The 248,171-nt window shown below is 40.2% G+C and overlaps 3 protein-coding genes and 1 long non-coding RNA gene across 5 annotated transcripts; 2 read left to right on the top strand and 2 right to left on the bottom strand.

Moving 5' to 3' along the window:
• Positions 1 to 20,356: 20,356 nt before the first annotated feature.
• Positions 20,357 to 25,108, bottom strand: LOC113014768 (general transcription factor II-I repeat domain-containing protein 2-like). The gene is given in 2 exon segments (XM_080296442.1): positions 20,357 to 24,151; positions 24,153 to 25,108. Coding segments are annotated over 2 exon segments (1,317 nt in total). The 5' UTR covers positions 24,407 to 25,108; the 3' UTR covers positions 20,357 to 23,088.
• A 23,386-nt stretch (positions 25,109 to 48,494) lies between these two features.
• On the top strand, positions 48,495 to 51,487 carry LOC113018106 (zinc finger CCHC domain-containing protein 18-like). The gene is made up of 3 exons (XM_026161169.2): positions 48,495 to 48,649; positions 48,733 to 48,813; positions 49,296 to 51,487. Exon 3 carries the CDS (start codon positions 49,808 to 49,810, stop codon positions 51,485 to 51,487), a length of 1,680 nt encoding a protein of 559 aa, XP_026016954.2. The 5' UTR covers positions 48,495 to 48,649; positions 48,733 to 48,813; positions 49,296 to 49,807.
• A 4,949-nt stretch (positions 51,488 to 56,436) lies between these two features.
• LOC145423799 (uncharacterized) lies at positions 56,437 to 57,557 on the top strand. Its single transcript, XR_013904840.1, has 3 exons — positions 56,437 to 56,591; positions 56,675 to 56,755; positions 57,238 to 57,557. It is a non-coding gene; the product is annotated as an uncharacterized LOC145423799 (long non-coding RNA).
• Positions 57,558 to 69,207: 11,650 nt separating this feature from the next.
• On the bottom strand, positions 69,208 to 212,928 carry LOC113014246 (teashirt homolog 1-like). Of its 2 annotated transcripts, XM_026155648.2 has the most exons (4): positions 212,840 to 212,928; positions 148,132 to 148,368; positions 99,842 to 100,449; positions 69,208 to 73,790 (listed from the first exon to the last, which is right to left on the bottom strand). In XM_026155648.2, the coding sequence occupies exons 3-4, from the start codon at positions 99,879 to 99,881 to the stop codon at positions 70,441 to 70,443; spliced, it is 3,390 nt and encodes a 1,129-aa protein (XP_026011433.2). In that variant the 5' UTR covers positions 99,882 to 100,449; positions 148,132 to 148,368; positions 212,840 to 212,928; the 3' UTR covers positions 69,208 to 70,440. The 2 variants fall into 2 exon arrangements, with proteins under 2 accessions (XP_026011433.2, XP_026011432.2); XM_026155647.2 differs by lacking the exons at positions 148,132 to 148,368; positions 212,840 to 212,928 and adding an exon at positions 100,619 to 101,459.
• Positions 212,929 to 248,171: the final 35,243 nt, after the last annotated feature.

Genomic DNA, 248,171 nt, shown 5'->3' with positions numbered 1-248,171 from the left:
ACTCAAACTCCTCGTGCAACTTTCAGCAGCTCTTCCTTTTTTGTGTGTCAATTATAAAAATTCACAAACGTACATCAAAGCATAATTTTTAAGTCGGGGCGTGTGTGCCGCTGACCTGGTCTGACAGAGGAGAAAATAACAACTGAATAAAGGCATTACTTGCACTGACTCTTGTGCAGCATATTGACGAGACATGAGCACAACTGTGCGTCTGCGTGTACACTGTGTGTGCCTGTGTGTCCTTGTCACAATGTGTTTGTCAGCGGGTCGTGTTGAATCTTGGTGCAGTGACAGCATCAGTTTGCTGCCTGAGAGACATCAGAGATCATGTTCGCAGAGCCACCAGCAAGGGGGCTGAGAGCTGGTGCCGGCCACAGGGACTGGGAGTAGATAATGTCAGGCAGCTCGGAGCAGGAGAAATGCAGTGGCATATGTTGTCTGACAGGGAAACGCCTGGATGTTGTCGGGCAGAGAGGGGGAGACGGTTTGGTGGCCAATGGGAGTGACAGCTGTCAGGAAGTGCTTTCTGTGTGTGTGAGAGCTACTGCTTAGAGAACCTAAGAGCTTTAGTCCTTCTAACTGAGTGTTTTCATTATAGGAAGTGCCTAAAAATGCTCTTTTGGGTGGATTAAAGGTCAGAATTTGCTCACTTGAATTTGGTTAGTTTGAAATTAAAGCTTGAAATCAGACTTGACGTCAGCTCTGTAGAAAAACATCACAATCTTGATATCATACGAAAGTTATGAGGCTTTGAGTTCTCTGATTTCATGAAGAAAAGTCTCACACATTATAATACATGAAAATAATTAAAACAATGATAAGCCACTGGGAGATTAGAGAAAAGATTCCTCTTCTATAAAATTGTAAAATTGGTAAGCAGATAATAAATACTGTCGTGAACTCCGCTGGCAAATGCTCTGCTTAAGGATAATAAAAGGTAAGATTTAATTAGTGTGTGAAAGGTGACAGCTGGGTGTGATTATTTAAACAATCAAAGTTTGATTTTAGGGTTTAAATTAAGTGCAATCAGTGTAAGCACAGAAGCAAGATGTTTCTTAAACATGCTGCTTTTTTTGGTTAGAAAATCTCAACCCTATACACACAAAGCCATAACCGGCTATTTTCAGTGATTGGACTTTAGGTCGCTAAACAGAAATTACAAACGTAATCTAAGGGGGTCACAAGATAATGTAGGACTTTAGGACTAATCCTTGGTCCCAAAATCTCCTGAAAGAGAAAATTAGGAAAGAAAGTTAGAGATGTAAAGCTAAGATGGTGTGGTGTGATGCGCAAGAGGAGGGATAGTGGACGTTGAAGATGGAGCTGTGAGGCAGGAGGAAGATCACAGAGAAGATCCACCTTTTCCTTTAACAGTAGTAAGTATAAAGTGTTACACAGAAATTTAGCAAGCATTTTTAAAACTGTTATTTCAACTTTATTTTGTATTTAACAAAACCAAACCACAGTTTTACCTGTTCAAGCCTCTTAAATCACTAAAATTAAACAGCCACAGTTTTCTATTCATGCCACGGAAAATAAATAAATGAATGAGCAAAGAAATAAATAATATTTACAACCGCTGATCTCGGCCTTATGTCGCAAACGACAGACATGTTGCATTAATATTTCAACGCATTTTACACCGTTTTTGTCACATCTTCTGCCATCTATTTGATTTTGAAACCTTTGCATGCGCTTCATGAAGCTCTGCGTTGGCTTTCTGGTTGTGGATGTTGCCATATTTCCATATAAAAGCAGGTTTTAATTTGGCCTTACAGTGCATTGCTGTGCCTCAGTTTTACATACTGAGACCCCACTGTGACAGTAATGACTAGGCAGCGGGCTAAAATACTGAGCGCTGCCTCAGACAGGTGGACACTACCGATAAGGAGATTTCCCAGCAGCCTCAGCAGGTGGTTGTAAATGTTGTTCTGTACACCCTGATTGTTAGATCATGTGACCCGGGTCAGATATGTGATTCCTACCTGAATGCGTGCAGTCCGACTCGGTTGACGAGAAGCATCCACTAAATTGTAATAAGAAAAAAAGAAATTAATAACACAGTTCTTTGTAAACTTCTTTCACATATTAAACATGTCCCAAATATTCAGAGAGAATCCAGTCAGTCAATGAAAAAAAAAATGTAAATAGGGAAAAAAAGGTGCATCAAGTTCCATTAAGCTGGAAAGTGTTTTAAGGTAATCTACACCTTTATGAGTTTAGATTTGCAGATATGCATATGAGAAAAACTGCTTATAAGATGTAAGCTTGAAGTGAGGAGTGTAGAAGCTGCTCAGTTTATATATATATATATGTATATATATATATATATATATATATATATATATATATATATATATATATATATATATATATATATATATATATATATATATATATATATATATATATATATATATATAAAAAAACACCCAGCACGCCCCTGCGGGCGGTTTATCCTTCAAGCTCGGGTCCTCTACCAGAGGCCTGGGAGCTTGAGGGTCCTGCGCAGTATCTTAGCTGTTCCCAGGACTGCGCTCTTCTGGACAGAGATCTCCGATGTTGTTCCCGGGATCTGCTGGAGCCACTCGCCTAGCTTGGGAGTCACCGCACCTAGTGCTCCGATTACCACGGGGACCACCGTTACCTTCACCCTCCACATCCTCTCGAGCTCTTCTCTGAGCCCTTGGTATTTCTCCAGCTTCTCGTGTTCCTTCTTCCTGATATTGCTGTCATTCGGAACCGCTACATCGATCACTACGGCCGTCTTCTTCTGTTTGTCTACCACCACTATGTCCGGTTGGTTAGCCACCACCATTTTGTCCGTCTGTATCTGGAAGTCCCACAGGATCTTAGCTCGGTCATTCTCCACCACCCTTGGGGGCATCTCCCATTTTGACCTCGGGACTTCCAGGTTATACTCGGCACAGATGTTCCTGTACACTATGCCGGCCACTTGGTTATGGCGTTCCATGTATGCCTTGCCTGCTAGCATCTTGCACCCTGCTGTTATGTGCTGGATTGTCTCTGGGGCATCTTTACACAGCCTGCACCTGGGGTCTTGCCTGGTGTGATAGACCCCAGCCTCTATGGATCTTGTACTCAGAGCTTGTTCTTGTGCTGCCATGATTAGTGCCTCTGTGCTGTCTTTCAGTCCAGCTTTGTCCAGCCACTGGTAGGATTTCTGGATATCAGCCACCTCCTCTATCTGCCGGTGGTACATACCGTGCAGGGGCCTGTCCTTCCATGATGGTTCCTCGTCTCCCTCCTCTTTCTTGGGTTTCTGCTGCCTGAGGTATTCACTGAGCACTCGGTCAGTTGGGGCCATCTTCCCAATGTATTCTTGGATGTTCCTTGTCTCATCCTGGACTGTGGTGCTGACACTCACCAGTCCCCGGCCCCCTTCCTTCCGCTTAGCGTACAGCCTCAGGGTGCTGGACTTGGGGTGAAACCCTCCATGCATGGTCAGGAGCTTTCTTGTCTTTATGTCAGTGGCTTCTATCTCCTCCTTTGGCCAGCCTATTACCCCAGCAGGGTACCTGATCACGGGCAGGGCGTATGTGTTGATGGCCCGGATCTTGTTCTTACCATTCAGCTGACTCCTCAGGACTTGCCTGACCCTCTGCAGGTACTTGGTGGTTGCAGCCTTTCTAGCGCCCTCTTCATGGTTCCCATTTGCCTGCGGGATCCCCAGGTACTTGTAACTGTCCTCTATGTCTGCAATGTTGCCTTCTGGTAGTTCAATCCCCTCAGTTCTGACTACCTTCCCTCTCTTTGTTACCATCCGACTACACTTCTCCAGTCCGAACGACATTCCAATGTCATTGCTGTATAGCCTGGTAGTGTGGATCAGTGAATCGATGTCTCGTTCACTCTTGGCATACAGCTTGATGTCATCCATGTACAGGAGGTGGCTGACAACTGCTCCGTTCCGTAGTCGGTATCCGTAGCCAGTCTTGTTAATGATCTCACTGAGGGGGTTCAGGCCTATGCAGAACAGCAGTGGGGACAGAGCATCTCCTTGGTAGATCCCGCACTTGATGGTGACTTGTGCTATGGGCTTGGAGTTGGCCTCTAGTGTTGTACGCCACATCCCCATTGAGTTCCTGATGAAGGCTCTTAGGGTCCCATTGATCTTGTACAATTCTAGGCATTCCAGTATCCAGCTGTGGGGCATTGAGTCATAGGCCTTCTTGTAATCAATCCAGGCAGTGCACAGGTTGGTCAGTCTGGTCTTGCAGTCTTGGCTGACTGTTCTGTCTACCAGTAGCTGGTGTTTTGCGCCTCTGGTATTCTTGCCAATTCCTTTCTGTGTCCCGCTCATGTATTGACCCATGTGCCTGTTCATCTTAGCCGATATGATGCCTGACAGGAGCTTCCATGTAGTACTGAGGCAGGTTATTGGTCGGTAGTTGGAGGGGACCGGTCCCTTCTTGGGGTCCTTGGGGATCAGGACCGTCCGGCCTTCAGTTAGCCATTCCGGGTGTCTCTCGTTAACTAGCAGCTGGTTCATTTGTGCTGCCAGACGCTCGTGGAGTGCAGTCAGCTTCTTCAGCCAGTAGGCGTGAACCATGTCGGGCCCTGGTGCTGTCCAACTCTTCATACTGGAGACCCTTTCTTGGATATCTGCCACTGTGATGGTTACTGGACCCTGTTCAGGGAGGTCGCTGTGGTCTGCCCTCAGATCCTCTAGCCACTGAGCATTGCCGTTATGGGTTGCATCCTTCTCCCATATGCTCTTCCAGTATTGCTCCGTCTCCAGCCTTGGTGGTGCTGTTCTCTTATTGTTCCCTTGCCACTGAGAGTATATATATATATATATATATATATATATATATATCTATATATATATATATATATATATATATATATATAAAATTATTATTTTTTAATTTTTTTTAAAGTGAAGCGTAATAGCTAAACCAAAAGAAATCAATGAAGCAGTTAATATCTCAGCCTAGCATAAGAAAGTTGTGATGCATCAATGCAAAGGATGGCAGGACACACCAAGAAGAAAGCTGTGTTGAGGCTGGCTGCTTTCTTTGTGCCTCCCAAGTTGGTATCTTACAGGATAATACAGAGGAGACTCAGTAATGACCCTGGTATTGGAGGTAAATCCACTACAGAATGACTTCAAACAAAGAAAATCTGCCTTTCAGTGTGGCCCAGTCAGAGCTAAGCACTTTAACCCAATAATGATGCTGTGCAGTGACCTCAAGATGTAGCCGTTTCCCCTGGAAGTCCTAAAATTATGGCTAAGCTCGAGCAGTTTGGTAAAGGAGGGTCTAAATCGGAGGGTTGGTTTTTTTTTGCCACATAAGCTTTTAAATAAATACATATTACTATAATTTTTGGCTTGTTATTAGCTTAATTCTGTTGTGTTTCTTTCTTCATGACACTGACAAAGATTAGGTCATATGTTATGACCGTTTCATGCAGGAATCCTGGTGATTTTAAGTGGTTTGTTTACATCAGGAGGTTTTTACAGGAGTATGAACTTTAAGTTTACAGTGTTCTTAATCAACAAGGAAATCCTCAACTGTCTGCAAACACAAGACCTCAAATACAGTGAAATACAAGTTATTTGGGCCATGATATGAAGCTATTCTATATGTAGTAAAGACAGCGTGTGACAGGCCAGGTAGAGACACACAGGACAGAAGAAGGCATATCCATCAGATTAACACACAGTAATGTCTTCCTGGTCTGGCTCCCAGCATCAGTGATTTATCAATGCAAAGCTAATAGCATCAATATGAATCTAACTAAAAATCAATATTTCATTATCTAATTGTTAGTGGGAATGAAGAAGGATGATTGCAGGAGATGGCGTTTGAGAGCATCTGGAGTTCACAGAGACATCTGGAGGACAAACTCGAGCAGTAACTGCACACTTAGTTATGACACACTTCCAAAGGGTAGGGGGTGAAAAAAAATGAATGTATGTGCCTTTAATGTAGTAAAACACTAACAACAAACAGGGAAAAATCCAATGATTTGTTGCAAAATGCTACCGCAAGGTTAAAACAGAGTCACCACCTTACATTTCATCAAACAGATCCCCGCCTCATCCCCACACATACACCCACAAGCTGCAGTCTGAACCATCCATTAAAAATACTGAAATCAAACCAACACAATCATCTCGGACCTCCTACATCCATCACTCCTGGCAAATGGGGGTGTGCTGGCAAAAGTCAATATGATGCAATTTGGTAACAAAGATGCATAAAATGAATCAGCTTAATCCTTTCAGTCACTCTGACACAAGGACGTCACATCTTTAAGACCACTGTTTCACTAACCTCATTAATTGCTTAAAATTGTTTCTGCTTGTTTCCACTAATCAGGTTCGATTTGCATCTGGAATACAAAGTGAGCACTGCAGTTACCATCTCAGAGGGTAAAGAGCATCCCAGCACCTTTAACTTACGATTACTGGAAAAACACTTTTTCACATTGTCACCTAATTTCATAAAAAAAAAAAAAGAAAATAAAGAAAGACCCAAACATCTACAGACACAAAATATAAATAGCTATTCTAGAACTGTTTGGAGGGTACACGCATGCATAGGAGGTGCCCACTATAAGGGCACCCCCTATGCATGCACGCACAACGCCTCAGAGTGTACACAAATGTCTCGGACCCTCGCATATTTGCCACTGGAGAAAGTAGACCACTGGCATAAGGCTGTCAGTTCCAGACCCCCAACACAGAGCAGTACCTCCTTACATGGTCCTGTTTTACTTTGAAAAAATAAACCTAATTCTTATGTGGTCCGGTGTACAAGCCTTTGTCAGGGAGTTTAGTGTTTAACTCTCTGTACATATACATTAATACACATTTTCGTGTTGTGTGATGGGGAATCATTTGTAAGCAGGTACGTCATCTGTTGTTTTGCAGGTCTTTAAACGATTCTCTTAAACGAAAAACATCCCTGAGTTTCTGGTTTTTGCCCTCCAGCTTCTCTTTTCATTTTTATTTCTCTGTGTCAACACGGGAAAAATAAAGAGAAACATTATCTAACCTGTGGCAGCGCTTTTGGGTTTTACCCATCAGAGCTACAGTCATTCGTCTGCAAGCATTTAGCTGCAGAGAAAGCGCGGCTAAAGATGAAACCCGGCAATGTATTTATTCTAAAGACGGGAACAAAAAAGAATCTGAGAAAAGGAAACAAATATGCATTTTTCTCTTCACCCTGTCCACAACCATGTCGTAAATGTAAGTGGTGCATTCGTGTGCCGTGAAACTGCTTTGGAAATTAATTCCATCGTGTTCTTGAACCGCAGTGCCATGTAATCCAGCATCTCGCAGTACATTTATGAATGTGCATTCTTCAGCAGTAAGTGCAAAAGTATGAGGGTAAGATGCACTTTAAAGTCAGGGCCAAAAGAAAATTAAGGCAGAGTTGAGTGTTATGTGAGATACTGAAAGAAAGGAAGATTTCACATCTTTGCCCACACATACCAGAGATACAAATAAATAAATAGGACTTTAGGTTTGTGACAATATGTTGTTATTTTAGGGGAAAATGTCTGTAAGCTTCTTTTCATATTTTGCATAAAGAGCTAGGTTTAATAGCAGGACTTAGTGGTGGGCATATCGATCCAAATTATCGACAGTATCAATAACAATGCTGGTATTGGTATCGATTCAATCACCGCTCGATAGCATCCACCCGAACATGCACAACATAGTACACATAAAAAATGTCTGGATTTTTTTTTTGTGTGTTGACTGTCACATCCACTTTATTTATAGCATACAGCACATTTAAACAACAGAAGCAGACCCAAAATGCTTTAGATAAAGGCATAGTTACATTCCAGCTCTCCTGTTTGAAAATGCATGAGAAGCTGACACGTGTGTTTTGTTGTGTTGACTAAGAAATTTGGAAAGAAAAAAAAATCACAGTGAGTTAGTGGTCATCAAAAAGTAGACAGAATTTGGCAAATTGATGATGATAAATAATGACACACTGCTATCCCCTACATAAGCTGCCTTTATGAGTTAAAGGTATCGGTACTGGTATTGTATTGTATTTACAGTATTTACAAATTTGCAGTATTGCACAGCATTAGCAGAAATACCAGAAAATTAAAAAGGTCATGATTCAGAGCGCGCACACAAACTTTCACTGGTCACATCCTTTAATGTTTCAGAACAGCAGACTATGGATTTCTCATACAACTTGGATGTGAAGATATTGTCAGGCTTTCTTTGGTTTTTCTCTTTTATGGATACTATTTACTACATCTGAGGTTTCTTTTTGAAAATGCCTAGTAAAGCTGCTCTGCCATCTCTGTCACCTCAAGAAATCCTGGAACAGTGCTGCATTGGCTGTGCATCATTTGGCCCCTTAAAGGAACAGTAGGAGGAGCAATAGCATCTGTCGCCAAATAAAGAGTAACCTGACTGTGTTATGAATATGAGAGCTGCATTATGCAAGACCTTGAAGATATCACAGCCATATACTGCAGTTGTTAAAAAGACCGAGAGGATATTATCTCCACGGTGCCAAAATAAATCTCTGAGCTAAAGGTATTATTTGTTATGTCAAAGAGCTCGCCGTGCGGCGACACTTGTTAATGCTTTGTAATTTATGAAATGGTTATTTACAGGCTTTGAATCTGTAGAGCAGAGTGAAAAGAGGGGTTTTGGTTTAATTGCTGTGGAGCGGAGTACATGACAAGGCCCAGGAACTGGAAAGAAGCCAGACCCCTCCACTGTCGGGCACTAATAACACATCACGATGACAGAGATGCGCCTCCTCACTACCTTGCTGTATCGATCTCCCATCTTGCTGTTAATAGTCCTGTTAAACACCAGCTCTCGGCTCTTTACTGTGTCCAAGCCCACTTAACAATGAAATTCCCCTTCTCCTTTTAAAATTCCTCAAAGGCAGAGAAACATCTGGGGGGCAGAACTGTTGGATTAGATGCAGAAAAACCTCCTTTTTATTTTTATTTTTAAATTAATCTGCATGATACAGATCAAGGAATAGAGCTGATGTGTCAATCAAACAGTTAAGACGCTGACCATAGTACTCAGAACTGAAAGGCAAATAGGCAGCACAACAGTGGATTGACAATGTCAGGTCGTGAAATGGTTGGTTGCTCATCCACTTTAATCCAGACTGAACATTAGACTGAAAACTATATATCTTAATGCCTTTACTGACTCTCTGACACCTAATTTAAATTTCTTGATTTCTTCATTTGGTTACTTGAGACTGACTCCAGAAGTCCACATTTTTGCACAGCACTGTGCTTTGTTGGCGATAGCTCCCTTTTTAAATACTAAATCTGACACGTGGCTCTGAAACATGCCCAGGCTTGTCTTGTTGTTGTTCACAGGGGGGAAGGAAAAACAAACAAACAAACAAAAAAAACATAAACACATGGCGTTGCTATAGCAATGTGATATTGCACTTTTATATCACATAAAAAATTTATATTGTGGACAATATGATACGACAGAGCCCTACAGACCACGGTGACAGTCGTTAAGATGCTCTTCTAGGTCTGTTGTGCTACCATTTATGCATTCAGCTGCTAGTGAGGGGAGGGGTCGAATGTCTGCAGTGACACTGAAGTTTTGTGCCAAGAGGAGGCAAAATAGCACACTGTTTTATTATTGCAAGTAGGTCTCTCATCAGATTTTAGACTCTTGTCATCAATTTTAGTTTTTTGACAATGCTAATATTCACTCTTTAAATTTTATTAAAGCTTAACATTCTGCATTAATAGAGGTTTAGCTGCTAGCTGTCTTCTATGCCTCCCTTTGGTTAATTTGACTGACCTAACTGGACCGTTTTATGAGGTGCTGGTGCCTTTTGGAGCGTTTCTAATGCAACAAAGTAACTCAAGATTGCATTGACAACCTGTTCGAGGAATTTGTGCATCCCCTTTACTTTGTGAAAACTACTAATACTCTACCTCCAACAATGATGATGGTCATGGGTTCAAAAGCAGACATTTCATTTTCCAAACAGCATTAACTCTTTATTTAGCACCATCTAGCATGTTTTGTCTGAGCTTACAGTTGCCTCCTTGTTATAAATATTCAGAAAAAAAGAGGAAGTAATGGACCCTGATACTGTGCCAAGTGGAGCTTTAAATAAGTATCGCTACAGTTCTCTTATGGTAGGATTAAAAAAAGAAAAATCATCCAGGCAAGAATCTCTAATGTATGGTAAACGAACATGTTTAAGCAGTAAACAATGCATTAGGTAATTGCAGATGTGGGAAGAGATGGAGGAGTGAGTCAAGGCAAACAATTGCTCCCCATGTAGAGCAGACGTCCAGAGGGAGCCCGAGTCTTTAGTCAAGGACTTGTGTTTTATTAGTTGAATGATATAAAACATGACAAAATGCCTACTCAAAGACTATCAAAGATTTTCCACCCTTCCCTTGGGGACCATGTATATAGGGCAAGAGCTCCACGCATCTCTTTCAGTTTGCCTCTCTCGCTCACGTGTAGGCATCTTCGGAAACGCACAAAAAAACCTCTCCCGTCGACAACCAACATTCGCATTTGTAACAACGCGTGTGAGAAAACAACATTTTACAAAAGCTCATTCAGCAGGAGTCTGTTTAGTTTGTGGAAATGAGCTTTTTTGTAATATTACCTTAAAATTCTGTCCTTTTAAATGCAGTTATAATAATAACTCCCTTTAATCTCACTTTAACTAAACTATGCAAATAGCTCAGATCGTAATTCAAACTCAGTCACGATGGTGCCAACCACCAAAGAAGAGGTAAAAGCAATTTGTCACAATTTGCCAACCCTTTGTCACAAACCCACATTAGACAAAAAAAAGGGAAAAAAGAAAAGAAAAACACAGTGTGCTCGTGTCTGCGGTGAACATGCTGAGATAAGAAAGACAAAAACTGATACAGTGAGCATACGTGTGTTTGAACTTTGAAACTTTCTTGATGGTTTGTTCTCTCTCCTGCTGTAGCACAACTCCAGTTTAGCAGAAGAAACAACATTTGAGTAACTAAACAGGAGCATAAGTGCGGTGTTTGTTGTTTTTGATTTCACTGATGCCTCAGGAAGGAATTTCTAGCTTTGGTGGTGAAGCTTTGAAGAAGAGTTTTCTTAAAGGTGTGCAATGTTTTTCTTGTCTCCAAACAGCATTTGATTTTTATTTATCCTGCTAATGTCACGTATCCAAGACACACACACAAAATTTACCGCACACACTCAGAGACATAGTTAGACATCAGAGAAATATTACGTTTACTGGGCCAGGCTGTGGGATTATAAATGTTCGTATATTCATATAAAACAGATGGAAAAGTCGACTAAAACTGCTCTTTGGTGTATGTGTTTATCCTTTCATAGCCGTCAATATCTCAAAAAAACCTGGTACACCGATTTTAATGGTGATCACGAACAGAGACATCCTTGGTTTGAGTGTGGTCTCATTTCTCTGCTGTCAGTTGTGGAATAAAAGGAAATGCCCAAGAGAATTAAAAATGCTGTGTATACCAGCTGGATTATAATATTCAGATTTATTTAGTCGTCCGGGCTGATTTTAATTATATAATTCTCCTCAGAGGATGAGCATCTAGCAAGCATTCCACTGACCACAACCAAGAGACTCATCTTTACTTAATGAAAACTCATTAAGTAAATTCTGATTTAAGATCATTTTCTGATTGACTGGACCGAATCAGGAGCTTTTTAGAAATGGAGCTAGTGAAGAGTTTGCGAAACGCATTAACACCCATCACATATATCAGAAGGCCGGGTATATTAGCCAATATTAGCTATTTATCGATATCTGAAATTAAAAACGGGCTGATAAATGGAAACTTTTAAGAAGTAGAGATGGGAGGATCGCCCTTCAACCATGATATGAGTGTTGATGCTGCATCGTTTGTCTACAAGAAGCCAGTTAGGAACTTGGAGTGGCACAAACACAGCAATCAGCTGACCCAAGCAGAGTTGGGACTCGCGACATTAAAACCAGATATTTTTAAACTGTACTGCAATATTATGCTTATAACGACCCACACCCACACTAACAAACTATAGGGCAAATGGTCTTTGGTCGGTTAAATTCAGTTTGTTAAGTGTTAGTTGTGTGCGTTTCCTGTTTGCCATGATGGTACAGCTTAGTTTGTGACAAACTTGACTTTACTTCTGATACAGACCTAGTTTTGCCAGAGCCACAGTCAGTCATTTAGGTGTACGTAGCCACTGCGATGTGTCGATTATGAAGCCTTTAACTTTGAGTTTTTACTCTTGCCATCTTAGAACCTTTTCCGACCGAAATATTTTGTTTAGTGTGACTTTAAACAAGTGATTGAGCCTGTAAAGCATTAGGAAAGTGATTAATGAGGTCTTTCCCCCTCTGACTTTAAGAACTGGAAGTCTTGTGGCAGCCCCCTGGTGGCAAGAAAAAGAATGCAGCTTTAAGCTACTTCTGCACTGGCCACACTGACATCTTTGATATACAGGGTGTGGATTAAAAATACAAGTGAACTGAGGAAAGTCTTAATCATTAATATTTGTTGTGGTATAAAAAGTGGTGCAATCATTTATTAATGCATCACGCAAGTTAAACAGATAAAAAAAAATATAGACAAAGACAAATCATTATATAACTCTAAATTATTCTATTAAAAAAAACCCTAGAAGCAATTTGTAATGTCCATAATACAGAAAAACAAGCTTGTTTGGAAATTAAATGATAAATATGACTGTTAAAAAAAAAAGAGTCCACATATTGTGTGTGTTTACTACGTCGCCCGCAAAGGCAGCCTCTTGACTTTGCTATAAAAATGGTGCTGAACTTACCTTTTCAGAGTATTGCACAATAAAATGACATTTTTCCCACCGATGTGCGTTATTCATCACCGAGGTGATTTCTGGCTGTAAAACTGGTGCTCTGACTCCGTTCATGTCGTGTTGCCAAATGATTCATAAACTGTGCTGAGCCTGCAATTTGCTGAAATGTGAACATTTTTCCTGCTGAAATGTTCAACATCATAGCTCCGTTCTGAATTATAGCATTCCTGAAGGTGGCAATCATGTTGTGACATTAGTCATCCTAATTTGACCACAAAAAAAAGAGAAAAAAGTGGGGGGAAAAGGAGAAAGGACAGAATGACGACACAAGTCTCTTACAAACATGAAGAAAAATTGTATTGTAGTTCCTGCAAACTTCTTTACAAATACACTTGCACTTTAAGCAAATAAAACACACATTTTTCTGCTTGTCTCATAAAAAGTAAACTCTCCCCGACTGCAACAAAAAAATCTTTATCTTTGGAGTAAAACTGCATTTCAATCAGTACCAAAGCTGCAGCAGGTGTAGATGATCTTTGTTTCTTTATTGAGTTATTTGAAAAGACTCAACGGAGAGATGAAGGATAAAGTGAAAAGAAGTGTTTCTCCCAGTGAGGGCCCCTGAGGCTCAGCACTCGGATCCCTCACCGCTACACAGGACTCGTCATGCTTGTCATGTCAATGTTCCTGAAGGTCGCTTCATCTAAAAGGCTGGGAGGGACTGAGGTGAAGAAATATTCACATGTGGAGCCCTCGCTGTAAGCTAGAGCCTTTCTTGTACAGTCATTATTTTGATCTTTTAAATAAACATTTGATTAGATGAGAGTGCGAGAACATGTTCCAAACATTACCGAATGAAGGCCGCTTCATCTAAACGCACAGTGGTCACTTCGGCAGCAAAAGCTGCAACTGTTGTCTCAGGTTGCCTTAACTGTAACTGTGACATTTTTAATTCACAGTTAGATTTCTTCATGTTGTCTGTAACTCTCCTCCAGGGCCATAGATACCAGAGTGGCAGAGACACCCTCTGGTGTGTCTATGGATGCTTCTATAAGTTTGTGTTTGGGAGAGAATGACAAAGAAAGAAGATGATTTTTATTATAGTGAAGTATTTTTAGAACATCTGTTTAGTGACCCATCCACACAAGTTTTTTGGGACTGACCGGTTCTTCCACAGATACGGTGGCTGTGAGAGATCAAACAGCAAACTGAAAAATGCAGCAAAAAGCACAACAAGCACAACAAAATGTGAATAAAATCCATTTCCATTTTCTATTCCTGTTGTATTTCATTCAAAGTTTCTTGTTTCTAAGCATTTTTCTATTTCCTTTCTTAAGTGGCAGAGCATTTGACCTCTCAGGGCCACCGTACATCGAAACAATTTGCACACAATCAGACTATATGCACACATTGCAAATAATACAAATAATTCATTAAAAAAATGTACCCTACAGAGCTCTATGGCTCAGTACAGAAACAACAAATACCAATTAGCACATTTATTCAGTCAAGAAAACATCAAAACATTAAAGGTTTTAAATCAAGCTAAAAGAAAAGTCAAACAGTAAAATGCGTTTTTCTACTGTGGTATCACAACCCATAGTGTTTTCATTAAAGTAGTTTACCAGAGCGTCAGGTTAGTAAGAACAGGTAAATCAGCAGATGGGCTTTCAGTGTTCCCTTCTTCCTAAATGGAGGAAGCTAATATCAGCTACTGTCTCTGTCACAGTGCTGTAAAAAAAGATTCTTTTTAAAATAATGTGTTGAGATATAGGCTTTATTGCAGATGTGTGTTTTGGGTTAACATATCCAAAACAAAGCAGTGTTTTGTGTTTTCCTTCTGTGTGATAATTCCATTTAGATATGCTCATCATCTCTCTTTGGAATAATTCACATGGATCTAACACTGAAGGAAATGTGTTCTCACATTGTTGCAGTTCCTGCTGGTCACCAACAGAGGCTGGTAAAGGTCACGGGTGGCCGAATGCCCTTCAGAGCACATACTGATACTGTTGAGCATATTAAGGTAATGTGATATTTACAGTCTGTTGTGTGTCCTGTGCTGGTTCCAGTCTCTCTTCATCTTTCCTTCAATTGTTTCCAAATTAATTGCTTTCCTGCCCCCTGAATACCCTTCTCTCTAGTCTGCCTCTCTAGCCTGTCTCTCTTTTCTTTTTCTTCTCAACCCCCCTACCCCGCCTTCTTCCCCATACGCATTTCCTCTGGCCCCGAGTCAGGCAGGGCAGCTGCAAAAGGCCTCACCAATGCAGGCTGATGAGAAGTGACAGCTCTCTGTATCACTCCCTGGCACTGACAACTGACAGATGGATACCACTCACACACACTGCAGGGGAAAAGAAAGAGAAAGACAGAGAGAGGGAGAGAGAACACAGAGGTCGAAGAAGAGGAAAGCACCAAGAAGGATGATTCTCCAATATTATTCTCTTTTCATGGAGCTGCTGTGTGATTGAGTGCTGGGTAGAATAACAAGCTTGTGCCATGCCAACCTGAAGCTCTTTTCCCCTTCCGGGCACAAACATAAACACGTCCACATGCATTCTCACACATGCAGTGAAATCATTAGAATAAAACTAAATAGACAATTTACTTCTACTGTACTTAAAAAAAAAATACATTGATTTACGATTTGAAAATCATGAGAATGCTACTAAATGGAGGCGTTCCTGCGGTGCAGTCCTGCTATTTTATATTTATTCTGTTTGCTTCAGTTAAAAGAAAGAAGAAAAAAAAAGAAACCCTTTGTTTTCTCGATCGCTCGCATACCAGATGTTTAACATGTTGCTTGATTGACGCCAACACATTGTGAATGTGAATATATACAGTTTCCCTTCCTGACACACTGAGGGAACTGTATGCATCCATCACAGCGTCGTACGTATCTGATGCCACAAACAAAAACAAGTTGCATGATGAGATGTTGAGCTGTTTGACACAAAACCCAGACAGAATTTTTATCCTCTGCATTGATGTTTCTTCAATTACAAACAAGAGTACAGAAAAAAAAGTGTTAGAAATTTGTGTGAATTATTATGTGCCAGAATGTAAGACACTGTAAATTAGCAGAATCATTATCCATGCAGTATGCACAGAAGTGCATACTGCATGGATAATGTCCTTTACATATTTAAATACAAGGAATTTAATATTTTATGTGTTATGTGTAGTATCAGTGAAAAATGTGTTGAGTATTCCATAGTTTCATAGAATTTTTACACTAAATGTTTCCACACTATACCAAGGGTTATTTTTTATGTATACTATAAGACTGTGAAGACAAAATGAGCTTCAGCAGCTTTAGAGGTAGAGTGAGGAGCTCATTCAGGAGAGGCTTAAAGAAGAGCTGCTACTCCTCCCAACAGAAAGGAGCTAGCTGAGGGGGATTCAGCTTTCCCAGCATGTCCAACTGGGAGGAGGCCCCGGGATAAATCCCGGACACTCAGGAGAGATTACAGCTCTTGGCTCGCTTGGGAACACCCTCGGTGTGCTTAGATTGCTGCCCCCTCGACCCAGACTGGGATAAGCATCAGAGGACGGGTGGATGGATGCTCATCTGTGACTATTTGCTGACCTTCTCTGCCTTACTTTTTACAAATCTCTTTTAAATTTTTCACTGTGGGTTTAAAGACGGAGAGTAGACTGTACATAAAAGATGGAGAAAGCCTCTGGGTCTGAAAGGGCCTGTTTTAACTACTTTCTGACCTGATTGTCGCACGATAACTCGCAAAATTAAAAAGGAAATTGATCAACAGTTGAATTTTAAAAAAATATGTCAGTGAATTTCCTTCCCTTAAAAAAGGATTTTTAGTGATTTTAAGGGCAGTTGTACCTACGTGTCTGATTAGCGGCTGAATTGTTTTAAAAGAAGTCATACAGTCAAGTATAAACAGGATATCTGCTGTAAATAATGCTGCATGTGTTCAGTATGAAAATGTGAAAGTGGTATGTCCACTGCTGGGACGTAAACAAACAATCCTTTTCACAGTTTTCATGAAAAAAAGGCAGCGTGCTAGCAAAAGTTGCAAAACAAATCTATTTTCACCTCAGCTGTTGGGCTTGGTCCTATTCACAGGAGAATCAATAGCCAGGAAGTCGCCATGCTCGTGACTGACTCCACTGTGCAGAAAAGTAGAGAGTGAGAAAAGGATATGTTGCAGGAAAGGAAATCCCAGGGGAATTAAGCTAAGTAGGCACGCATCAAAATGGACAATGAAACTAGAAAATAACAACACGTAGAGAGCTGCTCGGCTGTATTTCCCGTGTCTGCTCTCGGCGACACGGTTTACCTTAAAAATCCAGCACGTTTCCTCAAACACCAGAGAGGCCTCCTCTCAGACGTGTCACTGCCGTAAATCACCTTCTTCTCTAAAATCAAATTTTACACTTGACTATAAGAGCCACGTGGAGAGATTTGGCGAAGTTGGGATTCAGCGTGCCCAGATTTGATTTTAAGTTGGCACATACTAAGCATCCGCTCTGAGTCTGATTGAACTAATAAGCTTGTGCCTGAAACCTTAAGTGACACTCTAAAATAGCAACAGTGTCAAAGTCTCAAACGGGCGACGCCACACCAAGGCGATGATGACACGAGCATTGTGTATAGGAGGTGAAGAGTATGGTAATGTTGTCAGTGCACCCCGAGGCTTCAGAGCCATCACGGAGCAAAACAAGAACCTCAGCGATACGCTGTCTCGTTACTGGCTGGCACATATTCTGTCAGTCTTCCTAACGCCAGACTGCTGCTCTGATTACTTCCTCTCCACTTCCTACATCTCTTGCAGGCTGTTTGACCTTTTGTAATTACGTAAAATGATATTTATTTTGCTTCTTCTGGAGGGTAAAATCTCCCATACACGAAAGCTTGTGATCATGATAGCTTGAGTCTCATGTGATCACCGTAACTGCAGTCTCCCATGAGCATGATTGCTAGTCTGCTGATAGCTGAAGGCAGCTTGTTTTCTTGGAAAGAGCGAGGCCTGATGAGTTTGATTGTCAGCCAGTAGAAGGACTTAAGAGCCAGGGGACTCTTTGGCTGTCTGGAAACCCCAAAAACATTCAAACAATATGCAGTCAGATTACTGCTTGAGTTTTTTTGCTCTTGTGTCGATGACAGAATTGTGCTCTTTCAGAGAATATTTTTTACATCCTGCCTGCCACATTGTAAAGTGGAGAGCGCCACAAATAACAACCAAAAAAAACTTTAAAAGCAAAGCACGATGTACAAGAACTGGAATAATAACGTGAACACATGGATGCTCTGTAGCCAACAGCAGCTTGTGAAACACTGTATTGTGTCAGAATAATGCATCAATCCAGCAACTTTGAAACCACAGTTGTTCTTCTCTTTTAAATTATTTGGCAATACAGCAGGAGGTTGTGTTGTCACAGCATTAAAACCACCGACAGGAGAAGCGGATAATGCCGATCGTCTTCAAGAATTCAGTTCTTGCAGGGAACCCTTTGGGTCTTGGCTTTCATGCGGACGTTCCTTTGACATGTTGCACACTAAGGCGCATCCCCTATGGCCTTGGATGCCCACGTCTCTGTGCCAGACACTACAAGCAACCCAAGAGGTCCTGTGTTCATGCAGCAATAGAGGCAGAGCTGTTCTGGCTGCGCGGAGGCATCAATACGATATTAAGCAGCTAGCTTTTAAACACTCGTGTGTCCCGCTTTTCTGGTTAAACGTTATTTAGTGGCAGCATCAAAATAATCCCAATCAGAATAAAAAGAAATCAACCCCTCCAGTAGATATCACAAGACCAAATGCAACTGCTGCCAGAAAGATTCTTTTTTTCCAGAATAGAGGTGGAGCTATGTTAAATTGTGTTAAAGCTGCAACCACATCTGTATTTGCCATCCAACTTGTAGCTACTCATGGGATATTTTCTCTTTTTCAGACATTCTCAGTAAACCCTAGAGGAGATGGCTGTGTGAGAAAATCTCAGTAAATCAGCAGCTCACCATGACCCTGTCTAAGAGTTGAAATTAGCCAATCAGATTGATCGGCTAATTAGATATTTGCTTAAGAAGCAGTTGAACAGATGTACCTAATAAAGTGGCCGTAGTCGCCCAGTGCTGCCTAATAAAAATGGCCACGTCCTTGCAAGAGTTATTGCATCAAGCCTGTAAGTTTTTCAAGAAGATTATGCATGCATAGAAACAAAGGAATCGAAATAAAGGTGTACAAGATTGCGCGGCGAGTCTGCTTTTTGATTTATGTACACTCGGTGAGTCAGAAAATAATAATAATGCAGACACTACTTTATTTTTCTCCATTAAGAAAAAATAATACAAGTATCCGCAGCAAAAACATTAAAATCTTGACATTTTTAGTCTCTCCCATACATTCACGCATACGTGTGAGAACAATGAAAAAAAAAATCTGCCATTAACTTAATCACAAAAGGTCACGTTGTTGAATGGGAAACAGATTAAATTAGCATAGTGTTAGATGTGGAAAATGATTTCCGGCAAATAAAACTGCAGCACAATTATAATATGTTAATTACTTATTTCATTAAGGAAGTTGATTGCAGTGCACAGAAGAAATCATGCGGGCAGAGACACCTGGAAAGAGGTGATGAAGCTTGAAACCAGCCTCTCTCGCTGCCTTGTCCCTCCACTCTGACTCCTCTCGTTTCCTGCCGCCATCCTTGTCATCAGCTCTCATCTATCCTCGCTTTGGCTTTTTACGCACGCATTAATTGCCTGAATGTGCCACACAAAAATGCTTCAAAGGGCACAGGACTTCTCATTTGTTCATCAAAGGGAAGATGATGAGTAGTGTGAGATCATATGACCTACCCACAATGCTCCTCAAGGGAAGCGGGCGGCAGATGCAGTGTGTGAGCCAGTGAAAACACGGGGAAAAAGGAAAGCAAGGGAAACATTTAGCAATCAGCCTTATAATAACAAGGAATTGTTTGTAGTAGCAGAGAATATGATCTGTGGCTTTGTGAGTATTGTCTAAACATAAAATGGGAAAATCAGAGCTGTAATTGAAGCCTTACGGAATTTTTGTGTTGTAAAAACTGTTTAATCTTGTAATCAAATTAGGGATTTATTACTGCTGTAACAACCTTTGTGCGAATTTAACGGGCGGCTGTCAGTGTTTGTTTTAACACTACAGATAACAATATAAATTGTACTTGAAAGGGGATTGTTGATGCCTACATAACATGTTGGAATAAATGAGGATTTCCGTTTTTGAGAGCAGTTCTCTATGATTGTTTCCTGGTACAGCTCAGCATAAGCACAGTAAAGTAAAGTTGGTGCATACTGAAGACTAGCCATAACAAAGCACTAGATGAAACATCAAGCCCCGGCATGTATTTTCTTTCTTTAATACCCCAAATTTGGTAAACAAACCTACAAATGTAAGGCTAGCAAAAAAAACAACCCTTTTCTAAAGAAATTCAACTGAAATTCCAACAAATTTGATTAAAGTCAAACAGTTGAGTTAGTTTAGTTTTGCCACAACACCACAGTGGATTTGAAATCGAACAGTCGTGATGCTCACAGGCTCAAAAATAATATACATTTACATCACAGACAGAGAAGCAGTTTCATGGCCAGGTAATATTTCATGATTAATGAAGAAAGCAAAATATCTCAAGCTTACTCAAAGTGTTGAACTGGTATTTTATAGCTTTAATTTAACTGTAATTTTAAATATGAAACCCAAAGACAAGTGAAATTGAGGGAGAACATCGGGGTGGCAGAACTTTAAGAATGGCCCAATCAACAATCTTATAAAGAAGGAAAGCACGGGCCGGCTCTGCAACATAAAAAGGACTGAAAGACCACAGAAGACGACTTAAGTACCGGACAGAATTATTTCTCTGGTAACAAAAAAACTTAACAGCACCTAACCAAGTCAAGAACACTTTCAAGGAGGTAGGTGTGTCATTGACAATGTCAAGGTGTATAATCAAGAACAGATTGGACAGATGAAACCAAGGTGAACGTGTGGCCAAATGAAATGAAAGAAAAAAGTATGGAGAAGGACAAACAGCTCATGATCTAAAGCAGAGTGCATTAACATAGTGGAGGTAAGGTAATGGCCAGTCTTCCTGTTAAAAGGGAGTTTTTCCTTCCCACCGCTGCCAAAGCTCATAGGGGGTCATATGATTGCTGGTTTTTCTCTGTATATATTATTGTAGGGTCTACCTTAAAATATAAAGCACCTTGAGGCGACTGTTGTTGGGATTTGGCGCTGTACGAATAAAAGTGAATTGAATTGAAGTATGGCATGGGCATGTATGACTGTCAGTGGAACAAAGCCACGACTGTTTATCAGTGTTATGATGATTAAAGTGGGACGATCAATTATGAAGTGTACAGGGCTATACTCTCTGTTCAGACAGAAATCGGCTACATCAGATCAGATGGCACTTCAGTGCAAATGGATAATGACCCAAAGCATGCAAAAGTTTCTCAAAGCAAAGAAATGGGACTTAATGGCCAAGTCAGTCACGTGATCTCACCTCAGTACCTCAGCTTTTCAGTTAATGATGATAAAACTGAAAGCAGAGAAACCCACAAACAAGCAACAACTGAAGGCGGCGGCAGTAAAGGCTAGCAGAGCCTCTCACGGGAGGAAACGCAGCATCTGGTGATGTCTCTGGGTTCCAGACTTCAGGCAGTCACTGACTGCAAACAGTTTTTACTGAAGAATTAAAAACAGTCCTGATCATTAGAATTATGATGGCTTGTCCACTAATTGAGCCTCATAAAAAGGAGTGTGTATAAAAATGACTGTAAGATTTTGTTAAAACCCTTGAAACTGAAAACTAGGCTGAAAGTCTGCACTTGGATCTCATGTTGATTGTTTGATTGAAAATCTACTGTAATGGTGTACAAAACAAACAAACAAAAAAGAAAAAAAAAGTACAAAGTTGTGTAATTGTCCAACAAACTATGGACCCTACTGTACATCTATTAGTACCTGTAGTACTACTATAAATAATCGGCAACAGTTGTGTGTTTCTAACAAATATGGTCTGGTCCTTGGACATTGGCCCACTATAATTACCATACATACAAATGAAGGGAAATCATTATTGATAATTGTAATTGATATAGTGCACATCAGAAAGTCAGACACATTAGTATGCAGAAGATGACTAAAAGCTTGATGAGCTCTAAATAAGCAGCAGATGACCATAAGTACTTATAAAACTGAAGACAGCTGCAGCAGCAGTCTGAAGGATAAAACAGCTTGTCTGTTAGTTATTATGAATAATAAACAAACTGACTCATGACCTGTGTTTTGAGAATACTTTGCTAACTTCCCAGGAAACAAATACTAATGGAACATGATCACATACAGTTGTCTGCAATATTCATGTTCACATCCCCAAAGCTAGTATGCACTAAAAAGCCACATAAAATAAAGAAAAAGTTCCAAACAGCAGGGACAGATAGCTGTGTGCGCCACAAGAACATAATACAAACGCAAATATTACACACAGCGCGCAGACATCAAAGACAAACACATCCCATGTGCAGATCTTAAAGAGTGTACCGTACCTTTGTCACCAGCCCCAAAGCTTTATGTTACTGCAAACAAGCGCTATGTGACCGAGGCCTAGACATGACGTCACCAAGCAACAAACATGTACCTTGATGAGGAGAAGCAGTGCAGTAAATCCTGCAAGGTGATCTGACAAGATGAGATATCCCAATTTGCAGTAAAACTCTACATCCGGCATGAAGTGCTCACTGAGGCCATTGGGTGATTTCATAAATAGAAACCCAGAATAAACCTTAAGGCAGGGGTGTCAAACTCAAATACACAGTGGGCCAAAATTCAAAACTGGAACAAAGTCGCGGGCCAACGTTAATATTTATTTAAAAAAATCTTCCTCCAGATATAACAAGGAACCTTTTCTTAAAGACTCAAATAAGTTTTGCTGAAAAACTGAATATGGAATAAGCAACGCTTAATACTGAACGATATAGAACTTATATAAACATATATAACTTAATATTGCACACATGCAAAATTGAAATTCCAATTAAATAACATATCACTGGAATGCATTTCTTAAATAAAAATTGTATTTGCAGCCTTCTGATTTAAATTTTAGCAGTAAACTTTTTCCCCAGGCTAATAATAAATGTAAAAATAAAATAACAATAATAAACCACTTAACTAATAAAAATATCATTAAACGTGAAACCATTCAAGCCCATGTCTGGGAGTAGCAAGACAAATTGCACAAAGAAAATGGTAATTATAGCTCAGTTTGCTACACACTGATCTACTCTGATGCGTCCAAGCCAGATACCTGGCATCTCTTCTTGGATGCTAGTTCCTCAATGTCTGGGCTCAGGCTCTGAGCTGAGGAAATCCTCAGGATCGAGTGAAGGTGTTCATCGGTCAGACGTCTCCTGTGAGATGTTTTGGCCATCTTCATTGAGGAGAATAGTTGCTCACATAGGTAAGTGCTGCCGAACATGGAGAGCATCTGAGCAGCGTGGGTGCGGAGCCCAGGCATTGTGTCAGGGATGAAATGTGGAAATTGTGAAGCGCCCACAGCATCATACTTTGATTTCAGCGTGTCACTACACTGGAGTTCAATCAGCTCCATTTGGAGGTTTGTTGGTGCTTTTGCCACGTCAACTGCAAAAGGATTACTGAGCAGTTCAAATCGACATTTCTGGGCGTCAAAGTCGGCAAACCGCCGGGTAAACACAGTACTGAGTACACAGAGTTTTTCAGCAAACTGTACGCATGGGAACACAGCAGTAGAGATTTGCATGTTCATCGTTTGGCAGCAGGGAAAATGGCCCAGGTTTCCTTGTAGCATCTGATTCTGCCACAGGCACAATTTCGTTTTAAAAGCCCTCACTGCAGCGTACATATCTGTGATGATACGCCCCCGTCCCTGAAGCTGCAGGTTCAGCGCATCGAGATGGCTCGTGATATCACACATAAAGGCCAGCTCACACAGAAACTCTTGCTCCCTGAGCTCAGCTGTGTCTTGCCCTTTGCTTTCCAGAAACTGAAATATTTCCTCGCGTAGCTCGAAACATCTGTTCAGTACTTTCCCTCGGCTTAACCACCTCACCTCCGTGTGATACGGCACGTCTTCCGAACCACACTCCTCAAGAAAAGATTTGAATTGGCGGTGATTCAGGCCTTTGGCTCTTATAAAGTTAACTACTCGTGTTACTGCGGTCATAACATGTTCCATCTTTAGGGCTTTGCCACAAAGTGATTCTTGATGTATGATGCAGTGATAAACAGTCAGCTCACCTGCACAGTTCTCCGCTCGCATCTTCTCCCGTACCCTGCCCACCAGTCCGCTCCTTTGACCACACTGGTGCACCATCTGTCGTTAACCCCACAAGTTTTTCCCATGGCAACTTCATTTCAGTTAGACATTTGGAAACCTCTTCAAATATTTCCTTCCCTGTGGTTGTTCCATGCATTGATTTTAATCCTCAAAGTTCTTCCGTAACACAGAGAGTTGAGTCCACACCACGGATGAAGACTGAAAGCTGGGCAGTATCAGAGGCGTCGCTGCTCTCATCCACAGCGAGGGAGAATGCAACGAAACTGTTTCCCTTCTCCATCAGCTGGTTATTTAGATTGTTGGCAAGTTCACGTGTGATCAGCTACTGTGTTTCTGCTCAGGCTAACATTTGAAAATGCTTGCTTTTTCTCTGGGCACACAACGTCGCAAACTTTCATCATACAACTTTTCACAAACTCTCCCTCACTGAAGGGCCGGGCTGATTTTGCGATCTCTGCTGCCACAACAAAACTAGCCTTTACAGCAGCCTCACTTTGTGATATGGCTTTTTTGAACATAGTCTGTTGTGAAACAAAACTTCTTTTCATCTCTTCTGCTTTCCGGCGCCTTTGAGTCATGTCCAGGTCCTTGTACTTCTCTTGGTGTTTCGTTTCATAGTGTCGTCTAATGTTGTACTCCTTGGTTAAAGCCACATGAGCTCCACATACAAGACAAACAGGTCTGTCTTTTACATAGGTAAACAGATATTCTGTCTCCCACCTGTCCAGGAAGCTCCTGTTTTCGTTCTTTCTTTTCGCCATTTTGGGAGAGGTAGCGCGGGAGTATTCGCGCGGTTGCTATGACTACAGTCAACAGAGGAGAGGGCGTTAATGGGTCCTGTCCTGACTGACGCGCCAAAACGCCAACAGAGCATTCTGGGAGTTGTAGTATTAGCAGTACATGCGCTGCTTAAGACCGGCGGGCCAGCTCTAATAGTAATTTGGTATGGCCTCGCGGGCCAAATGTAATTAGGCTGCGGGCCAAATTTGGCCCGCGGGCCAGAGTTCATCCTGTTTGGTGGTAGATTTGTTTAAGAGTGCTACATTTCAGATTCAGCACACACAGCAGTTTAGAAAGTGCACAAGGCAAAGGAGTGGGCGGAGCTTTGACATGGCAGCCAAAGGTGCGTTCAATATATGTTACAGCCTGGAGACATTGTCAGGTGATCAATCTAGTTGTCTACCTAACTGCACCGTAGCATTGATATGCTAATTTTTTCACGTTTCAACTAAATTCTTGTTGATGCTTCAATGTGAGCAGAAATGTTCAAATGTGGTCGGGTGTAAAGTGACAACGAATTCTCAAGTGCATCTTTGTTCTTGTTTGAATCTTTATCACCAACATTTCAGCTTGAATGTGACGTGAGTGAGCAGCACAGGGTTGATTATGCGATGGCCACCAGTGTTGGTCAAGTTACTTCAAGGAAGTTATTAGTTACTAATTACTGATTACTACTCCAAGAAAGTAATCCCGTTACTTTACTGATTACTTCTTTTCAAAAGTAATTAGTTACTTTATTACTTAGTTTCTTTTAAAAAAAACATGGTACACAACCTGAATACGTAATAAAGTAACAGACCTTTCAGCCCAATTCTATTTTTCTGCATAATCCATCATATAAAACTGAATCAAATGGAAAAGTCTCTTATTAAAAATTATTATTAGTTTGAATCTTTTAACTTTATTCACATTGCATCAAGCAAAAATTAAATTATATGCAACTGTCTTTAACTTGAAGAAATTTGTTTAACATTTAAACCTATTTTCTGTATATTCCAACACATAAAATAAAATAATTTTTTGTGTTTACACTCACTTTAACAAATAGATGCAAGTAAAACACAGCACAAAATAAATAAAATCAAAGATTCAGCAGCACTAAGTCCTGTCGATCTTAAGTCTATTTTCACCTATTTAGCAGGAGTGGGGCCGGTGGAGGTTCGCTCGGTGCCGCAGCGGTCATGTCAGTGGGGGGATCCGGGGGTTTCTCTGTGAATTTCACATTCCTTTGGCAGCGTGCTCGGTGCTTGCTCAGATTTGAAGCGTAATTTTTCACTGTAGAAAGAAGTTTTCTTCCCACGCAGAGTGTACAGCGGACGCTAATGTTTTTGTCACTTTTACAGAATCAAACTCAAAGTAACGTCAGCACTTCCAAGCTTTAAACGCTGTATAGTCGTACTCTCTCCCGCACTCCATATTATCCATTGTTGATCTGCACACGTCTGTTGCTGCCATGGACATGCATGCGCTTAAGTCATTGTCATGAGACACTCTCACAAACAAAATCACAGTTTAGTAATGCAGCATGCTTACGGAAAAGCAAGGGTAATCTACTTACTTTTTTGCAATAGTAATCCCTTACTTTACTCGTGACTTAAAAAAAGTAATCGGATTATGATGGCCACATAGTGGTTGGAGACTGTGGCACAACCAAAATTATTGCAACGATGCGCAATGAAGTTGTAATCCTGTTGCTGGGATAAAGTTTACAACCATGCGTCGTCAGATATCGCCTTCTTTAGTGCATCAACATGGTGAAAAATGGCAGCTGGATGAAGTCAGTCTGCTAACAGTTTGTATGGTTGAATAAATTAAATCTATCTGAGGTGTGACAGGAACTATAATAAATCTTTGTGCAAATCTGTCACTGTCTACATGCACAGAAATTCCTATTTACAGCTTACATTCATAGTCCAGCTTGATCGTTGTAGATTTGAAACAGAAATTTAGAAATTCCTCCACAAAAATTGACGTAGTTGCTGCAGGATCGGAATTTAACTGCAAACCTTGCTTTAACACAGGAATATAACCAGAGTATAACCAGTCGGCAACCAGGAGAGTTGAGTCTTCTGAAAATAGATATACTGCAATGCGTTTATAAATTAGACAGTAATTATTCACTTTTGCCAATTTCTGGTCGCCTCCACCCAGGCAACCAGTGATCAAAAGTGGTGCTCAGAGGTTGCGTGTGGGCAATTGGTTGCCATGACTACTTGTAGTTGGCCTATGGCAGCAAAAAATTCACTGCAATCACTGGAAAAGCACAGATTTTTACTGCTTGCAAGTACGTTGCTGTGCAATTTTTACAACAGTTTGACTGAAGCTTTAAAAAAATACATTAAAAAGGTATAAAGATATTTTTCAGTTTTAAGGTTTTTTTAAAAAAAAAAATAAGTGAAATATCTGAAAACCACACAATGCAATTTTAAAAAGCAGTATCCGTGGTTGTGTTACAAATCCACGCCGCATTGCTTGCAGTTTTAGATACCAAACTAACAGTAATGCAACTCTACAGCAGTCATGAGGTATAGGAAGCAGGGTGTAGAGTTTCATGGCTCCATCTGCCGTGTAGCCTGTAGCTGCTTATGATGTTTGGTCTTGGTTCTATACTTAATGCTGGGTGGACACATCCGCTGCTTCCACATAGCCCCTGGTCTATAAATCATTCTACAAAGCGCTTAAATTTTGCTAAATTGGATACATTTCTGGCATAATTTATTATCTAATCAGTGGCTAGAAAAGTTTAAGCTGATCTCAAAGCCCTTTGCTTGATTGAGAGACTGACACATCTTGTGTGAGTTACAGAAAGACTGGGAGAGGATGGCGACGCTAAAAGACACTTGCCTCTGACAAGTGGCAAATGGAGAGGATTAACATAAGCCAATGAGCTACAGAATGAATATATGTTCAAACCTCATTTGAAGTGGCATCTGTGACATTGGCATGCCAATTTAGAGAGAATTCAATCTTCTGGCATCAACTCTCCAAAAGTGTGATTGGACTTGTGAAGAGCCCAATTTGTTTCTAAATATGTGCAGTCAGGCCTCTTTGTGATTACGATACCATATCTGTATCTATTCTTGAGCTTCAGCTGTATTCTCAACTCCATCAGCACTCAAATTAGCCTTTCTTATCAAGTATTTGAGGGAAGATTAGAACATAATACAGTCTATCATTTTGAGAGGCAGGGTTAATGTTTGCCGGGATATTTGAGAGGTTATCAGCTGTCAGTACAAATTGCTAGAAAGTTGATGAAGTCTGTGTTTCATTTGTGACCAGCAGCTAATCCAATGTACCAGACTTGTATTCTGGGATGAATTATTTTTGATGAGGCTGCCATTCCTTTTTTTTGTCAATTTCATGCATGTTTATACAGTCCATAATGTAACTGTCACTGCGCAAGTTTTTCCGACTTGTCCTGAAGGGTTCTGCTTGAGAGTTTTCTTCCAAACGTTTACAGCACGTTATCCTCATCATTGATGCTAAACACCATCGTAATTTTGTTACACGTTTGATTTGGTAATCTCCTTTTTCTTGCCAGGAGTTTGTTTAAATAAATTTATATTTACAATTTATTAGGTACACCTGTTTACAGTAACGGCACGTTTAATGCAAATTTCTAATCGGTTGATCGTTTAATAGCAACTCATTTAAGTATGTAGATTTAACCAAACTATGATGAAATATAGCATCATCCTTCCCATTAATGGTCAAAATGAATGGGGAAGAAAGGTGATTTAAGTGGCTGCGGTTTCTGGATGGTGCCAATATTTCAGAAACTGATGATGTTCTGGAATTTTCCTGCCCTCTTGAGGTTTTTCCAAAACTGACAAACAGAAAATATCCAGTGAGCGGCAAAGGGCCTTGTTGACCCATATGGAAAAGATATATATAAATCTTATAAAGTTTGTATCTGTCTTGTGTGAAACTTGTATGAAAAGCATATAAGAGTGAAAACAGATATAAGATCCCTTGAAAAATTATATAATGAAACTTGTATGTTTTGGATACTTACTAAAACAATGTATGAAAGTAATGAGAAAGTGGCCACTTTCATGAGAAAATCATGTAAGCCTTATATGATTTACTCATGAAAGTGGCCACTTTCATGAGTAATCACATATAGGTTTTTACTATTTCTTTTCCGTATGGGGGATCTCAGAGGTCATGGGTGAATGGTCAGACTGCTTCATGCTCAAAGGAGTAACAGTAACTCTAATAACCATGACTTTAAAACAGATGGTCTCCAGCAGCAGAAGACCACACCAGGACCACACCACTGCCATCGGCTAAGAACAGGAAGCTGAGGCTAAAATTCACAAAGTTGGACAAGAGAAGACTTGATTCATTTTACCTGGTCTGATCTGATTACAATGGTAGTTAGAATTTGCTGTGGAGAACATGAATATATGGATCCATCCTGCCTTATATCAATACTTCTGGTTGAGTGGAATGCTGGGGGTGGAATAGTGTGGCCATATTCACTTGGCACAAATTTCCACCTTTGGGATGTGGCGAAACGGAAGATTCAAATCATGAATGTGTAGCCGACAAATCTGCAGCAACGGTGTGATGCTATCGTGCCAATATGCACCAAAATCTCAGAGGAATGTTTCCAGCACCTTGCTGAATCTATGCCACAAAGTTTTGAGGCAGTTCTGAAGGCAAAACTGGATTCAACTGAGTAAGCAATAAAACAACTGCCTCCACTGGCATAGAGGTAACAAAATGTGTTTCCCATTATTTCTAACTATAGTCTTTATGTGATCTGCATAAATAGAATTTAACCACATACTTGGATTTTAGAAGATGTTCAAGACTATTGGAAGCTCTTGGACGGTTTCTGCTTATGCCTTAGAAATCATCTGCACATTTTTAGTCACCTTTACCAGTTTTTACCCAGTATTTCAAAAAGCAAAATGACAGTCTTTTATGAGACAGATCTTCAGCATCCCCTAATTTTAAGCAAGAAAGTAAATAAGTCTACTTCCCAGAAGGTCAGACTGCTCCTTCAACAAATATGGCTTCACACTGGTTCTTAAAGGCACCTCTCAAAAAAGAATAATATCAGCTAAACAAAAAACAGAAAACATAATAAGTAATATTTCTTTAGAACTATAATTAAAAATCTGTGTGGTGCTATTAAGGTTTATTGCATTATAATGTGAGGTGTTTCTATTATTTAGCCTTCTCTCATTAATACATAAATGGTGCTCAATATGCTCAAAAGAAGAAAAACCTCACAGGCGATATCGTCTATTCGAAAGCATTTTCTAATTAGGGGAATGAGTTAAAATCGTATAAATCACTTCATTTCAAATTCTCTAACCGGCCATCTGCTGTTTGCCTGAACCTTCTCCTGTTTCAAAGCACCAGTTTTACGACTCAGATATTTTAGGAAGCCGCTGAAGATCCTGCGCGTGCCTCACGGTTTGATTATTGTGATGAATGATTATCATCTGTCTTGTTCTCACAGGGCAGCAGAGTATAGGAATGACCAGTTTCTTAGACTATTATCTTTCATCTGTTTGTGCAAATGGCCCTTTAATGCTTCAGAGACGTGTCTGAATAAAATTAGAATAACTGGATGTGAAAGAGGAGGTTCACTCTGGTGAGGCCTGCTGCTTAAAACAAATTGCGTGTGTGTGTGTGTGACTGTAGACGGGACTCATGTGTGTGTGTGTTATGTGTGCAGGGGAGCTTGTGTATGCCCTGTCGCATGATAAATGTTCTCTCTCTTATAATCTATGTGCTTCAAAATATGATGTATGTGAGGATGAACTTTGAATTATAACCTAAAGAGTGACTCATTAATCTTCTGACTTTGGTGGGGAGTGGACCAGAGGAATCCATTTTGCGTGTTTATGTTTTATGAATAATGCAATATTGCAGCTGGCCAGTTGGATCTAGGCAATGACGTTCAGACACATAGAAGTCGACGTGGAGGCAAACAGCTCTGTTTGCTGGAATGAAAAGGAGGTGAGTGCACGTTAGCATTCAGGAGGAAGGTCAACAGATCCTGTTGGGGTTTTACTCTGTGTGATACATGATCCACGTCTCCTGGAGATATAGTTACAACCAGCCTGCCCATTCTATCCGCGTCTACTTCCATCTAATTTGTTTTGTTACGTTTTTAATCTTTTTCTAGTTTATTTCCCCACTTTTTTGTTCTTTTGGTGGTTTTCATATATGAAGGCACTGTTGAACTTGAAGTAAACAGCTTGTTATTCTCAGTATCTTCCTCCAAAGAGACTCCACTATACCAGCACTGCAGGAAAACGACTAAAGAGTTTGATGAGAATAAGTGAGGATTGTGGATCAGAAGTACCTGGCTGAGAGCCTTAACGTTAACATTCCCAGGATGGGCATGTCCAGTAAGTTTTAAATCAGTTAAAATTATGGGATTTATAAACGTCGGGGAATTTCAGCTTATAACTGGCTTTAGGTGTTAAATTAGATCCAAAAGGTTTGTCTACAAGCCACATCACATCTTTTAAGGCAGACTTTAGCATTTTCATCATATTTTTTTCTTAAATGTACATACATGCATAAACATAATAATAATGACTACTAAACTTTAAACGAGAAATCAAGATGAAAGGAACAAAGAATCAGTCAATGAGAAAAACAGTTAATGTGCTAGTTGAGAAAAAATCATGACTCAAGAGTCGTCGCATGCTTTTAAATGCTGCTGCTGTCCTTTAGATCATGTAGGTTTTTCCAGTGTAACTCAAGCTTTGCTATGTCACTTTTTTCCATCATACCATCTTCCTGGCCTGCAGGAGTTCAAGTTAAGTAGAGCGAAAGGTTTAAGCTAACAGTTAAAATTCACACTTACAGTTTTTGAGGTAATCTGAACAAAAGGCTTCCAGTATTTCACCAGTTTTCGAGCAGCACCTTTACCTTTAAAGATTCAGTTTTATTGCAGTGAAAAGGTTGCTGTTAGCTACTTGTATTGTAACAGCTTTATTTATCTGTAATTTTGTGGATTTAAGTAAAAAAAACAAAAACATTACGTGATCTGAAGATTGAAAGGATCAAGACTGAAGCATAGAGCTGTAAACATTTCCTTCCTTCATTTTTTTTTCCTTCCCACAGCTACTGATTTGTCATTTAGCTTGACGTGCACGATGGCTGATCTCCACCTTTGTCAATAATCTGTTCTTCACTTATCACCAGAAACTCCTCAGACTTATTCACACAACGAGACAGGAAAAGGAGCCTGTGGAAAAAACAATAACAATTTAAGAAATGTATTAAATCTGATTAAGATCAGTTGAAATTTGCAACCTAGATATTTTTAAGTCAATCAAAATAAGTATTTAATGTGTCAGATTTGAGAAAATAGTGAAAAATGGGGGAGATTATATTAAAGGATGCTCAGTTTACTGATATTTGACAAGTCCTGAGAACTCAGAGGTTGTCAGTGTCGCATATTTTATAATTTTTGATTTAAAATGTTAAATGATGATTAGTACAGCCACGGCACTTTGGCACAGGCGGTAACTGCGATTTTGCAGATTTTTTTTTTCATTGAGCACTTCCAGCCTAACTGTACAATGAAATAGTACTCTGCTGAGATCATTTTTAACAGAAATACGCCTTGTTAGAATTTCCACAGCCATTTATGCATCTTCTGGGTCAATTATTGTTTTCCATAGGGATGCAGGATTGTCCGTGCTGCTATTCCAGATAGTCATTTAGGTCCCGAGTCCCTCGTGGTGTTCTCAACCGCAGTGACAAAATCCTTTTCACAAGGAAATGTAAAAACCCAACAACTTATCAGGTGAACCCAGACACAATGTAAGAGGTGATTTCGTCTGAGCAGGCTACATGTCACCAGGGCTTTCTTTGTTTCCCTGAGGTCTGATTTGAACTTAAATTGCTTCTGTGAAGACCTGGCTTGGCTTCTCATTATGTTGCCCCTCCTACTGCTCTAACATTAGGGAGCCCCATGTGCTGCGGTGTACTGTGTTCTCAAATGGTAATGCCCTCATTCTTTACCGCCATTACTACTGTATAACCATCTGTCAAACTGCTGTGGAGGGTTTTTAAAGTCTTATTTTCCAAGTAACAAACACACAAGAAAGAAGAGAGAAACTCAGTTCTTTATAACTGAAAACATGTTATTGCATATGTTAGAAACATTTTACACAATTAAAAATAAGAATAAGCTAAATGTAATGTAGGTCATTTTTCCCACCCTATAATAAAGACCTATCCACAGACACGGTCGAACGCTGCCTCTTAGGATAAAAAAAATATATTTAGATTTTTAATAATTAAATATTACAGTTTAAATGTCAAATATTAAAATATGATGCCTATATTAATATTATATTTAAAAATATTAAAACCTTTAATTTAATATATAACATTTTGATAAATATGCTTATACCATTTACAGTTTCTTCCCATGAATTCGATCAGATCAATATCATTCATATCTGTCTGCTTAATATGTTGATTAATTAAAAATCAACATCTGGAGAAAACTGATAAACACCCTGACTCTGTCCAAAGCTAATAAAATCACCTACCAGAAATTAATACTGAAAAGACTATAATTATATTATATAATTTTTGTGTTTTCTGCAAACGATTCCTCAGAATGATGCTACTGACCCAAGTGACACAGGCTAATAAAATAATTAGGACTACTATTTTGGATGAAAAATGCAGTAATATGGTGTTTTTCAGCTGCTGTAGGCATGACTGATGAAAGTCAATGGACGCTCTAAAATTTGTTGGTTTTCCGAAATTTGAACAGCTAGGAAGCTTGCACAAATAAAAAAGTTGCTGCCCGGCTGGAGCAGCAGTGCACACTATGCAATATCATAGCATAAAACATGGATGTGGTTTCTGGGTTGGAAAAACTGAGCCAATATGGAAGCACCTTAAATTTGCATTCTGTCTGAAGTCCAACAGACGTCGATAGCTATAGTTGCAAAATGACTTACACTCCTGTGTAGACTTCTACAAACACTTTCGTGCTGAATTTATGTGTTCAGTCACTTATTCGGGGTCATAAACAACAACAACAAAATTAAGTATATGTTGTAAATCTTCAATTCAATATTTATATAGCGCCAAATCACAACAACAGTCATCTCAAGGCGCTTTATATTATAAGATAGACCTTACAAAAATACATACAGAGGAAAACCCCCAAAATCAAATGACCCCCTATGAGCAAGTACTTTGGCAATAGTGGGAAGGAGAAACTCCCTTTTAACAGGAAGAAAGCTCCAGCAGAACCAGGCTCAGGGAAGGGCGGCCATCTGCTGCGACCGGTTGGGGTGAGAGACACAGATAAAAGACATGCTGTGGAAATCTTGGTCCTACTATGTAATAAAATTCTCCAGTCATCGTGTAATTGACAAGGTGGTTAGCCAATGAGCACAGGTTTTCACCTTCAGACCCGTCCAAATGCCAATCTCAATGCTCATAGAAAATGAAACCAGCAAGCTTCTATAGAAGCATTATCCATATATAAGTGAACACAAACATGTAACTGCTTAATTGCTACTTGTGTTGACACAAGTAGCAATTAAGTAACATAATCATTTTACATTACATTGTTTAACTTTGTTAAACTTTGGAATATTTATTTTACTGTATTACAGTTCATATTTTTCTAAATGTCACATTCATACTGTATTGCTTTTTAAAAGTCATATTTATACTTTTTTGTATTTTTGTATTAATAATGTACTCTGAATCTGATTCTGAAAAGTTTTAAATAAACACATTTTCCACGTGCTGACTTTTCCTTGGATAGAAACGGAAGTTGGTCCACCTGAAAAGCACATAAACCACTATGTTAAATATTGTATTTAATAAAATGTAATGGAGCTCTGGGAGTGCATCCTCTGCCCATTAACCACACCCGCGGTTACATTTAATGTTGTTTTTTCTTTGCTTAGGCTCTGCCAAGTTTCATAAAACCCAGCTTGCTATTTCCTCTTTAGTCTTGCTGACAGACAAACAGCACCTATCACATATCTCCACCTTGGTTCGTGCCTTGGGGAAGGAAAAAAGAAAGTAAGTAGGTATCCAAGGGAAATCATTTAATGCATGCATGTTAACTTTTCTCTGGACTTGATTCTCTGCCTCTCATTTGTCTGTGAAAAGAATGACCACTGCTCCTATTATAGAGCTTAAATTCTTTTTGTGTGCCTGTGATAATATCCGCACACCTGTACACACATATGATGAAGAGCTGTGCAGCTGGCTGACCCATCACAGCCATCTGAAACAAGATAGAGAAGGATATAGCAGGCAGAGGAGCATACAGTAACAAACTCGTAACTGCTGGCAGAGTGCCTCTCACCCTTCTTGTGAGCAGCCAGGCAGCAATAACCAGATGCATCAAGCACACATTACATCCCTGTACCCTGTGTATTTACTCTGCCATCCAGCCAGAAAGATTAGTTTAGCTGGGGAGTTGATTTATGGACGACAGAAAGTAATCCCTTCTCGTCCTGCGCGCTATAGTCGTGCCTCCTTCTTTGCCTCTGCGCTGAGCTTACACAGTCTGAAAGCCCTTGATACCGTGTTCACCCTAAGGTGTAATGTTTGATAATATAACTACTGCTTCTGTCACCCAGAACCCCCCCAACCCCATCCACACCCACAGCAGAGCCTCCACCCCCCACAAATATATTACAGCCCCACAATGCTTTGAGATTTATGAGGGAGTTGTGGCACAGGAGCGAGAGAGAGGGAGATAGAGAAAGAGAAAGGAGGAGGAGAGAGAATATGCATTGATTGAAAGCCCGAGATAGTCCCATCCAATCCTGCCCCAAAGAACATCAGTTATTTTGCATCCTGACACAGCGATTGATAACTCGTAAATGTGTGTGGGGATGACAAATGCAGATGGAAACTGACTCTGACAAAAATGATAACAGCATTGGTCTCGAGGGGGTGATGGAGGTGGAGGTGGGATGCTTCTTAAAATATTTAATAATTGATACGGAGGCAGTGAGATGCTGTTTGACCCTGGAGGAGTGTGAATGTCATCAAAAAATTGCCAAGACTTTGAAGTGAAATACATTAATGATCTGTGTGTGTGTGTGTGTGTGTGTGTTTCCGTGATGTGCATTTGTATCTATATGCATTTACAGAAGAGGGTTACAGGTTTAGGCCTGTATGGCCACTGAACTGTATAATATTTGTATATGAAGCAATAATATTTCCCCTGAATCTGACTAAATCCACAGACTCTGTCTCATGTAGAAAATTTTACTTTTCCACTTTAAAAAAAGGAAAAAAAGGCCGTGAACATAACACAGGTACTGTTTATCCATCCAAGCCATCTTATCCAGTCCAGGGTCTCTGGAGGACTAAAGGCTATCCCAGCTGTCATAGGGCAACAGGCAGGGTACACCTTAGGCTTAACCTGAGGGCTAACATAACAAGCCAGACAACCATCCACTCTCACAGTCAACTGTGAATCACCACTTAACCTAAACCTATGCATGTCTTTGGACTGTGGGAGGCACAGATTATGTTCCTCATTAAAAAATAATTAAGAAAACCACTCAATAGCGATGTACAGTCATGATAAAGGGAAACTACAGACTCTTTTAATTCTAAGGTAATAAAAAAATCTTATGAGGAACAAAACCTAAACCAAAGGAGGAGTGTGTAAAAAATTAAGTACACCCTATGATTCGATAGCATGTAGAACCATCTTCAGGAGCAATCCGGTTGTTCAGTGATGACACGACGAATCCTACTTCCGGGCCTAAAGTAGTCTGTGTTTAATATGGCTTTTGTGTTGTTAACATGTTTAATGTTTTGTATTTTCTCTTATTTGATCTCAAAAAGCTCCTAAAACAGTCAGTGATCACTGTTGACCTCCCTTGGCTTTTATTACCGCTAATCATTTATTTAAGCTCAGTTTTTAAAACCTTAGGATGTAACTACAGCCCAGCCCATGCAGCAGTATATGAATGACTAACCTCGTATTGTGGATGGATTATCTCAGTTGTTCTCCTGGCTGAAGTTTGGTCCTTTTACAGCATCCTGCCATGCGATTACAGTTCCTGACGACCGAGAACACTCACGTTAACTTTTATCGAGTGGAAAAAAGTTAGCTTGTTTATATTATGCTAACATAGCCGTGTCGCTAGCGGTCACGTAGCACATCATTATATACCAGCTAGCCCAACTTCAGTAACCCTACAAACGTCACTGCTGTTTAGTTTCCTGTCTTCATTTATGCTGGAAGTGATAGCAGAGCTGTACGTTTTAATTTGTTTCCAAAACCCCGCAGTCAGGACATGCTATATTGTATTTAGATAGAAGCTAGCGAGCTAACTTCCTGCTAACTTCTAACTCCGTTAAATGTCATAAATTCCGTTTTCATGGATGCCTGGATGTTAAACTCAATTGTTACACCTGGTAGAGCAGAACACTGATCATTTTATTAAAGATGAAAGACTTTAGACAGTTTTTCAACTCTCAGTAATGCCATAGTGATCGTTTGATATATGGACCTGCAGCGGAGTTTAGGTCCAGACACGGCTAGTGACGTCAGACTGAACAACCGGATAACTTCTGTAATGGTTTTCTCTATATCTTTGTCAGTCTCTCACACCATTACGGAGGAATTTTGGACACTATTCTTTACAATGGCCTCATATGTGACTCTACTCTGGTATACAGAGGAGTTAATGGTTGACACGGTGACTACAAGGTGCCCAGGTAAAAAAAAAAAAAAAACCCAGTCCAAATCATCACTCCTCCTGGTAATCCTTTCAAACAAGCCATACCTGTTCAGTCTTTTTCTAACTGTTCTGTCATGAACTGGAACATTTAACATGATAACTCAGGTCTGTGGAGTCTGAGAAGTAGCTCTTGGGCTGATTTTCGCAATATTTCATTGCACCGTCTGACCTTGGGTTGGATTTGCTGGGACATCCACTCCTGGGAAGATCGGTAACTGACTTGAATGTCCCACTTGTGAATAATCTTTCTCACTGTAGAATAATGGACTTTAAATGATTTGGAAATGACCAGATAACCCTTCTTTGACTGACAGACAGCAATGATTTCTTTTCTCAGATTATTCCAAATGTTCCTGCTTGGCATTTTCTTAACACACACATGAATACTCCAGACCAGGAAAGAAACAACACTGACGATCAGGTTATCGAGTACATTTGATTAGCAGCTACTTACCATCTCAACTCCTGTGGAAGCAGTAAGGGCGTTTTTTACACAATGCTTCCACGTTTTGACTTAATTTTTGTCCATGTAAGAACCAGATGATTCTTTTCTAATATGTTAAACCTTACGTATAATTGAAAGAGGATTTATGGCCTTGTTTATGATTTCAGTGTTGCCTAATTTTCGAGGTATTTTAAAATTAAGGGCCTTTAAATTACTGACGCTTAGAGGAGGAGGGCTTTATGGTCAGCATAAAATTAAAACTCACACACAGCTCAGAGTAATTGGTGAAAAAAAAAACACGATCTACTGCTTGCGGCTATGGATTCTTTTATTACAACATATATTACGATATAAAAAATGTACCGTGCTTTGGATCAGAGCCAAACCTGAATGTCTCAGGACCATATGGTAAGATGCAAACCCCTGTGGTGGACACAGTGGGAAGCAGAGCGGTTTCGTCAACATCAACCTTGTTCCCACTGTTCTAAACAAGCCTAAAAATCTTTCTCATGTCTCATTTGGTATTAAGACAAATCAGTCTCAAAGGAAGAGTATGTGAAGCATTTCAATCCTCTTACACTAGTCTGATGTCTGAAAAGAAACAGACAGTTAAGAGGTTCCAATTAACAAAGTGCATGAGATTAAGGATCGCTCTTGGTAAAGTCTGTTATACAGACTCAGTGATGAAAGAGACATGGATAAATAACATCATAGGTTTATTTATTTTAGCTTATTAATGCAAGAGAAGATACCTGAAAAGAGAAAACGAATGTGGCTGTTTAGGCTTCATTTAGAACTTTCAGCCAGATTGATGAACTGCTAAGCGGGACCACTGGGAAAGGCCAAAGGACCAAAGTAGTCAAAACCCATTTGCAAAATCACACAGTAAGAGACTGCAAACAAAATTACCACAAAGAAATGTAAGACACAGATCCATCCATCCGTGGACAAGAAAAAGATAAATGGTAGCAATAGGCAGGCAATAAAGCCAGAGAGGACACAAAAAAGCCACATCTTTGCATCGGTTTTACACCAGTATGAGTCGTGCACAGCATCTTGCCTAGTTTAGGGGATGTTAGTGGGGTTCATGCAATACTGTACACACCATCCACTAATGGACGAGAAGTCACTGGGTCCGCCCCCCCCCCCGGGAATGCAGGTATTGAGCACTTTCCTCCAAATGCCATCACTTTATTAAATGAACTTCTCTAAAAAGCCGCACTAACATTCTGATTAAGGTTGGACTGATGTTCCTCAGAAGTTAGTTCAAGCTCCCTCTTTTTTTCTTTTTTTTTTTTAAATACGTTTGACAACGCCTACCTCCTGAAAGAGGGGTGAGGAGCCCGGAGAAGCAAAGGAGAAGGAGACGACAGGAGCAGAATGTGAAGAGACATTAAAACATTTCAAATGAAAGGTGCGTCAGAAGAGCTTGTCAGTGCATTACCTCCAAGATTAAAGGGGTCTCGGTGTCTTCTGTCGGGTTCAAGGGAGACTGCATAAGGATTTGGCTCAGACTCTTAAATACCTCTGTCGACTAAGATTCAAACAAACACTTCCACAATAATTACATGTTGACTTTTCTTCGTTTCCAGCAGAGAAGGTAAAACATTTTAAAATGAAACTCCTACATTGTCAGCATAAGCACTCGCTGGTGTTTATTCAAGCTGAGAATTTTTAACGCTATTATTCACTGATTAGGGCACATGGCAGAGAAAATCGTAAAATAATGCCATCACAGTTAGAAGCCTTCTGAGAGTTCAGGAGGAATAAGTCATTTAGTTCAGGTATTAGTTAGGAAATGAATGTGCCATTGGTTGTCATCAGGAAACAGGCAGCCATGCCAAAACTCTTTCTTGACGGTATCCTCGAGGGTTGACATTTTGCGCTCATATTGCATTTTTTTTTTTAGCTCTTTTATGGTTTAATACATGCACAAATGTCCTAGAAGTTACTTATACTGAACTATACACCCAAAGAAGCTGTCACGCTGCTGTTTCTTGCCTCTTGTCTCAAACCAAAGCCTTCATCTGGCCATTACCTCCGACATTCAGCTGGAAATTAGTAAACGAACACTTTAAAATCTGTGGCATTTTAAAGCAAAACACATTCACCCTGTGTTCTCTAAACCAGCGAGGAGCCCGACTGGAAGCCGTGGACTGCTGGTGTTCTTAATAGCAGTAGCTGTCAACACAGACAGGGTGGCTGAACTCTAGATGTGCCTGTCAGACATTCAAGCAGCTGTGACCGGTGCTGCTGAATGCAAACATGAGTGGCCATTTGTATGAATTTGGCAGGCTGAGATGTGACTGTCAAAACTGTGTGTAGACACATGTGGTACCTGTCTTACCAGTGGAGGAAAGTTCTTTGTACAGAAATGCTAAGAAATCCTGATTGAATGTCAAAATATTTTGACAGTGTCTCGACCCTCGAAACGGGAGTTTGACAAAGCGGTATGAACCCGGTGTCCATTTGCTCGCTTGATCTAGAGCCTTCAACCACATTACATCCTGAGCAAACTGAATACAACTATGCGACGCCACTGAAGCTTCGAAACACGTTAATGAGCAGATGTTTGTTTCTGAGGCGAGCCTCTCTCGAAAATACATTTGTAGTGTTGTTATGCACAGCTAAATTCTTTCTCAGCTATGATTCCATAGTAAAATATTGACTTGCTGGATTTCTTTAACCGATTTTAGAGTGTCACATTTATGACAGTCAGTAAACAAAGCACAGAGCAAGGTTTACATCCAGAATCTGTGACTGTAACAGCACTTTAGGAAAGGTTCAAGAAACCTGGCTTTGAGTTGGTATTGAGTATTAAGTTCATGCATTGTGGACCGTATCCGACTAAACTGCACGATACTCTCCCTCCAACCATTCAGTTCAGTTTGAATCCATTTTATTTATATAGCACCCATTCATAACAACAACTAGCTCAAGGCGCTAAACATTGCAAGGTATAATCTCTGCAATATTAAAAGAAAAAAAAAAGAAAATCTGCAGATCCCCTTTGAGCAAGTGGTTGGCGATGGTAGTGAAGAAAAACTCCCTTTTACCAGGAGGTGGCCTCCAGCATCTCTCTGGAAATGGGAAAGAGAAAACAAGACGGAGGAGCAAACACAAACTATGTGAGATAAAGGGAAAATTTGCTGTTGTCATTATAAGCACATAGGGGAAGAAAAGAACATTTCATAGGAAGTCCTGCAGCAGACTGAGCTTATTCAGGGCCATCTGATCCAGCTGTAACTACAAGTTTTATCAAAAAGGAAAGCTTCTTAAAAGCAGAGACTGTCTCCCAATCTAAACTGGGAGCTGGTTTCACAGGAAAAAAGCTGAAGTCTTGTAAGCTACCAAACATCACCCAAAAAGCAAAACATGCAACATAGCCAACGCACAGCCTTTGCAGACAGTGGCGTCGATTAAGAAAAAACTGGTAGGAAAATAAATTCTTACGAATGTTAGTTCAGTATTTATTTGGAAAGCCAGACTTAAAAGAATGCAGTTCTGACTTGCAGTGACTTACATCTGATTTCGAAAACACGTTCCTCTTTCTTTGAGCAAATATCCACTGCCTAGATTGTTGCTATGACAATCATAAAGTGCATATTGGGCAGCTTTTACCACTGCCTGCCACAACACAAAGTCTCCTCTTTCATGTAACTTTCTTGCACACAATAATTTGTTGTAATCTTACACTTCCAATACTATAATTCAAATTCTTCTGACACATCTGGAACAGAGCTGCTATGTGGCCTCGGCAGATCACTCACAGCCCATACAGGTTTAAAAACAATTACTCAACCTCTAATGCAGATGGCACATTGCTGCCTGCAATGCCTAGCTGTGAGAAGCCGTTGAATTATATTTGCTTTGACTTTCTTGTCAGCCACAAGTACAAACACACTCCTGTTGTGTTTGAGGTTAATAAAACAGAGTGCTCTATGCGAATAAAGCCCCAAAACAATTCACGGGAGACATTAATTTAAATGCTTTAATAAGAAAGACAACAGAATATTCCAAATGTCAAGGTTTTGGAAAAACCTTCCAGAACAAATGGACATATCTCTCCTACAGTAATGAAAAATGGCAGCATATAATAACCCAGAGTAAAGCTAAGCTACTTAATGTAAATTCTGCCCTGGAGAAGGAAACAGTGCTCTCTCTAGTTGACCGCTGCAAGGACGTACGTACACGCATCACAATGAAGACAAAGAGAAAGGCAGAATTAGTATGAAAAACTGTGAAGACTGAAAGAGAAATGGCTGAAAATTGATTTCAAGTTCTGTCAGTGACGGCGAAGAAAACCGTGCGCGGAAAAAACAACATCTCTCACCAACTGCCTTGAGAAAACAAAACTGTGCCATTAAAAATATAATAGGATTATCGTTTCTGTTTGTTTGTCACGGTGGATCAGGAAAATTAGAGTTAAGAGAAGAGCTTAGAGCCACATTGTTATCACCACTTCAGAAAACGAGGCGCAGACACAGACCATTTGCATATTCATTTACTGCTTTTGAAATTCACCTTTTTAATTAGTCTGTGTGTAACAATCACTTAATATCTGCAAACACCTTGACACGGAGAGCCACCGCAAACAACGTCCTCAGCTGCCGAGCGCTTAACGCGGGATCATCAAACAGCGGGCTGGTGTCTGTTCGAGTGATGCCTGAGTGGGAGGAAAAGAAATGAAAAAGAGAGGAAAAAATAAAAGTCAATGAGATGAAGGCTAACAGTCACTCTCAAGGTTGTGGGAGCTGTGCTTGTTTGTTTTGCTGTTTAACTTAAAAACAAAAAGAAGAAGAAGGAGTGAGAGAAAAAGCTTCTGAACAGAAAGTTGTACCGAGAGCACCGAGTCAAATCAGCCGAGTGTGTTGTCTTGTTGGTTGTTATTTTTGTTGGTTTTCCAGCAGGCAGGGTCTTCAGAGGATGACACAGAGGACCTTCTTATGCGTGCGCCTGCCACACCACTGCTGTCTTTGGTTCCCTCTTGTCATAATTACCTGGAGAACAATGAGGGTGCGACTCTGAGAACTGACCATTGTGTGCAGATATTTCTAATTATGTGAAGATGACATGAAGAATTTTTTATTTTATTTTTTTCCATCACGATGCTCGATCACAGCTAAAGGAAAAAACAAGCAAGAAAAATGTGTGAGACTGAACAATCGTATGATGCCTTCAAATGGCAAAGTGAAAATGTAAAAGAAGTTAGTTTTTTAAAGATCTGAGCTTTCAAATATCTCTTAAGTAATGCTAAGAGGTATGAGAGGGTCAAGTTTCCCTTTAAGAAGCATATTAATGTCTGCATGCATTCATGTATTCTTCCCCTTGCTTCTTGAATGTGTCTGTTGGATTAAAGCAGACACATTAACTCTTCACTCTGCACCTGTTCTTCTTATAGAAAATTCAGTCACACTTTGATTTTTATGCAAAAGCCCAACGCAAACACTTAAACAAATCTACTTACATTAAAAGAAAACTTGAATAGCAAACTCATTATTCCTATTTGCTTCCATTTGTTCTCATTTACTTTTAAAACTGTTAACCTCTGCATAAAATTTACTCTCTATTTAATTTCACTTTTATCCTTCATTGAATGAAGACTTGGAAGAAGAGGCAGAGGTCAAAAGAGATACTATAATAACATTTAAATCTATAAAAAGATCAAAAACTGTAAGATTATTGAAGCCTTCATAGTTATTGAACTTTATTAGCAACAAAGATCAGGTGAGAATGTGAGCATAAATGGTTGTTTGTCTCAATGTGTTAGCAACAGATTGGTGATCTGTCCAGGTATCCTTCCTCTCACCCAATGACTGTTGGGGTAGGCTTCAACCCCAATGAGACCCTGAATTGGATAAGTGGAAGACGATGATCGATGTTGTAATCGTATCATCAGATCCGTCTTCTGGACAGTTGGGTGAAAAGAGGTACTGAGCTGTCAACTGATCACCACCTGGTGGAACGCCTGGCAGAGGCCCCAGTCCGCAAGATCTTCAGCTCCTACCGTCAGCAGAGTTTCAACAGCATTTCGAAGGAAACTTGGACATTGTTGCATGGATATCAGGACCTCTGGATTGGCAGACCGTGGTGGTGGTTCCCATCTTCAAGAAGAGGGACCGGAGGGTGTTCTTTCTATTATAATATTTATTGGGTTTTTTTCCCACATTTACCCAAACCCTAAGTGCTTACTCAGCAAGCTTATGAGCACACAGTGTCCTCACTTGTTCAAAATTCTGTTGTATTTAAAGGAAACAGCTGTTCAGTGTTTCTGCTAAGGCCTTAGCCTTTAGTTTGCACAAAAGACCAAATAGCTTTGAGAAAAATGAGACAAACCAGAGAATGTAAAAGCCGTGTAATGTGAATTGTGTTTGTTGTGGGAGTAAGTCACAACTTTAACGCTGAAGATGAACACTCGATGTTTCTTGTTTGCATTTTTTCACATTTCACCATCACTCGGTGAGCAGTTGGTTAATGCGGCAGACAAGTTGGTCAAGTTGGTGCCGTCCATACAAACTGCAGGCGGCCACACAAAACTGGTGGTGACCTAAACAATCACAGAGGTTTCTGGAGCAGAATAGAGTCTCCAGGAGGGTGGCTGACAAGTCTCAGGACCTGCCACATTTAGTTTTGAGTCTGTTTTTAACCAGTCAGAAGTAGCATCAGTAATAGATGCACTTTGGAGATAAGATAAACTAACTTATCTGCTCTACCCTTGTGTCCAAATACGGTCATGTGTGAGTAAAAAAAAGTGAAAAACAACAGCTGATATCCAGGTGAATACACATGTAATTTAGCAACATAATCAATTTGACTGTTGGCTCAATCAATGAATAAATAAAACTATAAAGGTAAAAGATTTACACACTAAATCTAGTGCATCATCATCATCAGTGAATCCACTGCACTGTAGAAGAAGCTGGCGTTAACATTTACTTTCAGTCATTGTGAAGCTGACAGCTGCCAGTCAAGCCTCTCTGATGTCTCTCAGTACTGCAGCTTTAGTGGCTGTTGGCGTTCTGCTGATCATAAGCAGTAACAGATGTACAGCTAATGAATGGGGTGTTCGGACAGACTCTCTCTTGATGTTAAACAAAGCTCTGTAATGTGATGCCGGACTCGTCGCAAATTGATACCCGCCGCTAAACTGGCAAAGAAAGGCAAGTTAGGCAGGCTCACAGCCAAATGCAGCTGGGCAGCGACTGTGTTCAAAACGAATCTTTAAGGCACTTCCTTCATTCTCAGTTGCGGCAAACTTTCCTCCCAAAGGCAAAAAACCTTTTTGATCTTTAAGAAACAACATATAATCAAGAGTAGCTCCCATGCTGTATATGCACTATTACACCTCTTAGCATGATTGTGGTTAGCTCATATTTCAGTCTGCGTTCTGCATTTTTCAGAGAGGTTTAGGAACAAATAAGTAAGAATCCAGTTAGATTGTCTTTTGGTCCACATTTAATTCTTTACAAACAAAAACACATTACATTCGTATTAAATATTTGAAATCTTAGATAAAACGATCTCTGACTAAAACTTAAAAATATATCTGGGACAACAGTGAACAGAAATCCAAAATCACATTTCCTTAAAACAAGTGAGACATTGTCCTCTCACTTTGTGTCTTTAAATAATTCAAAATGAAAAATGAAAAACGATTTGAGATCACTTTCCTTTCCCATCACTCACACAGATGGCAGCCTGGCTTCCCTGACTGGCAGATGACATGACAGATGTTATTTCATTTCTCTGTTTCTGTTTGGACAGAGAATAATAATTGGATCTGTTTAATGGCACTCTCTCAATTTTTCTCCGTTATAGCTCCATTTTGTTTTCAAACTGCTGCCGATTTCTTGCTTTTTAGCAGTAAACACTACGCCGCTGGCAGGAGGCGGACTACTTTAACAAGCGACTTAAATGTTTCAATGTAATTTACTCTCACTTTAATATTTCTACAGCAGGACGACGCAGCTAAAAAGATGGATAGGGCCCGAGTGTTTGTCAGAACTTTACCTGTGCGCCGTTCAGTGCTGAAATTATTTAACTAGCTGAGGAAGGAAAAAAAAGGCAAAAAAAAACCTTTTCCTTCCCCAGCTGTCACTGTGGAAAGACACAGTGTGGCATCACGTTGGGTTTTCTGGACATCCCTGCGGCACTGGCAGAGCGCAGCCACTTCACTCTACGCTCGGTAACCAAACCTGTTTTATTCTTAGGGTACCTAGCACTTTCTGACACATTTGATGTGTTTGCATGTCTCTGTATGATGTGTGTGTACATAAATAACACAACTCTGAATATCTGTGTGCAGTAAGGAGGGCTGTGGGGAGGAGGTGGGGTGGTGGGGGGCATGTGGATGTTCCTTCTGCAGTGCTGTCTTGTTGCCGCATTTCTTGCTGACAGGTCTGATCAGAACGTGATGACAGCCTATGATTGTCAAAACGCCTGTCGCTGAGTGGCAGATCGGCTTTGGCTCTGCCTTATTTCCCACTTCCCTTCCCCCTGGTTTTGTCACATCTCTTTCCCAGCACTGGGGTTGGCTTAACTCAGAGTGAAGGTAAGAAGAGTTGCGTACAGGCAGCATGAGGAACTCAATCTCTGCGTGTTGTGTTAGGGCCATTGTAGATGTCATACGTTAATACTCCCACGGCGGTGGAGAAGGAAGCCAGATACCTGACAGTGTGGGAGTTAAACCAGGAGTTGGAGAGCAGAGTTTGGTGAGTATCTTGACAAACAAAGCAGAGCTGCTCCGTGCATTGTGTCTTGGACAGGTGTGACAAGAGCAATAACTGTAGTTTCCCCAAGAAGAATGCTTGAAACCGCACTCTTCAAATTATGCACCAGCAGATACAATTTTTAATAACCTTCATATTTTAGTTAGAAGATAAGACAAGATGAATCTCCAAAATGAAAACCCACAAAAGTAACAGGACTTTATCTTGCATGCAGCAAGACTTTGGTTTCGTTTTAAGAACAAGAATTTGTTTGTCTGTGTTACACAGAGCGTAATTCCTGAACACTGAATTGAAATAATGTTTGCATTATGCATAAAGGCAAAGTTCAAGTGAGAATCGATCAGTTTCAAAACAGTGTGGGTCTCGTATTAGATCAAAAAGCTTTGAATTAAGCTTTTTGGTAAATCTAAGGTTAATAATTTTCATTCAGCAAAATAACATTTTCCACAGTGCATGAGGCTGAGCAGGAGTCATGTTTGAGAAGCTGAGTGAAATAAAAAAGAACGGCTCATGACTGCAGCTGACTTGACTGGAAGCAACAACACACAATAGTCCTATTATACCAACAAATTATTAAAATAAAAAAAAAAAAAGATTTATTCACAGGTAAGTATACAGATAGCGTATCAGTTACACCTGCATTCATTTTGATAAAAGTGCAAGATTCACTTTTTATTGTATTAACTGAGCACTGATCATTAAATGTGTTAAAATTATATATATATATATATATATATATATATATATATATATATATATATATATATATATATATATATATATATATATATATATATATATATATTCATTCTGTATCAGGAGCAGTGTTGGTCAAGTTACTTGAAAAAAGTAATCAGTAACTAATTACTGATTACTTCCCCCCAAATGTAATCCCGTTACTTTACTGATGACTTATTTTCAGAAGTAATTAGTTACTTAGTTACTTTTTAAAGCATGATTTATCCCGTAAATTTGTTTAACATTTAAACCTATTTTCTGCACATTCCAGCACATAAAATAAAACAGCTTTTTGTGTTTACACTGAGTCTTTCAAATAAATGCAAGTGAAACACAGCAGAAAATAAATAAAATCAAAGATTCAGCGGTCCTGTTGCTCTATTTTCACCTGTATAGCAGGAGTGTGGCAGGCGGAGGTGTACCCTGGTGCAGGTGTGCCGTGGTCAGTGGAAGAATCCGCGAGTTTCTCTGTGAATTTTTCCCATTATGTGGCAGCGCACTCTGTGCTTGCTCGGAAGTTTTGGGGGGGTTTTCGCTGTAAAAAGAAGTTTTCTTCCCACGCAGTGAACAGCGGACGCTAATGTTTTTGTCACTTTTTACGAAATCAAACTCAAAGTAAGGTCAGGTACTTCCAGGCATTAAACGCTGCACAGTCATATGCTCTCCCGCACTCGATATATTATCCATTGTTAATCTGCACACAGCTGTTGCCATGAACGTCGCACTTGTAGCCCAGATGAAAAATATCATACTTATTCTCTTTATATTAACTGTCCACATCAACAAGCGTCGTATTTCCTATGACCATTGAATGCACCTCTCAGTTCACCCCACGTGAGGGCACCTAGCTCAGCAACCAATCAGAGCCTACCCAGGCCGCATTGACCCTGTCAGCCAGGAAGTGAGGTGGAGGTGCATGGTGTCCCGGGTTTTTTTTTCATCTCAGCAAGAGGAGTGGAGGCATCTGCTACTCAAACCGAGAAATCCACAGACAAAAGAGAGGAAAACTCAGGATTGAGAGGAAGGAAAGCCAGCCTACTTACCTGCTGGAAGTCCGGAGTCGAGTGGCTGGATGAAGGAGAGAGGCAACGTCGGTAAGACGAGTGTTATTCTGATGGAAAAAACTTGTAGAGACTTACCGTCGCGATCATGCTAATGCTAGCTCGGTGTCTCACAGGCTAACCACTCACCTTTCATCCGGAGAGCTGCTGCAATTCCAACGCCAGTGTGTGTTGGGCTTTTGTGAAACAGAGCAACGGTGAGCAACATGTTCTTAGCTGCTCTAAAGCTAATTTTTGTCAGTTCACTGTGAGTTTAAAGTAATCTAGAGGGTAATTTTTAGTGCATTTCTCTCTCACGAATAGGCCTATAGTGTGGAGAAATTGAGCACACTGCTTTAATGCCTCTGAACTGAACTCATATGTATATTTTGTTGCTTATTTGCACATAGTTCTGAATTTGTTATGGTGTATTGTATTTTGAGTGTCAATGGTTACTTACCATAAGTATTGTTTAATTAATGTTTACATGAATAGAGAAATATTTGAGCAACTTAGATGTTTAGTTCTCATAATTGATATGCTTGAAAATTGAATGTTGTACAACAGAACTGTGAGATTTGATAAGATTTAAGATGTTGATGCAATGAATATGAGGTGATGCAATATTTTGTATTTTAACCTTAAACAAGGCATCTGAAACAGACTGATTAGAATGTACATTTTATGACCTGGATTATAGGTCAGGTTTTTTGGAGAGGACGGAAAAGTCCAAGGACCAGGACGATATTCTGGTTGTGATAGATGGCGAGCCAACCACTTTGAGGACGATCTACCCCAAAGAAGATACACACCACACACTCATACATTCCAGTTACATTCACAAGAACCTTTGAAGTTGGCTATCGCCAGCTTAACTCTAAATTCTTAAAGGGCCCCAACGAGTACTTTTATTTTGTTGAGTGTGCACACTATTTATTTTATTTTATACTTTATCTGTACAAATTGGACAAATACCTGTTATACTTTGTAACAATACAAGAGTGGCTACTCAAAAGTTAACATTGTGTCCAGGTCATTATTGCTGCTCAATACTTTGGCTCCATACGAATTTGGTGTCTTCTGATTCTGGCCAGGGTCTTATTACGAGCCCAAGTAATTATTGCGCTGTAATTCACCTTTATACCTTAAAGTTGGTTACAGAAGTGGCGAGCCAGCCAGGAGCCAATTGATTTGAGCATCAATATTGAGGCAATGACCAGCATGGATTTCATACAAAAGTCTGGTGTCGAAATACCTAATGCGGTTGTTGTCGCTGGGATAACACAGGTATCTGAGAAAGATGAACAGGTCATTGACTTTCTGAAACAGTATGGTAAAATCACAAGAGTCCTTTTTGTTGATGATTCACTGTCCAACTTCTACCAAAACCTGATCGTAGAATACTCTAGCAGTTCAGCCTTAGAAGGTTTAGAACCTCGTTTACCATACACATACACAGCACAAGCTGATCCCAGCGTTGTCTATGAAATTAAAACACTCAGTAGCATGTACACTACCACGGTTGGGAGTAATGTTACAAAAACCTACTTGGCGGAACTCAAGGAACTAGCCAAGCTGAGTGGCAAAGACTACGGTGAGGTGCTGAAGGAGATGATGTGTCAGATTGGGGAGGATGTTGAAGCCATGCGACCTACCACTGAAGAACCTTCTCCCACGTATGTCGAGACCACTGTTGTATCTCCGCCCGCTTCTAAAGAGCGACAGTGTCACACCTCACATTCAGATGTTACACCAAGTGATACTGGTGCCACTGATGATGTTCCCCTCACTAATGGAAGGAGAGCAGCGTCCCTCTCAGTAAGTGACTTGAACCCACCTGACATTCAGAAGGTTGTGGTAGAGCATATCGTACGAAGGCAAGATGTTGTCCCACACATCCAGTCCCAGGTGAGACTCCGTTCCTTCTCCGGTAAGGTTCCCAGACCTAACAATGAAACTGATTATGACACATGGCGCACACAAATTGAACTGCTCCAAAATGATCCCAGCATGTCCCCCCTGCAAATATCCAGAAAGATCCATGAGAGCCTGCTCCCACCAGCAGCTGATATAGTTAAGAGTTTGCGGCCTGAGTCACCACCTGTGACTTATTTGCAGCTTCTAGATTCAGCCTTTGGCACTGTAGAAGATGGCGAGGAACTTTTCGCTCAATTCCTGAACACCCTTCAAGATCCAGGTGAGAAGTCATCCACTTACCTTCACCGGCTACAGCTAGCATTAAACAGAGCCACGAAGAGGGGGGGAGTCGCATGTGAAGAAGTGGACAAACATCTACTTAAACAGTTCTGCAGGGGATGTTGGGACAACGACCTACTCAGCGCCCTGCAACTTGAGCAAAAGAAGAGCAGCCCACCCCAATTCTCAGACCTGTTGTTAATGATTCGCTCTGAGGAAGATCGACAGCAAGCAAAAACTAACCGTATGAGAAAACACATTGGCACCACAAAGCAGAGAACTCAGTTACAGTTCCAGGGTGCACATGTTTGTGAACCAGAGGAGAAACATGGGAGTAGCATTGCTGCTATTGAGGATCTGCGAAAGCAGGTGGCGAGTCTGCAAAGTCAACTAACTACATTCATGTCACAGAAAAAAACAAAGTTTGCAAACAGCAAGGACCCTGCAGGGAAGCCGCAGAGTAAGATGTCAAAGCCACATGGTGTAGATGGACGTATGCAAAGACAGACTTCAAAGAGGCAAAGGGGCAGACCCAAGCCCTGGTATTGTTTCAACTGCGGTGAAGATGGACATATCGCTCCATGCTGTGTTGACCCCGCTAACCCCAACCTAGTAGCAGAAAAAAAGAAGCAGTTGGAGGAGAAACAACGCCAGTGGGAAGCGCGAGATTGTACAGATTCACCTTTAAACATCTAACAGTTCCTGTTGTGGGACAAACAGGAGCTGAGGAGAGTCAACAACGTCCCTCAGACGTAAACAATGGTGACAAAATCACAGCTGAGGTTAACAAAGTAAGTACCCCAGCAAAGACTGTCAAAGCACAAACATGTTCTGGCTTAAACCATTCAGAGCAGAACCAATCTTTCCAACTCCCTAAACAGTTGATTGGTACCAGAAGTACAGCTCAAGTGACTGTGAGAGGTGAAGAAGTCAACTGTCTTCTTGACTCAGGCTCCCAAGTTACCACTGTTCCTGAGTCATTTTACCAGCAGCACCTTTCAGAGCAAAAGATCAAGCCACTACATGACCTCTTAGAAGTGGAAGGTGCTAATGGCCAGCTAGTGCCTTACTTTGGCTATATAGAAATGACCATAACTTTTCCAAAGGACTTTATAGGTGTTCCAGTAGATGTAAACACACTTGCTTTAATCGTCCCTGACACTTCACAATCCCTCATGCTCATAGGCACAAACACCCTAGATGTACTGTTCGACATCTACTCAGAGACTGACTTAGCCAATCGTCAACCCCTCCCACATGGCTACAAAGTAGTCTTCAAAATCATTGAGTTGAGACGGAAGCAGACAAGTGACACCCATCAGGGGGTAGTGAAGCTACTTGGCAAGATGCCTCAAGTCATTCCAGCTGGTTCAACTGTAGTGGTGGAGGGAGTCGCCCTTGGCGAGGGCCTTCAGGATGAAAAATCAGTTGTAATTGAGTACCCATCATCGTCCCCCTTGCCCGGTGGCCTGCTACTTAAAGCCGGTCTGGTGGACTTTCCCCAGCGGCGGCCCCACAAGTTGCCAGTTGTTATAAGCAACGAGTCTGACCACGACATTGTCATCCCTGCCAAGTGTACTATTGCAGAGGTTAGTGCTTATCAGACCATCCTATTAAAGGAACACAACAAGACCAAACAGTCAGAACTATCCCAGAGAACTCCAGAGACTCCGTCTTTCCAAGAGCCCACCATAACCTTCAATTTTGGTGACTCCCCAGTTCCATTGGAATGGAAACAGCGCATCACTCAGCAGCTCAGCGGCATGCCTGAGGTGTTTGCACAGCACGACCTGGATTTTGGCCGGACGGACCAGGTGCGACATCATATAAAACTTTCGGATGGCACGCCTTTCAAACTACGTGCCCGGCCAATCCACCCACGGGACATTGAGGCTGTCCGGAAGCACATTCAGGAACTCCTTGATGCAGGAGTTATTAGAGAGTCAGAGTCCCCATTTGCGTCACCCATAGTGGTAGTCCGGAAAAAGAACGGCCAAGTCCGGTTGTGCATCGATTATAGGCGTCTAAACCTTCAGACTATAAAAGATGCGTACAGCCTTCCGAAGCTAGAGGACACATTCTCAGCCCTCAATGGTTCACAGTGGTTCTCTGTTCTTGATCTAAAATCAGGGTACTACCAGATCGAGGTCGAAGAAGCAGACAAACCGAAGACGGCCTTTGTGTGCCCTCTCGGCTTCTGGGAGTTCAACAGAATGCCTCAGGGTGTAACGAACGCCCCCAGCACGTTCCAGCGGTTAATGGAGCGGTGCATGGGGGATATGCATTTGAAGGATGCATTGGTCTTTCTTGATGACGTGATAGTATTCTCCCGAACCCTTGAGGAACACGAAGAAAGACTCATGAAAGTGCTCACTCGTCTAAAAGAGTTTGGGTTAAAGCTGTCACCAGAGAAATGTGTCTTCTTCCAGACTTCAGTCCGTTATCTGGGACATGTGGTCTCCAGAAATGGAGTTCGGACTGACCCTGAGAAGATTTCGGCCCTTAAAACATGGCCTGTCCCACAGACCCTGCGAGAGTTAAAGTCGTTCCTTGGTTTTGCTGGGTATTATAGAAGGTTCGTTAAGGGGTATTCCAGCATTGTGAAACCTCTCCACAACTTAACTTCGGGGTACCCACCTAGCCACAAGAAATCAAAAGTAAACGCAAGACAAAGTGCACATCAGTACCATGACCCAAAAGACCCTTTCGGAGGTCGCTGGACGCCAGCTTGCCAGGAAGCCTTCGAGTCAGTCATCCAAAGTCTCACCACTGCCCCTGTACTTGCCTTCGCTGACCCCCAGAAACCCTATATACTGCACACCGACGCCAGTACCACCGGGCTTGGTGCTGTATTGTATCAGGAGCAAGAGGGACAACTTAGAGTCATAGGCTATGCAAGTAGAGGGCTGTCACGGAGCGAAAATCGCTATCCAGCGCACAAGTTGGAGTTTCTGGCGCTCAAGTGGTCAGTTACAGAAAAGTTCAGCGACTATCTCTACGGCAACCACTTCACTGTTGTAACGGATAGTAATCCGCTGACTTACATTCTGACTTCAGCAAAACTTGACGCAACTAGCTATAGGTGGCTAGCAGCACTGTCCACATTCTCTTTCAAACTCCTCTATCGTCCAGGGAAGCAGAATGGAGATGCGGATGGATTATCACGCAGACCACACGGAGGGCTAGCGGACGACCTGAAATCACAAAAAGAGATTGAACGCATACAACAGTTCACTCAAGATCACCTTTGTGATCCAGACAACATCAATGCTGTAAATCAGTCTGTGGTGAAAGCAATCTGTGAGAGGCAGTTCACCTACACCGTCAGTCCTGACAATGAAAGAGAGGCAGATGCAGATTGTGTTGCCTTGGTGGAGGTGCTTGCTGTGTCTCCTAGTGCTGTACCTGATAGCTATGGGCAAGAGGAACAGTTTGGAGGTCTGCCAACCATTTCCCATCTAACTGAGGCAGAGCTGGCAGACGAGCAAAGAGCCGATCAGTGTATAAAGCATGTTATTTCTCAGATCGAATATGGGGACACACCACCTCCAACCGTGCGCACACAGTTCCCTGAGCTTCCACTGCTCCTCCGAGAGCTTAACCGTCTTGAGCTCCGCAACAATGTCTTGTACCGGCGACGCCAAGAGAGGTCCCAGAAAACCTACCAGCTTGTACTTCCAGCTGAGCTTCGCAACACAGTTCTCACCAGCCTGCATGACCATATGGGTCACATGGGAGTCGACCGTACACTGGACCTTGTAAGGTCAAGATTTTATTGGCCAAGGATGGCTTTGGACGTGGAAAGGAAAGTGAAGACGTGTGGCAGGTGCGTGCGGAGGAAGGCACGGCCTGAAAGAGCGGCCCCCTTGGTCAACATTAATACGACACGACCTCTTGAACTCTTGTGCATGGACTTCTTGTCCCTGGAAGCTGACAGGAGTGGAACCAAAGATATATTGGTGATCACGGACCACTTCACTAAATTTGCAGTTGCTATCCCAACACCTAATCAAAAGGCCCGCACAGTGGCAAGGTGTCTGTGGGAGAACTTTATGGTACACTATGGCATCCCAGAAAAATTGCATAGTGACCAGGGTCCAGATTTCGAGTCCCGCACAATCAAGGAGCTCTGTCAGGTGGCTGGTATCCACAAGGTGAGGACAACCCCATACCATCCTAGGGGCAATCCTGTGGAACGATTTAATCGTACCTTGCTTGATATGTTGGGAACTCTCCGTGATCAAGATAAGTCCTGTTGGCGTGACCATGTAAGACCCCTGGTCCACGCTTATAACTGCACCAGGAATGAAGTGACTGGTTTCTCCCCGTACGAACTGATGTTCGGACGCCAACCTCGGTTGCCAGTTGACCTTGCATTCAACCTGCCAGTGCAAGAGGAACAACACTCATCTCACTCTGAATATGTGCAAAAACTCAAGTCACGTCTCAAAGAAAGCTACAAGTTAGCTATGGACAAGGCTGCAAAGATGGCTCACAAGAACAAAATGAGGTTTGACAGACATGTAACTGCATCAGACTTGGAAGCTGGAGATCGGGTATTGGTCAGGAATGTCCGTATCCGGGGCAAACATAAGATTTCAGACAAGTGGGAACACACTGTGCATGTAGTGGTGAGAAGGGCAGGCAACCTCCCAGTATATACAGTTAAGCCTGAAAACAAAGATGGTCCCCTAAGGACACTACACCGGGATCTGTTGCTACCATGTGGCTACCTACCTGTGGAGGAAAGCAGTGAGCATGTACAGAAGCCAGTGTCACGCAGGCCAAGAACCCGTGCAAATCCAGCGCTAGAGGAAGAGAACTCCTCAGACGAAGAAGATGATTTGCTCATTCCTGTTTGGTTGAGTTCCCCTGTCCACACAGTGAGTGAGAGTCCTGTAAATGTTCCTGATATTGACAACCCACCTGTTTTTGACAGCCAATCTGATTTTGGCAACATACCTGATATGCCTAACAGTACTACAGATGATACTGAGTACTTATCTACCAATGGAGTCACACCGACTGAACAAGTGGATGAAATAACCTTAACTGAAACTGACTCACCTGTTGATGACCCAGACGTCCAAGAAAAGCAACTTCCATTTCAGGAGGCTGGCACCAGAGGTGCGAATTCTGAGGAGAGAGTGGAGGAGATAGTCCCAGTGGATACAAGGGAAAACATGGATACAAATGATTCTGTAAGGAGATCTGAGAGAAACCGTCGTCCGCCACGACGGCTTGACTATACGGAGCTAGGCAATCCTCTGATCACTGCAGCAAAATCATTCTTGCAAGGACTGTCTTCAGCTTGGGCCGATGTCATCAGTGATGGTGAAGAGCCTGCTTCGCCCTCTTCCTTGACCCGTCGAATAATCATCATTTAACTGTCTACCATGCACAGGGACGTGCATGAGTTCAGGAGGGGAGGGTGTAGCCCAGATGAAAAATATCATACTTATTCTCTTTATATTAACTGTCCACATCAACAAGCGTCGTATTTCCTATGACCATTGAATGCACCTCTCAGTTCACCCCACGTGAGGGCACCTAGCTCAGCAACCAATCAGAGCCTACCCAGGCCGCATTGACCCTGTCAGCCAGGAAGTGAGGTGGAGGTGCATGGTGTCCCGGGTTTTTTTTTCATCTCAGCAAGAGGAGTGGAGGCATCTGCTACTCAAACCGAGAAATCCACAGACAAAAGAGAGGAAAACTCAGGATTGAGAGGAAGGAAAGCCAGCCTACTTACCTGCTGGAAGTCCGGAGTCGAGTGGCTGGATGAAGGAGAGAGGCAACGTCGGTAAGACGAGTGTTATTCTGATGGAAAAAACTTGTAGAGACTTACCGTCGCGATCATGCTAATGCTAGCTCGGTGTCTCACAGGCTAACCACTCACCTTTCATCCGGAGAGCTGCTGCAATTCCAACGCCAGTGTGTGTTGGGCTTTTGTGAAACAGAGCAACGGTGAGCAACATGTTCTTAGCTGCTCTAAAGCTAATTTTTGTCAGTTCACTGTGAGTTTAAAGTAATCTAGAGGGTAATTTTTAGTGCATTTCTCTCTCACGAATAGGCCTATAGTGTGGAGAAATTGAGCACACTGCTTTAATGCCTCTGAACTGAACTCATATGTATATTTTGTTGCTTATTTGCACATAGTTCTGAATTTGTTATGGTGTATTGTATTTTGAGTGTCAATGGTTACTTACCATAAGTATTGTTTAATTAATGTTTACATGAATAGAGAAATATTTGAGCAACTTAGATGTTTAGTTCTCATAATTGATATGCTTGAAAATTGAATGTTGTACAACAGAACTGTGAGATTTGATAAGATTTAAGATGTTGATGCAATGAATATGAGGTGATGCAATATTTTGTATTTTAACCTTAAACAAGGCATCTGAAACAGACTGATTAGAATGTACATTTTATGACCTGGATTATAGGTCAGGTTTTTTGGAGAGGACGGAAAAGTCCAAGGACCAGGACGATATTCTGGTTGTGATAGATGGCGAGCCAACCACTTTGAGGACGATCTACCCCAAAGAAGATACACACCACACACTCATACATTCCAGTTACATTCACAAGAACCTTTGAAGTTGGCTATCGCCAGCTTAACTCTAAATTCTTAAAGGGCCCCAACGAGTACTTTTATTTTGTTGAGTGTGCACACTATTTATTTTATTTTATACTTTATCTGTACAAATTGGACAAATACCTGTTATACTTTGTAACAATACAAGAGTGGCTACTCAAAAGTTAACATTGTGTCCAGGTCATTATTGCTGCTCAATACTTTGGCTCCATACGAATTTGGTGTCTTCTGATTCTGGCCAGGGTCTTATTACGAGCCCAAGTAATTATTGCGCTGTAATTCACCTTTATACCTTAAAGTTGGTTACACACTCGCTTACGTCACAGTAACGCAGTAACGCAGCGTGCTTACGGGAAAGTAACAGTAATCTAATTACCTTTTTTGCAATAGTAATCCCTTACTTTACTCTTTACTTGAAAAAAGTAATTGGCCCATCTCTGATCAGGAGTGGTTGAAGGCAATGTGGATCTTCCACTTACTGCAAATGCCTCTTAAGGTTCCACAGTCCTCTGTTAATGTGGCTAACTCTGGAGTATTAATAAAAAAAGAGATCTGATCCACAAAACTGTATTATGTTATGCATCATTACATGAAATCTGTAGTAATTTGGCAATTATTTGTGATGAAAAAATTGCAAATGTGCTGATGTGTACGTGCACACAAATTCACATTTATACTTACATTCAGAGTCCGGCCAGAACCTCATAGAAATTACTCCACAAATAGTGACGTAGTTGCTGCAAAATGGCATTGACTACGACTTTTCTACTATAACTGACCACTCAGGGGACTTTTTAACTACAAGCCTCATTCCTCATTCACACGCACTTTTGTGCGAGCACTTTATTCTACATATAAACACTTTGACTAACATTCGCTCGCTTGCACTCTGATGGATGCTTTGGGAGGAACTCGGGGTTCAGTATCTTACCTCCGTTCAGTATCTGACCTTCCGATTGGTGGATGACCCACTCTACCACCTGAGCCACAGCTTCCCCAAATAAAGCAGAAAACAACAAGTTGAGAGGAGTCCGCTATTGCAAAGACACGCACTGTAGAAGATTGGTGCTCTGAATGTGATGTGTTGGCTGTCTGTCTCCATTTATAATTGGAAGTTTTTGCAATAATTTGCAAACTTTCGCCAATCTGTCTGATTGTGATTACAGTCAATCAGAGCACGATTGTGTGGAGACATCCCGCCAGATGACCAGTGCAAGCACCTTGTGGTCACCTAGTGGTGACAAAAAGGTTGAGGGCGAGGCAAGCTCAACCTCAACCAACTAGTTAGTTACCTCGACCACTTGTAGCTGGTCCCTGAATGCAAGAAATTGAATAAAATCGCAGAGCAACCACTGATTTGTGATAGCTGTGAGGAGGTTGCCATCCTGTTCATTTTCTATTGTGACAACTCCACAGATCTGATTATATTATTTATCTCTGTCTCTCTTCTACAGCGTGTCTTTCGTTCTGTCTTCCTTCTCTCACACCCAACTGGCCGCAGCAGATGGCTGCCCCTCCCTAAGCCCGGTTTCTTCCTGTTATAAGAAAGTTTTTCCTTCCCACTGTTGCCAAGTGCTTGCTCAAAGGGGTCTGTCTGATTGTTGGGGTTTTCTCTGTAGTGTTGTAGGACATTTACCTTAAATTATAAAGGCCTTGAGGTGACTGCTGTTGTGATTAGGTGCTATATAAATAAAGCAGAATTAAACCAAATGTAGAATGAAATAGCGAGGCATTTATATTGTCCTTCTCTACTAACTACTTAAAGTGCTTCCCTCTCCAGGCCAAATTCAACCACTCACAAAAAATAGAAAAAACAAGGTGGTGACGGCTGAAATGCCAAACACACGTCTTTAGTCCACAAACCAATAGGTGATGTTACAATGGTTACATCTTGTGGAGGCTATTGTTGCATAGAAACCACTAAAAAATAAGAAGCAAAAATAAATGGTGTGAGAGTCAAACACATCAACAGTTAAGCTAATCACTTAATTTGATTTAAACGAGGTAAAAGCAAGCCATGAGACTGCAAACTCGCTTAAAAATGGAAACCACACTGATATGTTTACAGTCACAGTGTCCCCAGATTGCAGCAGTGCTGTTTATAGAGTTCATATCACATGATAGACATCTCAAATTCGATCTCTCGTTTGACTTATAATGGCCTCAGATTAAATCTGCCCTTATGCAGCCAGTCCTCTTTGCTAAAACAGCTATGTGGGTGTGCTCAGCTCCCCAAACTAGCTCATCGTATAATTCAGTTTAGTGCAATGTCCACGCTCGTCACCGCTCTTCCACCGCCCACCCCCTCCCTTCAGTTCCCTGTCACTCTCATTTCTGCTGCGATCATGGTTGTTGGATAACTGTTAATTAAAGAGATGTCAAACACTTGCCAGTGATAGCAACTTAATTTGGGGCTAGAAAATAAAAACAGAGATATAACATATGTAGTGCCTTTAAAAGAGTAAAAGAGAGAATGGGGGAGGCCTGGTTTGACTTTGCAGGAAGTTGGTTGTGTTGCGGATCCAGGACATGAGTTACCCTCGGTGGAGATGTTAGGCAAGGCAAAAGTGACAGGCCAACATCCATCCGCCTCCTCAACTTGTCTATTTATATGTATATTCATATTCATGAGCTATTGGACCATGCGCTGTTGGCGATGCATTTAGCTTTATTGGAAAAACTGAATCTCAGTCCTTCCCCCTGGCAACTGACAGAGAAAGATTGCAGTGCCCAAGTGACAAAGGACTGGCAGGGCCTGGTACTAAATCATGATATTGACGTGGGCAATGAAAGCAGAATCTCAACTGTGGACTTGCAAAAATGCCTCAATATCACTTTGGGCATTAAGTGGATTGTTACTTATTCTATTAACACATCTTCTAAAGACTTGTAAGTCTTTGGGCAGCGTTTTGAAGACAGGGGAGAGGAACACAGATGACATGATAATTTATTATGACCCCTGTGCTTCAAGACTCTTTCAAACTTTTACCTCTGTGTCGCTACAGACGGGAGCAGTCTGTCTTGAGAACAGAGTGCATATTCATCTGATGAGATGACTGTTAACCTTTAAGTCAGCCAATAATTTTAAAACACAGCAAAACTAAGACTTTCAAATTATCAGTGTCTGCTGGAATAAAAGGCAGCCTGACATCTGTAACACAGAGGAAATGCTAAAGCTGCGTTTGAAGCACCAACTCAGCTGTACCCAGTCAAGAGGAAGATAGGAAGAAAAAAAACTAAATATAGTTGTTGCTTTTAAAATAGAAAGGACTATTAGGAGAAAAAGACTGCAGTAACATTTGAAAAATACAAAAAATAAATATATATGTATATTCAGCTCAGTGTTATAAGGTTTATGTGTCAAGACGTGATAAATAAAAATCCTCTGGTCACCCCATAATTCAGTAGCTTGCACCACCTTTAGCAGCAATAACTTGAACTAAAGTTTTCTGTATGACTTGAATGAAATGTTGACCAACTCTTCTCTACAACTTTGCTTTGGTTCATTCAGGTTTGTGGGGATTCGTTAATGCATATCTGACTTTCAATCAGGTTGAGGTCTGGACTTTGACTGGGTCACTGGAAAACCTCAAATCGCTTTTTTTCAGCGTTTCTGTTGTAGATTTGCTGCTGTCCTTGGGATCACTGTCGTGTGTCACGACTTTGCTTTAGCCCTCAGAAAGAATGCCTCACATTTGATCCCAGACTCAATGATGGGAAGGTGCCCAGGTCGGGTGGCAACAAAAAAACCCAAGAAAAAAACCAACATAAAATGCCCAAATCATCACCACTCCACCACCATGCTTGACAGTTGACTGTTTGGTTTTCTGCAGACGTTGCCGTGTGCATTATCACCAAACATCCCCACTTTGGTCCCATCCGTTCAAAGGACCTTGTTCCCGAAGTCTTGTAGTTTGTATCGATGAAGCTTTGCAAACCCAAACTGTGCTGCCATGTTCTTTTTAGTGAGAAGAGGCTTCCCCTTAACAACCTTTCAAAAGAAGCTCTGCTTGTTCAGTCTCTTTCTAATTGTACTTTCATGAACTTTAACAGTTGACATGCTAACTGAGGCCTGTAGAGTCTGAGATGTATGTCTTGGGTTTTTTGCAGTTTTTCTGAGCATTGGACATTCTGACCCTGAGGTGACTTTGCTGCGACAGCTACTGGGATAATTGACAGCTGTCCTGAATGTTTTCCACCATAATTTTTTGCAGTGATGAATGATGGACTTTAAATTGTTTGTAAATAATGACTCCCAGATAGATGGGTAACAATTGCTTTTCTGCAATCACTGAGAAGTTCTTTTCTCCTTGGCATTGTGTTAAAAGATATAATACAGATAAAATAATCTACTTTTATAGAGATGCACACTCTTCAAGTGCATTTGATAGCAGGACCTTGCTACTATCCTAATGTTTCACAAATTACTTCTGCATTTTGACTTAATTTTTGTTAATTAAATAGTGTCATGGTATAACGTGTCCAATATAAGATTGTTTATCTGATCTTATATTTACATCATTTTAAGACCTGGCATGGACTGGATGATTTTTCTTCTTATGTTCTGACACATAAAACGATTGTAGATACATCAAACTAACTCCCCCAAATATACCAATAACAACAACTTCGAGGTTTTCCAGTGACTGAGCAGAGCAGGCGTCACTGAGTCAGTGACAATAGCACTCCAGCACTCCAGAACGTGATCAGTGCTGACACACGCCCTACTGTGTCTCTAACTTGAAAGCAGTCCAGCTCAGAGTGAGTCATTAAAATGCCAGAGGGCACAGGTAAAAAAAACACTGTTATTTTTGATAAAAATGCTCAAACAAATCTCACATGATGATGCAGTCGAATCATAATCTTACTTACTTAAAGCAAGGGAACCTCTTTTTCATTTACATGTATGTTTTTGAACATTCCCGAAACACAAATATCCTTCGCTTTGTAATTTTATGCAAAAAGAATATTTAATTTGCATGCAAAACATGAAAGATTATCTTTTTTTGTCTGAGAAAGATGACTTTGAAGCTCATAATCATTACTTGAAGCTGATTCTTGCACTTCTCTTATTGATTTGTGGCTTCTCTCTCTCCCCAGATCTGCGCCTCCCCTCTCTCTTCCCCCAGTTTCCTGCACTTCCTCCCTCAGTTCTTCAAGCCTCTGACAGTAGCGCTGCACATATAGACACTGCTGCCTTTGCATAATGTGGATGCATCGTCTGTAGGTCGAATGAAGCTCCTTCGACATGTGTCAGAAGCTTACCGTGTACGCTTGGACTAATGATGGCACAACGGCCAGCCCACTGCCCCTCAGCATATGCCCACTCTCACTTGTGTGTTTGAGTGTGCGTGCGCGCAGGGGGTGGCAGGGTTCGTCATGCTGATTAAAAGCAACCCCCCCCTCACAAAGCTCCTCAGAAAAAGACAGCAGGGAACATGAACCACTGTCAGGTTGGCCCAGATGAGGACACAGGATCCATGTCACCTGAATTTACCGGCCTAATATGACAGCCAAGTTGTGATCCCTTGTCTGGGACATGTCACGTTTGCAGAGTTTGCTCTTATTCTCATGCAAATGATGTCAGGTTTGGACAGAATGTGAATGAGACTCGTCACACTGTCCAAGGGTCTAAACCCAACCGCATGACAGTGGTTTCCCGCTCAACTCAAGATGAAATAAATACGACATTTGACATTCAAACCTGGCAACCCAACCCAGGAATAGTTCAAAATAATGAGGAATTTGTGAGAGCAACCACAGCACCGCGAGTGTAACCTATTTACTTTTTCTGAGGTGCTAAATGGCACATATTTAAATTCCAGCACAAACACGTGCACAATCTGCTGCCTCAAGATTTCTCTGAGAAAAACACTTACACAGATTCACCCTTTATTCACATACGTTGGCACAGACTCAGGTCTTTAATTACATAATATAAAGTAATTTTTAATATGCTGAAAGAACTGACACTGTAATAAATATAAAGCAGGTAGACGCGCACTATCTCTGGTCACAAAGACATCTCAAAAACTGGAAAGTTCCTGTGGAGCACTCGCTCAAAAATTAAACTATGGAGTGGAGAAATGATAGGATTCCCCCTTAGTGACACACCTATATATAAATATCTTTAGCGATGGTGCGGTGCATCACACCTGTGGGCTTTACATCACTGGAAAAAAAGCTTTGATAGATCCTAAAAGACACTCCATCCATTCAGAACGCTGGCAGCCGTCATTATTCTCAAAAGAATCGACTTTGTCACTTCTCCATTCTTCAAGAGCCTCTCGCTCGGCCTGATGAATTATGTCGTCTGTATCTTCCAAAACAAGGCTCATTCCTGACAGGTACACAACACTTTACAAGATGCTTTTGACTGCCTGCAGAACTCAGCGGGGACAAACTTGTCAACAAGCAATCAAGATTCAACTCTCTGTCCATGATGAGATGTCTCTGGTGATTTTAAACCTTCAGCTTCACTTCAAATTTGGCATCGAGACTTAATGTTTTTACAAAAATTTAAGGTGCTATATTGTTCTGCTGTCAGGATAGCTGCGGCGGAAAGAAATAAGTCTGACACCTCAGGTGTATGTATTTGTTACTTGAGAAAAATAGTTTGGTTTTGATTGACATCTTACAACTTTCAAGTTGAGTTTGGTTCATCGCTTAGGCTGTAAGTAATACATTTTTAGGCTACTAAGATAGAGTGCAACACCTGAAACGACTTTAACAAACAATATTTTTAAGGGACACTCTGCAATTTAAAGGGTGGCTCAGTGTGTATTTATGAGTACAGTTTTTTAGGGGCTGGATTGACAGGAATGATCAAATACTTATTGATCCATTACCAATATTTATCATTTTTACCAACGAGAAGGAAAAACTATAAGAAAAAAACATACTTAGCTGCAAGGTAACCAAATTGTTTTCTGTATTTAATAAATATATTAGTAATGAATTATAAAAAGTTACATGAACTGTTTCAACTTCTCATTAAAAACTCTTTAAACACGGTCACCTTCAAATGTTATCCAAAAATGGGACATGCTAGTATAGGTCTCCTTTAATTATTACAGCATTTAGGAGCACAGGCAGAATAAACTTGATGGATTTTCTCTCCTCTTTGTGTGCTTTTAATTAAGATATTATAAGTTGTTATATATATATGTAATGAAATGAATATATATATATATATATTAAAAAAAAACCACCCAGCACGCCCCTGCGGGCGGTTTATCCTTCAAGCTCGGGTCCTCTACCAGAGGCCTGGGAGCTTGAGGGTCCTGCGCAGTATCTTAGCTGTTCCCAGGACTGCGCTCTTCTGGACAGAGATCTCCGATGTTGTTCCCGGGATCTGCTGGAGCCACTCGCCTAGCTTGGGAGTCACCGCACCTAGTGCTCCGATTACCACGGGGACCACCGTTACCTTCACCCTCCACATCCTCTCGAGCTCTTCTCTGAGCCCTTGGTATTTCTCCAGCTTCTCGTGTTCCTTCTTCCTGATATTGCTGTCATTCGGAACCGCTACATCGATCACTACGGCCGTCTTCTTCTGTTTGTCTACCACCACTATGTCCGGTTGGTTAGCCACCACCATTTTGTCCGTCTGTATCTGGAATATATATATATATATATATATATATATATATATATATATATATATATATATATATATATGAAATAAAACAAAACTACTGCTGTTTATAATCCTAAAATTAAAGAAAATAAAAAATCATGTGGTTTTACTAACTGTAGCCTCACAGCAGAAACTGCTTAAATGAAAGCACATTGTCCGCTTTGCCACGGTGCTGTAGCAGAGAGATTTTCACCCCTATGTTTCATTATAGCGAGCGTGCATTTTGAAAGCGAGGTGCTGCTGTACAGGTTGCTCAGGGAGCACCGAGAGGGGATGGAAGAGGACGAGGTTAATTCGCCAAACCCTCGCTGTCGGCACGAGTACACATGTATGCGTGTCACAAGGATTCAAAGGCCGCCCGCGCCGTCGCTCCCTGACATGTAATTCTTCATGGATGTACAGATGTTGCTACTCAGTACCAGAACAGCTTACTGCGACTTGAAGCGTTCTGTTTCGATTATTATAAATGGATAACAGCCTGCATCATGACGCCTGTTGTCATAAACAGCCTTTTGTTTAACATCAGATTTGCGCTGCTGTCTTGTGAGCCTCTGTTCGTCTGATAATGGTGATGACACGGAGCCAATTTATTTTGTGTCTTTTTTTTTTTAAGCAAACAAGAGTCATGCAAGAACAAACAGAACACTGACTGCCTGACAAAGTCATACGTGGAGCTTTTGTATAAGTTGTGACAAGAGAAAGACGGTTTGTGTGAGAGGACATATACGAAGCGACATGTCAGAGCTGTATGTTGACAACATAATAATGAATGTACCGAGTGAGTGATGCTGGAGAGGACAGTTTTCACAAGTTGCTCTACTACTGATCTCCTAAGGAAGTTTAGATTAAAATTATGGAAGCATAGTGTGTATTTTATTTATAATTATACAATGTAACTATCATTTCACAAATCTCTTAATGAGTTATATATGCATATGTAGCTTTAAAAGGATTTCATTCTCTGAGTTACATAAAAGAAGAGACAGATTTTTTTTACACCTATTCATCTGCTTTTATTTATTATAATTATTCTGTGGCGTTCAATAATACAATATTTGTGATTGAAGTTCATCAGGCATCACATCAGCTCTCTGTAGGTCCATCTGTTGTAAACTATCAAATGTATTATGTACAGATATACAGATATAACTAATCATTCTGACACGGTGATCTCCCTTTAAAAAAAATGCAGTGTTTGATTGACTCATCCATCCACCCCAACCTCCTCCTCTTCTTAAACTTAATTTAGACTTCCCTGTTGAATCTAGAGTTCACAATGTAGCTTATGCAAGTGGTCGACACTGTTGCCAGCATTTAAACCTGTGCAAGCTGTAATGACATTTCAAGGGTAGGACATGTCAGGTAATAGCATTTCAGAGTGTTTGTGTTTATGATGCAACTATGGCACAGATTGAACGCAGAAGCATAAATTCACTGTTATGCAGACTTTTTTGCTTTAAATGTCGTCACTACAAACAGAAGACATCTTTGTCACTGGTAACAGTTCACGTTACAATTAAACATTAAGCTATTATTTGATATAAGCTGCTTGAACAAATGACACATGGGATTGTTTCTTGTGTTGCAGGATTTGTCAAATAGTAACAGTGAAATATTTAACAAGTAATTTTTTCTCTTTTTTGAAATATTTACTTTTTTTTTTTTAACCCAGAGGAAACTTCAGTGCATAAAGTTTCCTGGACATTTCTGTCGAGTCAGTCGTATCTACGCACATTAGCTGATCTTTTGAGAATTGTACTTCAGCACATTGCTGTTACGTGAGACTTTATTGCTTGTGACTCTGCTCCGTATTTATCACTGCTGCGTCTTATGTTTCCTTGCCACACAGAACACGCTGCAAGGCACTGGAACGCTATTGTTTCTTGGGAGAAATGCCTCGGGCTAGTGTTCAAGAGCAGCGCAGGGTGGGAGCGTGTCGACTTAAATACCTTCAGTGAAGACATGTCATGGCCTCTTTTATCAGGTGTCTCACTAGCTGAACTATAAAGCTCGGCTCTGTGTTAAACCATTAAGTTAAATCCTGTTTTCTATGACAATGTTTTGTTCACTTGCTTGTGAAAAGGATTATTCTGTTTGAAATTGCTCATAGACATTTACTGACTAGAATTGAAAAACCTTACATCAATTTAATCCTATATGAAGTATACCATCGTAACAAGGCATGTATTAAATTTGTATGCAAGTTTTTATTCAGTGGCTTTTTGGACCAACAGTGTGTAAAGTGGTAAACAATATATTTTTCTTCAGTGACAAACAAGATTTTCATTTACATTTGGTTTAATTCTCTGAACAGCTGCTTGTATATATGGTAATGGATGGGCTCAACAAGAATATGAAACGTTACGTTAGAGGAGAAGTTCGGTCATTATTGACACAGAATGTTAGAAACCTGTTTTTTTGTTGTTATAGTAGTTCTAAGTTAACCGAAACAATGCCCAAAGGTTACAAAAAACTAACTTAAACACACTTTTGAAGATTTGTCAAAAAATGTATCACTGGAAAAAAAAAATGTGGCTCACTTTCTTCAGTTTGAATCAGCAGCGGACAAAACCTACACTGCTTACCCAATTCAGTCTGGCCCCATCTTTAAAAATCAGGAACTGAGCATAAAAAAAATATTGACCCTGCAACATGACTGATAACACTGCATCCTTGAAACCTGTTGTAGAGAGCTTAAGATGTCTGGAGCAAGATTTCAGAAGTCTTATAAGTTTATTGTAAGCCACACTGTGCGACACAGCCCTACGACATGTCTAACTTATCTCCTCCTTAACAGGAGAGCCAATCTGAATAAAACGTATAGACATATAGATGTTAATAATTCCTGTATGTGTGACAGTGCATGTATAAAACAGATTTATTATAAATTCCACTTTTTTCAATTCTCATTTTCATTCCCCGGGGATCACGTTTAAGTGTCAATGTGAAAAAAAAATGGTGGGTTTTTATTAGTTTTTTCAATAAAAGAAATGAACCAGACTACAGGACACTGTAGTTTGGTTCATTTGGTTCATTTCACTGAGCTTCTTTCACTGACAAAAAATGAAAATGCAATTCTGTGCAACTGGAAAGAAGTATAAATAATTAAATGAAAATGAGTTGCTGTACACCCGCCTTTACTATAGGTGACATATTTTACCCTTACAAACAAAAACCAGATGGAAAATATTTATATAACAAAACAACTGGTTTGATCAGTGGCTCATTCCAAACAGCTGGCTCTGAGCTCTGTACAGCTTCAGCCTTGGTTAGCATCTTTAAAATGTCCACGTTTAGCTTAGTTAAGTATATGAGTAGGTCTGTTGTTACAAATATTCCCTACATTTTACATTGATGAACTATTTGTTAACATAATTATTAGCTTTCGCCACTGTTTCCAGCTTGTAACAGGAAATGATCCGGGCCTAAATACTAAAAATGACCCATTTCCAGTCCCTGGACTTTACTTTAGCTTTTGCTAACTCACCACAACTAGATTTTCATTTTTGTTGGAATCACCAATATTTTTTTAATTTCCATCTATTCATCTATTTCGATTTTAAACAATTGCTGTTTTTGAGCTGCTTTGCTGCATTTGTATTGGTTGGTGAGAATATGTAAGCCATAACACCAGTCGTACTACTTTTAGACACCGCGGTTAGAATTTTGTTCCTGGCTATCTTTGGTTGCAAGTCTGTTACAAAAGCCAACTGTCAACCTCTCTCATCAAAGAGCTATTATTTTGAAGCCATCCCATATGGAAAAGATATATATAAATCTTATAAAGTTTGTATCTGTCTTGTGTGAAATTTGTATGAAAAGCATACAAGAGTGAAAACACATATAAGATCCCTTGAAAAATTATATAATGAAACTTGTTTGTTTTGGATACTTACTAAAACAATATATGAAAGTAATGAGAAAGTGGCCACTTTCATGAGTAAATCATATAAGTTTTTACTATTTCTTTTCCATATGGGATAACAAAGGTCTTATTTGGATTTTGTCCTGCTCGAAATTCCCTGGACAAACACGGATGTGTTTTGATGAGCATATTAGGTTTAAAAATTAAATTGATGGAACTTCAATGTATAAGTTCAGCAAAAATAGTGAAAAAATGTTTGTAGAGTCATGTTTATCTGTGTTATACTCTTCTGAAAATCACTCAGACAACACTGCATCTTATTCCAGGACATGGAATTTATTTTACAACTGAGAATAAAAGAATGCCATTCTGAATAACTGGGTTGATGACAAAACCTGGAAATTAGTCACTGAAGAATGTTTTTTTTAAATGTTATATACAGTTCCAAGCATCAGAACAGATGCCAGTAAGTTCTGTCACGTTATGTAGACCACACCTAGGGACTTACTGGTTACTGAAAAAAGGACGTCGTGGTCCAACACGATCCTGTAGCTTTATACAGCCTCCCTCCCTCACATTTGTGTAGAAAATAACATTGTAAAAATGCACACAGTACAAATAATGCAGAACTTTAAAGAGCAAGATATGCTGACATACATGTATACATACTTGCTGATTATTTATACAGTAAGTTTTAAACTTCATTAACTTTACAACTGTAGCTTCACAATGATAAAATTGGTAGCCTTCAAAAGCAAATACTGTACACGTTGAAACAACCAGGAAATGATATTTTACTAGATAAACAAATATCCTAAATATTTTGCAAAACTTACTGTGATTTGATGGCAAACCGAACAATTTTATGATCAGCTCCCCAAAATGTTTGTCGAGGGCATAAAAACTAAAAAGAGTAATGTGTTGTCCTTTTTACTCGTACAATTCTTCATCAGTTGACACTTAAAGTGCTGAAATCACCTTAACATTTTAAAACACTCTTATTCTTTCCCAATATACCTTTACATAAACAGCTGTATCCAAAATTTGCTAAACGGGTATTTCAGTTTTGTTGTCATGACTGAAATTTTCATAAGACATAATACACTCACTGGTTTACATGAAAACATGCACAAACTGTCTCATAAATAATATGCAAGTTGTGTTGAAATATATTTATCTTAGAAAATGATTCTGAAACAGTGATCGAAATAAGAGCATGGTTTAGTTGTAAAACAACAGGTGGACCATTTTTAAAGGCTCAGATAAGATGCAGTGCATTAGGAAAGCAACAATCTGTCAGTGACTATGTAGTGCCATTGCTACTTTAATTTGTCACCCAAAAAATTCACTGTTTACTGTATGGCCTAGAGCCTCTGTAGTGCAGGCTCCTGCCATGTTTTATTAGCTGAAAAATTACCGTGTGCGGTATTAAAGCTCCTGCGATTTTCATGTGTTGTAAAAATACAGCTTTGGCACTATCTGTTACGACAGATTGTAGCTTAGAGTCATAGTGCAACAGTTATCTATCATGCTATCGGCTTTATTTGACTTCATTGTTTATCGAACTTTTCCAGCTCTTTCACGAAGATGAGATGAGCCTCTGGTGATTTTCCGTGTGTTTTGCAAAGATGCAATTTGATTGCATGTTTGCTCACAAATGTCCGATTGCAAAGTTTGCACTGATATATTGAGGCAGTGTCCTCTTCTGTGAGTCCAGGTGAACTAAAAGTCTTGTCCTCTATTCTGCTGACAGCCTGCTGCTCTATTAAGTCTATGGAGAGCTTCGAAAGGTCTTTTAGGGTAAAACCAAGGTGGGACTCCAAATGGTGAATATAGGACGAAGGAGTCCTGAATTGGGAAGCACAGTCACTGCACAAAAACAGAGGCTGGCCAGAGTCCATGTTTTTTAGGAACTTTGTTCCCCCTGTCCGCTTTAACTGGTATTTTACATTGGCCAGCCAATGTGAGATAGTAGTCATTGAGAGACCAGTGAATTTACAGATGTGGACCCGTTCCTGGGGTCCTAAGTCACTAATTACAAACTTTCCTTCCGGGGTTTCTCTAAGACTGGAGGCAAACTGGGCCTGAAGAATCAGGAGGTGTTGGGGATTCCAGTTTGACTGTCTGCCTTTCCGTCTTTGAATGGGAGATAGCTCTTCCATGCCATCCTCCAAAGTACAGCCATCGATATCGGATTTATCTGAGATGGAAGATGGGGTTGTAGACTTTGGTGTTAAACGACCCGTCAGATTTTTCACCATGTCTGAAATGTCCATCAAAGCATTTTCTCTTAGAGGTGGCGATGATGTCTGAGAGAAATCTTTGAAGACCGGCCTGGTGTTGTTTACATTGCTGTTAGGTGTCGCAAGAGTCCCCTTAGCTGTGCTTCCATTGCTGTTTTTGGATTTTGTCAAGTCGATGGGCTGATCATCATTGACGCCGTCATCATTGTGGTAGTGACTCATAGGATCTGTTTGCTTAATCTGGGCAGAGTTGTTGATCTTATAAAGCATTGCAAATGGGTCTACAAAGGGTGTGGACACTTTTGCCGCTTTCCCCAAGTGGTTGTTCATGACGGACTGCAAAGCACTAAGAGGGTTAACAAGGGATTGTTCTGGTGAATGATCAGTGATGATGCTCAGGTTACTGCAGCCATTGCTTACTGTCTTTTTGGGCGAATCCGCTTCAGTTTTTATTTTTATATTTATTTTACTCTCTGTTTGCTCTCTTTCTTTGCCCTTTAGCTCATTCCGATTCTCCAATTCACTGTCCTTCAGTATCTTTGAGAGGTTTTCAGGATATGGTGAAGCCTGTTTGTCCTTAGGATTTAGCACTGGTGACTTTGCAGATCTACACTTATTCTCTACAGGTTTTTCCTCTTTCTCATTCTTCACTAAGCTTTTCCCTGTAACTTTTTCCACTAGCTCTTCCATGGCCAGCACATTGCTCTTGTGACTTGGGGGTGGAGAGGGGCTATTTGGGGAATGGATCAGAGAGCCTAACTCAGAGGACATTACCTTCAAACTAGTGCTACTGAACAAAGGTTGAACCTGTGCACATGAGGGCAAAGGCTTCAGAGATCCATGGAGCTGATAGGCAGCGTGAATGCTGGGGTATCCACCCCAGGTTGGTGTACCTGTTTGGGCCTTACTGATAGCACTTGAAACTGTGTTCTCTAAAGACTTCAGGATGTCCAGCCCACCTTTAGGTGTTTCTTCTAAATCTTCTTCTGTAAGGTACTGGTATGACCTGGCCCTTTCAGGTTTGTCTGTTTTTTCAGGGAGGTCTTCTTTTTCTTCTTTTATTTGTCTCTCTGGTTCCCTAACTTCAGTTTTCTCGTCCTCTGTATCTTCATCTTTCTTTTCTTCGTGTTTCTCCTCAGGGCTGGAGGGCTGCAATGGGGAGTCAGGGTGTGGCTTACCATTGGGCGGCGGGAGCCGTGTGGTAGTGGGAGGCAAGGGAATCGACTGTATTTTCTCTTCAATCACAGGATCAAAAACTAGCTGCTTCCCCTTTTTAGATGCTGTATTTGTGACTTTAAGAAAGTGTCCCGTGACCATCATGTGGGCTGTCAGTTGTTGCAAGGTGTCATGCGAACTGCCACATTCCATGCATTTGAGAATTTGTGCCTTTCGTGCCTCAAACTGCCAAGTATAACTAGCACCATTTTGGTAACCGTATCGATTATTAGGAGTGACATAAGGATTGGCCAGTTTTTGGTCTTTTGGAGATTCTCCCAGGTGTATGCCAGATGAGACGGACTCTGGTGAGCTCGGCGACATCAAGTCTTGAAACGCTCTTTTTTTGGTTGGGGGGACCAGTTTTGAGGTGAGGGCTGGCATTGGTTCTTTTAGAGGCACTTTTTGATAGTGTTTTGTTTTGATCATGTGAACACTAAGGTCTTGCAGTGATTCAAAAGAGTGGCCACAGTACATGCATTTCAGAACTTTCTGGGCATCTTCTTTGCCTTCCATCTCCAGCAAGGAACGTTTTCGTGGCTTGGACCACTTCTTGCTTCGATCATCCTCTGCATCTTTGTTGTCATCTCGGTAGTGGCCAGTCTCGTTCATATGTACAGTTAGGCCTACCAAAGTATCATAGGCAGCACTACAGTCCTTACACCTAAACTTGCTAGCTCCAGTAAACACTGGGCCATACAGCTTGTTGTTTTGCCTATAAAGCTGCACGGTGCTGAAAAGGCTGGGCTCAGGAAGGAGTTGATACGGATTATACTGCAAAGTTTTAGCCAAGGCTGCTTGATGCCAATCATATGCTACTCCTGTACTGCCAGAGCTTACACTGATGCCACTGTTGCCGTTACTCGACACTGTTCTTGCACTGGTACTGCTGGTGGTAATATTTGTTGTTACTGAAGTGTTGTTACTGCTACATCTGTTCTTTACATGGACATTTCCCGGGCTATGACTGTTCAGGAATCCATTGCTCCCTTTGTGATTGCTCCCACTGCCATTGCTTGCTGAAATACTGTTTCCTTGTTTATTTTTAAGCATGTCCAGAGCAACATTGGACCAAGAGGCATCCGAGATCAGGTTTGCATAGACGGCTTTCATCTTTTCCAGACTGTCCTGTAGTGAAAGGCCATTGATGGATTCACTACCTTCCCCCAGCTTCTCCTCCACCCTGTCCGGATCACCTAAGGAGGGGGTAGTCTTAAGGTCCACCAGCTGATCACTGGTAGTGCTGAGGGGAGAAGCATACCCAGCATCTGGGTTAGTGCCATTGCTGAGTGGAGAGTTCTGGCAGCTATAACGATCTCTTGCGTCTTCCTCATCATTGAAAAAATAGTCTGCATCTTGACCATCCAGGGAAAGGCCATCATCCAGAAGATGTTCCTCTTCATCGGCTTTGCCACCCTTGAATTCATCTTCAGGTCCATAAGCTGGAAAACAAAGCAAGGAGGAAAACCGAGATTAGATACAAATGTCTTAGCAAATCAATACACTTGAACACAAGAATACACCTCTGGCCCTCCCTATATGCAGGTGGTGAATGCAATAATCCTTAAGAGATTTTTGTCAATAGTCCCTGTAGAGGACAAAGATATAATAAAGTGGCAAACATCCATGTCTTGACAATGACAGATAGTCCTCTTCACTGCACTGCCAAATGGAACTGTTGAACACTACAACCTATCTTGGGCAAGGAGCAGACATGACTCAAGAAATTTATCCACCAAGTTTAAAAAAAGCAAAAACATAGAAAAGAAATTGAATTAGGCAGAGAAGATTATATATATTCTGTGGTAGTACTCCACAATGGAAAAGACACGCTTTTGCTAATCATATAACAAACGAAAGGAAAAAGTGTGCAAGGCCTCACAGTTTAAGATTTAAAGTATTCTGTTCTTTTCTTTATTATATGTCTTACATAAACACACACTGGAACAATGGTGGCTAATCATACCAAACATGAACAAAGTTTACAATGACGAGGTGCATATAATAAGAAGTAACACCTGAGAGCTGAAGCTTCAGAGGGCTTTAAATGCTCTGCTGCAGACAGCTTTTATACTCCTAGCTCTGCATGACATCAAAAAGGGGGTGTATCCCTAATAAGGTCATCTCAGCCACACAGTTGATTTTGAGTAATAGTACCGAGTCATAGTAACATAGAACCTTGAGGTGACTCTTGTGATTTGGCACTATATAAATACATATATATACACTTCTGTTTGTGAGTGGCAGCCAATAATAAGAAAGCTTGCTTAAAGAGGGTGGGGAAAGGAGCCAATATCACTTATTTTAGAGAGCGAATCAAAACAGGGTGTGCACCAAAGTTAGTCTAGCACGGTTAAAAGAAAATATGTGAGGGAAAAACTGAGCAAAGAGGCGGAGAATCTCGACTGTGCATAAAAACAGCCAAGCAACGATGCAATCAAAAACAATCAGAAATTCCAATATTTCCAATGTTTTGATCTGATTTTTATTTATAAAAGTCCACAACAAATTATTTTTGATCCTTTTCCAGTAAACCTCTCCGTTTGAGAGGGGAATACTCCAGGTCAGTGCAGTCACACGAGTAGGGGAACAACCTGGTCCATCATTTATTTGCTACAATGACAATGAATTATGGAAATGATCTATTTCCATAATAACAAAACCACAGTAATCCAATGAATGGAGAGAGTCTGACATATTCAAGTTTAAAACAAAACAAAACAGGGAAAATAAACTAAGATAGATAAATGACTTTTTAGTGAATGTTCATTTAGAAGTTCTTTTTAAAAAAACATTACAGCATTCGTGCAAATATTACAGCTTATCCACTTAATTTAGATGCCAAACAGCACAAAGCCCACAGCAACATAGTCTTCATTGTCTATTTTGTTGCTGTTCAGCAACCACAGATCTATTCCTGACTTTAATTTGTTCAGTTCTTCCAACATGCCGCACATACTATGGATTCACAAGTAAGAGATAGTGGAGTAAAATGCCAGCTGCATCAGCCTTGCCAAGCCATGGTTGGCTGAAGTCAACTTGGCATCGGCTGTGGAAGTCCTCACAGCGTGATGCTAGGAAATGGCCAGTGGACATGACAAGCCGTGTTGTTACTGCCTGTGCTCCCTGAGTACTCACAGCATCAAGTGTGCCATTTTAAAAGAGGAAAGAAAAAATTATAGTATCAATGGAAATGGCTGCCTTCTCCCGCCAAATAACTGCCCATAACTCAGCTTGGAGGGAAAAAAGTGATATGTGAATTAAAATTCACTTTTTATTGTCTTTGTCTAAAAAAATAATAAGGAAAAACAGGGAGGTAGATTAAAAGGGGAACATTACACCGAGGCAGGGAAGAATCTAGGGTTAAATATGCTAAGGCACCTTTTCCAATCCATCCCTCGTAAGATGCTTGTCTGAGATGCCAGAATCAGTCTCCAGTGAGGAGGCAGATGTGCTGTCAGCTTCAAACAGCGTGTAGCTCTCTATCCCATAATCGGAATGGACATAATACCTGATGTTTGTGAGGTGCCAGTTACTGCTGCCTGGGAAAAGCTGGAGGTCCTACAGCTGCCCGGTGTGTGTGTGTGTGTGTGAGAAACAGTGCATGATCAAAATACATTCTTCCTCTTGCTCCCAACTGTGTGCTCTTAATTGTCCACAGGATATACTGAAGTATTTTTTTCATTTAATCACTAAAAGAAGAATTAAACATTTTCCCAAAGCAGCTGCACAGACTTCTTTGAACTCTTCCTTTTCTCCCTAACAAGCTGCAGCCTGCTGCATTGAAATAAATGCAAAAGTGAACCCATTCAAAGTTGTGAAAGTAGTTAAAGACAAATCAGCAGACCAAGTGAGAGAAACCTGACAGCAGTACACACACACACACACACACACACACACACACACACACACACACACACATAGAAGGCACACCACCACTAAATTCTTCCCTTTCCCTGCTATCCTCCGTATGTTGCCTTGACAGGCATCAGTGTCAGGAGTGTGTCAGTGTCAGCCTGAGGTGTCAGTGTCCACACAAACAAGCCTGAGAAGAGGTGGGAGGGGAAAGTAACAACAACAAACACAAGTCAGCCATTTTTTTTCTCCCCCCCCTTTGCTCAAGCCTGCTCCTTCACCATCTGTGTCAGTAAAGCTGCGGGTGCCACCGCCGGCTAATAAGGCAATCAGAGATGGAAAAGATGCTGACATGGCGGCTTTCGAGCGTCACTCAGAACAAAAGAGGAAACGGGGAGGGAGGGAGGGAGAGAGGGATAGGGAGGGGATTAAAACGGGGGGGTGGGGGGGAGGGGAGGGGAAGGGGGGGGGGGGAGTGTCTGTTGTGGTTGTCAGTCAAAAACGTAAGCCCACTTTGTGCTGTCAGTGAGGATAGGGAAAAGAGGGGAAGTTTTGAAAAGAGAGGAGAAAAAAAAAAGATGTGTTTAGGCCAGCGAACAAGAGGTTTGTGTGTTTGTGTGTGTGTATGTGTACGTGCATTTATGCGTGTGCATATCTGACAGGGGAAAAAAATGACAGCGAAACAAGTTAACAGCAAAGCAGATAGGTGAGAGAGGTGTGAGAAATCAGCTTCTGCCATTTCTGTCATTGTGTGTGCGTGTTTGCCTAAGCTAGGTGTGGCTGATCAGTTTTATGTGTGCACGCGTGTTTGTGTGTGTCACAAGTGTCACAGTGTGTCAGGTGCAAGCAGAGATGCAATGTGGCTAGTGGGGGGAAAGCGAAGCCATCTGTGTCTGGAGAGGAGCCTGTCACTATTGTTGTGCCCGAAGTCCAGGATTTCCTGCTGTAGACAGGTGACACCACAGTAGGACATCCCCCAGTCTCACAAACACACACACACACACACCACACAATGCAAACCTGCACTCCTCTGCCAAAACTACATGCCTGCCTAAAGCCAATACGCTCGTGTGAGGTCCACAATTGAAAAACCTCATATTTTTTAATGCAAGTTTGAAACACAAAGTTATAACAAGGCTGAATAAACACTTAAGTATAGTTTTGGTGACCGTTGCCATGTTTGGATACATCACTCAAATATATCTAAAACCCAAGACTGTGCACACATAAGCATTACAGCTATGGCTAAAGAAGCTTCATGCTAAAAGTTAAACAATTTTGATATTACACTTAACGTAGTCTTACTTTTTACTCTTCTTTAACTTAACCTCATAGTTTAAAAACATCTTTTTATCTTTTTATCAATCTATAATAAAACTAACTCCCTAACCGGCTGTTAAGTAACTTGAGTGCGACACAACACTGCCACAGCCAGCGTAGCTCTTCTTTCCCTCCTCAGTCAGTTGTACATACACACAACACACGCTGCACACACTTTCCCTTTAAACCTTCTTCATTTATTCATGTTGTCTCAGAGAAGAGGGCAATCCCGGCTCTCATTTGCAGTGCTAATGTCCAATTCCGCCAGCTTTCAGCCTCCTGATTTACCCTACGTGGCGGAGTGCTGCACCCGCAGCAGGGCGGCCGCCGAGGCTCCCTCACAGCGTCTAGCGGCCCTTCAAAACAGGAGCTCTGGCGTGGCAGTCTTATTTCTCTCTCCCGTTTCGCTTTGTCACCGGCCCCTCCATTCCCTGCCACTCACCTCTGATGGCTTTGGACAGGCCTGATCAGTGTGTGTCATTGACCTGTACGTTGTGCATGAGTGTGTGCGTGTTTCAGCAGAGAGAAGGCTGTAAATAAAATGACATTATTATTTCCTCTGTCCTATCATGTAGAAAAGCCAATTATGGTAATGCTTAGTATGTCAGGCAATCTCTGTCTCTCTCTCGGCTCTCTCCCATCCTTGTTCATTCCTGAGATTTTTTTTCTGTCTGGGGTAGCTGCCGCTGTGGTTTCATAGGACCTGACACTCTCTGTGGACTAGCCTGCGGACAATGCTGTGGTAAACTCGCACAGACCAAAAGTCTCTCTCAGCCCAACTTGGTTTCTGTCAACGTACTTAAATTTCTTTATACAATTTTCACAAAAAGGTGGAACCCAAAAACGAGTTGATCGTCACTACATTAACTTTCTGCGTAGTAACCTGTTTCTCTCTGATTATTATATCTCCTTTGTACATGTGATAAAGGAAACTTCACTGGGTTAAACTCAAGGGCATGTTTGACATTACAGCCAGTTCGTGACACCAGGTCCAGGCGCGAGCTGTAATATAACCCACAGCTTCCTCGGCCAGGCACGTAAAAAGCTTACCTAACAGCACCCCTCGGTTCCACCCTCCCCTAACCCACATAGAATAGTCCACCATATGGCACAATAGCTCAGGGGCTTCTAATAGCTCATGTGTTGTACAAATCCACCTTCTCAGCTTCCACAGCTCTGCTGGTTGGGGAAAACAAAGCAACCCATCCGGTCTGCTCTTCACGCTGATGGCCGTATGGGCAAACGGCAATTGTTGTGGTTGTCAGCCACAGCAATATCAGATGAGCTACAGTCCTGAAAAAATAAATGAACACTTCTGGCATGGCTTTCACATGTCTCAAAAGATTTAAGCCTGAATGGATGCTTTCAAAAATGATGCCCCGCGTATTTTTCTTGGCCACTAACTTTCCCAAAAAAGGTAATAACTAAATTAAATCAGTGCTTGGTTTTCAGGGTATGCTGAACCCAGGATCACAAAGAACTTGCCACTTTGCTTCTGTAGATACAGGCGAGCTTCTGTCTTCTGTTTCTCTTAATGTAATCTGAGACCAACACAGTGATGTTGAGATCAGCTTCTACAGGGGCCAGACCATCTGTTGCAGGTGTCTGCGCCCTTCTTGCAGTTATGGATGTTTTTGGGGGGGTCGCCACTTCTGCAGCATGACTAGTCGACTGATAAGACGGCTGCCTGACCCTGCATGATGAACCTAACCCTTTCCAAACAGTTTGCAGTTACTCACGATGCTAAAAGCCTTTTTAAATCATAGCCAGTGCCTTTTAACTAGAGTTTTACTCATTTGACATAATAGATCAGTGATGGATTAAAAGAAAAAAAAAAAAGAAACAAATGTGAAGAACAACATTGCCAGTTTTCTTGAATTTCTACACCCGTCTTTGTTTTCATTTTGTGCTCCTTATTTGTTCAGCTTTTCCGAGAGCCAGTTTTTTGACGTGCCGCGACACCGACTGTGGTCTATAAATCACCTTTTCCTCGGACTGTCAGTGCCTGCTTGTTCTAAGAGGAAACAACAGCCATTAGATCATTGCCGCCACAGATTAAAGCCCTCTGTGCTCAAGTTTTCTGCCAACCCCCTCCCTCCAAACCCTACACACACCTAACCATCGAACACTGCTCCGGTGCTACATACACATTTCGAACCATCTGGTTTGTTTTCAGGCAAAGTACGGATAAAGCATTACTAATGCTAATTAAAGATGATGTGAGTGAGATTTACTCCACGTATGCCAAGAACCGTTTTAATGTAGGCTGTATCAGACAGATGCCGTTTGCTAAACAGACTCTTTTTGAGAAAACATTATCAATTCCTCTACCGTTTTTTTCCCCTCTGCCATTTTTATTCTCTTCACATAAACAAGCTTCATTTTAAATTGTAACCTCGTGAAAATGAAAATACCTGTATTGTCTTAATCTTCTGTTGCAGTGCACACCTCTGGGGAACGCGCAATATCTTTAATCTCCTGCAGTTGTTCAATTTTTGTTTAATCGGGGGTGGCCGCTGCTTTGACAAAGAGGCATTCTGTTTAAATCTAAAACGAAGGAATGAAGCACAAAACCAACAGGCTCGTGAAATAACAGAGCTCTGTCTTTTCCTCATAGATGCCGTCTTTTGAATTCACCTGCATTGCCCCTGACAGCAAAGCTTCCCCCGACTAAACAACAGCTGCTACCATTGCCTAGCAACAACCAGTTGATGGATGACCCCAAAGATGGATAATTACCATAAATCACTATGGTTGTGTGGAGAACAGAGGCAGAAAATCACTGCAGGAAAAAAACAGGATGAAACACAGTTTAAAGTAGTGTGCCCAGTGTTTAGGTTAACTCTCCTAAATTTTTTCAAACAAGGTTGTTGATGAGCTCTCCTGCGGGCAAGAACTGGTTGGCGACTGGGAAGTTTCACCAAATCAGAGGCAGCACTGGCTCCGGTGTGCTTCTTAAAAGTTTTTTTTTTTTGACAGAGAATATATGAATAAGGGCTGTAAAATGAACCCTGACGATATGACTCATGGGACAAAACCTGTCCTGAAAGAGCGCTGACAAACAAAGTGGGCTGAGGAAGGAAGAAAGGAAACAGCGGACAAAGAATGATAGCAACGGCGAGTTTAAGTGCAACAATGAAGATGAGGGGAGCTCGAGGAGAAGAAGCAACAGGAAGAAGTCTTTATTTATGTATTCTGTATATCTGAGTGTGTGTGCAAGTGACAGAGGTAGACAGTGAGGCACAGGGAGAGGGAGAAAAACAGCTAGAATTTAAAAAAAAAATGAAAGAAACCAAAAGGGCACAGGGCCAAAACAGGGTCACCACCTAACCAGTTTGGTCTAGCTGAGTCCGGTTGCACAATATGCCATCAATCAACCTTCGCTGTGCTGTCAGCCCTCCCCTCAATTTACAGAGGCCATCCACTTTGTACACTGCTAAGAAACAAAACACGAAGAAGGAACAGAAACACAGAGGAAAAAAATGCACACACACTTCCATGAATCTGATCTTTCAGTCTCTGCAGAGAATAAAGGAGAAGAAGCACCCTAATGGCTCAGTAACACAAAAACATGTTCTCAAAGATATGTAGGGAAGTGACAAACCTGCAGGGGTAGTTGGTGATTTAATGTAGCCAATAAGCTAACCTTACACAGGTAGCACACTGCTAACATGCTAGCACTTATTTCACAATTACTCTAGCCTCTGTACTGGGCTACTTTACTGCATCCCTTGCATTTTATTTGCTAAAATGTTCGCAATTTCATTAAAACAAGACACTCTTGCTAAAGAGACAAAATGCCCAAGCAGTTTATTTGAAATATAAAGTATCTGTACCATTGACGGGTGTCTAACAGTGCATTCATTTGCTCTTTGGATGGTTCTGAGTTGGGATGTTATGGATTCAAGAAAGAAGATCAACACATAAAAGCTATAATGGGTACATGATAAACAAACATATTTTGTATAATCTATGTAAAGGTGCGTGAACAGCAGAAAAGGGGCTAAGCTAAGGCCGGTAGATTAGAATTGATTAGAAATTAAATGTTAGCAAAAGAACGCACGTGCTGTATGTGAATTTGCACAATTAATCTAAAGCTTGTAATTTATAAGTGAGATCCTAGCAAGTCATGCACCAATTTTTTATTTGTTTAACTACATGACTTAACAGAGAATTCACATGAAATTTCCTAATTGGGAACTTTTTAGCATTATTTGAATTCCAAATGAATGCATTTAAAGATGCACCACTTGATTGGTCAGTGACTTCTCAGCCAGGACCGGTGATAACCTTTCATATGTCCGATTATGAGCTGGTCTGATTCATGCTGGTTGACATGGGTTTTGTTCTATAAATGTGTTGCACCTGCTTTGGTTTGATAAGGTGAAATGTGTCAGATAAAGGTGGCGCACAGCGACAAATTTTCAGTTAATCGTCTGTACCTCTTTCCAGCTGCAGAGCACTTTTTTTCCCAGTTTCCCTAACAGGAGATCCTGCACCTTAGTGTAGTTTAGGGCGATTTGTAAAGTTTATTAATTTAGTTGATTTTTGATTGTGTATGCTGTTTATATCTGAGAAAGAAAATCTAGTTGAGCAAAAATCAATAATAGCAATTCAGATAAAACAGAATCTGTACATCTCTAAAATCTAAAATTCTCATTGTGTTTGATGCATAAAGTAAAATTGGACACAGAAATAGTAGAAAGAAAACCCCCCTAATTGTGACCAATATATTGAAAATAACTCAATTTGTCTTTTATAGTGCTGTGTGAGCTGAGCTTGAAACTTTTTAACAGTCTAGTATAAGACAGTGAGGCGACTCACACAGATTTTATTTTGTCTGCCTGCATCACAATATTTCATCAGCTCTTTTCTGCCCTTGTCTACGTCTCTGCAACGCGCTCAGAACACAATAATGCAGAGGGCTTTGTAAGAACCAGACCTAAGAGACCTACATATAGACTTACATATCCCTTCCCAACATGCGAACAGACAGACAAAGAAATTATAACTTTAAAAACCCCTAAAGTCACTTTAGGGAATTTAATTAGGACGGCAAACCCTCAGGGCAGGAGGCTGCTCAGGACAGCCAAATGTCCCCAAACATTTTAGTGCTTTTAACTGCATGTGTCACCAGGGAAATTCCAGCAATTGTGCACCATCAAAACCGTTATCCTTTATGCATCGCCACATTTTTTTCTTCGTTCTGTCTGCTCGAGTGACGAGTTCTTAGCTGAAGTCTGGCGCTCCATTAAACAAAGTTCCACTGTTTCATTTCAACACTAGTTTAGGACTTAAGCATGATGAATAGCATAGACGCGTAACAAAAAATATATAACAAAAGAAAAAGCTGAAGCACACAGCAGTTTACAGGGTGTATGTGTGGACCCCCCCCCCCCACTTCCTGATGACCATAGCAATAAAGCGAGAAAAGACAAAATGATATGGGGGGGGGGGGGGGCATTAGGGGTAGAGAAAGGGTCCCTGGAGAAAGTCAGTAAATTATGTAGTGGGCTTTCAAAGTGGACTAGTATTAGTGGCCATCTCACCCTAATTGTGCCTGTGCGAGTATGCATGCATGCCCGTGTGTGTGTGTATGTGTGTGTGTACAATGGTTATGAACGGCTTCACAGTCAGAGAGAGAGAGAAGCAGGAAGAGAGGAAGCAATCCTTCAACAGAGCACAATATCAGACTGCGGACAGACAACGAACGGCTGGAAGGTTCTGGAAAGGAGAGAAAAGCCTGCCTCCCTCGCATTTCAGCTCCCAGCGCCGCCTCCCAAAGTGCCCTCCATCTAACACTAACACACTCATACACACACACATAAATGGCACCATAACTCTATATCCGCAATCAATCTCCGCTATGAAGACGCATCCATCTTCAGTAATGTTAATGGGAGGGTTTTGGGGGTTGGAGGGGGTGGAGGACAGGGGTAAAACAGAGGGTATGTGACTGCAGAGCTTACCTCAGAGCAGCGTGAGGTAATATGGCCTGTGTTTGTGTGTCTGTATGTGTGTGTGTGTAATAGAGACAGGGCAAATGAAAAAAAAGTGAGAAAAGAGCTGTGCATTTGCGCATAGTGTATTTGTCTGCGTGTCAGGAGGTCAGGTGTGTGCGTCAGTATGTGTGGGAGAGTGACTGATGGCTGTCAGCTTGCATCTGGCAGAGAAAATAAATTAGGCTTATGAAGACAAATGAACAGGCTATGGAAAGAGTAAAAGGAGGTGGAGGGGGGATCAGGACAGATAGAGAGAGAGAGAGGGAAGGGAAAAGGGAAGGAGTGGAGAGGGAGACATAATGAAGGAGAAAAAATGGGTTATTGTGTGTATGCGGTGGCACAGATATGAAAGGAAGGAGATGAAGCTGCATTGCCAGCTAAGAGAGTTCCTTTCGGCAGCCAATGAGCGTTCATTAAGAAGAACGGGTCTGCTGCTGGCAACAGGAGAAGCTTTGGCTGGGGCTTCTTTGGCTGCGAGGAAAACATATATGTGGGTGTATGTGTGGGTATGTGTGTTTGTACATTCGCTTCCAAACACGTTATAAAATATAGATTCCCCCCCCCCCCCCTCTTTTAGTTGTGTTTTCAAAGTCTTGTCGTTCTTTAAACACGACCAAACAATGTGTTTAAAATCCACAAAGCAGCTTGAGTATAATATGCGATCAGTGGGTTTGCATCTGAGCTGGAAGTGCCTCTCAGTGTGCGTTTCCTCCGCTTGCGTGTTGGTGTCAGCATGCATCCATGTGTGTTCTATCTCCGTAGATTTGTCAGTGTCTACCCCATGACACACTCCCCTCGTTGCGAGTGGAGGAGAGCTCTTGGGGGGGCTTTGTCATGAGGCGGTCTGTTCTTTTCCTGAGGTCTGGCGCCCCTCGTTTGATAAATGACACATGTCATTCTGTCAGCCCCTGCCATCCGGGCTGGGAGGCCCCAAGCTGATGTATGGCCGCCTAGGCTAAAGGAAATCAGAGTGTTTTGGCAGCACCCTGAGAACACGGCCTCTTATACTGAGTCTACTTTTGTGTCTGTGCGAGTGTGTTTATGTGTGTTTGTGCCTGTCTGTCTGTGATACTGAAAGCATGTTTAATTGTATGTGTGTGTGTGCACGCCTAATAGTGTGTGCATGCTCTCAACCTGTCAGGAGGACGGGTAGAAGGAGACAAATCATCGGCATGGCCGCCCCAGCTGTTCCCCAAATTTGGTGTGAGGAGGAGAGCGAGGGGAGAGGGGGAAAAAAATCCTGCCATTTGAGTTTTAAACGGCTGATGCTTCCCAGAAACGGGAATGAGTGAGAGGACAAGTGGAGCTAAGCGCACATACACACACACACGCCCAACACACAAACTGAATCAAAACTCAAGCCGGTCCCAGCAGGAAGCGGCAGACAGTCAAGAGAGGCTTCTGGTGCAAACAAACATGCCCATATACACACATATAAACACACGAAGACAAACTTTGCACAAGGCATTTGCGACTGTCGGGCAAGCAAAAAATCGGAATTTCACTCCAGTTCTCGGTTTTTAATGTAAAGCATCCTTAACTTTCACTGTAATTCCCCGTCCGTCTAGATTTTATCCTCGAAATGTCTTCGGATCCAGAGATAATCTTCGAAACTACGCACTAGGCGGTCACACAGGCACGCAAACGTTTCCCTGGAGGAGGAGGACGGTCCCACCTGGAGGTTGTGAACTCTGTATGACCCTGTTTGATAGGGTGCGGGCCAAACTCTGTCCTCCCCCTCTCTCCCACAGAAAAGAAGCGGGAGGAGAAGAAGAAGGAGAAGAGAAAAAAAAACTGCGTCATTAAGCAGTGAGTGATGAGTGGCAGCCATGGGTGACATCCTCCCCTCTTTCTCTCCCCTCCGCTACCCAACTGCTTTCACTGTCTCTCCGACTCTGTTTTTTCTTCTTCATTGCCTTGATACTTTTCTCTCTCGCTTTATTCACCTCTCTCCATCCCTCAACCCCTCAAGTCATTTCTCTTTCACTCCTCTGTTGCTTTGCCTCCTCTTTTTCCACTCCCTCATATCCCTCCCCCCTCTTTCCTCTCTGGTTCTTTTTTGTCTACTGTCAGTCTCCTTTTCTCCTCTTTTTTTTTCACCCCTTTATGCCCCTCCTGCTATTGCTTCTTTTTCTGTCCCCCCTCCCTTTCCCCTCACACACACACAGACACACAAGCACATGCACAATAGTGCCTCGCTCTGTCCTGTCTAGCTCTCTGGCCATGGTCTTGTAGACACTCAGCTCCTCCATACATAATAGATCCCAAATATCCAGAGGAGGGGTGCACATTTCCACCCGCTCAGGATTGTGCCATCAGAAGTGCTTCAAAAGTAGGTCTACTGTGTGGCATTGTAAAGCTAATGCTATCTTTTTAAAGCACAGTTTAAAGTATGAATACAAATATCGTTTTAAGCTAACTTCTCCAAAGACAGGCTTCCCTCTCAAAGTGAAAGTTTAGACATACGATAACCAGCACGAGCGTCACGTCATGTATTGTTGCTATGATGCCAGGTCTCTCTTGGAAATGAGATTTTTAATCTCAATGAGATTTTTTACCTGGATAAATAAAGGATTAATAAAATTAAATGCGCTCCTGCAACTGCTGTGATGTTTTAACAGTAGATTTCACTCCGAAATAGACATGGACACATGCTACCTCGACATGACTTTCACCTTTTTATTTTGTTTTTATGAAATCAGCAGAGACTGGTGTGTTGCTCAGTAAAAGTCTGAGCTCACTGAAGATCAGTGAAAATGGGTTTCACAAATGCACTATTTTCTCTTTAAAAACAAAACAAAACAGGGAGTCAGTATCCAAGTACAAATCTCCTTAACTGAAATTCAGTGGTTTCCCCAACAGCCAGCTAATCACGTCTGTCTGTCTGTCTGGCTGGCTGACTATATAAATACTGAGGGGAGGGGAGAGTCTAATGAGGTAACGGGGTAATTGACTGACCTTGATGTACGTGATGTTAATCAGCTCAGGCCATTCTGCTCCATGATCCTGTTTAGTTTGAGGAAGTTTAATTAAACATCCCGGACACGCACAGTACCGCACTCTACTAAGAAGAGAGGTTTCTATTCTCTCGACTGGCACAAAAAAAAGCATCTAATGTTTAAGTTTTACACCAACTGCACTGTGGTCATTTCACCTTTGCAGTCTTGAGTAACGTATTTCAGACTCATACAACCAAAAGAAGTACACATTTGCTCCAGCATTGCTGTTTTAGTGCTTTTTATGCAGTGATAAGAGATTTTAAAAATTCATCCCTTTTTCCTTTTTGGACTTGGAAAGGACATTTTTGCGCCGACTGACAAAGAAACTAAAGGCCAAATTAATCAATACTGAAAATCTGAGTGTGCAGCGTACTGAATCCAAATTTTCCATTTCTCAACCCAAATTCAATTTAGCTTCTAGTATTAGATTTACAATGTGCTACATTTTCAGCAATCAAGTATTCTGGTTTGTGAAGTATATTTAAGCTGATGGCTGCCGTCCACTCAGATGTCTTATTGTTGGGACTTTGATCCCAGTTAATACGACGGTATTTTCTTACAGCGCTCGGTCTATTTTCAGCTCAGTTCAGAAAAAAATGGAAGGTGCAAAATATGAGGAATGGAGTGATAGACTTAGAAGATGGAGAGGAAAAAAGTGTGTCACATTTACCTAGAAATGACTCACACTCACAGACACTATAAAACTGGGAATGTGGCCATTCTTGGACTTTTGGATTCGAGCGCCAAAAATACTGTAATTATTCAGGAAGATGACAGCTATATTACACAGACCTTCACAAAGGTGAAACAGCAGGCAGCAGCCAAATCATACGGTAAGACGGAAGACAGGATTTGATTCTGTTAAATCAAATTAACTTAGATATCAATTAAAAGGCAAAGAACAAACTTTAAATTGCCATGTGGCAAACATATTACACTTGTGTAAGCAGCTACTACGTCCAAAAAGCCTAAATATGCTTTTATGAAAATTTGAAATACTCAGGAAAAATCCCAGATAAATTTATTATGTTACCAAATTCCAGCAAATAAAAAACTTTCAGTCAGTTACAAGGTGAATAATGTGCAGACATCCAGGAGTTTTGAGTTTGCACCCAGGCTTATGGATATTAGCTAAAATGTTATGTTCAAACATTAAGTTAGCCCCCCTCTGTACTCACAGGTAACTTTGTAACACATCAGTAAACCCACAAAACACTGAGGAAAAAACATCCAGCATGCCACACACACACAGCTAACCAGATGTGTTACTCGAGGGTAAAAAAAAAAAAGTTAGTCGCGACATCGTTCCAGCCTAAAAGTTCTGAAGAGTTAGTCCAAATGTGTGTGAGGGGACATTTTGTGGTTGAGAGAAAGACTTTGACTTATTTTTTAAAAATTGGGAACAAAACTAACCTCACTTATAATTCAGTCTGTGTGTCTGCAACAAACGCACTAGCAAATAAACACGCAATATTTATTTATATAACACGATTTACAGGTTAATGCCAGAAAGAGCTTCACAGAAGGAATACACAGCCTGTAACAGTGGAAGCAAAAATAACAGCAATGATATTAAAATAAGAGTAAAATCAGAGTCATGCAAAAATTTAAGAGGCAAAAATTTTTTTTATTGAAACTTTTGTTGATGGAATCCAATAGTCTCTGTTATTTTTTATTTTCTCATAAGTTTCACAGTTTTTATATTTATGCACTCCTGGTGTGAGATTTATTTATTCCCCAGTCAAGAAAATATATATTTATATATATATATATATTAAAAAACAACAACAAAATGGGGTAAAGGGGAAGTCAGCCTTGCGTACCTGATAAAAAAAAAATGGAAACATCTTCCCATAACATTCAATAAAGTAACATTATATAATCCTCATGTTCGGCGCCTCGGGTTAGTACTTCATAAATAAGTTTCAGAAGCAACTCCAGCAGACAGCACGTCGGTCATTTTTCTGTGTTTATGCCAAAGTTCAGTGTCGGTGCAGACGCACCACGCAAGCGTTGCTCAATGTCAACATGTTCTCTGGCTTGTTACTCTGACATAGCGGCAAGTCCTGTCATCGTGCACCATCGTGACGAGAGAGACGAGAGGCAGATGGACCAGAGGCAGACAGGTAAACAGGTCAACGCTGGGATCATCGCTCGCGCGCGGAGACGGGTGATCAGAAACAGATGCTTGGGTGGACATCCAGCCAGTGAGCTAGACAGACAGTCGGTCTGGCGCGTGAGGGAGTGACTGACGAAAGAGACACAGTGACACGGGAGGCTGTGCGAGAGGCCTCCCGCTGTTCTTTTTGAGACAGACGACTTAGAGGGACAGCTTATACCCCCTGCGACTGTCACCGTCTGAGACAGCACAGCGGCACTGGGGAGGAATTTTCTGGAGGTAACATGTGGTGTTGTTGAATCGACCGGGATACTGAAACATTATATCCCCTTTCAACTGCCCGTCAAGTGTTGCGCTGAAGCTGATGACTGTTAAGCGATTACTTTGCGTGACCCCAAGCAATTTGTGGTCACTGGGATCCTTTTAAATGAAAGGAGCAGATAAAAACGAATCGTACCAAACCAACAAAATACGCTTTGATTTTTTTTCCCCTTCTTCCCTGAACAACATGCTTTATGGAAAGACTGTCTGCTTAATAGGAACTGCTCTTGGAAAATATGTGATAGTCATGTGTTTAGACTTCAAAGAACATGACACAAGTCTTCACTGCCCTGTGACTTTTGGATTTTTGTAACTCACAAGTGTGACTGCAGGATGTTGCTGAAATTAGAATATTGAGAAGAAGACGTATAAAAAAAACAGCCTCTTGAAATATGAGAACAAGGCCAGCGGGCCTGAAAGAGGAAAGTATTACACTCTCCTTTTCAGATGTCGAGTTCATGTTCTTGTAACCAGTTCACTGACTCTTGAGCATCCGGTGAGAGAGAGCGATAGATGAGGGCGAGAGACAGGGAGGAAGATGAAAGAAAATATGAGCGGGGTAGAGGAGAATTGAGTCAGTAAGATAGAGATTGATGACAGATAGGAAGATGAGAAAAGGCTTATAGGGAGAGAGAGAAGAGGGCCAGGAACCCCCCCCCCCCTTCCCCCCCAAAAAACCAAAAAAAAAGTCCCACACAGCAGATAGACGGAAAGACGGAGGGAGTAGCTGAGATAAAGATGAAGGGGTAAAGGGGAGCAAAGAGGGATGGCAGTGACACCACACAAGGCTACGGCGTGACCTTCCTCAGCGCCCGCTCTCAAGGACAAAGTGTCATCTGTTAACTGTATCCTTACCCAGATAGCTTATCTGCAGTAAACTAGTGTCCAAAAAAAAATCATATTCATTGCTTCTCAACCCACGTTATCAGTTACATAAACTCTCCTTGGGGGGATAGAAATTTCCACCCCCTGACTGTTGTCCACTTGCACTGGCTGCCGCTTGGACATGCTGAGGCCAGTGTTTATCAACTGCTATAAAAACAAGTAACCTGCCTTCTGGTGATATACAGCACTGGGTCTTGCCAGCTTTACTCTACCTGACAGAGGAAACGAGAAACCTAACCACAAGCTTGTGCGCATATGTTTATTTGATGTAGTGATTTTTACAGGGGGTCTGATTATGCTCCCACTCCTGACCAATCTTCTGCCGGCCTTTATTGTTCGCTTTGAAGAACTGATTCCACTACGCTTTGCAGCTGTGGTTGCATTTTTGCTTTACAGACTCACATGGAGTTTTCTTTGCCTTTCCTGGAATGGCTAACACCTTGAAACATACTGATATAGCCGGTGCTAACAGCACCCTCTGAAACAGCAGCACACTGCTGTGTGGCAAAGTTAAACAGCAAGATGGAAATATAACTCACTATTATTATTTTGTTGGCTTCAAATGTCTGTAAATACCACAATGTATTTACTTTACAGTTATATATCAAAGAGAGGAGGCACAAGTGCTCCCACTGTGCCGGAGCAGGATATGTTTAGTATTTTTACTACACCCTGGGGTATCTGAGAACAAAGCAGTTTTCTATCATTCTCATATTAGGACTCTTGAAATACTTTTAGACTAAAAACAGCTTCACCAGAGAGAAAGTCATTTATGAAAAGAACAGTGAATTACGTTTGCAGTAAGGTTTTATTCATGTGCTTTCTTTCCAAATTGAGCTAGAATGATGGAAAAGCCATGCAGCCAACTTCATGCAACTATTGCAAAGGCAGGACTGCCACTTGCATTACGCTAATAAATTGATATATTTTGTTATTTCCAACTGAATGTTGCTTTTGAACCTTCTCATGTCCCAGAGCTCTCTTTAGTTAGTAAATGCCCGTCTGAGGTTCAGTCTTTTCTGTGTTTAGCTTCTGCTTATTGTCCCTGTCCCTTTTCACCTCCGTCGCTTCCCTGCCAAAAAGACTCTTTTTCCCCGTTTTAGCTGTAGAGTCAAGCCCCCAAGTTGTTTCATATGCAGTGAAAGACATTGAGACTGATGAGCAACCAACCAAAGTGCCGATGGTGTCATCGCTCTATCAGCCATAAACCAAAACCGTGCTCATTGCCCATCCATAAGAAGGCAACGCAAGCACAGTTATACTGACCTGCTAAATTATCTTGAAATACGTGAAGGGAGTAAAAGCATTCGTTTGTCTATTTTATTCTTAAACGCGTACTTGCCTCTAAGGTTAAAATGCATCTGCCTAACAGCAGCAGAGAACGCGTATGTGCTGACGTGCATGTCTTGCAGTATAGTGGAGGCACATATAATCAGCAGCTAATAACAACACATTGGGAGTCGCTGCCCCAACATAAATCAATGTGCAAAATAATTGCTAATACACTGGGTATTGATTAGAGTGCCAGCCAATGCATTCATTTTCTGGGGCGACTGTGGCTAAGCGCTAACGCAGTGACAAGGGTAAAGCGCTATTTCTCAAAAAGGCGCACAGACGGACAGCCGGGCAGGAAAAAAATGACTACAGGGCCTCTGCAGTAATTCTTAATTGACACCTGTCAGAGCGATGGCAGCAGTCACAGCTGCTGCTGCAGGAGAGCGTCTCCCCAAGTCTTGTTCATCTGTCACTTTTAATACCTTTTCTTCAGACCCTCTGTTGTCTTCTTCCCCTCTCCCACCCGCCCCTCTTAAACCCAGATGTTCAAGGCTGCTTAACAGAAGCAACTCTAGTTCAAGGCCACACAGCGCAGCCGTCCGGTGGTCGCTCTCTCACCTAAACACTGTTGTTTTTATTGAATGTTGCGACTCAGACAAAGCCCTTACAGAAGCTAGCCTTGGCAGTAGGGCTGCACGATTCTGCATAAAATGAGAATCACGATTTTTTGGCTTAGAATTGAGATCACGATTCTCTCACGGTTTTCATTTCCAGTATAAATATTTATTGCACTTATTAACTGCACATCAACTTCGTAACAGTTGAGACTGAACATAAAAACAATAAATAAACATAAAAACAACAAATGTCTCACGTTTTGTGGTTGCCGCAAAATGTTGTACTGCTTGAAAACTGCTTGAAATTCCGTCTCCACCGTTGCTCGACGCTGCGTGTATAGAGCAGGTAGTGCAACAATAGGAAAATAGTTGCGGGACGGCACTGTGTAGCGTTTGTCTAGGGTGTTGATCATTTCCCTAAATCCCTCTTTTTGCACAGTGTTGATGGGACCATATCTTTGGTCAGGTGATAAGTAATAGCCTCCGTAATTTCTTTGTGCCTGCGGGAGTTCGACGGGTATAGGGAAGCGCTGTATAAGGTTCCCGTTATTGATGTTTGGGTGGTTGACCGGGACGGATTTTCTCCTGTCACTTTCTCGTCATCCCTGACGTGCTCTCCGTTGTTTTTTCCCCTGCTAATGTTAGCATCACACGGCACAGCTTCTGTATCACGTGGTATAAGGCTCCGCCCTTGTCATTTGTCAAGCAGGAAGAGTGAGCGCTTGTTTTCATGCAGATTACGTCCCGGATCAAAATGCGGTGCAATCGTCGTCGTCTTTTGGAAATGAGATCGCACATAAGTATGAATCGAGATCGCGATTTTCTAACGATTAATCGTGCAGCCCTACTTGGCAGCCATATTGAAACTCTTCGGGACAGTTATTTTGATTACCTTTCATTTTAGTGGTTACAGAGACATAAAACTGCCTGCATAGAATCACCCCCAAAACATCTTGTACTGTGCTATTGTCAAATTCTCTTATAAGATCTCTGGATCACATCAGTTTTTCACTCTTACCACAGCTGACTGAGTACTAAGAATAGTTTTCACTGCGGTCATGTATCTCCAGTTTTATCTCTCGCGCGATCGCCTAATTACAGCAACAGGCACCGCCATCGTGGCAATTTCCAGTATATTAAGGAGAGATGAAAGGAAAACGTTGTTGCAAAGCAATTTCCAAGATCGCCGTAGCAAAATGCAAAAGACGAATCAGATCTATAAAGCCTCGTCACTCCAGTGTTCCAGCAAGCATTATCAATCAATCACTGATGCAACATGCGTTCATGCTAAAGCAGTTCTGCTTTGAGCTAGAAAATATGAGGAAACAGAGAAACAGACACACAAAGCACACAAATCACAATGTGTATACTATAGTGGAGGCAGACAGGTGCTCCCCAGAGTCCACACTGACCTCTGAGTGTACCCTGGACCTCCCATCGTCCTGTATTTAGTCACGACTGGCCATTTTTCTTTCAGTTTTTTTGTTTCGCATCCATTTTGCGTCGTCTACGCTCGGCCTAATAATTCTTTTTGCCTGCTTCTTTAATTATCAGCGTTATCGGAGGTAGTGACAGAGCACAACTGAGTTTGGTGTTTGTGTAGAACAAAGTAAGTGCAGCTGGCCTCTCTCTGGGGGTTTGACAACCCACCAGTTCTTCAGTGCTGTGCTGTGGTTATTTTCAGTTGGCCTCAGTTACATTTACTAACTGGATCTCCTAGTTTCTTAAAGTAAATGTGCAAATAAAAGAACCGATTGTGTCAAATGAATAAATTAGGGAATGATTTTAATTTCAAACAAATGCAAAATAAAAAAGTTGTTTTCAGTCGCTGGTGGTGGATTTTCTTTCTGATACACGAGAGTTCACTGAATGTTCTGCATTGCTGATTGAATAAATGTACCAGAAGATGTAATCTTGAAATTATACTGACTATTTTCTGAGAGAAAATTAGTAACAGGGGAAAGAAAATAGTGGGCAATAAGAGCAATTCAAGTAAGTTGCAGCTCTGTCCATAAATCCTGATTGTCACAGTGAAGCAGAGGTTATGAACGGCCTGGAGATTTCTTGCGATGGTTTGAAAAAGCGGCTGTGAAGTCTGAACTGAAAGATGGCAGTGTCATCACTGTAATATTTAGCAGCCAATCATGTATAGACGGGATGGGAATGACACCCTGATAAACAAGAGTTAACTTGGTAAAAGGCTAGATTCATCCGGATAGGTTTGATTTCCTAAACCAAGCGACCAAAGGAAGAAAAATATTAATAGTCACACCTATTCTCTTGTGTGAAAGTCATATGTTTGATCTGTGCCTCCAGGACTCCCATCTTGCATCAGCTGTTTTTGGATTCACTGGTTGCTTCTGAGGATATACACAGACGTTATCTCTGCTTGTCCACTCGCTCAGCTTTTTTCCCTTTTTCTCAGTTAGCAGGAAAACGCTTCCTTCATATGTATGCTTCACAATAATTAGCAACCGGTGCCCTAAAACCCCCTCGGGTCCAGTCATGTGAACGGATTCCTTCTTATTATTCCTCTTCCTAATGTTTTATATCCCCACTGTAAATTGTGGCTTTTTGTTTTGCAGCTGTCTTGAATCGTAGCCAAGGTATCTTTACGAATCCAAAACAGGCGCCGAAACAACAAATAAGCGCAGGATGTGTTTCGGCGAGGCAGAGGGGGTTTCATTCTTGTAACGACGACCTTGTTTTCCTTTTATTTCTTTGTCACGGCTCCTCGTGTTTGCGCTTGAGCGAGAACCCAGGTTTTCCTGCTTCCTCTGAACCTCATTAAGCTCGGGGATAGTTTTACCTCGCGCCCGCGGCTCTGAATGCCTTTACGTCTTCACTCGGTTGGCGAGGCTAATTCCCACATATTTTCAATTCAACCCTCTTTTCCATAAGAGCAGTCATCGATCTTCATTTGTCACTTAACCTCCACGAAGATGAGGACAGAGAGCGGAGTTGTGTGAGTGTGCGTATTAGTGTGTGTCTTTGATTTCCTGACACCACATGCAAATGAAACTAGAGTGCGGGATAGCAAATATATCCAGCGACTCCTTCAGTCAATGTCACCTGTTAATGACACTTTACCTACACTGCATTATCACAGGATCTGAATATTTCACACACACACACACACACACACACACACACACACACACACACACACACACACACACACACACACACACACACACACACACACACACACACACACAGGGCTGAGCAAACTCCTCATCTTGCCCAGTGATGCAGATTGGTTCACACACACATTCACAGCAAGAAACACACTTTTCACTCCACATATGTTTTTCCCCCTCTCAGCACTGCTTCAAACCCTGACAAATGTCATTAAATCCATTATCAGAAGCATCCCGATAAAACTAACATAAGGTTCTAATAGTCATCATTTTGTGCTTGTTTCTCAGCTGACAGACGCCGCGAGCTAAATTCCTGCAGAGGAATACAATGCCAAGTAGCAACAACAAAATGTATTAACGCTGCTCGGCTAGGAACTTTGTTCCTGCTCTGTCAAACAAACCAAAAGGCTGTTAGCAGAAAGATCAGAGGGAAAGGCAGAGCATTAAGAAAATCTTCTCACACTCGCGGAAAGCCGCATTCACGTTAAACTATTAAAAGGCCTCTAACGCCTACCGCATGGCTACTTGAGTCGAGTTACCCACGATCAGAGCAACGGCTTCTTTGTCACCGGCGCGTTTTTGATTGTCACGTGATGCTGCAGGCAAACTCGGAGCCACCTCAGCTGTTGTTGAGTTTACACTTGAACAACTGAGGTGGGCACATGAGAAGCGGGTGATACCGAGTTGATTTTTATCAAGGCAGCTTGCAGACTTGACACCTTGCTGAATTTGTCAGCAGTAATCGGTGGACCTGTCACTGATCTGTCAGCTACCTGGATAATTAGGGACCACAGCTAACGATGCCGTCAAGGAGAAGGGAAGCCCCACCCCCCACCCCCCGAGTCATAATTAAGAGACTCCTTTTGAGGCAGAGATAGTGGCAGCATAGGGCAATCTATTTAGGAGAGAAGAAGGCAGCCGCTGATGTCAGTGAAGACGCTCACAGGGCTAGGCAATGTGTGTGCATCTTGGCTTGTTGTGGCTTCGGTGTAGCTGAATGCTGCACGGTGCTTTAATTAAACATGTGTAGAGCTAAGCTACAAAGAAATCATTAAAATGTAGCAGTGAAGTTAGTTTACAGCGCACGTCGAATGATGCATATTTAAAAAAAGGAAAGAAAAAAAAAAGAACAGCATCCACAGTCTGTGATTATAACCTGAGTGATTTATGTTTAGAGTGCTAAACTTCTAATTAGCTACACAGTCAAACCTACTCAGTTACCTTACAAATTTATCAGGAGAGCAGGAAAGGAAAACCAATTACTGTCTTCTGAAAGGGCCACGCAGCCATGTTTAACAGCGTAGCAGCATCTTTCTCTCTCATCGTGACCTGCACTAATTCTGTCAGCACAGGAACTGATCGCTTGGCTGTCAGAGGAGATGAGGATCAGGATCAGGATCAAATCTTTCGAAACTTGGGCTTTTAACTGCGAACAGGAACTGAAAACAGGGCACGCGTGAGTATATAGACATTTATGGAGCTGCATCCTGCTCAGCTCACAGTGGATTGGTCACTTCACAGTGTGCTCCCTCTTCCTCTTTCTCTTTTACTTCAGCCAGTAAAAGTGAGCGTGGTGCGGGGTACGTAATCAAGACGATCCTTTCGTCCTTATTTTTTTCTTTTCTTGAAGCTAGACCTTTTTAAATCCCGAGGAATACATCTAACACGTGTCACACTGTAATCACGCTCACGTGTTGAATGATTAGTTGACAGATTCATTACTTAGAGTGACAGTGTTTGATTTAAGATATCGCGGTTGGCAAACTAGAAGCAGGATGAGACATGCGGCAATACCATTAATTTTCAAGCAGCAATCAAACCTGTGACCTCTGCATCGAGGCAAATCTGGAGTTATGGCTTCTCTGTAAATGTTATATAAAGTATCGCCTATCTGCTAATTAAACTAAACGCTGGTTATCTTGGTCTAGTATATAGAACGTGCTGTCATTTTTGAAGACAACCTTGCTACTAAACAGTCTAAGAGGTCCTTTTCTTTAAAGAGTGGCACGAGCTTAAGTTAATGTCAGAGTCTGTAGCATTGATTGTGTGCTTTTAAACCTTTTATGGTTTAGCTAACCATCTCGACTCATCGGTTAATCTGCAAAATGTCCAAAAATACAAAGGAAAATGCGACCAAACGAGGCAAAACCCAAAGATGTTGGATTTCCTGTGATAAACAAGAGTCAAGATCCGGTCAGTGTTGGATATTTTTCTTGTTTGATAAGCAACTAAACTCGCTGGTGACGTTTAAATTGTTGGGTAATGGTTTCAGGCCCGACTTTAATTGCACTTAAATTAAAGCAACACTGGCACAATGGCAACACATGCACTCTTTGCAGCTGTTTTACCTTAAGCTAGCATGGGCAAAGTCAGCAAACTGTTCGTATAAAGATTTAAAAAGAAAAACCACACAGGTTGCTCTTTTAGTGTGGTTTATTTTTACAAATCAATCTCTCACCACACTTGTTTATTCTCATCCTTGATTATTGTTACTTCACATCGCTGCATTGTTTAGCTTCCATTAATTATTCAAGGAATGCATGTACATAGCTGCACTTTGGTGAAGGGAGACGGAAAAAAGAAAAGGGAAAAAGAAAGAAAGAAAGAAAGAATGAAAATGACGACAAATGACTGCAGCAAAAGTCTCTACTGCTCAAATTGCTCTGCACTGAACTCAACTGCCAAAACTAACAGATGCAGTAATGCGGTTCCAAATGAAAGAACACTGATGTATTGTCACTGGTCATAAACTAGATAGGGTACAGCGCCATTACAGGGTCTAAAATCATCACTGTGACTGATGAAACAGAGCCCATTTGAAATGGCATACAAAGAGCTATTGAAACCCTGTCTCCCGCTCTCTCTCTCTGAGGAGCATATGCAACATTTTGTTTCAGTGCAACTCTAAAGTGACAAATCTGGGTTGTGGAAATATCTGGTAATGCATTATAAAAATAGCCTGTGTTTATAGGTGTGTACACCGTTTTACTGAGGAAACAGTCTCACGCAGGCACACGCACATCAGCGGAGGTGTTAAAAGTTTTTGGATTGACCATATGTCAAGTACTGGAAATAATGTCGAGACAAAGCCTGCCAAGTTAGGATTGACCATTACTGCCTGTGATGTATGTGTCTGTCAGAAAAAGCAGACAATCGAATCAATATTCAAAAGCTGAGCAGGAATGGGGCCACTTCAGAGCTCAGCCAAATGACCAGAAGAGTCTGGAAAAGACAAAACATAACCCCCCCCCCCCCCATGTTTTCTGCTCTCCTATGGGGGGTTTTCGCTAGCAAAGCTGTGGCAGAGGTATATAAACCACCACTATTCATTTTCACCATGCAGGCTTGTTCTTCAAACACATTTCTCTCTATCATCACTAAAGCCTCGCGTCAATTAGAAATTACAGCCCCACCGAGTTCAAAGTCTTCCCGTCACAACCTTGATTAAGTCTGCTTAACCTCACATTTCCACTGCCTGCTTAACATTCTACAGCTGTTTTATTCGGCTTTGGTCATTACTGCATGAACTTCAAAGGCTCCTCTTTCCCCCGTCATTTGGAAATGCATGTCAATCACAGCCGTCTCTCGCAGGGACATCAAATGGAATCAGGCAAACATGCGACTCTCTCGCAGAGCAGCTCACGTCTGGTCAACTTAATGACAACACGTAGGCCGGACTGTCAAAAGTCAGGCTGTTAAAGTGGAATTTACTTCACTGATCTTTCCCTTTTCTCAAATGAAAACAGGACTTTTGGCACTTCACAATACACCTTCCTCTAAATCACATTAAGCTATGTTTATAGAGTGCGATTACAGTTTTCCATCTCATATTTAGGAAGCTAATACACAGCCTGCCAAAACTGGAAAAGTTAATTAGCAATTGTTAGTTTGATTATACTAAACTTGCATTTTTATACCACACTGAATCAATCAGATTCCTCTGATGACTTCCAGAACAACTTCTCCTCACTTTTCTATCCATGCTTAATATCAGATGCACTCAAGTTAAACAGCATTTCCTGTTTCTGCAGGATGAACACGAGGTCAGGTCTGAAGTGACCATAGGAGTTCACCCTGTGATCTTGCTACGCCCCAGCACCCCTCCTCCCTTGTTCCCTCCCCCTTGGGGTATTAAACGCAAAGTATTTATCCCGCTTGAGAACTTTTCTTTCAATTTGTCTTTTCTTTGCTCCTCTGCGGGGGCCAAAAAGTTATCCTTTGAGGGAGTCCAGCTGCCGGGCGCATGCGTGTCTCTATGGTGAATGATTTACTGATGTTTATCAGGAATGAATAGATCAAAGGCAGTCGCATGACAGGCGATCAATCAAGCATCAAATCAAGGATGGCAATCCCAGAGCGGAACACAAGCTGAAAATACGCTACTTTCCCTTTCCCCCCTCTTTCTTTCTTTTTCTTTTCTTTCTTGTTTTTTTTTTCTGACACTAACGCATCAAGCACGTAAGCCTGTAAAAATGAGATAAGATGAGCTTTTGTTTGGAGAACTTGGATGCTGGCAACCTAGTGGAGGATCAGATTTAAAGCTTGAAACTAAAGTGCAGCTCAGCGCATTTGCTTCTAACGGGAAAAGTTGGCACTGAATAATGGCTGCTTAAACTAAGGACACGCTACCGTTCCCAATAGAGATCGGAGATTACGCTCTAGGTTATTTAAATAAACTTTATTTTGGGTTGAGTGTTGAAAACTGCGCAGATTAAACTTCACATTTGTTTTGCTTCACTCTGAGCTACAATTCACCGATAAGCCACGGACGTCAGGTCTTTGAGCGCTTATATCGTGTCCTGCATCAGGCCTTTGGAGCTACTGCGTGAACTTGTCCGGGGTACACACATCTGTGCCGATCCCTGGCTTTGTATCCTACCCGGGGAGGGAGCGAAGTGTGCGTGCTGGAGCCTTTCTGATGTGGGGGGTGGGAGTGTTCGGTTGCAGAGCCGGGGCTTACCTGCTGACCGCCGCGGTGCTTGCTGCTTTCTCCTCGGCATGCTGCTGCGAGACTTTCCGCTGGACTTTTCATGCAGAGATCAAAATAGCGGACGAGCTGGAGAGGAAACCGGCGCAAGGCGACGAAATCAGAGCCAGCAGCGGTTCATTGGGCTCTTCGGCTGGGGACGATGCTGAAGAAATGTTTCTGAGATTTATTTTGATCGTTGTTATTATCGGGCTGTCCGGCGAGGAAAACGATGCGGATCGTTTAGAGAAGAAAAAAGAAAAAAGAAAGAAAATCAAAAGGAAAAAATGGGGGCTCGTCCTTTAACTTCTGCCAGAAGAACTCATCGCAGGCTGGCGTGCTGAAAACTAGCAGAAAGCTCCGTGCGGATCTCAGTCTGTCGGGCAGGGATTATATGGGAGAGCTGCCTGAAGCCAGTCGCCTCGTTTCCATCAAAAATACGTTCGCCCCGCTGGCTGGACAATTTCATCCCCCCGTAAACAGCAAGAGTGAAGAAAACGGAGATCCGGCTCGTGCGTATTAACTCACACTCCGCGGTGAAGACGAGTCCAAAACTGCGATCTCTCCCTCCGTCCAGGTGCCACAGCTCCGGTCTCCTCCAGCTACAGGAGGAAATCAGGAGGGGAGAAAAAAGGAGAGGAAAGAGTGACACGTTAGGCGGGCTGGGTGTATGTCAATCAGTCAAGTGTGAGCGTGTGGAAACCCCGGAGCAATCAACTCACATCCCATCTCCCTGAAAGCACCCACTGGATAAAGAAACAGGCTACTCACATACGCTTACCGCCCGACTGTCAACACGGACACTTGACGAATTTGTCACAAAGTCATCACAGAAAAAAAAAAGATAGAAAGAGGAAAAAAAGCGAGCAGATTCCGGGTCTCAGCTGTTATTATTCCCTGATTTTTATTTATTGTTATTATTTATTTTAAAGGCGCAAGGAGGAGCGTCCCCGGATATTTCTCCGCAGTGAAATGTGCGCACATTGGTGATGCGTGGTGCGTTCCGACAGCTCCCACTGATAGACAGACACATCCAGCTGCCTTTCCGGCCTCTCCTTTACTCCACCCCTCCACAAGCGTCACCCTGACAGTCAGAGCCCACCTGTCAATCTGCGGCTGTTAATTGTTCACTGGGACGGCTTTCATTTCAACGCCCTGCTGTCCCCAAGAAAGGTGCGTCCTGTTCCTGGACACACGAGGAGGCGATGTGCAACCTCGTTTCCAGACAATAGAAATGAGAGGTGCCTGGAAAAGTAAGAAAAGTGTGTGTGTGTGTGTGTGTGTGTATGTTTGTGTGAGAGAGATATTTGATGTAACAGTCACTGCTACACAAACTTACAGCCAAATAAAGTTTTAAGTGAAATGAGGACTCGGGGCATATCTTTTACCTACAGAAAATACATTTGTTGATTATTTTTGAAGCACCAGGCAGATGTTATTGATCCTACATAATAAAGAAGATATTTGCCAGGCCAGGCTAACCGTTAGATTTGCAACTTCAAGCATCAAACACACAATAATTCAACTACAAGCTGCTTGGAATCTGGAGGGGTTTTTTTCTAATAATGTATAAGAATATAAATTTCTTTCAACGTTTTACTTGGAGAACAGGAAAAAATAATGTTTGCACTTGAGTTTTCAGCTAGATAAGATGCTGCTGCAGCATTTCCTTTGTCAGTTTTTGGTCTCAAAGTTTTGCAAAAACAAAACCAAAAAAATGTGGATATTTTTGGTGACCTCTTTAGGGGGACAAAGAAGGCTGAAGATCGATTCGTTACACCTTTTTAAAGTGGGGCTTCTGGTGAGGGAAGGGGAGGGGCTCTGAATCCGCAAGAGGCTCCATTAATAGCCTACACTCCATCCTAACTATTATCCACCATAAAGTGTTTATAAAGAGCACACAATCTCGGCTAGTGTTATTTCTAATGAGGCATCATGGTATAGCCGACTGATGCGGCAAGCGCCGAGGAGCACGGTGAAGGAGAGGAGGAAAAGTCTGAAATTTGCTTTACACTGAGCCCGATAGAGGGTGCGGTGATAATCACAGCATAACTTGGATGCCATGAAATCTGGCACAGACTGTGTGCGCTCCGTCTGCAGCCAGGCGTCGGACTTATTATTCATCCAGCTACACCGGCTTCAGTTCAGGCTGTAAAGCAGAGGGTTTGGACCGGATCAAGGAAGAAACTGGATTTAAAAAAAACCCCAAAACAAATCTCCCAGCCGTTCCACTCCCGCTTTGACTAATTCCGGGTGAGTTTCCTAATTTATCCTTCAGGTAATTTGGCGTTTTCACAGTGACCGGGTAGTAAGTATGGATCACGAACAGCAGAGAAGTTTTCTGCTTCTCGACTGACGAGTTTATTTTGGAGCAAGCCTCCTATCTGTCTGCAGAACTCCTAATCTGCGCAGGGAACACGTCTGAGGTGGCTTATTATATGGTAAAAGAAATACCAAGTACCGCCCCAACATCTGTCTGTCCCTGCCTGGCTGCTGATTGATGGAACAGACTTACGTCACTAATATTTCCATCTCAGAGTCTGCGGACAGACAGGAGAGCTGCTTTTCTCCATCTTATGGTGCTTTTCATATAAAGCTAACACAGCTGTGGAATATAAACACACACACACACACACACATTTCTGTTTATTTAGACTGATTAGTAGGTTTCATTTCCTACATTTTTGAACGTGAACACACATTTACTGGAAAACAAATGTAATGATTTAATATCTATTGTTTTGTAGTATATGTTATCCTCATTATAATAATTCTGATTGTTGCCATTAACTAACTAGTAAACATCTTACCTTTGCTTATTCTTATATATGTTTATGCTGCATTGCTGTGTTTTGTGATGAAGCTATTAATGCAGTAATATAGAACCAGTTTGGCTGCATAGCCACCGCCACAAACTAATCCACTGCTAAAAAACAGTAATAAGCATCAATACTAGTATAATGAAAAACAAAAGTTTGATCAGTTTTACATTTTCAGATATATGCTGAACTTTAAAATGCTACAAAGAGGTCACGGAAATCTAATCTGAATTGAGTCAATAATGATGAAATATGAAATAGAAAGAATGTAATAGTTGTTTAAAAAATTTTTTTAATAGATTAATTGACATTAACTTTTGATCTTTTGCATCTGTAAGAATTTTGCGGCGGGGCAGCAAAAGGCTTAGAGAGGAGACGGCCGTGCAAGAGCTGATCTGAGGCCGGGGTGGGGACGTGTGGTTCAGGGAAAAGGGCAGAGAGCCATCTCAGCACTTAAAACATCCCTGCACATGCACTGAGACGCTGCAGTATTGTTTCTTTTCCCATCTTTTTCTCTTATTCCCTCATCTTGTTTGAGGACGCGTATACGTTAGTGACCTTGGAGCTGAATTTCAACAGCCTGTTGAAACACACACACGCGCGTTTTAATAAATGCCCCTCTCCGTGTAACCTCTCACCTAACATATAGGGTGTTAGGTGTACAAGTGAAAGTCGGTGTCTTGCGATTTGGAGATTGTGATCCAAACTGCTCGCTATAGTAGATCCTCTAACTGTGATTCAGCCACTCGTGTCCATGTGTGCGAACGAGAATTGCCAAACACAGAAACAGTTGTTTCCCGCCTCCCACCCCCAACTTGTACACACAAAGCACCTTCCTCCACTTAACTACAGCTCACTGACAGCACGATGACATGTCACGCGTTTTCTGCATGGAGATAGCCTCTCAGAGCTGTGAGAACATCCATGCAGCCTCTGTGTATATCTACATACGTTATAGTTTTTGCTTCCTTTTGTCTCCTTCCTTTTCCTCTTTCTAGGTCTGACATGATGATGCAAAGCAAAGCTGTTTATACAGTCTAGCGGATCACAATGCAAACAAGTCCTGCGGGTTGTCAAATCAGGTGAGGCACTTTGAAAACACTGATAGTCTCAGATGACCAAATAATGCCAAACGCAATTATTTTGCCGAGCGAATGCTGTTACTTTTAATAACGACTGTGTTGTTGCTCTAGCTGCAGTCAAAAGTAATCTGTGAATTATATGCCGGACTGGCGTATACATAAAGAACACTGAGGAAAAAGTAGGAAATTATATGTGTATTTGTTTACTGTTTCCAGGCAGTGTAATGGTCATTTTTAAATTCAGTTTATACTATTGATAAGAGAGCTCAACAGCAGGGCTCTGTTACTATTTAGACCTAGTTTTGTACGCCATCTAATACATTTTTGTAGAATCTAAAGTTGTTAAAAAAGTGAATAAATCCACTTATGCCTTGAGGTTTGTTCTTTCACATTTTGATCAAATTTGTGCACAGTACCCTCGTACTTGGCACTCAAACACACAACACAGTAAACATCCATTCATCCATCCATTGTCTTCCACTTATCCTCTTAGTTTCTTCCTCTTTTATCTTTTCCTTCAGTACTATTTCAACTCTTGTGCTCCATTTGTTATCATCTTTGTCATCGTAGTCAGCATCTTAGAGAGCATTGTTGGGGGAAAAAAATCGAAATAAAATAAATAAATAAAAATATGTGTTTAGGCCACACACGGTTTGTTTACTTTTACTTTGGGGAGGGTGGGCAGTGTCAGTTTGTATTGAGGCTACGCAAACTGTGACGTTCTGTTAATTCTGCCACTTTAGTTTACAGTTTGTTTGATTTTTGTTTTAAATGGGAAACTTTATACAAAAAGTATAACTTTTATATATCTGAGAGATAAAAAATTTTTTTGTAAATGTCTTTAGTACTTCAAGAAGGAATTGTTGTAATTTTTTCCCATTTGATGAATTACACAATGGACCACACCAACCGTTAGTTTAATAATAAGCTAAATGATAGTTAACACACCAGAACTATAAATGTATATCAGCGGATAAATTATTAATACTAAAAAGGTTTTGAGACTAACATAATCTGCAGGATTGCTTTATTCACATTTTAGAAACATATCCGTTACCCTTAGGCATTCATTTGTGCTTTTATTCTGAAAAATCTATGCTTATCATTTCAGTTTAAGGATCTATTTTATGTAATCATGCTAATGGCAAAGATTATTGGAAAAAAAAAATCCTGCTGGAAAAAAGCATGAATTTAATGCCTTCCTCTTAATATTTATAAATAATTAATGCGGCGTTGCATATTTTTGGCCTGTGGCTAACCGTTCAAGCTTTTTGCAGCCAAAGACCTCTGATGTCAAAAGGTTTGGGCTCTGCTGGCATACAAGTATGATAAGTGCACTGCAGATTTGCTGTTGGGGGTGTTGTTACCGTCTGCAGGGCACACTGCTGGACTCATAAACGCATTTATAGTGGACTGAAATAGGGTGTAATCTTTGCTTTTAGAATCGTTCAAATAAGTTAAGATTTCGAATGTTGAAAGCTCACGGCTTATGATAATACCTCTCCTCATAATCTTGAATAATCTTCAATCAATGAAGGGTCCTATCAGATTCCCGACAATCATTGACAGCCCGAATATAAGAATATATAATAAAAAATTAATAAAGAACAGGCTCTAACTTTGACACGAGATATATCTCCACATCTATCAGATAAGACTGCATAATTAAAATGCCAAGTGTGAGTATGGAGTGAAGGAGAGGGTTTTGTTTTTTTTTTATATTTTTGATATAGAGATTTACTTTTTCCATGACTTGTTTAAAGTGAAGAGTTTAAAAAAATGTGTTGCTGTAGTTTTGACAATGCAATTAAAGGTTTGTAATCCCCACCTGGGCTTTTTTTTTTTTGATTCTGTCAGTTTGGACGAAGAACGTGATGAAGTGCGGTGCAGCGGTGACAGATGCAAGTTTATTAAAGGATTGGAGTCTCGGAGGGATTCGAGGTGTTATTTTACAGCATGCAGAACCTGAACTGAGCCGCTTCAGGTTGTTTACATTAGCTGTGGCGGAAACAAAGTATGAGCAAAGTAAATGCAGAGCATCAGGATGCCCCCCCCAAAAAAAAGAAAAAAAAAAACCCTATTTAAACGCTACACACCACCACGGGTCAAACGTTACTCAGGCAAACGGTGTAAACGACGAGATTTCCCACTTCCTCAAACAACCTTGCTAAAAATCCGTCCCAACTTGGCTGAATAAAGTGACATATTTCACATTTCAAAATACCAGCCTCTCTGACACACACATTCCTTCCCTCTCCTCCTCCCTTGCCTTTTGTTTTCCTTGACACGTGCGCGCCAATTAGCATTTTTCAGCCATTAAGGAGGAAAGAGAAGCAGCCAAATGTTTGTCTCTCCCAGCTCTTTTTCCGACAAGAGTTTTCGAATGTCAGTGAGGGAGGGGGGAGAAAAAAGAACATTCAGACAGAATGTGGAATATTATCCTCAGTGTTAACATTATCTTCTTCACATAACAATTACCAGTAGCTTTGTCTGGGAAACTGGTGTGACAACGCAACCAATTGGGTTTACGAGAGCAGTCGTCAGTCCACATTTAGAGCAATTTAAAATGATTTTCAGCGAGAGTACACAAGCAGTCGGGATTACTTTCATCTCCAGTGACGTCATGTAAACCTGTATAACATTTCGTTTTGTGAATTTTTTTATATTTTGACTTCTAAGCACAATGAGCTCCTTTCAACCGCGTGCGGTAAAACGTAAAGCAGTCTGCAAGAACTACATCTTAATGCTAACTCGGGCAGTAAGACGATAGATAGATAGAAATCGAGCATTTTTGTCATCAGGTCCTCTCGTGTGTCAAATTAGGGCGTCCTAATCTTTTCCTTTTACTCTTGAATTTAAATCTGCAAATCTCATATTGCACACATCCCTCGCTGCGGGGCTTTCGGCTGCTAAAATCTGTCACCGCAGCTGGTGTGTCGTACATTAAGGGAGAAAATGCTCTTAAAAAGGTGCTTTTCTGACATTAACATGACTTGTGTGCATAGCGCCGGTCGATCTGTGTAGTTTGAGGCATATATTTATGAATAGGAACCTTTAATTAGGGCTTGTGTTTCCTCCCTAGTCACATTGAGGGATGGTCCTCGCCGACATTCATTAATGATAATCACCAAGAGCGATGGCATAGCTACAGGCCAAGTCTCAGGGGAGCCGACACTTGAAAAGAAGCATTAAATTACACAGAGGGACTCTTTAATTGCAAAAAGGAAAATATATAGCCATCATTGTTAAATATGATCTTTTGTAAGCCTTTACTGGTTCAAGGATTTGTCCCAGGGTTTTCTTATCCTCACATTCGTTTAAACGAATCTAGGGCCACAGTTTAGCCGTAATACGTCACAGAACCTTCGCGCATCGAGATGTTTGCCTCGGTTTTATGTATCGCAAACAAAGCACCAGCTGTAAATAAATCTACAGCAAAACCTGAAATCTCAGCAAACCTGCACGTGGAGACGTACAAATCTCAAAGATGATTAATGCAAAAACATCTACGTTGTGTTTTTGAAAGTGCCTGAAATTGTACATGGGCTTTCGCTACTTAAACGTGTCTGCGATTCAAGCGGAGCGTGTGAGCAGTGGAAACAGGCTGTCGGGGAGGCAAATAAAGGAGAAAAAGTGTTTCTGTTCCCAGATTCTGTCGTTTGGCAATAAAATGGTCTTGATATAAATAAATAAATAAAAGTTATGCATGAACACACACACACACGCATACTCATACACACCCAAACTCCTGACCTAATTGCTCAGTCTCATTCAACTAATTAATCACAGCTGACTTAACATGGTGACAAGGTTAGGTAGGTGACATTCTCCAAAAAATCCTGTCTTTCTGTCTCCTCTGTTGCTTTTTTCCTTTTTACCCTTATTTATTAACCATTTCACCCCTTCTCTCAGATTTTTTTAAACAGGTCCATCTTTTTAAATTTTTTTGTCCTTTTCACTTCTATCCTTCTTTCCATCTTCCTGCCCTTTGTGTAGTTTTTGTCTCTTTCTGTCCTTCCTATCTCTGCCCCCCCTCACCATCAAATCATGTCTAGTAAAGGAGTAAATGGGAGAGCATAACTTGGCCCACATCTATTTTTACCTGTTATTGAAGGTGGATGTGTGGGGGGCCCTAGCAGAGGTGAGAGTGGGCATGCTCGGGAAAGAGGCGTGTGTGAGTGTGTGTGTGTTGGTGGTGGTGGGGGGTTAGGGGCGGGGTCACAATGCTCCATTAATCAAAAAGAATGACACTCATGTCGTCCGTGACAACCATCCTGCCACCCGTACGTCTCTTCCCCTCCTCCTCCATCCCACTCAAACAGGACAACTTTAGTGATGGGGAGGGCGAGAAAGAAGAAGTAGAAGAAGAAGAGAATGAGAGGGGGGGCTGGGGTGGGCAAACTTTATTAATCAAGCATCTCAGATTAATTGTTATGAAGTGTCACCCATAAATTCTCCATTTGGATTTAATAATCTTGGAGGTAGACTTAACAATCTCTGTCGTGATTTGAGTTTTATTGAAGAGGCTGCAGAGAGAGAGAGGGGGAGAGACAGAGCGAGAGAGAGATGCAGTGACACAAATAGCTTCTCAGCGGACAGTCCCTCTCCGCATGACAGTTATGAAATACAATTATCAGCAAGATCTGCTTAAGAATTCATCAACTGCACCCTGCCTTCCAAGGAGAGAAGGGGAAAAAATATCCTACATACAAAGCAAGTCTTAACTGATAAGTCTTCTCTTTTCCCTGCAGCCCTTAAACTATCATTTCAATTCCTCTGTCTCAGACATGTTAAGTCACTGTAAAGGTATGGTACACGTGTGTCTTTGAAAGCTCCCCGAGCCTTATATAAAGCATAAATCACCAGGTAATCAGGGACTACGGTAAATGACACACCGCACGCAAACCGGCATGATAGCGAGCAACTCGTTTGAAATGTACAACCCGTTGGTTTGCGTCAGGGTCAATATTAGCAGTTAATCTGTGCGTGCGGTGAAAACATACTGTCAGTGAATTGTACAACACACTGTCAGCTCTCAAAAGTAACGGAATCATAAAAAGGCAAATGATTTCAATCAGCTGTCGTCTAATTGCAGTCGCATCTTTTGAAACGGATGAAGAACGGCCACTATGTAGGTTGACAGTATGCATAAAATTAGCATAGCTTTGCATATTGCAATTCCATTAGTGGTAGTGTTATTGGAGGCTTGGGCTTTCCTTCTTATTGCACAGTGGCATTGTCTTAAAGGGACACGGGCAGGATGATAGTAAAAGATAAGAATCATTAGGACTCAAAGCGGAGCTAATTTCTACATCAAAGAGCAGAATCTCGCATGATAACGTCGTCCGATACGAGGAAGGTGTTTTATAAGAAAAGCGCTCTGACAAAAGACAGATCTGAGAAATGGAAAGGGGCTCTGTCTTTGCTCAGAATATTAATGGTAAGTCTTTCTGTGACCGTTTTTGGAAAATGCCGGTGAAGCTTGTTAAACATGTGCCTTTAACTACACTTTCCCCTGCGCGAGATATCGTCCTGATCAATGATGCCTCGCCCGTGTGAAAAATGACTATAGCTGGATTCACGGTAAATGTTTTAGCTATCAACACTCCTTCATGGCCAATCCCTCACTGACACTACATCCTGGCGGCAGCCTGGTTAAATCCAAGCCCGTCTTCTCCCATCAGTGATTGCAGTCGTCAGCCGGTGATGTGTGGCTCCTGAGCGATGGCGTCGCTTCTGGCTCATCGGTTTCGGTGAGTTGCGAGCGCTAATTCAGCGAGGTGGCGGAGAAATTTTCTAATAATTTTGTGACACTGGAGCACCGCAAGAGGCCAGACCACAGACAGTTTGTTTACACTCACTTCGATAATGTAATTAAGACCAGAGTAAAGCAACACAAATTACTACAACTACCATGTGAACTTATTTTAATTATATGAATTAAAGTCATAATCAGGGAGCATCAAACTCAATTAAGAGAGCTCGATTGCATGTCAGTCTCTTCCATCACTCATGTCAGTTTAAGTCTTTATTAAGCCAAGGAAAGCAGTTTGTTTAAAGCGATGCAAGGATTCTTGAGGAAAGAGCCAACATTTTGCTTCTTGAGCTTAGCAATCTGACAATTCACAGACTAGCCATATTGTTCTGCAGAGACATACAGTGGCCGTGCATTAGTCACTGATATATGTGTAAATATACTGCTTGTTTAAAACTGCAGCTACTGTAGGCACAACCAGGTGGGTACCATTAAGCACACCCAGCTCTTTAATGTGCATTTAACCCTAAAAGAAAGGAAATGCCACAAATGCACACCAAGAAAACAAATACAATGTGTCTTTTATACAATTAAATGATTGAATACAATTTTTCTGCATGCAAAACCATAATGCTGTTCATGTCCATGCAGTTCATGCGTCTTCCACTCAAGCAGAAAGCCCCAAACATGCCATTAGGGCTGGGCCATATCATACCATTCACGGTAATACCGGTATAATGTTGGGCAATGGTAAGAAAATGAAATATCGCAATAGAATATGGGTAAAACACGCATGCGCAGTGCCTTTGTTTTCATACGCAGATGGCGGAAAAAGCATGGCGGTGACAGAGAATGAGAAGGGCGAAAGCGGATCGTTGGATGAACCAGAATTGGTTTGTAAAAATGCTGCAAGTTCAGTGGTGTGGAGCTGGTTTAGCTATCATCCGTATGATACACAATAAAGCAATATTTTTGGTAGAGCATGCTAGCAGGCCGTCGTTATTACCGTGTTTTTTGGAAAATACGGCACACTTAAAATCAATCTTTTGATTTTTCTGAAAATCAACAATGCCCCTTATAATCAGGGGTGCACATAAGTGGTCGCTGTCAAAAAAAAAAAGACGCGCACCAGATAAGAAGGTGCAACGCGCGTTTGCGTACATTAGATTTTCTGGAGGAGGACAGACATTTGTTTAGAACTCTTAAAGATGTCGAAGCAAGCTCCTTTAAGCAATTACTTTGGTGTTCCTCCACCTCCAAAGAAATGTCAGAAGGAGTCCGAACCGCGAAAGAAGTGCGTATTCTCGGAAAAGTGGTTGCAGCATGTGAGCTGGCTTCAAACAAATGATGAACGCAGAGAGATGTGGTGCAGAATATGCTGTGAAAATCCCACTCTAGCGGACAACAACAGTGCCTTTTATATGTACGGAAACGCGCATTGCAACTTCTTATCTGGTGCGCGTCTTTTATTTTGACAGCGAATGCGCACCTGCGGACCACTTATGTGCAGCCCTGCTTATAATCCCGTGTTGTTTATGTATGAATTCTGGTTGTGTTTACTGACCTCGAAACGATTTTATGTGGTACACGGCGCTCAAAAATCTGTCAAATGTTTCAGTACGACTTTGCTAAGCTACGAACCCGCACCGCTTGATGGATTGTCGGAGCATTACAGCTAGAGATGGACCGATCCGATATTACGTATCGGTATCGGTCCGATACTGACCTAAATGACTGGATCGGATATCGGAGAAAAATAAAAAATGTAATCCGATCCATTAAATATCACGAAAGCACCTCACAAAACTTGCAACACGCCGTAACTCACCTCAGAACGTTAGCATGTCGGAGCAGTATGCATCACGTGATAGAGCGGCTGTGGCATGCGGGACCTGTGGTCTGGATAGCATTTGGAGCTTCTAGCAACCTGGCATTTCATCTCCGACAAAGTTATCCCCGAGAGAAGTAAAGCAAGTGTGTAAGTCCATCTCTGAATGTTTGTAAAGCATTCCTGCGTTAAGCTTAACGAGCGACTGCCTCTCGCTCTCCGGCTGCTACTTCAATCGTGAAACTGCTTAAATGATCAGCTGATCGGCTTTTCTGTCGCGAGTCCGTCTCTCTGGTTTGTTTTTGGCCCACTTTGCACCAGAAAGAGGAAACCAGCGGCTGAACAACAGCAGCACGTTTAAGCTTGATAAGCTGTTGTTAGAATTTATTTAATATTACTTTCTACACCAGGATCTTTTTCTACGTAGCTGACGCTGGTAACTGTGCAGGGGCGGATCTAGCAAAGTTTAGCCAGGGGGGCCGTAGGGCATTAACTGGGAAAAGGGGGCACAAAGACATACTTTTCTTTCTTATTCTCATTTAAAATGTCTAGCTTTTAATAAATAATTATCTGACACACAAAGTTTTAATTTGATGTAAAATGAATAGAAGTCAATTACTGTATATAGTGACTATTAAGTCTAATATATATACCCTAGTAAGCTATAGTACTTTTTCCTTTGGGAAGGTACTATCTGTGCAGTCTGCAATTTTGTTGAAGAAAGATGTTGAATCTATTTAATATTTCTTGAAAAATAATTGATTTCTGTGCATTTTTTTTCACACTGCATCAAATTAAGGTTGATTACGTCGATTAAGCATCATGAGGTGGAGCGTGAGGGGTGGTTCCCTATTTTTTATTTATTTATTTTTGTTGTTGCTGGGAGTTGGAACCCTATTAGTTAGGTTGCTTAATATTTACGCTAAGTACTCTTTAAAATACCAGAATAGGGAGGATGGTGTAGGTTTAAGTTTATTAGATTGATCAGTGTTGCTGAACTATGAAATATTTTTTTTGTATACAGGTATAACAGAATAGCTTTAGTGTAGTTGTTGTTTTAAACTTGAGTATGAACTTGCAGACTTGCAAAATGCAGCAAGATATTTTAAAAAACAGTTTTGTTGATTAAAAAACACTATATCGGATTCATATCGGTATCGGCAGATATCCAAATTTATGATATCGGTATCGGTATCGGACATAAAAAAGTGGTATCGTGCCATCTCTAATTACAGCTATCGTAGGCAGGAGTCTCGCGGAGTGATACGTACTGTGCGTCAACATAATATTACTGTATTGTGTGTGTATAACCTCTTTTTAAGTTTTGTGGATATTATACATGGTTATGCTGAGGATATGTCGGCCGATTTCCACCGGAAATGCCTTTTGGTTAAACTGTCAGCGAGAAATTTGCATTTGCACTGTTAAATTTTTATATAACTTTAATCCACATAAAAACAGCTGCTTGTTTAAGTGAAAATACATTGATGGGTTTTTTTGCACTAATAAAGTTGAGGAGTTGTAAAGTATTTTGTCTAGTGTCAATTATATCATCAGTTATATCGTTATCGCAAATTTTCAAATGTATATCGTGATAAATATTTTTGGTCATATTGCCCTGCTCTAGATGCCATGGTGGTATTTTTTTCACTTAAAACAAACATTTTGAGAAATTAATATATAACAAGCTTTGTTTTTATTTACAAATACCTTTTTTTGGTCAAATTTGAGATTTCTAAGACAGCGGTCCCCAATCTGTTTTGCGCCACGGACTGGTTTATGTCATTTAAGCATTTAAGGTGTTGCGGATAAATACAAAAAAATAAAACCAGTACCGGTACCAAAAAAAAAAAAAGATTTATTCAGAAAACGGGAAAAGATCCAGGGAAACTGAGTTAATGATAAAAATAATAAATAAATAAAGATAAAAACTGATAAAAATCCCAAAAACCATAAATTTCACACCCGAGCCTCAACTCTCGCGGCCCGGTACCAAACGAATCACAGATCAGTACCTGTCCGTGGCCCGGGGGTTGGGGACCACTGTTCTAAGATCTTGATTGGCTGGTGCTTTGACTCATTGCGTGCTGGAGCATACTGTATACTGGTTTCACATGTGCTCGTGTGGTGTGACGTCGTAGGTGCTGGCCCTGGCACTTCATGCATGCAGTATGCAGGTCTCCCAAGACAAATAGCAGGATCCTGTGATGTTGGCATGGGCCCAAACTTTATTAAATATATACATTAATATATTATATAATAATATATTCCTTTTCTGAGCAAAGCATAAACCTGGTTTATGTTATAGAAAAGGTGTGCGGCAATCCGTTTCACCATCTTTTCCTAAAACTGTAAAAACTGCAAATACAATCAAAGGCTTTGCTTGCTACCATTAGCATTTGTGTTTCTGATTAAAATAACAATGTCTGTGAATGCTTACTGAAGTAGTCATGCTAATCCAAAACAGCGCTTTTCCCGTTTCACTACATGCTCTTTTTGTTTTGTTTTAACCCAAACCCCGAATTCCAGGTTGTTTTTGTGTACAAACTGTAAACCAAACCTCAGCTACTGCACTGCCAAAGGAAAAGGGCTGTCATCAGATCAGAAAATGCTTTGATGTGTGATTTGTTCTGTATTTTCTGTGTGTTTTCCACCATTTCCTCTTTGGTATGTTTACCAATCAGCTATTAAAGCGTTGAACTTTGTCACGTTTTGTGTTTTGCCCACAGTTTTTGAAATCATTTAATGTTTTCTCCCACCTGGAAATCACTCATAAAATCGGATCGTGAGATACACTTCCTAGTGAATAAAAAATTAAATAAAGGATCAAGTCTCCTCTTCTATGCCTACTTTCTTCATTGCGTCTGCCCCGGTGGTCAAGGACACCCGTATCAGTGGACGCCAGGGTAGGCCCCATCCATCAGAGAGCTACGTGTAATGGAATCAACCGGTGACAATGATCATCAGCACTGCAAACAATGGCCCATAAACATCAACTGACAAGTGGTCAAATGTGAGAAAAGCGAGATGGGGGGGCTGGGCGAGTGTTTGAAGGTTTGTATATGTGTGCGCACCCACACATGTGAGTCTTTCAGACACACACACACAGACAAGGAGAGATGGAGAGGGACTGTAACATAAGGTGAGGCTACTGTAGAGTAGCAGAGAAATGGTGAGGAGGAGAATTCCCCCAGGGGATGATGTGGCGGACCAACCCACTACCTCTGAAAACAAGAGTCCCCCCTTGGGTGGGAGTTCAAACATTTCTCTACCTACTTCCTACTTTCTCTTTATTTTTCTTCTCTCTTCTTTAAGATTAGTTTTCCTGGGAGTTTTATCAGATTGCTTGCAGCGGTGAGGGTCAGGAGAAGAGAGATGGCTCTACTATACACGTTTTTTGTTTTCTTTAATGACAATTCTCAAAAATACTTCCAGCCAAAGGCTTAAAAATCGCCTGTTCTTAATACGTGGCAAATCATTACTTTCCTTTCTCCCTCAGTCAGCGTTAAATAAAACCCAATTAGAGAGGCAGAGGATTTCAAAGAAAGCAGAATGATTTCTTTTTTTTTACTCTATTCATCTTAAGTTTCCATCACAAAAAAAGTAGTTGCTTTTGTCAGACGGGGTGTTTCGTCACTCCTTTTTTTTTGTCAGCTGGTTTCTCACTCTGTAATACTCTCTCTCTCTCACACACACACACACACCACTTTAATTAGCCACCATTTGTCTCAGCTTTCCCTCTTTTTCTCTGTTTATTCAAACGTCAGGAATGACACTGGCCAATTAACGCAGTATGAAATAGTTTAGCCCTCTGCAACACTTGGAACAGTACAAACCAAGTGAGATATTTGCACCGAGCTCAAGGACCGGTGCGCTGTGAGAGCTGAGGTGTAAGGAGGGGGATCGCTACAGTAGCATTTGGCAAAGACATTTTTGTTGTTTTTCTTTTTATAATCTAGCAGGAGGGTCATTATTGTTTGTATAATTTTATTTCAGACTTTCAAAACAAAAGACGACTTTGTTATTGGCACAAAGCGCGTGCAAAGTTTGAAAGCGTGGATCATTATTTCGTGTTTTGTCATTAGCGGCAGGCTAAATTGACCCTGAGATTGCCTCACTCTTCAAAAAAACCCAACAAAATCCTGAAATCTAGGGCAACAGCTGGATAATGGGTGCTGCAGTGATTTACTAATTGTCTTCCGGACTCAGATTAATAATTGGCAAAGCTTTAGCTGAAGTGCACATCTAAGTAGTCTTTGTCGTGGACTTGTATCTTCAGAAAAAAAAAAGCACAAAAGGCAGCTGAGACGATATCATTACCGCTCTTTCCAAATTGAAACAGTCATCGAGAGCGTCTTTAAAATGTCTCCGGAAGCTTTCTTTTTCTTTTTTTTTGTCGAGTGCAAATGACATCTCGCTCATTTTGCTGTTGGCTACATGACTGATGTGTTGAATAAGACAGTCCGTTTTGATGCTTTTGAAGGATCCCGGTTTGAAGTATATGATTCTGAAGTGCCAGCATATGCTTAGCGAGATAAGTAATTTGACACACAGACATCACAGCCCGCAAATCTTTCGTCTGGCTGCCTTGAGTGTCCACGTCGGGCGCTTTTTCAAGAACACTTTACAACTGTCACAACTGACTGTCACCGTGCAAACGACACACGCAAACGAACTCATTTTGAACACAGATTAAGACAGCTGTCATATCAACAAAAAAAAAGTATAAATCCGAGCTAAAAATAACATTAATTTGATCTCTAGCGGTTTTTAAAAATTAATTTGCTATTTAGGAACCAAAGCTTCCTCCTTTTTAGCATCAGTTTGTTCATTAAAGTAATTAAATTAACTACTTATCCTCGGGATTGATGCTAGATATAAGGCGGCAGTCATTGAAAGCAACACAGCAATAACACAGCCACTCAGAAAGTCTTCCCCTGCTGCTTTTCCTTTCTCTCTCTCTCTTTTAGAATAAGACACATTTGACAGAGTCACCTACCCTAACATAAATAGACAAACACTGAATACTACTAGACACAGCACATAGCATGCATACACATAAACATGTGCACATTCATGCACACGCCAGCCGGTGGGGTCAGAGCTGTAAACGGAGTGGCTGACATTGTGGCACATCTTTGGCAGCGTTGTGCAGGTGTCGTCTGCACACAGGCTTCTGAATAAATGGATTTGAAATGATTTACCGAGGGTATCTGCCACCTGAGCACAGTCACACACACCCATGCACGGCTCCCCACATATACACCTGCTGCTACACACACACACAGCACAAACTTCTAGCCTCTCTCACTGTTCATATGGAGACGCTGACGCAAAGGCGCAAACCAAAACCAAGAGGGGAAACGAGAGAAATCTGGCACAGCGGCATCCTTTTGTATCCTTACTCACTGAATATCTGAGGCGTGTGGATATGTTAAGATGCAGTTTGAATTCTTATTTAGTGATTTACACCCATTTGCTTTCAGACGTGATGGAAACTGTTGCTGAGGTCACACTGACAATAGCCAATCCCCCGACCACTTGCTCAACTAGCACCATCAGCAAAATTAGCAGGTGAAACGCCCGCTTACATTCTAACAGGAAGAGACGCTCCTACAGAAGAAGCAGCGTGTAGGATGAATGGCTTAGGGCGAAACATCTGGATCACAGCAGCTGTTCTCACCTACAAACCGCTTGCAGTCGCCCGGGAGAAAAGAACACCTCTTTGTTTTGGGGATAAAATGCAGTTCATGTAAGTTCATGAATACACGGTGTGAGCATCCTGTGGGCATGTAAAGTACTAAGCCTGTGCATGGCATAATGCAGTGGTTCCCAAACTATTGCTAGGCCCCCTTTGTTTTACAAGAAAAATGTTCGCGCCCCCCCCCCCCGTGCGCACACGCACGCACAAACACATCCTCCAACCACACACACCCATATTTTGCTCCACTGCAGTATATTTCACACCTCAAACATTTAGTAAACAATTAAGTAAATAAGTAAATAGAAGTAATCTGCAATAAATTACAGGTAGTAAGAAAATAAACTACTAACTCTTTTACGCTACGTCTGCACCTACACGGGTGTTTTTGAAAACGCAGCTGTTTCGTCCACACATAAACGCACACAACGTCAAAGGTACATCACGCTGTGCGCCACGTTATTGTTTACATGAGATGAATTGCATAATGGCAGATATTCAGATTAACAGTGACAGTATTTTGTCTCTATCAACAAGTTTTACACGCACTCAGTTACTATTTAGAGTGTCAGAGTGGGTAAGAACACCTCTTCCACCCTTGTGGTCAACACCGGTGCCCCTCAGGGGTGTGTTCTGAGCCCTCTGCTATACACTCTCTTCACCCATGACTGTATTTCCTCCTGCGCGTCCAATCTCATTGTTAAGTTTGCAGATGACACTACAGTGCTCGGACTTATATCCAACAATGATGAGACAAACTATAGGACAGAGGTGCAAAAACTAGAGTCATGGTGCCACGACAATAACTTGGTCTTAAACACCAAAAAGACCAAGGAGATCATTGTAGATTTCCGGAAGAGGGGTCATAACAACCATCTGCCTCTCTTCATTGGCAGTGAGGCGGTGGAGAGGGTGAGCAGTTTTAAATTCTTGGGGGTAACTGTGACCGAGGACCTGTCCTGGGGCAACCATATCACCTCAGTTGTACGGAAGGCCCAACAGCGCCTCTACTACCTGAGGAGACTGCGGAGCGCACACATTCCCAGATCTCTGATGTTGAACTTCTACAACTGTGCCATCAGCAGCGTTCTGACGTATGGATTTCTAGTGTGGTTCCCCAGCTGCACCAAGGCCGATCAGCAAGCACTCCAGCGGGTGGTGAAAGAAGCTGGCAGAATTATTGGAACAAGTCTGCCAGAGATCAGTAATATCTTCCCCACTCGCTGTCTGAGGAGGGTGCACAGTATCCTGCGGGACCAACATCACCCTGTGCGCCACCTTTTCCATCTGCTGCCCTCAGGGAGAAGGTACAGGTCTATACAGGCCAGAACATCCAGACTGGCCAACAGCCTGTATCCACAGGCTGTGAGGCTCCTGAACTCTCTGCCCCCCTCTCACGGACAATAACCATATCCAACTTCTTAATAGCAATGAACTGGTCTGCATTGGTGCATCATATCTTTATTCTCTTCCCCCTCCTGCCCCCCCCCCCTCTTTCTTAAATAGATAACTATCATATCTGATATCATATCTCACAGTACAATAATATTGAATGGGTTGCATTGTTGTATTTTGTCATGTTTCTCAGGTCTTTGTCTGAATTTCTACGAACATTATTGCTAAGGATTGTCTTATTGCATTGGAGTCACACTGGGTTAAATATGTACACTTGGGTTTTAAGGGGTATTTATTATTTTCTTCTTTTTTTTGGGTTGTATGGAAGCCCCAAACGCAATTTCATTGTTCTTGACAATGACAATAAATAAATAAATAAATAAATACTATTTAGAAAGGCAGAGAAGTCACGGTGTAATTATTTTACGTGTAGTTGTTCTTTTCCTGTGTAATAATATTTAACATTGCTATCAATACATTTCTTAAAAAATGCCTCTCTGTGCAAAATGGGTTCAAAAACATAAACAGCTGTCGGATACTGTTTGTCCGGGATTTGAACCGAGGGAACAAATCGTGGCAGGATCAGCCTGATGTTATTTGTATCCCGCTGTAACTTTACTGTATAAAGAGCTAACATCTCCAACATGTCAGGAGTAGTTAGTCTTTACGAGAAGTTTTTGTGAACTAAAAATCAAGAATGTGGGACACTGTTTGTCCGTGATTTGAACAGCCCAGTGCTGCTCCCGACACAGGGAAAACCAAATCTGCAGGGGAGACCTACCTTGGCACTTGTGCAGGTTAAGCCAAAGGGAAAATTTGCTTCACCATATTTTCTAGTCTTTGGCTTAGAATGAAGTTGGTTTGGAAACATATTCAGCGATGCTTCATCGCATGCTTTGCGTTTGTGTGGGCACCCTGTCAAAAACCTGTCCATTATGCTAGCAGTGTCCAAGCGTTGTTTTTCTTTTTCTTCCCCCTTTTCATACCCCCCCCCCTGCAATGGCTCTGTGCCCCCCCTAGGCGGGCCCCACACTTTGGGAAGGTCTGGCATAATGGATAAACTATAACCACATACCTAGCTCCAAACCTGGCATTAAAAGATGAAAATCTTTGCGCTGCTGTATTCAGTCTATTCAGTATCCAGTCTATTCAATAAAAAATTAAATATAGCAATCAAAATTTTAATTCTCTACCCTGTGAAAATCAAAAAAATCCCTTTCCGATTGTGGATTACACATCTGTCATTTGGGGGTAAGCAGCAATCCAACACTAACGCCTACGTGACACAGTATTTGGTCTGCTGTGTGGAGGTGAGTGAGATTTGAACTGTGTCCTTGACCATTAAATTATAGACCTACATGTATATATTCATATAATTCTATCGTTTAAATTCTAAAAACGCGGCCTGTTTCTAATTCAGTGAATAAATAACGTGAATGAAAAGAGACAAAATACCTGTGCAAGCCCAACCACTGGGCTAGCATCCCAAACAGCCTTTCATTACCATGTGTAGACCAAGTTTTCTCCGGTAGAAAACTAATACAAAGGATGTTACATGTTAGAAAAAAATGCAATTAGGTTATTTTAACATTTTGCTAAAACATTTTTGACAATATGCAAAGAAAAGTCTGTCTAAGATATGTGAAAAATTATATCTCTATTTTCACATGAAACACGTGAGACATCTAGTAAGACATTAACCACATAGCAACGGTTAAGTGACTACTTTGTTTTTGTACAACTAGCCTCTGAAACATATGAAAAAAAAATGCTACAAGAACTATTGTATGTCAGACAAACCAACAGGTGTAGTAGGTGAAGCAGGCGTTGAATCCACCAAGTCTCTTTTCGGTTTGTTACTTGCAGACGATACAAAGCAATGCTCTGTTGCAGGCACGCAGACGGTTAACATTCTAGATGTCCAGCTCTGATGGGAGACGCGTCCCCAACAGATGGGCAAAAAGAGTAAAGAGAAAAACAACAAAGTCAAGAGGGTAAAAACGGAGACATCAGAGAGATACATCATCATCCCACCTCTCTGACACTCTGTAGGGCTTGACCTTACCAGGCTGCTGGGTTGTCAGAGTGGCCTAATCAAGTAGTAGGCAGGGCCGCCAGACCTGCCCTGGTCGGAGAACACGCACAACCCTGACTTGATGAGTCCAGTCTGTGATACATGCGTGAGGGAGCATTTAAAAGTGGCGTTTTTACCTTTTTTCATTTTCACACAAACATCACAGCTGAGATGTAGGTCAAACAGCAACAGCATACACATCCAGAGTGACAGTAAAGTACTACAGAGTATTAAATACAATACTTGATGTGCCAGAGAGCCACTTGATAAATAAAGAGTTCTGCCTTTACAGATTGTGTTATACTGTTTTTGCTACATTTCACTCTAACTGAGAAAAAAAACTGCAGGGCTGAGCGAAATCAAACTCTCTCTAACACAAAAGTGCATGCAGTATTTTTTAACCCATAAGCCTTTATCTATCTATCCATATATATGTCTACTCAGTTATATCTTGATAATGGCAACGTATTTTACACAGACGCACATAACTTCAGATTTTTTTTAGACGGTGGAATTAATTCCATTGCTCCTCACAAAATCTAATTTAAAGGTGATGACTAAGAACATGAATATCATTAGAGGCGTATTAAAAAATATTATTGACCTTTCTGCGGCTGTGCGAGTGGACATCAAACCCAACTTTTTAACATCTCTCCCAAGCAGAGTGTTATTATCATATGCCGGTCTTAATAAATTATTTCTGTCACACTGTAAAATAAGTAAAAAAAAAAAAAATTAAGCACAACTCTACAGTTTTATGAGCCTGTAAAGGTGAAGGCCATGCATATTAAGTTTTTCATGCACCGTGAACTTTGGAGGTATGCTACAATAGGTTACATAATTAATTTCTGCAGGAAAGCTTGAGCCATATATTTCAACATTTTTTCCCCTTATGCTTAAAGGGGGATGCTGCCACAGACGGGGGATACTGTAAAACTGGGAGAATCACCGTGGTCGTCATGTATCGAGGTTCAAAGTTCAGTTTTGCTGACTCCTATGCAGAAAATTACCACAGAAAAAGACAAACGAACAGATATAAGATGAATAAGTTTACGATAAAGTATTTAAAGACGCTGTGAAAAACAAATGGTGCTAAAGTTTTCATTTCTTTTCATATCAAGAGCTTGTTTTCACCATGAGAGATTTTTAACGCATTCATAAACATCAAGTTACACTCACCATCCTTACAAATGTGCACCTGCACACACTATTTGTACTCAGTTGTAAACCGTACAACCACATGATGAATCCACCTCAGTCGGTGCAGAAGGTGATTGTTGGCTCTGAGCGCTTGTCACTTTGTGGTTGTGCGGTTGTACTAATGCAATCATCTGGTTTACTGATGGGGTAAATTTCCACCTTCGTGACATCCGCTGAAATCATTTTGCTTCATTTCTCGTGATAATTGCTTTGTGGTGCACTTTTTCCTATTAGCAGCACCTGCTTTTACTCATTTATTCCTCGCTAAGATTTCCACTTGAGGAATGACAATGTCAGGCTTTAAGAGCCATGCGAGGTGTTTAACAAGCTCTAAATATCAGTTAACATATGAAATGCTGAATATGACTATCGTTCTAGATTAGTTTGGTGCTACTATAATATATACACTCAGAAAAAGCCTTTGATGATGTGGCCAAACGCACAGTGCAACAAAGGCCATAAATACGACCTTTTATTGGCTAAATTTCACTGAACTAGGAAAGCCTAAGTAATCAGTTTTATATCGGTTCAATTTGAGGTTCACAGCAGATGAGAAACTGCTTTAGACCAGCAAAGACTTTTATGAGAGCAAAGTAATTTATTTAAGAACTTCAACCTGAAAAAAAAAATCACAATAATAAGTCAACGCTTTGGTCCAGTATACTTGTTACTTGCATATTTCAAACAATACCATTCTCACAGTTCGTAACCATCATGGTTTCCACACTGAATCACACAAAAGCGTCCAGTTTAGTTTCGCTGAACAGCGTACAGAGCCGAGGCTTTGGTGCTCTAAGCACCGGCATCCTGTTGTGATTTTCATTTGAGTCACAGTGTGGCAGATTGGTTAATTTGATAAGCTCACGCTCGCTCCCTCAATCACTCTCTCGCATATATTTCCCGTTTTAAACTTCATCAATGAATGCCACACTGATGCTTGTCTTATCTACATCATTAGTAAATTCTTTTAGATCCAGCTGTTTTGTGACTGCTTGTGTTCGACTTTTTTAATCTTGCCGTTTTTAAATTGATCAGTATAATTCAAAAGTGCAATTTATTATTTATTTAAAAGTAAAGTTCAGATGTTTTCGGTTGTTTGCTTTATTGAACCATATTGCTAAAATGAGACGCAGGTATTTTTCAGGCCTTTCACTCTTTGACTCTTAACCACTGGTTCCAAAATACTTTCTCTAAACTCCTGGTCCACTTGATCATGTAACAGCACTGTTACAAATGCTTCTTACGGAGCCACTCCTTTGTTGCCCGAGCGGTGTGTTTTGGATCATTGTCATGTTGGAAGACCCAGCCTCGTTTCATCTTCAAAGTTCTCACTGATGGAAGGAGGTTTTGGCTCAAAATCTCACGATACATGGCCCCATTCATTCTGTCCTTAACACGGATCAGTCGTCCTGTCCCCTTGGCAGAAAAACAGCCCCATAGCATGATGTTTCCACCCCCATGCTTCACAGTAGGTATGGTGTTCTTGGGATGCAACTCAGTATTCTTCTTCCTCCAAACACGACGAGTTGAGTTTATACCAAAAAGTTCTACTTTGGTATCATCTGACCACATGACATTCTCCCAATCCTCTGCTGTATCATCCATGTGCTCTCTGGCAAACTTCAGACGGGCCTGGACATGCACTGGCTTCAGCAGCGGAACACGTCTGGCACTGCGGGATTTGATTCCCTGCCGTTGTAGTGTGTTACTGATGGTGACCTTTGTTACTTTGGTCCCAGCTCTCTGCAGGTCATTCACCAGGTCCCCCCGTGTGGTTCTGGGATCTTTGCTCACCGTTCTCATGATCATTTTGACCCCACGGGATGAGATCTTGCGTGGAGCCCCAGATCGAGGGAGATTATCAGTGGTCTTGTATGTCTTCCATTTTCTGATGATTGCTCCCACAGTTGATTTTTTCACACCAAGCTGCTTGCCTATTGTAGATTCACTCTTCCCAGTCTGGTGCAGGTCTACAATACTTTTCCTGGTGTCCTTCGAAAGCTCTTTGGTCTTGGCCATGGCGGAGTTTGGAGTCTGACTGTTTGAGGCTGTGGACAGGTGTCTTTTATACAGATGATGAGTTCAAACAGGTGCCATTCATACAGGTAACGAGTGGGGGACAGAAAAGCTTCTTACAGAAGACGTTACAGGTCTGTGAGAGCCAGAGATTTTCCTTGTTTGAGGTGACCAAATACTTATTTTCCACCCTGATTTACGAATAAATTCTTTACAAATCCTACCATGTGAATTCATGGATTTTTTTTTCACATTCTGTCTCTCACAGTTGAAGTGTACCTCTGGTGCAAATTACTGACCTCTGTCATCATTTTAAGTGGGGGGACTTGCACAATCGGTGGCTGACTAAATACTTTTTTGCCCCACTGTACATGCATACATACACGGTGATCCTTATCATGAGGTAGGTGTTGTAAGAAGTCAGTTGACGGTTATACTGAATCCCAGTAAAACTGGCAAATCAGGGCAATGTCAGAAAGAATGAGGCTGGAGTCAGTTTGTATGTATCACACACTGGATCTTCACCTTTTAGAGACTTTACTGTTGGAAAACGTGAGAAGCTTCCAGAGATTCTTTCCATTGCTTTGTTGCAACGGTCATTTCCAAATCCCTTTCCTGAGTAGATTTTAGAAACAGATTGATTCTGCTTACTAAGTAACTGATTATTAAAAAAAGGAGATTAAGGAGATTCTCAAAGGCTTAGAATGAAACATACTTTGTAAAGAAAGGTGACTCTTCAGGTAAATTTTAAAGGAGGGTGTGTTGTGCTAAAGTCACACTAGAGAAGTGGTTGGAGACATCGGCCTAACCAAAATTATTGTGACCCTGTGCATTGAATTCTCACTGCTTTAAAGATGGAGAACAGGTCTACAAAATTCTTCTAAAATAATGACACAGTTGCTACAGGACAGTAAACTGCAATAAGAGCTCAGCAGCCTTACATTTATATAGGAAAATAACCACAATACAACCAGTTGAGTTCAGTCCCCTTTTGGAAAGAGGTGTCCTAGACAAGTTCAGCTTATTGGCGCATGCTGACTCAAAGTGATTGCAAAATGTTGGCAATGGAGAAAGACAACATGACTGCAGTCAGTCTTAATTGGATCATCCCATATGGAAAAGAAATAGTAAAAACTTATCAAAGACTTGCATAAGATGTGGCCTACTTCATATAGTGAATCATATACTGTAAGGCTTATATGATTTACTCATGGAAGTGGCCACTTTCTCATTACTTTTATATATTGTTTTAGTAAAGTATGCAAAACATACAAGTTTCATTTATATAACTTTTCAAGGATCTTATATCTGTTTTTACTCTTGTATGCTTTTCATACAAGTTTCACACAAGACAGATACAAACTTTATAAGATTTATATATATCTTTTCCATATGGGATGATTCGTTGAATCTGTTTGTTTGGAGACGGGTTGCCTCCCACCAGGCAACCTGTGTGCTCACAAAGAGAGTGTTGCATGATCAACCTCAGGGCAACTATTTGCAATTGTTTGCTGAATGCAAAAATGCTATTTTTACTATGTTATTTTACCCATTAGTTTTAGCAAAGCTACTAACCTGGAAAAATCAGGGGAAAAATGTGACTGTGGCAAATTCCCTTTATAGTAAAGGAAATATTTTATTCACAAAAAGAGCTTTTATGCTACTTATACAATTCTGTTTCTCAACATCAAAAGCACCATCCAAAATGGACTTAGGACTGAATGGTTGGGACAAACTGGAAAAAGAAGAACGGTTTCTTGCCATTAATGCCATTTCCTTTCAGAATTCCATGTTCTTCACAGACTTAGTCGCTCTTTAAAAGAGAACTGGTGCCTCTCATCACTAAATATTGCAGCAGCTAGTTCATGAAGACACCTTTTCCAAAGGACACCCTGTGTGCAGCTCTGTGATGACAGAGAAAATGGCAGCATTTGATGCTTCCATGGAAGAACTGCAAGCACACCGGCTACTGATCACCTAAAACTGTCTAAGGTATCAAATATCAGATATGACTGTGTGGACAAGACTGTAATCATAATGGAAATCTTATGGGTCCAGGTTTACTCGAGCGTCTTACAGAAGAACATTTATTTCAGAAAGCTCGACCACAGAGAAAGTCTGCGCACACTGTCCGCTCTGAAAGCCATAACAAGCCATTCATGTGTATTGTACATTAATCTCCATTCAACTACAATCACTATAACAGGCAAAAACTGTTTTTAATATTATGTTGGAAAAATAAGTAATCCCTGTTTGTTACAATGACACGTTTTCACTCGCTGGGCATTGAGAAAGCTAGTTATTCTCACCCACCTCTGAGTGTCTCAGGTGTGAAGTTTTACAATAGTCGTATATTTCAAATGCCTCAGCCTACTATCATCAGCTCTGCAATACAGACAATGCTGGAAACAGGCACTGCTGCTCTATGGAATCAGCCTCGACAGCTGAATGACGTCAATACGAGAAGCCAGCATTTCTCTGTACTTGACCCCTTACCAGCTAGTGTGAGCCGACACCAATATTGCTCGCTGTTGCCACTCAACTCATGACAGCTGAATGGACACAGAGGGAAAGTTTGGTTCTGTTTCTCGCTCTTCCTTATCTGCCTCTTACAACAGAAAAAACAAGCAAATCCCATGCACTTGGGGAGAAAACGACACGCAACAATGGCATCCACCAATAGCGCTGTCAAACAACGCCATCTCTCTCGGATGTTAAAAGCTTTAAGAGCTGAGGCCTCTGTGACATCCATAGCCTCGGGATGTCAAAGATGGTTGAAGACTTGAGAGCAGGCCTCTTTTTTAAAAATACTGTGTGTGGGTGTGTGAGTGTGCACGTCTCCGAGCAGCAAAAGTGACATTTGAGGGGCACTTTACAGAAGCCAGCGGTTGCTAGGGATCTTCTGTATCACCTAAAGAGCCTTTGTCAGTCATTGGAAAGCTGTCACCTTTCGGGGGGCCGATACGGTAGGGGGAGCCGGCTGACAGGTAGGAATTAATGAGAGGTGTATGACAGCAGACCTCGGTGCTCTGGTGTATGTGTGTGTCTGTGTGTGTCCACATGTGTGTGACTGAGGTCCTTTGTCTCAAGAGGATGAACCACCGTCTTTGTCATCCTGATAGAGAAAGAGGGGAGAGAGGATGTTCAAGAGAGACAAAAAGAAGATTCAAAAGATGCTGTTGATATTTCCAGATGGATAAACATGTAATCCCGTTTCAATAGCCGCTCACTAACACACATACTGATGCGGGAGTCTCATAATAAACACCTGTGTACAAGTTCAAACTGTGCATGGAAGGAGTGGCCCAGCACGTTGGCACCTTTGGTCACTTCTGCCTCCACGGCTACACGTACGACTACAAGTTCACATCCTCGCAGAACAATTTAAGATGCTCTTCAAACGTGGTGCCAAATTACATTCACTTTTACAACCATGTGTATCTGTCTGCTGTTGTGTGTGTGCGGGTTGATGTAATAATCTGTGTTCCTTTCCACATTACACAGTTCTCCATCGCAGTAAATGAGTTCTGTCAATGTTTCTGCATCTCAATTACACAACTGAAATAATAGGCAGCGGTGTGGCTAAGGAGGAGGAGGAGTGCAGGGGCAGCTCATCCACAGAGCTGAGAGATCAAACGCTCTCTTGATGACACTTGGTGACTTCCTCTTGCTTAGCAAGATGCAACATGGCCATTACTATTTATAAATCACTGGTATTTTTAAAATCACAGAGAATAAATGTGTGTTGATACAGCGACTAGGCACAACTCAGTGATAAAGTGAGCAATGACAGATGCTGAAAGCCAGTGATAAGTCACTGTCCACGAGCTAGTGCATGTGTCTGGTTATGTGTTAAGATGTATCTTGAATGTATCTTGAATAAAAATCAACAACCCATGCAAATCACTGTATTTGAGTCAAATAACTATTTTAAATCAGAATATGAAGCGGTAATGGTAAGTATAGCAAAAATGCAGTTTTACACTCAGTGTAGACTATTTGATCACAGCCCACAAGCTATTCTTGAAAGCTGCTTGCAATAGCTTGTTTTACCTTTTAGAAGTTTTTTCTTTTTAATCTTTAATTTTGGTTGGCAAATAGCCTTTAAGTTTCATTCGTAGCACACATGAGTAAAATAACACAAACTGTTTCTTTTTTCATATGTTTTTATATCTGGATGGGAAAAAACATCACACACAGGTAATATTTCATTAGAGTCAATTTAGCTGTGGTGATGCCATGCATTTGCTGTGGCATCATTTTGATAAGCTTATGCAGCGTCACAAACTTTAAGTTTCGCCAAAATCTCCCAGTGTTCATTTTGGACTGCTTCTCCAGCACATCCTAAAGATGCTCAGAGGGGTTAAGGTCTGGACCACAGGCAAATAAAACATCGACATCTTTTAGTAGGTCAGAAAGAATAAAGTCAATGCAGAAGAGCCTTAAACCTGCAGACTTTCTGTAATGGCCGCCAGATGGCAATAGCTGTGGTTGCAAAAAAAACCCAAAAACCTCCTGGTCCTATGAAAGTGTATGGTAACATTTTTGTATATAGTGTCAGAATAAACTGAATTTTTATACCAAAGCTAGATGAAATCACGTTCTACAACAGCTGCTGTTGCTAGCACTGCTAAGGTTAGCCAGAATGAAAGCTAATGTGACGTCAGCATGTTTGCAGTGTTACGCATGATACAAAGTAGCGCACATTTCAGTAAGTAACATGTTTAACAGTTTTATATAACTCTTTAAAAACGCAAACAAAAATATTTGTTTGCCAGTCTGTAACTTGGTCCATTAGCATATGCTAAGTTAATGCTAAGTTGCTAAGTAATAATACGTTTTTAATGTTGTTTTTAGCGTTTTGGCTTAGCTCAGTGTATACATCTATTTCTTTTTTTTTTTTTACCAAAGCAAGTGTGTTATAGTCCCATCAGTTTTGAGTATTAAATACTTTTTGTATCTAATATTTAGTAAGATCACAACTGAACATCAGCAAAATACTAATGACAAGAAGCGTCCATGAGCTTGTCTGACTCAATCTTAAAAAATCCGCAAAACTAAAAACAGAACCTTTATTACACTGAAATTTGGGTTCATAATAATTTTCATTTGTGTTTTAAACTATTTTAACATTCTTTAGTGATGAAAGCAAAAGCCAGTCTGAAACATGTCAAGGACGGAGTATAATTATCTTGCTACAAGGCCCGACTGAACTTGAGCAGCTAAAGAAAACATCAAATTTATTTGAACTCTCAGACATTTGACTAAAGAAGAGGATGTGTGAAATCAACTGAGACTGAGAAATAAACATTTTGAGACCGATCTTTGTATTGGAAATCTGACAACCAAAGTCAGCAGGCCAGAGAGACGAGCCCAAGGACACCTGAAAGTGAATAAAAAGAAAGATATGTGTGTTAATGTGTATGTGTTTTCATGTGAGCCAGAAAATTCTGATAGGAAGATGTTGATTTAAATAACTGACTCTCTAAGGATCTGACATAAAACTGCAAAAAGAAGAAAGCAATGGGGAAAAAAGTGAAAAAGATGGGGGGGGGGGGCAGCCTTCACCAAGTGAGTTTATCAGCTTGGCACCTGCTACTGGAACATTCTTGATGAACCAAAGGTTGTCTTCATTAAGCACATTAATATTCATGACGCATGGTAATTTTGACACAGAAAAGGTCTTGGTAACCTTTTCGCGTGTGAAGAAATTTTTTTACTTCTCAAGGAAATTACAGTCCGGCAATGACTTAATTAACGCTCGCTTTCTTGGCCACGGTTTGAGGGCCTGTCAGTTTGGTGCAGCGCTGGCTGTCAGGCATGCCGAGGGCTCGGGGAGAGAAGGATTGAAGGAGAGGAAAAGACAGGGAAGGAGAAGAGAGAGGAGAAAAAGAGCAGACAGATGAAGTCAACATGCACTCATCTTGCCCACAGAACATGGTAATAGGTTTGCTTGTTGCCTTCAGATTTACTTTTTCCCCTCTCTTTATCTTGCCTATCCTGACTTTTGGACTTGCTGATATACGACAACCAGGACTTGACCAAAATAGATGAGACAAAAAAAGAAACACATACAAACGTGTGAACTATTTGAAACTGAGATTAAACAATCCGAAAACAGTAGTGCTGCCATTTGTAAATGAGATTAATCTATCACTCTTGATTTTTCCTTTAATTAAAACCAGCCGTGCAAGACTCGTGCGCCTCTTTGCTGTTATGACTGACACGACAATCAAACTATAGAACTGCCTAATGGCTGACAATTTTACAGCCATATTAATGCTCATTTTCTCTTTTTCTTTCCCACCCACCAATCCACCAACGCAGCGACACACACACACCTTACAAAGTACACAAACTACTTTCCAATATAGTGAATCATTGCATGTCCTGCTCTAACATCGGGGCAGTAAAAAATGTGAACATAAGGTAGCATTTCCTTTATCATGTCCCATAAAAATAGCAATTTGCCCAAGCCCTTGTAGCACAATATGGAAGGCGGTGTGTTTGGCTGATAATGTTGAGATGACAGATCGTTCCATACAGGGAGGTTTCTCTGCTGTCTGCCTGCCCTGCGCAATAAATCGCATGGCGGGACCAAAAGAGGGAGAGCGAGGGAGAGCGCATTTGGAAATGAAAGAAGAGCGCGGGAGGGGTGTGGAGGGTGGCGACAATGAGAGGCGATGAGCTGGGTCAGGGATGTTGTGGAGGGTAAACAGCAACAGTACAGAGACATTCTTTAAAAATTAAATGTTTGTGGGATTTTCCTCCTCCTTTCCCGTTATCTATCGCCAGCAACGTCATCGTCTGACCTTCCCGGCGCTGACTAACTAAAGACACTGATGTTCATTACTGGTTCATTGACCAGCAATTGAGATTGGAATGAAAAAATAAATAATTAAATCACACAAGCAAGCTTTACATGCATATTTTATAAGATCCACAGTCAAACACAGTAACAGCTTATCACATGCGTTGTTTAGATGACAATGAATCATCTCAACGATGAATTTATTGTCACTCTGCACATACTTCATGCATCACTTAATATATTAATCTATTTCAAATAAATGCCCAGGGCTCCTGTGTGCATTTGTGGATGTGACAGTTTGTTGAATATGTAAATGCTGTTGAGTCAGATCCTGGGACTGATAAAGTAGCTCTGTCAATGTGTGTGTGAGTTACACTTTTTTTTGCTCAAGATATGTGGATGTGTGTGTCTCTTCTGCTGTACTTTGTTGCTTTGATCATGCTCACTCAGCTCATTGCTCACAGCAGACGTTGCCTTAAGGTGTGTGTGCTTGTGTAAACAACTGTGTCCTAACTACGTCCTCTCCCCCCTTCCAAGTTCAGTTTATTTGTGGCAGCGCTAAAAAGTACATCTCCCTACCTAACCTGCTGCGGTCTCTACAAGACTGACACAGTGTTCATGTATATCATTTGATTTGTGCACATAGATTCAAAAGAATACAAACGTATTAAAAAAATGTATTCTGATGGATGTCATTTTTGCAGACTCTAATCAGTCAAACTGCCCATTCAACAGACCTTAATTAAAATAAATGAATTTAATTCATGTTGTTATAGCTTCTTTTTCTGCTGCTTCAGTTTCCACTCAAACCGGATCAATCGAGGCCCAGGTTGACAATGACATGTTAGTCATTGTCAACCTGGGCCCCTATTGGTCTGGTATGGACATCTCTTTGTTGATAATATTATATTTGGCAAAGAACACAGGATTCCCTTCCTGACGCAACCATTCATTCGGATCTTGGCTATGGCTGGTATGGGAAACAAGCAGTTAGCAGTAGCGGGTCCATTCCACTGCAGGGCAACCTGAACGTGGCAAATAAAGCTGATGACTGACTGATGACTTTATAGTCAGTTTACTTATTTATAGATATTAAATATATTTTAGCCAATTTTTGTTGTCTATGTTAAGTCTTCAGAAAACACTAAAGGTGCAGGATGGACAGCTAAGCAATGAGTTGAAACCGAGTACATTTCTGTCAGTGAGTCACGGGGGAACCACATATTCTGGTGGCAATACTGTCATTTGTTGCCTTCAAATTGCCAGTTGATAAATTGTTATTATCCAAATTATAGCTCTTTAGACATGACCATTAAGAATTGCATACAAAAAACAAACAAACAAAGCGATCCTTTATCTCATTGATATGAACTGTGTAAATCTTGTGGCATTAATATTTTGCCGCCAGGGAACAGCGATCTCATTTTCACTGCTCAGCACTAGCGTGAGCTGTTTGCATCACTTTTAATGGTTTAAGATTGGACTCAATGCTTTAACCTAGCAGCAACCTCTGGGGCAAAAAGTTAAGCCAGCAAAAATGCTCCATGCTAGAGTTTCAACTTGAAACTCACATTAAAAGCAAACCACTTCACACATATTCACATTTTGAATTTAACAGCAACAAAATGTTTCTTTGTCTCTCTAGGGATAAGTCCACACCCCTCCCTCTCAGAACTGGTATATGTGTAGATGTATTATGACTCATATATTTGGGTAATGTTCAGGCCTGATATGCTGAACCAAGGAGTTGTAGCTGATAGCTGTCTGCTAGGCCCCGCCTCCTGAAATTCAAGCAACTAAAATGAATCTCTCGACTGTGCTTGCTGGTTCCTTTTGGAGTCTTTTAATTGAATTATCTGACAAATAATGTGATTTGTTGTGTGGTACAGACAACCCAAGAAGTTTGTGCTTCAGTTTTTGTGAAAGAAATTCAAGTATTATTAGTCTGATAGCACAGGTAGTTACTAAGTAGCGGACTTAGCAACGATCTGTGGTTGTTTGCTATATGACAGGCGTGGGGTGAATGGTCAACATTTTAAACCACTAGACCATTTAGAATCACTAAAAACATTCATTTATTTTCCTTTTTGGAAACTAGCAACCTGTGTGTAGTAACATCCTCAAAGATGACATGATGTAAAGTGCTCTAAGAAAAATTAGCCATCCATTGCTAGCTTATGTTGGTGTGCCGGATTTTGCAAAAAATTACTTGCAGGTAATTGAGGTAAAGCATCAGCCTCAACCGTGCACTCGAACATACAACATCAACTGCTACGGCTGTTCCTAAACAGAATGGTCTGCAGACATTTGCTGTTTGTGGGACGGATACAGTACATTAGTTTAAGGGTTACTAGCCTATGAAGACAAATAACACAGAACAACAAGTGCAGTATCTGCCTTTGTGCCTTTTTCAAATGTGATACTCAACCTTTCATCTGTCCTGCATGCTGTCTTCCTCCTTCTTCATCCCTCCTTCCCTCTCTCTCCGCCTTGTATCTGTCTGCCATTAGGCAGATAGTTGCCGGTCTCATCTGTATCATGTCTCCGACCGTCCCCATAGGAGTACCACACAGTTGCTTGCTTAAGGATTCAGGAGCCACAGCCCCGTCCCACTCACCGATCCCATGGATCAAACTGACACTTGGTCAGCATCAGCACATTATGAACTATGGCCACCTGCCACCGCAGACACATTGTTCCCTCTGTAGTAATGTGAAGAATATAGAGGGGACTGGTGAACTCGGCCTGCTGACAGCTTATTCTCTCTCTTATCTCCTCTGCGGTGTGTGTCTGTGAAAAGTGGACGGTAGGACTGCATTGAAATGTGAGGGTGTGGATCATCCTGTAGGCATGAGTTACCTTTCTTGCATACTGACATTTAGCCAGAATTCAAATGTTTAAACTGGGGCGTAAGTGAGTTTTACTTGCGCTGCCTTTCAAAAAAACAAAGCAGATGATCTCTTAACATCATAGCTGGTCATTTTTAACAAAATCCAGGGTATTTAGATCTCTTCTGCAGAAACTAGGGCTTAAATTTGCACGGTTGACCCAGGTCAACAAAACACATAAAGCAAAGAAACTGAAGGTACAGATTTCTACTTCAGGTTCTTTGGATTTTGATCATAATGATGTTACACTGACACAGATCCAATGCTTTTCTTGTATTTATTATCTTTTTTTTTTTTTTTTTTTTAAAGGCACACATAGTCGCCCAGCAAAACAAACGTATTCCTGCTTCTGCTGAAAATTAAAAAGGTTTCAGTGTACCAAACTCTCCATGGCTCCCTGTTAGGTATGTCTCACCCTTCTTCAGACTCCAGATCCCATTGACACCCTTCATGTATGACCAGGTGGCACCCATCCACTGAATAATGAAAAAGGTGATTAAAGTGACTGATGTCTGGCCATCCATTCTCCCAAGTCTCCTCTTTAATGCAGCCATTACGCCCTTGTGTCCAAACTTAGCTCATCAAATGGCCTCATTTATGGTGAACTGACAGTGTGCAGTATATTGAACCAAGACTGAGGAGCACTTGGCATCATCTACACATGGTTTTACTTTACACTTTAGAATTAATCTGACAGTGACACTGCGAACATGCAGTCAGATGCTGGAGAATTACAAGGATCATATATTTTTGTGTAACACCTGAACTTAGACTTAATTTTTTAAATCACAGATACTGCATATACTCTCCTAGCATGTTGTTATCTGTTGCTGGTATTCATATTTGGCATCTTCTGACTTTTCCACTTCTTGCCATGAAGGTGTTAAAAATAACTAGATTTAGCATTTAATTTATTATGCCTATAACCTGTGCTAATGATAACAATAAGCACAGAAAACAGTTTCCATGGTTTATGTGCCAAGTGTACTGTTTAGTTCCCACTGAGGGTGATTTGAGGTTTTTTGCTCCTGATCTGCTCTGGTTTTCTCGTGCAGCACTCTCACTACTCTCTGCACGATTCTTGGGATGAATCCTGTTTTGAGTGATGGATCATCAGGTTGTGATCAGATGAAACCTTCACATATTGCCTGTTTGATGTTCAGACTCCCTCATTAGAGGGGAACAAACTGCTGCAGTGCCTGATCAAAATGTGCCTGTTTGGAATGGGCCAAATGAAGCTTGCAGCTGTGTGAAAGTCGCTAAAATAGACCAAATAAAATGATGGCCCAAACGCAGCCGGGTCTAGACTTAAAATGCCATCAGACCTGTGTAAATTTTGTCTTGAGTTATGGCCACAAACAGCTGCTTTACGAAGTCTTTAACCCCTATATTCTAATCACTTCATTTCTGAGTGCAAGTAAACAAAAAAGTCCAGTACTAAATAGTACTGTGCAAAAATCTAGTCACCCCAGATTTCTTTATATTGTGCTTCCAAGGAGTTGGAAGCCTGGCTGGGTGAGTGGTGTGGACACCTGATTTTATGAACATGATAACTGGAGAACTCTTGATGTGAAGCTCTATGAAAAGGGCTGCACATAAGTGGTCTGCAGGAGCGCATTCGCTGTCAAAATAAAAGACGCGCACCAGATAAGAAGTTGCAACGCGTGTTTGCATACATAAGATTTTCAGGAGGACAGACATTTGTTTAGAACTCTTAAAGATGTCGAAGAAGCAAGCTCCTTTAAGCAGTTACTTAGGTGTTCCTCCACCTCCAAAGAATTGTCAGAGGAGTCCAAACCGCAAAAGAAGCGCGTATTCTCGGAAAAGTGGTTGCAGGAGGTGAGCTGGCTTCAAACAAATGATGAACGCACAGAGATGTGGTGCAGAATATGCCATGAAAATCCCACTCTAGCGGACAAAACCAGTGCCTTTTATATGTATGCAAACGCGCGTTGCAACTTCTTATCTGGTGCGCGTCTTTTATTTTGACAGCGAATGCGCACCTGCGGACCACTTATGTGCACCCCTGTCTATAAACATCTTGTGACTTTAATAACTTAAGAAGGAAGTAGGGATTTTCAAATTTATCCCCTAGGTACATCTAGATGCTGAGGTGTAGCAATGGCAGCAATCGGTCCAGAGAAAGGAGTCCAGAGAACGCTTGAGCAAAAGTTCTCCAAGCTTTCTGAAGGTCTTAAAAAATGTTTTTCTTTGGATTTTTTTAGTCCTATTCTTATACCTGACCATTTACAAAGAATTTATTCATTTTTGTTATACCACAGACATTATTCAAGCAAAAAAAAAAAAAACAGAACTCATCGGATGAACCAGTGTTGTGTCTACAGATAAAAGACAATTCAGCAGATAACCAATTTTAAATGACATCTTTAGCTACTTTATTTCCTGCTTGTAGATGCACTTGTCTGTTTAAGGCTTTGTCACATGTTAATAGTGAACATCTCAATTATCCATTTACACATTGCTTTCTCTATTAAGTATTCTGTACTAGTTCGAATATTTAATTTCATTCATTAATTTAGTTTTCTTCCTGCAGAGTCACTCAAGCCATGAGACGACCAGCAGTGTGATTGTAAGATTATATTATGTAATTTAATTATTTATCTAAAACTTTAACTGCTCTCAGTTTACTGCAGCTTTCTGTGTCAACAAGAGCTGAATATCATTGTTTTGGAGTGGATGGGTTTATGGGATAGATTTCAGATGTTACTTCAAAGCGGGGTTCCTTATGTTCTTTTGCAGGAATCTATTGTTTGTGTCCTCCTTGATTGCTTAGAGCTTCCTCTGTTTTCTCAACTTTTAGTATTTGCTTGGATCCCCTTTGTGTAGACTTGTGCACACCTGCCCTCACTTTCTCTTTTATCTCTCTTAAAAAAAAAAAAGTATTCTGTTGTGAAGTAAGGCACCTTTTTCTTCTTTTGGTGTGGATATTTCTTTTAACCGCATTGCCCAAGATTTGACTAAACTTGACGTCAGAGATCCCAGAAACATCCAGCTGGGTTTCTGGGATGGGATGTACATGCACGTCACCATTGCTGCTCAAAGGCTAGACAGCAGACTGCAGTTTGGGCCCAGTGTCTTCTGTCACCTCTTCTTTTTTTAATTCCATTAAGTTTTCTTTTTCATTTTTTTCACTATTCTGTGTTGTGAAGTAAGGCATTGGTGTAGATTTCTTTTTACCTTATACCCAAAGTTATAACAACAATCGAGCAGCTTGGGAAGGGGGACGTTGCCAGATCTGTTGGTGTCGTGGTGTGGCACAGGCTTTGGCTCTTGCCAAATTAATTTATCAAACTTATATGCACAAATGGCCTACATGCATTAATCATGACCATTATCAACATTACATTTAATGGTGACGTCCTCTGCATTTAATTATACCATGTTGTGTGCGTTTCCACTGTTTCCTTTAAGAATATCAGATTGCAGCATTAAATCTAGCTACAGTTTAACTTAACACGTGCTTAAATAAAGTGTGTCCTTGGAGTTGGTAGCTTAATAAACAAAAAAAGGAAGAAATTGTTTGTTCACAGGTCAATGTATAGTACTTCACACAGACGTCTAACATTTGGGCATTTACTGATTCATTACAGCAGCAGGATACAGTTAAAGTTTAGACTCAGACTACGTGCACACTAGTGCGTTTTTATTTGAAAATGCATCGCTTTCTCTCCGTTTTGGCCTCCCACCCACACTGAGACGGAGTTTTCGCTGAAGGAAAACGCAGCGTTTTGGAAACGCTCTCGAAAGCGCCTACATTTCAAAACGGTGCTTTCGCGTCGCAGTGTGGACAGCGAAAACGGAGACTTTCTAAAACGATGATACGTGTTAGTCATATGATGCAGTCATGTGACCAATTAAAATAAGATAGCAGAGGGCATGATACAGCAGTTGTTTTGTTTGCTTTGAATTTTGACAGCCATATTAAAGATTAATATCAGTACATGCTCCAGATAGCTTTCCTTCAAATTCTTTAACTCTCACTCGCTTTTGCAACTTTGTACTTTTGTGTTACTCGCAACAACAACTCCACCTCATTGTTAGTCCATTTATAAAACTCGGTCCTTTTCCTCAACATTTTGCCGCAACGTTTCAAAGAGCCGGAAAGTAAATAAGCGGCAAACAGAAATGAGGCAGATCAAATCTTCTTGCGTTTCACACATTCACAGGACTGGAACGTAAGCGTTTCGGCTGTTTCAATGTGGACGCGCAACTCTGTGAAAACGACTGAAAACGTTAGTGTGGACAATTTTGCAAAGAGGAGTGGGCCAAATATCACAAAAGCTTGATTGCACCTCTTATTGCCAAAGGTAGCACAACCAGTTTGGTTTAAGGACAATTACTTTTTCACACAGGGCCAGGCAGGTTTGGATAGACTGACTGAATGAAAAACTGAATTTTGTACATGCTCGGGTTATCTTTGTCTAATTATAATATTAGTGTGAAGATCTGAAACACGTGAATGTGACAAATATCCAAAAGATATAAAATCAGTAAGACAGCTATTACTTTAGTCTTGTGCATGTAATTTCTCACACATCGTGCCTACTTACGTTTCTCAGTGCTATACTGTATGAATGCATTTTAACTTCCCATTTGCTCTTGTTGGAAACATAACTCACAAATATGTTTTTTACTTAAAAGATTTTTTACTAAACAGCAGCCAGTAGTGTCTTTTTAGGAATTATTTTTAGTGGCTAACGTTGCACTTTAGTAAATATTTTTATAGCAACAGAACGGTGTATAAGGAATTAGCTTAAAATATGCTCTAGAACCAATGTGCTTTGTAATCTGTGTGGCTCATTTGTTCATTTTTAACAGTTCTCGGTCAGTATAAATACACTACACAGGCTTTGGTCTTTTCATGGGATTTTATGTCAACAAGAAAAATGCTCGCTACCACACAGTAGTATTACTGTCATCTGGCATGTCAGTCCTGTCTGTCAAAAGTAGTGCCTAAGTGGAAGGGGGACCCAAACGTGTCACTAACACTCGGGCATTACAGACAGCTAAATGCGCTAATGGCCTAGCTAATGCAGTGGTATTCACCAGTGGGTTGACCACGTACACACTTCATGCATATACACAAGGAGACCATATGCATGAAGTGATCCCTCACTCACTCTCACCCCTTCTGTCATTCAGTCACAGCGCAGGTACACGGATATTCACTCAGACATTAACACTCAAAAAGGAAAACGGTCAAAAGCACCCACATAGGGCATGTCCTCTCAGCAATTCTGTCACTCACAAAAAGCAGTATAAGGTGGGACATTAAGAGGTGAGTGAGTCTGCAGCATTTTGTCAAATAGTTATTCGGGCTTCTTCTTTAGTCGTCTTTTATGTTCTGAAAGATTTAAAGGAGAGAGAGAGGAGCTGCCCACTTACAGTATGTGAAGCTGGAGCTGTGTACCTGCTGTTTACACGCTTACTCAGATCTCACTTTGATTTGGAAACTGATTTTCAGAAAACCTGAAAGAAAAAATCAAAAGACTAATGAGGAAACAAATGATTGGGACTGTAGTTACTGAAGTATTGTTTACAATGAACTTTTCTAAATGTGTGACAGATCATTTTAGCGTCGTGTTAAAGATTAAGGTTTAAGTTTACATACAGCTTTTTTCCCCTCCCAACAAAAATAATTCAGGAACCAGAGTGATCCTAAAGCAGATGGTCTGAAATCTGTCTTTTAGTCCTGCTGCCACTGTAATGTTAGTGAACTTCAACTAGTTCAGTGGAGGAATTAATATACACAAAATCTCCCAGACTCTTCTGTGTAACTCTTTGGACACAGAAGAGTAAGGTCAAATCGTACCCTGTTGTTATGGCAGTGCAACAGCACAACTGACTGAACAGGTTTCCTGGTTTGGCTATTACATTGGAGATAACTGGTTTTTGGTGGACAGAGGTGGGGCACGTGTTATATAGCCACTATCTTTGGTGTTGCAGAATTCAAATGATGAATCTTTCCCTTACAATGTCTCTGACCCTTATCTGTTCTCTGCTTCCCCATAGGAAGCTCGTTACTGAGAGACTCGGTATTCCCTGTCATGCTTGTTAGCCCTACATTACGAGTGAAAGGAGCAGGGACAGGAAGCCTCTGCTATAACTGATACATATACCCGTGAATAAACACACACTCAAAATCACATTCAAAGCTAAGATTTATAACTTGCCCAAAATTAGGGGAAGCCTGCCACACATGCAGACGACTCAGTCGTAAGTTCTGCCATTTAACAGTTACCTGTCGCTGCTGCTGCTCTAAATACAGCTCGCTCTCGGTCAGCTTGCCTGGTTAAGTGAAGATGAAGAGAACTTCCCTGCCAGGTACTGCAGATCAAGACTTGACATCTATGTATTTGTAACAAGGTTCTACCTACATCATCTCTCTGTGGGACACTGTACACTCTCGTAGAAAGACGGTAACACTGATGCAAGGCTTTGAAAGCAGCAATTAGCACTCTTGGTGGTCCGCACTGTTTTTCTTTTTTCCCTTCTTACCTTACCCATTCTCTTCTTTAACTTCCCCTGGGAATTGCTGTTAAGGGATACAATTAATTTTTTGACACAAATATGAAAGTGTTAATTCACCTGTGATAATTAGAGCTATTCTTACCGCATGTTGATGAATGTAAAAATGCAGTGTTTATTTATTAATTAATTTCCGCCCCGCCGTCAGAATGAGAGCTCTCATAATTGTGTGATCTTGACTTAAGAAGGAAGTCTCAAAGGAAATAGATTATAGACCTGCCCAGCAGTAATGAAACATTGTCAAAAAAATGCTCAGAAAAGTTACAGCATCTTCACTTTGATGTTCCTTTTTTAATATCTGTCTGAAGAGCGTTTGATGGTAAGGCTTGTCTTGACGTATCGTGGCTCTCATGAATTCTGTGGAGCACAGCGGTGAGGTGTATGACTAACAGCTATAACATCTTTAGTTTTCTCCTCGAGAACATGTTACGGTATCAGTATGTTACCATTACCTCGTTAGGCGAGGTAGTCGTAAAATTACACATGCTTTCACGGTGTGCAAAGTGCATAAGACTTGCAAAAGAATGCTAATTACATTAATCAAATTAATCACATCACAAAGTATTTCTACTTTTATTCTCAAATCAAGGTCCAGGCAGCCTGTGGTGCAGTGACTCTTAAGGGTCAACAGAACAGAAATGAATCCTAAAACTGCATTAAGTGCAAATACACTCCGCTGATATTCTGTTAGACACACCTTGCTAGTCAGACACCATTTAACCTTCAGAACTGCTTTAATGTTATGTGGCACAGATTCAACAGGGTGCTGAAAACAATGTCATGATGGCATAATGCAGTTGCTGCAGATTTGCTGGAAGCAATCATCAGAAGATGGGTACACTGTGGTCATAAGAGGATGGACACAGTCAGCAACTATGCTCAGGTAGACTTTAGCATTGCTTCCTGTTACGCGAGTAAATTTATGGAATAACAACAGTAATGTTTTGAAGTTAAATGGAACTTTCATCATGTTCAAATGTTAATTAAGAAGTTTATTGATATTTCACTTATTTGAAATTAAAGTAATTATGAAATACTATGTTCTGTTGTATTGTCAATTTGTGGTTGGCGAAAAATATATTATTAGTATGAGAGGTAGGGGTGTATAAGCTGCCTACACCCTTTCTGCCTGAAATAAATCAACTGAATGTCGCAGTAGAAATCTTGACGCATCACACCAGGTAAGATTTGTCTGTTGTCCAACTTTGGTGAGTTGTAGCCTCAGTTTCCTGTTCATAGCTGACAGCTGAGTGGCACCCAGTGTGGTCCTCTGCTGCTGTAGGCCTTCTGGTTAGACGTGTTGGGCATTCAGAGATGCTCTTCTGCATATTTTCGTTGTAATAAGTGGTTTTTTTGACTTACTGTTGTCTTCCTATAAGCTTGAAGCAGTCTGGGTATTCTCCTCTTACCCTTCGACATTAACGAGGCATTTTTACTCACAGAACTGCAGGTCACTCACATTTTCTCTTTTCTCACTACTCTCTGATGGTTGTAGAGCAGCGGTCTCCAACCTTTTTTGCGCCACGGACCAGTTTATGCCCGACAATATTTTCACGGACCGGCCTTTAATGTGTCGTGGATAAATACAACAAAATAAAACTAGTACCGGTACCGAAAAAAAGAAGATTTATTCATAACACACGTGAAAAGACCCAGGAAAACCGAGTTAACGATCAAAACGATAACAAAATAACACTGAAAACCGATAAAACCCCTGAAAACCATACATTTCACACCTGAGCCTCAATTCTCGTGGCCCGGTACCAAACGACTCACGGACCGGTACTGGTCCGAGGCCCGGGGTTGGCTTTGTAGCTGGTTAACTGGTGAGAAGGACAAAACATTCAGTCCACATCAGTGAGCGACACTGAGCCTTAACCTGCTGAATCAGTGTTGGGATTATGAGGTGGCTCCTGGAAATGTTTCTCCCTCACAAGGTTTGGTGTTCTGTTGCTATGTTTAGATTATTTTATTGGAAAAAAAAATCATCATAAGTTGTCACTTGTGGTCACTCATGACCCGAATCTTCAACGGCAACGTGGCAAAAGTGTTTTATTTTGGTTTTCTCTCTTCATCAAATCAGTTTACTGTGGCAGCAATTTCCTTTGGTATTGCTTCTGGATTTTATTACTGATCCTCCTTCAAAATGTCGTTTTTTCTACACAGTTGATAGCTGTTAAGTTGATGCATCAAGTGTTCAACCAAAATAGCTCATCCTACAGCATCAGATGATTAAGTCAGCATCACTAATTAAGATTTTGTAAGCAAAACAGCACAAAATCACTCACTTTACAGTTTGATTCACATGAGCTTCAAGTTGAAAGTAGTTTGCAAACGCAGAAAAGATTTTGACTGAAGGAAAATCACAGATGTAGCTTAAAACCTTAATGATGGCTGAAATTCCACGTCGCCTTCTCAGTTTCAGGGTCACGAGATTTCCATTCGGCTGCGACTTTTGGGGACACGTCGACAGATGAGCTGTTTTAGTAGCATCCCTGCTTTTTCTGCTAAGAGAAATGGCAGTGAATGTAATGCCTGCATGACCTCACAAACTGAGCTAATCAATGTGTTGACCTAGCCCAGCTATGAGCAGGAACATCACAGTCTGGCTACTACCAGACCATAAGATTGCAGATCCAAGGGGTTAATCTATGCTTTGAGGGAGGAGTGGAAATCCATATAATTACTGGATTGTATGCTATAGCTAAAGCATGTCACACTGTGCTACTTTATTTATCCAAGTAAAAAAAAAAAAAAGAAATCTCACCGAGATTAAAAGTCTCTCCTTCAAGAGAGACCTGACTAACTGGATAAAGGATACTTTATCTGGCTGGCTGCTGGATAAAGAAAATGAATCTCCTCAACATATCAGCCCACATCGCTGTATCCCACTTGATATACGGTCATATTCACACGAAAAGAACACGCCATTTTTTTTTCTTGATCACATAATTTGGGCCTACAATTTGGGCCTACAAAAGGCTGGGAGAAAAACATACGCGGTAACTTATCACCCTCAACAAAGGGTGATCTTAAGCATTTTTGGCTCAGTCAGTCAAGACAATCACTGTCCAGCCGGGCCCGTCCCGCTCCATCTTGCCTGGCAGACACATAAAGGCAGCCATCTTAAATCACGTCTCACGGCGCACATCTAATGACTACTGAGCCCCTGCATATTTCAACATTAATTCATTAGAGGCGGGGATTGGGGGGGAGGGAGGGAGGAGGGGGTGGAATCAGCAGCAGCAGGGAGAATCCTCGGCGCACTCTGATTAAGGCCGTTATGTTTTATAGAAGCCATTTTTCAATGCCTCCTCTGACAGCACTTGAGGTTATTAAATTGTGGGCTTCAACGAAGGAGTGAGAGAGGGAAGGAGTAAGTGGGAAGGAGAAGGAGGAGAGCGAGAGAGATCATGGGAGGAAGAAAAGGGGGAAAGACAGATGGAGGCTGGAGAGAGAGAGAAAGAACGATTAACAATAGCACGGAGACAGGTTGCCAGGTCTCCTTTGGCTGCTGATAAAGTGAACTTCTCGTGATTTGTTTGTGTGTTACCTGTGGTTTCTGGGGTTATCTATATCTCATAGCGACTAGATTACCGAGTGTGTGTTGTACTGTACATAGAACGTGGCTATTTTCTCTCTGTCAGATGTGATACAGGGATTGGATGAAGATAAGCTACATATGGAGGAAGCTGTTATGTCCACTGAATGACCTTGAAACAGTTCTCAGTGGAGTCTATGATAGGTTTACATACTTTAGTGTTTTTTGCTTGGAGTCAATAATGTAGATGTACATACACTCACCTTATCAGTTATATTTAGCAGGTGCTGGGTTGGACTCTGCCTTCAGAAGTGCTTTGATTCTTCGTGGCATAGATTCGACAAGGTACCTGAAATATTCCTCAGAGATTTTGGTCCATGTTGACATGATAGCATCACCCAGTTGATACAGATTCCTTGGATGAAAATCCATGATATGAATCCCCGGTTTCACCACATCGCAAAGGTGCGCCATCGGATTGAGATCTGGTAACCGTGGAGACCATTTGAGTGCAGGGAACTCATTGACATGTTCATGGAACCAGTTTGAGATAATTTGTGCCAATGATGTGTTATCCAGCCATCAGATGATCGGTATAAAAAAGCATGGTCATGGTCAGCAACAATATTCAACTAGGCCATGGCATTTAAACAATGCTTGGTTGTTTCAAAGAAGCCCAAAGAGTGCCATGAAAACACCCCCACATGTCACAAAAGCAGCAGCTCCATGCTTGCTCGTTCTTTACACCAAGTTCTGACGCTACCATCTGAAAGTCACAGCGGAAACAGACTCATTGAACCAGGCGATATTTTTCAAATCTTCTGTTGTCCAATTTCGGTGAACCCGTGCAAATTGTTTCCAATTCTTGGCAGATGTGAGTCTGCTGCTGAAGCCCATATGGATCGAAGTGCTGTACATTCATAGACGCTTTTCTGGATACTGTGGTAACAGGTAGTTATTTGAGATACTGTTGTCTTCCTATCAGCTGAAAGCAGCCAGACCATTCTCCTCTGACCTCAAACAAAGAATTTCCACCCAGACCATTCTCAATCATGCCATGTTCAAAGTAGAGTACTTATTTCCTTATTCTAAGCAGGTTGCCTTGACCGTGTTTACATACCTAAATGCATTGAGGTGCTGCCATGTGATTGGCTAAGTAGATATCTGTGTTAACAAACAGCTGAAGGACAGTGATATACATGACAGTGGGTACACCATTTCTGGAGAAGAACAATCTAAGGAGCTAGTCATTTGTTTTACACGTCACATTTTAACTAACAGAATTTGTTCCGCCGCCAAAAGTTTAAGATAATCAAGGAAGGCTGTAGGTGAAAATACTGCTGTGGGAAAACTGACAAACAAATGGTGCTTTTATTTAATTACCCCAAAAAACACCGTAGCAAAACAAAGAAACAATGGAGCAATAGAATATTATCTCTGTTAGATTTCTACATTCAAGCTAGCAAAGACTTTTTTTGTGCGACCTCTTCTTCCCACACGCCCTCCCCTTGCTCAAATTAATAGGCAGTTGCAGTTCCTCATCAGCCAGTATCTCCTTCAGTTTTTCCAAATAGCTGCTCAGTGCCAGGGTTGTCAAGAAATTGAGTCATCACATCCTGGCAGCTGCTGCTTTCCTCTCGCACACTCGCTTATACAAAGGACATGTATGAATGTATTACATAAGCACTGATATAAAACAAGATGTACAGGGACATAAAGTACGCCATTTTTATAGTATGATAAACAAATAGTCCTTTCTGGATGTTAGCAGTTTATTTTTAGTGATAATGGAACAGTGTTGTAGAAACACAGACCCAGAGACAAAGCACGTCATTAGACACAAAGTCTAATGAAGACATAGGCATCTGCTCAGAAGAGCCCACAAAGTTCCCCCTGAAAATTAAACGAGTAGCTTATGACTTACTCTATCATTTATGCCCTTCAAACGTTGAAAGTTAAGGTAAATTTGATGTGAATTCTCGATTAAAATGTCTCTAAATCCTCTTCAAACTACCTCCACACATCAATGCAATGGCATTTATTTGTGCTCTGCTCACTCTTAACTTACCAGACAATAATAATCCTTTTTCTCCCTTTTTCTTGTAAAAAAAAAAAAAAAGTATTGGACAGTTGAGAAAGATTATTGTTCATATATTAAAAGAAAAATCCCCCAATTCAATTCACTCAGTCTTTGTGCACATAGTGTTCGGTGAGTACAGAAGCACAAACAGCAAGTGTGCTTGTTTAAATCTTTATTGTCCCTGTGCGCATTATTGTACAACTCTGGGACTGTGCAGTAAAAAGACAGTCTTATCTGCGGTACTCTATGCAGTCACTCTCATAAGTAGAGGCGTATAAACGCTTACAATGACACACATACGCACAGCGGCACCATGTTACAGTACTATGTCCTTATCCCTGCTTTATCCCTGTCATCTGTGACAGTTAAACAATGTATCTGCTTGGGGCCCACCAGCAAGGATATAAATGGTTTCATTCCCAAAACACAGGGCTGTGAATTGTAAAGGGAGCAAATGGTCCAATATGATCTCGAAATGAAAGTGCACTCACTCAGAAGCGTTTCATTACACCGCTAAAATCGAACTCAACAACTCCATCACTTCTAATTCTTAAAAAATAGTATCACTGTAAAATAAATGGGCTAGTGTTCCATTACTATAGCATTTAATCTGAAATCTTATTATGAAATCTGGCTAGAAAGCAGGGTGACACTTAAAGTTGGTCTTTTTTTGATTTCGATCCCTGTAAATGAGGACAGTGTAGTAAGAGAGATGGATATGAGTTTAGTGAGAAGGCTGAAGAGGATGAGGACAGTCAGGAAGGTAGGAAGTGTTATATGGTGCAATTAGAGGGAAGACGATTAAAGACGCGGCGTGAAGAAGCGGACAGAGATTATATTCAGATTTCTGCCTTCTCATAAAATAGATGCATTGCGAGCCGATTTTATAAAATTAAAAAAACAGTGAAAATAAACACAGACAGAGCTGTATACTGTACATCAGCGTCCAGTAAAGCGCAAAAGATTAAAAACTCATCAAAAACAGTGGGCTGGAAAGTGAGGAGGCTGAGGGAAGAATGAATGAGACCACCTAATGAGATTGAATGTTTGTACAGCTGGGAGGCAGAGAGGATAGCGAGAGTAGAAGAGAGGGGGGGAAATAAAAGGCAATACAGAGTGTCAGGGAAAGAAAAAGGCTCTTACAGGCTAAATGACGCCTGATTCCCTGGATATTTGGGCTCCCTCTGGGGAACATATAGTTGTTGCCTGGCACTGACAATTTGAGAGGCTTCAGAAGGAAACAAAAAAAGACACTGAATAAGGTAGATGAACATACAGGCTTTTCTCAGTGGTGCAGACTGAGTGACAGCCCTAAAAACCATCATTTAAACACAATCCCATAAAATCACCATTTTCAGTTTGCAGGCTGCTGATGCAGAAAGCAAACTGTTGCAGTCCTGAAATATATTAAATTCGCAAATATTCACATGGAAAAAAAAAAAGTTTCTCAACACAGAGAAATATCGGTCCAACTCAAAAACCAACGCCGGGCACCCAAAAGCAGCAGAACAGGCAAAAATTGTTGGACAGGACCAATTTGAACACATGTAAGCTTTTAATAAACGACAATGCCAGATTTTCAACGGAGATAGCCAAAATTTATAAAGGACAGAATTTCAAATCTATCTTCAGTTTGGTGTTTGCCAGAAAGCCTGGTTGGAAATCTGCCTGTCACAATCCTGCTGGAATTGTCATCTGAAGTAAGAAAACAAATAAAAAAACCAATATGTACTACCTACTGTGCAGATTTTACTTTAGATTTCAGCAAATAAAAAGATGGAACGTGAAACTGGAGCTCTTTTTTTCTTCTTCTTTTTTTTTTTTTGTTTTTTTCACAAAAGCCACAAACATCTAACATCTTCAAGTGATGTATTTCCAAGACACATTGGTGGCGATGAGGATCAAAAGAAAGAGTCGAACCGAGTGACATACACGTGCGGCATAATAAAAATTCATTGAATCTACTCCACAGGCCGAAATGGATGGTGGCAGCGAGGCCATATTGCATCTGTGCAGATGGGGTCAGGGGTCATGTAAAGTTGTTTGAGAAGGCACTGCGCTTTCATGCATCATGTAGCAGATAAAGATTTTGGGGGCTGAGAGCTGGAGGGTGGGGCCGGCTCACTGCAAACAACAGCAAACACTCTGCTTCCCTGAATTCACTACCAGCCTGTGTTTATGCTCAGGTTTCCAAACAGTAATTTGAGAGTTTGATAGATTTCATTTTTTAAAATAGGAATTTTTGTTATTTTATCACAATTGTGAGAATCTCATATGCAGCATTAATCCGCCTGCTTGTGAAAAGAGCTTTAGCAAACAAGGCGGAACCCCAAATCTTCAGCATTAGGATTGCAGTCAAATCATGTTCTATAATTTAATCAGCCTTTTTTAAAATGATATGATATAATATTATATTTTATTTTAGCCATGGTAGCACTATAGCTCTATTTAAATTCAGTGTTTGCCTTGCAGTCACTTGGCTATCCTGGACCAAACTGAAATATCTATTTAAAGTGCTTCATATGAAAGTAGTGTATGGACTTACTTTCCCAGGTAAGTACCCAGGACCAAGACTTGTTGAGGTCCTGGGTATCATTCACCTGTCTCTCCTCTCATGGATGGACTCCAGCTTCACTGTTTACTTCAGCTCTGTAGTCTCTGTGAGCTCAGCAGTGGTACACAACCCAGCTGTCCGTGTGCAGGTTCTGGTTGTAGGTGATGCAAGGGGATCCTCCAGCTGTAGCCTGAGAGGGGGAAGCTGAGTTCTATCCACGGGAAGAACCTGAGATAAGATGGAGAAACGAGTTAGCCACTGGTTTTAGCTAGTGGATCAGTCGTTCTTCACAAGTACAAAAAAAAATAACAACTGTATTTCTATTTGATGGTTTCCCTGGGCATTCACGGTGCCCAAGGAATGAACCCCATTCGGTACATTTATGTTCCCCAAATTAATCACATTTTCACTTTGGTTTTTTGTACATATTGTCAAAATTAAGTACTTTCCCTCCAGTCTCTTAAGCCTTGACAGTAACAAAGATATATACAGTAAAATAAATACTATAACTGCTGAATAAAAAGCATATTGCTGTTCCAGACAAACCTCCACTGATGCTTTGATGCAAGGTTTCTGAAAGGCTTGAATATAGAAATACAAAAAATGGTAGCAGTTTATATGTTGACCAATTAAAGGACACAAATAATGTTTAATTAAAATATAACTTACATATACCAGTAATATATCAATATATATTTATATTTTGACTGAAGCTGTTCAGGGTAACTGCGAAAGAAAAACTATGCCACTGCTTTTTACTATTTTGAGAATGAAGCCAACTGCATTTACGCAGGAAAGGAGTGAGACAGAGAACCACTGGCATCTCAAGCTGCAAAGCCATTCGTTTGACTTCCTCACTTTTTTATTCAAATGGCCCTGACCTATTTGTTGTTTGATGCCAGCCCTTATTTCATATGATCAACCAACAAGCCGAGAGCGATTGTTCCAGCACAAATGGCATGGACTTGACATGGGCCCAAAAGCGTTCATATACCTCTCTGGCCTGAGGCCACAGTTTGTCATAACACAGGGAATTATGTATTATGCCTGCGCCTGGTGATGACATCACAATAGCAGGATGAAATATAAGCTCTGATATGGCCAGCTGATTGTGGAGAGCTGCGAGGGCTTTCATTAAAAACAGCATATCGCTCATAAAAAGATTAGAGCTGGACAGCTGTTTCCTGATAGTATGAGACTTCTGTAGTGGCTTCATCATAAGCAGGCACACCTGAAAAATATAAAATGCTCCAACGCTGTACGCACTATGTTGTTCTGCTGTGCAAACAAACAACAGCATAGACTAAGTAAGACGGAACATTTTTGAAATATCAATTATACTTTTAAGAAACATTTACCAGCACTGTCATGCTTGAAAATTACTGTATTAAATACAGAGTTCTGTCATTTAATAAGGATGTAAAATATAATCAGTGGCGAATGCAAACTACATTTATGTAAGTACTGAATGCCAAATTTATGTTCTATATGCATTTAGTCTTATATATCTAGGGGCCAATATTAAACCTTTTATTGTTTAATATTGTTTTGACAAGACTTAGAATACAAAAAAGACTATCATATGCATTTCACTGAATATAAATATGATAATTATGTCATGTTATGAAAAAATTAAAGTTTCTCATTCCATAATGGCTAAACATTATAGTTCATATCTATATGAAATACTGAAAAGGGCTTAAGTTGACACATATTAGTTAAACTTTGGTATCATCGCTGTAATTTAAATGTATCCACTTGGTCAATTATATCATAATTAAGCTGGCCGTGTGATGGACAGTGGTCTGTCTACAGTGTGCCCGCCTCTCACACTGTGACAGCTGGTCATCGACACATCCACCCAGCACCCAGAGGTGGGTAAGTGGTTGGCTCTTATATACTTAGAATGTTTCCTTAAAGCGACTCAAAACACACATAAATAAAAATATTGATGCTGCCCTATGTTGCAAGGTTGCCCACCACTGCTTTTAATAGACAGAGTGTTTAGCAATAACCCATTTTTATGTTTTGTGTTCTGAGTGCCAGCTAATATTAATGAATATTGATCACTATAGATCTCTGAAGCATTATTTGAGGATTAATCATCCTGTTATCAAAGTCAGACAGGCTGTTTATGCATGAATAGATCAGTGGTACCAAATTTGATAGTGAAAATTATTATAAGGGATTTTTGGGGGGGCTAGAATTCCTGAGCTAAGATAAAGGTCAAATTTGACCCAGAATATTTCCCACTATTATTTATATTTAGCCAGAAGCTAAATATGAAAAGAAAAGAGAAGAAAAGAGACAGACGAATGTTTGTCCCATACTTGCTTTTAACGTGGTTCTCTTTTTGCCACTGCTTAATTCTGTACAACCTCCACGGTGAGCTGTACATAATAGAACAAATATGTTATGTGGCAATGCAGCAGACAAACAAGAGGAAAACAGCGAACGCTGATTGTTTAAGAATAAGGGAGGTGTACAGGTGCCATTTCTAATTTGGTGGGAGAAGTCGTAGGAGGACGGCCTTGAGGAGCACAAAGCAGCTGGAATCAGCCTCATAAACTCACACTACATCAAAGGCTTTTCTGCTTGCTTCATCAAAGGTGTCTTCGTTGCTTGGCTCTCACTGTCTGCGAGCACACTGAGTGTGTCACTCTTGGTATGAGTTTCAGGAAATCTTGGCATGAAAGAAAAATTTACTCTTGCATCTTAGAAAAATGATATTCCTCTAACACAACAATGTTTACATAAGGAAATGAAAAATGAAAGAAGGCAGTCACATACTCATCCACGCTCCTGTGTTTTATTTTTCTTATGGATAAAGAAGAAATATCTCTGACTTTGTCAGGGGGAATGCAGTGGAATATGACATTTAAACATGAACGTGAGCAGTCAGTTCAGTCTCTGACAAGTGTGTTAGACATGAATGTAAATCACCTTCACATACGTTTTCCTTGTGCATGCAATAACAGGGTAACAAAAAGTACGCAGTGCGATAACAGCATCGCAGACACCACCTCAGATGAGCGCCGGTGGAGGTAAAGTACATTCTTTTACATTCTGGAGACAAAAATAAATCAGCTGGTTTCATCACAATGATCAAAACACTGTCCAGTTTAAAGTATGTCACAGTCAGCCAGCATTTTGAGTGGCTAAAGCACAACAGACATCTCAGCCAAATATATTACCGGTATATGCAAGCTTTGTTTCACAATTTCCCCACTCTGGATAATGTCAGAACAATCAGCCATTGTCTGAAATTAGCCTTTGTAACATACTGCAAACCATAGGGAGTAGTCTGGTTCAGTCATACTGCTGAAAATAATCAGTTTTGTGTAGATATGGGCAGAGCATGCAAGAGGCAGGACATCTATTTCAGTTAATTCTAACCAACATGCTAGAATTGATCAACTTGTAAATATGCTGTACTGTATGTACGATTTTTCAGAGTGAGCTCTATCTCGTGATAATTTCTTATCCCAAGTGTGTACACAACAAAACTACTGCACAATGAAGGTGTTAATAGATGCATAAACTTCCTGTTTTTAGGTAAACATTGACTATTAACACTTCAATCAGCGTTTGTAACCTTTTTGTCCTAGCAGGTTTGGGCATCAAACAACCACAATTACAAAGATAAACTGAGAAAATGCGTCGGAAGAGAAGAATAAATTGCCTGTGCAGATAGTAGGAGACTGACCAAAACTGAGAACAATGATAAGGCATACAAAGTCAGAAGCCAGAGATGTGGCCATTACAGGTGTGCTCATCAGTGAGGGTAGCACATGTCGAATAGAGAAAAGAAAGTTCCCTCTGGAAGACAATGGCTTTGGACAGGCACACAATAGCTTCATTAGAGGGTTCACATTATCAGGTCATGGGAGATAAAGGGGAAATATCAGAGCAGACACATTCGAATGATGCCCGCCGCCAAAGCCTGCCAACTTGGCGCGTGTGAGCCTCAGCTGTGACGAAGGCTGATTTTTTTGTTTGTAATTTGATGCTCCTGAAGTTGGCAGTGATGGGGAAATGGTCAAATGAGTAGAGTGTGAAGGGGGAAAAAGGGGAGCGGATTAATGGTTACTCTATGGCGTTGTTACATTCCATCGTAATACCATCCTCCTTCATTGTCCTTTTATCAACTTCCTCTCACAGCCCTGATGGAAGGTTACAGGTTGTAAACAGCATAGCTGAAAACAGACCAGTTTGCGAAGGGGACAAAAGTTGCATTAACAAAACCAATTCCCCAGAACAAACAACCTTTTTTTATGTAATTTAGGGGAAATTTTATCTCTCTGATGAGTCCAAGTGCCATTTTTTACCCATAAGCGACAAAAAAGACAAACAGCGAAGGATTACCAGCTGTCAGTGCCTTCGAAAATAATTAGACCAGGTGGAAACCCGCAAACATCACCATTAGCAGCCAACGTGAACCTTTTCTGTATTTGCACTAACCGCTAGCTATCGATCCCACAGATCAATCACTGCTGCTGGTGACCAGGCTCTTTGTCAGACTTGTTCACCAGTATCAAGGGAGCTGTCATACAACGCTTACAATCAATTAACAAAATAAGCCTCTTGACCCCCAGGAAGCGCTCCGCGAGCAGTGTGAAGGAAAGCAATCTGACCCCTGCGGAGGAGGTGAGAGAGGAAACATCTCCAAAGATTGTCGCTTTTATTTTGTAGAAACCTGCGAGGGAGTAAAAAGAGTGGAAACGTGAAAGAGTGTGAAAAGATTTCCTGGCTCGGCTGCAAAAGAGTAGGTACGCAAAGCATGTCACCTCAAAATATATCGCCGTTATCTCTTACAGATCACTTCTCAAGGGAAAGATTTTACTACCTCGTAAACAATTTGCAGCAACTATACTTTGTCTTCTATTAGTATGATATGTTAAGTGCAACCTATGGGCATCATGACCAATGATGGACAACTCTCAGCCAGATTTTGTGCATTAGTAGCTCAGCAATGCTACCACTTTAGCCCTTTCAGCACTTACTAATCAAAGGACAAAAAGACACTTTAGTAGTGAAATTCTTAAGATTGCTTTGGACTGATTTGTATGTCTAACCCAGGAACATTAAATCAAGCAAGGCTAGCGTATTAATGTTACTGCTACATTGCACTGGAAATTTAGTTTGCCAGGTTCTGAAGGTGACACCGTTAAGCAGATAAAACACCCCAACTGTGAATTCAGGCCAGTGGAGATACATCAGTGAAGTGTCCCCTAAACTCTGCCCAAGAATATCCCTAATTCCCCAGCTCACCTGCATTTCCACATTCTGACTTTTTCTCTTACGGGTTTTCGCTTCTTCTATATACTATATATGTCTGCATACAGTATCCTTCAGAGCACGCACACACACTCACAGGTGCCTTTCCCTTGAGCAGGAAACAGCCTACAAGGTTGCAGCCCCTCCATGGATGTGCCCATGTCATGGACAAAACGTATTCTAATTTCAGCCAAGTTCGCTGTCACCTGTGTGGTGGTAATAAATCTTGTCTGGTGACAAAAATAGATGCCCATTTTAAGTAGAAATTGACATTAAACAAAATCAGCAGATGAAGAAAGAATACCTTTTCTAAAAAGAATAGTGTGAGATGTTGAAAATTAGAATTAAGCAAATCAGGATCACAAGAAAAGGTGTGCCACAAGTCGTTAAGGAGGCAACAGTGCCTTTTAGGTTTGATGATTTTAACAGTGCCAGAGGTGGTTGGAGGTGGCAGGAATTTGCACAAAGCCTCTGCGCCGATGCCCTTAGAAAATCAGGCTCAATAAAAATAAACCGAGGCACGAGCGGTCTCCTGTGAAGTAACGGTCCTGAGATTGTCGGCAAAGTTTGACACATTACTTTCCAAACCGGTAATCTCCGATCGAGCAGGTCACGCTGCAGCTCTAAATTAGCTTTCACCTCAAACTGAGATCACACCAAAAGTCTCAACTCTGCAACATTTCTTTGTTTGAAGCTTTGTTATCATTCATGTGTATCCTTATTGGAGGTCATGTGCAACGGATAGCAGCGTTTTAGTGTGATAACAATACATAAATGGAGTCTGACAGTCCCATCTTCAAACTTTGCGAGACACACTCCATGCAAATGAGCCTTTAGCAGGAGTCATGTGTTATTTCAACTCTAAGTTTTCAAGACAAATCTAGTTCTTGTTTTACATCACGTTTGACTTGGATAAAAAAAATATGTTTAGCGGCTATTCCTAGTGTGTTTCATCATCAAAGACTCCTTGTTGGGCTTTCTTCTTACCTCTTACCATTTCTACTAGACTTGCAACTATTCATCATTCACTCATTATACTGTATTTTATTCTGTAACATCTGTAATTTTTGCTATCTGTGGTCTGAGCCCAATCCCAAATTTTTACAGCTGGTACAAATATAAAACTTAACAATTTGTCCGTTAAAAGGAAATCCTGGAAGGAAACCGCTCCTCCTGATTTATTTATTATTTATGATTATACCTCAGTGGTCCTAACCGTTGAGTTGCCAGATTGTATGACACATTTATATACATGTGGAGGAAATTCTGAACTTATTCAAGGCCAACATGTTATCTCAGTCCTTTGGCTTCTTTTAATTGATCTTCAACTGGCATGTTATGTTGTCTCGTTTATAGTTTCTGATAACGATCTGATAGTGAAGTTCTTATTTCAGGCTTTTCATGGAATTGATTTTTATACATTCGAAATGATGCCTTTACATTTTTACCTTATATGCAGACGAGTTTCCAGCAAACATGTTTGTCTCGTCCCGGTGTCGCTTTGAACTCCAAAGCCATCTTTTTGCCCTTTTACTAACAGCGAGACACAGGTCCTCTCGCGTTGACTGAGTTATTACACCGCGAGCTACTTAGGAGGCGTGTGTGAAACAGCTACAAGTCAGTCTTAAGTGAAACCCCTCGAATGGTTCAATCAGTCGAGTTTATCATTCAGACAGCCTAATGCAGCAAGCCTTTCGCCATTTACTGTATTTGTCATCTATGATATTCATCTGGTTATAAATGGAGCTGTCATGATAATGCTATGAAGGATCACGCTAACCCCCATTTACCAATCTCTTCGTCAAATCCCAAAGGGTGGAGCTTTGATTACTCCAGCAATTAGCGATGTCAGCCTCCTCTATGAATTAAGTATTCAGGTTTGTGTTTTCAAACCAATTAGCCTACTCTCTTGCTATGACTTGTTGATTAATTATAGATATTTAGTTAGGAAAGGAGACATTAATTATTAATCAAAATTGAATTATGTGGCATAATTAACCACAAAAACTTTTCTATTTTTTTCCCCCCCACCCATCTCCATATGCTTTTATTTATATAATCTCAGACTGTTTGTGACGCGTGACAAAACTGAAAAGGCTATGTGACCTTGGCTTATGTGAAAAGGCGCTGAAAGCATTAACAAGGTGCTAATAGCTTTTGTGGGAGTGTTTGCTGTACTGTCAGCAAGTTGGTGTAAGTGCTCAGCGTTAACGCTCACTTTCAAATCCAAAATCAATGGGCTCTTAGAAACCTGTTGTACTGATGCACTGGAAGACTCTATTCATCACCCGTTTATGGCTACATGCTATGAAGTGAGGTAATGGCATTTATGGGTATTTACAGGTGACATGTTGAGTCCTTAAATGTTATTTATTGTGTCTGTCACTCTGCTGCTATTGTAGCCCGTGTCCTTGCGCAGATGATATAACAAATATCTGCTCATATTGAAGTAAAGGTGTAATTTATTGCAAGGTCATCAGGGTCACTGCTGTGCTTTACTAGCAAACAACAGAATGTATCACAACCTTTTGTTGGAACAACAGGCCAGAGTTACTTCACCATGTAATTAGCACTGACTGACAGGCTATTAAATATGAAGTTTGTGACTGAAATGCTGTGAAATATTGATGTTGACCTGTTTGTTGCCGGGCAGATCTGCTGTTGTTGTCTTCATCACGCAATACCGGGAATGACCGACTCTGAACAAAGGGCTCCTTCGGTTGGTGAAACGTGACCTGCAAGTCTTTGTCAAATCTGATGCCGTATGGAAAGGTACGGCAACCAGCTGGTAAAACAAGTGTGAAACAAGGCTTCCACATTTCTTTTGCATCTGCGAAAAATAACTGCACCGGTAACTGCACTTTTAGCAGATTTCCAACTTTGTGATTGATGTAGTTGGTGTAGTTCCACACCATCAGCATAACGCTGTAAGGAGAACATAAGGAAGAAAGACTGTGGCATTAGTTGCAGTTTTGCTCAATTTCTGTGTGTATTGATGCATTTCATAGCACATTTCAGTAACCAAAGAGACTGTGATGAGATAAGGAGATTACTGCACTTATCATAATCACCACTGAACGCCTCTGAATTTGCATGAACATACAGTTTATTGCTTTGGGATAAGGCTTACAATAGCAGCAGCATATTTGTTCATAACCACAGGTAAATCTGAATGACAGCTGTAAAATGTAGCAGTTAATGGAATGCTAAATTCACTCACAATGCCTCAGGAAATGCAGATTCACCAAGCTTCTTTAGTTAATAAATTAAACGGATATCTGATAAAGCTTAGAGCACATGCACAAAAAACAACATTAAAGCACCTACATTCATATGGACCATAATGGAACAAAGCGATCGCTAATATGGATGTACTACATTTACATACACACACAGTCCTGTGATAGACTGTTGGCCTGTACAGGGTGGAGAACTTGAGACCCTGAATTGGATGAGCAGATGAAAATGGATGGACATACTAAAGATAACCTACAGAAATGGAGAAGAAAGGTTATTTAAGTGATTTTGATTGTGACGTGGCTGTTTGGGACAGACAGTGGTCTGAGTATTTCCCAAACTGCTGATCTACTGGGATTTTCTCTCATAACCATCTCAAGGATTTACAGAGGTTGCTGTGTAAAGTTCCTACTGGAACATTCAGGAGTTGGAAACAGAATTTGGCATAAACAACATGAAAACTAACTCCATCATGACTTGCATCAATGGTTCAAGTTGCTGCTGGTGGTGTAATGGTGTGGCTGTTGTTCCTACCTCTTGTTGCTGACCATGTCCATCCTGTTCATGACCACAGTGTGCCCATCTTATGATGGTTGATCCCAGCAGAATAACACACTATGTCACAAAGCTCATTAAGAGGAGACCTTTAGTGCAATCTGCAGCTGCGATGCTACCAAAACCTCAGCTCGTTTATGAATGTGTGATCAAAAATTAAAGCAGTTTCTGTGTATATAAACTTCGTAGAAAAAGTGAGAACATTTGTGTTTGTTCAGGGATTTCTTTGTTGTAACAGTGCCTCTTGTAATAAATCTTAAACTGTTGGAAAGCCTGTTTATTTCCCCCTAAATGGTTCCACATTAGAAAGGAAAACGCATTTGTAGGTTGAGCAGGCAGGTAGGCAGAGTTGAATATATGGGCTGGAGCAATGAAAACCTTGACAAATCTGGTCTGGAACTGAAAACTATCCTCCAAGATGACAATGCTCGCCACACAGAGTCTGGTTTCACAGAGACTATCTGCAAAATCTGGGAGTGGAGAGGATGGACTGACTTCAACCACGCTGAACATTGTGGGATCAGTTTGCCAGGTGACCCACACATCCACATTGGCTGACTTGTGACGAATACTGTTTGAAGAATAGGATTCCATCCCACAACAGTCTACGACCAAGATGGTGACAAACATGAGGAGAAGGTGCTCTCTCTCCATATGCGTGTGTCTGTGTTGTCAGGCTAGAATACATTGAAATTAAAACTTCTTTTTTTTTTACTATATAACATCAGACAGCTAAATTAACTGACTAGAAGCGCCTCCATTACTGCAAATCTTGGTAATGAAAGATATTGCATTTATCCATTCATATCTTTCTGTTTTTTATGCATAAAGTAGCTACAAATCACCCACGCTGCCATACTCCCATAAAGCACAATATTTCCTGAAAAGACCAAGTTTTGTCTTTGAAACTGTCTGAGATAGATATACCCTCTCTGTAATGAAAATGTTCGGTCAAGCCAATTAAAGCCAAGCCATTTTGTCTTTGTGTCTTCCCTTCCTCCACAATTAATTAAACATGGTCATAAAAGGAATATTCTCGTGGTCTGAATAGCTGAAACAGGCCTCCAGTGGTCATGCACTAAGGTTGAATTACTATGTTGTCAATGGGCCTATTATGTGAGAATAAGGTTTGAGCTTGTTCCCTTTTGCAAATGTCTTTGTGCGATAAAATTATGAATGCTGCATGAAAATGACTGACTCCAGTGAATGTTACAAGACGTGGATATGAATAGTACTGAAACCTTTTCAGTGTTTTCCCATTTTAATAATCGGATCTTGCTGCACATTCTAACAGAGATGTGCCTTTTTCTCCGTCTCATTCATTAATCACATATTTCTGTTTAACTTTTTGTTCTTTTATTCTGTTGTATTTTGTTGTTACTGGACTGTGCAGGTAATGTGGGATAGCATATTATAGTTTACTTTTTTAATTGCCACAAGAAAAGGAGGTTAAAATACAAAAATTAATCTCCCACGTCAAATAACAGCATTTAACTAATACCATTATTTCTAGATTATTTACGCTGAAACTACATTGCAATATTCTGAATGTGCCAATAAAATAGGATGAGCTTTGTTATAAACTACATGACAGAACATAGCCCTATAAAGTATTATTGTGATATATCACTTAAACTACTCTGAATGTGAGCAATCTTATCAAAAACTCCTAAAGATGCACAATTAAGTGGTACTGTGTGCGTGTGTAAATCCAATATTTGGGATCTACAACAAAACTAGATGGAAACTCTGAACTTTTTTTAGGTGCCACCTATTTAGTATAGCTCATTGTTTAACACTATGACATGGGTTTAACTAATGGCAAACCCACATGAGATTTCAGGATACCCGAGTAATGCATTTTTCATGATTGAGGATATAAGAAGTGTCCTTGAATGTGGATGTGTCACACTAAGGGCTGAGTTAGTCATCCCGCCCAATGAGCCAGAGCATCTACTGATGGATCGGTGATATTTTTGGCTTTTGTCACAAAGTCTGTCTTTTGAAATTGTACCCATCTTTAATTTAAACATCTGACACAACTCATATAACCTACAGTGGTACTTAGTTATAACAGTAATAGCATAATGCCTTGAAATGAAGTAGAAACATTAAAAAAAAAAAAAGAGCATTCATCTTATGTAGGAACCCGAGTCCCATTGTTAAGCTTTTGATGCCTTTTGCATTTCTAGATAGAGCAGTGCAGACGCTAACTTATCACCTTTTAATTTTAATAATAAGCATCAGGTGCCCTACGTGGACAGCAGTGCAGACCTCCTAGTTTCACCACAGGGCTACTTATTATTATTAACATCATTTGTCTCGATCTCTTGCTGGTTCAACAGACACTGTGAGGATGACATGTTAATAAATGACCCTGGGTACCTCTTTGGCATAGGTCTGTTCCTCACCTGCCCCTTCAGCCTCATCAGCAATACACATGCGCACGTGCATAGACAGTAGACTCACAAACATTCAATCCCCAACGGGAAGAGCGGGTGGTGATTTGTTTTCCTGAAGGTCCCTACTCTGTCTATTGTTGTTTGTAGTGAAGGGGACAAATTCAATTCATTCTTATGACAAGAACGCTGTGATACACAAGGATAAAGAGAGAGAAGGGGGGTAAAGGTAGGAAGATGTGACTGTCCAGGTGGAAACAAAAAAAGAAAATGGGGAAAAACACAAATATTTCCAGCAAAACAAAGTAGAGCACAATAGTTGAGCAGTTGTACTTGTGAGATGTGATGTGAAAAAATGGTGCATCTGCTTTTTTTCTGCCTTTCTGATTTAAACTTTCAACAATCAATACCACCATTTAGATTAAACTTGATTGTCAACCTCTCCCGCAATTTCTAGCAATCGAGCATAGACTTTACTACTACGACTGACTTCAAAGCACAGAAATCTAAATTTGCCCTGACAATTGTTAAATGTGATACTTATATAGAACCTTTTCTACTCTAATTGAATAGTTTCTACTACAAACTTAAATATTTTCATGAGATTAATTTCTTGTTATTGCTTTTGTCTACAATCTTGCCTCAAAAGGCAGCAGTTGCTTTCAATGTAATGTTTATATCTGTAGCTAGCACTAGCTAGCTCTGCCAACTGCTAACTAAGCTCTCAATACCTCAAAAAGTTGAATCTGTTCATCCGGACGTAGCGTTTTCAATGGGAGAAACGTTTTGTCACTCATCCAAGTCCCCTCACAGCTATTGTTCATTCAGTGGGCTGGTTTCAGTTATTGTGCAACTGTATTGTTTATGAGGTCGGGGAAACCTGCAGTCCGCTGAGGCTGTAGAAGTGACTTGGATGAGTGACGAAACATTTCTCCCATTGAAAATGCTGTGACCAGATGAACAGAATCAACCTCTTAGGATTTACTTACCTGGACAATTGAGCATGCATCAAGACTGTCAGGGTCCTGGGTCTCCTGACCCAGCGTTTTAGTTCTTTGTGATTTTTGTATTATTGTACTTGGTGTGAGTTTCTAGTTTCGATCCCTTGCCCTTCATGTTTCTCTATGTCCCCTCTGTTCTGTGTAAGTCTGTGTCTGCATGTTTGAGTTCCCCTCTGTGCCTCTCGGTTCTTAGAGTCCTCTGCCTTATGGTTTATGTCTCTGTGTTTCTTAGTTGCTGTCTCCACTGTGTCAAGTTCGCGTCTCTGTGTGATCCTTCCTGTTTTACTTTGAAGGTCCGTGTCTTATGTGAATGTGTCCTGCCTTGCTTGTCTCGTCAGTTCTAATTTCCCCCAGCTGTGCTCTCCTTCTGTGTCTCATTCTCCTCGTTACTTCCCAGTGTATTTAGACCCTGTGTTTCTCTGTGTCAGTGTTGCGTCGTACCCTCAACAAGCTGTGTGTGTTTTGCCTCCGTGTTACCAGTGTTTTGTTTCCAGTTCCAGTTCAGTGTTTTCTGCTTCAGTGTTTTAGTCCACCAGCGTTTTTGTTTGTCTTTTGATGCCTTTAGTTAGTAAGAGGGTTTCCAGCAATAAAGCTGCGCTTTAAGTTGAACTTCTGTGTCTGATAGTGATGGGTCGTTCGTGAACGAAATGGCTCTTAGAGCCGGCTCTTTGACGTGAACGACGCGAGCCGGCTCCTTATCGCGAGCCGTCACGTTTTGGTTTTTTTTTTTTTTTTTCTCTCAGCCTCTCTCTCGCACTTTTTTTCCGCTTCACTCTGCACGCGAGCCTTGTGCTTTATGCTGGGCAGAGGGGGGAGGGGCGGTAGTTACACTCAGTAGCACAGGAACAGAGCCAGAGAGAGAGAAAGAGAGGCAGGGACAACAACATTAGAAAGGTATAGTAATCATCCACAACTATTTTCAGTTGCAGTTGCATCTCTGCAGGACCTGTACACCTCCAGGACTCTGCGGCGTGCAGCCCGGATCTCAGCTGACCCTTCTCACCCTGGACACAGTCTGTTTGACCTGCTCCCCTCAGGCAGGAGGCTCCGGTCCATTCGCACCAGAACCTCTCGCCACAAGAACAGTTTCTTCCCCTCTGCTGTGGGACACATGAACAATAACCACATGATTGTCCCCGCCACTAACACATGACCCTACGCTGTGTCACTGCATCATTTCATGTCTGGCACTGATCACCACCTGCACTCATGTATATATCTTTCTATGTAGCACTCATAATTCTTATTCTCATGTATATCTCATGCACATATCTTTCTTTCTACATAGCACTTTAATTCTTATTGTCTGCACTGAAGCACCGCAGCAATTTCCTAATGTTGTAAACCTCAACATCTGGCAATAAACCCATTCTGATTCTGATTCAGATGATAAAGGATTGAGAAAGTTTATTCATGCAGGTCCATATGACAGAGAATATGCATGTTCTTTTAGTTTTCATATTATAATTTATATTTAATTGTGTTGTGGTTTGCAGTGTTTTGTGTTCTTTTCACTTTAAATTTGTGAAAGGAAAAAGCTGAAAATTTAAATAGTTAAAACTTGAAATGTGAATAGTTGATTTTTGTATTATATGATTTATTTATTACATTTTATGTGGAGTGAATAAATAAAAGTATATTTACGGTGGCCCCTAGAGACAAAGCACATACAAACTTCAAATCACGTACGAACTCTGAAGCATGTACAAACTCCAAAACACGTAAAAACACGTACAAACTCCAAAACACGTAAAAACTCCAAAACACGTAAAAACACGTACAAACTCCGAAGCACGTAAAAACTCAGAAGCACATAAAAACTCAAAACACGTACAAAAGACAACAGAAGTGCTCCAGGATGCTGGGCGCAGTGTTGAGCCTTTGTTATCTTGTGGCTACACAAGCCAGCAAGTACCAACGACCGGATTTGGTGTGTGGTAATAACAGGTAAATGAACTTTTTTTTAAATTATTTGAATATATATATGAGTGCCTGTGTATAAATACACAAACAATACACACATGCTTTCAATTGTGTAATTTAAGTGATCTAGTAGCTCGGCTTTGGAAGTTCAGTTCATGCTAGAAATGTGTTTTGGAGTTTGTACGTGTTTTGTCTCTAGGGGCCACCGCATATATTTATATATAAACATATATAAATAAAACCACTTGTTTTTATGTTAGTAATTCCTTTTGTGCATAATTTTATATTATTGTTAATAATAAATTAATTAAAGCAACAAAACAACCTGAAGAGCCGGTTCGGAGCCGAAAGAGCCGGCTCTTTTTAGTGAGCCGAACCGAAAGAGCCGGATCTCTAAAAAGAGCCGGAAATCCCATCACTAGTGTCTGAGTCCTGCATTTTGGATCCACCACTCCTGCTTGCACGCCTGCCACACAGCCAACCATGACAAAGACATAAGCTCTCAAGAATTTGAATGTTTCTGAATACGTTGTTTTACACCACAGGCAGCGGACATATTTTAAAACCATTAAATAGTTGGGGAAACATTCACTTTGTCTGAATAAAGGATGCCAAAAGTTAAAACAAAACAAAAAATAGAGCATCAAATTTTCAGTTGTACTTAAAGTAGATGTAAACTCTCAGGGTGGGTTTTGGATTGCGCAGCTTGAAATTTCCTGGACTAGTCTGGATGAGTAATCTTACATTAAAAGACAGATATACAACAAAATATTAAAGGTCTGCCATGGCAGAAAGTAAAAAACTTGGCCCTTGAAGTGGCTCATCATTCGCTGTTTAGACTTTGGATTTAATACATGTTCACTAAGAAGGAATCACATGCACTTATACAGACATCTGAAAACACATCACAAACTGCAATACAATGATTGCATGAAGGCCAGGAAAAACAGTGCAGTGGTTGCTAAGCTGAATCATCCAACAACAACTTAGATGTCCATAAAAACAAGCCTGTACAGCTGCTCACTGTATGCATGCAGTTCACAAAGACGCACTGAAGTTGCCAACACAATTGTATTCCACTTGGCCAAAGATAAATATAAAATAAACACACTGAGTAATGAAGGCCTGAAGAAACACACTGGACAAAAGATCTGGTCTACCCTTTTTATCTAAAGTGACAAAACCTGAGCTGTACACAAGACATTGCAGGGGAAAGGTAGGGGGTGATTCAGTACTTGGCTAAAGTTTTCATCACATCCATCATGCAGGTACAATGAATAATGTGAAAGACTTTTATTTAGCTGAAAAAACATATTTTTCTGCAAGTGAATTTTAATTAACAGAAATGAAGCACATTGCAAAGGTGAAAGCAGTCCCCTGTGAATTAAATTTTGTGTCACATTTTGGTGCAACTTTTCAATTAAAAATCTTTTCAGATTTTCCTAAATTAATTTATTACGGAGCACCTATTTTATTTCTCTACAAATATTTGTGCATTAGTGGGAATGGTACACAACATAGATGTGAATCCAGTGTTACGTATACGTAAAAGTGGGCCGACAACATTTTATCAGTACAATGAAAAAAATAATCGTGACAAAAAATTGGGATCTCAATACTGATTGAATTTTGGCCATGCAGCACTGTAAATGACGATGATTAAGCTGTATGCTCGTTTATATCATGTAAGTTGCCAAACCGAAGCGGTGTGGGCAGCTAATCTCTGCGCAGACACACTAGTTCGATGCTGAATTAGCTGATCTAACTTCAGCTCTCCTTTCTGCAAAGACACTATAAAGAGCAAAACCTTAAAAACACACAAGAATAAATAACAGATCGCAAACTCTTCAGTTGTGAATATTGGAGAGTCGTTGTCTTTGGTGGACATGATAGTTGTTTCAAATGGTCTGTGATTGGAAAGAGGTGCTGGAGAACAAATGTGCATGCACCATCTACAGAGTGCAAGAATGTAAAAACTAACCTAGTAAAAACACAAAGCAGTGTCACTAAAATCATTTCACACTTTACTGCTTTCATGTTGGTTATTATAAAAAGTTAGTTAAGAAAATAACTTTACTGTCATCAAACTTATTTCACACATTAGCATTGTGATGAATATACACTAATTAGACTGGGAAAAAGCACCTCACATCCCATCCCGCCCCCAAGTAACTAGATTAACAAATAAGTTATTAATTCTTTTAAAAAAAAAAAAAAAAAACAGATTTTGAAAGCCAAGTGTTGGCAGGTGTGGAAGTCTTTCAAGTCGTACCTATGAAAAACTCTTCCGATGCCTTCCTTGTGAACTGTTACATTAATAACCCTGCACTCGTATTCAAATGTTCTGTCGAGACCTAAAGAAAGATTGAGTGCCTTTGCCATTGTGAGGCTAAGATTGAAGACATGTCCCACTGACATTGTTAAAAGTTTATGAAAATATATGAATCCTCAAATGTCACTGGCTGCTAGAGCTCCCAACTTCTACATAGTTTTAGTACAGAATCAGTCTTTTAATCAAAATGATGGAATACTAGTGGGGTGGATTCAGGGATGTGAATAAAACAAGTAGTCGAGGGTCGATGTAGAGTGTGTGCCTGTTTCTCTTGATAGCGGTGCGGGTCAAACAATAGATCTTACTACACACACACACACAATACAAAGAGATGTCTGATTCTGCTCGTGGCTTATGTGCATATGTAGGGACCAGATTTTCAAATTAGCATGATATGGTTCTGACAGAGCGTCAACCCTCTGTCAAATAAAGACATATGGTGTCACATCTGCATGCAAAGCCTTGCATATGCTGCACACATCACATCCCTTTAACCTGTGAGCATAAACATGAGGGTAACTAAATGGTAACGTCTACGGCGTTTGCATTCACAGTGAGTAAACACTTTGAATTCCTATTATTCAGCAAATCTCATCATAAAGGATTAAAATGAAAAATAAGGATTTAGGAGGTTTATCTAATTATTTAAAAAGATAAATTCCTATTAGTTATCAGCTCTGTGTTCTGACTTTTATAACGGATGCAGGCTTATCGAACTTTTGTGATAAATCCAGGTACAACCTAAGGGTGGGAAAACAAATTGTACCATTTATACATAAATTATTTTTAAGGACCATTGATTTAATAAAGTCCCACAAACTGCTTTAGATACAGTGAGTTTAAATCTGCAGGATTACACCCTTTGTTTAAACGCTTTTGAGGTAAATGGCTAAGCTAAACTCTGTATCTTGTGTCTCACTGAGCGAACACACATTCTCTCCCTATAATAAGCAAAACACAGGAGAGCCTTTACCCACAGGATCCAAAGGAGTCTGATGCCAACCATCACCGGAGAGCCCAAAAGTTCGCCTGCTCTTTCCAAGCCTGAAGGGTGAGCTGCTTTGGCAGCACAAGGGCAACCTGCACAATATTGGGCAGGTGGTTTTAATGTTGATTAGCATAAGTACACAATTACATTGGGATGAAGTTTATGTTGTGTGTTGTATCCCAATGAGATCATATTCGAGCTTCACTGAGTTTTACAGATTTTTGATGGGGATATAGTGAGAAATGTAGCTTTAAGGCATCTTATTTTTAAATCCTATGACTTGCTGATGATACAACTAAAATAGTGAGGTTGTTTACACTAAGCATTGAGTGGGTACACAACTTCAATCTCTGGAGACATACAGAAGGAGTAGAAGTGAATCTAAAACCCAAAGTTACCAGGTGGACGTATTGTGGCTCGCAGTCTGTTGGGAGCTCGTGATATGGAGCTCTATTGTTGGACTGGGAGAATGATTGAGTGCCGCGGGCCTACAGCAGTTGTCCTGTCTGTTCTGTTGCCACTCTATTCCATCATAGGCACTTTTGGCCTTAAGGGAGTCTCCAGAGAAAATGGGTGCTGACCTTGTGCACCTGTGCTTTCCTCGATCCTGTGGGAGGCTCACTAACCCAGGAGTTTGCAGTTTCTGTCCTCTACTTGTTTCTTTTAATTCAGATTGTAATTGAGAGCAAGGACAAAGCGTTTTTATAGAGAGCTCGCTCCACTTTTAGAAATGAAGAGAGGGGGCTTTCCAGGGGGGATGCAAATCGAGGCACGTTAAAAAGCTGACGCGTCTTTCTTAAGCTTCATTGTGACTGCGAATAAATCTAGTGTTTCATCACATCCTTTTTCAAGCTTTCATTATAGTGTGGGTGTTCTTGATGAGTTGCAAACTGGAAATTATCCAGAGTCGGAGCATCACCATGAAATGTCAGTCCATTATGGCCTGTCACTCAGTGCAGACAGATAAATTACTTTGCTGTCAATCTGGCCATCAAATTAAACAAACTGTAAGTTTAATCAATCGCAAACCGGAAGATGGTAAATAAATAAATAAATAAAAATAATAAAAAGTCTTTGATTTTTTTTGCCAGGGTCTGAGAACATCAGATGTTTGATGCATTTTTTTTAACACTCAGCTCCTTTATAACTGCCCTCATTTGCATGCAATGGTACTCAACCATCCCAATTAGAGGGACAAAGAAGGGAGTAATTGCAGATTAAAAACTAGAATGCTATATGTAATCACATGGATCAAAACACAATTAGAACTTCATCTCAACCTGTTATAGCACGCTGACGAGCACCCCCCCCTCCTTTGCTCATCTTAATACTTTAAATCATATAAGGGACGGTCGTTTGCCGACGGACAGATGAAAACACCTCTTGCGCCCAACAGTAAATTAATCGCACTAATTATTCACCACGAGGAGACATTTAATGCAAGCCTTTGGAGAAACGAAAGCTGGGCACTCAAATCCTCTCATTTGTAATTGGCTGTCTACTTCAATAATTGATTGGAACAAATGTGAAATGGATGAGAGGGTCTAAGTGTTCTCCATCACATGCTTTCTGGTTCAGCGAGTTCACAGGCGACTGCTTAAAAAGGAGTCCCACTGCACAGATTTACCTGATTTTTTTTTCCTTTTTGATTTTTTTATGATCTGATTCAGCATGTAAGTGGAGGTAGCAGCAACGAGTCCTTTGCTTAATAAAGGCTTTCAAAAGACAGTTTGCCCTGATGTACGCGGGTAATGCTGTAGGCACTGAAGTCAAATGCCATCAATACAGAGACAATAAAACAGTCTATTATTGTAGCGCTAGACTAGACATTAAGGCTCTCATTTTCACAAGCTTGTCGTAAGCTACTCTCCCACATCCCCACATACCTTATCAACTACAATTGACTCTGTGCACCTTTGAAGCAATAAAATCACCTTAAAATATGCAAATTACTCATCTTATTTCTTTTATTGTTTCTGGAAAACAGAGAAAGCAATTAGCAAGAATAACCTTGCTAATGTTTTGTATAATCAGTAGCATCCTGATGCTATTTTAGGGTACTATACAATCATAGGTGGTTAGCACTGTGGCCTCCCAGCAAGAATGTCCTGGGTTTGAAAGCACCAGTCCAGCTGGGGCTTCTCTGTATGGAGTTCTCCCCATGTGGGTGTGCTTTCAGAGTACTCCTGTTTCCTCCAGCAGTTCAAAGATTAGGTTAAAATTGGTGATTTATGGCCATAGATGTGAATGGTCGTCTGTCTCTTTCTGTTAGCCATGTGATATATCAACAATCTGTCCCTCGACAGTCTCGCCCTATGATAGCTGAGATGGGCTCCAGCGCCCGCAAACCCTGAATTGCACAAGCGGATGGATGGATGGCAATCAAAAAAGGGTTACTCCCCCTTATTTAGAGGTGTTAATGCATAAATACTTTCAGCAGGAATAGCAGAGCTACCCTACACGAATGCTCGGCTGCGGAGCCTTGAATAAACTCTTAGTTGGTGAGATTAGATTCCTATTTGCTACACCCATTTTTGTGTGTATGTGCCTGCGTGTCTGTTTTTTCCATTTGTGTCAAGACGTCTTTACGACCATGGAAGATGAAGACATGAAATGAAATCCAACATGCCCAGTGGGGCCCTGAGGCAGAAAAATGAATCAATGACGCTAAGCAACAACGCTTAAGGGGGCATGTGGGATGTTGTTCTCCTTTCACTGTCTTGTTGAAGACAACAAAAACACATTGCTACAATGTGCAGCAAAAACACGAGCAGATTCGCATAATATGCATTCGCATAGTTTAATTGCAGTAATATGCAAAAAATATGGGGAGTTTGATATAATAATTTAACATTGTGAAATTAGGAAAAAAAGAAAACATGCTTTTATTTTGGGAGTAACATTTTTGGTAGGTAGGTGACATTTTTATTTATTAACAACATTGGGTCATAACTTTTCTGCTTCGTGTATCTTAAAAACAAAGCGGTATCTACTATTAAACATTAGTCATTAGATTAATATGATTTATATTAATCAACTGTTAAATTTCTGATTAATCTTATAGGACTTATATATATATATATATAATTTAGTTTAGTATTTTTTCATAATGCTCCTGTTTTCTTTACTGCAGTGGATTTTCATCCCTTTCGAGCTCAAACTCACTCCATATTCATGTCAATAATTAAAAGAGAGCCTGTGGTCAAAAAGATCCAGTTAGAGGAAGTAAAAGTTCTAAAAAGGCTTCTTTAGATGTACCTACAGGGAGTTGGCCCTCCATCGTTCTCCCCATGGCTTTCATGATGGTTTATCCGAGGCACTTCACTTCACTGCCATCTACAACACCTCTTCCTGTCTGCACCCACAGACCTTCCGTGTTTGGGGCTGTTGCTTATCCTTGTAAGATGGTGAATTCATAGTGAAATAAACCCGTTCTGTGGCTTGACCCTTTCTTTCTCACCATATTGAAGAGTTCAGTAATTCACATACATCCAACGAATACATGATGTCTCCGAAGTTAACGAGTAACCATGTTATATAACTGTATTATTGCGATTAGGGCTTTTGCAATAACTGTGAATGATTACCATCTCCTATCAGTTGTCCCGTGACCTCAAATTATTTCTGTGACCTTTATGTAGTCCTTACTCGGTGTCCAAAAACACAGATTTAAATTTTGAATAACGCAGATTGACTTCTTCCGGGCCAAAGACTATCTTGCACATGTCGTCTTAGTTCTATTTCTGCTCTCGCTCGCCTCTCACTGTACAAGAGGACAAGATCCTGTCACAATAAAGCCTGATGGGAAAGAGAAAGCAGGTGCTGAAATGATCCCCTTTCATGCTGAATAATTACACCAACACCCATCCACCTCCCACCACTAGTTCCTCAGCAAATCCTCCCCACAAACCTCTGCTGTTGCTTGCTGTAGTGGGTCCCATCCACCTGCCAAGGGCTAAACACTAGTCCATCCATCACTGCACCACTTGACAAATACATTCCATAATAGAAGTTTATTTTTTATGGGAGGCTGAATCAGAGGCCTTCCCATGCATACAAAAATGTGTCAAAGTTATTTATGGGACCTGCTGAGAGGCACAATATGTCATATCAAACTCCTATTTTCCCTTTCCTACCACCACAACGCCTGTCAATATCACTGCAGCTATCAATAATGTGGAACACCGGCAGAGATAAAGCCCCATGGAGCTGCGGGTCAGATGGAAGAACATCCTCCCCTGCTGCTTAAGGAACACACACATGCACGTGTTGTGGCAAAGTCGCACGAAGATGGCAGATTTCTTTGAACGTGCTAAATTCACTCATACAGAGCATGTGAACTGCACACACTGACTGCTATGATGTTACCAACTGAAACCAAAAAACTATAAAAGTGAGATAATCTGATTCGGTGTAATTAATGGATTAAAGGTTAAAGTCAGCACGCTAAACACGATTAGTGAGCAGGTTTGAATCACAAATAAGAGCAATAATTCTCCAGACTTTGGATTTGACAGCAGACTGGACCAAGGATTTAAAACAGGTAGATTTTAAATTTCGAAAGCGAGATTTATCATTAATGATGTAATGTGTATAGAAAAGCAAAAGAAACAAAAAAATTAACATAATTATATTGCTTACACTACATTACTTCATCTTGAAGTTATATAAAAATATGTTTTTAATTAATTTAAAGAACATTTTATTGTAGTTTTGTATTTTCTAATACCTTTCTGTAGAATTTCTTGTTTCACTTTAGCATTTATCATTTGAAAACATTTAGTTTTAGTTTAATTTTTACTACTTTCACTGTTAGTTTTAGTCCTTTTTTTATTAATATTGTATGGAGGGCATATGAAAGAATAAGTAAAATCAGTACAGCTATTGCAAAAAAACACAGAACATTTTAAAAGCAGTTTACTCACAGTCCTGTAGACATTCAGAGTCTCAATAAATATACTCATCAATGCCTCATCAAAACAGTTGTAATGAAGATTTTACCAGTCTAACAAATACTAAATCTAATAAGTTTTTAGTTTTCATTTTTACTTTAGTTGGCGTTTTTTTTTTAATATCTAGTTTTAGTTGTTAGTTTAGTTTAATTAACTATAACAACCATGGTTCAGACTAAACTAACATCACTGCAGCATTTTAAAACTTTGTTTAACTCTCTGTCAGCATGCTCTGAATAAAATGTTTTTTTTATTTTTATTTACTGACAACAGACAATAATTTAAACTTTGGAGCATCTTTTACTTTTCATACAGTCGGGTGTAGTCATAGCATTTCCTGCAATCGCAAAGACAAATCCTTCCCTATTCCTTGTAAATGTGACCACAGGGCTTATAACAACCATAATAATTAATCACACGTGGACTAATCTTAACAAGGTAAAACTAACTATTTAGATCCAACGTGTGCAAGAATATTAGCCTTAGATCAAAAGTTACACAAATAATGGCAGCTGGCAGAGCTGCAAAGAGCCACATTTGCCAAGAACACAATGGAATTCAATGCATTGACAACCTCATCTGTCTCAAGGTGTCCAAGTAAATTCATCCGCTAATGCACGCTCCAATTGCATTCCCAATTCAAGTTGAGCAACGTATTAATTGAAATCGAACACTGTGTACCATTTCACCTTGGACGCTTTATGTTAACAGCAAGGTCCAATAGTGTCACTATGTTAATGATACTACTAGATCACTAATGAACAGCTTTGCTGAGCTTGGTGGAACAGGGAACAGGCTTAAGGGAGTAAAACAGGAAACGGTGGGAGATCCAAATGTTTTTGTTTACCGCCAAAACGTTAGCAGGAATAATAAATCGGTGTAGAAATCACAGAGTTAACTGGTGATGCTGCAATATCACAATATGTTGCCCTCGGTAACAACTACATCACAATGCTGTGATTCTTTCAACATAATGAACCATCACATCTTTATAACTGAGGTAACATTAACCAAGAAAGGCAATAAAGCAGGCATTATATATTTGTTTATTGCACTTTGGTGTCAGCGAGTGTGTGTACGTGTGTGTGTTAATTCATTAATTAATTCAATATTATTAACATGTCAATGCAGTTAATTAGATCTCTCATTTACTCTTTTTCTGAAATTTCAAAACGGTGGGGAAATCCATCGACAATGTAATTCATATTGACCATGTAGGAAGCTAAACGATATGCTGCCACATTAATTTTTTCCCCATCTTCAATATTGGATACACAGTGAGGGAAATCCTACCGATATTATGTGCTGCACATTCGCAGGTGTCTCTTCTTGTATTAAGCAGGACACATTTTCTCATATGGTGCTATGGAGTAATGAATTTAAAGATGATTAAATGATTTTAACATTGTCCTGAAATATTATTTAATTAATGTAACACTGTTATGGGTCCCTAAAGAAGATGATCAAGGAATAAGAGGTATGTGACTCATTCTCTAAGCTTTTACATGTTACATGTTGCTCTGCTTTGTTGCTGCAGAAAAATTCTTCTTTAAAAAAAATATAAAACTACAAAATACCGGGATGCTATATGTTAACACGGTATAAGCAAAAACAAAATGCAATTGTTGTTCCTTCTGATTTACTCAAAGCACACACTTTATGGAAATATTTTCCTAAATTCACATACAGCCACTTTTGGCAAACAACTGTGCATCATTTGACATACGGTTGGGTTTGATTTTCACTCTATTCTAGTGGAAAGTTGCGGAGTGAGCTTCTGGGAATGACTGCTTTTCCACACAGGGCCTGAGGCCTGTCAGTCATCTTGACAGACATGTCCTTTCATTGTGGAAAAAAAAATACCAAATAGGGTCCCCAGATAAAAGCTGACAAACCAATCAAAAACATACAGAAATTAGACTCTTCAACTTGAGAACTGTCAGTCACAGTGATTGGCAAGCTTTACAGGTGACTCCTTGCCAGCCAGCAAAAGGAATGTCTGCTTCAGATCATAATTCCTGAGAAAGAAAAAGCAACTGGTTTTCTCTTCTGATGTTTTTAATGACTCATTTTCAGTTAAAAGTTTAAGATGTGCAGAAGTCAAAATTTAAATTTGCGGACCCTACTGTGGTCATGAATAAAATCACGTGCATAATCACCTTAATTAATGCAACCACTGCGTCTTCACTCTAAAAAAAACTATGTAGATAAAAGCACTTAAGATGTGAAGGGAACTAAGGAGTTAGCCCTATGGGCAGTGAGCCAACATAATCCACTGTGAAAATGTTGAACTGCTAGTCAAAAGAAGATAACATTAGTTTCCAAATTAAAAGCTCACCCGAAGTTCAATTCTTACACCTTACAGAAGTGTGAATGAGCTATGGCCTTTGTGACGCTTTCTCTCTGTAATAACATCCGAGTGGCTTACATGGCATATTAATTAGATCACTGGGAGTTAAATGTAGATCTCTTTGTACATACTGCTTAAACATACTTCTTTAAACTGCCCGGACTAATTTCTTTCTGCACTTTGATCCCTAACAACTTGTAGGACGTGCCGAAGGATATCTAATAGGAGTGCAGAGATACTAGGTATGTTTCTGAATGTGGTTCCATGCTTCTGTGTCTCTATGATGAAAAATATGTGACGTAATTAAAGTTATGTTATTACAACCTAAAACCCAGCCTCACTGCAGAGCAGAAATACTGTAGATTACCCAATTAAAACATTGCTTTCATAATAGTAGTGTTTCTAAACACAAACCTATCTTTTCAGGCTAGACACAAGTAACTAAAGTGAGCTGCTTGAGGTACACATTTGAAAGAAAAGGTCACACAGCTTTTGAGGTATCAGATATACTGCAAAAGACCTTGGAATTTATCAGTCCACAGGAAGTAAAACTTCTTCAAATATAGGAAAATGCATGGCCATGCAAAAATCTCTGCGACTAATGAAATGTGTTATCCATGTTTTCAGATATGTTTTACAGATAAATGACACAAAATTTGAACTCTGGCAGATATCCAGAACATTACGTTTGTAGGAATAAAAGGCACCTCATACCAACACTGAAACTTCATCTAAACTGTGAAACGTGCAGGAGGGAGTGTCATGATCTGGTCTCCAGGACACATGGCAATGAAAAATGAATTCAAACTTGTATCAAGGAATTTTAGACGATGATGTCAGGGCTGCAGTTCGTGACTTGAAGCATAGGAAGGGCTGGGTGAGGCAGAGAGACGATGACCCAAAACTCACTAATTCAACAAATGGGTGGCTGAAAAAGAAGAAAATTCATCTTTTGGAATTGAAGAGTCCTAACCTTAACCCTGCAGAGATGCTGTGGCATCACATGCACTGTCTATTTTAATGTGGGTACAGATTTGGACTAGAAACCGAATATTTTCCAAACATTCCTATTATAGACATCAGCAGGCTAATGGGCAATTTTATATAGAAATAAAAAAATTCGCAAAGAATTAAAAAAAAAAAAAACGACATTGCTGTTCTGTCCCCCTTTTTGCTGCATTTTCACTTTAAATAAGTTTAAATAACAGTCCCACTTAACTGTTAAGTGGGACTGTTAAGTAGTGTGCCCCAATGCAGGGAGGCTAAAGAGTTAAACAAGGCAGGCAAAATGGGGTGAATCAAAGAGTCACACTGTTAATGATAAAAGACGGCTGCTAACGATAAAATGTTAAACATCAGATGACAAAACTTTTTCAGCCCCCTGATGAAGTTCCCTGGTAGGGGGGCTCAGCTTTTTCCCTGAAGCCTCATGTTAGCAAGCAGCTCGTATAATGATCCACAAATCCCCCCACAGTGATCGTGACAGACCACGGCCTTCACTTGCTTTTATGTGCTAATCCTTAAAACATGCTTGAAAGAAACAAAACATCTGATGATGGGGCCGAGTCAACTTTTCCACTGATTATCCGGGCAAGGATGTGTGCGGAGTTGGTCTGTAACAGCTTGACACGAGCTGGGTTGCAGCGAAGCTGGAGTCACAGTATAAAATGAAGTCATGCTGAAGGAAGAGAAGTGCACGTCAAGCTCATTTTGCTCTCCGTCTAATGCTGTCTGGGCCTATGTAGTGTGCAGTGACACTCAAACAGCTTTAAATGAGCAGTGAAGCCTTGAGTGTTGATGTGTTATGCCATTTGCCGTTTGCTTCATTTATAACTTATGATATTACTCTTGGTAATGGCGCAGGCCCCTTTGCCAAACATAATGAAACGTGATCAGTAAAAAGAACCTCAAAGTTGGCTGTCGTTTCTGTCTCTGTAAATAAATTTAAGGAAGTTGCAGGAAATCAGATGCTTAAATTTCTTGATCTTACTGCAAATGTGTAACTTTTTCTGAGGCAAATTTCCAAACGGCTAAGTGGAATCTAGCTTTAAAACATTAATCAATAAACTTCAATTAGCATCAGCTGAACATTACAGTATCTGCTACTTTGCAGAGAGCAGACTGTCGGGTAACAGCTTGGTAAATAAAGCCTCTTCCGATAAGTTTCTCTCCTCGTGTTGTTGCGCATAAATCAACACCAAAAATACAGCCAGTTAAAGTGATGCGTTCGAGCCATTTAAGGAGGGGAAATTGATATATATTTTAAAAAAAAACATAATAGTGAGACAGACGTCTTAATAGCCACACAGATATGTTACTTTTTTTATTGTACATCTTTATATATATGATCAACTTTACACTATGAGGACAAATGGAAATGCAGGGTCACCTGCAGTTTGATCATGCTGTACACTGTACAAAAAAATGCAAATTTACTTTTTATTTACATTTTTTTGCTTTGGCCACTACTTCTTACGATGACACCGAATATATGTGGAAACTCTCCACTGTAAACTTGATCGGCAAAATAAAAACAAGCATCTGTCGCAGCAAGTAGAAATGTCCAACATTTTAATTTTCTGTTGAGATTGTATCTATTAAAAATGTATTTTCCAATAAATTGTACTTAAATGTGTCAAACTGTTGCCATTGCTTGAATTGCTGTTGTTTATTAATGATAAATACTCACTTGTAGCGCATTTGTAAATGAGTAAACCTCTGTAAGTTATCGCCACAGGTTAAAAGCAGATAAGTTGCCAGCATCACCAAGACTAACCAGGTCACATCCCTGTGTGTGGCTGCTGCTTTGCCCTCATAGCTGAGAGGTCAAAAACTTCAATACATTTTTTTTGACAAGGTTTTGAGAGATACTTACATAGAGTGAAGTTAAGATAACAAACACTGGAAACATTGGAAAGTGGTCGCTCCTGATCGTGCCATTACTGGGCTGTTTTTGGAGGGACAAGCAATGACATTAATATTTTGTCTGGCTTTTCTTTAGTGTTCAACTGTTTAAGGAAACAATGATTCATTGCTTGCTCCACTCTTCTGTGCTGCTTTGTGAGTGATCTTTGCAGTAATATGAAGCATCAGGCACAATTTGTGGGCCACTTTCAACAGTAAATGTTTGCGTAACTATTAAATCATGAAAACAGGGATTTAAGTAATGAACTGAATACCAAAGGCCTGCTAAGGTTCTGTGTAATTCCTCTGTTGTACTGCCACCACACATCTTTAAGTGGTACTGTACAGCAGCAGGTGCAATGCAAAGCTATTTTGTCCTGAAACATTAAGCTGTATTTCATTGCTCATACAGCATTACAATTACTTTGATGTTGACCTCATTGCAGCTGTTTATGTTTACAAGCTTTTTCACGAACACAGTTTTACAACACACTTTATTTACTGCAGCTACAGCGGGTTTAATGTATGTTGTCTCATAAAAAACACACAATAAAAGTAGCAGCACATTTACTATTACTCTCTGGTGACTACTCAGTCTTGTCACACATACAGAAGCCCACACAACAAAGAGCTGTTTATATTAAGGCAATGTGTGTTTAGCGGTGATATGTGAATTTATTCTTCACTGCACCAGAGCGATGCAAATGGGGTTTTTGTACAATTTTGTGCGCTTTGAAATCAAAATAAAGAAGGACTTACAACAACCTGAGCAATTTTAGAAAACTGCATGCATTTTTTTTTTGTTAGTTTTGCTTGAAATACTTTGATACATAATTGTAGGATCGCAGCTTCGCCAAATAGAATACCTCACTCAAATCCATATGTGTTTTATCAGTTCAACTAATGCTCATAAAATCCCTAAAAAGACAATTGTCATCACTATTTTATCTGCCTGGAAAAAAAATGTCAAACATCAGCACTATTGGGAAAGCAAGCAGAGTGAAAATCCTGAGTCCTTTGCTAATCAGAATTTCCATTTCCTATCATTTGGGAGTTCTTGATGTAGGATAGCCTATGCTTTTATCCCAGGTGGAGGTTTAATTTGAAGTGAGGCATGGAAATTAAAAAGCCAGCTTATGTCTGCCTGTCAATCAATCGTTATTTCATATGGGAAGCTCTTTCGCTTAGGCGCTGACAAGAGTGAGCCTATTTGATCTGGGCTTTAAATAGAGGAAAAAGCCCGGATAGCCATCAGAAATCATTTGCTTCTCAGCAGGACGTTCGAGTGCTATCTTGACAGGACACAATCATACTTGGCTTAATGCAGCATCTATCTTGTTAATCTTTTTACCATTATAACTCATTTTTGATTTCAGATTTTTTTCAATCAAAACTTGTTAAAGAGCTTTAAGTTTTTGCTTAAATGAGAGAAGTTTAAGACTCTAGTAGTAGCCAAACCTAAATGTGCGACATAATTAAAGTTATAGCAGTTTTATATTCATTCAATCAGCCCTAAATGCATTGAAGATACACTTATAGGCATAGGTTAAAGTGAACCAGAATGATGTTTCAGCACTTTCAAAAAAGGAGTAATTAAATCCAACAGGCAGATTAATACTTTAAAATCAGCTAATTTTTCATGTGCTACAGACTGGCTCTGCTTCTAGCTCACTACATGGAGATACTTGGTCAGCGAAAAGTAAATGACATCCTGGACCCTCTTACATCCTCAACACATCCCTTTTTTCCATTCAAATCCTTTTGAACAAATGTAAAGCTGAGGCTGGAGTGCTAGCTAGTTAGCATTGCATCTAGCATCTCGCTAGCTAGCTAGCTAATGAAAAAGATTTAAGATAAACAACTTGCCTGAAATTGTTATTAAAATGGAAAACAATTTCAAATACAACTATTCAAGTATCTAAAGTATCAACAAAGACAAAGTGGCTGTTTTCAGGAGAAGAAAAAAATGTTCTTTCAATTATATATAATATGATTGAAAGAAAGACAGGACAGACAAGGAAGATGAGAGATTATATTTAAGCGTAATGACTGCTTAAGCTTCTTTCCAAGTAGTGAAACATCTTGCAAAATAAACTGAAGTGTAATAATTTTGTGTTGTTCAAAGGGTTCAATTTAATACAGGTAAAACTGGTGAGTTTGCAATACTGTCCTAAAGTTTACAAAAAGTTGGTGCTGTTAGGGTATATCAGGAGTAGTGGGTATCAATGTATATTCAAGGTGATTGTAGAAAAGTAAATCTAGCTTTTATACTATCAAGGGATTGTAGACCAGCTGCTCTAATATCAGCTTGAATTCAACTGGCTAAATTCACAAAGAGCAGCGAACATTAGAGCAGCAGCATTACAGGTCAGCTGATCACAGCTTGTACACAAAGAAAAATCTACTGGAGCTCATACTGGTTTTTATGTGACTTCATTTTAAGTGATTCATCACCTCACGCTCCACCTCTACACCAGATCTTGGGTTCCCCCATCTGCCAAATACCAGAACCCTGCCAAATCCCACTTTATGCCTGGCTTATAGGTGTGCAGCCGTGTTATTCAAGCTTGTCTTATCCCAAAGCATGCCGCCTTGACACACTCAATATTGGACACACCACTAAGGACAGGCTCTGGGGGCTGAGCTAGAGAAAGTGACTTTTACTTCATTGTGTTTCTAACGTGATATCGTTTCCACAGTTCTCCAAGGGTCAAATATTAAATTTGGTTTCATGATACAAATACAATGTACTTGATTTTTTTTTCCAGTCCTGGCATTTTAAAATAAAAATGACTTTAAATTTGTCTTAAAAGCCAGTCTTCAAACCCTATTGTTAGGATCGTTTGTCTTTACAAGTCATCCTGTGACATCCGTCCATTCTTCCATTTTCTTAACCATTTACCCACTTCAGGGAAATGGGTCATGTGAGGCCATACAAGTCAAATTAAAACTCAAGTAACTGCTATATGTCATTATTAATATAAAATAAAAATATTCACCCTGCTCTGAATCTACATAGCTCATCTGTAGTGGTGAAAAAAACCCACACCGAAAACAGTCAAATATTTTAAATGTTCATCTGTACTTAAGTGTCATGCTGAGGTCAAGTCTGAAAAGATGGGAAGAAGTACACATCCTTTGAGATCACTAGCACACAACTGCCTCAGAAATGGAATTGCCATAATCGTCATCCACATAAAACATGCATTAAAGAGTATTTAAGAGTCAGCCTACGTCAGTATCATAAAGAGCAAATCCACTTTGAAATATTACTTTGGTCAAGTAAGTGCACTACATCTACAACCAAGAAGAGGATAGGAAATCATTTGAGCAAAAATTGCGATACCCAGTTTTAAATCCAGTATTTGTACAGGAAAAGTTTTTCACTTGCAGAGCATAATATATATACAGAGAAAGGATGAGCAAATTGTACTTGTAATTATTGTATACTACAATGCTCGAGCACATTTAGAGCTCTCATATGAACTAACAGGCGCCTGCATGATTGGGAATGATGTATGGCTCAAATTAATTATTCGGATTAGATTGTTAAGTCTATACCAGTGAACGTTCACTAACGTCTGTCGCATGAACAAACAAGAGACTGTCTTTCCCCTTAAATGTTCCTTGACATATGTCGCAGTCAAGTGAAGCAGCATGACTCAGGCTTGTAGACAGACTTGTTTTATATCTAAACCAAATTCACAAAAGAGTAGAGGAAAAATATTTTGAGCTCATTTTCATATTAAATATTGAAGGCACGACACAGTTAGTCAAATAGCACTAAGTAGAAGAAAGAGTTAAACCGTGTCCATTAAACCTTTTGTATTCTTATGTTTGATTAGCTCCCCTGCAGACTTCTGATTGGAAATATTAAGCATATTAATTTAATTAAAAATATGCTATAGTAGTCTTGTAAAAGCTGCAGTTAGTTAATAATACTCCTAATTTTTCAATAATAGTTCATAATTATCATATAATATCCCTGCTATTCTTTTCAGAAATCACACCCTGCACACAACCTGTAAGGCTGAACAACTTACTGTTTACAGAATTTCTACCTTTTAAGAAATCACAATACCTGTCTGCCTGTCTTTGCAGTATACACAGTCTTTACTTCACAGAAGCAGTGTCCAAACTCGTGGATGCATTTTTCACGCTCATCTATTTACATTAAAAATTCAGAAGATTAACATTGATTTAAAAGAGAAAAAAAATAATAAAGCAAACAGGACTTGCTATGGATCATTACATTGAAATAATTATAAATCTTCCTGGACTTTTTTCGTTCTAAACTACCCATGGTAGCACTACATTAGCTAATTCAGAACAGCTGTTTAGCTCTTCAGCAAGGACATCGTGTAACAATTTGTCATTTTTATTTCAGTCATTTCTTTATATTCTTTTATTCTTCTCTACAATGCAATGCATCATCTATTGCCAATCCTTTGTGTGTTGCCAAGGTTGCATCTTAATCCCAGGTTACAGACCAAGCGGTGGCCACACCTCTAAAAGGTATATGTCGGCTAAAAGATGACGCTCCATTTAAAAATCACAACAGCGTCATTCCATTTAAACTCAGTTTAATTGCTGGACAGGTACTTAAACGAGATTTAAATGAACGCAGACAGATTAACAGGGACGCTAATGATGTGATGAGGGCTTTTGTCCTTTCTACCCATGTTAAATTTTTCCTTGCATGGGAAGTGCGATGCACAGTTGCAACATGGGAAACTGACAGTACTCTCTGGTACCAGCTGCGATCTACTCCACAGTGCCCTGGGCTACAAAAATGTTAATTGGGCTTCTAATGTGCAATTTTGCAGGCCATAATCTGTAAATATCGCTTAACATCAGTGAAATAAATAAATCAAGCAGAATGACATCTACAACCTCTCTGCCCCAGTTGTCCTTAATAGGCATAGTACTGGTTGCTCCTTGTGCACATTTGCTAAAAAAAGGAATAAAAACTTCTGTTATTATCAAATCATAAAAACAGTTTTTCCTAAACCAATAAATAATATTCACAATGCAACTAAAATAACTACATGTATTTAACTTCTAAAAAACATACAAACTGTTTTAACCTAATTGCAAATACACTAAAGAAAACCCAGACAAATCAAACCAATGTTTGGAAAACCTACAGCTTTTCACAGTCGCTTAAGTGACATTAATGGTACACTCAATAATCATTATTTATTAGTTTAAAAGGAAAATCCATGCACACAAAAAACAGTCTTCTTGTAATTATCCAAAGTTAAGGGTAATAGAGCCTTGGAATATATGCAGACAGACATGCATTATTTTGACAGTAATGCACTAAAATGGCCTATCAACAGCAACAACTGTTCATCTCCCGGAGACAACCTATGCGGCTTATTGCTGTACATTAGGACCTTAAAACACTTCCAGAATCCCATTAATACATCTCATTGCATAAAATTTCCATTTGATTTGTATTCAGAATTTTAGATGACCAGTAGAGCACCAGAAAACCCTCATTATTTCATATTCAATCAATCACTCATCGGCGAGCGCCCGTATTATGCCAGTTTTGGCAGTGTGTGGTTTCATCTTGATTATGGAGATTGGCATTAAAATCAGAGGAACAATGCGGCCTCCTCGCGCATGGCCGTTCTTGAACATGTCACAATTTCATTACTATTGACAAGCTGCATTATAATGTACTTATGTGTCTTGTGCATCTTTATCGGGTTTGAGTCAAATGCTCGAGGCACTTTGAGTCTTCTCATATGTCACCTTATCATGAATGCTGAAGATTCTTCAGTGGCTTTCAAAAACATGCAAAAATAACTGGCAATAGAGAAAGACTTTTAAAAATGTATTAATTTAACCCTTGGAGGAACAATTTAAAATATGATTTTACTTTTTTTTTTTTTTTTTCCCTCTTCTTAATGCCGCCATTTATACCCTTGAATGTGGATGAAAAGTGAGAACAGTAACAAAGAATTAATATGAATATGACAGTTCTTCAGGTCCGGATTCGTCAGGTTCTTTAGGGAGAACCAACACTGTTGCTTGGGTTGCTCGGTAAAAAAAAAGATAAAACTATATAGGCTATATAGCACTCTGTATCTACTGTGACTGTGTGACTAAGGTCTTAGAAACAACCATCTAAGTTATCGTCTCCTTCTTCAGATTGGTGCATTTCCTAGGTGCTTTAATTGTTGTTTGTAAAAAAGACATTCAGCGTCGCTCCAAAGACGTCATTTAAACTCTTTGCCATGTTACAGCTGTTCCCAAACAGCTGGATCCGCACTTGAACTTTGAATGGAGTGACTGATGAATCAGACGTGCGACAATAAAGGTTATCGTAGTGAACAGTGTCGGTACCGGAAACAACACATCACCATACCGAAAGCGCCGCTGTCACACCGCAGGAATCTTGGCGTGGAGGTGGTGGGGAATGGGTTGCCTTCGTGGTCACAAACTTTTTCAATTTCACTGTCAATTTCCTGGGTAATTACTGGTGCTTTTGATGGACTTTTTATGACACCGGCTCCCCTCCTGCGAGACGCTGTACGTGCTCAGCCGCAACAGGAAGAGGGGGGGAGAAATCTCCCACTTTTGACACCAATTTCCACCTCCCATAAGTGGACCTCGTCACCCCTGATGACCCCTGTAGCAGCAGAATGAATCTGGCCAGTGATGCCAGCTGCACTTTATCTGCACCACTAGGCTGAGCACGGGGTCGACCGGGTTGACCTCGGTGTGCATGCGTTGTTGTGTGTTGCTGTGCGTTTTTCAGTGCAAGGGCTAAGTTTGGGAACTCACACAGCAGTTTTATGTGAACTAAATGTTAAAGTGTTCCAAACTGTACGGCTGGTCAGTAAAAAAACAGAAAAAGAAAGTCCACTGATAATATCTATGATGTATAAATAACAGATAAAAAGGAGCACTTAAACGACTATTTCCTCTTAATCTTTCCAGATCAGCAAGCTTGACAAATCAGCCAACAAGAAAAGGGGGCCAGCACTGAGGGCTTATTGGCCAACACTGTCTAGATGGCACTCCGTCTAAGGAGATCAGAACACCAAGCACATCTCCCGCGAGATCGACGGGCCGACAAACAGATGAGCCCACAGGCCGAGGGTCACAGATCATTAAAAGCCATCTATCAGCGGCTTTCAAGGCCCCTAATTCCCCCAAATCGAATATTTCCATGTAAATATGTCAAAACAGGAATGAAATTAGCGTGGTAGTTTATTGACTGTGATAAAATCTGAAAAGCACCACTGCACATAATTACATACTTGTCAGAGCCATAAAAATTAGCTTTATTATCAATGGAATGGTTTTGTACAACTTCATTTAGGTCCGATATCTTCCAGATGGGGCTGCTCTCTGCACTTCAGCAGTTTTAATGCACCCCACTCACACACACAGACACACAGTCCCACACACACTCGCTCACGCCATCGTCTTTTTCATCCTTTTATTCCCATGCCGAAGGAATGGGGAAAAAAAGGAAGTGAAAGAGGAGCTAATGTCTGAGGCAGAGTTGAAGGCCACATCAGCTGTGTTTGATAGCACAAGTTTTTGATCTCATTAATGATACTGGCCTCCATTCTGAACCTAATCGCACGCAAATCAAAAAATTACTGATGTTTAAGATGCCGAGGGTAAAAGGGCGTCTCTTTCATTCCATTTGAGAGATGAAGGCCTTCAACAAGAGGGAGTATTTCAACATATTCTCTCATTGTGCAACTTGTGAATTGCACTGGTACTCCGAGTGTCTCGGGCAGTCTGTTTCTCCTGCGTTTTACTTCTTGCACCCCCACGGCTGGCTCAGTAAAGTTTCTCTAGCGTGTCAGTCGGCTCCACTAACAATTTTAACCCCATCTTTTATTTAGCTTTTCATTATTATTTGTTGCCATTGTCCCGTCTTCTCCTAACTCCATTATCATATCAATTATCATCTCAGTCACACATCCCGATTTCCACTCATATCACATTTACATCAAGTCGATAATGCATCCCTCTTGCTAAATTATTTAGTTAACAACTTGAACTAGAAGCGGGTGATTTATATTTTAAACAGACACCTATTCTTAATGGCAGCTTCTGTTTAATCCTTTAGTAGAGTTGACTTGCTGCAATTTTGTCTCTCTCGACGTGCACATTTTTTCTCTCTCTCAGAGAGCGAACCATTTGCCATTTAGTCAGAAGGCACACACACAGCTACTCATCGAGGTCAAATATACAAAGCCTTTTTAAAAAAGTTTCCTATTTATTTACACATATTGTAGCAAATCAAAGGACAGAACTTGTCCACACCAAGTGAGTCATTGTCATTTAGAGAAAGAGTGTTTCGTGCAAAGTAGGGTAAACCTATACTCACTGGCTATGTTGCTAGGTACACCTGTTTAAATTGAGACCAAATGGAGCATCAGAATGGGGAATAAAGTTAATTTAAGCGACTCTGAATGTGGTATGGATGTGGTACGGGCTAATGGGAAGGCGACAGTAACTCAAATAACCACTCAATACAACCAACAGCCTAGTGCGTCATGTCGCTCAAATCTTCCTGAGCTGGTTTCTTGAACATGACCATGAGTTTAATATACTCAGTTAAGGGGATTTGGGATGTTTTAACAGGTGATTCACAGCCAAAAAAAATCTGCAGCAATTGTGTGATGCTAACATATCAACACATATCAATCATGCTTTATCTGTGCCATGAAGAATTAAGACCGTTCTGTAGGTAAAAAGGGGCTCCAATCTCTTAACAGAAAAGTGTACGAATAAAGCAATCACTGAGTGCATGCGTCTGGTAAGGCTTCATGTTTTCATGTAATTGTAAGTCCAGTGTCAGAATTTTAAAAGCAAACAGGGAAAAATGTTATGTTTCGGATTTCAGACCCAAAAGCAAGACACAGAAAACAAGCTAGTGAGATAAAGAACAATTGAACACTAGCTGGTAAACCAACAGAAGAAAATCCAACAAGCAAACAAAGCAAAAAACCCCAAAAGGTAGCAAAAATATACAAACAAATACAGACACATGAGGAGGCAAGCTGTGAAGGAAGATGGAGCAAGTGTTGGTGAACAGGTAGGATGACAGAGTGACTGACAACTGACACTGGAGAAAGAAAGGACTATAAATACATGAGTTGCTGGTGATGAATCTGGACAGGTGAACATACTTTTCATCCATTTCTAACAATTTCTATTTTAATAATGTTCAATCTTCACCCAACATGTTCATAAAAAACATATAAAATGTTATATAAATATGTAAATATTATAAAATAAAGTATGCAAAGTTGTGTTTAAGCTCAAATAAGGAGCAACCGTGTACATCCTATAGGTACTTACTACTTGGTTGAATTACAGCTTCCTCTTTCTTAACTCCTACAGCTTACATACAAACACAAGACACACTTGTCTTGTTTGTGCATGTTTCGCTGCTAAAAACAACCCCATCAGAATATCACCTCTCTGAGATATTAAGTGGCCCAAGTGCTGATACAACTGTTAAGGAAATCACCCTTATGTCGAGCTCCTTTGAGAAATAGCGCCTTTGCACGGGGAATTCGTTTGATGGAGGTATCTCATTACCTTTTTAAAAGATAGAAAAAAAGCCCAGCAACCTAGAAATAGTGATTATTAGACGTTAATGCGTCTCCCTGGTTGCGTATCCCTGGCATTCAAAATTCAATAGCTTAACCTCGTCCTAATGAATGTATTAATGATGTTTGTGCTCTTGAGAGTGACTTTCCAGGTTGTTTGCAGACACAAGAGTGTTTTAAAATGAATTCTCCATTCTAATATACTTTTGTTAATGCCTCTCCTGTGTGCTGTGATAACTTCTTTAAAGCCTCTCAAATTGCTACAAGTAATGTAGCAGAACTTTCACAGGAAGTGCGACATTTAAAGGTCAGGCTTTAAGTTTAAGAATCTAATGGTAATATAAATGCTCAGACTTTTATGATCAGCCTACTTAATATATTTAGGTTTTCGGAAAAGCTCTAGTCACATCTAAATTACACATCTAAATTAGGCATGCAAACTAATGTATTACAGCTGATGATCACAATTACATGATTAATAAAGTCATTTTTATTAATGGGGTTACTGTTGTTTTATTGCTCTCAGCCTGTATTTTCCTTACACGTCCAATAAATATCAGTGATCACGATCCTTTGCACAAAAACACCCTAACCCTGAGTGTAGAGCATTTTTGGGTTTTTTGCTTAGTGGTCCCCCAACAATCTGAAAACTGAAAATAATTAACTTTAAAATACTGCATCACTTGTCAGTGTCTCTTCCTCAAAATGTGGGCGTTACCATATCAATGGTATCAATAATGAAGGAGAACCAAACTCTGAAGAAGCTGGTTAATCTAACCTGGCGACAAAAAGCTTCTTAGCAGCACTTTAACAATGAGATGGTAAATGGCCTGTATTTGTATAGCGCTTTTACTTCGTCCCTAAGGACCCCAAAGCGCTTTACACTACATTCAGTCATCCACACACTGGTGATGGCAGCTACATTGTAGCCACAGCCACCCTGGGGCGCACTGACAGAGGCGAGGCTGCTGGACACTGGCGCCACCTCTGACCACAACCAGTAGGCAACGGGTGAAGTGACTTGCCCAAGGACACAACGACGAGACTGTCGGAGCCGAGGCTCGAACCGGCAACCTTCTGATTACAAGACGAACTGCCAACTCTTGAGCCACGATCGCCCATCAGATCAGACATTAATATTGAAGTCATGTGTATGTGGCTTTAGGATCCCTGAAGAGTTTCAGTTTTTGTCTCGTCTGGACACAAGGGTCTTTTACAATTTTTTAAAATATCATTTTTTAAGGATATCCTAACTAATTTATTAAAGAGGAATAGCCAATAAGAGTGTTGGCTAAAGGGAGGCCTTGGTCACAGAAGCCTAGAGGCTGGCTGGAGACCCCCTGGCAACCTCTGGTCATTAGGGAATAAAGTGTATTGGCAGACTGGTTGGCTAGTAGTTGCTGGATAATGCTGGGCAAACTTGGGTAAAACTGGGTAAAGAGGGCGCTACACCAAAAAAAAAAAAAAAAAACACCTTTGGAAACTTCCAGATTCTCATAGTTCTTTGTAGTTTGCATGATAGATGCCAACTGCTCTGCAAACAGCAGCCATTGTACTTGAGCACAGTGTGGATCAAACTGAAACTGAAGAATATTTGCTTGCAAAGTAAAAGCTGTTCCTTAATGCAATGCAGTCCAGTGCATTTTTCTGTTTGTACCACACTTTTCACAATTCGACCACTGCTTGGTGAGCAGTACGCAAATGTTTGCAGGCATGTCAGTATTTGCCATGCAAACTGTTGGACACCATAGCAACCTGCTAGCAACCAAAACAACGACATGGATGGGGTTTTTCCCGGGGATTGACTGGGGGTCTGTTCACTTTTCAGTCTTGAACTGAGGAGATACATCAATGACTAGTGCTAGATAAATATGACTTTTTTGAACTGTAAAGTTGCAGAAGAATGTCCCCCCTAAACTGTGCAATAATGCTATATATGTAGTAGTGCTTTTAGTATTATGCACTACCCTGCTTACTTTGCATAAAGCCCATAGAAAAGGTTATCATACGTGGAAACAGTTTTCAGAGTACAAAACTGGCTCATGATAATTGCAGGTGCCCAGTTATTTATACTCTACAGGATCTTCTTCACTGACCGAGGGGCCCAAGAGATTACGATTTGCATTCTCTTTGGGACAATGAAATATATTAAATCTAAACTTTAAAAATAAAAAGAGAGAGAAAGAGAACATTTAAATGTAAACCCAGTGTAAATATACCGCCTATCTCAGTCATATACAGCGTCTGTTGCTGATAACAAGCACAACGTTGATGGTACAATAACAAGGCTTGACGTGAATGTCGAACCTTTCATGGAACACATCTCTCCAGCTTCTGGGAATAACAGCGTGGAAGTAACCTCCTAATAAACCTCCCTTTCTCCTGTAGACAACAATCACAACAACATCTATCTCTAATTTATGCCACTTCTACGAGAGTCAAGTAACCAGAAACTATACGCATCAAAGTCATACAGTAGCAGAAATCATTAGACGAGGAAACACTGGAGATAATTTTAGTCTCTGCTTTATATAGTAAGCAATGAGAAGCCAGCATGCCTCTACAGTCATTAGTCACAGAGGAGGGGGATTACTAATACTATCACTTGATTTGACTAATGTTCCTATTTGAAAGGGTTCTTCCACTTGTTTGTCCTTCGCAACAGTGACAGAGAGCTGAAACAAACATCTATCCACTGCGCTGTTTCTGTAGTCACCCTCTATTTCAGATGACCATTTCCCCAGATCCTTCTGCTCCCACTTGTCTAATTACCATAGAAGTATTTTTTCAAACACCCCCTCCATCTTTCCCGAAGGAGACCACATGCAACTATAATTGCCTCCCTCATTAGTTATGTTTTCACAAGACGGGATAGGGGGCAATTAATTTTATCACTTAATTTTGTCACCGTTATTTCCACCGCCTTAGTACTGATGTGTCCACCGCGGCCGGAGCCATTTTTCAGGAAAATTAATTGACGAAGCAGTAAAATTTATCAACATATCACCAGATTAGGCGACAAATTGATGCAATGAGGGAATCAATTGTGTTTCTGTCATCGGGGTAAAACAGCACAACCCAGAGCAGAGCTGGACCAGCTAGACCACTGTGAGAGTGACTTCTGTGGCAGGTGCTGTGATTTATGTTTTTATTTAGACAGGGGGCATAAATCAGAATGAGTTACAAGTATGTGCTACCTCCCCCTGAGAATCGCACAACCCGCTGCACAAAGCACATGCAGCACATACAAAGTTGAGACGCAGACACCGACACGAGAGCGAACAAAGATAAAATCAAAGACATCCACAAAAAACAACAGAAAAAAATCAATAAGAAAGAATAAGGCAAAGAATGCTGAATAGATCAACAGCAGCAAAAACAAATACTAGTGAAGGATGAAAAATGTGTATTAGGGAACATTTTGGAATGAAGAATAAAGAATGGCTGCTATTAGTGTTGTCGCCACTCTGGAATTTTTAACTTAAAAAATATTGATGCCATTGGGTAAAAAAAAAAAAAAAAAGAATTGCCGCAACACCCGGGGGTATGAATTGTCCTCGATAAAAGATAAAGACAGTGCTGTAACATGACATGTGATGAGAAGCAGGCACACTGCGTGAGTGACCCACTGAATGAGAGGAGGCCGGGCTCTCTGGGCAGTGCGTTGTTCGAGTCAACTTGACAGAAAGCACGGCTTGTCACAGTAATGATGCAAGTTAAAAAGTTTCAAATACTCTAAGATCAATATGTTTGGATCAATGGACAACCCTGCCACAATTATTCTTCTTTGAAAACAGATGCATTATTGGCACTCGAGCTAGGCTACAATTAATTCTTATTTTCTTCATTAATTAAGACAAATGGTGAAAGCACCCTTCGCGATGGCCAGGAAATGTAAGAAGTCATGTTTTAAAGGCTTGTTTTGTCTGATCAACAGTTCGAAACGTGGTTCATGTGTCCATCATCTGAATACAGAGAGTCACATGCACACCATTCCTAATGCCTCAGCTCTGTGCTTTGTCCTAAAAGAGAAAAGAGCATAAAAGCAGGTAGTAAGGAATATTTTTAAGGTAGATCAAGGTCATGAAACCTATGCTCATTAGGGTAAATAAAAGGAATAAAGAAGAATATCTGAAGCATTTAAACATTTTCGAGTCCACTGTGCGACCCTGTCTCTACATGTCTGTAAAACGCTTTTGGGGTTGTGACCCTCCAGTTGAGAAACAGTATCCTGCTGTAGCACGTGGCCCCACGGTGTGCTCTGTATTTAATCAGCGAAACATCAATGAAACTGTTTTTGTGACAGTTAGTCTATCAAAAACATTCAGCTGATCTCATTCAATACATCAGCATGCGGAGAGAACAATTTGAGGACAAAATGAGCAGAGCGGCATCACCTACTGTTCCGTCCTCTCAGGAGTGCACACATTTTGTCCTCAGCAGAGGAAAGAGCACGACACATGAGAGAGAGAGGAGAAGATAAAAAAAAAAAAAACAGTATAACACAGCGTCTAGAGGAGCAAGCATGAGAATTGCTTGGGCGCCGGGACTGTCATGTCTGTATAAACAGGCATTGATTTTTCTGTCCAGCCCTGGCACCTTAGCCATTTATTCTCAGCTTTGTGGCTGGGGCCCAGCGGGGGTGGAGAAATTCTGTTACAGTCCAGTTGGGCCCTTGAGGCCTGTGTGTGAGAATAGATTTCACCTGTAAACGAGGAGAGGGACTGGAGCCACTTAACAAGGGCAGCTTGTGTCACCAGAGGGCAGGATGGGTGAAGTCACACTGGGTGGATAATGCTGCAGAGAGACAGCGAGAATGAAAGGCAAAAAGAAAGCAGAAAGAAGGACGTGATTGATACTGCTGAAGACGAAGAAAGAGGAAAAGGTGTTTTTATAGAAGAAGAGAAAGAAAAAGGATAAATTTTCCACGTGACATGATAAATAAAAGCCATCTCTATCCTGCAGGGTGCAGTTCTCAATAATACTTCAGTGAGGGAATAAGACGCTTGTTATCCAAGTCAGCACAATTAGTAGCTCCATCTTAGACTTTAGCTAACCAGGAGCTCCAGCCCTCGGCGACAAATTGCACAAACTCAAGTGACGGTCAGAAGTCAAGGCCAGTCCAGTCTGTGTTGTCATCAGTCGAGAGGCGAGAAATAAACATGGAAAGAAAAGATTCAGTTTTCATAATATTGTTTTTTAATTATTCTATCTCATTATTAAATATATTGTTTCATTTGTATAGTATGGTAATACTTGCTTCTGGCTCTTTCTCTACTATCCAGACCAATTCAGTTCTATTTATAGCTGCAGCTCACCAAAACAATCATCTCTCAATGTAAAGGTTTTTATTAGTGCTGACTTTTATTTTCTTTTTAGGGGTGATATTCAACAATAAAGAAGACGTCTTTGTTAGTTTCTTTTTGTAACTTACTGGAATGTTGACATTCATTGGGCTATAGATGAATTTCACAATGTTTTTTTGAGTTTTTACTACCCAGTCCAATTCACTTTGAAAAACTGCAGCCCTAGATACAGCATCATACCCTGATTGCATACATCCCCCAAACATTACAACCCAGTCCTCTACATTCATTGAAAGAAACCACGTTGACTTAACACATTTATTTCATCCACCTTTTGATTTACCACCTGCTCGGAGAGTCCAACTTACACGAGCTGGGACGCTGAATTTATTTTATGTGTTCTGCCTTTTTTCCAACTTGGAGTGCATGTGGGAATTGTGGTGCAAACTTGTTAGGCAGGGAGCCACATAAGAAAAATGAAAGTACTTTTGTATACCTGGCAGTTCTGCAGAAGTCAAGAAAGAGCAAAAATCCAGGACACTGAGTTTGCTACATTTAGGAAAAAGGTCACTTACTTTGTAACTTTAGATGTTAAGTGATTTAATACAGATTTTATTTTCCAAAAATGACTAACACAGTCAAATACATGGATTAACCTCAGTTTCATGGGGTTATTTTGACTAAATACATCAGACTGTCTTTTATGGATAAATGGATACATGTTGGGTACAATATATACAGGTCTTGCATTCCTGATTGTTTTCGTTGTTCTCTCAGTTCACGTTTATGCGTTTTGTGTGAGAGGACATCTGTCATGTGTTATGCCAATATTCCTGGCCTTTGACTCATATTAGCAGGTTGCAATGCAGTATATTTTCAATTAGGATTTAAGCTTGATAAAGTACTATTGACAAGAGTGAATTGATTTTGTTGTAACTCTCTCCTTTCACCATTGTCCGATTGATTAACTTGTTTTGATGTCGGACAGCACCGTATACCTCTGCTCTCCAATTGCTGCTACATCTGTACTGTTATCTGCACAAAACTGAAGAATAAACCAACAAAAGAAGAAGGAAGCTAAATATTACACCAGGAAGAACATGCTGAGGCAGGAGGAAGTGATAACAGCTTTAAAACATTACGTTTTGTTATATGAAAAGTTATCATGTTTTCCTCAAAATTGAATCGTGATGCAAAGTACGTGCTATCATTGGGATCGCCGCTTGAATTGAAACAAATTCCTTTGACTCATTCAGGCTTTTCAAAATGTACCTGTCGGCATAGTTTCACATTTATAACAAAAACTCAAAAAAAGTCCTGCATTCGTTTTTGCGTTAGTGGAACCAGGCAGCTTCAACATCACGGGAACCTGTAATTGAGAGGAATTAAAGACAAACAGTGAGTTTTAACTCTCGTGTAGGCCCGCACACACACATCAGCTGCTCTGTGAAGTTTCAGCAGAGAGTGACAGTAATGATAGTGTGTGAAGGTTAACTCCAAGAGAAACCGAAGCGCTCCCGCTGAATGGGAAGGAGAGGGGCAGATTTGAAAAGTACTTATTAGTCAAACTGGGTAACGCCGCCGCCTGCAAAGTATAATCAAATCAGTCTATACACCTAGTTCCAACATAGCATCTGAGATGCAACCGGCTCTGCAACCTTGACAGGAGGGTTATTTTTACTGATATGTTGCCTGCCTATTGTCTTGTGCATGTATTGAAAATGGCGGCGTCAACAAAAGGAAATAAATACAATGAAGGATGAATGCGCTCAGGAGGGTGTCGCTGGGAAGGAGGGATACAAGAAGCAATTATGAACATGCGTTCCTTGTGTTTTTATTTCTCTGCCCTCGAGTTAAGCACCCAATTGTTTGTGGAATACATAGACTGCCATGCAATTTTAATGACCCCCAGCACGCGTATATTTCCTGATTCACTTCTCATCGGCCCCCGATTTTTATTTAGAACCAAAAAATACTCCCGACTTGTCTCCTTTGTGATCAATACGTGGTGTCTTGGAATGAGGCAACCGGTTTTAATATGATTTTATGAGATCAGATAGCTCCCTTTGATCCCCGCCACGATTCGTCTGATCTCCTATATCCGACAGGCTCCAGTGTTCATATGCATATTACATCTAGGAACACGGGGAATGGAGAAGAAATATGTGATAGGAAAAACAACACTGTCCCTCTTCAAGGATGTGTTTGTTAACCAGAATTAATAGAAAAACCTCCAGGTGTTATTGTTGTTGTTGGTTGGTGCTGGTGTTTTGTTTTAGCTGGCACTGCTGCTTGTGAGAAGTGCACATCAAGCAAATTAACACTTGCAGCTTTGTCCTTAATTGCACATATGAGAAAAGCAGTGGCTTAGGGAATGTTGTATGTAAATAAGGTTTTATTTTGTTTTGTTTGCTGCTGGTGTTTCATCAAAAAAAGAAGTAAAAAAACAAAACAACAACAACAAAACCACTTAGTTCCTGTATTTAATAATTTTGGGTATTCAGTGTATAATAGGACATTAAAACCTGACCAGCACTCATACTTCACAAGGAAACTTTATAAACAAAAGATCAATGACTACGTTTAATTGAATTATTTGATGAACAGCATTGTTCATATTTTGCAAGATACAATTAAAACACACAGATCCACAGCACTGATAATGGCTTTGTGTGTATCCATTAAACTAGGGATGTCTAACCTGAACCTAATGTGAATTATACTACGAGTCCTAGTACAAATACTACAGCTCAAGGTCCTAATAGCATATTCAAAAAAGCTCTTTAAACCACATGAAACGGCTCATTTAAGCCATTAATCCCAATACAATCCAGTACAGAAATCAGTATCCCAGGATATGTGGTGCATACAGTAGCGACTAACAAATGTTACCACAGCCCCCCCAAAAATCAACTCATAATAATCCATCGAGGTGACTGTAGCTCAGGTGGTAGAGCAGGTCAACTACTAATTGGAAGGTTGGTGGTTCAATTCCTGTCTGCTCCAGTTTGCATTCCATATATCTTTGAGCAACCCCACAAATGTGACTATATGTTAGTGCTTGTGTGAATAAGCTGAGCGCTTTGAGTGCTCAGACAGAGTACAAAAGTACTATATAAGAACCAGTCCATTTACCACACCAACAGAACTACATGTCTCCAGTCTTGTGTGTCTTTTCTAGTTCAGCGTTACCAGCAACTCTGCACACAGATCAGAATTTATTCATGGCGATGAACTGGAACGTACATTCACAGCCACTTTATTAGGGACACCAGGTCAATCACCAATCTGATGCAGGTCTAACACAGAGAGACAGACACACTCACATTCACACCTGTGGGCAAGTTATTATTGTAGGGTCTTTATCATACCTTCACACCTTAAAGTGAGGTGACTGTTGTTGTGATTTGGTGCTATATAACTAAAATGTAATTTACTTTGGAATTAACCTAACCCCAGTAACTGCATATCATGCAAACATGGAAAGGACCCAGCCAGATGGTGAAGTCCAACTCACGAGCTTCTCAGAGTGAGGTAGAACCTCACCGCTGTGCTGCCCCTGCAATATTCAATAGCTGTGAACAATATGAAAGCACGGCTCCATGGTTCAGGCTGATTCCGGCTACGCACACATCATGTCACAAATGACAAAGGGTGGCCTCCACAGTCACCAGATCTCAACCCAACAGAACGCCTTTGGGATGTGGTGGAACAGGAGATTTCCTTTTGTAATCTTTTATAACACATCCCCTCAAATTTTGCTCATAAACAACTTTTGCCTATTGACCATAAAATATGTGTTTCCAAAAAGGTTATACCATTATTTAATAATCGCAATTCAGGAGTGAAAATGACAGCCTTTCGGTCTGTCATTAAGTGCATTCACTGAACGATGTATCGTTTCTGTGTTCACACAAATGCACATGTTTAACTTCAGGAAAGGCTGTGTGGGAAACTGCTAGTGGTAATAAGGAGGTGATAGCATCAAAGCTTGCCACACTTAAAAAAAAACACTACAATGAAGAAATAGTAAATATCCCTCGGCCACATAGTTCAGATACTTAATTGCCTTCCCAAGCTCGAGTGCAGTAAATAATTAAATTTTAATTTCTGCTCTCGCCATTGTATTTCCCTAGCTCGTGTTCAGGTGAATATCTGGATTATTTGTTCATTATAATCACTTATTGTCTCAGAGGTTTGCAATTACGTTGAAGGTGCAAACCAGATCCGTCATCGTCACAAATACCTCCGAGCAAGATCTCAAATCATGTCACCAAATGAAACAGATACATAAAATTTACTAATTTTACATAAATCCATAAACTGCGACCTCTTGTGTTACCCATATTTAATGATGTGTGCACAGGAGTGACGTGGACTATCATTACCAGGTTATGAAACCTGTCGTATGCACCGAGGCAGTTTTATGAATGTATACGATAGCTGTCGTTAAATGTCATTTGTTATTTTGTTCAGGTTTAATGTGAGGTTTCAGATGTAGGGCTGCTCAATTAATCGAATTTTAATCACGATTACGATCTGGGCTTTCAACGATCATTAAAAATGACTGAGCCGATTATTAGCCCCTCCCTCATTTATTCGCGACACCTTAAAGGCCGGTCCGTGAAAATATTGTCGGGCATAAACCGTCCGTGGCGCAAAAAAGGTTGGAGACCGCTGATTAAGAGGACCCGAGGGAAGCTCGGAAAGCTAAGCAGGAGTTATTTGGAGAGGAGAGTGACTGCCGTTGGTTGAAAAGAGGTAAAAAAAAAAACAACTTCAGTGGTGTTGCACACTATGTTATATTATTTTTTAAAGTCATTGTTAACCCTTTAAATCCGGTCAGAGCAGCACGCTCCGTTTTGTGTAACTATTTTTAAATCCCTGTAGAACCTGAACCGTGTAAGCTAGCGCAATAATTTGTTTTGCATATGAAACCGGAGGAGTTGTACTTACATCTGATGCCATCAGCTTGTCCTCGGTCACGGTTTCCTTCCACATAAAGCTTTGCAAAAATTGCATAAAAAGCGCTTGCAGGAACAAAAACATAATATTCCAGAAACACGCTTTGCCGATCCGATCAGCTGTTCGTAACACTTCCCACAGTGAAATGATGCACCTGCTGTTTTCTTTGCAAATTTGCATCATAGGATTGTTTTTTGTTTTTCCTGCAGTATATAAAAACTGTATCTCCAAAATAAAACTATGAAGACACTCAAAATAAATTTCCTGTTGTTGTAAACTATTTTTTGCAACTTTATTGTATTTAAAGTTTTGAGGGATAAACCTCTTAAATTTCTCCAAGTAGAAATATATGTAAACAAAACAAAAGCGATTTTCAATTTTTTTTGTAGTTTATTGCACTTTTTTGCAATTTATGTAATTACTATGGACTTAATGCATACATATTATTAAAATATGGGCTATAACAGTTGTATTGATGTATAGCAACTTGAAATGCTCCCACAAATGGCACTACAGCATGTAAAAAAAATAAATAAAAATAATATAAGCTCTGGCGGATTTGGTTCTATAGTAGGTCTTAAAGGGTTAAATAAATATCGTCAAATAATCGTGATCTCAATTTCAGTGAAAATAATCGTGATTATCATTTTTGCCATAATCGAGCAGCCCTATTCAGATGTGTCTTTTTTATGATAGCTTGACATTTGAAGTTTGAAATGTGGATGCATTTTGCTTTTTTGTAAGAGAGCCTTGATCAAAGATGTGCACCCTGTCTCCAGTACGAGCAGAGAGAAAAACATTTTACGACCACTACTGAACGCTTTATTATGAATGGACCTTAACTTGTACCTAATTCATCAACTGGGTCATCAGATGTGTTCATTTGTCTTGTTAACAGCTTGGCAATAATATAAAATGAAGTAACAGACACACGCTCTGTGGATCTGAATCAACCTCACTCTATGTATTGTGGCCACAACTCTTTGAATTGAGGTGTTTTCAGTCCCAGTGCCACAGGTGTATAACATCAAGCACCTAGCCATGCAGTCTGCCTTTACAAATATTTGTGAAAGAATGGGTCGTCTTTAAGAGCTGACTGAATTCAAGCTTGTTATTGTAACAGGATTTCACTTTTGCAACAAGACAGTTTGTGAAACGTTGTGAAATCTTCCCTACTGGACACTCCATGGTAAACTGCGAATGACAATAACAGTATCTCAGCTACAAAGTGGTCGACCACATAAAGTTAAATGGACTGATTCTTATATAGTGCTACTCTCCCAGAGTACTCAAAGCGCACTATACAACATGCCACATTCACCCAGTCACACCCATTCTCACAAGCACTTTCTCTAAACTTAGCACTATCTAACCACATTCACACACACATTCATACTCCGATGGAGAGGAAAGCAACTTGGCATTAGTATCTTGCCCAAGGACACTTGGCATGCAGACTGGAGGAGCTAAGAATCAAACCACCAACCTTCCAATCAGTCGGTGACCTGCTCTACCTCCTGAGCTACAGCCACCCTGCAAAGTTAAAGCGTTGGGTTGCCAAGCGCTAAGGCTAAATTTAAGGTGTTTTATGATTTAACATAAACCCTGGTGAAATTCTTTCAGCGTTACAATACTTTAAACAGTACCATGATGCACCGTATGAATTTTCACATTGTTATTATCTATAGTAAAGCAACGTTTGGATTTTTACAAAGAAAAAATTTGGACTCACTGAGTAAATATAAACCTTTCCACATGATGGGGGAAATGACATTTCTTTCATCAATCATATTTTCACTAGTTGTTATGTTTCATTTTATTACAGATGGGATCTGTCATCAACACCTCCTCGTCTAACCAGATGACTAATGTAGATATTCAAGTGTTGTGTTAAATGTCTTTGCCACTACAGTTGGCTTACATTTGTTGGATAATGTAAGTAAGTTGGATCAGGAATTTCTACCTATGATCTCTGTTAATAAAACAGTGTCCATGTTAATTATATAAACATTCTAACAAACCAGTACTTCTAAAGTAGTAGACACAGTGGAAGCCATGATGCAGTATTTACATGAAGCATAATTCACAACGCGTCACACGATTTATTAACTGAATTTCAGACTACTGTGCTTTATGTCATGTCCGCTGTCATATCATCATCAACATTATGTTTGAAATAGACTGACCAACTAGGGAACACATCTTCCCCTCTCCTTTTCTATTAGCGCTAGCAAAATTTGAAATGAAGAGTCATTCATCTAGATCCAGCAGCAAACAAAATCAAATAAATCAACACTTTGCCCAAATATAAAAATATTTGTGCTGTGGGCAGATAATTAATGACCACAGCTGCTCTAATTAAAAGCCATCTGAGTTCCATTAATCTTGGTTGTTCGGTCCCGTCGTTTCTCAAAGTGGACAGCCACGCCTTTCCTAAGCAATGCCCATTGTCCTTGGACTTATTTTTCAGGTGATATGGAAGGCCATTGTTGCTTTATTAGGATCACGAAGAAACATGAAAGCATAATCATTTATGGATTCCGAAGTGGGCACAAAGAAAATCTCGCTTATCTCCCTCCAGTTTGGATTTAATATCGTGTGGAAACTGAGCATTGTAGGGACTAAAGCATTGCTTCAAATAAGACAAATTTAAAGAAAAAGATTTTTCTTTTCTTATGGACAGGTTAAAAAAAAGGTTAAAAAAAAAAGAACTGATCAATTAGTAAATATAATTGATCTTCATCTCACTCAGATCTACTGTCAGCATGAACACTGTATCCATGAAAATGCTCATAAATACTTCTGGAAACATAAACAGCATGGCACACAGGATAACTTAAGTCTCTACCTGTTTTGAACGGTGAAACTTTGGTAGAGGTCGATGGATATATGTTGAGATTCAATGACATTCAAGTGATTCAAGTAGCATTTATTTCTGAAAGCGTTAATAGATCAGTTCAACTGCAGAAAATCCTTTAACTAATATAAAGCCTAAAAATTATGTTAATACCGAATATTTAAGTCATACGTACCTCCTACAGAGGAACAATGTTTTATTGAAATTCAGCTAATTTGTTTCCCCAGTTAGCAGTTCATTACCTTTCCGGAGTGAAAAAAGGGAAATTTGCCAACAGATTACTATAACTCTGCAAGACAAACACTTTGGAGAGAAGGACTGTGGATTTGTCCCTCAGCACCTCGACTTAAATTGACTTGAAGTCAATGGGATGTGGAAGGAAAACCTGTCTGCAGCGTTAGAGTGCACCTGGACAATATTTCAAAAACATAATTTAAGTTAACTACAGGACAAAAGTGCGACTGAATGCTTGCTGATAGTGCCGTTGATCCTAGAATTCTGCACTACTGTTTGAACAAATCCAGACTGGATTCTAGCTTGTGCAACAGTAACGTTTCAGCTCTAATAAGTTTTCCTTTTTAAATCTAGGATTCGCCTCGCCAATAAAAGGTGCAAAATTACACTTTAAAAAAAAATTGAGTGATTTTAAATATAACCCATATGATTATACAGCAGTTATATGTTTAAGTTAAATGTTAGGTGTGTAATCACAGCTGAAAAATGTTCAATTTCTTGAGTCATATATATAAGATACCGTCATGCGGTCACTGGGAACAAGGCTGTCTGAAGTACACCGCTTCACTTTACCTACCACACACACTGTTCTTAAAAAACAACCCAATATTATCTGTGTTATTGCTTCTTTCAAACTCTTTCCCCCCCCCTCCATCCTTAATTATTCATTTGCTCATATGCTTTGTGCAGTACATAAAATTGTTGATGGTAATCACAGGGGCAATGGCCATTAAGCCCTAATGTGGCTAATGTTTGCCTAATCAAAGTTTTATGGACGGCAATAACTTTGAAAGAACATTTTTTTAATTATCCTTTAATTTGAGACATGATATTGGTGCAATTTCTCATTGCTACAAAGACCAAAACAATAACAACCCCCAGGGGAAACATTATTGTTCTACACATTAAAGGTATGAAGGCAGGGCAAAGCACAAGACCCTTTTTTTTTCTTTTACTTTTTTTTTTTTAAGCGAACATTCTTCAGCACTTGCAGGAAAATTCATCTGCAGCTCAATTAGCATTGGTAATTGAAAAAACACTGGAAAAGACTGATTCATCATGATGATGGATTTTTTTTAGGTCTCGCGCTATATTTTAATTTAGTGTAATCTTTTAGAATTGACTTTCATTAATGCTGTGACATTTAGAAACACCAAAGGAGAGGAGTCACGATGACAAGTGTTTTCAACGAGGTTTTTTTGTGCATATTCTGCTATTGTGATTTGAAAAACCGTCTTTGAATTGATGGATAAAACGCTTGTGAAGTGTGAAGGGTGAAAATGTAATTTTTGTCACAATGAAGAAGTCTACATCTTGTTATCTTGCTTCTACCTCCCTAAAATCCCTTTTCTCCCCACTTTCTTTGTGGAGCATACAGTATTTACTTTTTTTTGCAGCCCTCGCCACCCAAGTACAGACATTTGAGTGAGTTTATTAGTTCAAAAGGATTATTATTCTAATGTGAAAATGGAACTAATGGTGTGCCAGATGCTTTTTGCACAATTATCTGAGAAAACAAGTCTCAAGACAAGTCATGTGTTATTATTTGGTCATTTCTCAGAGACCCTTCAAAATTGCCCAATTATGTTCTATTAAGGCAAGGCCAACCCTGTCAATCAATGAAGCAGCATTTGCCCCTGCCTTCAAAGACAGTCCACTCAACATTTAATGGCTCTCAGAAGTTTGCAGTGCAGCTACATGAAAATGTTGCTCAGACCAATAAAGTTTGTTTTTCTCCAACAGGCCAGAATGTGTTGCTCTGGTTATTGGCATAGATTTTCTTGCTTTATTTTCTTTTGAAAAGGAGACAAAAGGACATTGAACAACTGGTTTCTATTCATACACATGCCTATGAATGAAATGAAAAAAAGCCCTTTGCTACATAATGTACACTAAGAACGCCAACATTAATAGTCATGTGAAAATGACAGTTTACATAGGTTTCTTTGTCCTGTGAAAAACAAAGTGCGTCCCATGATTCATTCGCTTATAGAACCATCTTTAGCAACCATAACATTAATAATCAATAACAATAGCAATTAATGATCATTAGTAATTGCTATGTATGACTTTACCAAGTTTCCACAGCACTGTGGGGGAATTCTGGGCACTTCTTTATGCACCGCTCTTATAAGAGCTTTCAGTGACGTTGAGGTCTAGACCTTGTAACAACGTTATTCTTTTCTTTTTCAGCCATCCTGGTTTTTATTTGCTGGGGATCAAAGTCCTGTTAAATTTAAGCCAAGCTTTAGCTGTCGGGCAGATCGCCTCACATGTGACTTTTGAATAGTTTCAACTGAACTTACAGACTGAAAAGTGCCCTGTGGCAAGCCTAAAGCATCATCCCATCATTACTGTGACCGTGCTGATATGCTACGTTTGGTTTTCACCAAACATGGCACTGCACATTCTGGCAAAACGACTCCACTTGTCTTGTGTCTTTTTCAGATGCATATTTGCGGCCATGTTTTTTAGAGATAAGAGTTTCTTATGGTAACTGTTACAAAAAGACTCTGAGCATTAGTCTCACCTTCGTATGAGGACGTTCTAGCCTTTCAATTGTGTGGACATTATGTTAACAAACGTAATATTGTACACAAGAAAAGGTGGACAAACTTTGGCGTTTATAGAGGTGGTTCAGTTAATCAAGTGCATTTGATACCCAGCACTTGGCTGTTACTTACCTTCTTACTTGTACTTTGTTTTTCACAGGACTAAATAGACCTTTTTCACAAGGTAGCATTTTTAACTACAAACTGGATTAAAGTGAAGTTTTTGTCACAAAAAAAAAAAGAATTATGCTGTAAACATTTAACAGAGACATTCAAGTGGGCTACGTGGAATAATTACATGAAACTGGATGCTTGCTCTCTTCTAATAATGAATTACATATGAAACATTTTGTCATGATTTGAGCAACTAACAATTTTCTGGTGTCTGTGTTGTATTTTCCTATGCATGTATAGAATATGAATCAAATGAGACACTGTGATGCTAAACATACACACCACTCTCCACAGATACGCAAGAAGGTGGGATCACAGTAAAAACGGGCTCAACCACTCAACTGTGGGACGATAGGTCGGCGAGAAGAAAAAAAAAAAAGAGGCCCTACCAGTCTCTGAAAGTGCAATGCAAAGATGTTTCACTTTAATGATTGCAATGATTCGTTCTTACTAATATTTTTGTACTCCATCATCATCATGGCTCAGTCATTAACTACTGTGTCTTTTATATATTCCATGCATCAATCCCTCAGCACGACGTACATCTCCCGTCAAACCAAGACTGGTAGACTGCACCACCTACAGTTTCTAATTAAGCAGCTAAGAGACAGACTACTCTGGGATGAGTCATGAATTAGGTGTATGTTGTTGAAACTCAGCAATAAGACACCATATAAAATAAAGCTTCAGCTATTTTTGGTTTGGCTTAAATTTTTGATGTCCTGCCACTGTTGTGCCCAAAAGTCTCATCATCCCCTGCTGTTCCCAGTTTGCTAAAACTTGTGCTAGGTCAGCTCCAAACACATGCACCGCCACTGGGAATTTCTGGCAATCCGCTTGTCACATTTGAGCAAAACATCTGTTGTTTTACTGGCCTGGCCAAACCCATTCTGTCGGAGCGAATTAGGGAAATGGGAAACAGTGTCACCCATGAATCTGACACCATTGCCGTATTGGCTTTTAGCACGCATGCAGAATAGACTCGATTGGAGTTGAGAATACGACACGCTCAAACAGTGCACTTAACATTTTTTCCAATTTCCATCACAACTAGCATTCTAAAAATACCAGGTGAATAGCGGGGAGGTTGGGATACGATAAATAAAGCTTCTGTGACGTGGCCCAGCGCTGCAATCAATCTCATCTCCCAGCATCCCCTTCTCTCCGTTTCTCTCTTTGTTTTCATATCTCAGTGTCCCTCCCTCTTCGTCCTACATCTCCCTCCTCTCTGTCTAACTCTATCTTGCTTGAGAGCTAGCATATGTCTCCAATCATTTCCTCACAGCCCCCCACCCCTTTGCCTCTGCCTTCCCCCTAGATTTCCTCTCTTCCCCTCCGTTTCTTCCCCAGTTACTCCTTCATCTCTCCCAGTTTGACTCGAGCGGTGACTGGTGCAGTTATCAATCACGGAAGCCAAGCCTTGTCAGTGACGACTGAACCCAGAGGCGCCCCTCTCCCCTCACTCTCTCTCCCTCTCTTTATCTGTCTCGGTCTCCTTCCTTTAACAAATTTGTTCCAGTTAATAAGCCCTCCCAAATGACCCCCTCTTCCTAATTAAGCACAGGCAGCATGTAGGGAAATATGATACTTAATTAATGATGAGATAAACTCTCTCCCAAGGCCCTGTCAGAAAACCATGACACCATGTTTGGCGGTTTGAAATCAAATTAATATGCCGAAAGACAGAGAAGAATAACTGATGAGAGATTTCACTCTACCTTTTCCAATTCTTCATCACCATTCATTCATCCAAATTCCAAGCAAGAAAATTCCACAGTGTGTTATTAGGTACACTCAACATTTTTATCAGTGCTTTTTTTGTTTTGTTTTTTTGTAGCTGTAAAGCAAACTGCTCAAAGCAGTTTTTTTTAAAGCTATATCAGCTCAGGTTTAGAGGAGCAAGTGGAGCAGTTTAAATCTTTGAGTAAAAAAATGCACAGTTAAATTCAAAAGTTGTGTTCATGCACTACGTGTTGACATCTGTGGAGAAGATACATGTAAGGGGAAAACCTTGTTTTTTTTAAAGTACCATACAGTAGGCAACATGCATATATGTATCCATATGGCTACAAGTGTTCTACTCTGTCCTTAGACGCTAAAGAAAAAGAAGAAAACCCACAAGCAAAGGAGAAACTACACTTGGAAGATGGTGACTAGTGCAGCAGGTGTGTTAGCTCTGCAGTAACTTCTAGATAAGAAAGGTAGTATGGAAGTGCTTTGCACTGTTATCCATTAATACACATGACCTTTAGATTTTTTTGTGAGAGAGCCAGGTCCATACTTTAAAATTGGCTAAGATTGCGACAATGCTTAAGCTAGCATAATTTAACAGATGTCATACCTAATAGTAAGTTTTGTAGGCCACTTAAGTCTGTCCTTCTAGCAAAATACAGTGTTAATATTTTACATGAAACAGACTTTTACCACCATGTTAGTGACTCAAAATTAAATGTAATTAAATGTTTGTAATAATGGAGTTTAAATGTATATAGGTTAATAATTTTGTATATGAGTGGGTTGGTTTTGTTGCTATTTTTTTTATTATTTTTATGATGGCATTAAGTTGTTATTGTAAATTGTGTAACTTTACCGGTATTGGTGCAAAATCTATGATGTTGTGGTCTCCCGAACCTTTATTTTTGTTCTAATTAGTAAATTACGCTGCACTATAAACATAGTGAGTAATTTTCCCTTTCTGCCCACCAGACGCCCTCAGATTTTAATGCCTTCTCAGGTCACTTATTAATGAACTCCGTTTCCCACCTTTCTCTCTTCCTGTCTTTGTATTCCACCTGTCCTGTGCATGTCTACTTATAAGCTTCATTTGGTCATAATTAAAATCAGTCAACGGCTACTGCCTGCTAGGTGTGTTTCTGCATTTGGGCCCTTGATCCTGTTCCCCTTCATTCTGCAACACGGTAACTTGGAGAATATGATGAGATAGTGCATAACAAAGAGAGACGTCAGCATACGTCTGTTAAGGGTGCCCTCAACATTCAGACACAGACATCATAGTCATACAGCACCATCGTGAGCTTTTACATGCCAGAACGTTTAATATACAAACTATTCAAATATTCAAATTAGTTACAACAAAGACTCCTTCAATCAGAAGTAGCTCGCTCGCCAGTGCCAACAAAGAATGTAAAAGACACTGACTGACAATAATTTATTCTCTTATCTCATTACTCTTTATATGATTTCAGCAAACTACAGTTTCTTTAATCATGTCCAACATCTCATTGTTTTATTGTGTTTTCACAAGCTTTAATTAATGGCTGACAGAAAATCGCTTTTAATAATGCACGGATAATATGTGTCCAGAACATATGGGATACTTTATTCATATTCAACATAAATTGTCAAATTCTGTCTGACAGACCCTTGCAGAAGTAGGCCATTCTGATGTAGAAGCAAAGACGAACAAAGTTCTTTTTCAATTTCTGTCAAATATTTAAAGACTCATTTATAACTTTCAAGGGAATAACACGTGCTCTCAGAAAGGCTTATTACCACAGGCGGATGCAAGTCAGGTTAAAGATGGCTTTTCTGTACTTATATTAATAAAAACTATAAAATAATTAAATAGCATAGCATGACGAATATACTTGTCCTGTTACCTGTTGCCAGATAAAAATTCCTGTTTCATCGAAACACATCGAATGTGTCCTCTTTGCTATTTACACGGGTTGCTTTCTATAACCAAAAATCTTGTCCTGAACCTAAAGACTCTGTATTTTCATAATTTGAGGTTATTTTGCTAACTGACTAACATTGAAACGTCTGTGGCTACTACCAAGGGAAAGACGGTTACACTTGCTGCCAAGAGGTTGCTGGCAGTTGTAAAACTGGTGTCAGATTGCTACAATTTCATTAATTGGCATGCAAAATGCTGACTTGTCTACACACTTGTCACTGAGGAGTTGTGACAAACCGGAAATTAAGCAATCACCATCACAGAAATAGTTGCAGTAGCAAAACCTTTACAATGAAGCCAAACATTACTCATGCTGGCACGTTTACCACTCAGCAAGTAGTTGGCAAATATTTGCAGACAAATTGCCATCTTCCATGCAAATCTTTTAGTGCAACAGCCTCTTAATGACTAATTTCACCTAGCAACAGTGAAAAAACATCCAATTCAATTCAGTTTTATTTATACAGCGCCAAATCACAACAACAGCCGCCATAGGTGCTTTATATTTATTATTTATTATTATTATTTATTTATATTGGAAGGAAAAACTCACTTTAAACAGGAAGAAACCGCCGGCAGAACCAGGCTCAAGGAGTGGCGACCGGTTGGGGTCCAGCAACCGCTTGGCAACCAGTCAGTGAATCTGCATTTTTCCCTAGTGACTGGACTTTCTGTGACTGAGGCTTTAAAATGTTCGGTTTACTATATTTTGTTATAGTGCTTGTAGCATTCTGAAAAATAGTGTACATAAAGCAGGAAATCCTAAGAACATGGCAGTGGGATGGATTAGATGTACAAAAGCTCTGGGCTTGGCCATTTGGGACCCAGTTCAGTGTTTCAGTTTTGAAGAGAAAAATGTTGGTCTTCTACTTGTTATAACTCATCCATCATACTGATTCTGTCTTGAAAGGTAGTGTATTAAATTACAGGACCTAGACACAACTTAAATGTATTTTCCTTCTCATATTGCAACACAGCTCCAAAGCTTTAGAAGAGAATACGGATCCGGTAAACTCATGACTGTCTGCCTGTTCTCCTGCTGCGGGCTCACATACTGAGGATATCTTCATGGAATCAAGACGGTCTTATGAAATCTAGCAAGCACGGGTCACTCGGGTCAACAAATCTGGTCCAGATTATATTACCAAAGCTCCACTAAAATGCACAACTATTCTTTTAAATAACTCATAACAGTAGGAAAATTTGTTTGGCAGTTGTTCTACTTAAATGTAGCAAGCAAAATGCATAATTCTTACACATTTTGCTGACATGATGATTATTAAAGAGACTAGCGAAGATGTAAACTATCTTAACCAAGTCGGGCGCTGTGATTGTCTTGCCACTGGAGCTTCTCGTTGTGGAAATGTGTCTCGACAATGACAACTACATTTTAGCTCTTGTTTCCCCTGATCTTCAAATCAAATTTACACTGACTTCTTTGATATGTGCAGAGTGAGCATTTATATCCCTGTGGACTGTGAGAAAAATAAATAAACCAAAACTATCACATCCACAAACAACTAACAACAAATCTGACATATTTACCATAACAGCCGTTCTGAACTTTGGTCTAAATGAAACACATCCATAAAATAAGTGTTTGTTCTGCACCGTCCTTTGAAGTTGGATTTGTTTTTGCTCTTTAATGATTTCTTTCTTCTGATGATGATGGAAGCCGTGCTGACACCTTCTTTTGCTTCATCAAGTTCCGCTGCACAATTACATGAATTTACTTTCAATAAATTACCATCTTTGCATACATCAGTCAAATCATCCAGCTGAGGCATTCGCAAACAATATGCATTATTAATTTCATTGTCAGTGTTTATTTGGTTAACTTGTAACCGACTTGGACAGCCCATTGCCTTGATGATGTATTTAAAAGCATCAGGGTCGGCTTTTTAAAAGGAAATCAGGGGATGACATGCTTCCACACACCACTTCGCTCCCCGCTGAGGCCACTGAGGGAAAAAGACTGAACTCCAGTGAAAGACCAATCAAAAACTCAAAAGATGCATCGTGAGCTGCTGCAGTCAAAACAACAGAATCAGGAAGATCATCCACATCACAGCGATTCTCAGTGAGTGGTTGTTAGCACTGATTGACTATATTTCAATTTAACAAGTTTCTTCTGTCTACAACAGTTAATTGAATGAATATATTGTATTCATAAAAGCGAGCAAAAACAAAAACAAGAGCAAAGAAGCTGAGTTGGGAACCATCTCTCGTTAAGGATTTAAGAGTTCAGTGATTTCAAGCATGTCAGTCATCGATCTAAATAAGAATGAGGAGCTATTGTACTAACTTTCAAACCGCTAATACTGAACACAGTAACTACGGTCAATGATTACCCTTAATGTCAGTTTGCTGTAGTTAGACTATGAATACTATGCCGTATCTTTGAGGTTAGTGCAAAGCTGGGACACAGAAAGTTTAAAAGAGTGATGCATTCCAAATAGACATGTCTGCTAATGCCGGGGAAAACACAGCTAGTGAAGACAAATCAGAGTGAAGAAGCACCCTCTGAAAGTGCCATGTTGCAGCCATCCATTTAGCCCTGAGGGCACCTGGAGGGTGCTGCAATGGCACCTCTCATCTGCCATCAAACTATCATCCCAGATGACAGCTCTTAGGTACACTTCCAGCGAAATTCCAATCTCTTGCACCATCTTACATGGAAGAAAAAACAAGAGCAGACGAAGGTGGGTGGGGTGTACCATCTTGCAAACATTTCACATAATTAGATTACAGCAGTCCTAATTAAAATAGGATCAAGTGGTTTTGTAAAATGCTGATAAGTTGGAACACGACTGAAGGGTGTTTCAAGAAATAATATAATTTCATCCATTTGATTAAAGCACAAACAATGCAACTGATACAGGGTGTCAACATACACTGTTTAATTCATGTAGTTTTATAACAAAACTCCCAAAATGTTCAGTCTACTTTAATATAAAATGTAATTTCCAATGAAGAAGCAAGATCAAGCTCCGTTTTGACACAGTGGCCAAAAATAAGTCAATTATTTCTCAAAGTCTTCAGCTCTAAAGGCATATACATAGCCTGTACTCCACTGCACTTTTTGTTTTTAAGTTGTGTAATTGGCTTTTCTTCTTCTTTCCAATGTCATGTTTTATGTCATGGCACAAACGCTTGATTCTAGAGTGGATGAGTGCCTGGCAACAACAGAGCCACACAGCTTTATCTGCGACACCTAATGATGGCATCCACCTGCTGTTTTATGGTCACAGCTGGAGCAGTGCAGCTCCCATTTGGCCCAAGTGCACAATCTCTCTTTCTCTCCTCCTGTCTCCCTGTGCCATATACTTATCTTCCTTCTTCTTATTCTATCCTTTGCTCTCATCAGGCTCTCGCATTTTCATCTTTAGGTGTACTCAATTTACCCTTGATTCCCTCTCTTTTCCCCCACCTTCATCCACCTCTGTATTCTACACTTTCCCTTCTTTTCTTTGTGCCTCATTGCCCTGATGTTCTTTTTATGGTCAACAGCCATGAGCTCCTCATCTGAGCTAGTCTGGCCTCATGTGCTTCCGGAAGGGATGAGTAGATGTGGGGGTGAAGGCCCACGAGGTGCCCAAAGAGCCAAATATCAGACCAATATGTCACCCAGCTGCCTGATGACCTCGACCATTCAACCTTGCAGGGCTCTGACTGTGCATCTTCATCCTGAGGGTAACTGCGACATGATGGCAATATGTCTTTTTCATACTGCACAAATGTCCCATTTCATTATCAGACGATTGACACACCATGAAGCCACGTTCTTCTATCGAAAGGGTTGTAGATTTTTATAGATGAGATAACGTAAAAGTACATTTAAAACTAATTAACAACATGTTCTCTTTTTCACATACAATCACTTTTAGATTAAAATCACCACTAGTCATATCTTTACATGAACAAAGAAAGGAAATTTGTTAAATGACTATCGTGGTGGTGAAACTTAATCACTTAACTCTGACTTGTTCCTTTGGCTCTGTGGCGCACGTTAGCATCTGTCAGTCCATTGTTTTGGTTCAGATCAGTCCTACCAACCTTGCCAGCCTAATTTTCGGTGACAAAGTTAGGTTGAATCACTTACACGAGCTGAGAAGCTAACAGCGAGACATGTTTCAGGTTGAACAATCTTGATAAATACATAGGAAAGGATTTAATCTGTAATACTGCCACGTAGCACAGGTTTAAATGTGAAATTATTGAGCTACTGTGTGTAAAAACTTAACCTTGCTAGAACAACAAGCCAAAATGTGCCCAACAGCTCCAATCGAGTTGAAAGATCAATAGAATATAATAATTAACAGAAGTATATGCCATCTAGACATTGGTACAGCCAGTGTTTGACATGAGGCATCAAGGAAAAAAGCAGAACTAGAAGTAGACAGATGTAGTATTAAATGTGCAATCCCAACCACTGATGTTCCAGAACATCATTGAATGACTGAATGACAAAGGTATTCTAAATAGCAGCTTGAGTTCCTCGAGGAACGGCTGCCTGTATTTTGACTGATAACCTAATTTCTGGGCCTAACGTTTCAAAGCCTTGTCGGACATGTTCAGTCTGCTTTGCTATTCTCCAAGACAGATCCACGGAGGATACTCGATATCCACCTACAGGAGAAAGACAAGGACTCCACTAATAGATCACTAAACAGCACAAAATCTTTCAACAATCTTCCAGTCAGATTTTAAAACAACAACAAGTCTCACCTTACTTTCCTCTTTACCCCAATAATCATAATTCTCATTTCTAGCTCAAATAAACCCTCAATTGACCAGATTGCAGACAGGTGATCTCCAAGGATGCTCATAGCAGGTGTTTCTAGACAACTTCTGACTGAGTTGACTGAGGAAGATAGGAGTTTGGACTAAAAATAGGAGAATCAAATCATTTCTAGGAGACAAGCTGAAATTACTCAACAGCAGAAGGGGAAAAAAATCATGATCGCAGCTCAGGGCCGTCAACAACCCAAGATGTCCTTAGAGAGAGGCTCTGGCTTGACAACATGTCAATATCACTTTGAGTGCTTCTCTGCGAACATAGCTCTTTGGGAAATCTCATTTACTTCAGCAGCTTTACACAGACACACACAAAAAAGACAGTGAACATTTGACGAACGCAAGTAAAAAAAAGAGAGGCGAGCAGTTGATCTTTGAGACCGAAGACGATTTTTAAAAACAGAAAAAGAAAAAGGTAAGACAACACTTCTTTGTTGATCACTGTCAATGCGTTTACTGGACCAGACGGTGTTGTCTAACTTTCGGCAGCTAACACCCATCTGTCTGAGATCTTACGTTGACTGGAAAGAAATCGCTCTCCTTGAATTTAGCCCCCAGTTCGTCTTCCTCTTAAATCTGTCACTCACGTACCTCTCAGAAGCTGACAGGATGATTGAATACAAACCCACATTAACAGTGACAACTTCAGCCGCAGTTAAGCAAACCTGAGCAAACAGAGCATTGTGGTAGGCAGGCACAAAACACAGACACGGCTCTCAGTCACTCTGCGGGTATATGGGCAAAACAGAAAAGCATGAAATTTAACAAAGACACGAGTTGGAGATTCTTTTATACTCATTCCTCAGATATCAATAGCTTCAAATCTGCACAGCTGTATTTGTAAATAGTGGACAGTACAGTTTACAATGTGGACAAGGAGCTCCTTTTATTATGAAGAACTGTACAATAGTGAATATGCATATTGTAGCATGTCTTGCAATTTCCATATTTAGCTCCACACCCTTAGGTGTTTCGCTCAGTCTCCAGGGGCGACAGCCGTTCTTGAGCGTGATTTGTCCCAGAGGCTGTTACACCTGCTGAATAAACATGAGGCTAATCCTCCTTCCGCTACACTTGTAAGGGGTCAAAGTTCGTATTTACAAGAACAGCAAATCCACTTACAATCAAAACCTGTTTTGGGAGTATCCCTTCTTACGCACCTACAAGTCAGATTTCCCCATGTATGCATCACATGGCAGAAATCAGGTTATCTGCTTATCCCCCCCCCCTCCCCCCACTAATCAGTATTTTTCCATTAAGACATCAGTTGCCATTTTTTTGTCATTATTATTTTTTCCTCAGAATAACTGGACCTTTTATTTCTTTAATCTTTGAGTGCGCTTGTCAAAATGTATATCAAATATTTTCCATCAGAGAATATTTTCATTTCCTGTTCTCTGTCATGCTGTGTTCTAAAACACACTTTCCCCCCCATCTACTGAGTATAAGTAACAAAACTGAACAAAAAGAAACTGTTCAGAGTTCATGGACTCTGGATATTTGAACAAATACTTGTTTCATTGGAAAACAAACGCGTAACAGTTTGTGGTCTGATTTTCAGTTTGTTTTAAAATGTGCACTTCAGTGTAACAAATGAGTGGCTTTTTTGGTTAGCATCATCAACCCCCCCCAAAAAAAAAAATCCCACTGACTTATCTAAATAGAATTTGTAACTGTTCATGTTAAGATGGTAACTAATCAATTTTTTATGCAGAAGTTGAGCGCACAAAACTTTAAGATCTAGGATTTAACATTTGCTGATTAGCTGTGTTGTGGTTGACATTTAAATAACATTTATTTAAAATGAAAAGAAGCCCAAAAAATCCTACTCGGTAATATTTGGGAAATAATTCCCCCAATTTCCACTAAAAAACAGACTATCAGCGGTAGTGATTAAAGACAAGCAGAACACTAAATATGGCCACTTAATTAGGTATACTTGTTCAGATGCTTGTTAAAATGTTTAACCAGTCACATGGCAGCAACTCGGTGCACTTAGGTATGTAGACATGGTCAAGATGACCTGCTAAAGTTAAGCCAAGCATCAGAACAGGGCAGAAAGGTGATTTAAATTTTAAATGTGTCATGGCTTTTGGTTCCAGACAGGCTGGTCTGAGTATTTCTTTAACTGTTGTGTTACTGCAAGTTTCCCACAAAACCATCCCTTTGTTGCCTTTGAGACTAACACAGAGTCATCTCAAAATGCACAATCTAGCTTTAAGAGTTGTTACAACTGGGCTAAAGACAACAGGGATAAAAAGTAAACTTCCCTTTTATTCACAGTCAAAAACCTGCGTTACAAAGAACTGAAACACAGGTAAAAGCCAAATGTGAGGGTGTGCATCCATCCTCAACCAGCTGCAATCCATTTACTTTCAAACCAGCTAGTTCTTGATAGAGCAATGTTTCTATTTCACTGAGATGGCAAGCCACACATGCTAAGCTCCACACCTCACCACTAGTTTGCTTCACTACTTTAAATATATTTTACCTATTGTCTAATCACACTTTAGAGTGTTTATAGGGAGTGCACACATATCAACATTGCAAGGCCAAAATCCTCTTTTATGTTATATAAATACATCTTTCTTTGTTTGAGTTACCTGGGGTTTGACTTCTACTTCCTGGTTGGCAAAGGGCTTGTGGATCTGAAGTACTGCTGACAGCCTCATTGGACTGAACCACATGCTTCATTGCCTGGGTGGGTGTTTGGAGTTAACTGTTTTGTGTTAGTTGCTTATATGGCAGCCGTTATGTTTTCCCCTTGTGTGTCATATGGTTTAGCTAAACCAGTATTTACGTTTCCTCATGTGTCATTTCAGCAGGTCAGTTTGTCTTCTGTTTGTTTGAGGTTTTGTTAGTTGATACTTGAGTTGACGTCTTTTAATGGTCTGCCTATTTAAGTTTTTGGCTTTGTTAATTATCTTTAATATTTTTGGGTCAATAAAATCCCATTTTTTAAATTAAACACCTGTGTCCTCTATGCCTTACTGACATTCATCGAGATGACCATGGCAAAAAATGTTCAAATAGACTCGTAAAAATCTACAAGCTCTCCTTAAATATTAATTTATAAGAGGTAAATATGAGGTTTTACCAAATGTAAAGTGCAACAGCCCTCCAGTGCTGTAGATGTCTTCAGCTCCACGTTACTGATAGCAGCACATCCACTTATTGGTGCTGATACGATACAAAACAACAGTATTATAGTGCATTTCGTCTTATTCAAAACATGAAATTCTTGTACCCATTTAGAATACCCCTGTCAGAAGAGGACAATAAAGGTTTCTTATCTCTTTAAAAATAAACATTTTATCCTTGAGACCATTAAAAAGACATGTTATGATTCCCTGCTGCATTTTTTTGTCTAATTGTGAAGCATGCAGCACCAGTACAGTGAGCAACACACTATTAATTGTCATTTTCTTATTGCAAAACTACCTCCTTCCTCCTCTCACCAATTAGGGAATAAAAAGAGAATTCGTCTCTAGACTTTCTCTCAGTATGTGCTCCATCTCCCTACTAAATCATTCAACAGCACTGTGCTTCTCATTAGCCTGCTTAGCAAAACTTCCTCAAAAATCACATAAATCAGCGCCTGGGAATAGAAATTAAACTCCTTCTTGCAAGCTCTTGGGAATTTGCTTTTTACCCCTCCTTTCAAAAAAGGCCGGCGTTCAAGATTTAGAGCACGGTAGTCCCGAAAGCGGGCTTAGCTTCACCCTTAAGTATTGCTGTACTGAAATAAAAGCTGAATGGTAGTGTTAAGGCAGTGCTTTACTGTCCTTGTAGTAAGACCGGTATTGGTATTACTTACTTGTTCAACCAACTATGTGCTCTCCTTTGAAAATAAAAAAGAGGTGCAAAATGAATGGCCACCATTATATTCCATGTGTTAGAGGAGAAACACGGCTGTCAATGTAACTGCAGCAACAGTTTCAATCTGACTGCTTCTAAGCCAACCAGCCATTGTCTTTTATCTTAGAAGTAGAGTAAGACAACCTAAATGCTCTTTTGGCAATTCTGCCTAAAATAGCCTTTCGTAGTGTTTTATTCAGCAGGATTGTTTTATAGTAATGCATTTATGCTCATTTTGGTCTGTTTACATCAATAAAATTATGCCTTTGATATTCTGTTAAGTGAATAAGGCAAAAACACAAAACAGACCTTTGGTTACTTCAGCTATGAACTGTTTCTCAGTATATGAACTTACAGTACAATACTACAATACAATAAAGAAAGAAACTGGTAAAAAGAAAGTACACAATCTTTAAACTTTAACGTTTAGATATCAGAATGCAATAAAAAAATAATCTGGTCCTTAGCAGGACTTACAACTAGGTAAATACATCCTTAGACGAATAATAAAACATGAAATTTTACACTGTGTTATTAATTATTTAAAGGGCAAATCAGCCAAAATGCAGTGAAAGTGTAGAAAACTTGAAGCGAGCGCTGTTAAAGTCGTCATTATACAACATTAAGAAGGTAAACAACAACAGCCAGGAAGTAAAACTGCAGGAAATGCATGCGAGAGAAAGTAAAAGAAGGGATAAGTAGAAACAAAACACAAGTGAATTTAACCCAGGGCAAAGAGATGCAGGGAGAAGCTGAAGGATCAAATAAACTCTAATACAAATAGAAGCCGAAACTCGAGAACTAAAGAATCAAAACACTAAGAAAATGCTGAAGAAATCCATGAAGATGAATTAAAGTAATAAACGAACCCTCAGCTACACCTCAGACTCTACAGCCTTCAGTTAGCATGTTAAATGTTAAAATGCAAAAGTTTCAACATTATTAGTAGAATTAGAAAAAGATAAACCTGGCAGTACAGCTTAGTTTTGCAGCGTTGCATCTGAGCAAACCCCAAGACTTCTGGAACAATGTCCACAGAGCACCGTGTTTGGAGAAAACAAAACTCAGCAAATTAGCACAAACACCTCAGACGAACTGTCAAACACAGTGGTGGAGGGGTGATGACTAGGCTTGTTTTGCAGCAACGGGATCTGAGCACCTTGCAATTATTATATCAGCTATAAACTCGTCTCATGCAGAATGAATGAAAGAATTAAGAATCAAGGTGTTGTAATGACAAGTAGGAACAAGCAGGACCTTAAGAGAGCTGTGCATGAACAAATGCCTGCAAACCTCAATCAATGGAAGCAATGTTCTGAAGAAGGGTGTTCCTCCACAACAACACACGCTGTTTTTCATCTCATGTTATATTTGCCTAATAAAATCTGGTAAGGATTAGATGTATTTTTTGCTTATATTCTGATAAGCAGACTCTTAGAATTCCAAGATGGTATGCTTTCCTTTAACCATGGCTGCATATGTGACCACGGGATGAAGCCAATAATGGGATCAAGCCAAATGTCAGTCTATGTCATCTAATGTTCAGCATGCATTAGTACTAAATAATAAATATTTGCACCCAACAGATTTCCTCTGCTAAATCAAACAATAAAGGCTGGAAGAAAAAAAGTCTACCCGTAAATGCAGAAAGAGAAGAGAGTGATACGGCATCAGTGTGTCTGCAAATTCAGTTTAACCTATCACCGGCAATCTGATTTTTAAAAAGGGAAAAACGAAGTCTCTTGAGATTTTTTTTTTTTTTAGCTTCACTTCATGAGCTCTTGAGTTTTTTTTTTGAGTTTGTTTATTTCTCCCTCAGTTGCCACCCGCCTCCCTTCACAGAACGACCATCGTTTAAATGCAAGCCAACATCTGACGTTGTTTGGGCTCGGTGTGTTTATGGAGGGTGATGGCTAGCCGCTGAGATGCAGGACTCACTTGGGACTGGACCAGTCAAATCTCGTCAGGCCCTGGATGACTAGATGAAACAGCTGTTCGAGGCCCATCCGCACAGGTTTGCGTTCAAAAGCAGCATGGCATGAGGTCTGGGAGATGCAACTGCCCATGGGTCCATTTATAAAAAAAAAATATATATATATATATAAAAGAGAGGGGCTAACAGAGCTGTGAGGAATGGAAAAGGAAAAAAAAATTATTTATTTAGTATGTTTACTGTTTATTTTTTCCTGGAGAGCAAATGAATTTTTTAAACAAAAAAAAATCCCCAATGTGGATTATTTACCATCAACACTGATCACCTGTGAAAGAGGCAGACTTTGATATATTTCACCTTTATGATGATGTCGAAGCTTTCTCTGGTGCTCGCTATTTAGCAAATAGTTTTCTCATCAAAGAGTCAGAGAAGAGGTTGGGTTTCGAGGTGGTAATTGAGGCTCCTCTGATGATTACAGAGTGAATAACTCAATCAGGTTTAATTAGGCCTCACCGAGGAATGTGACTACTAAAGGCGTAATTGTATAGCTTTGACTTATATTTTGAATTCTGTGATTTAACATGTATTGCGGTCCAAAACTGCAAAGGTTTAGCAGGTCACCATTTTGCCAGTTTCAGCAGCAACTGTCACTGGCCTGTTCTTGTTTTGAGCTGTAGCAAATTAATTTAATCATTTAACAGGGCACTGTCTATACTGATATCGCTCATCCAACAGTGCTTACATTGGACTTGTGCGTCTCGTGGACCGGTTCTTTGTGTGCTTTGATTAGAAGTAGGTTAGTTGTTTTGAGCCTTTTTATAATAGGACATAATATCACAGCATCTCGAGCTTTGCAGAGTCAACAACAGACAAAGCACAGCCGACAGCATCCAGTCTTTGGTTTGTAATCAATAACAACTATAGGATCCTTACTTAATGTTGCCATCAGGCTGTCAATGACATTGCCCGCCCCCCCGCACAGTGAGTCCCAACTTCCGAAATTCGTGTACTTCAGGTTATTTAACCTCCATTCATCTGATAAGCACCACCATGAGGAGCTATAGTAGAGTAAAAGTAGTAGAGACAAGTAAGTCAAAGCGGCTGGGGAACTCATTTAGAGAGCTTTGAACTTTATGTTTAAAAAATTATTGACATTTTGGACGAGTGTATTATTTTAGACTTAATTTTCTATAATGAGATATCAATATTTTTTCTACCACGTTACATTTGTAAAGGCTGAGCATGACGATTGTTTTGATCAGTTTTGAGATCATGATTATTTATTGCATTGATAGAAGCAAAATATGGTTTTTCACTGCATTGCATGTGCATGCATGAAAGATGTGACCTTGTAACAAAATACTCCATAGCTGTGAGATCCCGCTATAATTTGTGTCATTTTGCATACACAGTGCAGGTATTGGCACCTTGGAAAAATAACTGTGTGAAGGATGTTTGTCCAGTATGCTGAGCTTTTCGGGGGTCTTCACTACACACTGTGTTTATTGGATAGTTCTCTTTGGCCAAATGCAACTGTGTTGGTGATTACGGTGTGTGTGCGTTTGAGGGACACACTGACGCACTGTACAGGCTGATTTTTAAGTTGATATTTGATAATTCACATGAGGAACCATTGCATTATTTTCGTAGTTTTCATTACACTTCCATTTGTGATGTGTTTCCTGGTGGTTGAACGAGTTAGTGAAGATGCTCTGCATTGTAGACACAATTGTGTTTGACTCTATTTCAAAACAACAGATGATGATCGACTTCTATTAACAAGCTCTTCCCCTTCTGCAGTGTCAGACATTTGATTTTTAACACGGTGTTACTGATCCAGACTACATCCAGCAAACTTAAACCTGCATGGCAGGGACCGCTGTGATTAGTGCATGCAGAAGCGGTGATTTTAGGAGCCTTTCATTTGCTTTTGTTTTGTGTTTTATTGGCTAACATGCATTTTCAATATCAGTTGATCACAGTAATTTAATTGCGGGAAGGCAAAAGTTATGAATGAGATTGAAATTCAATTAATACCACATACTGGGTAGTGTGCTCACCTTAATCCTTATATCATTCATTTGAGATTCCTAAAACTCCTGCTATCCCAAGCCTCGTGTAAGTATATGAAACAAAAGAGGAAAACCTTTTATCTCTTGTGATGAAAAGCAGACTTCTACTTTATGCAGTATCGGCTCTTCATTTAATCAACTTGCAATTAACACCTTTTCTTCACATTAAAGTTTTTGGTTGTACTCATCACAACTTTTTTCTCTCCTTCACAGCCTCACTAACACCGTCCGATGTAGACTATTTAAATTGCAGAAGACTAGCAGAGGTCCCTCATGAGGACACTGGAATAACAATAAGTGTCCACCATTAAGAGACTTAATAAATATATATTTAAATATATATATATATATAAATAAAATGGCACTGATGCAAATGAGGGTTACGATGAGACTACTTTGAGGCGACTTTGTGATGCAGCAGCTATTCATCACTGCGACTCAAGATGCACTCTTTGCTGTCCTTAGCTTTATCTAATGAAGCCCTAATATGCAAATGAGACTGCCCTTTTTGCTTGATTTCTTTCTCTGCTGTGTTCATAGCTGAATGTGAGAAAGTGGGCGTTTCAATAGACAGAAATGTTACAGCGTACGCACTATAAATTCACAGGATAATGTATGTATGGAGGACACAATGTATATTAAGAATCACATTTACTTTTGCTGATAGCTCTGCATGCATTTGCACACAACACACTCCTGCGACACCCGCTGAGCTGTGACTGTTCTTTCTTGTAGTAGTAGTGCTCTGAAGCTTTTCCCAAAGACCCCACTATGAAAAACATTTTGTGTCACTTTTAAATCCTGGGTTGAGTTCGACATACTGACAGAGGAGAACTGACAGCAATCAAGAACAGACAAATACTAATACTGTTGAGTCGCATCCATGCAACAAGCAACCGGCATGATTTAAATAAATCAATGAAAATCAATATATCAAATAAAATTTAAGGACTGGTTGGAGTCATTAGAAGGCAACTAATTTCAAACCTTTTGTAAAGCACAGCATCATTGTTGAAATATTAGGATGAAAGGTGCTGTGACCCACAGCGGTAACATACAGATGGATGGTCATGACATGCTAGTCCACAGTACAGCAAACCAACAAAAGACAAAACATGCTCATCAACACAAGCCAGTCAACAATGAATGCAATCTCTTTACAATTTTATTGTTATACCTGGAGACACAATAAACATAATAACAATTAAGAAAAAATGTAATTAGTTACAGTTGCTACCGGACTATGTATTTTTGTAAACACGACAGCAAACATTCTGTAAAACTTAGCGCATTCTTTGCTTATGATCAGACTAAATATTAGGAAAAAAACACCATCTAATATGAAAAAGAAGACACAAGAATTTTTTTTTGAAAACGTACTTTAACCTCCTCGGACCTGGCGTCCACATATGTGGACATCACGTTTTAGGTTGTCTAGACCAAAATACTAAATTTTGCTCTAGAGGGCCTGATATCTACTTACGGGGACATTATACTGCCACTGTTCTATCAAAATTGAACGAGAATGTCCTCACATGTGGATCTCAGTTTTCTCAGGAACAAAATCAGGTAAAAAAAAAAAACCCAAATCAGGTGATTCTTTGTTTTTACATTTATCAGGTCCCAATCAGCCCAAATAGCAAAGAGAAATTGAAAATACATGCCATGAAAGACTTTGAGTCTTAGGAGGTTAAAAGCCTAATGCAACTATTTTCATACAAAGCTCTTCTTTCAGCAAAACTTAAGTATTAATATTAAATTGCCACAGGTTAATGTTAGCCATTTAACTATTAGCAACTGCCCAATATAAACATTAGCCATCTGTTAAGTTATCATTGAGGTATGGCTAATAAAACAACCATCTCATTAATAAGAGATATAAGCAGCAAACATTATCAGTTATTTGTGTGTAAAAAGTGCTAAAGTGATAGAACTGTGCATTGTAAATATTAGTTGTAATACCTTATTATACATTGAAAAATAACATCATCGTGCATTTTTAAATGGATCGTATAGTCAATTTGTTTAAATGAGGATAAGCACAATATTTTATAGAAACTGTTAATGATCCTTCACAGGTATGACACATAGTGCTGGGACCGTATTCATCATATCACTGGACATAATGAGCAAGGGTGTTTCTTACTTACTTAGAAATGGAGGAACACTGCACACTCATACTTAGTCACTATGTAAATGTCAAATGGACCGGTAGTGCTTTCCTACTCAGTGTGAGCACTCCAAGTGTTACACCCCTGAAGGGGAGAAATAATCACAAAAGTGGTGAGTTGGTGTTTCGACACTGAGAATTTTTACAGGAATGAAATATTTTTAAAAATATACACAATCTGCAATTAACTCTGTGCAATTAGTTTATGTTTGCACACATGAAAATACACAAAACGGCAGCAGGACTCCACTATGGCACTACCATAGACAACTGGCTGCACTTTGCTCACACACACACACACACACACACACACACACACACACACACACACACACACACACACACGCGACCACACACACTGCAAAGCTTTCCAGCTTATGCACATTATTTTAACACGCAGAATAGTATTAACATCCCCTTTTTTCCCTACAACACTTCTTAGTGACATCAAACACTGTAACACCTGAAGGGGGGAAATGATCACAAAAGTGACGAGCTGGTGTTTCCTCACTGAGAACTTTTATTTAAATGAGGATAATACCAAGATCTCCCCCAGGTAAGCGGGTGGAGATACAAGCAGTCGATCTCAGGTGACCCAGTTCACACCACTTTGTAGATCCCTGATGGTACTTTTTTTTTTCTTTTTTCTTTTTTAAATAAAGAATGATATAAACAAATCAGTTGTTGTCTTTTAAGGTTCAACCCTCTTATTTTGAAATAATGACATCTTATAAAATACATCTCATACATACGTGTGATCTCTTTAAATAAATCAAAGAATCTCAATAATACAAACCACAAGTTTCCTTTTAAAAATTAGCTTTTTTTTCTATACCTAATCACTTTTAACCTAACATTTACACAATCCCACTGTAACTTGGGGTTTAGTATTTTCCCCAAGAATGTGACATACAGGCTGAAGGAGCCAGCAGTTGAACCACTTTCTGATTAGAAGACAACCCACTTAATTCCTGAGCTACAGCCACCCCTGGCACACCAGCTTAGCATAGCATAGACTCCAATCTATAGTTTACAACATAAATATCTTTTTTTTTTATTTAGGAAAATGTCAAAGTAGACATTGAGACTGTTAATGCATCCAAAAAAAGTGTTTACTGAGGTCATCATCCAAGTCAGTGGGTTGTTAACCCTGACTAAACAAGTAGCCCCCTAATGGCCATTGGAAAGAGTGCAGATTTAAGTCACTTCCACACTAGCTTCACTATACAGTCTATGCTATGCTGACCTGATCACTCAGTGAAAACAAACCTTCGTCTTAGATTTATTACTTCCCAGTTAAACATCAAGAAATTCTCAGTAATTCTTGCAAAGTCAGCACTGGAGAAAAAAGAACAGCAGCGAGGGGGAGATGAGCATTCGGCTGTGGAGTGTCTTCATAGCGTTATATAATTTTTAACACAAAGGGCAAATAAGTAAAAGCTCTGTAATGAAGAGGGAGCTGAACAGTCGGATAACATATTGCCAGACAGCAGCCATTAGCTGGAGAGCTGCAAAAGCACATCAGGGGAAAACTCAGAAAGATAGAGCGGCAACAAAGAAAGACAAGGGGAAGAGAGAGTGAGGGGTTGGAGGCAGAAATGTGAAAGGAGCGAGGCAACGAGAGCAGAGTGGAGTGTGGAGACTGATTGCCGTTGATCTTCACAATAAGCAGGGCCGACAAGCGGCAAGCACGCCTCTGCTCCGACACTAATTGCCCGTGAAAGGTGACCCGCGGTGAGGCGGAGGCGCTCAGCTCCGATCGTCCTCGCCGCGCGACGTCCGCCCTGATCGCACGCGACACCAGACAGCCGAGCCGTCACACCGGCCACCAGCCCCACCAGCTCAGCAGCCGGAACCCATCCAGAGACGGAGAGAGACAGACAGAGGGGGTGAAAGAGAGCGGGAGTGAGGAGGATGGAGGATTGAGAGAGTAAGGGGAAATGGAAACAGGACAAGGGTCAGGAAGAATAAACCCTGATGGAGTGAGAAATAAAGGGGGTGAGAGCAGGATGTAAAGGAGGAAAAGAGGATCTGACAAGGGGGGAACACCAGTTAGCCAAAAAGGAGAAACGAAATGGATCATCATTGTGATCACTATAAATTCAGTGTCTGTGAAGGATAGTCAAAGAACAAGAGGGTTAACAAAGGCTACCATCCCCCAAATTTGATATATACTGTATCAAAGAAGCAGATGCATTGTAACTTAAGTATAATTCTGAGTGCATGTGTGTATGAACGAAAAAAAAAGTAATATATCAGTCGAGGTTTCTGGAGTGTTAAAATCTCTGATATTGTGTTTTATATGTTTATAAAAATGGGCTTAAAACAACTGGTAACATTTTCCCCCTTTATCAGTTAATCTTCCAGTCATTTTCTTTCAGTCAGATTAATTGATTCATAAATTTCCTTCTTAAAATGTCAGATAATAATGAAGAAATGTTTCATGTGATTTTCCTGAAGCCAAAAGATGTGTCTGCCAATAGTGTGGAAACAGCAAATGAATTTCAGTTTTAGGGGGAAAAAACAGGATAAGAAAAAAAAGAATGAAAAATCAAGTTTTCCGAATTTGGAAACAATGCCTGTCTCTTTGCTTTGTACATTTGTTCATATTATCAAATAAACAAGTGCAAAGAGGAGGTTAATCCAATCAAAGTCTAATCCAGTCAAGAAAAAGAGAGAAATCAAGTAGGTCGAAGATCTACTTGGGTGGCAGGCAGGGTGGTGACAGGGCCACAGACAACCTAAAAGTCAGGAGAAGATGGAAAACGCAGGAAAACAGCATAATGGTTACAGATCATCGGATGAAGGGGTTATTGCCACAGGATATAAGAGGGAAAAGGAGGCTGTACTGTGAGTACTGAGAGAATAAAATGGCTGGTTGGAGTTTTGCCACACATGACAGCTCTCCAATAAGCGGACTGTGTGAGAAGCTGCAGGCCCTCCTCCTCCTCCGCTACTTCAACACTCCGTCTTCTATCCAGGACACACAATCAGATGCTGCCCTGATTTCTTCTGCTATAGTTTGCTTTAGTTGAATTCATTTACTAGGTTTCCAGCTCTTGTGTAGAAAAATCCTAGTCCAAACATGGAAGTTACTGAACTGGGAGTAATTGGGGAAAATATACTTTTTCCTCCCATCCTCACAGCAGATATCTTGAGTTTAAAGAAAAATCACAATGAAAGTAAATTTGCTTAGTGTCCCAGAAAAGCGTGTCATATCAGGACCCTGGAATGAGTTAATGTAAAGTGTTTTAAAGTGTCCCCCTGAAAATAATTGTGCATGTAACTTAATCATGCGATTCCTCTTAAATGCACTTTTCACCTGAAGATAAAGAATAATTGATAAATGCATTTTATTGTAAATGCATTTCTGTAACAACTAGTTGGAAACTTACAGAAGCTTTTTTATTATTGATTTCCTCTCTTTCTCCTTGGTCTTAAGAGGTTAGGAGAGGATAAAGAAGAGACACAAGCCTGGATCTTTTTACACAGTGGAGCCAGACAGTTGGAGCCCAGTGTGGGGGAAGAGTGCGGGCAGGCTACAGACTATTTTCCCAGCACAGACACGGAGGTATTGGAACGCAGTGGCCATTAATAACAACTCAGTTGTCATCTGCACAGTCATTGACCCCCCAGACTGGTCAATATGTGTGGAGTGAGTAAGAAAGAGTGTGTTCTCATACTTATGTCTATACATATGTGTGTATTTGTAAAACTGTGTTGCCAGCCCATGTACGTCATTATCAGACAATACGTATAACAAGGGCATAAAGGGGAGTAAATATATATTTTATTGTTACTATGTATCAAGTGTGTCTTAATCTTAACTTTCAAATTGTGTAGATTAATTTAGTTTGTGGTTAGCACCACCCTTTGGTAGTCAACTGCATTGTGTTTTGGCAACTCTGGCACTTGTGGTTCGTGTTAATTAACCTTCTTGCGTGAACACTGCATGAATTATAAAATAATTTCAGGTGTTGGTGGAAACATTCATGTAACGATATGCGGCAGCAGGTCAAACATCTTAAACAGGAATAATTATGTACTGATGAGGCACAATGAAAATATTCATCGCTGATTTGATTGCATTAAACATTAAGTTAATATTAAGGTAAGAGTACCGACTCCGTTCCTCAAGGAAAGGATGGAGGAGAGGGAAAAAAATACACTTTATTCAGAGAATTGTCAAGACGTATTACACTTGTAATGAAACCTCAGACACCATAGATGGGTATCAGATAAAATATTTGAGGCAGGGGAAATAAAAGAGACAGCTGAGGCAGTCTAAGACTGAAAGTCGTCAGAGAGGATTAGCTAAGCGAATAAAGTGAAGTGACCAAAATAACGGCACTGGTAGGGGGAAAAAAAATCATCTATCCCAGTTATTCTCTCTATTGGATAAATGTGCCTTTTGTGTAACAGTAATCATCATACTTTCATGCTGTCACTTTCTATCTAATTGCTTGCCTCGGAAACATGCTTTCTTGCAACACAGCAGCACTGTCCTATACTGAGAACACACTGAAAAGACAGACACACACCAATTAAAGAGACTGCAGTGTTAGTTTTAGTCACAGGTCCCAGGAGAAACTGACAAGTTAATTCTTTGCAATCGACTCATTTATCAAGAAATCAACATTATAAAACCCTGCACGTGAATATTAACAATTACGCTCGTTAAAGTCAGGTGAAGAAAATGAGGTGGCAACAAAGTGCTCCAACAAGATGTTCAGTTGTTGTCTGTCAAAGACTGGACGTTGGTGTGTACTGCTAGCTGTGAGGAGTGCAAATCTGGGTTTGATTTCTCTTTTGCAAGGCAGCTTCATTCACAGCTATATGACAAATTATTATTCTATAATCAAACTTAAGGCTGACATCAGGTCATGTTTTATTTTTATTTGTTAAAGACCTCAAAAAATGAATTAAACAAATGCTGCTAATTTATTTATCCGTTTTTTCGTTATTGGGTATTTGAATGTTTGAAGAGCGTCCTGGTTGTAAGATCTTTCACTGATTTTGTAATGAATACTAATATCAGTTACTAATTGATGTTTTAGAAATAGCAATCTTACATTAGTGGCTGGAAATGATACAAAGAGCAATTTCAATGTCTTATATTTGATTTGTTACACAAGTCATAGCACATCTCTTTTTTCATCTTCTACATTTTGGATAAAATATTGTTTTTCAACTTAACACTCGAATCTGATCTTCTAAGCAAAATATTACACCAAATTTTCTGTGTTCCAAGAGTTTCTAAAAGTTTATATTTTTGCTTAAAAAGAACTTTATCCACATTTGCGCAGTGATAAAAATGCTTGAAAAGATTTTTCCTTTTTCAAAATAACGATCTTACATATTTACATGGATGAATGAACTTGTGACTGAAACTTGTTTACTTCCTTCAACTGTGAATTCATCGAGCCGCAGCTTTGATAGAGGGATTATTAACCTGAGTGTCAAATTTCAGAAAAGAATCTGTGGCTAGAAATGATAATCAAGTTTCTTAAGTTCTCTAGAATTGCTACATTTCTACAAGATATCCAAGGGACTTTCTAATTAAGAACTTACCGCTTAGGCACATTTTTTTTTAAAGCTGTTAAAAAAAAGTTCCTTAACTTCCCCCGGTCCTGTACACTTTGTAGTGCTGAAGCACTAACTCTCAAAGTCAAGGAGCTTTGCTAGTTTTCCCCTGGAGACCATCTCAGAGAGTTCCCTTTATACATTTCTGCAAGACTACTGAGAGTGGCGAGTGATAACGTGGTTTACGATGCTAACACCTCACCATTAACATGTGGCCAGTCCTAGCGCCCTCTCATCAGCGCCCCAAGGGTTTCTTCCTCTGAAATGCTCTTTTAGCAGCTCCCTGACAGGCGAGCGCTTGGCTTTCTACTTAATTAAAGGGAAAAACATGGCCTTAACTGGTGCATGGTCGCGCCCAGCCTGCATAATGGGACGTAATTAACTTCCCCTCATCGTTACTTCACTTCAAAGGGTCGGTTTTGAGTCAGCCATGCAGACACACACACACGGACGCACACACATGAATATAAGATGTGTATTTATTACTGCTTCTGCACACAGATAGGCCCAGAGAAACAGATCCCTATAAGTCTCCTTGGGGAGTTACGTACAAGAGCCTGAACCGTCGGACAGATCCTGGAAAAAAACCCTGCTTCTGCTAACTTATGAGCATGAGTGTTGTGTTGCTTCAGCTTCACTAATGTACTCAACCACCCCCTCTCCTTCCATATGACAAAGATGTATCAGTCCTAACAGAGGGAAACTATTAATGTACTGCTTTTGAGCTATAAATCCTAGTTCTTTAGTCTAAGGGTGAACTGTAGAGCCTGATGGATATAAAATGTTTAGTACTCAAAGGTTTTTTTACTTCGGGCTACAGCATAGGATTAATCTTTTATTAGGACCAACTTATTTGACTTATTTTGTGAAATGTCAGCAAATTAGGGAAAAATGGATTGATATTTGATTTGTTGTTTTGTCATTTTAAAAACAGCTTTCTTCTTGTTATTATATAATTTTGTCTTTTGTGACCTCCTCCAAAGCTAGAAAACTATCCACCATACGAACCAACACACACGCGCACACACACATACGCCAGCGCCTCCTTTTCTTCTTGCAGTGCAATACAAGGAGGAAAAAACCCCTGAATGCTGACGTGTGCTACATGTATTTGGCTCCTACTGACACTGAGGTGAGTCCAGTTTTCAGACTCCCCCCCCCCCCCCCCCCCCCACCCTCAACCAAACCAAGTTACCGTGAATTTCCCAGCTGTGAGTGAACAAGCGGCGACAAGCCTTGGCCAAATCGGACTGATGGCTCGGCTCTGTTTGCCTTTTGCTGTTATTTATTCATGTGTTTATTCTTCCTGTCGTTATCCCCTCCGATCCAGCGTCCCTCCATCCTTTCCTGTCCCTCTTCCCGCAGGCCAACGAGGAAACAATGTCTTGTTACATCAGGTGTGATATGCACCCACCATATCCTCAGTATGTGTGTTTGTGTGTGTTTCCAATAGAAAAGAATACTAATTATATTAAGATAAATATAATTTGTTGTCTGATTAGAATTTAAAATAATACCAAAATCTGTAAAATTATAGTAAATTTGTAAAATAGGCATTACAATTGTTGGACATAATTAATTTAGCTAATATTTACTCTTTAAACAATCTGTGTGTTCATTGTGACATATCGTAGGCTGAAATGAGCAGGATGGCTAGTGGTGATGATGGTCAAATGGTTACTGGCACTTGGGAGGGGGCAGCACAAGCATGCGACAAAAAGGTCTGGCCATGAGTCGTGCTTTTCTAGTGGTGGACAGCTCTCTTACACTAGTATAATCCTTGAACCACACTCACAAAGTAACCCCTTCACATCATGAGCAGGCTGCTGTGCTGCAGTTGGTTTTTCCCTGGATGTGCTCCACAGTTACTCTGAATTTACATGTGTGCTAATTAGACTGGAAGAAATGATTGGCTGCTCACAACATCGCAGTAAAGAGGGCCCAGATGCATACACACACACATACACGCTCGCCTGCACATACGGACACATATAGGCGCCTGCATAGTCAAAACCTTGCTGGACAGTAATGCATTAGAGCGCGCCCCATCACACTGTGTCAAGAGACACACCTCGGCTGAGTTTGGGCTCTGTCACATGTGATTTACTCGCCGTGAGACGACCTCACACCCCTCCCTTCTTAGTGTTCAAATCTATCTCCCTCCAAGCCCTCCGCGTGCATACGTTTGTGTATATGTTACTATTAGATTGGAAATTCTCACAACAACACAGCACATGTTGTTGTGAGAATTCACTTTTTCTTACAAATGTACGCCAGGGAAGTCGATATGTAAATGACACACATTCTGCTCACATGCACGATCGTGTGTACATGCATCATGGTGGTTAGCACTGAAACCCCCAAAGAGCTTCTCCATAATAGTCCTAAATCAGCCTTGTAATAATAACACCTCACTCTGTGTTATTCCTCCTTCAAGCCTATGTGCTTAGCCCCCCAAGCTTCTGCCAAATAGCCCCTTTTGATGTTTCCACTGCTGGCAGGACACAGTGGGCCCTCTGCTATGAGCTTCACATAGTCATACAGTGTGAGGGGGGGGCATATAGAGAGTAAGAGGCAATTATATGCATAAAGCTGCAAGGTTTATCAGATATACAGAGAAAATCCAATTTCTTTTCAAGTGGGTTTTTGCTTTCCCCTGAAATTATCTCAGCATCTAAAGAGATCTAAAGAGTAAACCTTTCTTTTTACCGGGTAAATATATAGTAAATTATAGTACACTGGGTAATAAAAACCAAAGTTTATATTGGTAACAGTGCAAGTTAAAAAATTAAGATTTAAGAAGAAAGCACTTTCCAATAAATCACTTTCTTATAAAGCCAGCATCTGTAGCTACACCCTTTTATGATTTATTAAGTTTACTTCAGAATCTCTGGAATTTCTTTTAAGATGAAAAAATGGCATCACTATCTCTTAACAACCTCAGCAGGGGACACTGCCCTCTAGTGTCACTGTAAATGTTCTCAACTACATGGTACGTTCTTGAAGATTTTTTTAAAAAACACACCTTTTACCACAAGCACTAAATAGCTGTTAAAGAAAACTGTGATGTCAGTGCAGTGCCAGCACCATCCCAGCCTTGTAGAGTTTGGTTGCTTCCTTAAATGCTCTTTGAAAGCTGAAACACACAACCCATTCAGCTAGTTCATCCAACTGCGATAAATTAAGGCAATGACAGCCTGCTAACTGGTAAAAGTGCCCACCTGCTGGGCATATTCTGGACGTGAAAGCAACTGATGATGGCCTTTTAACAGGCTTATTAATATCTGCAAACAGGTAAGTAAGTTGAAACCATGCTTTTTTAAAAATTTTGCATTTACATTTTGATTTAACTGTAGTATAAATCAGTAGTATAAAAGAGAGTTTTTCTTCCCACTGTCGCAAAGTGCATTTTTATTGGGGGTCATCGGATTGGTAGATTCTCTGTGTATTATTACAATAATAATACAACTTGTAGTGACTGTTGTGATTTGGCATTATATAATTAAACTGAACTGAATTAAATTGAAGGTGAGCATAGGTACAGTGATATTATCCACAGATTTCCGAAGGCTCCACGTAAATGTTTTCACTGTTGCCATCTTGGTAAAAAACAAAACAAAACAGTGACTGTAAAACTGGAGACTGAAAGTCTTTTTGAAACCACAGCTATTTAGCTTTTTAGTCACTTATTATTTTCATTTTTCTGATCTCAAAGCTACATCCCTCTTTTATACTGACAATAAATGTTACCCAAAAGAAGCAAATCCATTCGTACACCAGCTAGCTGGCAAGCTAACATTGCTAATGTTAGCCAGATAAAGCTAGGTAAGCATTAGCATCCAAGCTATAGCATGTCATGAACTCAACCCTTCTTGGGTTGTTTCTGAGCCAGCTTGTTAAAATTAGGTATTGTAAATATTACTTAGTTTAACTAAATTATATGCTGCTTTAAAGTTGGTGAAGCAACACTGACATAATGAGTTAATATTCACACCAATAGAGTTAGGGTTTTTGTACCCATGGGGTGAACAGCCTGCAGAACATAAAGGGTGTTGATTTGTGTTGATTTGATATGCTAGTATTTCAACTTCAAAGGCATTAGTGTTACACTCAAACAAAAAGCTTCTGTCGTCTTCAGTGTTGTTGTTTTTTCCACAGCCAATCTGAATGTCATTGAGCAGTGTTTTTCAGCTGGTGAGCTGAGACCCTAAAAGTGGGTCATGAGTTCTGCCAGAGCCTCACTTAGAGGAATGTTATTCACTGGACCGTCAATTCATAGACAAGGTCAAATTGGATTACTCAGTTCAGAACCTCTGTGTTCTTTATTATTAGTCTCACACCAGTGCAGAACACTGTCTGCTTCTATTCGGCCTCAGCGTTTTAATCTAAAAACATTACACAAGGTCAGTTGTTCACAAGTCCTTTCGATGTGTATGTGTGTGAAACACAGGGACCCACATCTAGTAACAACGGCTCGAACAACTCCATGCAGCACAATTTAAATATTGCTGAGACACCACTACTTGATTTAGTGAGACAAGAAGGAAAAGTCCTCCAGCGCTGTCTCGAATCTTTTGCTCTCGTCCCTCCTGGCTTTCATTTTGCCACACATTCCTTTCTTTTCCTGTTTTCCCATTTTATTTATTTTTACATATGAAGATCAGAAACACATCAATTTGTGTGCTAACCAGAAAAAAAAATTCTATTCAAAATCCTGTTAAATATTTTGATGATTTATGTAGGTGCTAAAGCATTTGTTCACCTATATTTTAAATGTTTATGTACATTTCTTGCATTGTGTATTTTAAACTATCTGTGCTGCAAGTGTTTCTGTTGACAATCCACTACATTTCTGTGATATATCTTTAATTGTTTTCGGTCTTTTTGTAAGACATTAAAAGCAATAAAACATATTTCCATCAAGATGTATGGATTGCATTATTATTATGTTATGATTGACTTTAAGGATTATATCATGTCTTACAAGATGGTCTGCAAATGACAACTGAAAGCAATTATTTGTTCAGTCATTTAAAGAGCCCAGGACTAATGCGCAAAAATACTGAAGAATAAGTCATTATAAAGTCATTTTTGTAGCAAAATAAACACTGCTGGTTACATTTGTTCATAGGAAATGTTTGATTTTTAGGGGGATTAAAACAAATCTGAATTCTTGAATTCTTTGTATGCTTAATGGAAAAGAAGAGAATGCTTAAAGAAATTGACTTTATATACATAACCACACAGTACAACTGCGACTGTTACTGTATATACTCCATGAAAAGGTAATTTATATGTAATGACATTTTCAAGTAAAAAAAAAACAAAGAAAAATCTTTCATACTGGCAAAAATCTGGAGGTTAAAACAGCAGAAAAGGAGAGAGACAGGGAGAGAAGTTGTAATCACGAAAAAATACAACACAACAGTAATAATGTTTCTCTTTTAATTAGATCAGACCTTAAAGGAAGTGCAAGACAGTGCGGCAGAAAAAGAAGAACATGAGCAGTAACACATTTCAAATGGAAGAAAAACTGTTTTCAATTTGCCCAACCCCACCACCCCCACCCCTAAAAGGTTCTGAGGTATCTATCATCCCTCCAGAAAAAAAAAGGAAATCATCCAATTTACTAAAAGAGGGACGAGCGAGTGAAGAATTTGAAGCCCCAATTACAAGTAATTACCACTTTTCGCTCTCAACATGGTGAAATGATTTGATGCCTTTCAGAAGGTAGTCTGGTTTAGCTCAACACAGACGTCTCCTCCTGCATTGTGTTAGTCTTTGGCAGTGGTTAATACGATCATTTGGTAGAGATAAAAGAAGGGGCGTTTAAAAATGATGGCGCTGGAGTCGGATCTGCTGGCTATAAATTACACTAGGTGGTACTGAGATGAAGCAAAGGTACGTGCCATGGCAGCCTTTCGCTGTGACCAAGACTAGAAATAATAAAATGAATGCACATCTGATGTGCTCATAAGGCGGTAAGCTGCGTGGGTGTGTCAAAACTTTAGTCGGTGTCAGTGCTTTGCAGCAGGCTTTGCAGAAGAGGAAAGATGTCCACTAGGTCATCCTTTTTCACCCATTCACACACCGGTTTAGATTAGACTGCAAGTTTGGGGAATTACACGAGTAATATTCTCCTAATATGGAGTCGTTAAGTATGAGATCTTTATGCCTGATGTCACTGCTAATGAGTAAAATCATTCAGTGTAGTGTCAGGCAGAAATGGCCTCTATTAATACTTTAAAGTACCAATATTTAGTGACATCATACATCGCTACATAATTTTTTTTCTCTAGAGAAAAAAAATTATATCCACCCACCCACCCACCCACCCATCAATCCATTCATTAAACACATTTACATAGGCCTGCCCACCTTAACATTTAACTATTTCCTTGATGATTACACAAAGCGCAACAGTATTGTCAATTTTGTCCCAAAAGTTTGTGTCCATGTGGTTTTTAACCACATGGACACAATATCATATATCATATATGTAATGTCTCATATACTGGAGACTAACAATTATATATACTCACACAATACAAAAGAAAAACAGGCAACAAAAACAGAGACAAAAGAGCATTTCTTCACCTGTGGAGAGACTATAAAATGAAAAGCAAACTTGTTTGGAGGGTGATATGACCCCTCTTACACCTCAAATCACAGCAAAAGCCTCTGGAGACAAGAAGAGAACGTCTGTCTATCTCAGAAAGCCTGGTCCTCTTAGGAAGCTGCAACACACACACACACACACACACACACACACACACACACACACACACACACACACACACACACACACACACACACACACACACACACACAGGCTGGTGTATGTGATAGAGGCACTGCATTTACACACACTCTAACCAACACCTCCTGCCTGTATTGCATCTCAACATCGACGTAAGGCAAGTACAGTTCCAATCCACCTGGTCGTTTGATGCCTCAAACACTCACACATGACAATGCATTGATTTCCCCCCCCCTCCCTCTCTCCTAGCTCTGCTGGGCGTGCAGACAGAGCAGTGTGGAGAAATCCATTAAGCCGACACTTCTCGTTTCCATTGACTGACAGGCCTTGACGGGCTCGGGCTTTTGGCCCACCCGCTTGACTGGCAGCTCGACAGTTAAACAAGCCCTCCAGTTGCTATAATAGTTTAAAACACTTTCAATTACCCGAGTCAAACAAATCCAGCAGACGAGCGCTCGGGTGCTTCCCTATAAGCAATCCCACACCCCAGCAGGTCCTTCTCCAGCTATCCTTTTGCTTTATCTGGATGCTACGATGAAGGGGTTTGTTTTAGGACAAAGAATGCAGGAAGTCAGTGAGGGGAAATTGGAGGGTACAAACTGCAAGCTACCTCGAAGGAAGCGATGATTTTAAGGTTTCAAAAGTCTTCACTTCCTGCTCTTGTAGATGCACCCCTACATAAGCCCAACCCTTGGACCATATAGCATGTCTATATATGCGCATGTGACTGCAAGATTTATAACAAATCTAATTAAACATTAGGTAAATCAGTTCTGACCAACCTTTGGACTTCTTCTGTGCAAATCACACAATAAGTGGGGGGTAGGAACTTTCCACAAATCAATGAAATCTCACAGTAATAAGCCAGACTCATAAATCACTTGTTAACAAGCACTTCACAGCAGCTCAGCAGCATCATCAGCTCACTCTCAGGTTGAAATGCTCCTTACAGCATGCACAACCATAATTGCCAGAGAAATTTGAAGAATGTATTTAATTAATTATTTGTTTTTTTGCCCAAAATGTCAACCCTGAAGCGCGCTCATCATATTCACTCATATTTTCTCATCTGCTACCCTTTGTCACGGAGTAGAACACACTGATTTTTTTTAAAACTAATTTTATATCTACATATGTTACAACCAATTAACTGATATTATACTGAGAACAGTACATTAAAAAAAAAAACCCGTTAAAAATGTTTGACTTTCACGTCATGTGTTGTTTTTTTCAATCATTAATATTGTTTTAATGTTATATAGAAAATACATTTCAATGAATAAGGCCATTTTGGTTTAAAAAAAAGAAAAAGCATGTGACCATGTACAAAGCTTTGTAAGTGAAAACATACAAAAGGCAACCAATTCATTCATTTGGATGTATGATCGATAATATGAAACTGCTCCCAGTCAGTAACCGATATGAAAAATTTTTTTCTTCTTCCTGTTGGTTCACTTCTAACATGGCCAGAGAGCCTTGGCAGCACACCTTTTCTGAAGATTCGTTTGTTTATGCATAATTATCTGGCACCACCAGCAGCACCCACAGCTCTTTCTGCAGTAATAATCTCCTTGTTGCCCCAGAAACACAAGACATACACCAGCAAAACAGTGAAGTCATTCCCTCTTTGTCCTTGAGTAGCTGAGAGTCACGCAGTCGAGAGAGTGTGAGGTGTGTACAGCTAAGAGAGAGCAAAATACACAGTGGGAAGGAGTCAATATTTCCACTGTTTTGTCAGCAGTGACTAAAACACAATGAAATGGGATAAAATCATTCAAGTTATAGTAAAGGCAGTTGGTAAATAATTAATGTAAGCCAGGTTTTTGGTAACAAAAAAATCCAGTGTGGTGAAATGTTACTGCTGCATTCACCCATGTCATTTTCTATTATTTGTGAATTAGAAAAAAAAAAACAAAGAAAAAAAACAAAGAAATTCGCCGCAATACATCAATAATTGAGAAATTCTAACCAATAAAAAAAGTATACAACTCACTGGGTTTTAAAACTCACACATGCAGTTTGGAATAAATGTCAATTTAAGTTAAGGTGAAAGCATTTTGTTGACTTTCTTTTCCAGAAGCACAGCTAAAAATGTTTTTAGTTTCTTTTGGATTTATGATCTATGATTCCTTACTACTACTACTACTAATAAAATAATTTTAAACCACTGACTTCAGATTAAGTTTGAGGTGCATTCAAACTTTTGTTTTGACAGCCAATAAGAAGATACATATTTTCACAGAAGATAAAACACTGGTGCATCACCTGACGTCCAAACACAGTCAAGGCAAGAAAAAAAATCGACATGAAATTTACATATAAGTACATAATAAAAATTTCTACTCTTCACCGTATCTTAAAATTTGGTAACTAGAACCTGTGAATGATGAATAACAACAGGTGAGATACTGTACTGTGTCAATATTTATTTCATAAAAACTTAATCACTGTGCAGAAGAGAAGAAGAAAAACCTAAATACAATCTTATCACTTGATTAACTGATTTTCGACAAGTGTGAGCACCTCTATAAGAGCAGCAATTTTGGCCGTTTGCTGGTCTGGAGCGTTCAGGTGTGTTTCAACTCAATGCCAAGGAGGAAGGACATCAGCAATTATGTTAGAAAAGCAATTTCTGCTACTCATCAGTGTTGTAAGAGTTATGGGACAGTTTCCAAACAATTTGAAGTCCATCATTCTATCCTGAGAAAGATTAATGACTAGTGAGAACAGGACAGCTACCAATCTTCTCAGGAGTGGACGTTCCAGCAAATTCACAAGAAGGTCAGACCGTGCAATGCTCAGAAAAACTGCAAAATAACCCGAGAGCGACATCTCAGGTTCTACAGGCATCGGTTATTGTACTGAATGTTCATGAGAGCACAATTAAGAAAAGACTGAACAAGTAAAGCTTATTTGGAAGGGCTGCCAGAAGAAGGTGCCTTCTTTCTTAAAAGAACATGGCGGCATGGATCAGGATTTCAAAGTTGCATCTGAAGGACTTTGCATTCTAGCTAGCCTAGCAACACTTGTTGAGCATGTTGTTGGACAGATGAGACCAAACCGAAGATGTTTTGACATAATGCAGAGAGCCAGATTTAGCAACAATTAAATAGCATATTAGCACTCTCAAGCACGGTGGTGAAGGGGAGATGATTTGTGGTTGTTTTGTAGTTTGGATCTTTCCACCTAGCATCATTGAATCAACCATGAACTCATCTGTATACCAAAGTATTCTAGTACAGTAAAATGTGAGGCTATCTGTCTAACAGGTGAAGCTTTACTTTGATTGTTTCATGCACGGGAACCAAAGCACAGCAGCAAATCTGCAACAGAATGGCTGAAAAAGTAGGAATCAAGGTGTATAAAACTGGGCATAAACTAATGCCCACAAACCTCAGTGAACTGAAGCAATATGGGTAAGAATACATGATTACTTCAAGTTATTGGTGCTAACAGTAGTTCTACAAGCTACTGAATACTGGGCTTTAGTTTTTTACAGCTTGTATGCGATTTTGGCAAAGTCTTTGTTAAATAAATCATTACACAGTATAAAACATGTAAAATGTGTTATTGTTCATCTGAGGTTACATTTAAAAATAGTAGAACCTGCCAAGGACCAAATGATTTTTTTAAATTATTATGGCTTTGAACTGAAACAAGCTGTACTTTTGTTTTTTTTATAGGACACCTAAGAAAATCTGCTACAGCTGATGTCAGACATCTTTTATTGCTCTGCCATCGGTGGAGTAAACAAAGCTAAAACCGTATTATTTTCAGAAGCTTACTTTCTGCCTAAATCAGTTAAACAGCAATGTTTCAAGCATGAACAGAAAACTGCGGTCCTGCATCAAGTGTACATTCATCTTTGTTTTACTGCACTTTTTATTTTATTTTTTTAAAGTTAATGCTGTCATTCTAAAATATGTTCTCCAACTTCCTGAACAGCTCTGAGCATAGTAATTGTAAAACTGGCACTACTTACTTAGTTATTAGTTTAACAACAAGTAACTGGCACGTATATAAGCACAGATTCACTTTTAAACAAAGATGGCAAATGTTGGCAGAGCATTCGAAGCTTTTGCATGAAACATAGAACAGGATAGTAATGTTTCAGGTGGTTCTTAGACTAAACTGGATATTTGAAAGCATCACCCTTTCATTATGAGAAATTTATAGACAAATGTACAATAAAAAAAATATTATAACAATGATAATAAAGACAATGGTTAGCTGCAGTCCCGTACAGTAAAGTATTGTCTACAAAACAATGTTGATGTTTTTTTCTGTTTATTTTGCTAGCACCTAATTAGTGCTTCCAAGCTAGCAGACTCTACTGGCTGAAATGACACAATATTATGACAGGCAGGACCAGTACAGTACAGTTACTGCACATGACTTGTTTCTTCAAAACACTGTAGCTGACAGAGTCTGTCTTCACACATGCCAGGCCAACGGTGTCACTGTGGTCTGGCAGGGCTCAGAAGGTATTTACCTACCTTAGAGCCATTAAGGCAGGAAACCAAAAGCACTTCACAGATGATCAGATCAGCTTCTAACAGGCTAAGATATGGTTTGTACTCTTCTTCATGTGGTCTTGGTCATGAACCTTTACTGCAAACAACTTAATCCCATTTCTACTCAAAAGAAAGCAAAAAATTCAAGAAAGAAAAATAAAAGATAAGATAATTATATAGAAGCACTGAGAAAAAAAATAAATTAAAGAAATCACCATCAAGCACCACTCAAAGAACTGAGGAAAGGTGCAGAATACTTGTGATATTCTAGCTTTACTTTTACAGCACATACTGGATATCATTTTTGTTTATTTTTCTTAAAGCGCTACCCACAGTAACGGTCTTTGACTTTTTTGGTGTAGTTTGTAGTTGACAGTCCATGCTTCTTCGTTTTTTTTAAACATTGATCTGCATTTTTGGTTGTCACATCTAAAGACTGGCAAAAGGAAGGGAGCTTTTTGCTTTGGGGAGCATAGCTGAGCTGTTAAAGATGTCATTAGTTTATATTACAGTCCATGAAAATACATATTTTAAGAAAAATATTTTTAACGTATTTTTGAAAATTATGACTATGCATAACAAAAACATTTCCCTCTTCAGTCAGCTCTGCTTTATTTTAGACAGAGGCATTATTTTGATTGATCCTAAACATTGTGCATTGATGCTAGACTGTTAAGAGCGAGACCTACCAAAGTCTTAAACTTTCACAAACTACAGACTACACCACTCTGCATTTAATCAGGAGTTATAATTAGTCTCTGGCTCTGTTCTACAGTGTATCTTTTGTCTTGCCACCAGAGGTGTGGACTCGAGTCACATGACTTGGACTCGAGTCAGACTCGAGTCATTAATTTTATGACTTTAGACTTGACTTGAAAAAATGTTCTAAGACTTGTGACTTGACTTGGACTTTTACACCAATGACTTGGGACTTGAATTGGACTTGAACCGGTTTACTTGAAAAGACTTGATATTTTACCCCAAATATAAAATTTAACATGCATATTATATAGAGATTGAAAATGTGACGTCATTCACGGGTAGAACCGCAAAGGATTCTGGGAACTCGTGGCAAGCGGTACTAGCGCACGCAGGCTTTCAATTAAAATCAGTTATACAGCGATAAAAAGAAACACAAAAATGTCAAGAAGCCGTTGTATGATTAACTGCAATAGCCGGTCGCACGACAGCCACGGGAAGCCGACGGGTAAAGAGATCGGTTGTTATCGGATTACGTCGTTGAAGAGAAATTGTTCGAGCCATGTTTCCGAAGTAACAAAGGCGACTGGATTGCAGCCATTCAAAGACCAAATATAACGTCCCAGAACACTCCAGCTCACAGGTTAGTCTGCTCCAAGCATTTCCACAAACGTCAGTCTGCTGTTGTAGTTAATGCGTCATTTTTCATAACATAATTAGTGATATAGGTTACAAGCAAGTCTGGCGCTGAACAGAAATTGTCGCGCTATGCTCCTTTATTTATTGTGCATAAATAGTGAATTGTCCTGACACAATATTGCGTTTCGCTTCTGTTATTATGGTACATTGACAAAAACATATGCTTTTATTCACAGGATAAAACAGGTTTTTTGTATCACTAATTGTCCAGTACGATTACAGCATACAATATTATTGTCACTGCTACATTTCTGTGATGCTACCAGAAATTATTTCCACTGCTAATTAATTACCGTTGAGCTCAAAGGTTATATTAATAAACGGTTAAGGAATGTGTATTTATGACGACGATTTGTGAGACTGGTAAACTTATGATACGTACGATGGTCTTTACTTTCTACACGGTGCATTTCAAGGTCCTGCACCCATCCGTTGGTAAACTGTACCTGAGCTTGTTGCAGTGACCTGAAGTTACTAAACTTCATGAGTGTATGCACTCACTCCAAGAACCGTATGATTATAAATATGCATATAAATATGCTAAGATGAGATAGCTGACTTCATCTAACTAGCAAATGTTTTCCAGGCTACGTTGGTGATGCAGTTTTTTTTAATATGTATGATATTTTTGTCATGCGATTTTAAAGTCAGTCCTACAACCGCATCCAAGAATAACATGCAGCGTATCTCAGAACTGTCGGTGAAAATTATTCTTGGAGCTAGGTTTAATTGAGCTGCATTTTAAAGAGGTGCAATTTCACAATTTGTGTATATTTTCTAAGTTCACTATTTTGTCATGTGTTGAGAAAAACACAGATTTAAAAATTACATGGTCTAATATTTACATTTAGCATAACTGCAACATTATTTTTTCGTTTTTTTTTTTTAAAGACTCGAAAGGACTTGAAATTCAAAATTTCAGACTTGTGACTTTACTTGGACTTTTACACCAGTGACTTGAGACTCGACTCTGACTTGCCTGACATTACTTGAGACTTGACTTGAGACTTGAGGATAAAGACTTGAGACTTACTTGAGACTTGCAAAACAATGACTTGGTCCCACCTCTGCTTGCCACCCTCCCCTCACCCCCAACCGGTCGAGGCAGATGGCCACCCTTCCCTAAACCTGGTCCTGCTGGAGGTTTCTTCCTGTGAAATGGGAGTTTTTCCTTCCCACTGTTGCCAAATGCTTGCTCATAGGGGGTCGCCTGATTGTTGGGGTTTTCTCTGTATTATTGTAGGGTCAATATCTTTTTTATAGGTCATATCATGAAAAAGAAAATGGCAAAAGAAAATGAGGTTTTTGCTTTTGGGGGAGCATAGTTGGGCTGTGGCATACTTCAGGAATACTCCCATGATTTCTTGAGATACGGTCCATAGAAAAAGGAAGAAAACTTGTGACAGTGGGACAATTCGCCAACCTCTTCACTTGAAGTGAGATGAGATAGCTGAACTTTTCTGAGGCAAGGAGATGTTGCCTAGCTGTCTTGAGCATACCTCTGTGAAACAGCAAGGAGATCAGAGACACTGGCTATGGACTAGCAGACTGGGTAAGTAGTTCAGCTTCTCTTTAAGGAGGTAAAACAAAGGGTGCGTTCCAACTTCAGTCGATTGCATTCCTTAGCTTGCCTCATAAAGTCTATGCCAGGGTGCCGCAGAGAACAATTCTTTATGTGAGGTTTAAGTCAGATTCAACAGAAACGATCCAGCTTTTCTCATTGTCGTCTCTATCCTTTTAAAGATATGAGAGTTTGTTTAACCAATGTGGACTCGGTGGGAAAAGGCATCATTAGCTGCATTGTCTTGTGTGCAGTGCTTCGAGTGTGGCGTGCTGGACCTTGGTTATGATCCACTCAGTCTCTGTCTAACAGAGGTGAGAGCTCAGTCCTTATTTGCACATCTATTCTTCAGATTTATTGTTTAATTCATTGATATTTATCCCACATACAGATCAGATTTCATTGTGTTTGATTTTGCAAGATTTGTCTGTAAGATGATGTCCAAATCTTGAATAATACGGCGCAGACTTATTCCCTTTACTTCTTTTTCCTCTAAAGGCCTTTTCTAAAACTTCCTCATTTTTTGTCATGTTGAACTACAGTGCACACGCAAACAAACACATCTTGGCAAATCATCATCCTTTGCAGTTTATTTTGACTGCATGTGGCTGGCTGGAAAACATTAACATAATGTGAAGCCTAAATCTAAATAAATATAAAACAAGAAGTAGATGACTTGTGTGGAAATTTGTGCAAACACAGGAGAGTCTTGGCTCCGTCGAGAGGCGATTACTACTAAGAAAGCCCAAGCCAGAGAAGCACAGTGACAAATTCTCCTGCTAATCCTTACCCAGGCTTCCTATCCAGGTCAATACACGCAGGCGCCACAGTGTAAACAGCCCAGGACACACCATGTAAAGTGACTCTACTATCCTCCATCCCCCACCCTTCCCGTCGGACGCTACTCGCCCTTAACAACAACCATTGATTTTTTTTCCCTGATGAGGATCTAGCCGGCATTTAATCTAACACTGCAGCCTCTCGATGTAGGACATGGCTGAGCATGTCATGCTAATCAATTGGTAAATACAGCCAGTGTAGGGTGAACACATATCTTTACTCGTGCTTGGGAAAAGGAAACGGCTGTAACCGAGCGTATGTTCGAAAAACAAGCATCCAACCACATAGAATGTATAGAGTTTGGTTAATAACTTAAATTTCTAATATCTTTAGGATAGTAGAATCAGGATTTAAAGCCTTAAAGAGTTATTCACAACAGCTACAGATTTCCAGAGATCTGACTTGACCCATGGTGCTGCCACAAAAACACAGGTGAGTGTCGGACCCATATCCCATTCTCTGGCTGTTCCTAATCCATTTTTGGGAAAGACACAATAAAAACTGCTGCATGGAAAATTATGCTTCTGACTCACTAAACTCTTATTTTAACATTCATATGCATTCAATAATAACAAGGGGAGAGTGTAGAAATGTATCTATCCGTGAAATAATTTCTAATAATTGCAAAAAATGTGGAATTTCTTTTGTTCCGGCCTTACCTGTTAAAGTAGGAGTAATTAGGGCTCGTTCACAATAATGAACGTTATCACTGTGGTCAGCTTCAATTAGAGCATTTACATGAAACTTGTGTAGTTTAACAGAACGGATAGATGCAAAATATACAAATAAAGCACGTTTCATGTTTGTTTACAATAATTCTGGCAATAATCACGGACTGTAAAACTTTAAGCAGCATACAAACATTTCATCTAGGTCTCCTACACTCACACTACCTTCATCACTACATGAATATATAAGCAACATATATGGACCGCATCCCGACTGTATATCAAACGCACTCCAGATTATATGTGACAAGGCTGGCAATTAACAATTTCGCTCACTATGAATTCAAACCATAAAAAAAGATGATCAAGGCTAGCTGATATCTGCCGCCTATGCATAATTTATGTGGCTAGTACAAAATACCGTTCTGTTGCAGTTCTGTTCATTCACTCGACTAATTCATTGAAATAAAGCGTCCCAGAGGGGTATCCGTGTAATCAAGCTTAATCCCAGATTGATTTGAGAGGAGTCGAAGACAGAAAGCTGGAGAAAATCAGGGAAAGCTCTGCGTCAGAAGACTGCAGGAAGCCCGGAGATCAGAAGAAAGTGCAGTTTCAAATGAGAGTATAATAAAAATAAAAAGCAGACGATTGACAAAAGAATGAAAGCTGGTTTTTGTTTGATTATTATTAAAAATTGTGGTTTTCAAAGGTTTAGAATTGTTTATAAAAAGTACTACAAATTGCTCAGTTTCTATATTTTTTTTAATAATATCTTCTTAATGCTTCCGTTAACCCTTTATGACGCCTCACCACCAAACTGAAATACCTTATGATCTGTATGTGTTTTCCTAGTGATGAAACTGTATCCCGTCTCAAATCTCCAACAGGGAAGCTGCAGGATAAGATAAGATAAGATAAGATAGAACTTTATTAATCCCTCGGGTGGGTTCCTCTGGGAAATTCGATTTCCAAAAAAGCACAGCACCGACAGAAGTTACAGAGTTATACACACACACATATATATAAATACAGAGACAATATAAATAAAATATACGAAGGGGATAAATAGAATAAATAGGAATAAAAATAAAAATACAAGTGAATTGCACATTTCAAGTATTGAGTCTATTGCACCGTTGACTATTTACAAAAGTATTGCACAAAAGGTATTGCACAGTGAGGTGAAGAGGCACTACAGCTTAGTTGTTCCCTCCTTTGTCCTCCTGTTTCCCCTCCCTCTCCCCTCCAGAGAGGAGTTAAACAGTTTGATGGCGTGTGGGACAAAGGAGTTTTTAAGTCTGTTAGTTCTTGTCTTTGGGAGAAGCAACCTGTCACTGAACAGACTCTTCTGGTTGTTAATGGCCGTGTGCAGAGGATGTCTGGCATTGTCCATAATGTCCATCAGTTTCTTTAATGTCCTTTTCTCTGCCACTGTCACCAGAGTGTCCAGCTTCATGCCGACCACAGAGCTAGCCCTCCTGATCAGTTTCTCCAGCCTGGATGAGTCCTTCTTTGCTGTGCTGCTCCCCCAGCACACCACAGCATAGAAAAGTACTCCAGCAACCACCGACTGGTAAAACATCCTCAGGAGCTTCCTGCAGATGTTAAAAGACCTCAGCCTCCTGAGGAAGTACAGTCGGCTTTGGGCTTTTTTATACAGGTGCTCTGTGTTGCATGACCAGTCCAGTTTATTGTCCACCCACAGCCCGAGGTACTTGTACTTGTTGACCACCTCCACCTCCTCCCCCTCTATCTGAACCGGCAGCTGATGGCTGAAAACAAAAGGAAATATAATTTAAATTAAAAGGGTAAAATCAAACATGCTAAACGTAGATAACTGCATCTGCACCTGGTCCCAAACAACCTTTTCCTTTCATTAATGGATCAGTAGGGACAAATTATGATCTCTGTCTTTGACTTTGTTCCAATTACCCTCTCAACACTCTCTGCTCTCTACTCACATGGGTACAAAAGGGCTTCATACACCAAAGGACTTCTCGAGGAGCTTCACTGCATCATTATCCTTTCCCCTGGACCCTGCAGCCTCGGCTTGTCCCACTTAGAGTAATACACAGCGTCTCCGCCAGAGAGGGCATAATTAAAAAGTATTTAAAATAGGAAAGTGCTACTGAATTTCAAGACGGCGAAAGACAGTTTTTGGAGGAATTTATTTTATGCAATCTGTGTCAGGAAGAAATATACAGCAACTGTTTGAACTGCTCACAATTAGTCCATCTGTAAAGTTAAGCAGCATATCTGATATGTTTTATGCTTTTGACTTAGGTACAAGAATTAAGTACCAAAGGTCACAAAGCTCCATCCACTGATGACACACAGTCTATAAAACCAAGTGCAAATGCACACATCAAACCATGACATCATATTTTGCAGTACTGGGCAGTATTACTGTTTAAAGGTGATAAACCTCGAGAAACACTTCAGCAGTCATATTTAAAGCATCCCCATTCCCTTAGCCTGCTATGTAAAAGCATACATTTTAACCGAGCTGAGCCTTTTTCTTCAATGTTCACCCTTTGTATGCTAGTAGCTCACAGCGAACAAGTCACATTCATATTTTTTGTTCTTTTCACGACACCTGTGACTAAGTTTGTCATAATGAGGTGCAGGTTTATTTTATTATGAGATAATTCAACATCCACACGTTTTTTGGTTGATTCATCAGTACCACTATTCTGCAGCTGATTGCTGCCAACACAGAGCTGTTCCACAGATACGACTGTGGAGGCATTTAGAGGTAAGATGGCGCCATCTGCTGCTTTTCCGTGGTAAATGCAAACACAATTACTGGCAGAAAGCAGCCAGCTTAGTAGGGATGTAGAGAAAATGGGCATAAATAAATAAATAAAATAATAGTGTTAAAAAAAATCTAATCTTAATTTGTGTAATTATATTTCTCTTATTGCTGTTTTGTCTACTGTGGACTGATGTGAAGTGGGAAGATCTGATTGCTTTTTCCAGTCACAGTGTGTTTATGGGACTGGAGGGATATTTACATATAAATGCTGCAAAGCCTGAAGAAAAATTGTGTATTTTTGTTAAGATATAGCAAACCACAGTTTGACTGATAAACAGCATTCTGGAATTTTCCATCTAATTCTGTGTAATTATGTGCAAAGTGTGCTTTTAATACTCCATGAGAGCACTGACTGCCTAATGGCATATTCCTGGATTTTATAAATATATAAACAGACGACGTATTGGCAGCACATTGTAAAGGCTGGCAGTCTTTGCAGAAGGCACTTTCTCAGGTCACCTGGCTCCATCTACCGACAGCACAGCGAAGCTGAAGAAAATCAAGGGCAACTGCACACATCAAACATACTTTATTTTCTACTTTGTTCTTCAAATATTTTTTTTTCCTTTTGCTCAGATTTGGAGCACAGATAGCTGAACAAATTCCAGATTGCTGCAACTTGATTAACAGACGTGAAGAGTTCTGATCTGCATCCAGGCTTTGGAACAACTTTTACATCAAAGGGTTTCAGGAAACTTAAAAAAAACGTCTAAAATCTAGGCCATGCTTTCTGAATAAAAAATTGGTTTCCCGCTGATGTTGTCTCAAGTTAGTTTAACTTCTTTTCGCATCATTGTCTCTGATCAGCTGACATAAGGTATGATGTAGGAAACACAGACATAGGGAACTGTTCAAAACAAAGTTACAGAGCTTACCTGGCACCATCTAGTGGATGCATTAGGTAAATAAAATAAGAAGCAAATGGTACCCTACACACTTCTCTTATAAAACTGTCAGCAACACAATCAAGCGTCTCTGCTAACATTGAGTATTCACCAGTTTACAAATACACATTTCATCTGTCACCATGTAGCACAAGACGTGAAACCTGTTCAGATAAATTATTTGATGATCTCGGTCTTCAATGTTTGCACTGACAAACATACGAATGAGAAAAACCAGAAAAAAACATACAAAACAGGATGCTGAAAGAACATAAAAGTGTCTACGTAGATTTTATTTATGTTTTTTTATTTTTCTGTATCTGAAAGTACAATTTCAACCACAGTAGATCCCACCTTCCTGAATTCTTTATTTGATTTTGTTTCAGATGTCTACCAAGCACCAGTGGTGTCAGTGTCTGCTAGGGCTGGGCGATATGACCCAAAATTCATATCTCGATATTTTTTAGCTGGATGGCGATATAAGATATATATCTCGATATTTTTTTTAAGCCATAAAGTAAGAACAAAAAGAGTTCTTAGTCAAAGCTGTGTCCCAGATGTCACACAGGCACTTTTATTAACATACAGCACAGATGTACATGAAAAATTACTCAAAATTAAATTATGAGCATTCATTAAATAATAATGCTCCATAAATAAAAGAAAACAAGGTTGTTTTTGTGCTAAACAAAGAGCTCACAATTGTGCAGTCAAAATGTAAACTAAAAGACGCTGAGCGTAATAACAAAGACAGACAGATTTTACAGCTGCTCTGTTCCCAAGTTTTACTGTGTGACTGATAGCCTGGAGTTTGAAATCCGCTTCATAACCACGTCTCTTACAGGTGCCATTTATGGTCCTTATACACACACAATACGGTAATATTACGTTGATGCACAGTACGTATCACTCCGCGAAGCTCCTCGGTAGCCGTAATGCGCCGACAATCTATCAAGCGGTGCAGCTCCGTAGCTTACCAAAGTCGTACTCAAACATTTTTGACAGATTGCTGAGCGCCGTGTACCACATAAAATCGGTTCGCGGCCACCAAGCACAACCAGAATTCATACATAAGGCGCGCTATCAACTTTTGAGAGAATGAAAGGATTTTAGGGTTAGCGCGGTTAGCTCGTTAGCGCGGTTAGCTCGTTAGCATGTTTAGCTTGTTAGCACGTTGACGCCGTCCAGCCCCACGCATGGGGCGATGCGCAGTAACTCATTAACGGAGATTTGCCGTGTCCGTCTTGTCGCTGCCTGCACGTGAAGCGATGGGGTAGGAGGGGGAGTTGTCTTCAGTGAAGGCGAGGCGGAGTAACGTTGCGTAGAGACAAAAGTGGACGAAAGAGAGGCAAACTTGCGGCTCCACAACTATAATTATAACGTAACATAGACTATATCGATATAAAGGATATTGTCACATCTTATATCTCGTATAAAAATATATCGATATGTTTTAAAAACTCGATATATCGCCCAGCTCTAGTGTCTGCCAATCAAACCAGCCACACTTAAGTCAGGTATCGAGGTGGATGAGCCATAAAAAAAAATGCAAATGGAGTTTATGAGAAGTGAGAACTTATCTTTCGCAGGAAAAGCCAACTGTTACACCAGGCTGTAAACATGCTTTTTTAATGCCATAAAGTTGGAGCTCATGGGATTTACTCACTTTTACAGGCAGTATCAAGTGGCCACTAGTAAAAATGTAGTTTGTTACTGGTGTGTAGGAGATTTCCATGGCCGAGCAGCTGACTCATGTTCTTTGGAGGGACAAATCATGCTTCTCCGCCTGACATCCTATAAACTAGTCTGGGTTTGATGGCTGCCAGGAGTTACCAACAGTACTTGTCCAGTAAAAGGAACTCTTAAAGCTGCAGCATACCAAGACATTTTGAACAATTTCATGCTCCCAACTTTGTGCAGTTGGGGATGGCCCCACTGGTGTGCAACATGACTGCACACCAGTGGATAAAGCAAGGTCCATAAAGACCTGGATGAGTGAGTTTGGTGTGGAAGAACTTAACTGGCCTGAGTCTTGACCTCAACCAAAAAGAAAACCTTTGGGATGAATTAGACCAGAGACTGTGAGCCATTTAGTTATTTTAGTTACATCTCCTTAACAACTAGTTTCCCTCAGAGCAACATTTAACCAAACGAAAAGCTGGTGGTTGCAGTTTCAGAGCTGTAGAGGCATCGTTCTCATCTTCAGCTGAAGTAGAGGTCCCTGGCAGCTGACAGACATTACAGATTATTACCAATACAGATGATTACTCATCTGACCAACAGTAATTTACTTAACTATCAACAGATGGAGTTGCCCAGCTAAGGTTTTGTCCACATCGATATGTGGCGCGATATGGCAGCCTCGCTTCTGTCAGTCTGCCCCAGGGCAGCTGTGGCTACAACCGTAGCTTGCCTCCACCAGTGTGTGAATGCGAGAGTGAATGAATAGTGGTATTGTAAAGCGCTTTGGGTGCCTTGAAAAGTGCTATATAAATCCAATCCATTATTATTATTATTATTATTACATCTACACTGACATTTTGAAAAATTTAGCTAAATGTAGTGTTACACTGTTGAAATGATGGGCCAACTCATCTCCCGTGCAACATATTTATTTTTACAGAAAACTGTAAAAACAGAAAAATAAGACAATCAGTTCTCTTTGGCGCGCAGGCCGTATGCTGCCTCTTCACCACTGACACTACTTCTTCTAGTGTAGCTGACATTACTTTATACAAGTAACTTATACAGTTTCATATTCACATGCACCACCTTTGTAAACTGGTTAAATCACACAAATACATTTTACTATACACATGAACAACATAGTGAACTCATTACAGTTTTATCTTGTTTTTACTACTGTTTTAATCTATTTA

Source organism: Astatotilapia calliptera, chromosome 22 (genome assembly GCF_964374335.1).
Source record: "Astatotilapia calliptera chromosome 22, fAstCal68.1, whole genome shotgun sequence".
In the NCBI taxonomy this organism is placed as follows: Eukaryota; Metazoa; Chordata; class Actinopteri; order Cichliformes; family Cichlidae; genus Astatotilapia; species Astatotilapia calliptera.
This window is presented reverse-complemented; position numbering and strand designations above follow the sequence as displayed.

Bases quoted from the DNA above. Each gene is read 5' to 3' on its own strand.
- LOC113018106 (XM_026161169.2), top strand. From the start codon at position 49,808: ATGACCAGCATGGATTTCATACAAAAGTCTGGTGTCGAAATACCTAAT.
- LOC113014246 (XM_026155648.2), bottom strand. From the start codon at position 99,881: ATGCCGAGGAGAAAGCAGCAAGCACCGCGGCGGTCAGCAG. The intron at 73,791-99,841 runs GTAAGCCCCGGC...TTTGTTTTCCAG, and splicing joins AGCACCGCGGCGGTCAGCAG to CTTATGGACCTGAAGATGAA.